Source organism: Heterodontus francisci, chromosome 23, assembly GCF_036365525.1.
Source record: "Heterodontus francisci isolate sHetFra1 chromosome 23, sHetFra1.hap1, whole genome shotgun sequence".
Classification (NCBI taxonomy): domain Eukaryota; kingdom Metazoa; phylum Chordata; class Chondrichthyes; order Heterodontiformes; family Heterodontidae; genus Heterodontus; species Heterodontus francisci.
Genome location: NC_090393.1, coordinates 5,391,798 through 5,648,958, shown reverse-complemented (window position 1 = coordinate 5,648,958; position 257,161 = coordinate 5,391,798). Strand labels below are relative to the sequence as shown.

Sequence of the window (257,161 nt, the reverse complement as noted above, 5' to 3'; positions counted from 1 at the left end):
AAGGCAGGAGCCTTACACCATTCGCTCGGATGTTATGTCCAGGAGTTCAGTCCTTTTGCTGCCGTTTTCTCATCTCACAATGTGCGTGGGGTTTACTTTAGAATAAGATTTTTGTCTCTCTCTTAAAGGGAAGCTGTAGGATTGGGGAGGGTGACACATCATTCCCTGCCCTGGCAGTAAGATGTTTCTGATTCATGTGGGTTGTTAACACCCACCAAAGGAGATGCGGCTGCTGCTGTGGAGATGTATATATAATATATATATATTACAGACTGGTCAGCACAGGAAGCTGTTTGCAGCCTCCCCCCAGGTACAACCCTGAGTTGTAGACAAAATACCCTTTTGGTGTTAACAGGAGATCATTGCATTTATATAGTGCCTTTTACCACCCGAGGATGTCCCAAAGCGCTTTACAGCCAATGAAGTACTTTTTTTCAAGTGTAGTCACTGTTGTAATGTAGGAAATGCAGCAAACAATTGACGCATAGCAAGCTCCCACAAACAGCAATGTGATATTTTTTTTATTCATTCATGGGATGTGGGTGTCACTGGCTATGCCAGCATTTATTGCCCATCCCTAATTGCCCATGAGAAGGTGGTGGTGAGCTGCCTTCTTGAATCGCTGCAGTCCATGTGAGGCAGGTACATCCACAGTGCTGTTAGGAAGGGAGTTCCAGGATTTTGACCCAGCGAAAGTGAAGGAACGGCGATATAGTTCCAAGTCAGGATGGTGTGTGACTTGGACGGGAACTTGCAGGTGGTTGTGTTCCCATGAATCTGCTGCTCTTGTCCTTCGAGGTGGTAGAGCTTGCAGGTTTGGAAGGTGCTGTTTAAGGAGCCTTGGTGCGTTGCTGCAGTGCATCTTGTAGATGGTACACACTGCTGCCACTGTGCATCAGTGGTGGAGGGAGTGAATGTTTGTAGATGGGGTGCCAATCAAGCGGGCTGCTTTGTCCTGGATGGTGTCAAGCTTCTTGAGTGTTGTTGGAGCTGCACCCATCCAGGCAAGTGGAGAGTATTCCATCACACTCCTGACTTGTGCCTTGTAGATGGTGGACAGGCTTTGGGGAGTCAGGAGGTGAGTTACTCACCACAGGATTCCTAGCCTCTGACCTGCTCTTGTAGCCACGGTATTTATATGACTACTCCAGTTCAGTTTCTGGTCAATGGTAGCCCCTAGGATGTTGATAGTGAGGGATTCAGCGATGGTAATGCCATTGAATGTCATGGGGAAATGGTTAGATTCTCTCTTGTTGGAGATCGTCATTGCCTGGTACTTGTGTGGCACGAATGTTACTTGCCACTTATCAGCCCAAGCCTGGATATTGTCCAGGTCTTCCTGCATTTCTACACGGACTGCTTCAGTATCTGAGGAGTCACGAATGGTGCTGAACATTGTGCAATCATCAGCGAACATCCCCATTTCTGACCTTATGATTGAAGGAAGGTCATTGATGAAGCAACTGAAGATGGTTGGGCCTAGGACACTACCCTGAGGAACTCCTGCAGTGATGTCCTGGAGCTGAGATGATTGACCTCCAACACAGTGGCGCAGTGGTTAGCACTGCAGCCTCACAGCTCCAGCGACCCAGGTTCGATTCTGGGTACTGCCTGTGTGGAGTTTGCAAGTTCTCCCTGTGTCTGCGTGGGTTTTCGCCGGGTGCTCCAGTTTCTTCGCACTACCAAAGACTTGCAGGTTGATAGGTAAATTGGTCATTATAAATTGCCCCTAGTATAGGTAGATGGTAGGGGAATATAGGGACAGGTGGGGATGTGGTAGGAATATGGGATTAGTGTAGGATTAGTATAAATGGGTGGTTGATGGTCAGCACAGACTCGGTGGGCCAAAGGGCCTGTTTCAGTGCTATATCTCTAAATAAAAAAACCACAACCATCTTCCTTTGTGCTAGGTATGACTCCAACCAGCGGAGAGTTATTCCCATTGACCTCAGTTTTGCTAGGGCTCCTGATGCCATACTCGGTCAAATGCTGCCTTGATGTCAAGGGCAGTCACTCTCACCTCTTGAGTTCAGTTCTTTTGTCCATGATAACGACCAGATAACTTGTTTCTTTTTACATAGGATATACAGCACAGAAACAGGCCATTCGGCCCAACCAGTCCATGCTGATGTTTATGCTCCACTCCAGTCTTCTTCCATCTTTCCTCATCAAAGTCTATTAGTGTAACCCTCCATTCCCCTCCCTCATTCACTTGTCCAGCTTCCCTTTAAATCCATCTATATTATTCACCTCAACTACTCCTTGTGGTAGTGAGTTCCACATTCTCACCACTCTCCAGCTAAGGAAGTTTCTTCTGAATTCCCATTTGGATTTCTTGGTGACTCTTATATTGATGGCCTTTGGTTTGCTCTTCCCCAAAAGTGGAAACATTCTCTCTGTATCCACTCTATCAAAACCTTTCATAATTTTAAAGACCTCTATTAGGCCACCCCTCAGCCTTTTTTTTAGAGAAAACAGACCCAGTCTATTCATCCTTTCCTGATATGTATACCCTCGCATTTCTGGTATCATCCTTGTAAATCTTCTCTGATCTCTCTCCAGTGCCTCTATATCCTTTTTATAATACGGCAACCAGAACTGCATGTGTTACTCCAAGTGTGGTCTAACCAAGGTTTGATACAGGTTTAGCATTAACTTCCCTACTTTTCAATGCTCCCGAGAAATGAAGCCGAGTGCTTGGTTTGTTTTTTTATGGCCTTGATAACCTGTGGTGCAACCTTGAGTGATTGGTGTATTTGTTATCCAACATCCCTTTGTTCCTCTTCCCCAACCAGACTCACACCTTCCAAGTAATGAGTGATTCCCTATTCTTCCTACCAAAATGTTTATCTGTGTTGAACTTCATTTGCCAATTATTTACCCATTCTGCAAGTTTATTAATGTCCTCCTTTACTTTATACTGATACTCCTCAATATCGACTATCCCCGCCAATTTGGTGTCATCCGCTGATTTAGGAATTCTGTTTTTGAGATGGTGACATAGTGGTAATGTCACTGGACTAATAATCCAGTGACCCTGGCTAATAGTCCAAGGACATGGGTTCAAATCCCATCATGGCAGCTGGTGGAATTTAAATTCAATTAATAGATAAATTCAATTAATTCATAACAAATCTGGAATTGAAATCTAGTCTAAGTAATGGTGCCATGAAACTACCATCGATTGTCGTAAAAGCCCATCTGGTTCATTAATGCCCTTTAGAGAAGGAAATCTGTTGTCCTTACCTGGTCTGGCCTACATGTGACTCCAGACACACAGCAATGTGGTTGATTCTTAACTGTCCTTTGAAGTAGCTTCGTAAGCTATTCAGGTGTACAATACCACTACACAAAAGTTGAAAAGGAATAAAACTGGACGGAACACCCGGCATTGAACTTACTAACATCTGGAGACTTGTGCCAAAATTGAGAGAGCTGTCCCACAACCTAGTCAAGCAACAGCCTGATATAGTCATACTCACTGAAACATATCTTACAGCCAATGTCCCAGACTCCTTCATCACCTTTCCTTGGTAAGTCCATTCCCACTGACAGGACAGAGGTGGCGGCACAATCGTATACAGTCAGGAGGGAGTTGCCCTGGGAGTACGCAACATTGACTCCAGACCCCTTGAAGTCTCATGGCATTAGGTCAAACATGGGCAAGGAAGCCTCCTGCTGATTACCACCTACTGCTCTCCCTCAGCTGATGAATCAGTACTCCTCCATGTTGAACACACTTGGAGTAAGCACTGAGGGTAGCAAGAGCACAGAATGTACTCTGGGTGGGGGAGTCCAATGTCCATCACCAAGAGTCACTCAGTAGCCCCACTACTACCTAAAGGACATATCTGCCAGACTGGGCCTGCAGCAGGTGGTGAAGGAACCAACAAGAGGGAAAAACCCACTAGACCTCATCCTCACCAATCTATCTATTGCAGATGCATCAGTTCATGACAGTATTGGTAGGTTTCTTTAATAAACAACAAAACTGTCAGTTTATTATAAAACAAGACTTATACAGTAAAGAAGAAAAGCATTAACACACAGATTGAAATATGGAAGTTCCTCTTTTAAATCCCTCACACACAAGCTCACACACTCTAAAAATAATAAAGGAATTCTCTCTGCAGAGCTCTGTTACAAAAAAAAAACTAGAAAAGAATACTTTGGCCAAATACTTGCTAATTCTTGAAGAGAAAAAAAGAAGATGCAGAAAGATGTCAGTTGTTCCTTTTGGTCTGGCGTCTGAGTACACGTAAACAGGTCGCTGGGATCTTTTCTGGAGCAGTTCTTTTCAGGCAGCATCGAGAATTAATCTGGTGGGTTTTTTCCAGCTTCTCAGGAGAAATGTGGTATCAAGGGTTTCGGTTATCACACTGAATACACAAGGTTTTTTCCAGCAGCAGGAGGAAAGAGATGAGTAGGGTGTTTTTTTCCTTGGCAGGCTGATCATCAACTGTCTTCAAAACAGTTCACACCCCAACTCAACTGCAGACAATATCCAAACCCCAAACAGAAAGTAAACCTCCTGACCTCCATAAACATTGACCTGTGGCTTCTCTGTAAACATCTCCCCTTAGTCCAAGGTTCCTGTTATTTATTTATCTTAAGGCAGGTGATCTCCAGTAAAGGTTGTTTTTAGCACTCCTTGATTCTTCCAGTAATTGTTTTCACAGTCAAGTGTCCTTTCAATAGCCTCAGTGTAAAAAACAAAGTCCAGCATTTCTTCAGACTTCCAAATGAATCCATTTCCACAATTTAAATACGAGTCCTTAAAAACATTTTTTTTAAAGAAATAGAAGCCTCTCATAACAATGTCTGCCAATGATGAAGAGGGAGGGAGGATGTATAAGAGGCCAGATCTGGTGAAGCACATGTATGTCAGAAGTCTACAGCTGGAGGAGGAGGAGGGATTGAACATAAGTCTGAGAATTTAAAATTATGTCATTTTTGGGCCAAGAGCCAGTGTAAGTTGGGGAGCACAGGAGTGATGGGTGATGGGTGGGTGGCACAGTGGCGCAGTGGTTAGCACCGCAGCCTCACAGCTCCAGCGACCCGGGTTCAATTCTGGGTATTGCCTGTGTGGAGTTTGCAAGTTCTCCCTGTGTCTGCGTGGGTTTCCTCCGGGTGCTCCGGTTTCCTCCCACAAGCCAAAGACTTGCAGGTTGATAGGTAAATTGGCCATTAGCAATTGCCCCTAGGTAGGTGGTAGGGAAATATAGGGACAGGTGGGGATGTGGTAGGAATATGGAATTAGTGTAGGATTAGTATAAATGGGTGGTTGATGGTCGGCACAGACTCGGTGGGCCGAAGGGCCTGTTTCAGTGCTGTATCTCTAAAACTAAAACTAAACGGGGATTGATGCGAATTAGGATACGGGTGCAGAGCCCTTTCCTATCCTGAGTGGTGTGAAACAGGGCTGTGTTCTCGCACCCACACTTTTTGGGATTTTCTTCTCCCTGCTGCTTTCACATGCGTTCAAATCCTCTGAAGAAGGAATTTTCCTCCACACAAGATCAGGGGGCAGGTTGTTCAACCTTGCCCGTCTAAGAGCGAAGTCCAAAGTACGGAAAGTCCTCATCAGAGAACTCCTCTTTGCTGACGATGCTGCTTTAACATCTCACACTGAAGAATGCCTGCAGAGTCTCATCGACAGGTTTGCGTCTGCCTGCAATGAATTTGGCCTAACCATCAGCCTCAAGAAAACGAACATCATGGGGCAGGATGTCAGAAATGCTCCATCCATCAATATTGGCGACCACGCTCTGGAAGTGGTTCAAGAGTTCACCTACCTAGGCTCAACTATCACCAGTAACCTGTCTCTAGATGCAGAAATCAACAAGCGCATGGGTAAGGCTTCCACTGCTATGTTCAGACTGGCCAAGAGAGTGTGGGAAAATGGCGCACTGACACGGAACACAAAAGTCCGAGTGTATCAGGCCTGTGTCCTCAGTACCTTGCTCTACGGCAGCGAGGCCTGGACAACGTATGCCAGCCAAGAGCGACGTCTCAATTCATTCCATCTTCGCTGCCTTCGGAGAATACTTGGCATCAGGTGGCAGGACTATATCTCCAACACAGAAGTCCTTGAAGCGGCCAACATCCCCAGCTTATACACACTACTGAGTCAGCGGCGCTTGAGATGGCTTGGCCATGTGAGCCGCATGGAAGATGGCAGGATCCCCAAAGACACATTGTACAGCGAGCTCGCCACTGGTATCAGACCCACCGGCCGTCCATGTCTCCGTTATAAAGACGTCTGCAAACGCGACATGAAATCGTGTGACATTGATCACAAGTCGTGGGAGTCAGTTGCCAGCATTCGCCAGAGCTGGCGGGCAGCCATAAAGACAGGGCTAAATTGTGGCGAGTCGAAGAGACTTAGTAGTTGGCAGGAAAAAAGACAGAGGCGCAAGGGGAGAGCCAACTGTGCAACAGCCCCAACAAACAAATTTCTCTGCAGCACCTGTGGAAGAGCCTGTCACTCCAGAATTGGCCTTTATAGCCACTCCAGGCGCTGCTTCACAAACCACTGACCACCTCCAGGCGCGTATCCATTGTCTCTCGAGATAAGGAGGCCCAAAGAAAAGCAGCGTTATAGATGAGCTCAAGTTTACGGAGGCTTGGAACATGAGAGGTGGGCCAGTAGGCATTGGATTGGAGAATTGTTTGATGTTTAGTTCTCTCAATGTAGTATGGTCAGATAAACTTGATTTGCCTTTCCACTTGTTGTTACGATTGTGTTACAACCTCAGTGAGACTGTTAATGTTAAAATATGAGATATGAACCCCCAGAACAATTTTACATTTTAAGACTTTTATTATAATAACGAATGTAAAAGAAATCCCCATTAACCAGATTGTAAGCAACTGATATCCCAAATTACAGGGGAAGGTATTTCCTTTACTTATTAAAATACTTGGAAACCTCACACCACACTTATACTTTACACAGTCCTCTTTGGTAATGAAATCCTTCGCGGTTAAAAGTTCCAAGCTCCTCCCGGTTGCAATGGATTGGATCTCCCAGACCTTTTCAAAAATCAATGCCCTCTTTGCTCACTTCTCCGAGCACTTCCAACCTGCATGTCCATGAATAAGGCGATTCCTGGTGATCCTATTGGTCTTTTACTTCTCTGCAAGTTTCAACTTTCAAAACAGGTTCAAGTCTTCACAGCCTTTTGCTGTATCAGGCTTCCAAGAGCAGGTGTCCTCTCTCTCTCTCTCTCTCGAGGCTGCAATCACTGGTAGTCTTCCTTACAGCCTGCCTTGAGGCCGCAACCGCTGGTTTCCTCTCTTGCAGCCTATCTGCCTTCAGAAAATCTGTTAAATTTATCTGGGCTCAAAAGTCAATAGCTTATTGTCCTGTTCCAGTATGCAAAGTCCAGAAGTCTGGTTTCACAGAGCCACCTGGGCCTTCCATTGTTCCCAGGTATTAACAGCTGATTAGAACATTTGCATCACAATTGTTAAAATATAATCATGTTACAAAGTCTAGTGTGCATAACAATTGATATGAATAAGTTGATGGTTTCCTTAAGAACTATTTTCATGTCAGTACGAGACTATGGGATCCTTTCCTGGCCCGATCCCTGATGTATGTTGTTACAGTAAAGGGCAGGAGGAGACTGATGTGGAGCATAAATAACAGCATGGACTGGTTGGGCTGAATGGCCTGTTTCTGTGCTGTAAATACTATGTAATTCTATAATTCCTAACAAAAACCCTCCCAAATCCCAATGTTTCTGTGTTCTGTCATTTCAATAATGTTGATGGAATCAAACCTTTTCAACCTACAGAAGGCAGCTTTCATATAAATCATTAACAATGACTGGGCCTATCACTTATTAAATTCATATCTTTTTTTATTAAACTGTATAAATATAAGAGAGACTTGTTTATGTTATTGAAACATACGCAATTCTTACAGGGCTTGGCAGGGTTGATTCTGAGAGGTTGTTTCCTCCTGGCAATTCTCAAGGGAAGAGTTGGTGTGAATATGTCTGCTGATCTCTAACCCAGAGGGTTGTGGAGGCTAGATCAGTGAAAGTATTTAAAGAGGAGGTAGATAGATTTTTGAGATATCGGGGAGATGAGGGATATGACGAGCTGGCACAAAAGAGGAGTTGAGGTCTGGGGCAGATCAGCCATGATCTTATTGAATGGGCTTGAGAGGCCGAATGGCCTACTCCTGCTCCTAGTTCTTATGTTCTAATCCCTGGCTGCTTTTGAAGAATTGGACTAGCCTCAGGGCAGCTACTCAGGGAAGATCAATGTACTATCAACAAGTGGCCACAAGCACTGGATACTGAACAAATACCCCCATTTAATAACTGAAGGACTGGCACTGAGTCACAAGTGCAATTATATTGAAGTAAATATTTAGCAAGCTGACTGATCCCATCCCTCTCTTGCACCAGCTTCATATATTCTGCAAACTCAATTACAAGCTGACAGATGTTGATGTAACACTCAGAATTCAGAAGTTATCGGGGTTTAGAACACAACTCAGCAGAGATTTTGAAGGAACTTTAGGCTAAGTAGTTATATTTAGGTTTAGATATGACATGAAATCATTAAAAGACCAGAAACTGCTGGAAAGCAACTGTTTCACCCGTTACTTAAAGTTATTTGGCAACAACAATTCGCATTTATACAGCATCTTTAAATGTAATAAAATGTCGCAAGGCGCTTCACAGGAGCGTTAAGGAACAAAATTTGACACCGAGCCACACAAGGAGATATTGGGACAGGCTCCTGAAAGCTTAGTCAAAAAGATAGGTTTTAAAGAGTGTCTTAAAGGAGCAGAGAGATGGAGAGATGGAGAGATTTAGGGAGGGAATTCCAGAGCTTAGGGCCTAGGCAGCTGAAGGCAATGGTGGGCAAATAAAATCAGGAATGCTCAAGAGGCCAGAATTGGAGGAGCTGGAAGAGGTTAAAGAGATAAGGAGGGGCAAGACCATGGAGTGATTTGAATGCAAGGATAAGGATTTAAACATCAAGGCATTTCTTGATCGGACACCAATGTAAATCAGCAAGCACAGGGGAAGTGGGTGAACAGGACTTGGTGTGAGTTAGGATTTAGGCAGCAGAGTTTTGGATGACCACTAGTTTCCGGCGGTTAGAATATGGGAGACTGGCCAGGAATGCATTAGAATAGCCAGGCCTAGAGGTTACAAACACATGAATGAGAGTTTCAACAACAGATGAGCTGAGGCAAAGTTGTAGTTAGGCAGTGTAACGGAAGTGGAGGCAGGCGGTGTTAATGATGGTGCGGATGTTGGTAGGAAGCTCATCTCGAGATCAAATGTGGACATCCAGGTTGAAAACAATCTGGTTCAGCCTCAGGCAGTAGCCAGCGAGAGAGATGGAGTTGATGGCGAGGGAACGGAGTTTGTAGCAGAGACTGAAGACAATGGCTTCAGTCTTCCCAATACCTAGTTGGAGAAAATTTCTGCTCATTGACAGCTTGTTAAAGAGAGCTAGTAAGGTTGGAGATGGTTCAATCATCCAACTTTTAGCAAGTTTACTCCAAATACAGTCAGTCTCTCCGCAGCCAGTTCTCCCTATGGTGGTTTTGGCTTTACATTTTTCCATTCAGTACAGGCCTCAGGCGTTGGCTGTGGCTCACTGGTGGATTGGGGGAGAGAGAGGGGCTCAGTGGGTAGCACTCTTGCTGCTCAGTCAGAAGGTTGTGGGTTCAAAGTCCCACTCGAGAGACTTGAGCACAAAATTCAGGATGATGTTTCACTCAATACTGAGGATGTTCTGCACCTTTAGAGGTGCTATCTTTCAGGTGAGATGCTAAGTTGAGGCTCTCTTAGGTTGATACAGAGCAGGGGACGTCTCCCTGGTATCCTGGTCAATATTTATCCACTATCAAAACTGATCATCTCATTTTACACTGCTGTTTGTGGGAGCTTGCTGTGTAGAAATTGCTGCGTTTCTTACACTACACAAGTGTTTCATTGGCTGTGAAGAACTTTAGGACATCCTGAGGTTGTAATAGGTTCTAGATAAATGCAAGTTTTTAATATATTTTCAAATTTACAAAATGTGCAAATAATATAAATGGTGTCATTTTTTTCCCCATTTGTTTAATTACATTAATTGTTTAAACCAGGGTAGTGGAGACATGTTGTCAGCGATTTTAGTATGTTAACTAGGCCCCCGCCTGCCTTTTGTAGGATCTTCATCTATTGCCTGATTTCTTAACTTGAAAATTTAAAGGAATGGGGTCGGATTACCTGAAGCTGTTATTTTAATGTCCCCCGCCCCTTGCTTCACTCGGCTGTCCAAGAGGAGGTTAAAACTATAATATGGGTCAGTTTAAAATGTACTCAGTCCAAACAGTAATTAGGTACAAGGTAGCAAGCATTGCAAAGCTCAGCAGTGTCCTGTTATTGATTTTTTTATTGAAGTGCCTTGGGAGGTTTTTCTGTATTAAAGGCACTTTATAAATACAGCAAGGTCCCACAAACAGCAATGTGATAATGCCCAGATAATCAGTATTTTTACTGATGTTGGTTGTGGGATAAATATTGGCCAAGATACTGGGGAGAACTCCCCTGCTCTTTTCAAAATAGGATCGTGGGATTTATTATGTCCACCTGAGAGGGAAGATTCATTAAGAAACCTATTCCTAAAATCATACCCAAAATATTAAATCACTCATCAATCTGACACTCAATTGCCATCATTTTCCTTCAAAATAAACCACTTGTGTTTCATGTCTGATGATTCATGCAACACCTTGGTCTAAACAACCACCTCTTTACTATGATGCACCATCCACTGTTTGATTTTCTCTTACTTGAAGTCAGTTGTGTAGAACACTACTTGCTTTCTCAGAAGCAAAATACTGCAGATGCTGGAATTCTGAAATAAGAGAAAATGCCAGAAATACTCAGCAGGTCAGACAGCATCTGTCAAGAGAGCGAAACAGAGTTAACATTTCAACTCAATGATCTTAAATCAGAACAGGAAGATCTTCGAGATGAATGGTTTTTAAGCAAGTACAGAGCCTATAGACAGAGCTAAGCAATCCCAATCAACCTGTCAGATCAAAGCTCTGTGATCCTGCCACATCAAGTCGTGACTGGCAATGGACAATTAACCAACTAATGGGAGGAGAATGCTCCACAAACATCCCCATCCTCAAAGATGGCGGAGCCCAGCACGTAAAAGACAAGGCTGAAATGTTCACAACCATCTTCAGCCAGAAGTGCCACATGGATGATCCATCTTGGCCTCTTCCTGAGGTTCCCACCATCATAGATGCCAGTCTTCTGACAATTTGATTCATTCCATGTGACATCAAGCAATGGCTGAACGTACTTGATACTGCAATGACTGTGAGACCTGACAGCATCTCGGTTTTAATACTGAATACTTCTACTCCAGGGTTTGACCGATTGTGATGTCAAGGAATCCTAGCAAAAGTGAGGTTAATGGGAATTGGGGGATAACTCTCCACTGGTTGGAGTCATACCTAGCACAAAGGAAGATGGTTGTGGTTGTTGGAGGAAAATCATCTCAGCTCCAGGACATCACTGCAGGAGTTCCTCAGGGTAGTGTCCTAGGCCCAACCATCTTCACCTGCTTCATCAATGACCTTCCTTCAATCATAAGGTCAGAAGTGGGGATGTTCGCTGATGATTGCACAATGTTCAGCACCATTCGTGGCTCCTCAGATACTGAAGCAGTCCATGTAGAAATGCAGCAAGACCTGGACAATATCCAGGCTTGGGCTGATAAGTGGCAAGTAACATTTGCGGCACACAAGTGCCAGGCAATGACCATCTCCAAGAAGAGAAAATTGAACCTTCTCCCCTTTACATTCAACAGCATTAACATCGCTGAATCCCACACCATCAACATCCTAGGGGTCTCCATTGACCAGAAACTGAACTGGACCAGCCACATAAATGCTGATCATAATGAATGGTGAAGCAGGCTCAAAGGGCCGAATGGCCTACTCCTGCTCCTATTTTCTATGTTTCTATGTACTGTGGCTAAAAGAGCAGGTCAGAGGCTGGGAATCCTGCAGCGTGTAACTCACCTCCTGACTCCCCAAAGCCTGTCCACCATCTACAAGGCACAAGTCAGGAGTGTGATGGAATACTCTCCGCTTGCCTGGATGGGTGCAGCTCCAACAACATTCAAGAAGCTCGACACCATCCAGAGCAGTCCACTTGACTGGCACCCCATCCACCACATTAAACATTCACTCTGTCCACCACCAACGCATGGTGGCAGCAGTGTGTACCATCTACAAGATGCACTGCAGTAACCCACCAAGGCTCCTTTGACAGCACCTTCCAAACCCGTGACCTCTAACTGAGGACAAGGGCAGCAGATGCATGGGAACACCACCACCTGCAAGTTCCCCTCCAAGCCACACACCATCCTGACTTGGAACTATATCACCGTTCCTTCACTGTCACAGGGTCAAAATCCTGGAACCCCCTTCCTAACAGCACTGTGGGTTAAAGGCCTGCAACCCGACCCGAACCCGACGGGACCCGATGACATGTGTCGGGTCCGGGTCGGGTCGGGTCGCACTTCTGGGTCTAGCATTCGGGCTTGGGTCGGGTCGGGTCGGGGCGGATTGGACACGCTCTATAACTTTAATGTTAATTTACTTTTTGGATTTTAAAGGTGGTTTTATTACAGTTATTTTAAGTTTGTGCAGGTAAGGAACAAAGTGAAAACGGAAGGTAAATTAACTGATGGTCGGGTCGGGCGCGGGAAAAAATGGAAGGACTCGGGCCGGGTCAGGCTTGGGTTCGGATGGGGTTCTGTCAGGCTTGGGTCGGGTCTCATTTGCAGACCCGAGCAGGCCTTTACTGTGGGTGTACCTACACCACATGGACAGCAGCAGTTCAAGAAGGCAGCTCACCACCACCTTCTCAAGGGCAATTAGGGATAGGCAACAGTGATGCTCACATCCCATCAATGAATAAGTGAAAAATTAAAAGCATAAATGAAGAAAAGGGAAGATCTGTGATAGGGTGGAAGGTAGGAGAGATTAAATGACAAAAGGTATGATGTTGCAAGGCAAAAGGAATTGGTAATGGAATAAGTAAAGATACAAAAGATGGGTCAAGAGGAGGTCTAAATGGTTACAGCAGAATAGCAGATGGGGAATGACGCATGGAAAATTGGGAAAGAGAAGGCTCCCATGGCCTTGGAATTTGGTAGAGAAATGCAGGGAGATCCCAGGTGTGTGGATCACCTCACTGAGCGTGTAACGATAGGGGTTTCCCAACGCAAGCACCGGCACACACCCTCTCTACCCTCAATCGTGTACTAATAAGACAACCCCAACCACAGGCACCAGTCCACAACTGTAAAGAGAAGCTTTTTATATTGTCTGATACAACATAAATGAGATGCATGGAGTCCAGTTCGTTGAAGATCTCAAAACAGGTTTATTAACAGCTAACAAGTATATACAGTGCAGAGCTAACTATTTACAGGACTTGTCTCTTGGTGTTACAGTTACAAAGTGAGACTGGCATGTAGTCACATAACCACTTCCTAGTACTTAGCTCATTAGCATACTAAGATCTTAAAGGGACATCACTCTTAAAGGCAATCACTTGACAACAACATCCCCACTCCTATTGGTTCTGGTGCAGCCACCCTCCATCACCAGCACCTGCTGTGCCAAAGAGAATGGGAGAGGTGGTTAAGATCTAAAGCTGTCACACTCAGTGTCAAGGTCTACTTTGTCCTCTGTACAGTGCAGCCATTTTTACAGTCCTTCAGTCCAGCTTAACAACGTAGGAACATAAGAAATAGGAGCAGGAGTAGGCCATTCGGCCCCTTGAGCCTGCTCCACCATTCAATAAGATCATGGCTGATCCTACTGTGGCTGCAATTGTACAGGGTTTTGGTGATACCACATCTGGAATACTGTGTGCAATTTTGGTCTCCACATTTAAGAAAGGATATACTTGCATTGGAGGCAGTACAGTGAGGTTCACTAGATTGGTCCATGGGATGAGGGGGTTGTCCTATGATGAGAGGCTGAGTAAATTAGGCCTGTATTCTCTGGAGTTTAGAAGATTGAGAGATGACCTCATTGGAACATACAAGATTCTAAAGGGGCTGGATAGGGTGGACACTGAGTGATTATTTCCACTGGTCAGGGAATGTAAAACACAGGGGCACAGTCTCAGGATAAGGGGCCGATCATTTAGGACTGAGATGAGGAGAAATTACTTCACTCAATCTTGTGAATCTTTGGAATTCTCTATCCCAGAGGGTTGTGGATGATCCATCATTGAATGCATTTAAAGCTGGGATAGACAGATTTTTGTGTCTCTCAGGGAATCAAGGGATATGGGGAATGGGCAAAGAAGTGGAGATGAAGCCTAAGATCAGCCATGATCGTATTGAATGGAGGAGCAGGCTCGATGGGCCATATCTTCTACTCCTGCTCCTATTTCTTGTTCTCTGTGGGAGCGCTGCCTATTCTTCATAACCCTTGACTTCCTTGTAGATCAAAAGTCAACTCAATCAGTCCATGGCCAATTGCAATGATTTATTTTATATAATTAAGTTTCACTTCATGAATGCCAACAATCTCACTGTCTCACATGCTTTGCTCATCTGTTTCGGTATATGAAGCTATTCCCACACTCACCAGCCTCCTGGCAGTGAAACGTTGTACGAGAGAGAAAATAATTGCGTTTATGTAATTTCTTTCAGGTGCTCATAACATTTTAAAATGCTTAAAAGCCAATGAATGATCTGCAGACACTAAAAAGCAAAATACTGCAGATGCTGGAAATCCGAAATAAAATCGGAGAAAGTCTGGCAGCAACTGTGGAATGAGAAACAGAGTTCCGTTTGCAAGTTGGCCAGTTGAGTATTTCTGGTACTTTCTGTTTTTATGAGTGTAGTTATATAGGCAAATGTAGCAGTCAATAGGCATATCGCAATGTCCCACTGACAGCAGTGTGAACAGATAATCTCTCTTTAATGATGTGGTTTGAAGGATAAATATTGGTCAGAACTCTCCTGTTCTTCTTTGCAACAGAATCACAGGATCTCTTACATGTACCTTGAGAGGGCAGACGGGGCTTGGTTTAATATCTCATCAGAAAGACAGCTCCTCTGACAATGCAGCACTCCCTCAGTACTGACCCTCCCACAATGCAGCGATGCCTCAGGACTAACCATTCGACAGTGCAGCACTCCCTCAGTACTGCTCCCCTGACAGTGCAGTGCTCCCTCAATACTGACCCTCCAACAGTGCAGCACTCCCTTAGTACAGACCCTCCAACAGTGCAGCACTCCCTCAATACTGACCCTCCAACAGTGCAGCACTCCCTTAGTACTGACCCTCCAACAGTGCAGCACTCCCTCAGTACTGACCCTCCGACAATGCAGCGTTCCCTCAGTACTGACCCTCTGACAATGCAGCACTCTCTCAGTACTGACCCTCTGACAATGCAGCACTCTCTCAGTACTGACCCTCTGACAATGCAGCGCTCCCTCAGTATTGACACTCTGACAATGCAGCGCTCCCTCAGTATTGACACTCTGACAATGCAGCACTCCCTCAGTATTGACACTCTGACAATGCAGCACTCCCTCAGTATTGCACTGGGAGTGTCAGTCTGAATTTTGTGTTCGTATCTGGAGCGGAGCTCGAACCCACAACCTTCTGAGTCAGAGCTAAGAGTGCTACCAACTGAGTCGCAGCTGACACAGTTAAGAATTAAAGGTTAAAAATATCAGGCAAAAGATGACAGAGTAAGAAATCGAAGAGTACTGAAGGAAATGAAATTTTTCAGTGCTTTTATTTTCTGTCAGCCTTTTAGTTGCAATTTTTTCTTTATATCTGCCCTGTTGAATCCTTTTATCAAATACTTTGATTAGGTCAGCCCTCAACCTACTAAACTCAGGGGAATACAAGCTTAGTCTTTGCAACCTCTGCTTATAATTTAACCCATAATTAAACCCACAACCTCTTCCACCTAGGACAGGGGCAGCAAATACATGGGAACACCACCACCTGCAAGTTCCCCTCCAAGTCACACACCATTCTGACTTGGAACTATATCGCCATTCCTTCACTGTCGCTGGGTCAAAATCCTGGAACTCCCTTCCTAACAGCACTGTGGGTGTACCGACCCCAAATGGACTGCAGCGGTTCAAGAAGGCAGCTCACCACCACCTTCTCAAGGGCAATTAGGGATGGGCAATTAATGCTGGCCTGGCCAGTGATGCCCAAAAAAAGATGCCCATCCTCGTGATGTGCTACCTTCCTACCACCAATTGGAAAGTGAACAGATTCTTCATCACCTGATTGGACGATACTTGACTCTCGATCAGACTGTGCACATTTTCCCATGTCTGATATTTTTCATAGCAGAAGGAAAAGTGTCCGAAGCAATTTTTTTGAAAACTCTTTTTTTATTGCCTCTTATGAATTTTCCTCCTGGGTGTATGTTCGCAGCAGTCTCCTGGAGATTGGTCTTTAATTCCTGGAGATTTCAGGCAATTCTGGAGGGTTGGCAATTTCACCCAGACAGAAAGCATTCTTAGAAAAAGGAATTCTTTCTTTGGCCTCCTTGTCTCGGGAGACAATGGGTAAGTTCCTGGAGGTGGTCAGTGGTTTGTGAAGCAGCGCCTGGAATGGCTATAAAGGCCAATTCTAGAGTGACAGACTCTTCCACAGGTGCTGCAGATAAAATTGGTTGTCGGGGCTGTTACACAGTTGACTCTCTCCTTGCGCTTCTGTCTTTTTTCCTGCCAACTGCTAAGTCTCTTCGACTCGCCACATTTTAGCCCCGCCTTTATGGCTGCCGGCCAGCTCTGGCGATGGCTGGCAACTGACTCCCACGACTTGTGATCAATGTCACAGGACTTCATGTCGTGTTTGCAGACGTCTTTAAAGCGGAGACATGGACGGCCGGTATGTCTGATACCAGTGGCGAGCTCGCTGTACAATGTGTCTTTGGGGATCGTGCCATCTTCCATGCGGCTCACATGGCCAAGCCATCTCAGGCGCCGCTGGCATAGTAGGGTGTATATGCTGGGAATGTTGGCCGCCTTGAGGACTTCTGTGTTGGTAGTAAGGTCCTGCCACCTGATGCCAAGGATTCTCCGGAGGCAGCGAAGATGGAATGATTTGAGACGTCGCTCTTGGCTGACGTACGTTGTCCAGGCCTCGCTGCCGTAGAGCAAGGTACCGAGGACACAGGCCTGATACACTCGGACATTTGTGTTCTGTGTCAGTGCGTCATTTTCCCACACTCTCTTGGCCAGTCTGGACATAGCAGAGGAAGCCTTTCCCATGCGCTTGTTTAATTCTGCATCGAGAGACAGGCTACTGGTGATAGTTGAGCCTAGGTAGGTGAACTCTTGAACCACTTCCACAGTGTGGTTGCCGATATTGATGGATGGGGCATTTCTGACGTCCTATCCCATGATGTTTGTTTTCTTGAGGCTGATGGTTAGGCCAAATTCATTACAGGCAGCCGCAAACCTGTCGATGAGTCTCTGCAGACACTCTTCAGTGTGAGATGTTAATGCAGCATCGTCAGCAAAGAGGAATTCCCTGATGAGGGAATTCCGTACTTTGGTCTTCGCTTTTCGACGGGCAAGGTTGAACAACCTGCCACCTGATCTTTTGTTGAAGGAAAGTTCCTTCTTCTGAAGACTTGAAAGCATGTGAGAGCAGCAGGGAGAAGAAGAACCCGAACAGTGTAGGTGCAAGAACACAGCCCTGTTTCACACCACTTACGTCAGTGGTAGGGAAACTATTAGAGAGGCTTCTTCGGGACAGGATTTACTCCCATTTGGAAACAAACGAACTTATTAGCGAGAGACAGCATGGTTTTGTGAAGGGGAGGTCGTGTCTTACTAATTTGATTGAGTTTTTTGAGAAAGTGATGAAGATGATTGATGAGGGAAGGGCGGTGGATGTTGTCCATATGGACTTTAGTAAAGCCTTTGACAAGGTCCCGCATGGCAGACTGGTACAAAAGGTGAAGTCACACGGGATCAGAGGTGAGCTGGCAAGATGGATACAGAACTGGCTCAGTCACAGAAGACAGAGGGTAACAGTGGATGGGTGTTTTTCTGAATGGAGGGATGTGACTAGTGGTGTTCCGCAGCGATCAGTGCTGGGACCTTTGCTGTTTGTAGTATATATAAATGATTTGGAGGAAAATGTAGCTGGTCTGATTAATAAGTTTGCAGACGACACAAAGGTTGGTGGAGTTGCGGATAATGATGAGGATTGTCAGAGGATACAGCAGGATATAGATCGGTTGGAGACTTGGGCGGAGAAATGGCAGATGGAGTTTAATCCGGACAAATGTGAGGTAATGCATTTTGGAAGGTCCAATGCAGGTGGGAGGTATACAGTAAATGGCAGAACCCTTAGGAGTATTGACAGGCAGAGAGATCTGGGCGTACAGGTCCACAGGTCACTGAAAGTGGCAACGCAGGTGGATAAGGTAGTCAAGAAGGCATACGGCATGCTTGCCTTCATCGGTCGGGGCATAGAGTATAATAATTGGCACGTCATGCTGCAGCTGTACAGAACTTTAGTTAGGCCACACTTAGAATATTGCGTGCAATTCTGGTCGCCACACTACCAGAAGGACGTGGAGGCTTTGGAGAGGGTACAGAGGAGGTTTACCAGGATGTTGCCTGGTCTGGAGGGCATTAGCTATGAGGAGAGGTTGGAAAAACTCGGATTTTTTTCACTGGAACGACGGAGGTGGAGGGGCGACATGATAGAGGTTTACAAAGTTATGAGGGGCATGGACAGAGTGGATAGTCAGAAGCTTTTTCCCAGGGTGGAAGAGTCAGTTACTAGGGGACATAGGTTTAAGGTGCGAGGGGCAAAGTTTAGAGGGGATGTGCGAGGCAAGTTTTTTTACACAGAGGGTGGTGAGTGCCTGGAACTTGCTGCCAGGGGAGGTGGTGGAAGCTGATACGATAGCGACGATTAAGAGACATCTTGACAAATACATGAATAGGAAGGGAATAGAGGGAAATGGGCCCCGGAAGTGCAGAAGGTGTTAGTTTCGGCAGGCATCAAGATCGGCGCAGGCTTGGAGGGCCGAATGGCCTGTTCCTATGCTGTACTGTTCTTTGTTCTTTGTTCTTTGTTCACTCAGGATAGGAAAGGGCTCTGATGAGGCACCGCTATGCTGAATTGTGCCTTTCATATTGTCATGGAATGAGGTGATGATACTCAGTAGCTTTGGTGGGCAACCAATTTTTTCTAGTAGTCTGAAGAGACCACGTCTGCTGACGAGGTCAAAGGCTTTGGTGAGATCATTGACAGCAACGTAGAGGGGCATCTGTTGTTCACGGCATTTCTCCTGTAGCTGGCGAAGGGAGAACAGCATGTCAATGGTGGATCTCTTTGCTCGAAAGCCACACCATGCCTCAGGATAGACACGCTCAGCCAGCTTCTGGAGCCTGTTTAAAGCGACACGAGTGAAGACTTTCCCCACTATGCTGAGCAGGGAGATTCCACAGTAGTTGTTGCAGTCACCACGGTCACCCTTGTTCTTATAGAGGGTGATGATATTGGCATCGCGCATGTCCTGTGGTACTGCTCCCTCGTCCCAGCACAGGCAAAGCAGTTCGTAGACTGCTGAAAGTATAGCAGGCTTGACACTCTTGATGATTTCAGGGGTAATGCCGCCCTTCCCAGGGGTTTTTCCGCTGGTTGGAGAAACAATGGCATCACTGAGTTCTGATTTTGTTGGCTGTACGTCCAGCTCATCCATGACTGGCAGAGACAGGGCTGCATTGAGGGCGGTCTCAGTGACAACATTCTCCCTGGAGTACAGTTCTAGGTAGTGTTCCACCCAGCGGTCCATTTGCTTGCGTTGGTCAGTGATTGTGTCCCCTGATTTAGATTTGAGGGGGGCGATCTTCCTGATGGTTGGCCCAAAAGCTCTCTTAATGCCATCATACATTCCTCTGATATTTCCTGTGTCAGAGGAACAGTGTTTTATACAGTGGTGCAGAAATCTTCAGTCTGTAGGGTTTATTACAGCGTGTCTGTTGATGCATTCACCCTGACGTGGAAAAACCAATTGTTAAAGATAAAAATACCAAGGAAACCAATAAACCAATTATACATTTTCTTGATAGCAGGCAGATGAATTCTAAAGCTAAATGTGGCTCCTGACTGCTTTCTATTTGCTCACCATCTTCAGTCCCTCTGGCCTGTTTCTCTGCAAATCCTTCCTTGGTCATATTTATTTAATCACTGTGGAAGACAAGGAGAATAAATTAATCGGCAAAGACAGAGAAAAGGATAAATGAAGAGTGTCCTTAAGCGGAAATGATAAAAAGAAAGTCTGTAATTCTGATTTGCATTTCAATAGCACCTTTCATGACCTCAGGATGTCCCAAACGCTTTGCAGCCAATTAATTACTTTTGAAGTGAAGTCACTTGTAATGCGCCAGTCGCTCACATAGAAACTCAGCTACAAAGACTCATGGACTGTCTCTCCCACGCCTGTAACTTGTTCTTCTTGACTATAAGCGTAAAAAAAACATGGTCATGGGACAAGGTGTTGCATCTCTGCCCCTGATCACATTAAATAACACCTCACTGGAAGTGGTTAGCAGATTCTGCTGCCATGGGTCTATGGTGACAGACAATCTGTCCCTTGATGCAGAGCTTGATACACACACAGGGAAAGCAGCTACCACTTTTGGCTGACTCACAAAACACACATGAAATAACACCAAGCTGACCCTTAGAACCAAGCTGATGGTTTATAAGGCCTGTGTTCTCAGCACCTTGCTGTGTGGCTGTGAAACATGAGTGACTTACAGCTACCAGGAAAAGAAGCTCAATTATTTCCATCTTGGCTGTCTGCGGTGCATTATGGGTATATCCTGGCAGGACAAAATCACAAATGTGACAGTCCTCTCAAAGGCAGAGATCCTAAGTGTGTTGGCACTAATCAAACAGAGGCGGCTTCAGTGGATCGGACACGTCCACAGGATGGAAGATGTTTGCATACCAAGGACCTTCTGTATGGTGAGGTAGCCGGGGTCAGACGGCCAGTGGGGAGTCCAAAACTCCGCTTCAAGGATGTTTGCAAGTGTGACATGAAGGCCCTAAATGTCGACTATCTCACCTGGGAGTCACTAGCTGGCAAAAGAGGGAAATGGCGACACATCCTGTGGACTGGTGTGCATTACCACGACAACCAGTTGCTATAGCAGCTTGGCAACAGGTGCCAACATCAAAAACAACAACTCACAGCATCAGTTGGCAGCCTCACATGTGGCACTTGTGGCAGAACCTTCCTCTCCAGGATTGGCCTTCACAGCCATCAGCAAAGGTGCATCAAGAGAAGACACCTCACCCAAATGGATTGTTTGCTGTGTGTCCATCATCTTTAATAGATGGAAGGATGCCAATGTCGGTAACACAGCAGCCAATTTGCACATAGCAAGATTCCACAAACAGCAATGAATAATGACCAGATCAGTAGGTGCTGATTAAGGGATAAATATTGGCCCAGAACATCAGGGAGACCTCGCCTGTTCTTCAAAATCATGGCACAAGATCTTTTACGGTCCACTTGAGAGGGAAGATGGGACATTGGCCTAACATCTCTTTTGAAAAACAGTATTTTACGTCTGGTGGGAGGCCCCGCCCACTGGCCAAAAAAGGAGGGGGCGACCCCACCTATGCGGGCCTGAGAGCCACGCTGGGATTTTACGCCTCCCAAGCCCTTTATTGGCCCTGGGCGGGACTTCTACTCCTCTGAGGCAGGATGTCCCGCCTTCAAGAGCTGCCGGCCAATCAGTGGGCCAGCAGCTCTCAGTCCCAGCAGCGCCACCAACAGTGGTGGCCACTGCTGGGACTGCACCCATCCACAGCAGGAGGAGGGACGACAGCAAGTTTGTGCGGCCTCACCGGGTACAATCAGCCAGGTCCTGGTGAGGCAAGGGGTAGGGGGCAGTGTTGTGTGGTGGGGGCAGGCCCTCCGTGGAGAACCTCAGCTGCCCGCCGGCCACTGGTAAAATACCAGCAGTGGCGGGAGGAGTTAACTGGCAGTTAATTGGCCACTTAAGGACCTTAATTGGCCTGGGGCAGGCGGGCCATTTCTCACCAACGCCACCCCACAGCAGGGTGAGAAGGCGTTGGGAACGTCACCCCCGCCCACCTCCCACTCAATTTTACAACCCCCCTGTCACCAGCCCGCTTCTGCCGATTCCAGCCAGGATTTCTGACAGTACAACACTCAATACCGAAGGGGCAATCTCCGTTTTATGGTTAATCTCTGGCACAGGGCTTGAATGCACAAGCTTATGATTGAGAGACAGGATTGTTACCCATGGAGCCACAGCAAATACATATCCCAACACTCGCCTGCCCAGCCTCCTGTTCTCTAAGCGTTCTACCCCACACCAAGGGCTGGAACCGGGGCTCCTGGCACGGGTCAAAAAGGCGGGGTGATCCCTGCCTCGGCTTTTGCTCAACTCCCGGAGCGATCCTCCAGTATTTTTCAATCAAAGTTTCAGGAGTCAGGTCCCTGACCCTTTAAAAAGGGGATCCCGCCTCCATGAGCTGCCAACCAATCAGAGGACCGGCAGCTCAGCAGTACCGGCAGCACCGCCAGGAGTGGTGGCCACTGACGGTACTGCAGAGGCCCAGCTCTGGAACCCCGAACTAGAGGTAGGTGAGGCGGGGTCACCGGGGCCAGTCCGGAAGGCCCCAGTGAGAGAACTGGGGGGTGGTCATGCAGCCCACAAATTGCCCATGAAGGAGGAGCACCTCACCCAAGCCTGCAGGGAGGGTGCCTCGTGTTACAAGGCGTCCTCCGCGTGCGGCGGAGATCCCTCTCCCCAGTAAGATCCCAGCGACGGCGGCATGAGGCCCTTAATAGGACATTAAATAATCCACTTAAAGGCCTCAATTGGCCTCTGGGTGGGAAGGCTGTCCTCAGCCTATCCCGCCCCAGGAAGATCGCTGGGTAAGAGGAAGGTGACAGGACCTCCGCCCCGCCATCTCCCCCGCCACCTGTCGTGATACTACATGCCACCCCGCCTCAGGGGGCCTCACAAAAATCTCAGCCCAAGTCCTACTTGTTGTCCATACCTATCCTCATTGAACTACATTGTCTCCCAGTCCCCCAAATCTAAAATTCTCATCCTGTTCTCAACTCCGTTAATGGTCTCACTTCTCCCTACCTCTGTTGTCTCCTCCAGCCCTACAACCTCATCCCCACACACTGATTGGCCTAGGCCCCACACACTGAACAGCCTCCTCAAAACCCTCATCAAGAGACTCACCTCTTGACCCAGCTTTTTGCTGTCACCTTCCTAATATCTCTTCCATTGGCGGTGTCAGTTTCCCACACATCAACATGAAAACACCTCGCGATATTTTCCTGTGTTTAAGGTCCTTCATTAATGCAGTTTGTAGTTTTCTCTAGGGGGTTGGCCTGTATTTCATAAGCCAATACATGAAGTGAACATTCCACAAATGGTTAAATTAAGAGCCACGGGATTTCTAAAGGTTTTGGCCTCAAATCGCGTACACTGTGGAGTTGAGGACCACAGTAAGATAGCAATATAAAATTAGTCATGACAGTAATTCATTAGTTTAGACAAGGTTTTTGTATGAATCAGTATGCTGGTATGGTGTGCTGACAGATAAATTCAAACTGAGTTTAACAGTCTAACCATGTGAAATGCATTTACCTGGAGGCTAAGAGTATTTCGAACTGTAATGATAATTTTACCGCATGTTTTCGGCGCACTTTCAGAAGGCAACCTTCAAAACCCCAATGATTTTCTAGACATGTATCACTTTGCAGCCAGGAACAACTGTACACTTTTCATTGTTGTGGCAATTGATTTCGAAAGATCCTGTATCCTACAAGACTATCAGGATCAAGGAAACTTCAGGTCAGTCATTACACCCTTGAATTGACAGTATCATTTTTCACTTGCAATCTTGGTGCATCAAAAGATAACTACAGATTGGGAAGACTGTTTTGGCACATATTAGTTCATTCAACCGAAGTGTCCTACAATCTCCCCCACTGCGGCATCAAACTGTTCCGTAAATCCATCCAAGGTCTTCACCTCCACCGGGAAGTCCATTTCAAGGTCACTCCATCAAGACGAACATTCTGATTCCACTTCTAAAGTTTGTTACAACCAGGTGAGAAGGGGTCTAGGGGTTCCCTCTCAGCCTTTGCCTGGTTTAACCGTAACAGGGTTTAATTTTAGAAGCACCGTGTTTTTAGCTTCTCCTCAGTGAATCCTTGTTCACTGCACCAATTGTAAGGCAAAGATATCAATTCAGACAGGTTTTCTTAGATTTTAAACAAGAAAGGTAGAAGTTTATTAATCTCAAACTGTAATCCGGTTACCGACTATGAATATGCGACCTGACCACGCTAGCATGCATACGCAATAACACACGCAGATAGAGGCAAAAAAGTAGAAAAGAATAAAGGAAAAAGTTTGAGGCAATAGATGGGATTCTATTTTACTGTCCTTTGAGTTTGCTGTGAAGTCTTTGGTTGCGGGTCAGACCTGCAAATCGTTGGAGCCAAGTGCATGCTTCAACTTGTTTTGAGGTCGGAGTCTTTTCTCTCTTGAGGTTTCCGTGTCTTCTGTGGGTGCGGTGGCTTGGGAGAAAGTGAGATAGAGAGAGGCTTCCTTGCTCCAAGTGCCAGTTCAAACAGACTTCTGAGTCTTTCTCTGTGGCACAATTCAAAAAACCCCCAGGTTGCCCAGCAGGTTAGTCATGTGACTAGCTGGTTTGACCACTTCTGATTGTAGATTCTGCCATCCTCACAGTCATCCTGGAATGTGAGCTGCCTCACCTTCAATGTCTGGTCATCAAAGTCCGTTTTGGGTTAAGTGGACCAAGGAATAGTCTTTTTTCTCTCCAAGCACTGTCTATTAGTATGCAAATGTTTTTCCAGCCAAGTGTCTGGTGATTTTTTTAAACAAGTCCTTTCTTCACTCCAGCAACAGTTTAAAATCAATGTTCAGATGACAAAATTAATATGCTGCGTTCATATTAGGTGAGAGTCTGCATGACAAGTTACATAGATTTACATCGAGTCTACAGAGCAGAAGCAGGCCTTGGTCCAACTGGTCCATGCTGGTGTTTATGTTTCCCATTAGCCTATTTCCACTCCTGATGAAGGGCTTTAAAATTCTGAAGGGGTTTGATAGGGTAGATGTAGAGATGTTTCCACTTGTGGGGGAGACCAGAACTAGGGGCCATAAATATAAGACAGTTGCTAATAAATCCAATAGGGATTTCAGGAGAAACTTCTTTACCCAGAGAGTGGTGAGAATGTGGAACTCGCTACCACAGGGAGTGTTGATGTGAGTAGCATAGATACATTTAAGGAGAAGGTGGATAAACACATGTTAATGAGGTGGGATCAAGAGGGGTAGGAGGAGGTTCTTGAGGAGCAGAAACACTGACACAGACCAGTTGGGCCGAATGGCCTGTTCCTGTGCTGTAAATTTTATGTAATCCATGTCATTCTCCCCAATCTTTCCTCACATCTGGAATCTGGCTTCTGAGGCTCTTCACTGCACTGTCTCCAGTCTCTGAATGTCTTCCTTATTTCTTGCCGACCAGAAATGGACCCAGTACTCAAGGTGACAATAATAGTAATAATGGAAAGTACTGGAAATACTCAGCCTGTCTGGCAACATCTGTGGAGAGAGAAACAGAGTTAACGGACAGGATTTTACCACAAGCTTCAGGACCGCCAACGTCAGGACGAAATGGGGGCTCCAAGCCCATACTTTCCAGCAGCAAGACCAGCTCAGTGATATTCTTGGAGGCAGCCCTTTGATTGGACAGCAAGTTCGGGGGTGGCCAATTAAGGATGGTGGGTGGGCTCTCGGTGCTGCCAGCCAATCAGAGGGTAGCAGCTCTGGAGCTTGGATAGCCTCACCAGGAGAAGTGAGCGGTGCTGAGGCAGGTTGGGACTTCTTGCTGGCCGGAACATCAATGAATAAATAGCTGGCAAATGGAAAGGTCATGGCATTGGAGTGGAGAGGAAACCATCCGATGGTCTATCCTGCCTACAGCCCCTCTTCGGAGTAAGGATCCTCCAGCTCTGATAGCCCCCCAGCTTGCTGCAGGGAGACTGCCTCCATTGAGCTGGCGGCCTTTGCATGGTGGCGGGGGTGTTGGGGGGGACGGGGGTGGGGGGGGTTGCTGGGGGGGGCGGATGGTGGCAGAGGGGCATTGGGGGGCAGGGGGGTCATTGGGGGGGCGGGCGGGGTGTCGGGGGGGGCGGGAGGGCGTTGTGGGGGGGAGGTGTTTGGGGGGGGTGTTGGAGGGGCGGGGTAGCGGTAGGAGTTGGGGGTGTTGGGGGGCGGATGTTGGCAGGCGGCAGGGGTCGTTGGGGAGCATGGGGGTCATCGGAGTGTTGAGGGGGCGGGGGCCGTTGGGAGGGCAGGGGCATTGGGGGGAGCAGGGGGGGTTGCAGGGGGGTGTGGGGGTAGATGCCCTGCCAGCAGCAAAATGCCAGCAAGGCTGCAGAATTGGACCTAATGGGGACCTTACCAATGCTAATTGGCTGCCCATCTCCGCTCAGCGGGGAGCCAATCCGGGTCCTCACCTATTCCTGGGAAACTTCCCTGGCAGCAGGAATGTGTTGGGAGCTGTCCTGACGCAGGAACCGCCACCACCTCCCCCCCACCCCCAACACACCCCAACTATTTTTCCATGCTGCCCCTCCCCCAAGTCTGCCACCACGGGACTGGGAAAATTCAGCCCAATGTTTCATTGAGCTGAAACATTAACTCTGTCTCTCTCTCGCTGCACAGATGCTGTCTGACCTGCTGAGTAGCTCCAACATTTTCTGTTTTTATTTCAGATTTCCAGCATCCATAGTATTTAGTTTTCGTACTCAAGGTGACCTGTTTGATTGTGATTCTGGCTTGTGTTTCGTACAATCAGAGAATCATAGAATGGCCACAGCACAGAAGAAGGCCAATCAGCCCATCACGTAAGTGCCAGCTCTCTGCAAGAGCAACTCAGTTTGTCCCACTCCCCAGCCCTTTCCCAGTATCTGTACAACGATAGCATCATGGAATGGGTCTACTGCTTTGACTGTGTAAAAGAAAGATCTTAGAAACATAGAAATATAGAAAATAGGAGCAGGAGTAGGCCATTCGGCCCTTTGAGCCTGCTCCGCCATTCATTATAATCATGGCTGATCATTCAAGTCAGTAAACTGTTCGGCTTTCCCCCCATACCCTTTGATCCCTTTAGACCCAAGAGCTATATCCAACTCCTTCTTGAAAACATACAATGTTTTGGCCTCAGCTGCTTTCTATGGTAGTGAATTCCACAGGCTCACCACTCTCTGGGTGAAGTAATTTCTCCTCATCTCAGTCCTGAAAGGTTTACCCCGTATCCTTAGACTGTGACCCCTGGTTCTGGACACCCCCATCATCGGGAACATCATTCCTGCATCTACCCTGTCAAGACCTGTTAGAATTTTATAGGTTTCTATGAGATCCCGCCTCACTTTTCTGAACTCCAGCGAATATAATCCTAACCGACTCAATCTCTCCTCATACGTCAATCCCGCCATCCCGGGAATCAGTCTGGTAAACCATCGTTGCGCTCCCTCGGTACCACACTGGAGTGCCAGTTGAGATTTTGTGCTCAAGTCTTTGAGGCGGGAACTTCAACCCACAACTTTCTGACTCAGGTGAGAGTGCTATCCTGTTCAGGTGAGAGTGCGACCCTGTTCAGGAGAGAGTGTTATCCTGTCCAGGTGAGAGTGCTATCCTGTTCAGGTGAGAGTGCTACCCTGTTCAGGTGAGAGTGCTACCATGTTCAGGTGAGAGTGCTACCCTGTTCAGGTGAGAGTGCTACCATGTTCAGGTGAGAGTGCTACCCTGTTCAGGTGAGAGTGCTATCCTGTTCAGGTGAGAGTGCTACCCTGTTCAGGTGAGAGTGCTATCCTGTTCAGGTGAGAGTGCTATCCTGTTCAGGTGAGAGTGCTACCCTGTTCAGGTGAGAGTGCTATCCTGTTCAGGTGAGAGTGCTACCCTGTTCAGGTGAGAGTGCTATCCTGTTCAGGTGTGAGTGCTATCCTGTTCAGGTGAGAGTGCTACCCTGTTCAGGTGAGAGTGCTATCCTGTTCAGGTGTGAGTGCTATCCTGTTCAGGTGAGAGTGCTACCATGTTCAGGTGAGAGTGCTACCATGTTCAGGCGAGAGTGCTATCCTGTTCAGGTGAGAGTGCTACCATGTTCAGGTGAGAGTGCTATCCTGTTCAGGTGAGAGCGCTACCATGTTCAGCTGAGAGTGCTATCCTGTTCAGGTGAGAGTGCTACCCTGTTCAGGCGAGAGTGCTATCCTGTTCAGGTGAGAGTGCTACCCTGTTCAGGTGAGAGTGCTATCCTGTTCAGGTGAGAGTTCTATCCTGTTCAGGTGAGAGTGCTCTCCTGTTCAGGTGAGAGTGCTATCCTGTTCAGGTGAGAGTGCTATCCTGTTCAGGCGAGAGTGCTATCCTGTTCAGGAGAGAGTGCTACCATGTTCAGGTGAGAGTGTTATCCTGTTTAGGTGAGAGTGCTACCCTGTTCAGGTGAGAGTGCTATCCTGTTCAGGTGAGAGTGCTATCCTGTTCAGGAGAGATTGCTACCATGTTCAGGTGAGAGTGTTATCCTGTTTAGGTGAGAGTGCTACCCTGTTCAGGTGAGAGTGCTACCATGTTCAGGTGAGAGTGCTACCCCGTTCAGGTGAGAGTGCTGCCATGTTCAGGTGAGAGTGCTATCCTGTTCAGGCGAGAGTGCTACCATGTTCAGGTGAGAGTGCTACCATGTTCAGGTGAGAGTGCTATCCTGTTCAGGTGAGAGTGCTACCCTGTTCAGGAGAGAGTGCTACCATGTTCAGGTGAGAGTGCTACCCTGTTCAGGTGAGAGTGCTACCATGTTCAGGTGAGAGTGCTACCCTGTTCAGGTGAGAGTGCTATCCTGTTCAGGTGAGAGTGCTACCATGTTCAGGTGAGAGTGCTATCCTGTTCAGGTGAGAGTGCTACCCTGTTCAGGTGAGAGTGCTATCCTGTTCAGGTGAGTGTGCTACTCTGTTCAGGTGAGAGTGCTATCCTGTTCAGGTGTGAGTGCTATCCTGTTCAGGTGAGAGTGCTACCCTGTTCAGGTGAGAGTGCTATCCTGTTCAGGTGTGAGTGCTATCCTGTTCAGGTGAGAGTGCTACCATGTTCAGGCGAGAGTGCTATCCTGTTCAGGTGAGAGTGCTACCATGTTCAGGTGAGAGTGCTATCCTGTTCAGGTGAGAGCGCTACCATGTTCAGCTGAGAGTGCTATCCTGTTCAGGTGAGAGTGCTACCCTGTTCAGGCGAGAGTGCTATCCTGTTCAGGTGAGAGTGCTACCCTGTTCAGGTGAGAGTGCTATCCTGTTCAGGTGAGAGTTCTACCATGTTCAGCTGAGAGTGCTATCCTGTTCAGGTGAGAGTGCTATCCTGTTCAGGCGAGAGTGTTATCCTGTTTAGGTGAGAGTGCTACCCTGTTCAGGTGAGAGTGCTATCCTGTTCAGGTGAGAGTGCTACCATGTTCAGGTGAGAGTGCTACCATGTTCAGCTGAGAGTGCTATCCTGTTCAGGTGTGAGTGCTACCCTGTTCAGGTGAGAATGCTACCATGTTCAGGTGAGAGTGCTACCATGTTCAGGTGAGAGTGCTACCATGTTCAGCTGAGAGTGCTATCCTGTTCAGGTGAGAGTGCTACCCTGTTCAGGTGAGAGTGCTATCCTGTTCAGGTGAGAGTGCTACCATGTTCAGGTGAGAGTGCTATCCTGTTCAGGAGAGAGTGCTACCATGTTCAGGTGAGAGTGCTACCCTGTTCAGGTGAGAGTGCTATCCTGTTCAGGTGAGAGTGCTACCCTGTTCAGGTGAGAGTGCTATCCTGTTCAGGTGAGAGTGCTACCATGTTCAGGTGAGAGTGCTATCCTGTTCAGGTGAGAGTTCTACCATGTTCAGCTGAGAGTGCTATCCTGTTCAGGTGAGAGTGCTATCCTGTTCAGGCGAGAGTGTTATCCTGTTTAGGTGAGAGTGCTACCCTGTTCAGGTGAGAGTGCTATCCTGTTCAGGTGAGAGTGCTACCATGTTCAGGTGAGAGTGCTACCATGTTCAGCTGAGAGTGCTATCCTGTTCAGGTGTGAGTGCTACCCTGTTCAGGTGAGAATGCTACCATGTTCAGGTGAGAGTGCTACCATGTTCAGGTGAGAGTGCTACCATGTTCAGCTGAGAGTGCTATCCTGTTCAGGTGAGAGTGCTACCCTGTTCAGGTGAGAGTGCTATCCTGTTCAGGTGAGAGTGCTACCATGTTCAGGTGAGAGTGCTATCCTGTTCAGGAGAGAGTGCTACCATGTTCAGGTGAGAGTGCTACCCTGTTCAGGGGAGAGTGCTATCCTGTTCAGGTGAGAGTGCTACCCTGTTCAGGTGAGAGTGCTATCCTGTTCAGGTGAGAGTGCTACCATGTTCAGGTGAGAGTGCTATCCTGTTCAGGTGAGAGTGCTACCATGTTCAGGTGAGAGTGCTATCCTGTTCAGGTGAGAGTGCTACCATGTTCAGGTGAGAGTGCTATCCTGTTCAGGTGAGAGTGCTACCCTGTTCAGGAGAGAGTGCTACCATGTTCAGGTGAGAGTGCTACCCTGTTCAGGTGAGAGTGCTATCCTGTTCAGGTGAGAGTGCTATCCTGTTCAGGTGAGAGTGCTACCATGTTCAGGTGAGAGTGCTACCCTGTTCAGGTGAGAGTGCTATCCTGTTCAGGTGAGAGTGCTATCCTGTTCAGGTGAGAGTGCTACCCTGTTCAGGTGAGAGTGCTATCCTGTTTAGGTGAGAGTGCTACCCTGTTCAGGTGAGAGTGCTACCCTGTTCAGGTGAGAGTGCTACCCTGTTCAGGTGAGAGTGCTACCATGTTCAGGTGAGAGTGCTAACCTGTTCAGGTGAGAGTGCTACCATGTTCAGGTGAGAGTGCTACCCTGTTCAGGTGAGAGTGCTATCCTGTTCAGGTGAGAGTGCTACCCTGTTCAGGTGAGAGTGCTATCCTGTTCAGGTGAGAGTGCTATCCTGTTCAGGTGAGAGTGCTACCCTGTTCAGGTGAGAGTGCTATCCTGTTCAGGTGAGAGTGCTACCCTGTTCAGGTGAGAGTGCTATCCTGTTCAGGTGTGAGTGCTATCCTGTTCAGGTGAGAGTGCTACCCTGTTCAGGTGAGAGTGCTATCCTGTTCAGGTGTGAGTGCTATCCTGTTCAGGTGAGAGTGCTACCATGTTCAGGTGAGAGTGCTACCATGTTCAGGCGAGAGTGCTATCCTGTTCAGGTGAGAGTGCTACCATGTTCAGGTGAGAGTGCTATCCTGTTCAGGTGAGAGCGCTACCATGTTCAGCTGAGAGTGCTATCCTGTTCAGGTGAGAGTGCTACCCTGTTCAGGCGAGAGTGCTATCCTGTTCAGGTGAGAGTGCTACCCTGTTCAGGTGAGAGTGCTATCCTGTTCAGGTGAGAGTTCTATCCTGTTCAGGTGAGAGTGCTCTCCTGTTCAGGTGAGAGTGCTATCCTGTTCAGGTGAGAGTGCTATCCTGTTCAGGCGAGAGTGCTATCCTGTTCAGGAGAGAGTGCTACCATGTTCAGGTGAGAGTGTTATCCTGTTTAGGTGAGAGTGCTACCCTGTTCAGGTGAGAGTGCTATCCTGTTCAGGTGAGAGTGCTATCCTGTTCAGGAGAGATTGCTACCATGTTCAGGTGAGAGTGTTATCCTGTTTAGGTGAGAGTGCTACCCTGTTCAGGTGAGAGTGCTACCATGTTCAGGTGAGAGTGCTACCCCGTTCAGGTGAGAGTGCTGCCATGTTCAGGTGAGAGTGCTATCCTGTTCAGGCGAGAGTGCTACCATGTTCAGGTGAGAGTGCTACCATGTTCAGGTGAGAGTGCTATCCTGTTCAGGTGAGAGTGCTACCCTGTTCAGGAGAGAGTGCTACCATGTTCAGGTGAGAGTGCTACCCTGTTCAGGTGAGAGTGCTACCATGTTCAGGTGAGAGTGCTACCCTGTTCAGGTGAGAGTGCTATCCTGTTCAGGTGAGAGTGCTACCATGTTCAGGTGAGAGTGCTATCCTGTTCAGGTGAGAGTGCTACCCTGTTCAGGTGAGAGTGCTATCCTGTTCAGGTGAGTGTGCTACCCTGTTCAGGTGAGAGTGCTATCCTGTTTAGGTGTGAGTGCTATCCTGTTCAGGTGAGAGTGCTACCCTGTTCAGGTGAGAGTGCTATCCTGTTCAGGTGTGAGTGCTATCCTGTTCAGGTGAGAGTGCTACCATGTTCAGGCGAGAGTGCTATCCTGTTCAGGTGAGAGTGCTACCATGTTCAGGTGAGAGTGCTATCCTGTTCAGGTGAGAGCGCTACCATGTTCAGCTGAGAGTGCTATCCTGTTCAGGTGAGAGTGCTACCCTGTTCAGGCGAGAGTGCTATCCTGTTCAGGTGAGAGTGCTACCCTGTTCAGGTGAGAGTGCTATCCTGTTCAGGTGAGAGTTCTACCATGTTCAGCTGAGAGTGCTATCCTGTTCAGGTGAGAGTGCTATCCTGTTCAGGCGAGAGTGTTATCCTGTTTAGGTGAGAGTGCTACCCTGTTCAGGTGAGAGTGCTATCCTGTTCAGGTGAGAGTGCTACCATGTTCAGGTGAGAGTGCTACCATGTTCAGCTGAGAGTGCTATCCTGTTCAGGTGTGAGTGCTACCCTGTTCAGGTGAGAATGCTACCATGTTCAGGTGAGAGTGCTACCATGTTCAGGTGAGAGTGCTACCATGTTCAGCTGAGAGTGCTATCCTGTTCAGGTGAGAGTGCTACCCTGTTCAGGTGAGAGTGCTATCCTGTTCAGGTGAGAGTGCTACCATGTTCAGGTGAGAGTGCTATCCTGTTCAGGAGAGAGTGCTACCATGTTCAGGTGAGAGTGCTACCCTGTTCAGGTGAGAGTGCTATCCTGTTCAGGTGAGAGTGCTACCCTGTTCAGGTGAGAGTGCTATCCTGTTCAGGTGAGAGTGCTACCATGTTCAGGTGAGAGTGCTATCCTGTTCAGGTGAGAGTTCTACCATGTTCAGCTGAGAGTGCTATCCTGTTCAGGTGAGAGTGCTATCCTGTTCAGGCGAGAGTGTTATCCTGTTTAGGTGAGAGTGCTACCCTGTTCAGGTGAGAGTGCTATCCTGTTCAGGTGAGAGTGCTACCATGTTCAGGTGAGAGTGCTACCATGTTCAGCTGAGAGTGCTATCCTGTTCAGGTGTGAGTGCTACCCTGTTCAGGTGAGAATGCTACCATGTTCAGGTGAGAGTGCTACCATGTTCAGGTGAGAGTGCTACCATGTTCAGCTGAGAGTGCTATCCTGTTCAGGTGAGAGTGCTACCCTGTTCAGGTGAGAGTGCTATCCTGTTCAGGTGAGAGTGCTACCATGTTCAGGTGAGAGTGCTATCCTGTTCAGGAGAGAGTGCTACCATGTTCAGGTGAGAGTGCTACCCTGTTCAGGTGAGAGTGCTATCCTGTTCAGGTGAGAGTGCTACCCTGTTCAGGTGAGAGTGCTATCCTGTTCAGGTGAGAGTGCTACCATGTTCAGGTGAGAGTGCTATCCTGTTCAGGTGAGAGTGCTACCATGTTCAGGTGAGAGTGCTATCCTGTTCAGGTGAGAGTGCTACCATGTTCAGGTGAGAGTGCTATCCTGTTCAGGTGAGAGTGCTACCCTGTTCAGGAGAGAGTGCTACCATGTTCAGGTGAGAGTGCTACCCTGTTCAGGTGAGAGTGCTATCCTGTTCAGGTGAGAGTGCTATCCTGTTCAGGTGAGAGTGCTACCATGTTCAGGTGAGAGTGCTACCCTGTTCAGGTGAGAGTGCTATCCTGTTCAGGTGAGAGTGCTATCCTGTTCAGGTGAGAGTGCTACCCTGTTCAGGTGAGAGTGCTATCCTGTTTAGGTGAGAGTGCTACCCTGTTCAGGTGAGAGTGCTACCCTGTTCAGGTGAGAGTGCTATCCTGTTCAGGTGAGAGTGCTACCATGTTCAGGTGAGAGTGCTACCATGTTCAGGTGAGAGTGCTATCCTGTTCAGGTGAGAGTGCTATCCTGTTCAGGTGAGAGTGCTACCCTGTTCAGGTGAGAGTGCTATCCTGTTCAGGTGAGAGTGCTATCCTGTTCAGGTGAGAGTGCTACCATGTTCAGGTGAGAGTGCTACCCTGTTCAGGTGAGAGTGCTATCCTGTTCAGGTGAGAGTGCTACCATGTTCAGGTGAGAGTGCTACCCTGTTCAGGTGAGAGTGCTATCCTGTTCAGGTGTGAGTGCTATCCTGTTCAGGTGAGAGTGCTACCATGTTCAGGTGAGAGTGCTACCATGTTCAGCTGAGAGTGCTATCCTGTTGAGGTGAGAGTGCTACCATGTTCAGGCGAGAGTGCTATCCTGTTCAGGTGAGAGTGCTACCATGTTCAGCTGAGTGTGCTATCCTGTTCAGGTGAGAGTGCGACCCTGTTCAGGTGAGAGTGCTACCCTGTTCAGGCGAGAGTGCTATCCTGTTCAGGTGAGAGTGCTACCCTGTTCAGGCGAGAGTGCTATCCTGTTCAGGTGAGAGTGCTATCCTGTTCAGGTGAGAGTTCTACCATGTTCAGCTGAGAGTGCTATCCTGTTCAGGTGAGAGTGCTACCCTGTTCAGGTGAGAGTGCTACCATGTTCAGGCGAGAGTGCTATCCTGTTCAGGTGAGAGTGCTACCATGTTCAGCTGAGTGTGCTATCCTGTTCAGGTGAGAGTGCTACCCTGTTCAGGCGAGAGTGCTATCCTGTTCAGGTGTGAGTGCTACCCTGTTCAGGTGAGAGTGCTATCCTGTTCAGGTGAGAGTGCTATCCTGTTCAGGCGAGAGTGCTATCCTGTTTAGGTGAGAGTGCTACCCTGTTCAGGTGAGAGTGCTACCATGTTCAGGTGAGAGTGCTATCCTGTTCAGGTGTGAGTGCTACCCTGTTCAGGTGAGAATGCTACCATGTTCAGGTGAGAGTGCTACCATGTTCAGGAGAGAGTGCTACCATGTTCAGGTGAGAGTGCTACCCTGTTCAGGTGAGAGTGCTATCCTGTTCAGGTGTGAGTGCTTCCCTGTTCAGGTGAGAATGCTACCATGTTCAGGTGAGAGTGCTACCATGTTCAGGAGAGAGTGCTACCATGTTCAGGTGAGAGTGCTACCCTGTTCAGGTGAGAGTGCTATCCTGTTCAGGTGAGAGTGCTACCATGTTCAGCTGAGAGTGCTATCCTGTTCAGGTGAGAGTGCTACCATGTTCAGCTGAGAGTGCTATCCTGTTCAGGTGAGAGTGCTACCATGTTCAGGCGAGAGTGCTATCCTGTTCAGGTGAGAGTGCTACCATGTTCAGCTGAGTGTGCTATCCTGTTCAGGTGAGAGTGCTATCCTGTTCAGGTGAGAGTGCTACCCTGTTCAGGCGAGAGTGCTATCCTGTTCAGGTGAGAGTGCTATCCTGTTCAGGTGAGAGTTCTACCATGTTCAGCTGAGAGTGCTATCCTGTTCAGGTGAGAGTGCTACCCTGTTCAGGCGAGAGTGCTATCCTGTTCAGGTGAGAGTGCTATCCTGTTCAGGTGAGAGTTCTACCATGTTCAGCTGAGAGTGCTATCCTGTTCAGGTGAGAGTGCTACCCTGTTCAGGCGAGAGTGCTATCCTGTTCAGGTGAGAGTGCTATCCTGTTCAGGTGAGAGTTCTACCATGTTCAGCTGAGAGTGCTATCCTGTTCAGGTGAGAGTGCGACCCTGTTCAGGTGAGAGTGCTACCATGTTCAGGCGAGAGTGCTATCCTGTTCAGGTGAGAGTGCTACCATGTTCAGCTGAGAGTGCTATCCTGTTCAGGTGAGAGTGCTACCCTGTTCAGGTGAGAATGCTACCATGTTCAGGTGAGAGTGCTACCATGTTCAGGTGAGAGTGCTACCATGTTCAGCTGAGAGTGCTATCCTGTTCAGGTGAGAGTGCTACCCTGTTCAGGCGAGAGTGCTACCCTGTTCAGGTGAGAGTGCTACCATGTTCAGCTGAGTGTGCTATCCTGTTCAGGTGAGAGTGCTACCCTGTTCAGGCGAGAGTGCTACCATGTTCAGGTGAGAGTGCTACCATGTTCAGCTGAGAGTGCTATCCTGTTCAGGTGTGAGTGCTACCCTGTTCAGGCGAGAGTGCTACCATGTTCAGGTGAGAGTGCTACCCTGTTCAGGTGAGAGTGCTATCCTGTTCAGGTGAGAGTGCTATCCTGTTCAGGTGAGAGTGCTACCCTGTTCAGGTGAGAGTGCTACCCTGTTCAGGTGAGAGTGCTATCCTGTTTAGGTGAGAGTGCTACCCTGTTCAGGTGAGAGTGCTACCCTGTTCAGGTGAGAGTGCTATCCTGTTCAGGTGAGAGTGCTATCCTGTTCAGGTGAGAGTGCTACCATGTTCAGGTGAGAGTGCTACCCTGTTCAGGTGAGAGTGCTATCCTGTTCAGGTGAGAGTGCTATCCTGTTCAGGTGAGAGTGCTACCCTGTTCAGGTGAGAGTGCTATCCTGTTCAGGTGAGAGTGCTATCCTGTTCAGGTGAGAGTGCTACCATGTTCAGGTGAGAGTGCTACCCTGTTCAGGTGAGAGTGCTATCCTGTTCAGGTGAGAGTGCTACCATGTTCAGGTGAGAGTGCTACCCTGTTCAGGTGAGAGTGCTATCCTGTTCAGGTGTGAGTGCTATCCTGTTCAGGTGAGAGTGCTACCATGTTCAGGTGAGAGTGCTACCATGTTCAGCTGAGAGTGCTATCCTGTTCAGGTGAGAGTGCTACCATGTTCAGGCGAGAGTGCTATCCTGTTCAGGTGAGAGTGCTACCATGTTCAGCTGAGTGTGCTATCCTGTTCAGGTGAGAGTGCTATCCTGTTCAGGTGAGAGTGCTACCCTGTTCAGGTGAGAGTGCTACCCTGTTCAGGCGAGAGTGCTATCCTGTTCAGGTGAGAGTGCTACCCTGTTCAGGCGAGAGTGCTATCCTGTTCAGGTGAGAGTGCTATCCTGTTCAGGTGAGAGTTCTACCATGTTCAGCTGAGAGTGCTATCCTGTTCAGGTGAGAGTGCTACCCTGTTCAGGTGAGAGTGCTACCATGTTCAGGCGAGAGTGCTATCCTGTTCAGGTGAGAGTGCTACCATGTTCAGCTGAGTGTGCTATCCTGTTCAGGTGAGAGTGCTACCCTGTTCAGGCGAGAGTGCTATCCTGTTCAGGTGTGAGTGCTACCCTGTTCAGGTGAGAGTGCTATCCTGTTCAGGTGAGAGTGCTATCCTGTTCAGGCGAGAGTGCTATCCTGTTTAGGTGAGAGTGCTACCCTGTTCAGGTGAGAGTGCTACCATGTTCAGGTGAGAGTGCTATCCTGTTCAGGTGTGAGTGCTACCCTGTTCAGGTGAGAATGCTACCATGTTCAGGTGAGAGTGCTACCATGTTCAGGAGAGAGTGCTACCATGTTCAGGTGAGAGTGCTACCCTGTTCAGGTGAGAGTGCTATCCTGTTCAGGTGTGAGTGCTACCCTGTTCAGGTGAGAATGCTACCATGTTCAGGTGAGAGTGCTACCATGTTCAGGAGAGAGTGCTACCATGTTCAGGTGAGAGTGCTACCCTGTTCAGGTGAGAGTGCTATCCTGTTCAGGTGAGAGTGCTACCATGTTCAGCTGAGAGTGCTATCCTGTTCAGGTGAGAGTGCTACCATGTTCAGCTGAGAGTGCTATCCTGTTCAGGTGAGAGTGCTACCATGTTCAGGCGAGAGTGCTATCCTGTTCAGGTGAGAGTGCTACCATGTTCAGCTGAGTGTGCTATCCTGTTCAGGTGAGAGTGCTATCCTGTTCAGGTGAGAGTGCTACCCTGTTCAGGCGAGAGTGCTATCCTGTTCAGGTGAGAGTGCTATCCTGTTCAGGTGAGAGTTCTACCATGTTCAGCTGAGAGTGCTATCCTGTTCAGGTGAGAGTGCTACCCTGTTCAGGCGAGAGTGCTATCCTGTTCAGGTGAGAGTGCTATCCTGTTCAGGTGAGAGTTCTACCATGTTCAGCTGAGAGTGCTATCCTGTTCAGGTGAGAGTGCTACCCTGTTCAGGCGAGAGTGCTATCCTGTTCAGGTGAGAGTGCTATCCTGTTCAGGTGAGAGTTCTACCATGTTCAGCTGAGAGTGCTATCCTGTTCAGGTGAGAGTGCTACCCTGTTCAGGTGAGAGTGCTACCATGTTCAGGCGAGAGTGCTATCCTGTTCAGGTGAGAGTGCTACCATGTTCAGCTGAGAGTGCTACCCTGTTCAGGTGAGAATGCTACCCTGTTCAGGTGAGAGTGCTATCCTGTTCAGGTGAGAGTGCTATCCTGTTCAGGTGAGAGTGCTACCCTGTTCAGGTGAGAGTGCTACCCTGTTCAGGTGAGAGTGCTATCCTGTTTAGGTGAGAGTGCTACCCTGTTCAGGTGAGAGTGCTACCCTGTTCAGGTGAGAGTGCTATCCTGTTCAGGTGAGAGTGCTATCCTGTTCAGGTGAGAGTGCTACCATGTTCAGGTGAGAGTGCTACCCTGTTCAGGTGAGAGTGCTATCCTGTTCAGGTGAGAGTGCTATCCTGTTCAGGTGAGAGTGCTACCCTGTTCAGGTGAGAGTGCTATCCTGTTCAGGTGAGAGTGCTATCCTGTTCAGGTGAGAGTGCTACCATGTTCAGGTGAGAGTGCTACCCTGTTCAGGTGAGAGTGCTATCCTGTTCAGGTGAGAGTGCTACCATGTTCAGGTGAGAGTGCTACCCTGTTCAGGTGAGAGTGCTATCCTGTTCAGGTGTGAGTGCTATCCTGTTCAGGTGAGAGTGCTACCATGTTCAGGTGAGAGTGCTACCATGTTCAGCTGAGAGTGCTATCCTGTTCAGGTGAGAGTGCTACCATGTTCAGGCGAGAGTGCTATCCTGTTCAGGTGAGAGTGCTACCATGTTCAGCTGAGTGTGCTATCCTGTTCAGGTGAGAGTGCTATCCTGTTCAGGTGAGAGTGCTACCCTGTTCAGGTGAGAGTGCTACCCTGTTCAGGCGAGAGTGCTATCCTGTTCAGGTGAGAGTGCTACCCTGTTCAGGCGAGAGTGCTATCCTGTTCAGGTGAGAGTGCTATCCTGTTCAGGTGAGAGTTCTACCATGTTCAGCTGAGAGTGCTATCCTGTTCAGGTGAGAGTGCTACCCTGTTCAGGTGAGAGTGCTACCATGTTCAGGCGAGAGTGCTATCCTGTTCAGGTGAGAGTGCTACCATGTTCAGCTGAGTGTGCTATCCTGTTCAGGTGAGAGTGCTACCCTGTTCAGGCGAGAGTGCTATCCTGTTCAGGTGTGAGTGCTACCCTGTTCAGGTGAGAGTGCTATCCTGTTCAGGTGAGAGTGCTATCCTGTTCAGGCGAGAGTGCTATCCTGTTTAGGTGAGAGTGCTACCCTGTTCAGGTGAGAGTGCTACCATGTTCAGGTGAGAGTGCTATCCTGTTCAGGTGTGAGTGCTACCCTGTTCAGGTGAGAATGCTACCATGTTCAGGTGAGAGTGCTACCATGTTCAGGAGAGAGTGCTACCATGTTCAGGTGAGAGTGCTACCCTGTTCAGGTGAGAGTGCTATCCTGTTCAGGTGTGAGTGCTACCCTGTTCAGGTGAGAATGCTACCATGTTCAGGTGAGAGTGCTACCATGTTCAGGAGAGAGTGCTACCATGTTCAGGTGAGAGTGCTACCCTGTTCAGGTGAGAGTGCTATCCTGTTCAGGTGAGAGTGCTACCATGTTCAGCTGAGAGTGCTATCCTGTTCAGGTGAGAGTGCTACCATGTTCAGCTGAGAGTGCTATCCTGTTCAGGTGAGAGTGCTACCATGTTCAGGCGAGAGTGCTATCCTGTTCAGGTGAGAGTGCTACCATGTTCAGCTGAGTGTGCTATCCTGTTCAGGTGAGAGTGCTATCCTGTTCAGGTGAGAGTGCTACCCTGTTCAGGCGAGAGTGCTATCCTGTTCAGGTGAGAGTGCTATCCTGTTCAGGTGAGAGTTCTACCATGTTCAGCTGAGAGTGCTATCCTGTTCAGGTGAGAGTGCTACCCTGTTCAGGCGAGAGTGCTATCCTGTTCAGGTGAGAGTGCTATCCTGTTCAGGTGAGAGTTCTACCATGTTCAGCTGAGAGTGCTATCCTGTTCAGGTGAGAGTGCTACCCTGTTCAGGCGAGAGTGCTATCCTGTTCAGGCGAGAGTGCTATCCTGTTCAGGTGAGAGTTCTACCATGTTCAGCTGAGAGTGCTATCCTGTTCAGGTGAGAGTGCTACCCTGTTCAGGTGAGAGTGCTACCATGTTCAGGCGAGAGTGCTATCCTGTTCAGGTGAGAGTGCTACCATGTTCAGCTGAGAGTGCTACCCTGTTCAGGTGAGAATGCTACCATGTTCAGGTGAGAGTGCTACCATGTTCAGGTGAGAGTGCTACCATGTTCAGCTGAGAGTGCTATCCTGTTCAGGTGAGAGTGCTACCCTGTTCAGGCGAGAGTGCTACCCTGTTCAGGTGAGAGTGCTACCATGTTCAGCTGAGTGTGCTATCCTGTTCAGGTGAGAGTGCTACCCTGTTCAGGCGAGAGTGCTACCATGTTCAGGTGAGAGTGCTACCATGTTCAGCTGAGAGTGCTATCCTGTTCAGGTGTGAGTGCTACCCTGTTCAGGCGAGAGTGCTACCATGTTCAGGTGAGAGTGCTACCCTGTTCAGGTGAGAGTGCTATCCTGTTCAGGTGAGAGTGCTACCCTGTTCAGGTGAGAGTGCTACCCTGTTCAGGTGAGAGTGCTATCCTGTTTAGGTGAGAGTGCTACCCTGTTCAGGTGAGAGTGCTACCCTGTTCAGGTGAGAGTGCTATCCTGTTCAGGTGAGAGTGCTATCCTGTTCAGGTGAGAGTGCTACCATGTTCAGGTGAGAGTGCTACCCTGTTCAGGTGAGAGTGCTATCCTGTTCAGGTGAGAGTGCTATCCTGTTCAGGTGAGAGTGCTACCCTGTTCAGGTGAGAGTGCTATCCTGTTCAGGTGAGAGTGCTATCCTGTTCAGGTGAGAGTGCTACCATGTTCAGGTGAGAGTGCTACCCTGTTCAGGTGAGAGTGCTATCCTGTTCAGGTGAGAGTGCTACCATGTTCAGGTGAGAGTGCTACCCTGTTCAGGTGAGAGTGCTACCCTGTTCAGGTGAGAGTGCTATCCTGTTTAGGTGAGAGTGCTACCCTGTTCAGGTGAGAGTGCTACCCTGTTCAGGTGAGAGTGCTATCCTGTTCAGGTGAGAGTGCTATCCTGTTCAGGTGAGAGTGCTACCATGTTCAGGTGAGAGTGCTACCCTGTTCAGGTGAGAGTGCTATCCTGTTCAGGTGAGAGTGCTATCCTGTTCAGGTGAGAGTGCTACCCTGTTCAGGTGAGAGTGCTATCCTGTTCAGGTGAGAGTGCTATCCTGTTCAGGTGAGAGTGCTACCATGTTCAGGTGAGAGTGCTACCCTGTTCAGGTGAGAGTGCTATCCTGTTCAGGTGAGAGTGCTACCATGTTCAGGTGAGAGTGCTACCCTGTTCAGGTGAGAGTGCTATCCTGTTCAGGTGTGAGTGCTATCCTGTTCAGGTGAGAGTGCTACCATGTTCAGGTGAGAGTGCTACCATGTTCAGCTGAGAGTGCTATCCTGTTCAGGTGAGAGTGCTACCATGTTCAGGCGAGAGTGCTATCCTGTTCAGGTGAGAGTGCTACCATGTTCAGCTGAGTGTGCTATCCTGTTCAGGTGAGAGTGCTATCCTGTTCAGGTGAGAGTGCTACCCTGTTCAGGTGAGAGTGCTACCCTGTTCAGGCGAGAGTGCTATCCTGTTCAGGTGAGAGTGCTACCCTGTTCAGGCGAGAGTGCTATCCTGTTCAGGTGAGAGTGCTATCCTGTTCAGGTGAGAGTTCTACCATGTTCAGCTGAGAGTGCTATCCTGTTCAGGTGAGAGTGCTACCCTGTTCAGGTGAGAGTGCTACCATGTTCAGGCGAGAGTGCTATCCTGTTCAGGTGAGAGTGCTACCATGTTCAGCTGAGTGTGCTATCCTGTTCAGGTGAGAGTGCTACCCTGTTCAGGCGAGAGTGCTATCCTGTTCAGGTGTGAGTGCTACCCTGTTCAGGTGAGAGTGCTATCCTGTTCAGGTGAGAGTGCTATCCTGTTCAGGCGAGAGTGCTATCCTGTTTAGGTGAGAGTGCTACCCTGTTCAGGTGAGAGTGCTACCATGTTCAGGTGAGAGTGCTATCCTGTTCAGGTGTGAGTGCTACCCTGTTCAGGTGAGAATGCTACCATGTTCAGGTGAGAGTGCTACCATGTTCAGGAGAGAGTGCTACCATGTTCAGGTGAGAGTGCTACCCTGTTCAGGTGAGAGTGCTATCCTGTTCAGGTGTGAGTGCTACCCTGTTCAGGTGAGAATGCTACCATGTTCAGGTGAGAGTGCTACCATGTTCAGGAGAGAGTGCTACCATGTTCAGGTGAGAGTGCTACCCTGTTCAGGTGAGAGTGCTATCCTGTTCAGGTGAGAGTGCTACCATGTTCAGCTGAGAGTGCTATCCTGTTCAGTTGAGAGTGCTACCATGTTCAGCTGAGAGTGCTATCCTGTTCAGGTGAGAGTGCTACCATGTTCAGGCGAGAGTGCTATCCTGTTCAGGTGAGAGTGCTACCATGTTCAGCTGAGTGTGCTATCCTGTTCAGGTGAGAGTGCTATCCTGTTCAGGTGAGAGTGCTACCCTGTTCAGGCGAGAGTGCTATCCTGTTCAGGTGAGAGTGCTATCCTGTTCAGGTGAGAGTTCTACCATGTTCAGCTGAGAGTGCTATCTTGTTCAGGTGAGAGTGCTACCCTGTTCAGGCGAGAGTGCTATCCTGTTCAGGTGAGAGTGCTATCCTGTTCAGGTGAGAGTTCTACCATGTTCAGCTGAGAGTGCTATCCTGTTCAGGTGAGAGTGCTACCCTGTTCAGGCGAGAGTGCTATCCTGTTCAGGTGAGAGTGCTATCCTGTTCAGGTGAGAGTTCTACCATGTTCAGCTGAGAGTGCTATCCTGTTCAGGTGAGAGTGCTACCCTGTTCAGGTGAGAGTGCTACCATGTTCAGGCGAGAGTGCTATCCTGTTCAGGTGAGAGTGCTACCATGTTCAGCTGAGAGTGCTATCCTGTTCAGGTGAGAGTGCTACCCTGTTCAGGTGAGAATGCTACCATGTTCAGGTGAGAGTGCTACCATGTTCAGGTGAGAGTGCTACCATGTTCAGCTGAGAGTGCTATCCTGTTCAGGTGAGAGTGCTACCCTGTTCAGGCGAGAGTGCTACCCTGTTCAGGTGAGAGTGCTACCATGTTCAGCTGAGTGTGCTATCCTGTTCAGGTGAGAGTGCTACCCTGTTCAGGCGAGAGTGCTACCATGTTCAGGTGAGAGTGCTACCATGTTCAGCTGAGAGTGCTATCCTGTTCAGGTGTGAGTGCTACCCTGTTCAGGCGAGAGTGCTACCATGTTCAGGTGAGAGTGCTACCATGTTCAGCTGAGAGTGCTATCCTGTTCAGGTGAGAGTGCTACCCTGTTCAGGTGAGAGTGCTACCATGTTCAGGTGAGAGTGCTACCATGTTCAGCTGAGAGTGCTATCCTGTTCAGGTGTGAGTGCTACCCTGTTCAGGTGAGAATGCTACCATGTTCAGGTGAGAGTGCTACCATGTTCAGGTGAGAGTGCTACCATGTTCAGCTGAGAGTGCTATCCTGTTCAGGTGAGAGTGCTACCCTGTTCAAGTGAGAGTGCTACCCTGTTCAGCTGAGAGTGCTATCCTGTTCAGGTGAGAGTGCTACCCTGTTCAGGTGAGAGTGCTATCCTGTTCAGGTGAGAGTGCTACCATGTTCAGCTGAGAGTGCTACCCTGTTCAGCTGAGAGTGCTATCCTGTTCAGGTGAGAGTGCTACCATGTTCAGGTGAGAGTGCTACCATGTTCAGCTGAGAGTGCTACCCTGTTCAGCTGAGAGTGCTATCCTGTTCAGGTGAGAGTGCTACCATGTTCAGGTGAGAGTGCTACCATGTTCAGCTGAGAGTGCTATCCTGTTCAGGTGAGAGTGCTACCATGTTCAGGTGAGAGTGTTATCCTGTTCAGGTGAGAGTGCTATCCTGTTCAGGTGTGAGTGCTATCCTGTTCAGGTGAGAGTGCTATCCTGTTCAGGTGAGAGTGCTACCCTGTTCAGGTGAGAGTGCTATCCTGTTCAGGTGAGAGTGCTATCCTGTTCAGGCGAGAGTGCTATCCTGTTCAGGTGTGAGTGCTATCCTGTTCAGGTGAGAGTGCTATCCTGTTCAGGTGAGCCAAGGCTGACACTTCAGCAGCTGTCTGGTTTTGTTGATTGCTGCTCTGTATTGCTTGGAAATGCTTAACGTTGCATCTTAGAGTCCGCTGTTTCTTTCCACTTCAGCTGTAGCTACTTTAACACCACAGACAATGTGTGTTGCTTATTCATCCATGCTCTGTCTATAGTATCCATCATTAAATTATTTCCAGTGAATCATTTGTTTTTGTCAAGTTGTTTGTATCTTAATGCAATGCATTTATGATCAACCATAATTTAAATTCAACTCAGTTGCACAGGAATCGTTCAATAGACAGAGGGTAGAGTTAAAATGTTTAAGCGATGCTGAGAATGGGAGGTTTGATATTCAGAGCTCTGCTGCACAATATCCTAACTCGCACCAAGTCACAGTTACCCATCACCCCTGCACTGGAAGATGTACACTGGCTCCCAGTCCCGCAGTGCCTCTATTTTAAAATTCTCTTCCTTGTGTTGTCCAAATCCCTCCATGACCTCATCCCTTCCTATCTCTGTAACCTCCTCCAGCCTCACAACCCTTGGAGATCTCTGCGCTTCTCCAATTCTGGGCTCTTGAGCATCCCCGATTTTCATTGCTCCCCCATTGACGGCCATGCCTTCAGCTACTGGGCCCTAAGCTTTGCAATTCCCTTCTTACACCTCTGCACCTTTCTCTCCTCCTTTAAGATGCTCCTTGAAACCTACCTCTTGACAAAGCTTTTGGTCACCTGTCCTAGTATCTCTTTATGTTGTTTGATGTCAAACTTCCTCTGATTATTGCTCCTATGAAGAGCTTTGGAATTAATAGCCGGTATTCATTGGCATGCCAGTGTAAACAGGCACAAGGAACAATCCCTGTGGTGGAACAGGTCAGCATGTGGCACACTCAGCTCTGACTGTCATCAGAGCAGCCCAATATTTCAAAAAGTGCCTGAAATAGGTGTTGGGCCCCCTATTTATGGACGCAAGGGGCTTAAGGCTTGCTTTAGGCATGGACCCTGGTCATCTCTTTTTCTGCCTTTACTGTAGTGTGCTGCATCTCAGGAGTGTAATGAGTGCTTGCACCCCAGCTGCCATATTTGATATTGAAGCACCAGGTGCCATCAAATGTTTGGGTCAATGTTTTCAGTGGCTTAATCCACAGTCACCACAATCCATCGTTTGCTGCTGCAGAATAGTGTCCTCTCTAACAGTTGGTGCTCTTTAATGGAATTATCACTAAGAGGCGAAAACCACAGAGGATCTCAGCAGTCGCCTTGAGCAAGGAGTGATATCAATATTGGTTCCTGCAGTGCAGGAGCAGGGGATTTGGCCCAATAGTGAATCTGAATTGGGTGGATGTGAACATGATGGCAGTAGCAAGATGGAGTGAAATGAGCAGGGGTTGTGAAGAGAACCAGGCCCCATGGAACAACAAAAACAGGCGAAGAACAAATGGCACATAGTAAAACACACAAAAGTGGGAACAATCTCCTGAGAAAGAATAATCCATGATCTCATTGAATTGCGGAATAGGGTCGAGGAGCTGAATAGCCTCCTGCTGTTCCTATGTTCCTATTAGAGGGAAACCTAAGAACAAGAGGATCCATTCTAAATTTTCTTTGTAAGTTCAGTATTTCCCTGATATACAGTGCACGTACTTGGTGCGTTTCTGTATTTTTCTCATATACATCATGGTCATTTGCATTTATTTATGGACCTCAGGCTGTCACAGAGTGCTTTACAGCCAAGGAAGTACTTTCTGAAGGTTAGTCACTGTTGTAGGAAACACAGCAGCCAACTTGCACACAGCAAGATCCCACAAACAGCAATGTGAGAATGACTGGCTGTGATGTCAATTGCAGGATAAATATTGGCCAGGCCAATTCCCCTGCTCATCTTCAAACAGTACTGGGGGATCTTTTATGTCCATCAGAAAGAGCAGATAGGGCACCAGTTTAACGTCTCATCTGAAAGATGGTTCCTCTGACTGTTGTATGATTGTCTTTAAGAGTGATGTCCCTTTAAGATCTTAGTATGCTAATGAGCTAAGTACCAGGATGTAGTCATGTGACTAAAAGCCAGCTTCACCCTGCAACTGTAACACCCAGAGTAAGTTTCTGCAAATAGTTTGCTGTGTGCTGTATATATTAGTTTAGCTGTAAAAACCTGTTTGAGATCTTCAACCAACTGGAGTCGATGCATCTCATTTATGTTGCCTCAGACAACATAAAGAACTCATTACCCTGACAGTGCAGCACTCCCTCAGCACTGCACTGCAAGTGTCAGCCTAAATTTTGCACACAAATCTTTGGAATGAGGCTATGAACCCACAACTTCCTGGCGTAGTGGTGGGAGTGCTACCACTGAACCACAGCTGATACCTTTATTCATAATATCAAGCAACTATTTAGGTGCAAATACCCTGGTTCAATAAAACAACAACATAGGTGGAAGGCAAGGAGGACAGATCGAGGGTCTCCTGGAGCACATCAAGCATCAGTAAATGTTTCACTAAAACCGTTGGCGCAGTTACACCGTGTTAATATCTGTAAAAACAGAGCAAATTTGTTTGCTGTATAACAGACGTGGAAGGAGGCATCTTTTTCTGAAGTGTTACCCGCTCAATACACCTTTAATATAAAAATGTAAACAAGATCAGACATTCCCAGAATTAACCACCAATACATCATCTGTTTTAAAATTGATTCTTGTGATGTTGGTGCCTTTGGTAAGCAATTAGAGACATCCTGAGTTATTTTGGTAGTGTCGTGATTATGTTACTGGACTAATCGGAGAATGAGAGGTTCAAATCTTACCACGTAGCAGTTGCTTGATATTATGAGTAAAGGAATCAGCTGTGACTCAGTGACTAACACTCTCAACTCTAGTCAAACCGTATATTGACCATCCCTGGTTGTCCCGAGTGACTTACTTTAAGGGTGTAGTATACTGGCGTGGGTCTGGAGTCAAATAGAGACCAGGCTGGGTAAGGATGGCACGTTTCCTCAAGGACATTAGTGAACCAGTCAGGTCTTAATGGCAATCTGATAGCTTTTATTGATTCCAGTTGATTTTAAGCTGAATTCCAATTTTAAAATTGCCCATGGTGCAATCTGAATGCTCATTCTCTGGATTACCAGTCCAGCAGCATAACCATTGCCATTACCAAGACAGACCTGCAATGACTCAGAATGTCTCCACATGGTTGTTGATATGGCAGAAAATGACCCTTGGGGCTCCTTCTCTTGCAAACCAGAAATAAGTAAGGATAAAATCTACCAGCTAAATGGCACTTGGAGAAAGAAGATCTTCTCCATTTAGCCACTGCCAGAGCTCAATTCCTTCCAAACTGTGTTAAGAAGAAAAAAAAACACACAGCAAAGGAAAGCTGGAAATAAAACGGTACAGTCAGCTCAATGATAGCTGATCAATGAGCCAGGAGAGCAGACAATCACTGGGTAACAAATAATGATAAGAATTAGTCAGTGTCAACAACTGTTCTTTCAAATAAACATGTCTGGATGGGATGGTTTTGTGCACTTTTCATTTAGGTGAGCAGGGAGAGAAAAAAAAACAGAAGTTTTTTTGTGCTGTCATGTGATATGGGCATCACTGGCGAGGCAGCACTTATTACCCATCCCTAATTACCCCTAACTGAGTGGCTTACAAGAGTCAACCACATTGTTGTGGGTCTGGAATCACATATAAACCACATCAGTGAACAAGTTTTTAACAACAATCTAGTAGTCATTTTTTAGTCCAGATTTATTTAATTGGTTGAATTCAAGATCCGCAGTCACCATGGTGGGATTTGAACTTATGAATTTATTAGTCCAGGCCTCTGGATTACTTGTTGAGTTACATATTCACTATGCTCCCATAACCTTCAATATTGCCCAATAAAAAAATTGCTGACCAGCCACTGTTTTAGCCTCATGCATTAATTTTAGTGGAAAATGGCTCACACACATTAGAGGTGTACTCCACACGTGGTTATTTACAGAATATCATCCACCACCCCACAAACCAAGGAATGACAGTGAAAAAAACCTGCACCTCTGCTTTCCAGCATTTTATCAACAAACACACAAAAAGCTTACGAGTTCACACGTACATGCCATGGAAAATATGATTATTGAGATCATATGGCCAATGCTGGTGGCTAATACTCATTTTTTATTTCCTCATCAGAAGTATAATTAGCTATACCTGGATTCCAATTAGCCACATACAGCTTGTGACTAAGCATTGGAGAATATTAGCTTACATAACAGAGCCTCCCCACTTCACTAATCCACATTGATTAGTAACATGTCAAAGTAAAAAAAAGTTTCCCCAGATTCATGATCTACACATGCCTGAAAAAGCAGATGATTACTCTTTCTTTGCGGCTGATTAATGGTGATGTGATTCCTGTGTTGGAGGAGATGGTTAACCCTGCCCTACTTTGCACTGACCTTACACAGCACTGCAAGCTGTTAAGATACAGCTCCGCGGGAACACTAAGCTCTCTCTATGTTTTCCCTCAAATTGCTAAAACAAAGAACATTTTGTTCCAATAGGTAATAAAAATGCAAACCAGAAAGCTAATGAAAAATAACTTATCGCACCATCTCGTGTGCATCATCTGTTGCAGTCAAACAAATCCTCAAATGATTTCTCTACTACACTAGATTCTGGAGGCACAACCGATACAGTAGCTCCAACTACACACTCGTTGCGAGCATCATAAATAGATTAGTTGCCAGTGTAATTGTATTTATTTATTCCTCCTGTGAGGCAGACAGTGACTGATTGAAATTAAAAGTCTCACTGCGTTTGGGAGCGAATCAGCATCTCACCATAACACACTTGACAGTGCTAACTGTGTATCCTTACAATTGTGTAGTTGCTTGAACACATTACACACAGAGGATCTTGAAAACAATTGAAGAGTAAACACAATAGCAACAATTGTTCTTAAAGGTGCAAAGCAAAGCTGGACACTCAATCCACAAAGAATTTGGAAGATACTGAAATGAATGGACAAACAGTCGCAGTGTTTTATTTAAACAAAGAAATTCAGCAATGAAACACAAGACACAAGTATGTTGGTGGGGACATCTTAACAGAGGTGGGCAGACAAAATGCTTTAAATATACACGAAAGGCCACGCTTTAGTCAGGTCTGGTGTTAAAACTTGTTACCATAGTAACAGTAGATGGTGCTACCTGTGATTGTGAATGTGGCCACCACAACCTACAAACTGTGACATAGCCTCAGTGCAGAACAGTTCAATGAAAGAGTGACCAGACCACATAATGGACTTAATAGCAAAATTGAAGCCCCTGGGATTTAAAGGGGCAGTGGCAGTGTGAATACAAAACTAGCTAAGGGATAGAAAGCAGAGAGTAGCGGTGAATGGTTGTTTTTCAGACTGAATGGCGATATACAGTGGTGCTCCCCAGAAGCTGGGGTTGGCACACTGCTCTTTTGACATATAATTAATGACTTTGTTATACAAGACATAATTTCTAAGTTTGCAGATGACACAAAACTCGGAAATGTAGTAACCATTGAGAAGGATAGTAACAGACCTCAGGAGAACATAGAGACTGATGCTTTCCTCCAATTAAATATTGAGAAGACTAAAGGCATTGTTTTCGGTTCCCGCACCAAACTCCATTCCCTAGCTACCGACTCCATTCGTCTCCCTGGTATCAGTCTCAGATTAAACCAGTCTGTAGGCAACCTTGCTGTCACATTTGACCCCAAGATGAGCTTCCGACCTACTATTTGCACCATCACTAAGACAGACTATTTCCACCTCTGTAACATCACCCGTCTTCGTCCCTTCTCAGTTCATCTGCTGAATGAAACCCTCATTCATGCTTTGTTACTTCTAGACTTGACTATTACAATGCACTCCTGGCTGGTCTCCCGTATTCTACCCTCCGTAAACTTGAGGTCATCCAAAACTCTGCTGCCCATGTATTAACTCGCACCAAGTCCCATTCCCCTTTCACCCCCTGTGCTCACTGACCTACACCGGCTCCCGGTCAAGCAACGTTTTGATTTTAAAATTCTCATCCTTGTTTTCAAATCCCTCCATGACCTCGGCCCTCCCTGTCTCTATAATCTCCTCCGAGATTTCTGCGTTCCTCTAATTCTGGCCTTTTGTGCATCGCCGATGTTAATCATCTTCAGTTGCCTGGGCCCAAAGCCCTGGAATACCCTCCCTACACCTCTCCACCTCGCTTTCCTCCTTTAAGACACCCCTTAAAACCTATCTATTTGAGCAAGCTTTCGGTCAGTGGGTGCGAAGACAATCAATGAGTTCAAGAGGAAGCTGGATGGTCACCTGAGAAAAATAGACTTGCAGGGCTACGGGGATCGAGCCGGGGAGTGAGACTGACTGCATAGCTCCGTGGAGAACTGGCATGGGCTCGTTGGGCCGAATGGCCTCCTTCTGTGCCGTAAATGACTCTATGACTCTAACTAACCTAATATCTCATGTGGCTCACTGTCACGTTTTGTTTTGGAATGCTCCTGTGAAGCGCATTGGGACATTTTATTATACTAAAGGCACAATATAAATATGTTGCTGAAATGGGAAAACACATGGCAGATGAAATTTAATGAAGAGAAGTGCATGATTTATTTTTGTAGGAAGAACGAGAAGAGGTAATATAAACTAAATGGTACAATTTGAAAAGGGGTGCAGGAACACAGGCCTGGGGTGTATGATCACAAATTGTTTAAGGTAGAAAGGCAAGTTGAGAAGTCTGTTAAAAATGCACACAGGATCCTTGGGTTTCTAAGCAGAGACATAGTAGCAGGCAAAGACGCTATGCTAAACCTTTATGAATTACTGATTCGGTCTCAGCTGGAGAATTGTGCCTAACCCTGAACACCTCACTTTCAGAAGGATGTCAGGGCCTTGAAGAGGGTGCAGAGGAGATTTACTAGAATGGTACCAGGGATGAGGAGACTTCAGTTATGTGGAGAGACTGAAGAAGCTGGGATTGTTCTCCTTAGAGTAGAGAAAGTGTTCAATATTATGAATGGTTTTGAGTAAATAAGGAGAAACTATTTCCAGTAGCAGAAGGGTCGGTAACCAGGCACCAGCAACTAATCTATTTATGATGCTTGCAATGAGTGTGTAGTTGGAGTCCGTGAGGCTAGACGCCATTGAGCTACTGTATTAGTTGTGTCCCCAGAATAAAGCGTAGTAGAGAAATCATCTGAGTATGATGATATACTGCGGACAGTGCTCTAAGTTATTTTTTAAGACAACTGTCAAAAGAACCAGAGGCAAGATGAAGAAAAATATTTTTACATAGCGAGTTAGGATCTGGAATGCGCTTCCTGAGAGGGCGGTGGAAGCAGATTTAATGATTTTCAAAAGGAAATGGGCTAAAAAATTGAAGAGTTAAGGGGAAAGAGCAGGGGGGAGTGGGACTAACTCTTTCAAAGAGCCAGCATAGGCACAATGGGCCAAATGGCCTCCTTCTTGTGCTGAATCATTCTGTGACTATCTACCCAACTGGTCTAGTTTTTAATGCAAAATATGCAACTTTATATTTCAATGAGTGAATGGTAAAGATATGAAACAGGCTCCCTGGGAACATAGTGAAAGCAGTTAACTTTAACTCATTCAAATACAAATTAGATAGATTTATTTCAGAAAATAACATTTTGGAATACACCGAGACATGTAATTTGTGCCCTGACGCGCGGTGAGTGGAGCGTGCTCGGGAGGAACAGGTGACTTTGGGCCTATGGTTCCCAAAGCTCTCCACCACTGGGGGTTTTCCCCACCTCATGTCTGTGTCTCTTGTCAACTCATTGATAGAGATTGATCGCTGTGATTAATGGGACTATCAGGATGGTAGAAGGTGAATGAGATGAACTTTGATCTTGTCTTATCTAGCAATTCTTGTGCCCATCAGCGCACCCACAAGGAAAGACAGACTTGTATTTATAATAGTGCATTTCACAACCTCAGGACATTCCAAAGCGCAAAATGCAAAAGCCAATTCACACACAGCAAGATTCCACAAAGAGCAACATAATACTGGCCGGATAATGTTTTTTAGTGATAGTGGTGGACACGTCACTGGGAAAAACTCCCCCATATTCTTTGCAACAGCATCATGGGAGCTTTTACATTCACCTGAGAAGGCAGCTGGATCTCGGTTTAAAATCTTATCTGAAAGATGGCACCTCTGACAATGTTGTAATGAGGTCTGGAACCGAGTGGTGCTGAGCAATGGTGAGCAGCTTATTGTTGAGTAAATGCTGCTGTAGCACTATTCAGCATTCCTTCCACCATTTTACTGATGATTGGGAGTAGAATGATTTAGTGGTGATTGGCTCGGTTTGATTTATCCTGCTTTTTGTGAACAGGACATTCCTGGGCAATTCGCAGATGACATGAAAATTGGTGGTGTCATAAATAGTGAGGAGGAAAGCCTTAGATTACTGGACAATATAGATGGGCTGGTAAGATGGGCAGAGCAGTGGCAAATGGAATTTAATCCTGAGAAGTGTGAGGTAATGCATTTTGGGAGGACTAACAAGGCAAGGGAACATACAATGGATGATAGGACCCCAGGAAGTACAGAAGGTCAGAGGGACCTTGGTGTACTTGTCCATAGATCACTGAAGGCAGCAGCACAGGTAGATAAGGTGGTTAGGAAGGCATATAGCATACTTGCATTTATTAGCCGAGGCATAGAATATTTCGCCGGGTCCTCCCACAGCCAAAGACTTGCAGGTTGATAGGTAAATTGGCCATTATAAATTGCCCCTAGTATAGGTAGGTGGTAGGGGAATTGTGGGGATTTGGTAGGAATATGGGATTAATATAGGATTAGTATAAATGGGTGGTTGATGCACAGACTCGGTGGGCCGAAGGGCCTGTTTCAGTGTTGTAAATCTAAATAAAATAAGAGCAGGGAGGTTATGATGGAGCTGTATAAAACACTAGTTGGGCCACAGCTGGAGTACTGTGTACAGTTCTGGGCACCATACTATAGGAAGGATGTGATTGCAATGGAGAGGGTGCAGAGGAGATTCACCAGGATGTTACCTGGGCTGGAGCATTTCAGCTATGAAGAGAGACTGAAAAGGCTAGGGTTGTTTGCCTTAGAGCAGAGAAGGCTGAAGGAGGACATGATTGAAGTATACAAAATTATGAGGGATATTGATAGGTTAGATAGGAAGAAACTTTTTTCCCTTAGCGGAGAGGTCAATAACCAGGGGGCATAGATTTAAAGTAAGGGGCAGGAGGTTTAGAGGGAATTTGAGGAAAAACTGTTTCACTCAGAGGGTGGTTGGAATCTGGAACGCACTGCCTGAAGAGGTGGTAGAGGCAGGAACCCTCACAACGTTTAAGAAGTATTTAGATGAGCACTTGAAATGCCATAGCAGACAAGGCTACGGGCCAAGTGCTGGAAAATGGGATTAGTTAGGTGCTTGATGGCCAGCATGGACACGATGGGCCAAAGGGCCTGTTTCTGTGCTGTATAACTCTCAGACTCTAATGCTCCACATTGTCATGTAGATAACAGTGTTATACCAGTACTGGCTCGTTCTGCAACACTAGTTTTCAGCACTACAGCCAGTATGTTGTTGGGGACCACAGCCTTTGATGCATCCAGTGCACTCAGCCATTTGTTGATGTCACATGATCGAATGATATTGACTTCAGACTGGCATCTGTAAGACCTCAGCAGGATACTGAGAAAGATAGTCCATCTTGGTTCCTTTGGCAGAAGATGATTGTAATTGCTTTTGCTTTGTCTTTGTCTTGTTGGTTGTGGGATTGCATAGCTCTATCTACGTAAACCCGTTTTGTTACTTCACCAGGTTGGCACCTCATTTTCAGGTACACTTGGTGTTGCTCCTGGCATGCTCCTCTACAATCCTCATTGAACCAGGATTTGTCCCCTGGCTTGATGGTGATGAAGGACTGAGATATATACTGGGCCATGAGCTCAGATTGCAGTGGAATACTGCTTAAGATGGAACTCGGGCCCCTAGTCTTTGAAGAAGCAGTGATTAGATAGGTATAGAGAATGTATTAGATGCAGTTTTAATGGATTTTCAGGTTTTTGAAACGGTGTCTCACAAAAACTGTGTTACAAAACTTCAGCTGCATATTTGAAGAGGAAAGGCAGCAAGCAACACGTATAGAACATTTGTTGATAGACAGGAAACAGAATTAGAATAAATATGTTCTGCTTGGATTGGAGAGCAATTAAAAATGGTATACACAAAGGATCAGTTACTCACAGTGTATGTGAACAATTGGCCTGAGGTATCAAAAGAAAGGCTTCAAGTGTGCCTACAACACCTATATAGGGGGTTTGGCAGGAGTGTGAAAGACGTCTGGAAGACACATAGGTTAGCAGAATGAGCAACCATGTGGGAAATCTATTTAATGTGATAAAGCGTGAAGTAAAACATATTGGGAACAAGGAAAGGGAGTATACAATAAATGGAGAGATGGTGAAGGGTGCGAATAAATGCAGAGACCAAGGGGGTTCAACATGTAATTGTCTGAAAGTGAGTGCAGATGAAGCCATGAAAAATGTCAACAGAATTTGGGATTTATAACTAGAAGCACTGAGTAAAGTTGTAATCATAAATCATGAAAATGCTGATCAGGTCACTGTTAGATTGTGTGCAGTTTTTGCCATCTCACTGTAAAAAGGACATTAAAGGTGTAGACTGTACAACACAGATTCACTAGCATGATACTAAGGATGGGGAACTATGCTTATGTGGAGAGACATGAGAGATTGGGACTATTTCCATTACAACATTTCATTTAAAAGCTTAATTTTAACTAGAGTGAATGAGGGAAGACTTTTTTTTCTGGTTGGGGAAGTCAGTGACAAGCAGCATCAATTTAAAATTGCCACTGAGAGTGCAGAGAGACATCAGGAGATATTTCTTTCTGCAAAGGATTTTGGAACATGAGATGCTTTGTTAAAGGAAATGGTTGAGGCACATTGAAAGGGAAAATTGAATATTTGAAACAGAGGAAGATACAGAGCTGTGGGGACAGTATAGGGCATTGCATTTATATAGAATTTACAGCACAGAAACAGGCCACTCAGCCCAACTGCTCTATGCTGGCATTTATGCTCCACACATCCTACTTTATCTCATCTTTTATTCCTTTCTCCCTCATGTACTTAATTTAGCTTCCCTTAAATGCATCTATTTTGCCTCAACTAATCCATAAAGAAGCAAGTTCCACATTTTTATTTTATTTATTTTTATTTAGAGATACAACACTGAAACAGGCTCTTCGGCCCACCGGGTCTGTGCATCAACCACCCATTTATACTAATCCTACATTAATCCCATATTCCTACCAAATCCCCAACCACCTACCTATACTAGGGGCAATTTACAATGGCCAATTTACCTATCAACCTGCAAGTCTTTGGGAGGAACCCGGCAGAAACCCACGTGGTCATAGGGAGAACTTGCAAACTCCACACAGACAGGACCCAGAATCGAACCCGGGTCACTAGAGCTGTGAGGCTGCGGTGCTAACCACTGCGCCACTGTGCCACCCCATTCTAACCGCTTCCTGGAGGAAGGGTTTTCTCCTTAATTCCCTATTGGATTTATTAGTGCTTAAAATTTCTGTTCAGTGGGAAGCGTACCTTCTCCGACCAGGGACGACATCAGTCTCCAGCTTGATACATTGGTGAACTGCAAATTAACGGATAATACTAATGTCAGTTTTGGATTCTTCTAAAGAAGGTGAAACAGACACAATGGGCTGAATGATTACCGTTGACACAGTAAACTTCCATGGATCGGTGTCACTTTAACAGATGTACTACCCCAAGCTATTCGACCATGTTTTATCACACCCGAGCCAAATGCTGGTCTGACCCGCCATTCACACATCCTCCGCCACTGATGTTAAATGATTACCAAAAGCTGGCTGATACTTCTGTCCAGGCAAGGGAAGGGGGCGGATGGGGGTGGGGTGGGGGCGGGGTGACAGAGAACACATTTAGCATTCCGATTGACAGTGTATTCCGCTCAGATTGGGCAGGGGATGGAATCCAGTCCCGGAACCCTCCCGTGTTGGATTTAGCGACTGGGTCACTAGGGAACCCAGATGCTCCAATTGTTGTAGGAATTGCCACTCATTGCACAGTGAAAAGCCCTTCGGTCGCCCTTGCACATTTTATAAGCTGAGTCAATATTCAGAAGTCATCGTATTTACTCGAGCGAAACAGTTACAAAAATAAAGTCATACAAAGTTCAGCTCAGTGTAATGCAAATTGAGAAGTCATAAATGAGCTACTTCTGTTTCCGAACACAAACACTGCTATTTCCACTCCTATTGGAGGCATAGAAGAATTATTTTAAAGGGTGAAACATATATTTTAATTGTTTTAAAGAAAAAACTATTTGTGTCTCAGTTCTTCCTTCTGCGTCTTTTTGTCTGGGATATCTGTGCTCATTACATGTTTGAGGTTTAGTGGAGAATGGTACCCAGTGTCAGGTAAACCACAACCAACATTTCCTCTACATTGTCCCAACATGTTACTTTGACCTCAGTATTGCCCTTCAATCCCCCTCCCACTCTGTCAGCAGTGTGATATTATTCATTTCCCACATCATCTGCTTGTGTGGGTTTGAAAACCAGATTGAGAATTCAGGGCAGTTTTATTTTCTGTGTGGATACTTACTGAGAATGTTCAAAGTTATTTCAGCCCCAAAGAGACTTGACAGTCTTGGTTCTATTTTAATCCAGGTTTAAGAGGTGGTAGCTGATACCACAACCAAAGTCATCGTCTCTGCTGAGGTGAATGAATCTAGTCCGCAGAAAAGAAGATTGTACAAAACATCTCCTCGCAGGCTGCCTGTCACCAGCTGATTCAATCCATAAAACACAAGAGAGAAATGAGCACTTATTTGAATGAAAAACACACTTCCCATGCACTGAGCAGAATTATGGATTATTCATATATGCAGACAATGCAATAACTTATGTTGGTACACAGAATGCAAAGAACATGTAGATAAGACTTCATTTGTGCAGTGAGTTATGATGATCTGGAACGCGCTGCCTGAAAGGATGGTGGGAACATGTTCAATAGTTACTTTCAAAAGGGAATTAGATAAATACTTGAAGGGCTACGGGGAAAGAGCAGGGGAGTGGGATTAACCAGACAGTCTTTTAAACAAGTAATACAGGCACGAAGAGCCAAAAGCCTCCTTCTGAGCAATAAGATTCTATTCTATGACTTACCATAAGAAAACTGAAACCTGCTGTGTTTGGCATTAATAGGGACACGTGCTGCTTTTGAATATTCTGAGCTACACAAGCAATCACCTCAACTGTTTCAATTGTGCATTCAGTCAGGGCTTGTAGGATATTGCAGACGCATATTGACAATTCTAATGGCTGAGCTACCAGGACTGGCTTTATACCGCAAGAAATTCAGCCAGATGCTATTATACTTCATACTTAATGAGTGACAGTCTCAAGTTGCTATAAAACTTGAACTCAAACAACCCAGTTCTCATAGCAAGGGGCATGGAGGGATGAACTTTGGAATTACCCAAGAGGCTGTGTCAGAAGTAAGACCTAGATGGACTGAATGGCCTCCGTCATCCATACTGATCCTTTGCTGATATCCACAATGCCAGATTAACTGACAGCTCCACATCCAGGCAGAAAATTATATGGGCCTTTAACTATTCCAATAGACGTTCCCATTCTAAGACTGGTATAGTTGAGAAATAGGTAGTTTGATGAAAGGTTCGTCCTCAAGTATAAAATTTATGTCAGATACTCGAGTCCAGGTCATTTTTGAGAGTTAATAAAACATTTTGTGAATTGAGTTAAATATTGTAAGCCAGTAAAATCTGCTGTATTGGTCTTTTTGGTAAATGTATTTAACTTGTCGATTAGCCCTGCAAGTTAATGCCCTAACAGGAAGAGCAAACGTCTTTGGACAAGAATCAGGAGGTACATTCGTGTCACGTACCGGTTTCAGGTAGTTAAACTGTAGGGGTACACATGCACACTCGCGGGTCCCTGAAGCCTTGGTTCTTGCCCAGCATTGCCTGGTGGAATTGTCTGGGAGTCTCCTGTCGTTCACTAGCTGACGGCAGCAGCTGCCATCACTGAGAAGCCTGTAATCCAGTAATATTATCATCCCCAACCCGACAGAGAGCCACATGAGTGACTGGAAACAGAACCAGTTGGTGGAGAGACGCCAAGGGGTGGAACAGGGAGAGATGCTGGGCTGGGCTGGGCTGGGCAGGGCAGGGGAGGGGAGGGGAGTCAGTGACCAGGGACTATGTGGGAGTCCAGGGGATTGTGACTTAGAAGAGTCAGACTGGACTACGGATTGGGACGAAGAGGGAGACGGAAGTGGGACACAGGAGATTGAGGTTCAGGCAAGAGTAAAGAGAAACTGCAAAACGGGAGTCGAGGGGAGTGAGACTGGGGAATGACGATTGGGTGTGGTGGGTAGAGAGGCTGATGTGATGTCTTGTGTCCAGATCTTCGACAAGAGCTGACAACCCGTGCTGCCTGGAGCTCCAGACTGAGATGGGGAGAGCGTGTGTGAAAAGAAACTGCTCGTGTGGATTTTTCAATTTGGGTTGATTTAAGCACAGTGATCAGTTTCCCCACATGCCAGCCACTGACATACTGCAAGATAAAATAACATCCAGTATTGAGACGGGATTAAAATAAATCCCTTCGCTTAATGGATTGATTATGCCACTTAGTTTGGGGAATGTAACCTTTCACAATAGATTGTTAATCTGCTTTACTCCTAATTTAATACTTATTGACTTTCTTCAGTCATGGTTAGTGGTACGGAAGCAGAGTTAGTCGCACTGAGCTAAATGATACAGATCAATGTACAAACCATTTTGTTTCATTTCATTCATAATGCTAGACCGCAAAACATCATTTATCCTTGATGATGTCTAAATAATGAATAATGCCTTATTATTACGGACTCGATGGACTGAATGGCCTCCTTCTGTGTTGTAATGACTATGAGAATACTTAATTTTATAATTTATTCATTTCAGTTTCAAAATAGGAACAGGCGATCGAGCCAATTCTGCCAGCCACGGCAGATCAATACCTCAACTCCAATTTTCCTCAATGCCCTTACCTAACAGCAAACACAAAAATCGACTAATCTCAGTCTTGAAACTTTCAATTGACCCAGTAAAGAAATACAGACTTGAGCATTTGCAAAAACACAGCAGGATCAGATTTTCAGTGGTGCTATGTTTAATGTTGCACACACCAAATGAACTTGTTGACATAAAGACTTGCATTTCTATAAGGTATTTAATGACCTCCCAAATAAAGTAGTTTTGAAGTAGTCACTGTTGTAATGTAGGGGAAATGACAGCTAATTCACGCACAGCAAGATCTCATTAGCAGCAAGATAAATAGCCTGATGATCCTTTTTAATGATATTGGTTGAGGGACGATTGTTGGCCTGGAAACCAGGGAGAACTCCTCTGCTCCTTCAAATAGTCGGATCTTCTATGTCCACGCAGGAGGGTGGACAGGGTCTTGGGTTTAACATATCAGAAAGATGGCACTTTCGACATTACAGCACTCCTTCAGAGCTGCACTGTCAGTCACCCCCTATATTCAGTAGAGAATGTGTGCTCAAGTCTCTGGAGTGGCGTTTGAAATTATGACCTTCTGATTGAGGTAAGAATGCTCCTACCAAGCCACAGCCGTATATGGTTTACGACTATGAAATTAATGACCAAATTCACAATAAAAGTTATTGAACCCATGACATTCTGACTTCAGTAGCAACAATGATTTCACCAAGACACAGCTGCTACAGTCACACGAATAGGGGCAACAAATATGTGTTCTCAATTAGATTGCAGCTGAATGATGCTGTGATTGGGTGGTAAGTAAATGGCAGCTATTGATCCGGGCTGGCATCTGGTTAGTGGCTCTGCTTCTAATGACAGCAATAAATATTTTGCAACGACTGAAGGTTTACAATGGGTAACAAGGGAAACGACCATAAGAAGAGATTAGGATTTAGGGAAGTAATGCAGCAGAGAATTATGGTAAAAGCCTTGCCAAAGGTAATTTATCAAAGCTTCTTTTCCCAGATCTTTCAATTCAACTGTTTTTGTTTGACCAGTTCCCCCAGGATTTAGTGAAAACGGGTCTGCTTATAGACTGAAGTCACATTTACTACACCCAATTGCATGAACTAGGCTTGTGTGCTGAGATCAGCTGTCACTTTCACTGAAAGCCCTAAAATGTGATTAGTTTAAGTAATATCTTAGTGCGGGGTTCACTTGCTGTTAGCAATACGTCAACATGTAGAGGATTCAATTTTTAAAAAAAGTTTAATGGGCAAAAAAGCAGGAAGCGGTGAAGCACACAGCAGGAAACCTTGACCCACATAGTGAAAACAAACCCATCAACGTCAAAAGGCTGCAATTCACACTCTGCCTTGAAAAGGAAAATTGAGGAGTATCGTAATTGCCCGCCTTCTGTTTCACCTTGTGTAATATATTCTGCTTTGGAGACCCACATTACATGTAGAGATTTTCACTACTTCATCCATTCTGCTGCTTCAATTAAGCAATTCCACTTAACAGCAGAAACTCTGGAGTGAAGAACTTCAGTTTAGAATTAGAAAAGAATTCTAGAGTATTACGAAAGTGCTTCTATTTAATTTTTTTTTGAGGACTCGTTTTAGAATTGTGGAGATGGATTCATTGGAGGACTGAAGTGATTCCATAGATGCTGACTTTTTAAAAAAAAAAGTTCACTGGAAGGACTTTTAAAAACATCCACTGGCTGTCATGTCTTCAGCCAAGTAAACAACAGGTGCCTTCTGGCGTCAAGATTTATGGTGCTCAAGAGTGAGTTTCATTTTTGAATACTGTTTTGAGTCAGTTGGGTTTGGAGCCTGCTGAAAGAAACACCCAACTTATCTTTTCTCCACCTCTCTGAGAAACCCTGCAAAAAAATCCAGCGTGCGATAGCTCTAACACCTATTGCCACATTTCTTTTGAAAAGCTTTTGGATGACTTCCTCTCTACATCTCCTGAACGAACTGCTTCTGAAAAGATCCCATGACCCGTCTAGATGCCAGACTGTATGCCATCTAGAACATAACGATATTAGAATTAGAACATTACAGCGCAGTACAGGCCCTTCGGCCCTCGATGTTGCGCCGACCTGTGAAACCATCTGACCTACACTATTCCATTTTCATCCATATGTCTATCCAATGACCACTTAAATGCCCTTAAAGTTGGCGAGTCTACTACTGTTGCAGGCAGGGCGTTCCACGCCCCTACTACTCTCTGAGTAAAGAAACTACCTCTGACATCTGTCCTATATCTATCACCCCTCAACTTAAAGCTATGTCCCCTCGTGTTTGCCATCACCATCCGAGGAAAAAGACTCTCACTATCCACCCTATCTAACCCTCTGATTATCTTATATGTCTCTATTAAGTCTCCTCTCCTCCTCCTTCTCTCCAACGAAAACAACCTCAAGTCCCTCAGCCTTTCCTCGTAAGACCTTCCCTCCATACCAGGCAACATCCTAGTAAATCTCCTCTGCACCCTTTCCATAGCTTCCACATCCTTCCTATAACGCGGTGACCAGAACTGCACGCAATACTCCAGGTGCGGTCTCACCAGAGTTTTGTACAGCTGCAGCATGACCTCGTGGCTCCGAAACTCGATCCCCCTACTAATAAAAGCTAACACACCATATGCCTTCTTAACAGCCCTATTAACCTGGGTAGCAACCTTCAGGGATTTATGCACCTGGACACCAAGATCTCTCTGTTCATCTACACTACCAAGAATCTTCCCATTAGCCCAGTACTCTGCATTCCTGTTACTCCTTCCAAAGTGAATCACCTCGCACTTTTCCGCATTAAACTCCATTTGCCATCTCTCAGCCCAGCTCTGCAGCCTATTTATGTCCCTCTGTACCCTAAAACATCCTTCGGCACTATCCACAACTCCACCGACCTTAGTGTCATCCGCAAATTTACTAACCCACCCTTCTACACCCTCTTCCAGGTCATTTATAAAAATGACAAACAGCAGTGGCCCCAAAACAGATCCTTGCGGTACACCACTAGTAACTAAACTCCAGGATGAACATTTGCCATCAACCACCACCCTCTGTCTTCTTTCAGCTAGCCAATTTCTGATCCAAAGCTTTAAATCACCTTCAACCCCATACTTCCGTATTTTCTGCAATAGCCTACCATGGGGAACCTTATCAAACGCCTTACTGAAATCCATATACACCACATCCACTGCTTTACCCTCATCCACCTGTTTGGTCACCTTCTTGAAAAACTCAATAAGGTTTGTGAGGCACGACCTACCCGTCACAAAACCGTGCTGACTATCGCTAATGAACTTATTCTTTTCAAGATGATTATAAATCCTGTCTCTTATAACCTTTTCCAACATTTTACCCACAACCGAAGTAAGGTTCACAGGTCTATAATTACCAGGGCTGTCTCTACTCCCCTTCTTGAACAAGGGGACAACATTTGCTATCCTCCAGTCTTCCGGCACTATTCCTGTCGACAATGACAACATAAAGATCAAGGACAAAAGCTCTGCAATCTCCTCCCTAGCTTCCCAGAGAATCCTAGGATAAATCCCATCTGGCCCAGGGGACTTATCTATTTTCACACTTTCCAAAATTGATAACACCTCCTCCTTGTGAACCTCAATCCCATCTAGCCTAGTAGCCTGAATCTCAGTATTCTCTTTGACAACATTTACTTTCTCTACTGTAAATACTGACACAAAATATTCATTTAACACTTCCCCTACCTCCTCTGATTCCACACACAACTTCCCACTACTATCCTTGATTGGCCCTAATCTAACTCTAGTCATTCTTTTATTCCTGATATACCTATAGAAAGCCTTAGGGTTTTCCCTGATCCTATCCGCCAATGACTTCTCGTGTCCTCTCCTTGCTCTTCTTAGTTCTCCCTTTAGATCCTTCCTGGCTAGCTTGTAACTCTCAAGCGCCCTAACTGAGCCTTCACGTCTCATCCTAACATAAGCCTTCTTCCTCTTGACAAGCGCTTCAACTTCTTTAGTAAACCTCGCTCCCTCGCTCGACAACTTCCTCCCTGCCTCATAGGTACATACTTATCAAGGACACGCAGTAGCTGCTCCTTGAATAAGCTCCACATTTCGATTGTTCCCATCCCCTGCAGTTTCCTTCCCCATCCTACGCATCCTAAATCTTGCCTAATCGCATCATAATTTCCTTTCCCCCAGCTATAATTTTTGCCCTGCGGTATATACCTGTCCCTGCCCATCGCTAAGGTAAACCTAACCGAATTGTGATCACTATTACCAAAGTGCTCACCTACATCTAAATCTAACACCTGGCCGGGTTCATTACCCAGTACCAAATCCAATGTGGCATCGCCCCTGGTTGGCCTGTCTACATACTGTGTCAGAAAACCCTCCTGCACACACTGGACAAAAACTGACCCATCTAAAGTACTTGAACTATAGTATTTCCAGTCGATATTTGGAAAGTTAAAGTCCCCCATAACAACTACCCTGTTACTCTCACCCCTGTCGCGAATCATCTTCGCTATCCTTTCCTCTACATCTCTGGAACTATTTGGAGGTCTATAAAAGACTCCCAACAGGGTGACCTCACCTCTCCTGTTTCTAACCTCGGCCCATACTACCTCCGTAGACGTGTCCTCAAACGTCCTTTCTGTCGCTGTAATACTCTCCTTGATTAACAATGCCACACCCCCCCCCTCTTTTACCATCTTCTCTGTTCTTACTGAAACATCTAAATCCCGGAACCTGCAACATCCATTCCTGCCCCTGCTCTACCCATGTCTCCGAAATGGCCACTACATCGAGATCCCAGGTACCAACCTATGCTGCAAGCTCACCCACCTTATTCCGGATGCTCCTAGCGTTGAAGTAGACACACTTTAAACCAGGTTCTTGCTTGCCAGTGCCCTCTTGCGTCCTTGTAACCTTATCCCTGACCTCTTATCCTTTTTATTCAAGAATTAACAAGTACCTTGGCCAAAGCATCTATCTTTTTTCCTTTAACCAGTATGTGGGTATTTAGAAGGGAATGTATATATTTACTGTCATATTTCAAAGCTTTGCATCTTTGACGAAGTCTTGTTTTATAATTTAATACTTTTGTTGTCTATTAAAGAAACCTGGTTGGATTTCTTGAAACTAAAATACAGTATATAATTGGCTGCATTGGTAACTGGGTACATATTTAAATATGTTGGGAGCTGTGGAGAAGTAGAACTAGAGAAAGACAGTGGACTTCCCGCCTTGGTCGTAACAACAGCTTTTGCGCACTTTTACTTTTGAAAACATTGGTGCAAAGTAAGCATCTGTGTTGCTGATTACTCTTACATTCCTTTTGCTTGTCATTTATATTTATTCCTAGTTTTAATAGGAGCTGCTTTTCTTTGCTCCACAGCCTCAAACTTGTCTTCCGGCTCCCGGTTTCAGAACCAATAACTATTGAACATGTTCCCACCACCCTTTCAGGCAGCACATGACCGATTACAACTTGTGTAAAGTATCTCTCAACTCCCTTCTTGACCTTAGGATACTTTGCTATATTAAAATGTGCTATATGAATGTAAGTTGGTGGCTGTCCCCAGTAAAACCTACCTTTTGCCTCCTCGTCATTCCCCCTGGTAAGACCCTATCTTTGACCCCTCAAGTTAAAGGCGCAGGCCTTTGCGTATCAGTTCCGTTGGCCATCTATCACAAAATCTGATTGGATCATATTAAGTGCTATGGGCCATCACCCTCCTCCGTCCAAACTACCCACTACTCTAGAATCATCCGAGCAAAGATAACCGCAGGCCTTTTTTCCTCCATTACCATCTTAATACCCTCTACCCTGTCTCCATGTCCAAAAATCACAAGAGGGTCACAGACTTCTTAGTCAGCAAGATGGAAACCATCCATTCTTGTCTCTACTATATGCCTGGCTTCTTTTTTCTCACCATGTAACACTTCATCTCGGGCTCCCCCTTCCCGAGCCTGCATTTGCACCTTGGTCTAGTTTTTCTCCCATCTTCCCTGGTGCCCTCTGAGATAACTTCCCTAAGAGACTGCCTTCCTTCTCCCCTTCCCATTAAACTGCTGACATTCTGCTTCTCTACCTACCATGTAGGAGTTCACTTCCCTCACGTATTGTCTTGCTCGCTCTGAAAATGGTCACCATTGTTCTCTCTTCAAAAAAACCCACCTTTGACTACTCTACTCTTTCCAGCTACTGCCCCATCTCCAATGTCCCTCTACTCTCCAGTTATGTGGCGTTTTTACGTGTACGCCTCTCAAATTAATGCCAATCTGACCCCCAACTTCATGTTTGGAAAAATCCAATCAGTTTTCCACCTCTGCCATAGTGCCAAAACAGCCCTCGTCACAAATGATGTCACAATCACAGTGGGCTATGTAGCATTTTCCTTCTTCATACTCCTCAACCTCTTTGTAGCCTTCGACACAGTCAACCACACCATCCTGCTCCAACACCTCTCCTGTCATCCAGCTTTGTGGGACTACCCTTGCTTGGTTCCAATTCTGACCTATCCAACTGTAGCCAGAACATCTGCAGCAATGGTTTCTCTTCCTCCCCCACACTGTTAAGACTGCAGTATCCCAAGGATCTATCCAACAGAGCATAAATTCTCAAAGAATGTGTAAATGAGTAGAAAGGTGAAACAAGTCTCCATTTTATATCATTGCAAATCTTTAATCTTCATAAATGCCAGGTCCTGCTGTGAAAAATTTCTCTGCAGTTTCCTGGGAGCAGCAAATTCACCATTTTCTTCCCATTTATTATAAAATGAAGAGATGGATTACTGGCAGGAGAGCATTTTGTAGGAAGTATCTAGATTAAATGTGGCTAAAGCTATTTTTGCACGAGATCAATTGCTGATGCGCACACACACGCAAAAAAAAAACTGGCAACAATGGCACTGAAAACCATGCTGTTTCAATAACTGCAGCTCAGGAACTATAGAAATCCTTCATAGGTGGCTATTTCCCTCTGGCTCCTGCTTCTAAACTTCAGTTGTTAAAACTTAATTACCCTTATAAGTGGTCCCACTGTGATTGCTTTGGATATAGCAATTTTACTTCGAGGGACATGAAATGATATTAGCTTTAGCATTAAGCTCAACTCAATACGATTAGGCCATACAAAAGCAATTTTTTTCAAGTTGCTTGGAAGCCACCTCAGTACAACGAGGTTTATTTCATGGCACAATACCATCTACAAGTCATCATTGTTTCAGAATTCTACTTTTGATGCTAAATTAATGGCAGCTTATATGTTGGTTAAATGCACAAATTTAAGTGGCTGACAGGTTCTTTACCTAGAAATAGTCAGTTTATTATATCGCAAGGTGGTTACGGACCATGTGGCCCATCTTAATTCATGTTAGCCCCCCATATCTATTGCAGCATTCATTAAGTTAGTCAAGGTTTTTGCCTCCACTACTCTATCTGTTACTCCACATTTGTGTGGAGAATTTCCTGATCAATCCTAAATTTGTTTTTTCTTGGTTAGAATCCACAAGTTTTTGACAATATGGTGAATTTACCTTTTATACATCCGTAACTATCTTGTACACCTCTATAACGATCCTTTCGGAGATACTTTAACCGGAAGCAGGGGCAGGCATCAAACTCGCCCAATATCAACAGTTTGAGACCTTTCATTTTAACCCAAGGGCAGGTAGGTTAAAATTGCGAGGTCCAGAGGCTGTCTGCTGGCTCCCAGGTCTGGCAGCGATAATGATGATGGTAGATAGCATGAGGCAGCCAGGAATTCATGCTAGGGTATGAAGAAGCACGTCTGCGCCTGCTGACTCCATTGAGGAAAGTTTCTGACTTGGCAAAGAGGATCTCCCCATCTGCCCCTCCCCTCTCCTCCCTAGGCTGTTTTACTACAGAATGTGTTGCATAAATGCAAGTTGTGAAAATTCCATCAGGGTCCTAATAACCCGACATGCATGCATTAGTGAAGCCCACACCAGAGTCCTGCATGCTCAGTTGCCTAAAGCAGAAAGAAATTATGACATTAAGATGCTGCTTACGTGCTTTAGAACAAAGAACAGCACAGGAACAGGCCATTCGGCCCTCCACGCCTGCGCCGATCTTGATGCCTGCCTAAACTAAAACCTTCTGCACTTCTGGGGTCCGTATCCCTCCATTCTCATCCTATTCATGTATTTGTCAAGATGCCTCTTAAACGTCTCTATGGTACCTGCTTCCACCAGCTCCCCCGGCAACAAGTTCCAGGCACTCACCACCCTTTGTGTAAAGAACTTGCCTCGCACATCCCCTCTAAACTTTGCTCCTCTCACCTTAAACCTATGTCCCCTAGTAACTGACTCTTCCACCCTGAAAAAAAGCTTCTGACCATCCACTCTGTCCGTGTCGCTTATAACTTTGTAAATCTCTATCATGTCGCCCCTCCACCTCCGCCGTTCCAGTGAAAACAATCCGAGTTTATCCAACCTCTCCTCATAGCTAATGCCCTCCAGACCAGGCAACATCCTGGTAAACCTCCTCTGTACCCTCTCCAAAGCCTCCACGTCCTTCTGGTAGTGTGGTGACCAGAATTGCACGCAATATTCTAAGTGTGGCCTAACTAAGGTTCTGTACAGCTGCAACATGACTTGCCAATTTTTATACTCTATGCCCCGACCGAAGGCAAGCATGCCGTATGCCTTCTTGACTACCTTATCCACCTGCGTTGCCACTTTGTGACCTGTGGACCTGTACGCCCAGATCTCTCTGCCTGTCAATACTCCTAAAGGTTCTGCCATTTACTGTATACTTTCCACCTGCATTAGACCTTCCAAAATGCATTACCTCACATTTGTCCGGATTAAACTCCATCTACCATTTCTCCGCCCAAGTCTCCAACCGATCTATATCCTGCTGTATCCTCTGACAATCCTCATCACTGTCCACAACTCCACCAACCTTTGTGTCGTCTGCAAACTTACTAATCAGACCAGCTACATTTTCCTCCAAATCATTTATATATACTACAAACAGCAAAGGTCCCAGCACTGATCCCTGCGGAACACCACTAGTCACATCCCTCCATTCAGAAAAACACCCATCCACTGTTACCCTCTGTCTTCTGTGACTGAGCCAGTTCTGTATCCATCTTGCCAGCTCACCTCTGATCCCGTGTGACTTCACCTTTTGTACCAGTCTGCCATGAGGGACCTTGTCAAAGGCTTTACTGAAGTCCATATGGATAACATCCATTGCCCTTCCTTCATCAATCATCTTTGTCACTTCCTCAAAAAACTCAAACAAATTAGTAAGACACGACCTCCCCTTCACAAAACCATGCTGCCTCTTGCTAATAAGTCCATTTGTTTCCAAATGGGAGTAAATCCTGTCCCGAAGAATCCTCTCTAATAATTTCCCTACCACTGACGTAAGGCTCACCGGCCTATAATTTCCTAGATTATCCTTGCTACCCTTCTTAAACAAAGGAACATTGGCTATTCTCCAGTCCTCTGGGACCTCACCTGTAGCCAATGAGGATGCAAAGATTTCTGTCAAGGCCCCAGCAATTTCTTCCCTTGCCTCCCTCAGTATTCTGGGGTAGATCCCATCAGGCCCTGGGGACTTATCTATCTTAATGCTTTGCAAGACACCCAACACCTCCTCCTTTTTGATAATGAGATGACAGACTATCTGCACTCCCTTCCCTAGGCTCATCATCCACCAAGTCCTTCTCCTTGGTGAATACTGATGCAAAGTACTCATTTAGTACCTCACCCATTTCCTCTTGCTCCACACATAGATTCCCTTCTCTGTCCTTGAATGGGCCAACCCTTTCCCTGGTTACCCTCTTGCTCTTTATATACGTATAAAAAGCCTTGGAATTTTCCTTAATCCTGTATGCCAATGACTTCTCATAACCCCTTTTAGCCCTCCTGACTCCTTGCTTAAGTTCCTTCCTACTGTCTTTATATTCCTCAAGGGATTCGTCTGTTCCTAGCCTTCCAGCCCTTATGAATGCTTCCTTTTTCTTTAGGGTAACTATGATCTCCTAGAATATATTTTAGTAGGCTCTGGGGTTCAGAGAGGAAATCCTAGATTTATTTCCACTGGTGTATTATTTTTTGAAAAAATCTTCTCCCAGCTTACATGACTGTAAATTGGAGGCTACACATGAATCAAAGGGGCAGGCTTGATGGATCAAGCTCGTCTTTGCCTATTCATTTTTTGCTATCAGCCTATTGTCCCGAGTATTCCAAATATTTTACGCCAATTAACACAACGCGATCAGAGTTAATCACTGTATGTGTACCAAACCAAGCTATTGAGAAGCTCGAGTTAGCAGAGAAAGGTCAAATTTTATGGAATAAAAATGCTGTGTAAGACACATTGATCAATCTACTTTTTGGCTCTGTACTGAACTAAGCTCAATTACTCACCATGGAAAAGACAAGGAAACTTGTGTCTATTCTGAAGCAAGAAAACTGCAATTAGTCAAGCATTAGTCCATCTATCTGCAGAGGGAGTGAAGCCATTTGCACACTTTTCACAGAATTGTTACAGGAGGTGGCCATTCAGCCTGTTGTCTCTGTGCTGGCTCTCCAAAAGAGCAATTTACCAACTGCCACTCCCTCACCTTCATGCCATAGCCCACCAAATTCTTCCTTTTCAGATAACAATCTCAATTCCCTCTTGAATGCCTCGATTGAAACTGCCACCACACTCGGGCAATGCACGCCAGATCTTTTTTTAAAATTTGTTTGTGGGACGTGGGAGTTGCCGGCTAGGCCAGCATTTATTGTCCATCCCTAATTGCCCTTGAGAAGGTGGTGGTGAGCTGCCTTCTTGAATTGCTGCAGTCCTTGGGTGTGGGTACAGCAACTGTGCTGTTAGGAAGGGAATTTCAGAATTTTGATCCAGCAACAGTGAAGGAACAGAATTCTAGTTTTAAGTCAGGATGGCGTGCGACTTGGAGGGGAACTTGCAGGCGGTGGTGTTCCTATGCATCCTTTTAGGTGATAGAGATTGCGGGTTTGGAAGGTGCTGTTGAAGAAAACTTGGCGAGATGCTGCAGTGCATCTAGTAGATGGTACACGCTGCTGTCACTGTGCGTCGGTGGTGGAGGGAGTGAATGGTGGTGGTGGATGGGGTGCCAATCAAGTGTGTTGCTTTGTCCTGGATGGTGTTGAGCTTCTGGAGTGTTGTTGGAGCTGCACTCATTCAAGTGGAGAGTATTCCATCACATTCCTGACTTGTACCTTGTCAATGGTGGACAAGCATTGGGGAGACATGAGGTGAGTTACTCACTGCAGAATTTCCAGTGCTGACCTGCCCTTGTAGCCACAGCATTTATGTGGCTGGTTCAGTTCAGTTTCTGGTCAATGGTAATCCCCAGGATGTTGTTAGTGGGGGATTCATCAATGGTAATGCCATTGAATGTCGAGAGATGGTTAGTTTCTCTCTCGTTTGAAATGTTCATCGCCTGGCATTTGTGTGGCATGAGTGTTACTTACCACTTATCAGCCCAAGCCTAGATGTTGTCCAGGTCTTGCTGCATCTGGACATAGGCTGCTTCAGTATGAGGAGTCGTGAATGCTACTAAACATTGTGCAATCATCCCCACTTCTGATATTATGATGGAGGGATGAAGCAGCTGAAGATGGTTGGGCCTCGGACACTGCAGCACGAAGTCCTGCAGCAATGTCCTGGGGCTGAGATGATTGACCTCCCTGGGCGGCACAGTGGCTAGCACCGCAGCCTCACAGCTCCAGGGACCCGGGTTCGATTCCTGGTACTGCCTGTGTGGAGTTTGCAAGTTCTCCCTGTGTCTGCGTGGGTTTTCTCCGGGTGCTCCGGTTTCCTCCCACAAGCCAAAAGACTTGCAGGTTGATAGGTAAATTGGCCATTATAAATTGTCACTAGTATAGGTAGGTGGTAGGGAAATATAGGAACAGGTGGGGATGTTTGGTAGGAATATGGGATTAATGTAGGATTAGTATAAATGGGTGGCCGAAGGGCCTGTTTCAGTGCTGTATCTCTAATCTAATCTAATCTAACCACAACCATCTTCCTTTGTGCTAGCAGAGAGTTTTCCCCCATTCCTATTGACTCCAGTTTTCCGAGAGCTCCTTGATGCCATGCTCAGTCAAATGTTGCCTTGATGCCAAGGACAGTCACTCTCACCTCACCTCCTAACCACTCGCATGAAAAAAGTTTTTCCTCTGATCGCCATTGTCTCTTTTGCCAATTATCTTAAATTTGTGCCCTTTTGTTCTCAATCCTTCCATCAATGGGAACGGTATTTCTCTATTTACTCTCTCCAGACCCCTCATGATTTTGAATACCTCTATATTAAATCTCCTCTCAACGTTCTCTTCAAGGAAAACAGTCCTAATTTCTCCAATCTATCATAACTGAAGTTCCTCATCCCTGGAACCCCATTCTTGTGAATTTTTTGTGCACTCTCCTTCGCATCTTTCCTAAACTGTGGCGCCGAAAACTGGATGCAATACTCTAGTTGTGGCCGAAGCAGTGTTCTATGCAAGCTTAACATAACTTCCTTGCTTTTGTACTCTATGCCCCTATTAACGAAGCCTAGGCTGCTGTATGCTTTATTTACCACACTCTCAACCTGACCTGTCACCTTCAATGATTTATGCACATATATACCCAGGATCCTCTGCTCCTGCACCTTTAGAATTGTATCCTTTACTTTATATTGTCTTTCCGTGTTCTTCCTACTAAAATGAATCACTTCACACTTCTCTGCATTGGATTTAATCAGCCACTTGTCCACCCATTCCACCAATCTATGTTCTTTTGAAGTTCTACACTTATCCTCCTCACAGTTCACAATGTTTCCAAGATTTGTATCATACACATATTTTGAAATTGTGCCCTGTACACCAAGATCTAGGTTATTTAACATGCATCGGGAACAACAAGGGTCCTAACACTGACCCATGGGGAACTCCACTACAAACCTTCCTCCAATCCCAAAAACATCCATTAACCACTACTGTTTCCTATCACTCAGTTTGAAATCTATTACATCACTAACTTTTTCCAGTTCTGGTGAAAGGTCATCGACCTGAAATGTTAACTATTTTTCTCTCCACAGATGCTGCCAGACTGGCAGGTATTTCCAGTATTTTCTGCTTTTATTAGTGCTCTGACTTTATTAGGAAGGGATCCAATCCATTACAAATGGCTATCTGCACTGCCGTTATGAGGGACATTGCTTACAAGCGTCAATGGGAGCAAAGGACTACAAAGTCAGGATCAGTCGAGATCTGCTGTGCTAAGGACGGCTTCTCTAGTTGTCCTGAAAAGGATGGAGCATGGATGTGGAAGGACTATTCCCACAGGGATAGCTGATGAATTTTAAGATATCATTCACCAGAACCAAATTGCTGTCACACCAAATTTTGATGTATAAATATAGCATGGACAAGGGGAAAGGACTAGAGCGTTCATGAAAGCCTTATTCACCAATTCATGTTCAGGAACCCTGTCGCATATAAAGGTATCTCCATCATGAATAAAAGTGTACTCAATTTGAAAATATGATAATGTTACATATTCACAGACTCCATTAACTTAACCACCTCAATAAGATTAAATAATTTATATTGCTTAGTTTTGTTTAATTTACAGTTTTTTAAAATCACTCATGGTTCTGAATATCGACTCAATAAAGCAGCCCCAGCAACTGCAATAATAAACTGGTTACATACACAGGCAAGTGCACATTTTTAGTTGGTCAAACCATGGTATTTAGGCAGCTACACTGAACTTGACTTGAGGGGATCAAATACTTAACAGTATTGATTTAAGCAAATGTTCTTTAGTGAGTCTAGATACTCAAGTCTGATGTACATGTTATTACCTTTATTGCTTTCACTATGAAAACTACAGTCATGAAGGAGAACAAAATTTTATTGCATAATAGGTTGCAGGTGCAACTCCCAGTTATGATTTCAGCAAAGGACAACAGCTGAGACACTGCACTTGGCTTCAGCAAACCCAGCAGCTAAGGTAAAGCTTTCAGGCAGGTTCCTGCTCCCGGTGGCTATCCAGTGAGTTGTGTTGGTCAGATCTATGCTAATGTCTGGATTGGGCTTGACTGTGTTGCCCCTGCTCAGACCTGCTGCCTAAGCTCCCACGAGTAGGGCAGCCACCTACACAAGCTACTGAAGGGCCGATGGCATCTGTGGAGTCTGGACCGCAGCAGAAGTCAGCAACTTTGGTGGGGGATGTGAGGGAGGCCAAAAATCAGAAGTCCAAAAAATATTTACTGCAGACATACCCACCCCATAAAGTCAAATGGTCATTCATCCAGACACACCAGACCAAGTTTAGGAAAATAAACCAAATAAAATTTTGCTTAATTTCATAAAAATATTGAAGTATGTTTAAAACATATTGTTTTATAAAATTGAACTGACAATTACACTTCTGGAAAGTTAATAAAAGTTATTTATTTACAATTTTTAAGTACACCCATCTTTTATAGGGCTCAAAGTTTCATACTGCCTATGCAACCACAAATGATTTGTGATGGGGGAAAGGGGTGAGGGGAATGCGAAGGTGGAAGAAAGGAGAAACAGAACCATAGAAAACATAACTCAGTAACAAATTATTCAAGGGCAAGTACAGAACACTGCACATGGAGTAAGGATGCACACTTCAAATTGCAAGCCATTTAAACAGATTAACCGGATAATCATCTTATTGCTGCGTGCAACAGACCGCTGCATTTGCATATACAACTGACCTCACTTCATTTCATGAAATGCTTTGGGCATTTGAGATGTGATAAGGTGCTATTAAATGCAAATTTTCTTCTTTCTTTCAGTTAAGTCATACAGACAGACTTTAGTGCCACATGCACCACATGGTTCTGCCCACAATTTGTTTCCCTTTTCTTTGAAAAGGCTGGTGTTTACTTTAGTGTTCATGGGCTGTCACGATGAGATACTGATGCCACAGCTATTTTATAACTTATTGAAAGTGTCAGAAGTTACACATATTGACAAATGATAAACTTGTAACTATTGCTGTATGAATCCCACAGGCACAGGAACCCTCTCTGCCTAATCACTCTGAGGAACTCCATCTCCAATCAATGACATTATAAACTGTGTGGTTGCTTCTGGACAGCTTATAATTAAAAGGTTAAATGATTTTGCAACTTTCCTGAGGGACTCATTCAAGAGATTGACAGCAAAAACTAGAACAGCAATAGTTCAAGGATATTAATGTATCTATAAATTTAGCAATGAAATATTGTTTCATAAAACACGTTATTCAAAAGCAACTCTGCTAACTTTTAACGTGATCCTGGGTTAAGTTCGAGATCAGACAATTTTTTTTACCCTAACAAGACTAAAGTCCAATCTGTGATGAATTTTATTCCTAGTAAAACAAACCTTCCTGCTAATGTGCTTTAACATTAATAGGAAATCCCATTGGAATTTTCTGCTTACAATATATAAATGAAGAAACACAAAATAAACTTAAGGCTGAGAGAATGATATTGAAGGAATGAGTGGGTAGAAAAAGTGAATCTTTGATGAATACTTAACATGTCCCATGAGTCTAATAACTATGTTCAACTGCATTTAGACCCCCTAGTACTTCTGAATACAGAGATGATAATACTGCTGCAGTTTGTATAGAGAAAATGATGTATCCATAAACCCACCCCCAGCTCACTTGCTTATAACCTTTGACATTTCTAATATTTGCTAGTTCCAAAGAAGGGTCAATGACCCGAAACGTTAACTCTGCTTCTCTTTCCACAGATGCTGCCAGACCTGCTGAGTGGTTCCAGCATTTCTTGTTTTTATCCATAAACTTGATTTTTTTTTTTAAGTAAAAATCCTGTAAACAAATATACTAATCTCAATTTGCAAATTCAAAAATTAAATATTTTACTTTTAAAAATATAAAGTAATTCAATTTCAAACTATCTTTTACTCAAACCAGTGAAAGATACTGGTTTTCAGTATCTCAGCGGTCTGAGTATTGAACATAACTAGGGCTGTGGCAATGGATTAAGTACAAATTTTAAGACGACGATGACGACTTACTATGTACTGCCATCACTCTGCAATTTGAACCGACTCGAGGTGTTCCAAATTTTATACAAAGACTAAAGGCTGGTAACTCACCTCTGACGTACTATTCTTCATCCTTTGAATAATCTTCATATCCCAGAGGACTAGGAATGCCATTCTACCTGGAAATCCCTTACAAACTTAAGATGGTACCATATGCCTGCCATTTTCTTCCTTCCCATCAGAGCAATCATGGTGTGGAACCTTGTTCAGTAGGAAAGTATCTCTTCAGGAAATATGCAGGATCTCCTTTTCTCTCACCCTTGTCCCAGACAACTGAAGAACTATATATAAAGAATTATTGGCATTCATGGATGATAGATCAACAAAACTTGGCTGGAATTGTGTTATCAGGAACTTTTCAGGCTCTGATACCAACGCGAGTTGCACTGACTCATTGATACATCACCCCCTTCATTCAATGAGCTGATATTGGAATCACAAAACTACAGGAGCCAACTATGCTGATATCAATTCAACTAAGAATTAAGTATATTATACTGCGTGTCCACCTTTGAAAAGCTGGCCTAGCAAATTGCAGGTATAAGGTTCTAAACACCATGAGGCTAGCATCAGGGTAATCCAATTGTAGTTCTGTCTAGAAGTTTTGCATTAGGTCGAAGAAAGTATACTAATGGATTGATTGAAAAATCTACTATACTAGTATGCAGAGTACTGGAGCTGTGTCAACCCATTGAATACTCCTAGAGTACCATATATAGAGCCATATGAAGAATACGCCAAGCATATGACTTGAGATGCATACTCAGTGATGCACTGAGTTTATTTTGTAGTGCAAGGAGGAATATAACTGGTCTTTAGTTTTTCATTTTCTTGCAAGCACAAAAAATGTGATATAATCTTAGTTTCTCTTACCTTCGAGTCTCAACTTTCCCTGATCACCACTTGTAATTGAAATGGGAGCTGGTTCTTTAACCTTCCTTAGAAGGGTTGTCAAAAACATCATACAATCAACATTGCAATCACCTAGACACCCAAGCACAGCCATCAATGATAGCAAAGGCACTTCTAGAAAGATTTTAAACAAAGAGCACGGGCATGACAAGAAACAAATTAAAGAAAACTGGACCAGATCAGAAAGTACAGTCTTCAAAATTTATATGGATGCTTATTCCCAGATTTTGACAGCACCAAGAAACTGATGCCAAAGGTGAAAGAAACCTGGAGGTGGCTGCTAAGGGTGCTCTATACATGATACCACTAGATTAATATTCTGAGAGACAGACATTGCTGTCTGTCTCTAGCTAAATGATGTGGCATCCAATAAGCCAAGCCAAAATAAATCAGGCACTTTAAAAAAAAAAAAAATGTTGTGTTGCTGTTGTGGTTTATGCAGTTAAGATTCACCGGAAAATACACTGAGCCAATTGGTATTGATGCAATACTGATCGTACACATTTCCAGTCACTCAGATCCTGCCCTACTGGACACAAAGGATCGGCTAACGATGAAATATATTTATTTTATAGCTCTCCATTAGCAGAAAAATGTAGACCAAATAACCGGGGGTAATATCAATGTTGTGCAAGAGTGAGCGAACCATTAATTGACATTTTAACTTGGCCAAACATGTAAGCATTTTTACCATGTTCACCCTAGTCAGAAGTCATAATTTTTCCTCCAAACTTGTCAAATGACATCACTGTAACTGTGCACAGCGGATGTGAACTGCAAAAGCATCAAAATGGTAGGATAGTGAATTAGTAAGCTGTGACTATGTCAGAACAGCCAATTTTTAACAAAGCACCAACTGAGAAGTAACTTGAAAATGACCTTTTCAAGTGGATGAAACATTCAAGCTTTTTTTTACAAATAAATCTTTAACCATTATTCTAAACAAATAAATTACCTTTAATATTTCAATAGATTTGCATCACTGTGGTTGAAAACTTTATCTTATTAGAGCCCATTCACAGTCTATAGGGTGTGAAATCAAAGTAAATTTATAAGTAGCTGTTTAAATAAATGCAATGTTTTCAGAAAATGGCTGATACACACTGTATCATAAGTAATGCCGATGGTATGTTCTGCTGTGCCCTTACTGGTCTTCAAGATTAGTCTGTGCATACTGCTCCAAGGCTGAAACCCCAAACAGTTGCTATCAAAGACTTAAGTCCAGAGAACTCTTCAAATTTACAAAATGAGATGGTACCTCATCTTTGTAGAAATCAAGTAGTAAAACTCCTTCACAGAAGGATAAGCTAAGCTCCTGTCTGGAAATCACAAGTGATTGTAGGCAGCTAGTTTCTGGTGCTTAATACAAAGTGCACCCTCAAATTTTCAAAGAGGTTGTTGGAAATTGTGACACCCTAGAGCACATAGTCTGTTGTGTTCAAGAACAGGAGGGGGAAATTGCAAAACACTAACAACAGGGTAAGATCTCAGTTCAAACTGGACTTATCAAAATGAGCTATACAAAACAGTTTTTGCAAAGTGGAATACTGCCTAAATTGTCCAAATAAATTAGTTCACGCAACAAGGCAGTTCAAGCTTCTTGTGAAGCCACTTCAGATCCTCGTGTTCCTGCAGGGCCTGCTTATGTGTTTTTGTTCATGACACATTGGTTTGCACATCTTTTGAAGAAGCCAGCATTTCTCTCACTTTGGCCATTAGATCCTATATGAAAGGAAAAGAAGTATGAAATAACTGCACAAAGATGTAAATTTATATAGCACCACTCAACCTCAGGGCACCCCAATGCCCTTAACTTTAAATTAAGTACTTTTGAACTGTAGTTATTATTGTGTCAGGGACTTGTAATTATTTTTCTCCTCGTATTAAAAACAGTGTGTGTGCCTTTAAGACTTTGTTAAAAACAGTGCACCTTTAAGGGAGAACACATTCTGGAGACAGTGTGCCACAGCTGCATTTTTTGTTACCCTGAGCAACAGCAGGAGAGAGGGGTCACATGGTAATGTTTCCACTTGGCTGTGTGGGGAACTGGAAGAAATCGGTTGAAACCAGTTAGTTCTGAGAAGCTTCCCAGCGAGGCAAACTAATGAGAAAAAAAGCTGTCTATTTCCTCACAATAAAACTCAAGCCAAGTTAATTCCCTAAGCAAAGAAAAGCTTTCATTTCAAGAAAACATTTGTATTGCTGTGCTCATTGTTCAAAGAACTGCTTAATGCTTGCTGCAGCCGAAGAGTTGAATGCCCATCTACTGAAGGACTATTTTCATCAAAGAAGACTTCGAGTGACTGTTGATTATTTTTCACATTGGAAGACGTCATCCATCAGGACATAATCTACAAAAACTTATTTTGTTAAGAGATAGCTAATTTTAAAAACGCCACTTTTTAAAAACAGGTTAGCTGTTCGTTTTTTTTGAGGGTATGTGTGCGAATGCGGGAGCTAGGTTAAAATAAGAGGTCATAAGGTCTTTAGACATAGGTTTATCTTAACAGTGTTTAAGATTTAGTTTTTTAATAAATAGTTAATTTGTTGTCTAAAGATACCTGGTTTGGTCTGTGTTATTCCAAGGGTTACCAGAGTGTTTAATTTGGCTGTTTTCCAATTGGGTGTGAAAGCTTAATATTCTGCGACCTGTGGAGCGATAGGACTGAATTGACAGTGTGTTGCTCCTGCCGCAGTCGTAACAATTGTAACGTAGGAAATGTGACCCAGTCCTAGCTATTGCATCATCAGTACAGTCAGCAAATACAATGCTTGGAAGAATTTCAATCTTCCATCTTACACATTTCTTTTCATTTTAGAGTAATCAAAGCAGCAAAGGAAACCTAAGAGACTACAACACTTTCTGCATAAACTACTGATTCGCCTTCAACCTACTTGCAGATAGAAGGATCCCCTTTACACCGACTTTGGTGGAAGGAAACCCACCACACCTCCTCAAGGGCATCTAGGGATAGGCAACAGATGGCAGCCTTGCTAGCGACATCTATATCCCAAGAATAAATAATAATGAAAAAGCTATTATGAATTCATACCTGAGTTATTTTACTCTGCATTGAAGACAGCAGTTCTGGAGATGCTGTTTCATCCTTTTCCTGAGAGCCGCCCCTAAAAATGAGGGCAGAAAATTGTATTTTGACATTTCGGCATTGAAATTGAAGTTATTTGTATGCAATGTGCAGAATGTATTTGCAACAGGAACCCAATTATACTTTTGGAAAATATCTGGCATTGCTGCATCATTCACACAATGTACAGTAGCACTGGAGCCCACCTCATTTTTTTAAATAAACCTTTTGCCTACATGTGTCATCTCTACCACGCTTGCCAAGTAATAGTAAGGAAACTAAAAATGTAAGTTTTACAATGAGCACTGAACTGTTTAGTGGAAAACTATCTGGTATTAAATTTAAGGACACAATTCAATCTCTGTTCTGTTGACAATTTGAGCTTTGTTCTCAGTTTATGACAATAAAGTCTTTGCTAACCATCTGTACAAAATTTATTGTACTGTATTACAGTACAAAACTGTAATAGTGTCAACAAAAACACTATTAGAACAGAAAAATGAACTTTCAATCAACTTTATATATTCCAGTCAAGTAGAGTGGTTTAGCATATTTATGTGACTATATATTTACAGTTGGAGCTCCTTGACTCAGCATATAAACGAAAATGCCAAAATTATAATTCATTAGTTTGGGCAAAGTTACTAGCAAGTGAACACATTTAACTTAAAAAATAAAATCTTTTACCTGCTCTAATAATTTTAAATAAATGAACAGAAATGCTTAAAATTAAATTACTAATTGGGTACATTATCTAAACTGAATTTCTAGTAGTTTACTGAAACAATGACTGGTACAGGAAACATGGGGGAGGGGAGGGGAAGGTGGTTAGCAGACTCTAAAACATTTGGTTGTGAAAAAGAGTTATATTGCTACATAAAAATGGCAAAATCAGAATTGATAACATATGGGATTTGCCCTAACACAGCAAAAATCTAATCTGGCTGTTGAAAATATTTTAACATTGATTAATCTTATTGCAAAATAATGGGAGGCATTGTAATAAAACTTATTGCTTTTGCTATAAGTTGTGTAAAATTGAAAGCTATTTACCCAGATTATGCAAGTTCAATTTAAAATATATATTTTATTCCATTCTAACAGGTTACATCATTTGCAAACAGGCTGCCTGACGTAAAATTTTGTTTCAAAGTACATTTTTGCTATCTCCCCATCTTTCCATGCCCACTAATTGCTGATCACGTCTGTTATCAGGAAAGTTAGGCGACCTACCTCTGGTACAGTCTTCTCCATTCTTCAAATGAAGTTATCCTTCACATACCAATGAACAAGCCCAGTCGAATGGAAGGGAAAATAAAGGACCAGGACAATGCCCCTTTATAATTTGATATCATGGTCAAGTGACCTTTCCATTCTTTACAGTATATAAATTTTGCCCTGGAACATTCCTTAGTTGTTTTCAAACCAAGGAGGTGGTGTCAATACAGCTGACAGCTAGTTATTGTTTTTTGATTTTTTAAAAAAAGCACAACAAGCCCATACTCCCAGATCAGGGGACAAAGGAGGAAGAGGGCAAGCAATTGGTATCTGGAGGATAAATTAAACAAAAAAAATTAAGACTCAACCAGAGGTAGGTCATCTTATTATCTTCTTCATTCATTATCCTCCATAAACCAACCAATGAATTCTGATCTAATGATACTGCTTTTCACTGCGAGACTTACACCTGCATTCGGGACCAATTTTCCCAAGTGCACATCCCGTTTGTTTAGTGAAACCATCAGGACTGATCCAAGTAATAGCAGCTTTGCAGATACAACATTAGAGAACTTTCTTTTAGCTCTGGTCAGGTATTCTTGGACTCTCAAAAATTGGTTCCTCTCCATTGCAGGGCAACAAGGCTTAAACACATGTTAGATGTTCAGAAAACATTTAACCAGTCTTTTTTTTGCAGCAAGCTCTCTCAATGTACAACACCCATAAAAAAATAAATGTTATCCTTAACTTGGGGGGTGCAAAGAATAAAAGCAATCCTGGAGGAGAATAAATCTTGGGAAGTATCTTTGGAATGATTTTGGGTCAGATCAGACAATAAGAGATCTGGACCTCAACAGAGCTCTAAATATCCATTCTGCAAGCCTGCAGGATTCCATGATTCAAAAGGTGGGTGCAGCAATTTTTGCAGCATCAAACAAAGATCCAAGCCACAAACACAGATCTGCAGGGTAGCCTGGTTTCTAATGTTCCTTTCATAAAAGGTGAATTCATTGAACAGTCTCTCAATGAATGTCAAAAGATGAATAGAAACTCTCATAGCAGCTGTATAAACTGGTATAGAACCAGCCTTGACTCAGCAAAGTTAAGCATTCCATAATAAGAGGATTATTGTAAGTGAAGCAAACCCTTTTGGCTGGCATCACATGCTTCTGGAGGCTATTATAATTTCTACAACATAAAGTGATGTGCTTTGTGTGGGTCCTTTTTAAGCTATCACTGAAGGATGGCTGAGGATAGTTGCAAAATCTATTCCTCCACTTCCAATTCAGAAAACTGATCCCTGTAAATGGAAAATAAAATGAAGGAGTTGCCCTTAGCTTGAAGTGGTGTTAGAATTAAGCGAAATCTTCATAAACTTCTCTTCTAGGACTTTCTGAAGTAACTTAGGGGAAGATGGGTACAGGATGAACAAAAAAAAACAATATAGCTTTCTCTTCCTAATAGAAGGGAAGGCTGTTGAAGAGTTGCTGCTTAAGCTGCATGTGTTTATTACCAACAGATCCACTTTCGAATAATTCTACTCGAGAACCAGGAGTTTCATCATATATATATTGTGGATGTATCTAATTTTGGCTAAGAAACTCTGCTCTCTGAAGCAACATTGTAGGGCGAGAAGATTACGCTGTGGTCATGATATCAGTGCCCAATCTGAAGTATTCTGGCAGAAGGGTCACAATTGAAACCCATCAATTTGCTCTTCCAGAGAAACAGTAAATGGTGCCCAATAGGAGGATCTGAAACAAACAACGATAGCCATCCAGCTGGCAATCCAGTATGTCTGTATGCCATCTGCACTAGAAAATCGTCCAAAGACCACACATGCATTTACCTAACAAGTGGCATACGATCTTACAATGAAAGCATCACCACAGTGAGAAGGCGAGTTGGAGGCTGCAACTGTGTTGAGAGAAAATTTAGCTTCAGGATTGCACCTCAAAACAGCGCTGTCGTAAAGTTCAGGTCAATTCCACTGTACGATGCTGTTGAGTGTTTGAAGATTTAACTATAGTGGGTCAATAACACGAAAACAATACACTGCCACCATCAAGCAGAGTCTTGCATATCCTGGTTCAAGTATCCCAAGTAATGCGCCTGACAGCACGCAATTATATTTGGCAAATATATCAGCAGTCTCTTTCTGATCAAGTATTGATAGCACTTAAACAAAATTAGATGATATTTGGCATGCTACCATTCTCATCTAAAGGGCTCTGTGGAGAGACATCTCATTCTTCTATGCATCCAAAGTCAAAGATCCTCCACCTTGGTAGCATGGTTCTTATTCTACTTAGTTGCCTTCCATAACTTTAGCAATATATGGAAATCTACCAAAGATTTCACTACAGGTGTAGTTTAAAAAGTCAGGGTCGACTGACTACCACTGTAATTCATTAGCTTAGATTTTCCAACCTAGAGCAGGGGTGCCCTAACTTGACATTGTGGACCACCTTGGGGAGTACCAGGATGGCCAAGAACATTAAGTTTGAAACCATGCTTCCATTAATTTATAAATATCTCAAGTTGCTGAAAGCAATAGAACTCTTACTTATCTACCAATGAGGCACCAGTGCTACAACTGGCTCTTTTCAAACCTCCAGGCTCACAAATATTAAACAAACAAATTCAAGCACTAACACAACTAAGTTGCATAGGCCGGATTTTAGACAACCCTTGTCTGGAGCATCAAGAAATGAAATTCCTGGAAAATGACAAGACAGATTTCATTAAGGGAACCTTGAGCTGGATTCTTTAACAGTAGGGCATTCAAGGTGAATTCTACTTTAGCACTAATTGGCTCCTAATCCCTGGTTCTGAAGGGATCTGAGTCATGTGGAAAATTCTCTTTTTTATCCTACCACCCACTTAGACTCTACTTAGGCCACAGCACTGTGAGGAGCAAGCATCTTCAATCAACTTAGTGAGTGAGCCTATTGTATCTCAATTTCAAGTCAAATGATACCGAAAGCCATTTAGAAATTATGCACATAAGCTTTTGCAAGAAAATTATTCACTGATCCAAAACTGCAGCAAACCAAAGGTCTATGCTGAAGTTGTTTCACTTGACCCTATTTACTTTCCTTGGCTCTACTCAAGCAAGAAATTGATCTTAGCACAAATTAACAAAAGAAACAGATGCTCAAGTATGTGCCGAGAATGCATAGATACCAGCCAATGCAGGGAGGATAAAGCCTAATTGTTGAGATTGGATCAGTGGCTTGGGAATCTCCTTGGAGTCCACTGTACCACTGTTATTTGACTGAAATGGCACAGAGGACATCTCAGGTAAAGCCCTAGACCTGCTTTGTTCCCTAGACCTATCTGGTCAACCCTCTGGGAGTGCTTCTTGAGCTTTTATTTTTTTTTCCAGAATGAAGAGGACTTCCTGGGCTCACTCATGGCATGTCTGGTGCTGCAGCAGGTGGCACTCCTGTATTGCTCTGCGTCGAGGCCCGCCATCCAATCTTCTAAAGTTTGTGTCCAAATTTTTAGTCTTTCTTTCTAGGTTCTCCCTGAAAAGTTGGTAGTGGGTACAGGATAATAAATTGAGTCCATGAGAAGGCAGAGGAGACAGCGGTCATAGTGGTCAGAAATCAGGAAGGTCCAGTGACACTGGCAGCACATTTGAAACCCTGAAAGGCTCATTCAAGTCTCTTGAAGTAGATCAGGGTGCGGAGAAAACACCCTGACACTGATGGACTCCATTGATACAGCACTCATGGACAATAAGAAACACGAGGTCAACTACTATAACAATGGCACTCCCATACAATAATAAAGAGTAGCTGTGTCACCGGAACATCACAGAAGTCTTCTGCCCTCTGCCGCATGTAGCCCCGCCACACATATACAACTGCCATCTTCAAACTATTACATTAGAAATAAAAATTCACAATAAAAGCCACTCAGCACTGTATAACCTGCTTAACATGTCATGGGATCATCAAATACAATACTTAACTAAATAGTGGACTGGACGAGACAATGTCAATGAGAGTTCGTTGCTGACTGGACAGTAACTATAATCAATGTGACCTGAACACACAGCATCCCTGAGAGGTTAGCAATGTTCAATTTGCACAGGCTGTTTATAAAAAAATTTGTAATAAGTTTCAAAAGGGTCAAATGGCACTGACCATGTATTCTTTTATTTATCTTTATGACAAACTCAAAAACTGTTTGCGTTACTGAAGACCATATTTTAGTAGCAGTTGTGTACAAATCCAACAGACGTCATAATGAAGTCCAAAATTTGAATTTATCAAATGTTCACCTTATTCTTAAAGCATAGTTGTTACCTAATGTTCCTGCTATACTCAGAAAATGACATAATCAGAACCTGCAGAAAGCACATTTCCAGAAGGCAAGGGAGACAATAACCTGAGCCATTCACACATTCAAATAAGTGTTACAAATACTTTCACATATGAAATAGCCAGCTCCAAGCTGCCACACTGGAGCTAGTAGGTGAGATTATATCTAGGGATGGCACACCTCGAAATGCACTGTGGCAGTGAGTTGCACCCCTCATTACCATGCTGGATGTATGCATGGGCATGCCAGTCAAGAGAAGTACAAAAGATGCAATCATAGCAACGCAAGTTCACATGGACTAGAGTAAAATAGAAGCATTAATTTATCAGATTTTTCCAACCAAATGTCTGCCTATTATTCTACCCTAAAACACCGATGTGCAAATATAATTTTCAAAAAATAAACATTTAACTATTGCTGATATTACCAAGTGATTTCATTCATTTTCCAGTCTTAAAAGATGTGAAAAAAATATGAATATGGAGAAACTGTTAAGTCTCTTTTTCATTTGGCACAACTGTCTTGCTAATAAAACAATCACCCTCCAGCCATTTTGCAGAATCTACTTAAAAGCTATTTACCCTCAAGAGATCGTATTTGGGCAGCTGGAAAGCTGAGATTCTGCTGCACAGTAATATTAGTTAAGGGCAAGCTTAGTGTTGTAAAATCCAATTACTGTTATCAACTTCTACCAGGGCAATGTTAGACTAGCTACTATAGATTTAGGTTTTCCTCAACCAAGAAGCAGTGCAACTTCAGCAAAGCAAGGACCGTAAGTTATCTAGAACTTGGGGGCTGCAGTAAGGGAACAGGAAGACACCTTTAAAAGTTTACCATACAGGAGCCATACTGGTCATATGATCATCTCATACTCTCAACACATCATCACGAACTATGCTGAAGTAGTAAAGAATACAGAAAGGCACAATCAAATCTTGAGACCAGACTAGAGTATATATAGCAAGACCAGGGTATTCACTGGTTTGAATAGCCAGGTTTAAGCTGTAATATGCCAAACAGGTAGGTGGTGGCGTAATGGTATCATCACTGGACTAGACCCAGGGTATTTCTCTGGGGACATGGGTTCGAATCCCACCACAGCAGAAAATGGAATATGAATTTAATTAATAAATCTGGAATTAGAAGCTACTCTAATGATGGCCATGAAACCATTGTCGATTGTTGTAAAAACCCATCTGGTTCACTAATGTCCTTTAGGGAAGGAAATCTGCTGTCCTTAACTGGTCTGGCCTACATGTGACTCCAGACCCACAGCAATGTGCTTAACTCTAACATGCCCTCTGAAATGGCCTAGCAAGCCACTCAGTTGTACCTAACCGCGATAAAGTCAATAAAAAGGAATGAAACCGGACGGACCACCCGGCATCGACCTAAAAAACGACAACGGCAAACCTAGCCCTGTCAACCCTGCAAAGTCCTCCTTACTAACATCTGGGGGCTTGTGCCAAAGTTGGGAGAGCTGTCCCACAGACTAGTCAAGCAACAGCCTGACATAGTCATACTCACGGAATCATACCTTACAGACAATGCCCCAGACGCTGCCATCACCATCCCTGGGTATGTCCTGACCCACCGGCAGGACAGACCAACCAGAGGTGGTGGCACAGTGGTATACAGCAGGGAGGGAGTTGCCCTGGGAGTCCTCAACATCGACTCCAGACCCCATGAAGTCTCATGGCATCAGGTCAAACATGGGCAAGGTAACCTCCTACTGATTACCACCTACCGCCCTCCCTCAGCTGATGACTCAGTACTCCTCCATGTTGAACACCACTTGGAGGAAGCACTGAGGGTGGCAAGGGCACAAAATGTACTCTGGGTGGGGGACATTAATGTCCATCACCAAGAGTGGCTCGGTAGCACCACTACTGGCCGAGCCCTAAACGACATAGCTGCTAGACTGGGTCTGCGGCAGGTGGTGGGGGAACAAACACAAGGGAAAAACATACTTGACCTCGTCCTCACCAATCTGCCTGCCGCAGATGCTTCTGTCCATGACAGTATTGATAGGAGTGACCACCGCATAGTCCTTGTGGAGACGAAATCCCGCCTTCACATTGAGGGTACCGTCCATCGTGTTGTGTGGCACTATCACCGTGCTAAATGGGATAGATTTCGAACAGATCTAGCAATGCAAAACTGGGCATCCATGAGGCGCTGTGGGCCATCAGCAGCAGCAGAATTGTACTCAACCACAATCTGTAACCTCATGGCCCGGCATATCCCCCACTCTACCATTACCATCAAGCCAGGAGACCAACCCTGGTTTAATGAAGAGTGCAGGAGGGCATGCCAAGAGCAGCACCAGGCATACCTCAAAATGAGGTGTCAACCTGGTGAAGCTATAACCCAGGACTACTTGCATGCCAAACTGCTTAAGCAGTATGCAATAGACAGAGCTAAGCGATCCCATAACCAACGGATCGGATCTAAGCGCTGCAGTCCTGCCACATCCAGTCTTGAATTGTGGTGGACAATTAAACAACTAACTAGAGGAGGTGGCTCCACAAATATCCCCATCCTCAATGATGGGGGAGCCCAGCACATCAGTGCAAAAGATAAGGCTGAAGCATTTGCAACAATCTTCAGCCAGAAGTGCCGAGTTGATGATCCATCTCGGCCTCCTCCTGAAATCCCCAGCACAGATGCCAGACTTCAGCCAATTAGATTCACTCCGCGTGATATCAAGAAACGACTGAAGACACTGGATACTGCAAAAGCTATGGGCCCTGACAATATTCCGGCAATAGTACTGAAGACTTGTGCTCCAGAACTTGCCGCGCCCCTAGCCAAGCTGTTCCAGTACAGCTACAACACTGGCATCTACCCGGCAATGTGGAAAATTGCCCAGGTATGTCCTGTACACAAAAAGCAGGACAAGTCCAACCCGGCCAATTACCACCCCATCAGCCTACTCTCAATCATCAGTGATGGAAGATGTCATCAACGGCGCCATCAAGCGGCACTTGCTTCGCAATAACCTGCTCAGTGACGCTCAGTTTGGGTTCCGCCACGGCCACTCAGCTCCTGACCTCATTACAGCCTTGGTTCAAACATGGACAAAAGAGCTGAACTCAAGAGGTGAGGTGAGAGTGACTGCCCTTGACATCGAGGTAGCATTTGACTGAGTATGGCATCAAGGAGCCCTAGCAAAACTAGGGTCAATGGGAATCATACCTAGCGCAAAGGAAGATGGTTGTGGTTGTTGGAGGTCAATCATCTGAGCTCCAGGACATCACTGCAGGAGTTCCTCAGGGTAGTGTCCTAGGCCCAACCATCTTCAGCTGCTTCATCAATGACCTTCCTTCAATCATAAGGTCAGAAGTGGGGATGTTCGCTGATGATTGCACAATGTTCAGCACCATTCGTGACTCCTCAGATACTGAAGCAGTCCGTGTAGAAATGCAGCAAGACTTGGACAATATCCAGGCTTGGGCTGATAAGTGGCAAGTAACATTCGCGCCTCACAAGTGCCAGGCAATGACCATCTCCAACAAGAGAGAATCTAACCATCTCCCCATGACATTCAACAGCATTAACATCGCTGAATCCCCCATCAACATCCTAGGGGCTACCATTGACCAGAAACTGAACTGGAGTAGCCATATAAATACCGTGGCTACAAGAGCAGGTCAGAGGCTAGGAATCCTGAGGCGAGTAACTCACCTCCTGACTCCCCAAAGCCTGTCCACCATCTACAAGGCACAAGTCAGGAGTGTGATGGAGTACACTCCACTTGCCTGGATGGGTGCAGCTCCAACAACACTCAAGAAGCTAGACACCATGCAGGACAAAGCAGCCCGGCTTGATTGCACCCCATCCACAAACATTCATTGCCTCCACCACCAACGCACGGTGGCAGCAGTGTGTACCATCTACTGCAGCAACACACCAAGGCTCCTCAGACAGCACCTTCCAAACCCGTGACCTCTACCAACTAGAAGGACAAGGGCAGCAAATACATGGGAACACCACCACCTGCAAGTTCCCCTCCAAGTCACACACCATCCTGACTTGGAACCATATTGCCATTCCTTCACTGTCGCTGGGTCAAAATCCTGGAACTCCCTTCCTAACGGCACTGTGGGTATACCTACCCAAAATGGACTGCAGCAGTTCAAGAAGGCAGCTCACCATCACCTTCTCAAGGGCAATTAGGGATGGGCAATAAATGCTGGCCTGGCCAGTGACGCCCACATCCCATGAATGAATAAAAAAAAAACAAAAGTAACTTTGTTAGCAAATATAAATACCAACCTACCTTAGTAGAAATTTTCAATTCATCACTGATAGGACATTAACTTTTGCAAACTAGCAAATTAACACTGCCATTCCAAACAGGAAATGTGTAGTTGGTAAAAATTACATCATAATTTCCTGAGATAGTTAAAATTCAGAAAAATTTCAGGCATAAATTGATATGGCTTTAAAATTGCCCTATCTGAATACTAAGCACAAGACACATATACCACTAGGACAAGGATCTCACTAAGATCAAAATAAGAGTCGACAATGTAACAGCATTAAAAGCAGGATTGTCATTTCCACAAAGTAACCCAGCTCCAGACCGGTTATTTAAAAAAAATGGTTTCAGTTCACTATGTGGTGAAGCTGAAGAATCACCTATTAACAATAATATTTCAGATACAGCACACAACAGTTAAAATGAAAGGCAACGCACATGTTGATCTTTTCTTCAATTCTTCATGGCATGTGGACGTCACTGGCAAAGCCAGCATTTATTGCCTATCCCTAACTGCCCTTGAGAAGGTAGTGGTGAGCTGCCTTCTTGAGCTGCTGCAGTCCATATGGTGTCAGTACACCCACAGGAAGGGCATTCCAAGATTTTGACCCAGCAAGAGTGAAAGAACGGCGATATAGTTCCAGGTCAGGATGGTGTATGACTTGGAGGGGAACATGCAGGTGGTGGTGTTCCCATGCGTCAGCTGCGCTGGTTCTTGTCGGTGGTAGAGGTCGTGGGTTTGGAAGGTGAAGAAGCCTTGGTGAGTTGCTGCAGTGCATCGTGTCAATGGTACGCACTGCAGATATGGTGCACCGGTGGTGAATACTTAAGGTGGTGGATGACGGACCAACCAACTGGCTGCATTGCCCTGGATGGTGTTGAATATCTCGAGTATTACTGGAGCTGCACTCATCCAGGGAAGTGGAGAGTTTTCCATCAGACTCCTGACTTGTGCCTTGTGGATAGAGGACAGGCTCTGGGGAGTCAGGAGATGAGTTACTCACCACAGAATATCAAGCCTCTGACCTGCTCTGGTAGCCACAACATTTAAATAGCTCATCCAGTTAAGTTTTTGGTTACTGGTAAGCCTGCATGTTGTCCTGGTCTTGCTGCATGAGCGCAATGACTGCTTGAGGAGTTGCGAATGGTATTGAACATTGTACAATCATCAGTGAACATCCTCACTAATGACCTCATGATGGAGGGAAGGTCATTGATGAAACAGCTGAAAGTGTTTGAATGTAGGACACTATCCTGAGGAACTCCTGCAGCAATGTCCTGGGGTTGAGATGATCGGCCTCCAGCAACCACAACCATCTTCCTTTGTGTTACGTACGACTCCAACTAGTGGAGAGCTTTCCCACTGATTCCCATTGACTTCAATTTTACTAGATGCCTTGATGCCACCCTCAGTCAAATGCTGCCTTGATGTCAAAGGCAGTGACTCTCACCTCAGGAATTCAGCTCTTTTGTCCATGTTTGGACCAAGGATGTAATGAGGTGTGGAGCTGAATGGTCCTGGTGAAATGCAAACTAAGCATCGGTAAAGTGCTGCTTGATGGCACTGTTGATGACACCTACTGTCACTTCGCCAATGATTGAGAGTAGACTGATGGGGCGGTTAACTGCTGGATTGAATCTGTCCTCCTTATTGTGGACGGGAAATACCTGAGCAATTTTCCAATTTGTTGGGTAGATGCTGTTGCGCTTCTGGAGTAGCTTGGCTAAAGATGTGGCTGGTCTGCAGCACTAGTCGGGATGTTGTTGGGTCCCATAGCCTTTGCTGTATTCAGTGCACTCAGCCATTTCTTGATATCACACAGTGAACTGAATTGGCTGAAGACTGGCATCTATGATGGTGGGGACCTCAGGAGGAGGCTGAGATGGATCATCCACTTGCCACTTCTGGCTGCAAATGCTTCAGCCTTGTCTTTTGCACTGACTTGCTGGGCTCCACCATCATTGAGGGTGGGGATGTTCGCACAGCCTCCTCCTCCCATAAACTGTTTAATTGTCCACCACCATTCATGACTGGATATGGTAGGATTGCAGAGCTTTGATTTGATCCATTAGTTGTGGGATCGCTTAGCTCTATCTATATAATGCCGCTTCCACTGTTTAGCATGCATGTCGTCCTGCTTCGTTACTTCACCAGACTGGCACCTCATTTTAGCTATGCTTGGTGCTGCTCCTGGCATGCTCTCCTACATTCCTTTTTGAACCATGGTTGATCGCCTGGTTTGATAGTAATAGTTGAATGAGGGATATGCAAGGCTATGAGGTTACAGATTGTGGTGGAATACGATTCTGCTGCTCTGATGGCCCACAGCACCACATGGATACTCAGTTTTGAGCTGCCAGATCTGTTCTGAATCCATCCCATTTAGCAAGATGCCATACAACATGGATAGCTTCAGTAATGTCAGGACTTTGTCTCCACAAAGTCTGTACACTCCTACCAATACTGTTGTGGATAGATAAATCTGCGACAGGTAGGCTGGTGAGGACGAGGTCAAGTCAGTTTTTCCTTTACATTGGTGTTCTCACCACCTGCCGCAGGCCCAGTCTGGCAGATATGTCCTTCAGGACTTGGCCTACTCGGTCCGTAGTGGTGCCACTGAGCCACTCTTGATGATGGACAGTGAAGCCTCCCATCCAGAATACATTCTGTGCCCTTGCTACTAAGCAAGTGATGTTCAACATGGAGGAGTACAGATTAATCAGCTGAGGGAGGTGGGTAGGTGGTAAATAGCAGGTTTCCTTGTCCATGTTTGACTTGATGCCTTGAGACTTCATAGCGTCCAGAGTCAACGTTGAAGGTTTCCAGGGCCATTCTCTCCCTACTGTATACCACTGTACCACCACCACCTCTGGTGGGTCTGTCTTGCCGTTGGGATGAGGCAAGACATGGGATGATAGGGGAGTCTGGGACATTGGCTGCAATGTATGATTATGTCAGGCTGTTGTTTCACTAGTCTGTGGAATAGCTCTCCCAATTTAGGCACAAGTCTCCAGATGTTAGTGAGGAGAACTTTGCAAGATCTTTGGGCAAGGTGTGCCTTTATTATTGCCGGTGCCTAGGTTGATGCCAGACGGTTCGCCCATTTAAAAAAAATTCTTGTTTGTCTATTTTGTAGTGGTTCGATACAACTGAGTGGCTTGCTGGGCCATTTCAGAGGTCAGCTAAGAGTTATTGTGGGTCTGGAGTCACATACAAGGCAGAGTGCAAGGATGCTAGATTTCCCTCCCTGAAGGACAATAATGAACCAGATGGGTGCGTAAGACAATTATTACCAGCTTTTTAATTCCAGATTTATTTAATTAACCAAACTTAAAATCCCCCAGCTGCCATGGTAGGATCTGAACTCATGTCTCTGGAGCATTATCCAGGCCTCTGGATTACTAGTCTAGTAACATAACCACTATGCTACCATACCAAAGGTACTTGGTAATGGTACATAGGCCAGATGGCAGACTGGGAATTGAAACAGAGGCACCCAAGACAACAGCAACCATAACATGATGAAATTTCACTTAATCCAAGATAAACTGGTTAAACAAATTCAATAACCAGACTAAACAAATGCAAACTTAAATGGGTTTAAAAAATTATGAAGTCTCCAAGAAGAAAATTGAAGCAAACCACAAGAAAAATAGAGAAATGTAAAAAAATGGTAATCAGATGGGCAAAGAGCAAACTAAAAATGAACATGCTGTGGAAGCCAACTTTAACAGTATGAATGTCTTCTAGTATTAAAACAGCAAGATGATCAAAGGAGAATTGAGAATGCTTAAGGATGTAACCAGAATTGAAACGGAGAATGAAGTAAAAATCATAAATGATCCATTTCTGGAAGTATCTGCAAGAGGCAACAGTAGCACATCACCCACTAAATGAGGGTCGACACCTAAACTCAATGATTTTGGCAGAACTTGCAATGGAAGATATTCCCAAGGTTACTGGGCGAGATCAGGGATCAAACCTACTCACTGCTGGCTGATATCACAAGGGAGTGAATAATTGCAGGTGAGGTCTCACTGGATTAGAAACAAGCCAACACATCACTCATTTAATAAGAAAAGGCAATAAAACAAACTTGGAAAGCTATAGCTCGATTGGTATAGCAACAATAACTGGTGGAATAATATAACAAGGAACAAACAAGGGTCATCTACCTGAAAGTAATCTCGGGTAAATGGCAGCTAGCACAGTTTCAGAAGGAGATCCTATCTAATCAATTACTTTGATTTTTTTTGGAGGTCGTCACATCCTAATGCTTAAGACAGTTGATAATGCAGGTAAATATTGGCGGTGGATAAAAACCTATCAAGAGGAAACAACAGGTACCAGTTACAGAGTGCTCTTTAGAAGGAGAGATCCACTCAGCAAAAAGACCCAACCATCAGAATTTTATCGATTCTAATCTACATAAACAACTTCAATTCTGATACGCAATAGAAGCTGGTCAAATTTATATATCATAGCTATGTTTAGTACACCAGCAGCAAAGGAACTACAAAAGGGCTGAAACAAAATTTGACAGTGAGCAGAACGACGACACTGAAATTCAAGTTTGGAAGGAAAATGTGAAAGATACTTAATGAAATAGACAGGAGAGGGGGAGAGAGAGAGAGAGAGATCTGGAAATGATACTCCAGTTTCCAAGTCAAATCATTGTGCAGCAACAATGAAGTAGGCGGAATGCTGAGCTACACTGTCACATCAGTAGATTATTACACCGTCATACTGAAGTCGTATAGTACTCAGGTCAGGTCTCACCTCAAGTACTGCAGTCAGTGGCTGGTCACTGAGGCACACAGGAAACAGCAAACACCCAAGTCCTGAAAGTAATTCAGAGGAGGGCCATGAGGCAGACTCTGACTATCAGAATTTGGAGGAATGCTAGAAAAACTAAGACTTGCCATGCTTCAATGGAGGATTAATGAGAAGGGACTGCATAAAGCTATTGAACAAAGTAAGTGAAACAGAAAAGGTTAATCCAGAACACCACTGCAACTTCAGCCAGGATTGAGCAACAAGGCAACACCTTGGTAAAGGCAAGTTCAGTACTGATATTAGAAAGCATCTCTTCATATCTAGAATAATCTTCCTGATAGGCAAAAACTGAGTATTCAATAGGCAGTGATGGTAGGGCTGCAAGTTTTTATTGAAAGAGGAGTTAAAAGGCAGAGTGTTCTGTTTCATCAGTACACATCTTTATGAAATGCAAAGATCCAATGAGTCATTTTATTACTGCGTTAAATTAGATTAGATTAGAGATACAGCACTGAAACAGGCCCTTCGGCCCACCGAGTCTGTGCCGAACATCAACCACCCATTTATACTAATCCTACACTAATCCCATATTCCTACCACATCCCCACCTGTCCCTATATTTCCCTACCACCTACCTATACTAGGGGCAATTTATAATGGCCAATTTACCTATCAACCTGCAAGTCTTTTGGCTTGTGGGAGGAAACCGGAGCACCCGGAGAAAACCCACGCAGACACAGGGAGAACTTGCAAACTCCACACAGGCAGTACCCGGAATCGAACCCGGGTCCCTGGAGCTGTGAGGCTGCGGTGCTAACCACTGCGCCACTGTGCCGCCCAGTTAATATACTCAAAGTCTTGCATGTTGCCTTAGGAGTACACCATTCAACCCTTGAGCCTGCTCCAACATTCAACTAAATAACGGCTGCTCTGTTACACAACTCTTAAGCTCCATATCTCAATACCCTTACCCAGCAGAAATCTATCAATCTCAGTCTTGAAAGCTCCAATTGTCTGAGTATCCATAGCCTCTTTTTTTGGGGGGTGGGGGGGTGAATTCCAGAGTTCTACTACCATGTGTGTGAATAAGTGCTTCTAATTTCCCAAAGTAGTCTAGCTCTAATGTTGAGATTATGTCCCATCGTTCTTGATTATCCCACCAGAGGATATAGCTTCTCTGCATCTACCTTATCGAATCCTTTAAACAGCTTGATCCATTCTTCCCTTAATCTTCTGTACTCAAAGGATGTCTTAGTAACATTTTGTTTCCTTCCTATTTTATTTTTATTACATATCCAACATGTTTACTCATTATTATGTTATTTATCTATTTTGTTGAATAGTAAACTTACCAGTTTTCTTGTGCCTCCATCAGCCAACATATTTGCACTGCGATCTACATCGTTGAAGAGTAAGCCAAAAGCCAGTTTTTCAGCCAAACTCAAGATAAATGTCAGCAACAAAATTTGCATTTACAAAGCATTTACCAGTAGAAAAATGGTCCAAGACGCTTAAATATTGCAGCAAATTGGAACAAGTGCCTATTGTGTTTTTCAGTAAGATGCTGGTCAACAAGACATAACAACGGCACAAGTATAAGATAATCACAAATTAATTAAAAAGGGAAGTTAAAACAATTCCACAGATGGAAGCTGAAATGTGGATTTCTCTCTCACAAACTGTTGTTGAATTAGAAATTCCTTTATAGGGAATTTGATAGTTTATTAAAGGAGGGGAACATTAAAGGGCATGGGGAATGAGCTGGAGTATGGATTGGACTGGGTGGGTGTCATGGTAGGCCCCCACTGGCCAAGAATGAGGCACATTAATTTTGTCATGAACATTGATTTTAAACTGTTACTGGAGTGAATGTTTATGTTTAGTTTATGTTTAGAGATACAGCACTGAAACAGGCCCTTCGGCCCACCGAGTCTGTGCCGACCATCAACCACCCATTTATACTAATCCTACACTAATCCCATATTCCTACCAAATCCCCACCTGTCCCTATATTTCCCTACCACCTACCTATGCTAGGGGCAATTTATAATGGCCAATTTGCCTACCAACCTGCAAGTCTTTTGGCTTGTGGGAGGAAACCGGAGCACCCGGAGGAAACCCACGCAGACACAGGGAGAACTTGCAAACTCCACACAGGCAGTACCCAGAATTGAACCTGGGTCGCTGGAGCTGTGAGGCTGCAGTGCTAACCACTGCGCCACTGTAAAATGACTTGTTAAACAGATCAACTGTGTTTGGAAAAGACATTTGCATATTAACAGATCGTGCTTGGAAGGACAAAGGACTATTCCCTGACACATTCAACCCACAATGGACATTGATCACCAGGTATTGTAAGAGGAGCATTCCAGAGACTGCTAAGGTGATATAATCCAAGACGTGGTCAGACCAGTTAGTCACATGACTAACCTGCTTGGCAACCTGGGTTTTTCTGAATTGTACTAACAGTTTGAACTCAGAGTGTCTGTTTGCTCCTGGACGGAGAGGATCTCTCCTGTCTGTTTGCTCCCAACTCTTTCTCACAAGCCTCTGAATCCACATGAACCCCAAGAGAGCAAAGTCTCCTACAGCGAACAAGGTTTAAGAACACTGGGCCCCAACAAAAAGCAAGATCTACCTACAATCAAGGACTCTATAGTGAGCTCGAAGAACTGCAACAACAACAACTCTTCAGATATTGCCTCAAACCTTTCCACTTTATTTCTTCTGCTCTTTTCTGTCTCTATTTGCATATGTGTATCGCGTATGCATGCTAGCGTGGGCGCGTCGCGTATTCTTAGCTGTTAACCGAGTTAGAGTTTAAGTTTAATAAATTTCAACTTTTCTTCTTTAAACCTAAGAAAGCCGGTTTGCGCTGGTTTCTTTGTCTTATAATTGGAAAGCGGTGAACAAGCATTCACCAAGAGGCAGCTAAAAACACGGTGTGTTTAAAATTAAACCCTGTTACAGTAAGACCAGGTGAAGGCTGAAAGGAAACCCTGGACTTCTTTCTCATCTGGTCATAACAGTGGGTCATGTGGAGAAAAACGAAAGCGCAGACTGAATAGGCTAAATGTCTATTTTCTGCATTGGAGCATTCTTTCAATTACATAATTATAACCCTTGCGACTTAACCTGAAGTAGTCTATGCACCTCTAGAAATACTGCAGTTTTAGAAGACAATACAATTTATCTCCATTGTTGGACATTAGGTAGGACTCATTAGCTGGGCATACAGATTTCAAAACCAGTTGTTGACATTGCCAACCAAAGCCAAACCAACATGAATTGACATAACGACGCAGAATTCAACCAATGAACTTAAAACACAAAAATAACTGGGTTCAGACATCTGAAGCTAAAATCCTATAAATTTATGACCTTATTAACTTTGTTAAAATAAATTGTGAAGTGCTAGAATATAAAACTGACCCAAATGAACATGAAAGAATGACTGAGTGTAAGATGAACTTTTTTTTCCGATCCACCAACAGAAATGATTTCTAGTCCGATAAAATTGCACAGTAAGGCTCCAAGTACAATGGGGATAAGCAAGGACCACATCACCAACAGGACTCCTGTATGGCACAAAACTCCTAAAGGACTCATTTCCCAATGTTTTTCTCCCTTATTCCGGATGACAACCTATTTTATATTTGGAGTTAACATGGAGGAATTTGAACTTTGATCAAGCATATAAATTGATCGTTTTAAAAAAAAACATTTAATTTCTCAGTAGTGATGCAAAAATGCACATTTAGTTAATTAGGGAATCAATACGATTTCTTTCCATCTTGCTCAGTCAGTTGGAAGAGCAGTGTAGTCAACTTACACTGTAGCACACATGCCTGGAATGAGGGGGAGACAAGGCTGCACCGTATTTCAGTCCACACAACTATAACTTGCCTGGCAGCAATGCTGCTCCATCTGAGTAGTTTAAAAAAGTTGTGAAAAAAAACTTAGGTATGCTTATCGTATGTATTGATAGTGGTTCATCAGCCACTGCACTTCCAAATCATAAATTAAATAATGTGGCTCATTTAAAATCTAGTTTATGTATATAAGGATATGAAGAACGTGTCACCTTGAATGATCCTGACTGGAGTCTCTGCTCTCTGCTGGTGACAAACTGGTAGAATGTGCTGAACTTCTTGCTGAAGACTTTATACTTGACTTTTTCGGTGATAAAGATCGTGAGCGTGAACGTAAAGCTTTTCCTTTTAACTTAGGATGAGATTTTGAACTCTTTTTCTTCTTCTTTTCATATGGAGACCTGAATGAGTCACATTTTTGCAAAGCACTAGATGAGTAAAGCAACTTCTGAATGAACATGTCTTCTGCATATAGTGTATAAAGTTATCTCATGGGCCAAGTGGCCTCTTCCTGTGCCTTAAACTTTCTATGATTCTATGAGGTAAATCACCAAGACGTTTACCCCACATATGCAACTTTCCTTGCCATCAAGCATACTCTATTAAATAATGAACACGTGTGTTTTGAGTTCTCTCATTTTCATCTGCCTTTTCCTGAAAGGGTAGTTTCATTAGCACCACAACCCTCCAATATGCTCCAGTGAATACTCACCATGACACTATTGCTCGCAGGCTATCAAAGACATCAAATCTGATTTCTAATATTGCAGTCACTAAAATCACACACGTGTATTTGTCGCGTGGGATCACTGGGTAGAGATCGAGAAGAGGGCTCAGGTTACTCATCACTTCCTAACCCAATGGAAGACACTATTATTTAGGTGTTAGCCAAGGCTCAGTAGCAGCACTCGCGTCTCAGTTTAAAGGTTGCAGGTTCAAGCCCTAATGCAGCAAGTTGAGCACATCATCTATGTGAACACTTCGTTGTCGTATTGAGGGAGTGCTTCACTGTCAGTTTAGCATCTCATCTGAAAAGCAGAACCTGAGGTCCCACCTTCCCTCTCACGTGGATATAAAACACCCTATTCATCGAGGTAGGGAATTCTGAAGCTTGTGTGGTCTAGGAAGCTGAAGGCACCATTGCCAAGGTGGAACAATTAAAAATTAGGGATGTGCAAAGTGCTCTCTTTCTCTCTGCCTCTCCCCCTCACTCCTTGTGCTGTAGCCAATATTTATTCCTTAACCAACATCACTAAATCAAATGTATTGGTCACTTAATGGAATGTTGTCTGTGGGAGCTTGCTGTGCACAAACTGGCTGCCACATTTGCCCACATTACAACAGCGTAGAGCAAGGCTACCCAACCCGAACCTGACCACACGTATCGGGTCCGGGTCGGGTCTCTCTTCCCGGTCCAGCATTCGGGCTAGGGCCAGGTCGGACACAGTGCTGCCTTTTGCTCAGGGAGGGAAAGGGAAGTAGGCTGATCAACCAGAAGTCTTCAATCAAAGAGTACTGCAGATCTGCAGACTCGGGCCCGGGTTGGATGTGGTCGGGTTGGGTTTCAATTGCATTCCCGAGCAGGCCTTTAAAACAGTGACTACACTTCAAAGGCAATATACATTGACTGTGAGACACTCTACAGCGTGCTGAGGTCATAAAAAGATGGTATATAAACACAAGTTGTTCTTTCTAATTCTCCCACCACTAGAGTCACAATAATTCAGCAAACAGAGAAATGGAAATTCTTGGTTGGTCCCATTCAGCAACACAACATACAGTGAATTATCCAAATAAGCAACTGGTTACATTTTAACATTGCTAGCCACATGCCCAAATTTGTACGATAGGGTTTAGATCAGATTCTATGATCTAGTGAAAAAGTAGATCAATGAAGTATTCTACAGAAGAGCCCTCTAGAAGGGCAACCAGGCTCTTACACCATTGTCCCTCTTAACATTTACTCACTTATGCCTTCCACCTAAACACAGACCTTCCCTGTTCTTTTCTCTCCCCCCTTCCCTGGCTCTGTACTTGCTTATAAACTGGTCAACCTCCTAACTTCTTCCAGTTCTAATGAAAGATTAATCAACTTGAAACATTAACTCTGTTTCTCTCTCCATAGATGCTGCCTGACCTGCTGAATGTTTCCAGCTTTTTCTGTTTTTAATTCAGACCCAAGATAGTCTTGAACCTAGTTTCAACGAAAGGACTGTCTTGGGAAGAAGCCATTCAGGACAATTAGTTGCCTGAAGGTTCAGACCAATATTTAGAAGACAAAAATGCATGGGCATTCCTAGTGATGATCCTTGAGATAACCAAATATATCCAATGCATGAAGAACAAATTAGAAGATGAAATTATCAAAACTAAAGGCATCAAGAACATTTCAGTCATAATCATATGAACTAACTGTTAATTGCTTTTCAACGGGTAATTTAAATACGTAAACAATGCTCACTGTGAGCAAAGTTATATTTTCCACCTATTTAACTGAATACCAGGTAAGCTTATAATTTTGCCCGAGTAACTTTTCATTTAATGCATTAGAAACATTGTGTTCAGACTTTTTTGATCAAGTCAACTGCAAATAAGAATTCCATTATACAATATTGAAATTTTAAACCTTGAAGCACCCACCATAATGCTCCCGTATAAGCAGTTCAAGTACTTTCTTTTCCTCTACTAGGCACAAAGCAAAACCTGAAGCAATTTACCGACCTTTAGATATAGCTTCTTTTTGTAATAAATTTGAGGCCAATTGACAAGCATTCGATGGAAGCATAAATGTGAATTTAAATTGATAAAAGCATAAAGAACTGTCGAGACATCTACCCATATTCTCATTTTTTTTAGGATGGAAAGCTGAATAAATAAAACAGCAGAGGTAGTATTTACATCACCATTTCACATTTTTGACAGTCTAATAACAGCACAAGGGAAAATGTTATTCTTTTTTCTTTCACAAGTATAATGAATGAAATAGCTTCTTATATATAAAACTGTGAGGAATGGGAAAAGCAGATTAAATTTCAATAGGTCTGGCATATCCAATAATACTTCTGAAACACCCACCTCCTATTCCCTCATTTATAACCATCTCCCCAATCAACCTTCATCATATTGAAAAATAGACAATTCTGACATTCAAGTTTGTAAAATATTGTCAAAGCTCACAAGGAAATGCCTTACATCATCCTTGTGTGAACAAAGGAAATGAGCTTAATTTTATCAACAAATTTTGTTATTAATTTACTTGGTTGAAATCAGGACTTATCACACAATTGCACAGCCTTGAAGGAGGCAGGTAAAACTGCTGTGCAGACTCCCATTCATGTTACTTCCATTATGTCAATCTTATTTAAAGCAAACCTTCAGAGGAAACGCACACTTAAAGCAGTTCTAGTACAGTGTACAGGATATACAGATGAGGAATGCCACTCAGCCCATTGTAACTTACCCATGGCATCTGTCTCCTGAATGTTTCCAGGGCTTTTGTTACAGTGACCCTGCCATGTTCCATTCTTTTGAGAACTTTCTGACATCAGTCCTAAACATGTCCTTTATTTGCATGTATCTATCTTGCCCTACTTTCACGGTTTAGTTTTAAACTGTGTTCAGATTTACTTTTCCTATACAATATATATCTTCTGTAGCTTATAAGCAACAAAGTTTTGCCCTCATAACACAGTCCTCCGGTGCTGGAGATCAGTCTCGTGACTTCTCCCAAATGCATTTAGGGTTTAAAAGCGTCACTTCTGTGTTGGTGAACTGGATATAGTACGCAAGATGTTATCTGAACAGATTAATGAATAATTTGAATATGGCTTCTCCTGTCTTTGATTATATAGTTCAACACTCTATTCATTGATAGAGCATTAGCTATTTAATCTTCATTAATGGACGAATGATTCATGTGGCCCATATTTGTGCTCATGTGCAAACTTTATTAAGTAGAATGTCTGCTCAACTACCTTTCATTTGTTCTTGGGACGTAGGCAACACTGGTACCCATCCTTAGTTGCCCTGAGAGCACTAGGAATCAACCGTGGAAATGGAGTCACATGCAGGCCAGACCAGGTAGAGGTGGCAGCTTCTCTTCCCTGAAGGACACTAATGCACCTGTTGGGTTTTAATGGAAATCTGCAAATTTTGTGGTAGTTTTTTTTTCTGGTGCCAGCCCACAAATTACTAGATTTATTGAAATCAATTACACATGTTGCCATGGTAGGATTTGCATTCAACCTCAGGAGTTGCTAGAGTAGCACCCCAACCTCTAGGGTACCATACCAACCAACCATTTTGTTCAACTTGTATTATAGTTTCCAAGCTGCCACCCCATATTCCTCTGTCCCTTCTAAATTGACATCATCCAATATGACCAGCTTGCATTCAGCTTCTGAATCCAACTCGTTAATGTACATGACAGTAATTCCAACAGTACCCATCCTTATCGCACACACAACTGTCCTCTATCAAGTTCAGACTGTTTTCTACCCTTCAGCCAATTTCCTATTGATTCCCAAGTTTTACCCCGAGTTAATAGCAGCCTATTGTACAAAACTTTATATAAATATTTCCATTAGATTATAAAACACAAATTAAATTTTATTATTATACAAATTAAAAGAGCAAACCAAGTAAACAATTGGATTATGGTTAGGCAAACAATAGCTTTAAATGGAAAATAATCCCCATGTACAATGAGGTCCTCAACTGGACAGAATCCACACTATTTAGGAACTGAATATTACCTAGGAGAATCTGATACTTGGTAAACATACCGTGATCTCTTTCTGCTACTTAAGCCTGAGCTGTTACCAACACGGTAGGCACTGGGAACATTTCGGTCTCTATCTCTCTCACCCCGTCGTCTTTCTGAAGACTGAACTCTTCTCTCATGAGGCGATCGTGACCTACAACCAAGAAAAAAAATGGTTTACTAAGTACAGAGAAGTCCTTGACTGGTTGTACCTTTCTCTATCTTCTTTGGCTCAGCATTTGCTTCCCCTCATGCGCTGTGAAGTGCCTTGGGGTGATTTTCTATGTTGAAGGTGCTATATAAATGCAAGTTGTTCTTATATTATAAAATTACTGAAAGTAAATTAAATCGAACAAGCTAGATTACTGGAATAAAAAAAAAGGTCTCGGAGTGATTCATATTTTTGGATCAATAGTGAATCACCAGATCTAAACATCCTAATTAAGTAGGAGAGCTCCACACTGTAGCTCAAATTGCTACACTCCCTGTTTAAGGCATCACAGGAGCTGACATCAACACTATTATCAGCTTCAGGTCACCTCTTAGTAGCAGCTTTAAAATATGCAATGGGAAAGGGCAAGCAAGTCAGTCAGGGAATTTGGTTAACTATTACCAATATTTCATGCTCAATGTTGCACAGAAAATCCTGCAGTACCCAGTTTAAATAGTAGGAATTGTAGCTGCAATTTTAACATGGACGAGAAATGAGAGTGGGGTCGCTCAGGGTGATGTCAGGAAGCACTCCTTCACACAAGGAGTAGTTAGTGGAAATCTGGAACTTTTTCCTCAATAAGTGGCAAGGGTGGGGTTCAATTGAAAATTTCAAAGTTGTTTTTGTTATGAAGGGATATGGAACCAAGGCAGTTAAATGGAGTTAAGCTATAGATCACGATCTAACAGAATGAAGAGACTCAAGAGGATGAATGGCCTAATGCTGTTCCAATATTTCTACAACCTGGATGATCTGCAAGACTTTTAACATATTATAGATGCAGCACAAATAAATACTTCTAAAATCCACACAACATCTCATCCTTCTTATCTTTTTAGAGGCTGTGACTGTTGGATAGTGCGGCCCAATTTTCTTCCAATAGGCATCAAAAAAGATTTTGAAGTAAAAGAAATAGTAGAGTAACTAGAAAAGTATTAAATGGAAAGAGTCAGCAGAAGGAAATAATGGTAATGTTGACTGAATATTAGTGCATGTCCCATGCTATTTCACAGAAGAAGCCAGGACAAGGCAAATTTCCTTCAGACTGCATTAGTGATGCTGTAGGTATGGGGATCTAGAGCTTCTGGAGTCTATGAAGCTCCATCTGGCGGTAAAAGATGCAGCTGTAGGCATAGCTTTTCTATACCTTTTGTACTTAGATGTCAGAAGGTGGTTCTTTCCCAGAGAATAGTGGACTTCTGGAACAGGCTCCCATCTCACGTGATGATCCCGATTCACTGAATTCCTTCAGGTGAGAGCTAAACATGTTTCTGGCTGGGACAGTTATCACCTCTTACAAACTGGTAGGTACTACATAGAATTAAGGGCGAGACAGCGCTCCTGGGGACTAGGTTCAATCATGTAGATAAGTCAGAGAGGAAATTCACAAATCTTTCCCCCCAATTTAGCCTGGGTTTTTAAACGGGTTTTTGTCTCTCTCAGATCACATGGTTTCGGATGGGGTGGAGTGCACAGATATTGTGATGCACAAGGATATCACAATCGTGGGGGACAGGCTGGATGGAGCAGAGGGTCTTTACCTGTCCATCATTGTTCATATAATGACACAGCAGAATGGCAATCCCCAAATAAGGAGTGTTTGACATAGCAAATTTACTTTTACTACAGACATAATCAATTGAGCGTCTGTTAAGGTAGAATATTTAATAACATGAATAACACACCTTGAATGTCTGACACTTCTATAGGCACTAGGCAGAGAGTGTTTTGCTTTAGACCGTGACCTTGACCTCGATCTCGACCTCAATCGGTATCTGGGACGTGACCGAGATCTGGAGCGAGACTTCTTCCTGTGCTTCTTCTCTTTCTTCTTTTCTTTTTCTTTTGAAGATCTTACACTTTTTGTCGAGATTGGCTGAGATGTTTTGGCTTCTGTTGTGGAGGAAATTTTCTGAGAAATTTCACTGGCAACCTACAGATGAGAGCGAGCTAAATTTTAGAACTCCTTCCAAAACATGAGTGTTGTTTTTTTTTCCTCCTTTGCACCTAAGCAAACTGTAGCACTCAAATCCATGACTTTCTAACTACATCAAACATTTTACAGCTCCCCAACAAAATAATATTTAGATTACCCAACTTTTGCAATCTGAAAAAGTCTACACTTAAGAGACTTAGCTCCCACCCCTAACTGGCTAATAACTAAAACTTAATGTGCTATTCCTGTGTGCTGTCAAAAGCTAGATCGAACAGTGTGGAAACATTTTAACTTTGCTGACCCTTTGCTTAACTAAGTGCTCTCTAAGTAGTTAATTAACGCTTAGGTGATTATAATATGTATAACTATTAAAAGATGTTATAAAGTTTCTATCACAACCAGATGCCTGTTGCATAGACAGCTCTAATAAACTGGATTACCAGTGGTCTGGATCAGCTGTTTATAAAAGGTTACTACTACAGGATAAGGGTGCAATACAAGGAAAATGATAATCCTGCAAATCTAAACTAAGCACTGAACCTTGTGCTACGAGCGCTGGACTTTGTAACATGATTATGTTTTTAAATTGTGATTTTTAAAAGTTTAAGATTCAGTCAGAGAAGTCAGGTAACCTCACATGAACTCTGCTTAAAGAGCAGACAGAAATCTTGGTTACCATGACAACAGAGAACACAGATCAAGGACTTTTTGTTTGAAAAAACAGAGACTGCAGGGGTATAACACCTAAAGAACAATGGGTTTCACCGTCCCAGACTTTATGATCATAAACAAGAAGTCAGTGATTCTGAGGACGCCAATGCACATGGCAGCTGCTAACAACCGGAAACATTGACAAGCCCGGGTGGCTCTGCTGAAACCAGACTTCTGGACTTTGTACACTGGAAAAGGACAATGAGCTCTTGATTCCAGATAAGTTTAACAGACTTTCTGAAGGCAGACAGGCTGTAAGACAGGAAATGAGCAGTTGCAGCCTCAGAGCAGGCTGTAAGAAAAGGCAATCAGTGGTGGCAGCCTCAAGGGAGAGAGACAGGTTGGGGAGAGAACAACTGCTCTCAGGAAAACTGATACAGCAAAAGGCTGCGAAGACTTGAACCTGTTTTGAAAGACATGGTTCACGGAGATCGAAAAGAGCAACAAGATCACCAGGATTCGGCTAATTCACGGACTTCTAGGTTGAAAGTGCTTGGAGATTCAACCCACTGCAACTGGGAAGAGTTTGTGACTTTGAACCGCAAAACTTTCACCATCAAAGAGGACTGAATAACATCTAAGTGTGGCGTGAGGTTTTCAAGTGTTTTAAGAAGTAAAGAAAATAGCTATCTATGTAATTTAGTTAATAAGAATTTCTTTTAGTTTAGCTGTTCTAATAAAAGTCTTAAATGTGAACTCTTGTCATGTAGTTCTTTAAATTGGTCTGGAGGGTTCATATTTCATATTTTAACATTAATGGTCTCACTGAGGGCATAACATTGGCTAAATAGGAGCATGAGGGCTAATCTTATAGGCCTATCCCTGACCAGCATTTCTGCCAATCAAGACACAGTGCTAAGAATGCTATTAGACAGAAATTATAACATGGAAACAGGTCGTTTGGTCCTACTGGACTGTGCTGGCGTTCATTCTTCACAGTGCTAATCCCATGGGCCAGATTTTCCGTTTGGGGTCGGGACCAAATGCAACAGCCTGGGAATAGTTGCTGACATGATTTTTGTAAGATTGGCCAATTAATAGCCAGAGGGTCACTCGCCATCCAATTAAGGACGGCGGGCTGGCTTGCGACACTGGAGGGCCAATAGGAGGCCCTCTGGCAATGAAAGAGCTGCAGAGAGAGAGTAAAATTTGTAAAAGTAAAAATGACCACAGCAGCGGGGGTGGAGTTTTTAAAAAGCAATCCGGAGCCTGCGTTTTCCCTGCCCAGCCCCCTGGAGGCTGCCTTTCTCTGACCATGATCCGGCTGCTGCAGGGAACCTGCTTGCTTGGTGCAGGAGAGGGGCCTTAATAGGCCCCTTAATTGACTCAATCGGCTACCCGTCGCTTGCAGGCAGATAGCCATTGTGGATCTGGCGGCCTAGTCTCCTGGAAAATGGCTGGGTGTCTGGACTGTGCCAGGGAATCAGCACACTGGCTGGCGGTGAGAAATTCCGGGCCCACCTGCCTCGATTCCCGCTCCATCCTACCACGAAAATGCTGCTCCATGTGTCTGATTTGTTCTCTGTGGTGTCCTGGCCAATCTTTATCCCTCAATCAACATCACTCAAATAGATTATCTGGTCACTGTCACACAGGTGTTGACAGAACGTTGCTTTACACAATCTGGCTGCCACATTTCCCTACATTACAAGAGTCATTACACTTCAAAAATATTTCATTGACTGTAAAGTGCTTTGAGACATCGAGGTTGTGAAAGGCACCATATAAATGCAAGTCTTTCTCAATTCCACGTCAGAGGTGAGGAGATTCAGTAGTAGCTGACTCCCAATCATGGTAGGCATTGAACCCTGAATATGCTCACAAGTTCTCATATCCAACCTCCAGGAAATGCCTTCCAGCAGCTGTCATTTTTCAGTTTCAAACCTCATCAGTTATACGATGGTCGTGTTCTCTTTCAGAGTGGTAGACAGGGCTACACAGAGTGACTTGCAATGTGCCAGCCATCGCTTCCCAACAGGTGATGACTACTAATGCAATTCAGTGGTATTATTGCAAAGTCAATTATTTCTCAGTGTAGATTGGAAGTTAACAAGTGTAACATCGCTATTCAAGAAAGGAGGGAAGGGAGAAAACAGGGAACTACAGCAGTTAGCCTGACATTAGTCATTGGGAAAATGCTGCAAACCATTATTAAGGAAGTCTTAATAATGCATTTAGAAAATCATAGTATGATCAGTCAACATGGTTTTATGAAAGGGAGATCATGTTTGACCATTTATTAGAGCTTTTTGAGGATGTAACTAGTAGGGTAAAGGGGAGCCAGTAGATGTAGTATACTTGGATTTCTAAAAGGCATTCAATAAGATTCCACACAAAAGGTTAAGACGCAAGATAAGGGGTCATGAAGTTGAGGATAATATAGTAGCATGGATGAAGGACAGACAAAAAGCAGAGTAGGGATAAACTGCTTTTTGAGGCACGAGGTACAGCAATTTTACTAATCTTAAGAGTAATTTCCCAGTTACATGACTAAGCTCAACTCCCTGTGATACCAGGTACTGTACTCTGAATACAAGTGAATGCATGAGAGACTAAAATGTATCAAATTAGATTGCAAATGAATTGTTTATTATTTTTGTTCTGGTACAAAATAACAAGCTGAACAGAAACGGTTAAACCACAACATTATTTTAATTTGAACCATATCTGCATCATGAGCGGACACAAGTGTAAACCAGTAAAAGGCAAGTTCAGGATTCAGCAACTTATGCAAAGAATGATTCATACCTGAATTGATCTTCTGGGTAGGGTAGCAGAGGTATAATCTCTGGAATCATTCAGGAGACAGTTAGATTTTGCATTAGGAGGACGGCAGGTTTCTATGGAAGGATGAGCTAGATGGGTTGACCGACATCCCACATCTGGACTTATCTTTGTGATGAGTCTTTGATGAAATTTAGTGGAAAACACTTCAATGTTGTCAATCTGAACAATTATAGAGAGTTTTGGACTTTGGTGCAAAGTATTTGTTAAGTTTCTTGTGAATGAATAGTAAATTCTATTAAAATAATGTACGATGATAATCATAAATGAAAGCTTTAATTAACTGAGTACTTATCAAATAAAACAGGATTACTGAATTCTTAAATATCATTTTACATAAGAGGGAGGCTTGTTAAAAGTAATTTTCAAATTAAATTCAAGCAAAAATATAGCAGATTCATAGCTTAAAATAGAAATTCAACTTTTGTTATGTGCCAGCTTTCTGGCAATGTCTCCAACTAGCATTAACAAACCTTGTCATTTCACACATCATATTTTTTAAAATGGACTGATAAAAAAATGAAAGCCTACAATGTGATTTGTTGCAGGGCACATCATATTCTCCTGTATTCCGTCCAATTCCTGATCCGTAAAATACAAGTATCTGACAGTGTTACTATGTAGTCAATTAAAAACGGTGTTAAAATATTAAAACATATCCTGTTAACTCAATCACTTATTGTGCACAACGTACAGATGTAACACCCATTTACTGTTAGCATGTCGTGCATTTCTAAGATGACCATATTCAATCCACATTAAAAGAATCATATGTTGAAAATCTGAAATAAAGCAAATACGTAGCTGGTCTACCTAAATGGATAAAAAGACAGCTTAACATTTTGGAACTGGAAGATAAGCAAGTCTCTTTTATTGGGGGAAAACTAGCAAAAAAAACAATAAGAGGGAAAGAGGTAGAAAATCCAAGAGATCAGAACACTGGCTGTCAGACAGCTTAGATGGTTTAATAACCACACAGAAGATTTTTTTGCAAAGCTCAAAGAGGTGAAAACTGGTGAATGATGTGCTATGGTCTCTGAGGCAATATAAAGACACTATTCAATCCACTCTACTTTTTCTAAAACAATGAAGGCCCGTCTTTCACAGCCTACATACTGAATCCATTATTAAAGGCTGAAGAAAAATGCAATGTGCTAAATGTCAATGAAAGGAAAGACCATACTGCACTATAAACAGAAAACAACAGAATTGCATACTAGGCTGATCAACACTGAAAGAGATGTGGTTAACATTAAATGTGAACTTTCCTTCTCTGGCTGAAGGAGCCTCTTCATAGGATTAAGAACAAAATCAGATGGGGAGCACGAAGTAGATCGAGAGTTCAAATATATTACTCTGATAAAGAAGCAGTTAATGGCTTTTGCAGATTAACAACACATTTTAAAGTGCTGGAGAAGACTGTAAACTACTGTGTATGATGCAAAGGTCCTCCTTAAAACCACAAGCTTTTGGTAACTTATCAATCTCTCACTCTTTGGCTTGGCATCTGTTTCCTACATGTCTCAAAAGTACCTTTGGATAGTTTTCTACATTAAAGGAGTTATATCAATGCAAATTGTTGCTGTATGTCTGTTTATAATAGCTCCCCAGATGTAATGGACTTTAAAAAGATGGAAAAGCAGCAGCCAGTAAGCTCCCAACACAGCTGGTCAACTCTCATGTTTACTCGGTTTGTATGTTTGCTGTGCAAATTGCATGGTGAAGCAAAATAGCTGCCCAACAGCTCAATAAACACACAAGTCCTCATTGATTTGCTGCCACCCTCAAAGTGAAATTTGATGTTCAACTACGATTAAGAATTCAATCATCATCCATGCAGGCAAGGTGCCAATCCCCATCATGTATCAGATTTACTGCTGGAATGGCGATGGAGACCAGCAATCTGGTTCACCCTTAATGTGCTCTTAAGTTACCTAACAAACTGCAAAAACAATCTCTGAACACTGGGCAACAAATGCAGCTCTGCCAGTGTAACCCACACCCTAAGAACAGATAAATGAAGCCTCACTATTAGGAGAAATATGGACCTGGAGAGCCGTAGTTATTTTCACTATTCACAGGTAGATATTTCTCTTAAGTAGCAACAGTGTACTGGTTTTATAAGCCTTTTACTAATCGTTTTCATTTTAGTTTTACATAAACTGGCATGGAAAGTTTGGAGTCAATTGTTTTCAACAGAACGATCAGGTGCAAGGAACTGGAGCCCAATTTGTGCAAGCATGAGATAAACATTAAGTTCTGAAATGTGACTAGTGATCTGAAGGGACTTGATGATCATGGGCTTCAATGTTAATAAAACTGATGACAGTTTCCATTCAAAAAGACTATCAAGGCCATACGATTAGCTCACCAACTGCAAGTTCTCCTCCAAGTCACACACCATCCTGACTTGGAACTATATTGCCGTTCCTTCACTGTTGCTGGGTCAAAATCCTGGAACTCCCTTCCTAACAGCACTGTGGGTATACCTACCCCAAATGGACTGCAGCGGTTCAAGAAGGCAGCTCACCACCGCCTTCTCGAGGGCAATTAATGCTGGCCTGGCCAGCAACACCCACATCCCATGAATGAAAAAAAACCATATGCACTGGCAAATTTACCTTCTATAAAACTAAATGTTTACCCAAATTTAATTCCAAAAGTAAAATACCTTTGTCTCCTTACAGAAACTTATTTAACTGTTACATCAGGCAAACAGACATGTAACATGCTGATCCATATATTGTGAACAGCTATCAATATCGACAGCAGACAGCTACATTTAGCAATATTAACTCCTTCTTTCCTGGTTGCATCAAATTACTTGCAACGCGATCAATATTAACATATTTAATTTAACCAGTGTGTTTAGACTTACAGAAAAGGAACACAAACCCTTTAGCAAAAGGATGCTTTAAAAACATATTTCTTAAAAAGGTGACTGGGGTATCATCTGTTGCACAACAAACTAAATCGCTAAAAGTGAGTAAAGCAGAATATTTTTTAAATGAAGAAATGTTGGTATTCAGAGGGATCTGGATGTCCTTGTACACAAAACACAGCAAGTTAACATGCAGGTACAGCAAGCAAATGTAAAGAAAATGGTATGTTAGCCTTTACTAAGTTACTACAATTATATAGGGCTTTGGTGAGACCATACATAGAATACAATGCACAGTTTTGGTCACCTAACCCAAGGATGGATATATTTGCCTTGGAGGGAGTGCATTAAAATATCACTAGACTGATTCCTGGGATGAGGAGAGATTGAGTAAACTAGGCCTATATTCCCTAGAGTCCAGAAGAGTGGGAGGCGACCTCATGCAACATACAGATTCTTAAGGGGCTTGAAAGGATAGATGCTGGGAGGATACTTCCCCTGGCTTGGGAGTCTAGAATTACAGGTCACAAACTCAGAATAAGGGATCACCCATTTTAGGGGGACTGAGATGATAAGAAATATCTTCACTCAGAGGATTGAGAACCTCTACCCCATAGAGTGGTGGATGCTCAGTCATTGAGGCAGAGGTTGATACCTATTTGGATACTAAAGGGAATCAAGGAATATGAAGGTAGCGCATAAAGGTACAGTTGAGGTAGAAGATCAGTCATGATCATATTGAATGGCAGAGCAAGCTTAAAGGGCTGAATGGCCTACTCCTGCTCCTATTTCTTATATTTTTGGGACATGCTGGTTTTTCCTATTTGCTGCATCAAGCTTGGTTACAGATTACATTACAGTATGGTACTGAACAGAAAGACTGAAAGTTGAATGGAAAGCGGTTTTCGCTTTGCATTTAGTGTCATGCATGACTCACCAGCCTCGTAAAGCTGTACAACTCCAAACTAAACTCGCCAAATTTGTTAACTGAACTTCCTGATCTGCTTGCCGGGGTCATAAATTATATGAAACTTGCCCTCAACCCATTTTGTCCTGTTACACAAAGCAACAAGATTGGGATGGGACATAAAATCACATCCCCTCATCGAGGTTTGACCACCGTACTGGTACTGAGCTCAGCAATTGCGACGCGAGGTCTCCAGCAACTGTTATACTGCCGTGTGCCTTGTCTACGAGTATTATTTCCTCAATTAAATCTGTAAACGAAGACGCTACAGCTATAACTCTCATTCCCTGGCACAGAGACAACAGCCCCAAGCTTGCTTCCAGCTACATATCTAACATTTTGCCACTATGCAGTCCAATTTCTAACGTCAAAAGGATGGTTTAAATCCAGGTGTATTACAAACCTAAAAACGAATGTTATCATAAAATTTACATTACACAGTAAGGTACATTGACTCATCTAAAAAGGGGCCAGGTAGCATAAGTTGGGAATAAAATTGGAGGTTATATGGATAGGTATATACAGAGATGATAAATGTTCTATAGGACACAATGGATCTGTGGAAAGAGAAAGATGATAGAGGACAGCAGATCAGAGTTCAGGAGTGGGAACAGATGAATATTCTGGAGTTCTGTTCGCTTGCTTTTTGGAAAGCAGAGTATTTCTACAATTGTTCCCACAGGAAATTAAAGAGGAGGGGATAAAGTGCAGTCGATCTTTGGAAAGATAAGCTTGATTGAACAGTCTTTTCTCATTGTATGCTTATAAACCTATATAAAATTTCAATGTTGATTTATTAATCTACTGATATCAGTCAAATACTGGAAGAGAAGTTCAGCTATTAAAATAATCTTTAGCAAGATGATTCAGCAATAGTTTTATAAACAAGGCATTTAGTAACAGAAAAGGCTGAACATAATCAGCTGGTCAGGCAGCGTCTGTGAAGAAACAGAAGGCAGGTCAGGTCGAAGACCATTCCTTGGGACTGCTGGGGAATTAAGCAGGTGGCTTCAGTTAGCTGGAAATTTTCAGTCAGAATTGAGTTTTTTTAAACATATAAAAGTTACTGAACTTAACTGACCTGTATGTTTTGGGAGCTTTCTTCCATGGTTGCAGATTCCAAATCTCCTGAGAGCGTGGGAGTTTTGAGATTTTGAAGGAAAAGTGCTGCTCTCTTTTTGCGTTCCGCTTGCAGCTGTCTTTCCTTGCATTCTTTTGAAGCCTGCGCAAGCTTCTCCCTCGCTGCTGCTGCTAGTCTGTCCTCCAACTTCTGCTTAGCTGCAACGAGTGACAGAAAACACTAATTAGGCTTGTTAAACACTCTCTTACAAAAGGAAAGGAATAGGAAGGAAAATTCAGAGAAGCAAGAGTTCATTATTATGTTATTCTTAGAAAATGCATATTAGAAGTAAAAATGTTGATATTTTGCATACACAGCTACACTTTGGATAGAATGGCTTGGGGATGCTGGAATAAATCCAAGTTTGACAAAAAAAAATTACTTTAGTAGTTTCCGAGCCACGTACAAGGATGGTAATTAAATAGAAAAAAAATTATATTTGTTATCGGCTCAGTAATTACCAGAATTTTACAAGCCTAGTTTATATATCTTGACTAAATTATTTATCTGCATTTCATTATGCATAGTTAAAAGTTTAATAATTATTTAGATATATGATGAATTAATGCTAGAGAACAGATTTCCACATTAATGTAGGTAACCTTAATGATATATCAACATGCTCCTTAATTAACGAGTAAGTTTATGAACAAATGCAAATCTGAAGCATCATCAGTATAGTCAGTGTGTTATACATAGTACAGACTAAACTTTTAGTGAGATTGGAAAGGTCTCCTTATTAGTTGGTCCTGAGTATCAAGGTCTCCAACAGTTTCAAATTGCTTAAAAAAACTGCAGGTTGGTTATTGATTCATAATGTTCATGTTCAGTTCAACAGTAACTATGTAACATTACAATAGCAACACCTTATTGCAACCCTGCATGCACACCATCTTTTTTTTAATCTCTGAGCTTGGTTTAAATTGAGATGGAAGTTTCTTTGATCTGTCAGTTTGAAGACCTACATTAAACAGATTGAGACTTTAGTGGGCACAAACTCACACAACAAAACCGTGTGGTTAAGGGTTGTTAAGGCAATTTTCTGCCTCCTCCCCTGAAGACACAGGCTTATTCTGCTGTCCCCTTCCAAGTGTGCCTGCAGCTTTTAAACATCTCAACTGAGTAGCCATTTAGGTGCAAGCTTCAGCAGTAAGACTCATCAACAACAGGAGAAAACTAACCAAAGGGTGTGCTTCAGAATGAAATGTTGCAGAGTTTAGTGGGATAAAACTATCTGGGCAATTCTTATTGACACAAGGCCTCCAGACAATTGAAGGTTGGGTTGTAGCACTGTGAACAGTAATCGGGACAGGAGAGGTCAAGAACATGCCAGGAGTGCACTGTACAGTTCCATGTTTAGCTTGCATCCCTTTCTTCAATAGTAACGGGTGTTATGTGTTCCAAGCTAAGGTACTGCACATTACAAAAATGCTCGATGAATATTTGCCATGCATCAGCACTTCCCTGCCTCATTAAAAATAGATGCAAATACAAAAACTATTCTTTCCGAGGTCAAGACTCAAAATTTGCTGCCTTCTCTCAAAAATGCAATTTATTAGAAGAACCACCTTAATGAACTAATGTAAGAGTGGAAGCAATATATGCAATTACCAGGAGATCTGCAAAAATAATAAAGATAATCCTACATCAGATTGTAAACTTTCTATTGAACAGATTCTGGGAATACTACAAAATAAAATATATCACAATTACCACTGTTGCTATTCCAATCTTTAGTTTGGACATAGCAGGAACTGAACTGACAATATAAATAATGCTCAACTGGGGCAATAACTGCAGCTCAACAACACAAGTTATTGCTGATGTTTTCAAACAATTAGTCCTGAAAACTTCATTATTTCAATTTTAGATCACAGATCAATCAGTATAATATTTAAGTGAGTAAAAATCTAATTTACTAAGACAACTTAATGCAGCTCTACCATTAATTGTACTTCTGAACAGTCATTGATCTGACAGTACAATAGGGTTGACTATATTTACACAAAGCTAGTGAAACATCAATTGATGTTTTATTACTTGGAACACGAAAGTATACGAAAGCAAAAACTGAGCTGCATAAGCATTATGCGATTTTAGATCGAAGACTCCGTTTTCCTAATGGAGGTTTCGAAGCAGCTGCGTGACCATGTATCTAGCATTGACCCTACAATACATGCCCCAACTATTTGTGAAAGGAACAGCCTCCTTCAATACAACTAGTTGATTCCTTGCTGCAGATATCCGGTAAGTCCCCATATATGCCCAGTTTATACTGAGTTAGGCGAATGAGCATACCTGCCGGCATCACTAATTCATTCTGACTAAATATATTTGGGGTTTGACTTTCAATCCGGGATCAGGCACCCAATGCCCAGATCATTTCCAGGTCCCAACCCTGCACATCATCATTAAATGCAGATCACCTAATTGGGCTGGAGGTGAACCGACACCCAAATAGTGGCACTGCGCACTGCCAGAAGGTAGGAACTGATTGCTGAGTGCAATCCTCAAAGGTAGATGGCAGCCATGACCAGGCTTGCGCTGCCTTGCAAAATAGCGGAGACTAGAGATCAGAGGGCCAGAAGCCTCATTGTGCAGACAAGTGGTCAAACAGCCAAGGAGAAGGCAATACACCCACTCTGACACAACGCTTTTTGACAAAACATTTTCTTCATCATTAACATGACTTGACGGCTCCTCATGTTGCACCCGACAGCTGTGCACTAACATGCATCAGACTGCTCCAGTTCACTGATCTGCAGTTTCAAAATCACCTTCTGGCCTTCCCCAGCCCATTAACAAGCTCCTCAAGGAGCTTAACAGGCAGTTAATTAGAATTGATCAGGTTCCCGGCTCTCCCCAACCCCCAACTTTGAAAAAAGCAGTGCGTCCTGGAAGTGTCAGGACACTGACACACCATCTGGGAGCGCCATTTTCAAAGCGTGCCCACTCCGATCTTGCCCCCCACCGCCCCCCACCACCCCCCCATAGACAATTAAAAATCTCGGTCTTGGACTCTACTGCATATGCAAGTACGGTCAAGTGAGTACTAATTCATTCAGAGAACGCAAAATCGCTAGTTTTATTTTGTGCTGAACAGCACAAGACCAATTGATCAAAGGGTAGCTCAACAAAATGCAATCCATAATCTGTTAAGAAATTATTTGCACATGTACCTTGACTTTCCATTCTTGCAAGAAACATCTGCAGATTTGGAAACAATTAAGATCATTTACAAAAAAGAAATAGCTTTAGGCATCTAGACACAATGTGCTGTGCTCTTGGATTTAAGAGGAAAACTATTCTAAGAACAAATCAGGCTTAGGCTTGCTCAAATGATGCATTTCAAACTAGTTTCCTTGAAACCTGCTGCTACAGACATTCACATTTAGCTTCACAGGACAATTAGATGCCAGAATAAATTTTCAGTGGAACAAAGCTCCACTTAGGAAATAAGTGATAATGCAGACAAACTGGTGTATGTTGGCAAAACCCAACGGAAAGCCAAAAATGCTACAAATACAAAAAAATGGATCTAGCTTTTAAACTACAGTTGAGTAAGCTTTAAAGAAATGTTCACACTGCACTCCTATTAAGCATTACACTTCTATAAATGTGCAAAGAAGTGGCTACTGGGATAGAGTTTCAAACCCAGTGCACAGAAGGTCCTGCAAAATAAAAGTTGATGGCATTTAGGGATGAACGATCAGAACTTCCAATCTGTATGGGTCATAATGGAGGATGCTTTGATGAGCCAAGCTTCCCAGCAGAAACACAGATCACTTATTGGTGCCAAAGATAAATAACCACCTGGAGATACGCAACACCCAAATCATATCAGATTGTATTGATGATAATCATCTGCAATAAACAAAGTCTTCACATCTTGGATTGGAAGCCTGGGTTCCCATAAACACACAGTCTAAAAGCTACTAAAATTATCTTTAGCAATGAAATAGAAAACAAAACCTTTTTGCCAAAACTCCCAAAGATGGCTCAAGCCATCAAATTTGCAAAATACAACCAAAATACGACCTGTTTTTGTTTGGAACTTCAAGGGTAACAGTGCCTCACACAGTTCAGAACCAAATGCGAAAGAATGCATTTTATGTGCCTGGCAAAAGGTTTCTCTCTTATCCATAAGACACTTCAAAAACTATCCATTACACATAGAGACAAACCCAACCAAAGGAACATGGTTAAGCCAAAGTGCTAAATTTTGGGGTTTCAGTTCCTGCAACATCAACTGCTGTGTGAAATCTTATATTCTGTAACAGGCAACAAACATGAGTCTGCAGTTTTGGTTAAGAAATTTCTACGGAAGGCAGATAAAGTAGACAGTGAATTCCTGAGCCTTTTGATCGAGGTGTGAACTAGATTGTTTATATCGAATTATTGTGAATTAGGTAGGGGTCTGTCAGCAGGTGCCACAATTCTTTGTAGCAGATCCGAGAGTGGTAAAACAGATTAAGATTTCAGATTTACCTTAATAGCATTTCACTGTGGGTGGGGGGGGGGGGGGGGGCCTTTATGATATTATGGTTTGCTAAAAAAAAAATTAAGACAATTTGTACTAATGCGTGTGTCAAGAGCATTATTCCTTTGGCCATGATTAGCTAGCTGTCCTATCTTCAGAAGAATTAAAGATTGAAAAAAGTGGATTTTGCTCACTGTTTTCTTCAGTCCTTGGAATTATGAAGGGCTTTCAAACTAAAAATAACCTCTGAGTTCTTGACTTATGTATTTCCCACGAGACATTCTAAAGATAGTAGGAATCTGAAGTAAATTGTGCCCTGGAATTTATATCAATCAAGGTTATTTGTGAGCCTTGGGTTTCATTATTGCTATGAAGCAGGAAGTGAAAGACAAAGATGTCTGGTTGTGAGGGATGTGACTTGCTTGTAAAAATGACCACAGAGAAGTGTGAACAAGAAAGCAGTGGGCTTTCTAGAAAAACAGAATTATCCAATTTGATAAACCCGCACACCATTTCAGTTTTTAAATGATGGACCAGAACTACACAAATTGATTTGATTGGCAAAGATTGGCAGCTATATCTGCCTCTACTTCAGACATGAAGAGATTTTTTAAAATGCTACTGATTATTTTTGTAGAGGGATAATTAGATGCATAGAGTTGCTTCTTATTTATCAATATACAATTTATTATCTTCAACTAAGGAGCACTGAACAATGCTTGCAAACTTAAGAGGGTGATGTTAGCACTAAAAAAACTAACACACTGGCTTTTTAAATTTGTGATGTCACTTTATAGGTCTACAATCATTTGTCGACATTATCTGGTGTGGGGACGAGAGGACAGGAGTCACTTGCATTCTTCAGTGCATTTACATAGCATAGTTAAATTAGCAAATGGAGAAAATTTGCAAGTCACTAAAAACAAAAATATCTGCATTTTGTACATTGTTTCTGATGATACTATTCAGATAGGATGTTCTAGTTAAAGCCTACTGGATATAACAATTGTCCCTGATTTTTGCAATTCAGCATCTTAAGGTTCTTAGCAAAGAAAAGCAAAGTCCTGGAGGAAACAGATGGAATGTCAATTCTCCAATTCTACAGTCAATCACCACTTGTTCGCTGTTGCAAAATTCTTACTGGGATAAAACAGCATATTTATAAGTTGCAAGCATCAAAACTCCAGGAAATAACTTCAGTGATTTGGAAAGTCTACTGTTGTTTTCGATTGCAAATTGGATGGTCTCATGGTACAAAACCTCAAATTTCAATACCTTTTTGGAAACTTATTTTCCCCCAATACGAAGCCTCAATCCTACAACCTCCTGCTGACTACAATACTTGATTCACCATGTTCAGTCATTTTACTGGGGGGCAAAATGTCAGAACCAAAGCAAATGGGCACCACTATCTTGACTAGACAAAGCCTTGTGCCAGTAATCCAGTGGTTCCATCTGCCCACGTCATTGGTGCTTCTGCACCAACTCAGTAAAACATTTGAGGCATAAAATGACTTTAACATACATAATATCTTCACAGATAGAATTACTGCAAAGACAATTCTTTACCACATCCCGAAGACATTTTATTGGAGAGTCAACAGTGGAAGTGGGAGTACAACACCAGTGCAAATGGTGTGGAGGGGAGGGCTTTGGTCAAATCAGGTCTCTCACACAAAGCACAATCCAAATTCAGCTTTCAGAAGTTCAAACCATTGTTTGTAATTTTTCTTTAATAGCAATACATTAATTTAACTCCTGTTTGCTGCTATAAATAAACTATACACCTATGTAGAGTTGTTAGCTGTGGCTCAATGGGTAGTACTCCCGCCTGAGTCACAAGGTTGTGTGTGGGTTCAAGTCCCACTTTAGAGACTTCAACACAAAATCTAGGCTGATACTACCAGCACAACACCAATGTCAGAGGTGCCTTCTTTCAGATGAGACATTAAACCAAGGCCCTGTCTGCTTTTCAAGGCACATGTAAAAGATCCTAGGCTACTGTATCGAATAAGGGCAGGGGAGTTGTCCCCAGTGTCCTGGAGAATATTTATCCCTCAATAAAAATAACTATACGAAATGCCAGGACACGGACGACAGATCAGTTTATTTGGTGCCCATCCAAATGACTGTATAAAATCCCCCTAATGAGGACACAAAGAATCTGCAAAGGGATATAGATATAAAAGCAAAATACTGCGGATGCTGGAAATCCTGAAATAAAAACAAGAAATGCTGGAACCACTCAGCAGGTCTGTCCGCATCTGTGGAAAGAGAAGCAGAGTTAACGTTTTGGGTCAGTGACCCTTCTTCGGAACTGACAAATATTAGAAATGTCACAGGTTATAAGCAAGTGAGGTGGGGGTGGGGCAAGAGATAACAAAGGAGAAGGTGTAGATTGGACAAGGCCACATACTGACCAAAAGGTCATGGAGCAAAGGCAAACAATATGTTAATGGTGTGTTGAAAGACATAGCATTAGTACAGATAAGGTGTTAACGGACTGAAGATTGAACAGCAGCAAGTGCAAACATGAAAAAAAAAATAGTGGGTAAGCAAACTGAACAAACTTAGATGAAATGAAATAAATGCAAAAAAATTGTAAAAAAAATATAAAAAAATAAAAAATAACTAAAAATGAAAGTAAAATGATATAGATAGGTTAAGTGAGTGGGCAAAAACTTGGCAGATGGTGTTCAATGTGGGAAAGTGTGAGGTCATCCACGTTGGTAGGAAGAATAAAAAGACAGATTACTACTTAGATGGAAAAAGACTACAAAATACTGTAGTACAGAGGGATCTGGGTGTTCTTATACATGAAACACAAAAAGTTAGCATGCAGGTGCAAGTAATCAGGAAGACAAATGGAATTTTAGCCTTTATTGCTAGGGGGTTAGAGTTTAAAAATAGGGAGGTCTTGTTGCAACTGTACAGGGTGTTGGTGAGGCCACACCTGGAGTACTGCGTACAGTTTTGGTCCCCGTATTTAAGGAAGGATATACTAGCATATACTACCAGTCCAGACTGGCCAAGAGAGTGTGGGAAAATGGCGCACTGACACGGAACACAAAAGTCCGAGTGTATCAAGCCTGTGTCCTCAGTACCTTGCTCGATGCCAGCGAGGCCTGGACAACGTATGTCAGCCAAGAGCAACGTCTCAATTCATTCCACCTTCGCTGCCTCCGGAGAATACTTGGCATCAGGTGGCAGGACCGCATCTCCAACACAGAAGTCCTCAAGGCAGCCAACATCCCCAGCTTATACTTACTACTGAGTCAGCGGCGCTTGAGATGGCTTGGCCATGTGAGCAGCATGGAAGATGGCAGGATCCCCAAAGACACATTGTACAGCGAGCTCGCCACTGGTATCAGACCCATCGGCCGTCTATGTCTCCGCTTCAAAGACGTCTGCAAACGCGACATGAAGTCCTGTGACATTGATCACAAGTCGTGGGAGTCAGTTGCCAGCGTTCGCCAGAGCTGGCGGGCAGTCTGAAAGGCGGGGCTAAAGTGTGGCGAGTCGCAGAGACTTAGCAGTTGGCAGAAAAAGACAAAAGCGCAAGGGGGGAGCCAACTGTGTAACAGCTCCGACAACAAATTTTTCTGCAGCACCTGTGGAAGAGCCTGTCATTCTAGAATTGGCTTTTATAGCCACTCCAGGCGCTGCTCCACACACCACTGACCACCTCCAGGCGTTTACCCATTGTCTCTCGAGATAAGGAGGCCAAAGAAGAAGAAATAAGAAGATACTAGCATTGGAGGCAGTTCAGAAAAGGTTCACTAGGCTGATTCCTGGGATGAAGGGGTTGTCTTATCAAGAATGGCTAAACAGGTTAGGCCTTTATTCATTGGAGTTTAGAAGAATGAGAGGTGATCTTATTGAAACATATAAGATTTTAAGAGGGCTTGACAGGGTAGATGTTGAGAAGATGTTTCCACTGGTGGGGGAATCTTGAACTAGGGGACATAGTTACAGAATAAGGGGGCACACATTTAAAACTGAGATGCAATGGAATTTCTTCTCTCAGAGGGTGATAAATCTCTGGAACTTTCTACCTCTGTGTTGTGGAGGCTAGGTCACTAAATGTATTTAAGGAGGAGGTAGATAGATTTTTGAAATCTCGGGGAGTCGAGCATTATGCGGAGCAGGCCCGAAAGAGGAGTTGAAGCCTAGGACAGATCAGCCATGATCTTATTGAATGGTGGGGCCAGCTTGAGGGGCTGAATGGCCCACTCCTGCTGCTATTTCTTATGATCTTATAAACTTTACAAAAACAGATTATATGGTCATTACCACATTGCTGTTTGTGGGAGTTTTGTGTGTGCAAACTGACTTCCACTTTTCCTACATTATAACAGTGATGGCATTTCAAAAAGTATTTTTCTGTAAAGTACTTTGGAATATCCTGAGGTTGTGAAAGGCACTATTTAAAAAAAAAATGTTTTTGTAATTTAGAGGCAGTATTTTACTTGGCAGAAAACTACAGGCAAACTTTGTTTCTCACCCCTCTCTTCTTGTGAACCATTAACCAGTAGTGAACTTTGAGTGTCAGGGAACATCACAGTTGAATCCAATTCTCTCCTTACTCTATGTCAACACATGTATCCAAAAGGACAGTGAACAGCCATCAGGAGGATAGAACACTAAGCAATTCCTCCACTTCCTCACCGCCACTTCAGCTGGCATCAGTGAGTACACCGCAGTATCACTACTGGCGTTATATTCTTTACCTTTATTGCTTGTGCTATCAAAATGTTTAAGTTTATAACAACTTGTATTTATATAGCGCCTTTGACATAGTAAAGCACCCCAGGCACTTCAGAGTAACATTATTAAACAAAATTTGACACCAGTTCATACGAGGAGCGATGAGGACAAGTGGACAAAAGCTTGGAGCATCTTAAAAGGAGGCAGAGGTGTTTCGGAAGGAAATTCCAGAGCTTCGGCAGCTGAAGTCACAGCAACCAATGAAGCAGCAATTAAAACTGGGGATGCTCAAAAGGCTAAAATTGGAGATATTTGAGGGGTATAGGGCTTCAGGAGTTTACGAAGAAAGGGAATGGCAAGGCCATGGAGAGATTTGAAAACAAAGATAAATATTATACCATGCATTATCTCTGCTAGGTATCTTTTTATTACTTTCTGAATTTATCAATCTTCTGCAACATTATAGTTCTTTACAGCTTCCAATCTGAAACGTTTTCCAGTCAAATGTACGCTGGACTTGTAACGAGAAAATGCCGTTATCCACTGCACCAAAAATAATGTTTCTTTTTAAAATCCTATGGGTAAAACAATAAGAGACCTCTCAAATATTTAAATGTCACATTCTGTAGATTAGGATAGCACATGTCTGAAGTGTCATTACTTAATTTCAAAGAAACTGGTTTTAGGGTATTACTTAAAATGCCAGTCACCCTCTTCATGAGTGAATGGGCATCCAATTTACAGAAAAGCCATTACATCACATGAAGCTTTAACTGCATTGGTTCAGTTTAATTAGTGCATGACCAGCCTGATATTTTACAAACAATGCCACTGTTTTCATTACACGAGATATCTGGAAATTTTAACCAGCATTTTAGGGATCATACTCTTCAATTCCATCAGTGTAGAATTAGGCCCTCTGGTTTATAGTGAATGGAAGAGTCAAATTCAATTTTTATGACATGGGACTGCAGTGCTTTGGGGTTCATAGTTCATGATTTTATTCATTTTCTGCGAAAGTCATAAATCAGTGGCCTTAGTTAAGAGGTATCCCTACTATTCAATTAAAGTCAGTTCATGATGAATAGTGCAACTGGGAAATAAATACAGTTCAATTTCAACAAACTACATTTAAGATTAGGGCAGATGGTATAACAAAGAAGAGCACAGCCAAATCTCAACATGCAGTACAAATATACTACATATTCTGTTCTCCTTTTAAAATGCTCCTTAAAACCTACTAAATATTCTCAATTTGCTCTTTAGAGACATGTACTCCAACATACGGAGAACTGTCTTGCAAGCATACGAGTGCACCAGTTTAAATTCTTAAAACTATAATTAAAAATTAATTTGCTGTCAATTTTCCATTATAAATGCCACTGTCCACATTTATCATGAAAAATCTGTAAACACAACCTGCTGCCAGTGGAGGTGCTGCAGTGTGTTTACTATAAAAGAGCATGTAATTAAAGAGTGGTACTTTAGGGGTGGCTCAGTGGTTAGCACCGCAGCCTCACAGCTCCAGTGACCTGGGTTCAGTTCTGGGTACTGCCTGTGAGGAGTTTGCAAGTTCTCCCTGTGACCATGTGGGTTTCCGCCGGGTGCTCCGATTTCCTCCCACAGCCAAAGACTTGCAGGTTGATAGGTAAATTGGCCATTGTAAATTGCCCCTAGTATAGGTAGGTGGTAGGATAATTGCGGGCATGTGGTAGGGAATATGGGATTAATTAGTATAAAATGGGTGGTTGATGGTCAGCACAGACTCGGTGGGCCGAAGGACCTGTTTCAGTGCTGTATCTATCTCTCTATGACTTCAGTCCTCGTTATAAATGTGGACATGGGAATTTATATTGGGAATATAAAAATAAGAGCAGAATACCAGACTTTAAATGGGAACTAAATTAAATTTAAAAACTACAGGTCATATCAAACGGAACAGTATTCAAAATTTAGGGATTGCTGCCATTTTCGTGTGGTTTTAGAAATCTTATTTCGTTCAAATCTTTATCTACCAAAAAGAAAATATAAACCAAACACATAACACATCAAAGCACAGTCAGAAAACGGCGCTCTATTTTTTCCAACTTTGATATAGTTCTTCAATTCCTACTGAAAAACACCTAGCAAGTTAGGCTTCCAGAACAACAAGTGCAGCAATTTTTCTTAATGAGACTTGCATAAATTTTAGCCTGATAGTCATCATGTGCTGGAGACTCATTAGCAGCTCAAAACTGGGCATCCGTGAAGTGCTGTGGGCCAGCAGCAGCAGCAGCAGAATTGCACTCAACCACAATCTGAAACCTTATGGCCTGGCATATCACTCACTCAACCATTAACATCAAGACAGTGGACCAACCTTGGTTCACTGAACAGTGTAGGAGAGCATGCCAAGAGCAGCACTAGGCTTATCTAAAAATGAGGTGCCAACATGGTGAAGCTACAACACAGGACTACATGCATGATAAACTGCAGAAGCAGCAGGTTATGGACAGAGCTAAGCGATCCCATAACCAATGGTTCAGATCAAAGCTCTGCAGTCCTGCAGCATCCAGTCAGGAATGGTGGTGGATAACTGAACAACTAACTGGAACAAGAGACTCCACAAACATCCCTAATCCTCAATAATGGAGGAGTTCAGCACGCAAGTGCAAAAGACAAAGCTGAAGCATTTGCAACCATCTTCAGTCAGAAGTGCCTTGTGGATGACCCATCTCGGCCTCCTCCTGAGGTCCCCACCATCACAGATGACAATCTTCAGTCAATTCAATTCACTCCAAGTGATATCAAGAAATGGCTGAATGCACTCGATACAGCAAAAGCTATGGATCCTAACAACATCCTGGCTTCAATACTGAACACTTGTACTCCAGAACGAGCTGTGCCCCTAGCCAATACAGCTATAACACTAACATCTATCAATGTGGAAAATTGCCTTATATCTTGTTCACAAAATGCAGGATAAATTCAATCCAACCAATTACTGCGCCATCAGTCATCTCTCAATCATCAGCAAACAGTGCTATCCAACAGCACTTACCAATAACCTGCTCACTGATGCTCAGTTTGGGTTCTGTCAGGGCCACTCTGTTCCAGACCTCATTACAACCTTGGTTCAAAAACGGACAAAAAAAGCTGAAGTCCAGAGGCGAGGTGAGAGTGACTGCCCTTGATATCAAGGCAGCATGCAACCGAGTGCGGCATCCAGGAGCCCTAGGAAAACCGAAGTCAATGGGAACCAAGGGGAAAACTCCCCACTTGTTAGGAGTCATCCTTAGTACAAAGGAAGATGCTCATGGTCATTAGAGGCCAATCATCTCAGCCCCAGGACATTGCTGCAGGTGTTCCTCAGAGTAGTGTTCTCGGCCCAATCATCTTCAGCTGCTTCATCAAGGTCAGAAGTGGGGATATTTACTGATGATTGCACAATGTTCAGTACCATTCACAACTTCAGATACTGAAGCAGTTCATGCCCGCATGTAGCAAGACCTGGACAACAATCAGGCTTGGGCTGATATGTGCAGTGAATGTTACTTGCCATCTAAGTGCCAGGCAATGGCGATCTCAAACAAGAGAAAATCTGACCATCTCCCCTTGATATTCAACAGCATTTCCCTCACTGAATCATCCACCATCAACATCCTGGGGGGGGAAGGGGGAAAAGAGGGTTACCATTGACCAGAAACTTAACTGGACCAGCCATATAAATAATGTGGCTACAAAAGCACGTCAGAGACTGGGAATTCTGCAGTGAGTAACTCACCTCCTGACTCCCCAAAGCCTGTCCACCATCGACAAGGCACAAGTCAGCAGTGATGGAATACTCTCCACTTGCCTGGATAAGTGCTGCTCCAACAACATTCAAGAAGCTGGACACCATCTAGGACAAAGTAGCCCGCTTGATTGGTACCCAATCCACTACCTTAAACGTTCAATCCCTCCACCACTGGCGCATAGTGGCAGCAGTCTGTGCTATCTACAAGATGCACTGCAGCAACACACCAAGCCTTCTATGACAGCATCTTTCAAATGCACAAACGCCACCACCTGGAAGGACAAGGGCAGCAGACCCTCAAGCTCCCCTCCAAGTCACACACCACCCTGACTTGGAAATGCATCACCATTCCTTCAGTGTGCTGGGTTAAAATTCTGGAACTCCCTCCCCAACAGCACTGTGGGTGTACCTAACACTGCACAGACTGCAGTGGCTCAAGAAGGTAATTCACCACCAGCTTCTTGAGGGCAATTAGGGATGAGCAATAAAGTGAGCCAGCAATGCTCACGTCTCATGAACAAAAAAAAAACTAGAAGCGATCAATGATTCAAGGCTGTGGAAACATTACATGGAAGGCCAAGGCAGTGATAATAACCTGAACAGAAGAGTGGCACCAAGCAGAGTTATATAAATTTTTAAATAAAAATATAAATATTTATTTATTTTTGGTAGAATAATGAATATGATGGTTAAGTCTAGTGGCACGTATGCCCAGCCTGATTATAACTAATTAAGTAAAATGCTAATGAAAGGGTAGTGGTAATTTGAAATTCCCTCAAAAGGTTGTGGATGTTGGTCAATTGAAATTGTCAAGACTGAGCATGACAGATTATTGGTAGGTAGGGGTATCAAGGGGATATGGCATAAAGGTGGGTAAATGGAGTTGTGCTACAAATCAGCCACGATCTAAAAGAATGGCAGAACAAGTTTAAGGGGTTGAATGGCCCCCTCCAGTTTTTATGCTCATATTTCATTTAGGCCCATCCCAATGTCTGAAATCAGACAACTGAATATGACTCAAAAACAAGAAATGCTGGATTCACTCAGCAGGTCTGGCAGCATCTGTGGAAAGAGAAGCAGAAGGGTCACTGACCCGAAACGTTAACTCTGCTTCTCTTTCCACAGATGCTGCCAGACCTGCTGAGTGAATCCAGCATTTCTTGTTTTTGTTTCAGATTTCCAGCATCCGCAGTATTTTGCTTTTAATTAACTGAATATGACTATTGGGCTTCACACTACAGGAAATATATCAAGCCTTGAGAGAGAGAGCACAATGTAGATTCACTAGGATGTTGCCTGGTGTGCATCAGAAAATATAAATTCTAAGAAAAAGAGTTGAACATTTCTGTCTTGTATCATTAGAACAAAGCAGAATAGGGAGCAATATGAAAGGAGTGTTTAAAATTATGAAAGGATGAGACAGTAGCTAGAGGCAGGCTGATTCCAGTAGTTGAGAGGTCAAGAACAAGGGGCCATAGATACAAGAGCAAATGTAAGAGAATTGTAACAGGGCAGGAGGAACTTCTTCATACACAGAGAGGGCAGGAGGCTGCAGGATTCTCTTCCAGGATTAGTGATTGAGACAGAAACTAAATCAACATTGTTACGAAAGTACTTCAATTTGTTGTGAAATTTTTGAGGACTTGTATTTAAATTGTGGAAATGGATTCATTTTTTGAAGGCTGAAGATTTCATAGTTACTGGATTCTGTTTTTTTTAAAAAGTTCATTGAGGGACACAGATGTTGTTATTGAAAACAACCTTTTGCTGGAAATCGTGATAGAAGATAAATAAACAACAGAAACCTTGGGCTATGGGGAGATGTTTACAGAGAAGCGACAAGGCAAGATTTATGAGGGTCAGGGGTTTTTGACCTGCTGTTTGGAGTTTCGCTTTTGGAGAGATTTTTGTGGTTTTGCTTTGGACAGAGTTGAGGGTGTGGACAGTGTTGACAAAACAGCTGGAGAGAACTTGCCAAGGGAGCAAACCCCAACTCAGCTTGTTCTATCTCTTTGAAAAGCCTGCCAGCTTTTCGATCTCTTTAAGAAGGGGCGGCACAGTGGCGCAGTGGTTAGCACCGCAGCCTCACAGCTGCAGTGACCCGGGTTCGATTCTGGGTACTGCCTGTGCGGAGTTTACAAGTTCTCCCTGTGACTGCGTGGGTTTTCACCGGGTGCTCCAGTTTCCTCCCACAGCCAAAGACTTGCAGGTTGATAGATAAATTGGCCATTGTAAATTGCCCCTAGTATAGGTAGGTGGTAGGAGAATTGAGGGAAGGTGGGGACGTGGCAGGAATATGCGATTAATGTAGTATTAGTATAAATGGGTGGTTGATGGTCGGCACAGACCTGGTGGGCCAAAGGGCCTGTTTCAGTGCTGTATCTCTAAAAAAAAAAGTCTTGAGAAGCAAGTGTCAGAAACACTGAAAGGTTGCTACATTTCTCCTGAAAGGCCTGCCAAACTTATCCTCAACGTTGTCTGAAAAGAACTGTTCTAGGAAGATCCCAGTGACAGCTGTCTATGCGTAATTAGGACGTCAGACAAAAAAGGGACAACTGACATCTTTCCATATCTTCGCTTTTTTTCAAGAATTAGCAAGTATTTGGCCAAAGCATTCTTTTTTTGGTTTTTTTTGCAACAAACCTCTGCAAAGAGAATTTCTGTATTTTTTCCCCAGTGAGTTTGAGTGTGTGAGGGGCTAATTTAAAAAGGGAATGTGCATATTTAAACTGTGTGTTAATGCTTTGCTTCATGACTAGATTAATCTTGTTTTGATAATAAATGGATAATTTTGTTGTTCATTAAAGAAACCTGGTTGGTGTATTTTATTCTGAGATAAAGAGTAGAGTATATGATGGACCACATCGGTATCTGGGAAGAGAGTTAAATATATGTTGTGACCTGTGGAGAAGCGGAACTAGGAACGACAGTGTACTCCTCCCACCTCATGCAAGATTAGATTGGATAGGTGGATAAAAGAAAAGGGACAAGGGGTATGGGAATACGGTGGGTAAATATGATTAGGCCTTTTTGCTCCCATAGAAGGTAAATACTGACACTTGGTGGTCAGGCCCAATGGCTGTGTCCTTCTAATGTATTTCTATCACTAAGAATTCAATCTTCATCCAGTAGTCAAAACACCAGACACTACTCACGTCTAAGATTTAGTGTCATTTTGAATTTGCAGTTCTCACTGATGAAAACAAATTGAAATCCAAACTATATTTAAAATTATTACATGTTGCAATTTGATTATAATCCATAATACCAGCCAGAGTGGCAATTTTAGATATAATTACAGTAGTATAACCATAAAAAGATTGAAAATTATTAAAGTATAAATTGGAGCATTTTAAGAAAAATACTATAATTCACAACATTACTTACTGCTAAAGCAACTAAAAAAGGAATTTGTATTCAAGAGACTGGCAACTCAGTAAAAAAAAAAGTTAAGTATTCCAGCATTTTCTGTTTTTGTTATAAAAAAATTAAAGATGGAAACTACAATATCATTTTATTTGCACAAACCATTCTTGAACCCATATTTCTGCCTACTGTCTAAGACACAAGATATTCCATACTTTAAGTTTGTGGTGATAATAGTTATTCAAGGAAGGTGTTGCTACTCTTTTTCCAAGTTCTCCTTCGGAGCCATGTAATATGCCTCTGCTTTTATTCACATGGAGCAAAGATAATTCAACACAAATGATAAGACAAGTTAGGGCACGTAAAAAGTGAGAATTAAACAATATTTCACGATTACCATTAAGAATTTACACGTTTATAAATCAGAGGTCTCCAAACAACAGACAGAGACTATATGTGCCCTCTGAGCCCTGGAAATCCAAGTCAAAACAAAAGCTCAGGCAAATCAGTCTCATTCGCGCTTGTTTGTCACTCACTGGTTAGTCTTGTTTGTTTGGTTTAGGAAAGTATGTGCTTAGCATGACTACCTCATGGTTGGGTAATTCCTAATACTGGATGGCAAGATGTGTTGAGATATATGCAAACTAATGAAACACGGGAGACACATTGTGCGTGTGTGTGCCTGCCTGTCTTTGGGGTGGGGGTGGGGAAGATCAGTGTGCATCCCTTCAGGAAGAAAGTAAACAGAATTAAAATGTGGAAACTGAAATGTGGACAGCAATTACAGCTCTTTCCATGACAATAAACATCTTATTTGAATTAAAAGGACAATTTCCTATTTAAATAAATCCTCAATCTAATTTTAATCACAAAATATGAGTGCAAAGAGCCCAATTGTTCTTAAAACACGCCTTCCACAAACATCATATTTGTTAGCATACCGTGCTTAGCCTCAATTTCTTCTGCAGTAAGCTGGGGTTTCTTCTCCTCAGGAGGATGGGAAGAAGCCACATCTTTGGTTGAATCAACATTGGAGGTTTCTTGTACATCACGGTCCTCATCACTATCATCGTCAAGTTTCACTCGCTTTTTCTCCAGAGGGAGCATGTCATTTTCCTTTGCCTTAATTGCAAAACTTATTGGTGCAAAAGATGCTGTGAGGAAAATATTCAGAATATGACAAAACTTCTCGTGATTACATCTTTAAAACTTATAAAATTCCTTCTGAACAAATGTGAAAACTTGTATCTTTCAAAATGGAATATATATTCTTAATTATCTACTGCATTAAGCTTCCTTTGCAAATCTAGGTTGGAGTTTTCCTCTGGTGTCTAGAATGTTCAGTGCAGCAAGTCCTGCATGGTCACTGAGTAAATAGATTTCAAAGTCGAATATGCTCAGAAATAATGAAGATGAAGTACACAGCAAACGCCAAACAAAGCTCAAACTCATTCAACTACCTCAAATCCAATTTCTTTACTCTTTACATAAAATGCATTCAATATTTTTCAAGTGCAAGAAGTTAAAATTGAATTAAAGTAAGAGTAACATAGAAAATGCTGGTTATATGCAGCACCTCCATCAGCAATTGAATAAAGAGACAGTATAATGTTTTGGATGGAACCGCTTCAGCACTTAACATGTTTTTCTCTTTTCACATGCTGACCGATCTGCTCCATATATGCATTACCTTGGATAGGCTTCAAACTTCCTGCTCTTGCATTTAAAAAAAATCTCTATAAAATATCTTTCCACAAGAATGTTGGCATAGTTCTATACTCACCTTTTATTAGCTTTCCATCATTAACAGGCTTATCGGTAGAACTGGTGCAGTCTGTTTGAGTTATCATAGCACTAGATACACTTGTACTAGTCACTTCCTGCTGTACCTCAAACTGTAATACATCCAAAGCATTGCTTTCAGAACATATGAGTGTACTTGATGCTACGGTCTCCTAGAAAAGAGGATAAATTAGCATTAAAAGGCATCCCAGACTAATTTTAAAAACTTAAAAATCTGGATTTATACATCATGTTCAGAGGGCTATAGCTGGAAGATAGCAGTCAATGAAGGTGGCGTCCAACTCCCTTGCATGTCACTTAAAACAAATAACTGCAATGGTTCTCTCCATCTCCAACTCCTCACAGCACAAAATGCACTTGCCACGTTCAGACGTTGCAGCATAGTTCTTTGCCAGAAGACAGTAGAAAACAGAGTAGATATAATCAAACTGAACAATGCACTGGTGTTCAAACTGCAGCTCGTGGGCCACATGCAGAACATACATTATGGCAACATGGCACACTAAACACAAGCCACTCAGTTCTACTTGTGCTTGTATTTCTTACTTGCTAGCTTGCCCTGTGAATTTCAGAGGCTTCGGAAAAGCTGTTGAGTCTTACTATGAGATTAGTTTATATATCCAAAATCAGAAGACAAAGATCTGTTAGCATCATCAACTTATATATGCGCACTAATAGCAACATGAATTTAAACTTTATACGTAGACCCGAGGTCCATGATATTAAATATTCTCCCAAAGAAAGTTAATAGCACAGAAATCGCTGATATAAAGAACTAAGGAACAGAATGAAACAAGCTGGTTAGGCTCCAGCTGGAGTACTGTGTTCATTTCTGGGCACACTATAGGGAAGGGTGTCAAGGCCTCAGAAAGAATGCAGAGGAGATTTACTAAAATAGCATGAGGAATGCGGGACTTCAGTTATATGCAGATTGGAGAAACTGGGGTGTTCTCAGAATCACTAAATTGTTACAGCGCAGAAGGCCATTTGGCCCATCATGTCTACACCCTGCTCTCCTAATGAACATTTCACCTGGTGCCATTCCCCCGCCTTCTCCCTGCAACCCTGCACATTCATCCTTTTCGTATAACAGTCCAATTCCATTTTGAATGCTTCAATTGAACCTGCCTCCACCACACTCTCAGGCAGTGCATTCCAACCTTAACCACTCGCTGCATGAAAAAGTTTTTCATCATGCTGCCTGTGCTTCTTTTACTAATACTTTAAATCTGTGCCCTCTCGTTCTCGATCTGTTCACGTGTGGGAACAATTTCTCCCTATCTACTCTGTCCAGACTCCTCATGATTTTGAATACCTCTATCAAATCACTTCTCAGTCTTCTCTTCTTTAAAGAAAACAGCCCCAACTTCTCCAATCTATCTTCATAAGGGAAGGGGCAGGAAGTTTAGAGGGGATTTGAGGAAAAAAAATTTCACCAGAGGGTGGTTGGAATCAGGAACACGCTACCTGAAGGGTGGTAGAGGCAGGAACCCTCACAACATTTAAGAATATCTAGATGAGCACTTGAAACGCCATAGCATAAAAGGCCACCAGCCAAGTGCTAGAAAATGGGTTTAGAATAGATAGGTACTTGTTGGCTAGCACGGACACGATGGGCCGAAGGGCCTGTTTCCGTGCTGTATAACTCTATGACTCTATAACTGACATTACTCATCCCTGGAACCATTCTCGTGAATATTTTCTACACCCTCTCTAACACCTTCACATCGTTCCCAAAGTGTGGCGCAATACTCCAGCTGAAGCTGAACTAGTGTCTTATACAAGTTCAACGTAACCTCCTTGCTCATACTCTGTGCCTGATTAACCGCTCTCTCAATGCTCTCTTCTTACAGCAGAAAAGGTTAAGGGGAAAGATTTAATAGAGGTGTTCAAAATCATGAAAGGTTTCGAAAGAGTAAACAAGGAGAAATTATTTCCACTGGCAGGAGGCTCGATAACCAGAGGACACAGATATAAGCTAACTGTCAAAGAACCAGAGGCAGGATGAGAATTTTTTTTTTTAAAAACACAGCAGGTTTTGTTACGATCTGTAAGACACTACCTGTAAGGGCAATGCAAGCAGATTCAATCTGAATTCTCAAAAGGTAATTGGATGTATAGATTAGATTAGAAATACAGCACTGAAACAGGCCCTTCGGCCCACCGAGTCTGTGCCGAACATCAACCACCCATTTATACTAATCCTACACTAATCCCATATTCCTACCAAACATCCCCACCTGTCCCTATATTTCCCTACCACCTACCTATGCTAGTGACAATTTATAATGGCCAATTTACCTATCAACCTGCAAGTCTTTTGGCTTGTGGGAGGAAACCGGAGCACCCGGAGAAAACCCACGCAGACACAGGGAGAACTTGCAAACTCCACACAGGCAGTACCCAGAATCGAACCCGGGTCCCTGGAGCTGTGAGGCTGCGGTGCTAACCACTGCGCCACTGTGCCGCCCTATACTTGAAGAAAAAAATTGCTGGGCTATGGGGAAAGGAGCTGAGTGAATAGCTCTTTCAAAAAAGTCAGCAGAGGCACAATGGTCCAAATGGCCTTCTTCTGTGCTTTATCATTCTATGATTGCAAGCTCTGTGCACACAGGTTATGCTATATTTGAAGAATAAGGAAGCCCAATATCAAAAATATTAGTTTTACAAATTTCTTAGCAGCAGAGAAATTACAGCTAAGTACTACGACATCGGGCATGAAAAACCGACAACTTTAAAGTCAGATTGGATCAAAGAAACACTACAGCAGTCATGTTTCAACAATAATGCTTTGTGAAAGCATGCAAATTACTTCATGCCTTGCAGAAATGAAAAAAAACCCATGTACATTGGCCACAAGAAAGCCACAGAAAAGTAAAATTAATCTTTAAAATACTTGGCAGTTTTTTTAATCATTAAAAGCAGAATATTTTTTTAAAAGGTGCGAAACTTGTAAATGTTGATGTGCAGAGACTTGGATGTACTGGTACAAGGAACACAAAAAGTTAGCATGCAAGTACAGCAAGCACTTAGGAAGGCAAGTGGCATGTTGACCCTTTATTGCAAGGGAACTGGAGTACAAGAACAAGAAAGTCTTGCTACATTTGTATAGGGCTTTGGTGAGACCATACCTGAAGTACTGTGCGCAGTTTTGGTCTCAATATCTAAGGAAGGATAAACTTGCCTTAGAGGCAATACAGCAAGGATTCATTAAATTGGTTCCTGCGATGAGAAAGTTGCCCCATGATGAGAGGCTGAATAAATTGGACCTATACTCTCTGGAGCTCAGAAGAATGAGAGGTGATCTCACTGAAACATACAAGGTTCTGAAAGGGCTTGATAGGGTAGACACTAAGGTTGTTTCCCCTGGCTGAGGAATCTAGAACATGGGGGCACAGCCTCAGGATAATGGATTGATCATTTAGGACCATGATGAGAAATTTCTTCACTTGGAGGGTTGTGAATTTTAGGAATTCTCTAGCCCAGAGGTTTGTGGATGCTCCGTCATTAAATATATTCAAGGCTGAGACAGATTTTTGATCTCTCAAGGAAGCAGGAGATATGGGGAGCAGCAGGAAAGTGGAGTTGAGGCAGAAGATCTGCCGTGATTGTACTGAATGGTGCAGCAGGCTTGAAGGGCTATGTGGTCTACTCCTGCTCCTATTTCTTATGCTGTTATCCGAAGAAATACAACGAAATACACCCTATTAGAGTTAAACTCATTACTAAATATGTCTTCTCGAAGTTTCAGGCAAATGAAAGAATATTTGCCTAGATTTGCAAATGCCTTTTGTTCTGTCTATATAGCAAGCAATAGCTCCACTAGATACTGCCCAAACAGCAATCATTCAGTGGCAGATAAACTGAGGCACTATGATCTAGGTTATGTGAAAATTTATGACATGCGTCTAGGGCTACTTTATCCAAGTGCCAACATAACAGTAGCGATGCATTCTGACTGGGCTTGTCAATGAGAGGAAATGGGAGACACATATGGGAACATTCCATCACAGACAAACTCATATGGGCCATGTTCAGCTATCTGCATCTAGTGCAGATCATCAAAACAGACATGAGAAAGGAGTGGAGAGACCTCTAATGATATCCTTAAAGCCTCAACTACAACTGGTGCCTTACACAGTCAAGCATTGTGCCAAAATTTCCTTCATGTTTGTGATTTAACCACCTCCTTATGATCTAACTCAGCTATGAGGGGCTTCAGTCCAACACCAGTAATTGGCCAACAAGGACTTGCTATTAGAACTGAATGTTACTTGAGCCTGATAGGGACACTGATCTTTTCAGCAAGATGAAACAGATTTGACAAACTGGTGTTCACTCAAAAATAACACTACTTCAAAGCCTTGCTACTAAAAGTCCGGAGAATCAAATTACACAAATCAATATTTTTATGGCTGCATCATGACCAGTAAGCCCTTCAAGAAACTGTAATAGCCCAAGCACTGCAGCACAGTACAAGATGCAGAGCAATGTAAAGTATGGGACATGCTTACTGTTAGAATCTAGAATTTTAAAATTGGGATGCCGGCAGCAGTTTCGAATTTAGTGATGGAGAAAGCCTTAAAGAAAACAAAAACACCCTACAAAGTACTTTAAACAATGACAGGGTTCATAGCAGCATATTAATAAAGCTAAATCAGAGAAAGAATCATGGTGAGAGCTAAGCGGTAACATAGGCTATGGGCGAATAATATAAAAGGTCTATCCTGTGATTTTGACCATTTTGATTATTTGTACACGGAGAGTGAATGAACAAGGATGAATGTTTAAATCGGAAGGTTATGGTGCAGGGAACAGTAAATTCTGACTCCTGTCAGATGTAAAGGAATCATTAATACCTTCAATCGTTTGCAGCAGGTTTGGAAATTCAGTATTATTTAAGCAGCACACAATGTTCTTTTCATGCAAGTAGACGCCATGTCTCAACAACTGCGGTGTTTGCAAAGCAATGGTGAGGAGGCACAGAAAGTGATGGGATGGGACCCAATTTCACTTTCAACATTAAGAATTTTCTAGGAATGCAAATGCTTACGAAATAGGACAGAGAGATATTTTATCAACACTTCACAATAATGCAGTTCAGTTTTTAAGCAGTATGTAGTGCACAATAGTCATATTTTGCCTAGCAAACCAAAAGCATTTCAAGCTGTAATTTTTTTGAAGCAAAAATTTGCAATTACTTCCTTAATTTGCGCTATCAGTTGCTTGTTGTGGAAAGTGACAAGAAATGATGACATGCCTGACAAATTTATATGGAATATTCAAGAGATGCTGCCACATGAAATACTTATCCATTCATTCTTTCACAATGCCTTTCCAAAGACTTTTCTCCAATCAGTGTTTAGTGGGAACACCACCTTTTCCACAGGAAAAAAACGAAGCTCTGTATAAAGCAACACTGAACCGAACAAAAATATTACTTTAATTGACAACTGTATAGAACTCATGTTTCTTGGAAGAAATAAAAGTAGATAATGAAATCTTTGCATATCAAAGCAGTGAAGCTTCATCATGTGCTGTTTTGTTACCAGTTCTTTCACTATTGATCATTCTAAATGAGCACTACTAGTCAAACTCTGGAGCTCCTTTCATATGAGAATTTAGTTAGGAAATTCTCCATTCTTTTGGATTCTCATTGGCAGGAATGTATAAGAATAACTACACAAGAGATAAAGTCATTGTCTGACTAGAAATAGATATTGGTAGTTCAAGAGTTGGCTGTATACATTTTCACAGAATGGTCAATTAGCTACCTTCAAATAAATGGATTTCTTTGTTTTCTTTAAAAGCACTTAATTGAAGGGCATATTGCTTGGTACCAAAACAGCTCACTTTTTTTTGCCCTTCAACACAGGATTTGAAAAAGGGAACCAAAGATAAAGTGGACAATGCTGAAGACTCAACAAAAATATTTTTTAGGGAAGAATTTCATATCTTTTTCTAAAACTGCTCCAGTCTGGGTATCATAACAATTATAAGGATAATACTATTGAATGCATTTCCCTCAATCCAGGAGGGTAAATTGTGCAATTTATGGTGTTCTTAAGAAAAATATCACTCCAGATGCAACTCCTACACTTCCCATCAAAAATTCATGCAACAGATTCCTTCATTCACATTACCAGATTTATCACTGAGTTTAACAGTGTACACAATGGATTATTTCATATTCTGCAGGCATGGCTGGGGTGGGCAGAGTGGACCAAAGCTTTGCAACTAAAATTTAAGTCCCATAAAGCAGATTTACATAACTCGTTTAGAACTCTTGCTAATGAGTTCATGCAGTCTCCTGCACTCAAGGTCTCTGTATATTGCAGTCAATTTCTTATGTGACCTATTCTAGATACACGTTTTCTGTATAACAAATTTTTATCACCATCCAAAGATACAGTTAAGAAATTCAGATCTGAAGCTCACTACAATCAGAATTCATGCAACATTAAAGTAGCATACACTTACAGCAGCATACACTTACAGCAGATGTCTACGGTTTTAATCCAAAAGGATTTGTATCCATCTAATAATGGGTCGACAAAATAATAACTACTGTCACAAAAGTGGAATCATTCCATGGTTGTAAATACCAGTATCAGTGTAATTTACAACTGAGAAAACATACTGATCTGTGAGGTACAAAACCACTCACTTATGGTGAACATGATGCATTTTACCATTCTGTCAATTAGGTTTCATGGCCATGAACCTGAAAATGGGGCACAGTCTTAAAAGCAATTATTTTTTTCCACAGTTCTTATACCCTGTCAAACAAAATAATCCTAGTAATCCATCTGTAATGACAATTCTTGTTCCCATACCATTACCTGCACCCATATCTTAACACAAAAAAAAGGTCTCAGACTTTTGGAATAAAAGTCTTCCTCCATACAATTATTTATATTCTTCATGCATAGCTGATTTGGAGGCTATTACTTATTACAGAAATGAGAAATTACATGAAAATGAAAATAAATTACAGACTGCACATCTAATCACCCACACTGCTAAAAACTAATTAACATTCCAACACAAGCTCATTTCTATCTTCAGAAATATTCAGCTTAAGACGCACATCTAAACATGAATGGATATCCATTTCTTCTACTACTCCCAACTTCCCCTGACTGCGTAAGCTTCCTCAATTAGTTTTTTTTTACAGTTTTACCACCTAAACTGAGCAAAGATTGGAGGAATCTTTAACTCATACAGAATGCAGAACAGAAAGTTCCAACACCTCACCCTCCCCCCCAAAAAGAATCCAGGAAAAGCACAATATTTCCATTTCCCTTGAAGTCAATAAACAAAAACCATGCAATTTCTATAAGGAGTGGCCAACATGCGGCACCATATTACACCTAGATTGCAAATTGAAAATCTGCTTGCACATCTTTCAAAATTGTTTTGCAGTAGTTTTGACCCCAAGCAGCTGATCTGTATTCTTTATTTAGTTTAAGTAGTAAATAGTGCTGCTTCTTTAAAGATAGTTTCACATTTTTCACATTCAAAAGTCTTCCACCATACTTGTCATGCCAATGCTAAATACCATTTTGTAATGTCAAATTTGCTTAATCTAGAATTTGGCGTGAATTGACACTGCCTGAAACTAACTAGTCACTATCTATAGCAAATTTGATATATTTGTCCAACTTTCAAAGACAGAGCAAAAGCAAAACAGAAACAATATCAGTGACTGTATTCCAGGTTTCTCTTGTTAAAAGTTCACTTCAGCCTCTACGTAACGCTTGTTTGAAAGACACCAAGCATCTAAACGCACATCTGTCCCACCTCGTACACCACCAACTCCCCCTCCCCCCACCACCGCCACCGCAGTCCGTTACCTGTGGAATACTGCAACCTTCTTTTTGAGAGAAGTACTGCTTCTTGAACTCATAATATGCATTGTATTGATGCCAGGGCTGGAGAAACTCAAACCTGGAAGAAAAGGTCAGTCTTAACCTCAAAACAATTTTTAATAGATCACCATAAAAAAATTTTAAGTCACCTTTAAATGCAAAACTGAACGCATAAGCAACTGTGCAAAAAAAAAAACCATATCAAATTAGATTGCAGTGGTGCTTCTGTAGTTTGCTCTTGTTGTTGATTATATCTATTTATTTGATTGCTCCTGAAACGGTTACCAAATGAGTAAGGTGAAAGATGCCTTATTCACATCCAGCACAGTAATATATAAAGAGTGCACAGAATTGCCCAAACAGTCTTCATGGCATTATTTGTATTGACAAAAAGCAAACAAACTCTAAATCCAAGCAATTTTAAAAAATGTCAACACCAAACAAATGAGAATGGTTTCAATTGTGGGATAAACCAAACATGCATAATTAGAAAGGCATACTCAGTTCAGTCTACATTTGTTTAAAAGCATTTGGCTGAGGGCACTAGATTCAATTGCAAGGTAGCTGAATTTTAAAAAAATAATTCTCGGGATGTGAGCATCGCTGCCAAGGCTGGCATTTATTACCCATCCCTAATAAAATTGAGCAATTAAAGATCAACCATGTTGGTGCGGGACTAGAGTACTATATAGATCAAACTGGGTAAAGATGTTGGGCTGGACTTTAAAGGCACTCAGACGCCAGGAATGGTGGTTTGGGGGGGGGGGGAAAATGAAGATCGCAATGGAGCAGGTCCGCCAACGACCTCGACAGGCCCCGTCCCAATCTTGGCGGCAACGGCGAGGCCTAATCCTGCCGTGGGACCCGCATTATAATATGCAAGTGGGTACTTACCGTTAAGTAATATGCAGGCCGCAGCGATTCTGCCAGCAGGTTGGGATCTTCATTCTGGTGGTTGGAAATGCCGCGCCTTCAAATCCCCGATTGGGGAAACAAGGCACAACACCTGTGGGGAGGGGGGAGGAGGTAATTTTCTCTGTGCAGGGGGGAACCAGGGTTAAAACGCTTCAGATTGGTCTTGGGGGGTGGATGGGAAAGAGATGATGGGAAGGGGTTGGGGGTTACAGTTCATGAACTTTGGGGAGGGGAGGTCATGTCGTCAAGGTAAGTATTTTTTTCGGGGTGCGGGGGGTGGACGGGCAATGAATTGAATGTAAGGTTATTGGGGGAGCGTGAGAGGTGATGGAAAAAAGTTTTCACTTTTATTAATTAAAATGTAATTTTCCTTTAAAATTTTAAATGCTCATTTATAACTCTAAGCCCTTTATAAATGGCGCCGGATGCTGTTGCCAGGGATGGCTCCCCCACCCCCTCCACATTATCAGGTGGGCAGTCACCATGCGAGTGAGCCGCCTATTTCAGCGTCCGAGTTTTAAAATGTAGCTCGACCGGTTTCCGCCCTAAAGGACATTAGTGAACCAACTGGGTTTTTAATGACAATCCAACAGATTTGCAGTCACTTTAATTGATACCAGCTCTTTATGACCTGATTTTTTTAAAAAACTGAAATCAAATTCTCAAAGAATTATTGAGAGATTTGAACTCACGTTCTCTGGATAATTAATCCAGGTGTAGTTCCTAATCCAGTAAGGTAATCACTACACCTCAACATGCTTTATAACATTCCTACAATCTCTATATTAGATTAATATTGTAACCCAGAATTCATATTGTTCTCAAAGACACCAAAACAAGCAAATATTAAATTAGAACCTTAGAATTAGTGTCAGTTTATCCTCAAATATCAAAATTGATAGCTAAATCACATGTGGCAATATATGATTCCATTTGAGATGGAATGGTGGGTTGGGAAAGAGAAGGGAAAGAAAGTTCTAGTTAATTCCATAGTTTTCCTTCTTAAATGTTGTCTGTTGAGTTTTAGATGGATTATATTAACCAGATGATGATATACTGCCTACATAAGTGATTCAAACAACTAGTCAAGTCATATTTCAAATGTCACCCAATGAAACTGCAGAATCATATTTTACACTTTCCTAACTGCATAGTACAATAAACAGCAGTGCATGCCACATACCCTTCTCTGTAAACATATGTAGATGACAACTTCAATTAATTTCAGTAGCAACCGAAGCAAAGAGTAAGGATTGTGCAGTCACATTAAATTAAACAGAAATTCAAATGAACTAAAAAATGAAATGTGATGTGTGGTTCAAGAATTAGTTCACTGCTCAACTCAATCTTTTAAAAAGCACAGAGAACACAGAATATGGGCCAGTGTTTTAACCCTAGAAATAATTTTAATCTGAATGATTTCAAATCTGAGTTTTACTATCATAACATTATGTTAATATTTGGTTAACATAAGAAACATTCTAATTTAATTGAAGAAAATACAAAAAGCAATTACTATTTTCCTTCTTTCAGTCGATTAAAATAACACTAGCCTGCAGGACGTTTTGACCAAACAAATCAAATTACTTTAACCTTATTCTTTCAATAAGGATATAAATGCATGTCATTGTTCAAAGAATGAGAAGCTAGGACTTTAAGCTACGAGGAGACAAGATTCGAGGGTATCATGTCTTTAAAACTTTAATGCATTGATGAAGTTCTAAGCAGGATATCTGTCTTCAAACTCCACAGAATTACAGGACATGGGTTCAAAGTCAACAAGCCGCAAATGAAACGGAAAGATTAGAAGCATTTTGCGACCACCACCCCACGCCACCCCCCACCCCAATAACACTGAATATATGGAAGAGACTCCAAGCAAAAGCTGCTAGTTTATTTAATTCCTTCAAAAAGCTCAATTAATGTTTGGTTAGCAATGGCACTGGGGGCAAAAGAGACAGCCATAGACGAAGATTATCACTCACTCCACAGGACACTATGGTCTGCTGCAGTGGGTGTTGCAGATTTCTGTGGTGCAAAAGGGTTGAATACTAGTGATATGAAGATAGCTGAATATACCATAGTTTTGCTCGATTATCTTTGAATGTCAGGGAAATTCTGTAAATAACACTGCCTTGACATTAAACAAGCGGGGAAAATTCAATTTGAGGGTAGACAAGGCGGAGTAGTCCTTTCTTACTCCATGCTTCTTATTTTGTCACCACTCCTTCCAAAATATCTGCCCAAGGAGCACAATGTGGGACTTATACTGTAATAAATCTATGAATATATTACAGTTTATAATTAATAAAGCTGCAACATGTTTATCAATGGCATTTTGTTGTAACCTTCTGGGACTACGTTAAAATTATCTTCAGTGAACTGTGAATCTGAGGAAAGCAGACAGTCCAAATCACAGCATATCCAGTTGATAACTGAGGCTTTGTGTATGCATGCAGCGAACTTTTTTTTTTTAAGAAAGCCCTCAGTTTGGCACATTTCAGATAATTTTAAATTGAGAATACAAATATTTAAAGCATTCATAGAAATATATTTTATTTATATGTGTTTTGCAAAATATTATCAAGCATCTAACAAATTGCAAATGCACTACCAACCAGCTTTGCATGCTGCCATATCTGAGTGTTTTAAATTTACAGTCACTTCTGACAAGGCAGCCCAGCACCGATGTCATCAGAGCGCTCCCAGCTTCGCACATGCACAGAATGGACTCTTGCTGTCAGTACGGTGCTGCGCATGTGCAGCCTACGTCAGCACCCAGCTTGCCAGGACTAATTCGCACACATGCACGAAAATGTCATCCCGCACTGCAACATCTGCTCGCCGCCTGGTCCCCGCCTCACCACTTCTCCCCCTTGGCCACTTGCTCCCCTCTTTACTCCCCCACCACCTATCAGCCCCTTCTCCCCCCTCAGCGGCTCTCTCCGCTTCACCCCCCCCCACCTGTCAGCCACTCACTCCCTGCCTCACCACTTCTCCTCTGCTCTGCCTCCACTCCCCGCTCCCTCCCGTGATCACCGTCTCTCTGCCTCGCACGGAGGAAGCGAGAGAGAGGGAGAGTGACAAGACAGGCAGGGGAAGGGAGACTGCGAGCGGGAGGGAGCGGGGAGCAGACGCGGGAGGGAGCGGGGAGCAGACGCGGGAGGGAGCGGGGAGCAGACGCGGGAGGGAGCGGGGAGCAAATCAGAGGGGAGGAAGTTGCGAGGTGAATGGGGCAGAAGAGGCGAGTGGCCAAAGTTGGGAGAAGTGACGAGGCGGGACGGAGGCGGCATCAGCAACAGCAGCCACTGATGATTTGAGTTTCATTTGTTTTTGTGATAAATTGAGCAGTGCCATCTTTACAACTGGCAGCTGCCAAAAACGTCACAGACAGTGACGTTTCAGTGCATGAGGCTGCATTTGTGCATGTGCAAGCACTGTGCCACCTAGTGGCTACATTGTCAGCAAACACAGACTTAAATTGAAACAGATTCTGCAACCACAATCATACTGTTATCATGTTGTCAACCATCCCACTGTTCTACCCCTAAGGATGCTGGCTCTTACAGACACATGGTGCCTGTAGTCCTTCAGTATCTTGCCTAAGTGAGTATTTTTCATGTGTGATCTTAACAAGCTCGCCTAATTCGGTCCTAACCAGATAACCACAAATTGGCACCTTCCAGCAGCAGTCACTAGATAGTAATCAGGAGGGGGAAAACCAAATCATTTTCCCTCTCCATATCCCAAGGGCACTGAGCCCAACTGCAGTACTTCAACTACTGCCAGTGCTGGGATTTATGGTTGACTCACTAAATTCAAACTAGGTTAAGAACACAAGTCACCCTGATAGAGGAATAGGCAATTGGGCCTATACCATCCAATATACCAGGCATATCTGTACTTTCATGGCCTCTATCAGGCCCAATCCAAATATTAACAAGCATCTAACAAATTGCCCACCTAAGCAATCAAGATCAGGTGAAACACCCAAGAACAGAAAATGAAAAACCTCCACCAGAGGGAAGGGCATGATTGGCAACTAAATATCCCAGGATATCGATGCTTCCGGCAGGATAGAGAGGGAGGTAAAAGGGGTGGAGGAGTTGCAGTACTGGTCAAAGAGGATATCACAGCTGTGCTGAAGGAGGGCACTATGGAGGACTTGAGCAGTGAGGCAATATGGGCAGAACTCAGAAATAGGAAGGGTGCGGTAACAATGTTGGGGCTGTACTACAGGCCTCCCAACAGCGAGCGAGATAGAGGTACAAATATGTAAACAGATTATGGAAAGATGTAGGAGCAACAGGGTGGTGGTGATAGGAGATTTTAATTTTCCCAACATTGACTGGGATTCACTTAGTGTTAGAGGTCGAGATGGAGCAGAATTTGTAAGGAGCATCCAGGAGGGTTTTCTAGAGCAGTATGTAAATAGTCCAACTCGGGAAGGGGCCATACTGGACCTGGTGTTGGGGAATGAGCCCGGCCAGGTGGTTGAAGTTTCAGTAGGGGACTACTTTGGGAATAGTAATCACAATTCCGTAAGTTTTAGAATACTCATGGACAAAGACGAGAGTGGTCCCAAAGGAAGATTGCTAAATTGGGGGAAGGCCAACTATACCAAAATTCGGCAGGAGCTGGAGAATGTAGATTGGGAGCAGCTGTTTGAAGGTAAATCCACATTTGATATGTGGGAGGCTTTTAAAGAGAGGTTGATTAGCGTGCAGGAGAGACATGTTCCTGTGAAAATGAGGGATAGAAATGGCAAGATTAGGGAACCATGGATGACAAGTGAAATTGTGAGACTAGCCAAGAGGAAAAAGGAAGCGTACATAAGGTCTAGGTGGCTGAAGAAAGACGAAGCTTTGAAAGAATATCGGGAATGTAGGACCAATCTGAAACGAGGAATTAAGAGGGCTAAAAGGGGTCATGAAATATCTTTAGCAAACAGGGTTAAGGAAAATCCCAAAGCCTTTTATTCATATATAAAAAGCAAGAGGGTAACTAGAGAAAGGATTGGCCCACTCAAGGACAAAGGAGGAAAGTTATGCGTGGAGTCAGAGAAAATGGGTGAGATTCTAAACGAGTGCTTTGCATCAGTATTCACCGAGGAGAGGGACACGACGGATGTTGAGGTTAGGGACAGATGTTTGATTACTCTAGGTCAAGTCGGCATAAGGAGGGAGGAAGTGTTGGGTATTCTAAAAGGCATTAAGGTGGACAAGTCCCCAGGTCCGGATGGGATCTATCCCAGGTTACTGAGGGAAGCGAGAGGGGAAATAGTTGGGGCCTTAACAGATATCTTTGCAGCATCCTTAAACACGGGTGAGGACCCGGAGGACTGGAGAATTGCTAATGTTGTTCCCTTGTTTAAGAAGGGTAGCAGGGAAAATCCAGGTAATTATAGACCGGTGAGCCTGACGTCAGTGGTAGGGAAACTGCTGGAGAAGATACTGAGGGATAGGATCTATTCCCATTTGGAAGAAAATGGGCTTATCAGTGATAGGCAACATGGTTTTGTGCAGGGAAGGTCATGTCTTACCAAGTTAATAGAATTCTTTCCCCAGCAAAAGAGTTTGGGTGGCTCCTGTTCTATAATCTTGCCTTGAAGTGAACATTTTATAACGTGTTCCATAATTGTTGAATCACCTGAGCCCAAATCTATCCTTGTGTTCAATTCCATTTCCTGCCACATAATCATTACTAAAGCACCAATTCTGATAGAAATCCCTACGATGTCAAACACTGAGAAAGAAAATTTCTATGAATCTACAGTCTTACATGACTACCTTTATCCAAATATATATTGACTAATCTCACAATCACAGCCAAGTTTGGAAACCTACCGATACGATAGCAACTATCCTTTTCATCATTTAAACAATCCAATCAATTGCTTCAATCTTCTTTGAGTGAAAAAATAAACCAGCAGTCTATCCTTACAATTCAGAAGTGAGTCACAGAATCATCTTAACCATTTTTTTCTGTGTCCTCTGCATTACATCCATTTTTTTAGATAATAAAGGCGACACAGTACTCCAAAAGTAGCCTCCAGAATGAGCTAAAGTAATCTATTTCGATTTCTAATCAAATGCCCTGAGTTGTATCCCAAGATCCAATTTAATGCACATTGAGTGAATATTTTCAGTGAAATTTCAACCAACATACAACTTTTACTCATGAAAATCCATCCATTGCATATAAAGCGTGCTTCCAGAACCATTCCCTAATAAATAGACATACACTCTATTTGCCATTCTTTTATAATATATTTAACGTAACAAGTTTTAATTATTTCAAAATTATTTCTTACCGTGTATCTTTTTTGTCTCTTACGCTAGTTTCAAATTTGGTTCCATTTCTGGCTACGTACTCAGCTAGCTTGTCAATGACTGGTTGAATATCAGGAGGAGGAGGAATAATGACAGGAACCACAGTTGGAGCACTGAAAATACAATATAGGCAAGTTATGCAAGTAACCCAGTATAATTATTGCGACACAATGATAGCATATTGTAAGCTTTCTCATAAACTACGATAAACACAAACATCACAAATGGCAGCCTCCAATCCAAGACATCAAACAAATTCTCTCCCTCCAATCAAAAAGGACAGCTTTTTAAAGACAATGCCCAATGGCAACACACTACAAATGATGGTTACCAGAGCATCTTTAATAACTCCTGGCTGATTAAGGATGCAGGACAGCTGATATGTCACGGCTGCAGCATGTGGGAGCTCCTGGATGCCAGCATGATTTAGGGCAAACACGGCTGCAGCAAGTGTTTGCGATTCGAAGACCTTTGGCTCAGAGTCATTGAACTGGAGACCGAGCTGCAGATACTGAGACACATCAGGGAGGAGGAAAGTTACCTGGACACTTTATACCAGGAGGCAGTCACACCCCTTAGGATAGGGTCTTCTGACTTGGTGAGTGGTCAGGAACAGGACAGTATGGCTGCAGCTGAGGCAAGTAAGGGGTCCCAGAGGGCAGGAGTGCAGGAGACTCACTCTTTGCCATTGTCCAAGAGGTTTGAGATTCTTTCAGCTTGTTGGGATGAGAATGGGGGCTGCAGGGTGGATGATCAACCTGACATGGCACAGGAAGCCATTCAAGTGGAGGGAGAAAAAAGGAATTAGTGGTAGTAGAGGACAGTACAGTTAGGGGGATTGACACTGTTCTCAGTAGCAAAGAGCGTGAGTCCAGACGGCTGTGTTGCCTGCCCAGTGCCAGGTTCTGGACATCTGCTCAGGGCTGGAGAGGAACGTACAGTGGGAGGAGGAGGATCCAGTCATCATGGTCCATGTAGGTACCAAAGACATAGGCAGGGCAAGGAAAGAGGTTCTGCATTAATAATAAAAACAAGAAATGCTGGAATCACTCAGCAGGTCTGGCAGCATCTGTGGAAAGAGAAGCAGAGTTAACGTTTCGGGTCAGTGACCCTTCATCGGACCCTTCCGAAACGTTAACTCTGCTTCTCTTTCCACAGATGCTGCCAGACCTGCTGAATGATTCCAGCATTTCTTGTTTTTATTTCAGATTTCCAGCATCCGCAGTATTTTGCTTTTATTATACAAGAGGTTCTGCATAGTCAGTATGAGGAATTAAGCACTAAATTAAGAAACAGAACCTCAAAGGTAATAATCTCTGGATTATTACCTAAGCCACGTGCAAATTGGCATAAGGCAAATAAGATTAGAAAAATTAATGGCGGCACAGTGGCTAGCACCGCAGCCTCACAGCTCCAGCGACCCGGGTTCGATTCTGGGTACCGCCTGTGTGCAGTTTGCAAGTTCTCCCTGTGACCACGTGGGTTTCCACCAGCTGCTCTGGTTTCCTCCCACAGCCAAAGACTTGCAGGTTGATAGGTAAATTGGCCATTGCAAATTGCCCCTAGTGTAGGTCAGTGGTAGGATAATTGTGGGGATGTGGTAGGGAATATGGGATTAATTAGTATAAAATGGGTGGTTGATGGTCGGCACAGACTCGGTGGGCCAAAGGGCCTGTTTCAGTGCTGTATAAATAAATAAATAAAAATAATGCAAGGCTCAAAGACTGAGGTGGTAGAAGTGGGTTCCGGTTCATGGGGCACTGACACCAGTACTGGAGAAAGTGGCGGCTGCACCGTTGGGATGGTCTACACCTGAACCGTGCTGGGGCCGGTGGTCTAGCGAGTCGCATAACTATGGAAGTAGAGAAGGTTTTAAACTGAATAATGGGGGCAAGGGATCAAATTTGGGAAGATATGGTAAATAAAGGAGTAGAGACAAGGCAAGAGAAGTTGGTATGAATATGGGAAATGATAAACAGACTATGACAGGAAGGGACGGAGTGTACAAATCTAAAAGTAAATCAACACATAAGGCTAAAGATTACAAAAATAATAAAAGGACTAAAACTAAATGCACGTAGCATTCGACACAAAATAGACGAACTGAGCGCACAAATAGAAATAAATAAGTATGATCTGATAGCTAGTACAGAGATATGGCTGCAGGATGGCATGGATTGGGACATGAATATTCAAGGGCGCATGGCATCTAGGGAGGACAGCAAACTAGGAAAAGGTGGAGGGGTGGCTCTGTTAATTAATGATGGCGCAATAGAGAGGGATGACCTAAGTTCAGGAAACCAGGATGTAGAAGCAGTTTGGGTAGAGATGAGGAATCATAAAGGCAAAAACTCACTTGTGGGAATGGTGTACAGGCCACCTAACATTAACCACACTGTAGGATGGGGTATAAAAGGAAGAAATAATGGCAGCCTGCCAGAAAGGTACGGCAATAATCATGGGGGATTTTAACCTACATATAGACTGGAAATAGCAGATGGGCAGTGGTAGCCTAGATGAGGAGTACATAGAATGTTTTTGGGATAATTTCTTGGAACAGTACATTCTGGAGCCAACCAGAGAGGAGGCTATACTAGACCTGGCATTGTGCAATGAGATAGGATTAATTAATGAACGCATAGTTAAGGGGCCCCTAGGTAGCAGCAATCATAATATGATTGAATTTTGCATTCAAATTTTGAGGGCGAGAAGAGTGGGCCCAAGACCAGTATTTTAAACTTAAATAAGGGCAATTATGAGGGCATGAAAGCAGAGCTAGCTAAAGTGAAGTGGCAAATTAGGTTAAAGGATAGGTCAATAGAGATGCAGTGGCAGACATTTATGGGGATATTTCAGAATACACAGGATACATTCCAATGAGAAAGAAAAATTCCAAGGGGGAGACCCGCCATCCGTGGTCAACTAAAACAGTTAAAGATAGTATCAACTTAAAGAAAAAACATATAATTGCGCAAAGGTGGGTGGCAGGTCAGATGACTGGACAGAATATTAAAAAGCAAAGACTGGTTAAAAGATTGATTAGGAAGGTAAAATTAGAGTACAAGAGAAAGCTAGCTAGAAATATAAAGACAGATAGTAAGAGTTTCTACAGATATTTAAAGAAGAAAAGTTAACAAAGTGAACGTTGGTCCGAAAGAAAGTGAGTCTGGGGAATTAATGATGGATAATAAGGAGATGGCAGATGAATTGAACAGGTATTTTGCATCGGTCTTCACTATAGAGGATACAAGTAACATCCCAGTATTAGCTGTAAGTCAGGAAATGGAATGGAGGGAGGAGCTCAAGAAAATTACAATCACCAGTGAATTGGTACTGAACAAATTCTTGGAGCCGAGGGCTGACAAGCCCCTGGGTTCTGATGGACTTCATCCTAGGGCCTTAAAATAAGCGGCCAGTGAGATAGTTGATGCATTAGTTTTAATTTTCCAAAATTCCCTAGATTCAGGGAAGGTTCCGCTAGACTAGAAAATAGCAAATGTAACTCCTTTATTCAGAAAGGGAGGGAGACAGAAAGCAGGAAACTACAGGCCAGTTAGCTTAACATCTGTCTTAGGGAAAAAGTTAGAAACTATTATTAAAGATGTTATAGCAGGGCACTTGGAAAAATTGATGGTAATCAGGTAGAGTCAACATGAATTTGTGAAAGGGAAATCATGCTTAACCAATTTATTGGAATTCTTTGAGGGAGTTACATGTGCTGTGGATAAAGGGGAACTGTTAGATGCATTGTACTTAGATTTCCAGAAGGCATTTGATAAGCTGCCACATCAAAGGTTATTGCAGAAAATAAAAGCCCATGGTGTAGGGAATAACATATTGGCATGGATAGAGGACTGGCTAGCTAACAGGAAACAGAGAGTAGGCATAAATGGGTCATTTTCTGGTTGGCAAGATGTAACGAGTGGTGTGCCACAGGGATCTGTGCTGGGGCCTCAACTTTTTACCATTTATATAAATGACTTAGATCAAGGGACCGCAGGTATGGTCGCTAAATTTGCTGATGACACAAAGATAGGTAGGAAAGTAGGTTGTGAAGAGGACATAAGGAGGCCACAAAAGGATATAACAGTTACGTGAGTGGGCAAAAATCTGGCAGATGGAATAATGAAATATAATGTGGGAAAATGCAAAGTTGTCCATTTTGGCAGCAAGAATAACAAAGAAGCATATTATCTAAAGGGTGAAAGATTGCGGGGCTCTGGAATGTAGAGGGATCTGGGTGTCTTAGTGCATGAATCGCAAAAGGTTAGTATGCAGGTTCAGCATGTAATTAGGAAAGCTAATAGAATGTTATCGTTTATCGTGAGGGGAATTGAATACAAAAGTAGGGAGATTATGCTTCAGCTATACAGGGCATTGGTGAGACCACATCTGGAGTACTGTGTACAGTATTGGTCTCTTTGTTTAAGGATGTAAATGCGTTGGAAGCAGTACAGAGAAGGTTTACTAGACTAATACCTGGAATGGGTGGCCTGCCTTACGAGGAAAAACTGGACAGGCTAGGCTTGTATCTGCTGAAATTTAGAAGAGTAAGAGGCGACTTGATTGAATCATATAAGATCCTGAGGAGTGTGACAGGGTGGATGTGGAAAGGATGTTTCACTTTTATGGGAGAATCTAGAACTAGGGGTCACTGTTTAAAAATAAATGGTCGCCCATTTAAGACAGAGATGAGCAGACATTTTTCTCTCAGAGGGTCGTGAGTCTTTGGAACTCTCTTCTTCAAAAGGCGGTGGAAGCAGAGTCTTTGAATATGTTTAAGGCAGAGGTAGACAGATTCTTGATAAGCAAGGGGATGAGTGGTAATGTGGAGAAATCAGTTCAGCCATGAACTTATTGAATGGGGGAGCAGGCTCGAGGGGCCAAGTGGCCTACTCCTGCTCCTCATTTATATGTTCATAATTTCCATCGGGGAACAGGAAGAAACCCTAAAAGGTTCATTTTAACCTCAACTTTGTGGAGTCAGGAGGAGCAGGTGCCTGGGTTCTGCTGGCTTGGGCTCATTCCCTGCTGAACTGGTTGAACCCCTTGCCACACATCTTACCCAAGTACCCACCAACTGGTGGCGAGGTGCCTCTTTAGGCTTGTTTCAATGGACAGCCGGTCAGTGGGACATATGAGGCCAAGCAGTTATTTTTGAGTCTCCAATGAAAACTCCCATGTCAGCGCCTTGCTGACTTCTCTCTGTTAGGAGGGTACTTCTTTTGTTTTTGAGGACTCATGTCTTGTAGAATTATGGACACTGCTTTATTTGGGAAAACCGAAAAGGATTCCATGGATTTTTTTCTCACTGGGGTCATTAAAGGGACACCGAGAGGTCTTGTTTGAAAACAATGTTTGCTGGAGGTCACCTGTCAGATAAATACCCAGCAGGGGGAGGCAGTGGTGTAGTGGTAATGTCACTGGACTAGTAATCCAGAGCCCATGCTAATGCTCTGGGGACATGGGTTCAAATTCCACTATGGCAGATGGTGAAATCTGAATTCAATTAATAAATCTGGAATTAAAAGCCAGTCTAATGGTTACCATGAAAACATTGTCGATTGTTGTAAAAACCCATCTGGTTCACGAATGCCATCCTTACCTGGTCTGACCAACATGTGACTCCAGACCCACAACAATGTGGTTGACTCAAATGCCCTCTGAAATGGCTTAGCAAGCCATTCAATTCAAGGCCAATTAGGGATGGGCAATAAATGCTGGCCTAGCCAGCGACGTCCACATCCCACAAACCAATTAAAAAAAGGAGGCTTTTATGACGTGGGGAAGATGTTTACAGAGAAATGACATGTCAAGATTTATAGGGTCAGGAAGCTTGACTCTTGAGATGCTGTTTTGGGTTTCACTTTGGACAAGAAGTGACAGCTGGGAACACCTCAGGATTTCCTCCTCAGGCCAGAAAGGAAGATGCTGAGCATAGAAGTGAGGTCCACAAGCCTAAGTGTTACCACTGCCAAAAGGTGGGACATCTTCATGCAGAATGCTAGAAGTTGCAGCGTAAACCCATGGGACTTATTGGGGTACAAAACAACAATGCAGAGAAAGGGGCCGTGACCGAGACTATGCCAGATCAGGCTGTAGCTCTGACTGCAGCTATAAGGCCAAGTACAAAAACCACTGAGTGTGGGGGGCGTGAACAGCATACCCGCGAGTTGTAGGGAATTCTTGTCAAAAGGAAAAGTAACTCCTTATCCCTCAAGTGAGGCAGGTAAACCTATAGTTATAATTAGGGATACAGGAGCCACCCAAACTCTTTTGCTGGGGAAAGGCATAGCTTTTCTACCGGAGAGCACATTGAATGCCAAATTTTTAGTTAATGGTATAGGCGGGAGTATATACCCGTGCCTTCTGATCGGGTGTACCTAGATTGTGACCTACTGTCTGGAACGGTAACTATAGTGGTTGTCCATACTTTGCCTGTAGATGGAGTTGACCTGCTCCTGGGGAATGATTTGACTGGAGTGAAAGTAGTGGCTTCTCTAGTAGTCATGGAAAAAACAAGTGAAGTTAAAGAGACAGAACGGTTGTAGGAAAAAGTTGCAGGTATTTTTCCTGCATGCGCAGTGACCCGAGCAATAGCTAAAAAAGTTACATTGTCAGAGGTAAAGTTCGCACCACAGGCAGACAGCCGAATATCTGAAACTCTCTTTGGGGATTTGGATAATCTGAAGGAAATGTTCAGTAAGTCTTCTCTGATCAAGGCTCAGCAAACCGATCCAGAGTTAAATAAAGTGGCAGAATTAGCTCTAACTGAAGATTAGGCAAAAGGAGTTCCGGAAGGATACCATATTAAAAATGGGATTCTGATGGGAAAGTGGAGACCTGCTCACAGACCTGCAGATGAAGAATGGATGGTTGTTCACAAGATAGTGGTACCACCCAAGTATTGCCGGGAAATATTAAGGATAGCCCATAAATTCCTATAGCGGGACAAGTGGGCATCTGGAAGACCCAATCATGTATAGGTCGACATTTTTACTGGCCAGGTCTTCACAAGGACGTGGTACAGTTTTGTAAAATGTGTCATACGCGCTAACTTGTGGGAAAACTGCAACCGGTCATAAAACCGGCACCTCTAACTCCCATACCAGTTTTTGGGGAACCATTCAGTAGGGTACTGGTAGTCTGTGTAGGACCTTTACCAAAAACGAAAGCGGGGCACCAATATATACTCAATATCATGAATATGGCTACTCGGTTCCCAGAGGCCATTCCCTTGAGAACAATTTCTGCTAAGGTAATTGTAGAGAAATTAACCCAGTTCTTCACTAGATATGGACTACCGATTGAGATTCAGTCAGATCATGGTTCCAATTTTATGTCTAAAATTTTTCAGGAAGTTATGGGTAATTTGGGTATAACACAGTTAAAGTCTTCAGCGTACCACCCACAGACACAAGGGACTTTAGAAAGGTACCATCAGATCCTCAAAACAATGATCAGAGCATAATGTCATGAATGTCCCCATGATTCGGATAAAGGGCTAGAATTTCTTTTGTTTGCCACTAGGGATTCACATAATGAGTTTACCGGTTTTAGTCCTTTTGAATTAGTTTATGGACATGGGATAAGAGGTCCTCTAAAACTAATCAAAGAAAGGTTTTTTTAGAACAGAGGGACAAATCTTCTGTGTTAGATTATGCATCCATGTTCCGGGAACGGCTCACGAGAGCTTGCAAAGTGGCACAGGAACACCTCAACGCTATCCAAACAACTACGAAGAAATAGGCAGACAAAGCATGCCAAGACCTGAAAATTTCAACCAGGGGATGAGGTGTTACTGCCTTTACAGGGTGAACCGCTGAAAGCACAGTTCAGTTGGCCATACAATGCGGTCAGAAGAATTGGGACAGTAAATTACTTGATAGACATGACAGATCGCCAAAGAATAATCAGGTGTGTCACACCAATATGTTGAAACAATATCATCACCGGAAGGAGAATAAGAAAGCACAGGTCTGGCAGGTAATAAGGAGAGTGAAGGACGAAAGGGATAGTGATGATGCGGCAGAAGGAGACCTAGACAATTCTCAAACTAAACTTCCTACTATCCGGTTAGCTAATAATGAATTGTTAGGGAGATTAGACACTATACTTTCATATTTAGATGCAGAACAATGAGAAGACCTAATAAGACTACTCATAGCATTTAAAAAAGTCTGTCGGGACAAGTCAGGGTGTACAACCTCAGCCACACAAGATGTGGATATAGGGGAATCATTTCCTATGAAACAGCATCCTTATCGCTTAAGTCCAGACAAACAGGCCCAGGTGAAAGCAGAAATACAATACATGCTGGAAAACCACAACAGCTGAGTTCCCCATTGCTGTTAGAGCCTAAAACAGACAGTTCAACTAGATTCTGCATTGACTACAGGAAGGTTAATGCAGTAACAAAGGCAGACTCCTACCCAATACCTCACTTGGAAGACTGTATTGACAGAGTGGGCAGTGCCACGTTTCTTACAAAAATAGATTTGTTAAAGGAATACTGACAGGTTCCTTTAACACCCCGAGCTAAAGAAATATCGGCCTTTGTCACACCAGGCAGTCTTTTCCGATGCTGGAGATGCCATTCGGGTTAAAAAATGCCCCAACAACTTTTCAGAGACTAATGAGCCAAGTGGTAGCCAGTTTTCCTAACTGTGTGGTTTATCTTGATGATGTGCTGGTATACAGCAACACTTGGAACAACTAGAAGCTCTGCTTAGAAAATTACAATCGGCTGATTTAGTGATAAACCTTGCCAAAAGCGAATTTGCAAAAGCCAGAGTAACCTACCTTGGGCACATAGTAGGGCAAGGACAAGTGTTGCCAAGAATAGTAAAAGTACAAGAATTGGTGGAGTTCCCCACCCCTAGGACTAAGTGAGAAATCATGAGGTTCTTGGGGATGTGTGGTTTCTACCACAAGTTTGTACCAAATTTTAGTACTATAGCTGCTCCACTGACAGATTTGCTGCAAAAAAAGAAAATGAAGGTAATGTGGTCAGGGTAATGCCAAGCATCTTTTGAGAGACTGAAAGTCATTTTGATTAATGAACCAGTGTTGGCTGCTCCAAATTTCACTAAGCCCCTCAAGGTAGCAATTGATGCTAGTGACCTGGCATCAGGTTACAAGACGATGAATCAGGCATAGAAAGGCCAGTGGGGTACTTTTCCAAAAAGCTAAATTGGCACCAAAAAGGAAACCCTAGGCTTATTACTAACTCTCAAGCAGTGAGGTCTATGTCCGCCACGACTACAAAAGACACACTGGTATATACTGATCATAACCCCCAGTGTTTGTGGAAAAATTCAAAAACCAGAATGCCAGACTATTCCGATACTTTACGATTGCAACCTTATCACTTGAAGATTATCCACATTGCGGGAAAAAATAATGTAATTGCGGATATTTTGTCTACAATTTAACTTTGCTTTGAGTTATCGGAGTGCAAAGCTGATACAAAGTAGAAGTGCATAAGTTACAGGTAAAGAGTGAATGAGTATGAGTGTGAAAATGTATTTTAAAATCTTTTTCATCTTTTTCCCCCCCACTGTTTGTAATGAAACACAATTGAAAATTGTGTGTTAATGTTTTGCTTTGTTACTGGTTATGTCTTGTTTTATAATAAACTGACAATTTTGTTGTTTATTAAAGAAACATGGTTGGCGCATTTTATTCTGGGATAAAGAGTAGTCTATAATTGACTGAATCGGTAACCGGGTAAACATTTAAATATATGTTGTGACCTGTGGAGAAGTGGAACTAGAAAAGACAATGCACTCCTCCTACCTCGGTCGTAACATCACCCAGGAGTTAAAATTCCCCCTTCTGTCTTTGTCTTCTACTCTCTTTTCTCCACTCAAATCATTAGCATTGTGGTTTCCATTTTGTCAACTTCTTTGTCACTGTTTTGTATTCATCTCTCTTTTGCTGCAGATCCTCACACCCACCCTCCTTTTTGTCTTGCTCCAAATCTGCCAGTGTAGCTCTCCTTTTGCCATGTGCTCATTTTCTATTATCATCTTTAAAGCTCAAAACCTGCAGCAAGATTATAGCCAACATGTACCAGGTTGGAGGTGGTAGTTGGTTGAGGCAGAGACAGGGTGCCCAGGATGTAATGGAGCATATGAGAGCGAGAGAAGTGTAAAAGCTGGGAAGGGAGAAGTTTGCAGTGGAGCATGGGGTTGCAACGTGGAGCTGGGGCTACGCACTGGGAATAAGAACTGGGGAAGAGATAAGATGTTGGGCCACATGACAGTCAAGGGTGTGGTCTGGAATCTGTTAGTCTTTTTTGGGAGTTACAAGAAGAGGAAGAGAGGAAAGAGCAAACTGGAGTAGTAATGAAGATAGATTAATTACCACAAAATAGTTTTTGCCTTTCACAGCATGATTTATATAAATTCACATTTTCTTTTTTAAAAATTATTTCATGGGATGTGGGCATCGCTGGCAAGGCCTGCATTTGTTCCCCAATCCCAATTGCCCTTGACAACGGAGTGGCTTGCTAGACCATTTCAGAGGGCAGTTAAGAGACAACCACATTACTGTCGGGTTGGAGCCACATGCAGGCCAGACAAGGCAAGGACCGATTTCTTTCCCTAAGGGATATTAGGGAACTAGATAGGTTTTTATGACAATTAATGATAGTTTCATGGTACCATTACTCAAGAGTAGCTTTCAATTCCAGATTTTTAAAAATTAATTAATTGTAACGAAACTCCACCAGCTGCATTAGCCTAGGCCTCTGGATTACTAGTTCATTGACATTACCACTATGCCACCGTCTCCCCGAAGGCTAATAATTTTTTCCAATATATTACAATATTACAGTTCTAGCCAAAATGTCTTTTGTCTGATTCCCACTCTAGTATTCTCCCCAATAAAACTCTCCTTTTCATGTTTCATTTCTTTAAATTAACTTTGACCCAACAGTGTATCCAACAGGCCTAGTGAACAGGAAAGTCAGCATTTCATTGCTTGTAACTGAAGTGAAGAGATCGACTGCAGTTAAAGCAGCAATCCAGCTCACTGGTGTACATGCAAGGAAACTAGATTAGGATTGAGTTTTTATGGAGGATTAGAATGCTCAATTCCTGCCAAACCCAGAGAGATGACCTCAAGTAAATTACCACATCTCATTTATGTACCTTAAAACTAAGGAAAGCTAAATTGTTCAACTTAGAAGTCTCACCTGACTGTGGTTGTAGTAGAGGGGACCTGGATATTACTGCTGTCACCTTCAGAGAGTGGTGGAGATGTGGTTCCAGGGGGTGGAGGTACAGATGCCCCAGTCGTAGTTGGTATAGCCATCTCTGAAGGCAAGGTGCTATAATAACCAGAAACTTCCATTCCTGGTGGAGGCGGCGTTAGGCAGTACGTACCATCAGGCATCATGTAATATCCATAATACATGGTTGTCACTGCTGCTGTAACATAAGAGATGTTTAATTAAAATCATTTCCAGCTACTCTTCCCATGTTCATGTTTCAAATAGCTATAATGAAACTGTCATTTTTCATCACTGCTCAGTGCTTTTACTGGTACATCTTCAGAAGCTTAACCACAATTGTATAAAATTGTTTAATATTTTAGATTGCAATGCTAAATGACCAATCTACTCTATTAGACCAATTACTCAATTGGGACATATGAAAAAAAATTAGCAAACTGAATTTTAACTGGACTTTGTAAACAAAAAAACTATCATAATCCTAATTTAAGCAAGTCACTTCTTGACAAGTTATTTTTGCATTTGTCAGGATTCAACTATAGCTCTGAAACAATTCATTTGATGCAAATTACCTCATTAAATCAATGTTGATTAGTACTACAGTCAAGTATTACAACATTGAATGCATATAAAAACAAAGTACTGGAAATACTCAGCAGGCCAGGCAGCATCAGCGGAGAGAGAAGCAGAGTTACGTTTCAGGTCGATGACCTTTCATCAGAACCTGTCACAGACCTGAAACATTAACTCTGCTTCTCTCTCCACAGATGCTGCCAGACCTGCTGAATATTTCCAGAACTTTGTTTTTATTTCAGATTTCCAGCATCTGCAGTATTTTGCTTTTAAGGTTGAATGCATCTTCACTCAACTAGTCTTCTTGGCTTTACGAACTGAATTGCATTGAATGCAGTGTCAAAAGATGACCAAGGATCAAACCTCTTTAGACCTGTAATAGAATCTATTTGTTCGTGAAGTTGCTGTCACTTTTGTTTTGAAGCAACAATCAATTCTACTGGAAAGCATAAATTTACTAACTCAGTCAGATGGGGATGCAGAGGATTCTGTTCCCAAATCAACTTGCAGAGCAATAATGCAAGCATACAAGTTTCTCCCGTATGCACCCCCCCCCCTCCCCCCAGACACAGGTAATTAATTATTCCCTGCCAATACTTGATTTATCCTTGCAACACAACCATGCTAAACATCAACACAATAAGTTCAATACCTCACATTGAGTAAATATATTCTAGACAGAGTATTGCATTACTATGTACAAATATACGTCTAAAGCCGTAGAGATGCAAAGTTGAAACACAGAACACTTAAAATCAGCCAGCAATTGAAGCTGACTATTAAGTAAAAGCCCTGTAATCCTATTTAAAGCATCACTAATTGGAATGGGTCAAAAGCAGGTCAGTGCTGAGAAAGGAAAACTTACTAGATTGGCTGAGGTACAAAGATCACATTTCATCTTGCATACCAAAAGCACAAACTAAACAAACATGTGCAACAGAGTACGTATTTAAACCTTTCCCACTCCAAATTTTAACATTCGCACAAATGCAGCCTTTCAAAAGCTGTCCTATTAACAAAAAAAGTTTCTTAAAATATACCTTTCTTCCAACTTCTATATTTCCCCTGAGGAATGTTTACCAGACTATTTTACTGCTGGTAGCACTAACTTTTTCCTGGTGATTTCCTTTGTTTTTACACGGTCAAGAATCAACCAGCAACCTTAATAAAGGAGCTGATTTACATCAAGGATCTTCAATTTTCTATCTTCTGTAGAACCCAAGACTATAATAAATAAAAAGCGTAAGAAATAAATATGGATAGGTTTAAAAAATATATGAGCCAATTCACTATTCCCACCAGTAAACATCTGTCCAATACTGCTCAGAGGAAAAAATATCTTATTAAATTATTGCTAACATTTTGCACTCGCCATAAATATTTGAAGTGGAAGATGATACAATTCTAAGGGTGAGAGGGAAGCATTAGGTTAGCTTTGGATTGCTCCAGCAAAGATCCAACACGGGCAAAATGACCTCCTTCCGTGCTGTAAACTTCTGAAGGGAGAAACTGGTTAGTGCCCAACTAGGCACAAAAAGGGCAGTGCAACTGCAATGTGCAACAGAGAGGTCGGCCCACGGATGCCTAAAAATTGGTCCTTGAGCCTCTAAACCAAGAAGCCAGCATTCTGTGGATGCCAATCAGGCATCCTGCTGCAGCTCGCTGGTAGGGCTGAGTAAGATCGGCCAACTTAGATGTCGGTATTGGGATTCAGGTAGGTCCCGGGAGGCAAAGAATAGCGGGGTGGATGAATGCGGGCAAGCACTTCTGCTGATCCTGGCTCCACATTAAGGGAAGGGGGGGAGAAAAAGAGTTTACTTACCTTCTATTTGACAGCTTCTAGTGGTCCTTTTAAAGACCCCTAGTTCAACTATTGTCAAGCCTGAAAAACTAGTCAGAGATAGCACGGCACAGGTTTTTGCCCAATTTCACCCTTTATTAGCATATGCGTGAGTCAATATAGCATGGGGCATATTTCAGGCACCGATCACGTTAAACTTTGCGCCCCCATTGTACACTCGTAAAATGTGCAAAACAAGGTCCAATTTCTATTCCCATGCTTCTATCTTATTGACACTATAGAAACAAATCTTTATGACTCACATACGAGTAGAGTGATGCTAACCATCAGAGTCAGCAATAACAGGGCAAACAAACAAAATAAGTATGGCCAATTCCAGGAAAAATTTCCCACTCCCGCAGGGAGACCATGGCAATCATTGATGCATCAGGAAAGTTTGTAATGCCAAGTTTCCTCCTTCCTGAACAAATGTGATTTTATTTGATCTAATTCACTATTTTCTACTTTAGATATTGACCACTTATGAACATACGAATTAAGAGCAGGAGTAGGCCACTCAGCCCCGCGAGCCTGCTCCGCCATTCAACAGGATCACGGCTGATCTGATTGTAATCCTAACTGCACATTCCTGCCTACCCCCCCAAATACCCTTTCACCCCCTTGCTTATCAAGAATCTATCTACCTCTGCCTTAAAAATATTCAAAGACTCTGCTCCTACAGCCTTTTGAGGGAGAGTGTTCCAAAGACTCACGACGCTCAGAGAAAAAAAATGTCTCCTCAACTCAGTCTTAAACGGGCAACCCCTTATTTTTAAACAGTGACCCCTAGTTCTAGATTCTCCCACAAAAGGAAACATCCTTTCCACATCCACCCTGTCAAGCCCCCTCAGGTCGTATATGTTTCAATCAAGTTGCCTCTTACTCTTCTAAACTCCAGCGGATACAAGCCTAGCCTGTCCAACCTTTCCTCGTAAGACAACCCGCCCACTCCACGTATTAGTCTAATAAAATAAAAGCAAAATACTGTGGATGCTAGAAACCTGAAATAAAAACAGAAAGTGCTGACAGTATCTGCGGAGAGAAAAGCAGAGTTAACGTTTCAGGTCGGTGACCTTTTTATCAGAACTATTGTTGAAAGTTCTGATGAAAGGTCACAGACCTGAAACGTTAACTCTGTTTTTCTCTCCGTAGATGCCGCCAGACCTGCTGTGTATTTCCAGCACTTTCTATTTTTATTAGTTTAGTAAACTCTGAACTGCTTCCAACACATTTACATCCTTCCTTAAACGAGGAGACCAATACTGTACACAGTACTCCAGATGTGGTCTCACCAATGCCTTGTATAACTAAAGCATAATCTCCCTACTTTTGCATTCAATTACCCTCGCAATAAACAATAACATTCTATTAGCTTTCCTAATTACTTGCTTATGCCAAATATATCTTCAACCATTCTACCAAAATATAACTCTGCAATATAAACTCACAGTATACTTCCTTACCCACCCACTACCTTTAAGTGAAAAATATAAACAAACTTAACCAATCCACTTCCTTATTATCTCAACAATTAACCTCGCGACACACCTTGCCAGGCCTGACTGATACCAAGAGTCCAGGTTGACCCCTCATCTCATGCATTAAAGGAAGCACATGCAGAATACCCTCATTATTTCCTCCCATGTCCAGCTCCCTCACTCTGCCCAGTCTTGCTGTTTTTCACGTACTCTGTCACTCCTTAACACTTCACTCCTTAAGGCTCAGTACCTCTCCTTTACCAACTGGGGGGCACAGGCCCAAAGACTGCTCCACTACATTATCCTTGAAAATCGCCATTCTGCTGTCTCCATGTTCACTTCCACATGGTTTAATTTGTGGATCAGTAAAATAATTGCATTTATACATTGATGTAAAGGTTCTTGAAATAACAGTCTCTCAAAAATCTTAGATCAATCACACCCTTGAATTTTGATAGGCACATTTTAACCTCTCCATTCAACTGAACAGATCCCCAAGCCATCTCTGTATTGGCATATCTGATCTGTCCAGTCACAGAATTGACCAATCACCTCTTCCACAAAAGAACTCATACAACCAAAGATAGAGGTTCACATCCACAATGGTAGTGCCTCATTCATCCCATTCCAGACATCTCAAAATAATTTTTTTGAATACAAAAATTCAATAATCCACTGCTCTCTAATTGTAATTGTAAAGAAATCAACTAGACAGGTTTTCTCAGATTTAAACAAGAAAGGTGCAAGTTTATTAACCTTAAAACTCTAACTCAGAGTTACTAAAAATACATGACGCGACCACACTAGCATGCATACGCAATAAATACACATGCAGAGACAGAGTAGGACAAAGAATTAAAGGTGGAAAAGGTTTAAAGTAGTAGATGGAGTTCAGTTACTGGTTTTGGGTTGGATGTCTTTGGTGGAAGTTAAGTCTTGTAGTTCTCGTTGGGGCCCAGTACATACTTTCAAACTTGTTTAGCTGGTACCAGAAGGCCGCAGGAGTTACTTCCGTGGGTCCCTGCAACTTTGCGTGAAAGAGAGAGACACACACAAAGAGAGGCAGTGCTCTCTTCTTGAAGTTCAAGAGAAGTGAGGTGATGCATTTCTGGAGGACTAACAAGGCAAGGGAATATACAATGGATGGTAGGACCATAGGAAGTAGAGTCAGAGGGACCTTGGTGTACTTGCCCATAGATCACTGAAGGCAGCAGCACAGGTAGATAAAGTGGTTAGGAAGGCACATGGGATACTTGCATTTATTAGCCAAGGCATAGAACATAAGAGCAGGGAGGTTACGATGAAGCTGTATAAAACGCTAGTTAGGCCACAGCTGGAGTACGGTGTACAATTCTGGTCGCCACACTATAGGAAGGGTGTGATTGCACTGGAGAGGGTGCAGAGGAGATTCACCAGGATGTTGCCTGGGCTGGAGCATTTCAGCTATGAAGAGAGACTGAAAAGGCTAGGATTGTTTTCCTTAGAGCAGAGAAGGCTGAGGGGAGATATGAATGAGATATACAAAATTATGAGGGGCTTTGATAGGTTAGATAGGAAGAAACTTTTTCCCTTAGCGGAGGGGTCAATATCCAGGGGCATAGATTTATGCTAAGGGGCGGGAGGTATAAAGGGGATTTGAGGAAAAGCTTTTTCACCCAGAGGGTGGTTGGAATCTGTAACACACTGCCTGAAGGGGTGGTAGAGGCAGGAACACTCAACATTTAAGAAGTACCTAGAAGAGCACTTGAAACGCCATAGCATACAAGGCTGCTGGCCAAGTGCTGGAAAATGGGATTAGAATAGATAGGTGCTTGACAGCCGGCATGGACACAATGCACCGAAGGGCCTGTTTCTGTGCTGTATAATTCTATGACTCTAATTGCAGTCTCTTCCAAAAACTGTTCTGTGAGCACAATTCAATTAACTCCAGCAGGTTAATCACGTGACTAGCTTTTTGCTCGAGACAGCCTCGCCTGCGAGGTTTGTGGATTTCTCACAGCTTACCGGATACTCAGTTGGGGAGTGGAATGCTGGCGCTTACACATTCAATGACTCTCAATGTTTTTTGATTATTGCTATTGACAAAACCAATCTGGCTAATTGAATCTGGGAATACTCCCATTGTCTCTCCATGCCACTGTCTTTTAGAATGCAAATATGCAGCCATGTTTTCAGCCACTGTTCTGTGGTCTTTTTAAAACAAGTTATGTTCAATGTCCAGCAAGCGTTCAAATAACGTTCCATATGACAAAATTAATATATTTCCATCTGGCAGGTGTTGTTTCTGTCACAATAATTATAAATTACAGACACAATCTATAAGCTTCCTGATCCTACCTTTAATAAAGACTAGCATTTATATCGCGCTTTTCACCACCACCGGACGTCTCAAAGTGCTTTACAGCCAACAAAATATTTTTTTTAAGTGTAGTCACTGTTGTAACATAGGAAACATGGCAACAAGTATGCACACAGCAAGCTCCCACAAACAGTAATGTGATAATGACCATATGATATGTTTTTGCAATGTTGATTGAGGGATAAATTTAGCCAGGACACCAGAGATAACTCCCTGCTCTTCTTCGAATAGTGTCATGGGATTGTTTATGCCCACCCGAGAGCAAACAGGGCCTCGGTTTAACATCTCATCTGAAAAACTGCATCTCCGACAGTGCAGCACTCCCTCAGTACTGCACCGGAGTGTCAGCCTTGATTTTTGTACTCATGCCCTGGAGTGGGATTTGAAGCCAGAATCTTGTGACTCGAAGCAGGAACCTTGTGACTCAGAGGCAAGTATGCTACCAACTGAGCCACAGCTGACACACGTAGCTCTGGTCTTCCCTCCTCTCCCACTCAAAACGCTGAGCGTGCATACACCCTCCCAGCTATCAGACAATACCACACCTGTCCACACCACAACACTTTAAGGCCCAGCCTAATGCAGAACCAACACGAGGAATACATGTGCAGCAGAGCAAAGGCATGTGCATGCTTACAGATGTGGCTCTCTCTATTCCACTTAGAAAGCAAATAGGGAGGGGTAGAAGGGGGTTGAGCGAGGGAGAGGGGGGAATGGAAGAAAGAGGGAGAGCAAGGGAACAGTTTCCTTTTCGTCCATGATCAATGCCGCAAGAGTGTTACTGATATCAGTTAAAAAAAAATGTTCTTAAACAGGCAGTCTAGACCAAGACTATTGTCAATTACATCAGGGTTCCTAAATACCAGTTTACATAGCATTGAATGCATTCCAAACAAATGTCAAGATAAACCACTACTTTCTGCAGCACTTACTCTGAAAGTTTTCATATACACAAGTTATTCCTTCACAATACCACAAGACAGTCTAGATGAAAAAGCCCCTTCAGTCCATTTGATTTAATTTCCAGATCAACCAGACAGTCTTTCACTCTTTCTTAAAAAAACTGTGTCTTGATTTAAACTATGCTGCTCTGTAACTCAATGCTACTGCTATACATGCTATGTATAACTAGATACTTTCTGATGTCTGTCCTAAACACGCCCTTTCGGTCCTCACTAAAGATTAGGAATTGGAGGTCATCTGGACTGAAAATCACGAAAAGGTGACTTCTGCAAACTTGGCTCAACAGAAAATTAACATCCATCTTCCTCACCTTCAAAGATAGTAAAATTACAAACTTACAGGTTTTGACTTGCTACAATATAGCTAATAAAATAAAAGTTTACTAAAGTTCTGAGGTTTGTACAAGAACAGTGAAAATTGGACTGTGACCATTGTGCGTTATCCTTCCGTGCCTTCTCCCCAGTGTTTCACTAACCTCTTTCACCAACTCTCCTCCCTTGTCAAGCTCCAAGTACTGCCCTTTCAAAGTACCTATCCAGATGATGATGCGCATCTTCACAGTAGAGGCCTGCTTTAGGTCGGGGAAAAAGAACCCAACCGAACTACAGTGGACCCGAGCCGGTCCCAAGTCCGACCCGGCCCGAGTCCCTCCGATTTTGCCCCGAGCCCGCCACTACTCGACCTGTCCCGTCCCAAGCATCACCTTCCCACTGGAAAGCTCCACCGAGCTGCGGCGCATCTGTGATGACGTCATAGTGATGCCATCACACACTGCGCAGACTCAGTTTCGTTCCAGACTCCCAGCTCAGTTAAGTTTTTTTTTTATTTCAATACTTACCAGCAGAGCACTTACCATGCGTGTCCAGCCCCGGAAGATGGGCCCGACCCGACCCCGACACACGTCGTCGGGTCCCGTCGGGTTCGGGTCGGGTAGCAGGCCTCTACTTCATGGTCCTCGAGCTTTCACTGTCACCTCCAGAGTTCTACCAAAGATCCATCTTTAGCCTCCTCCTTTTCCCTATAAGCTTCCCTTGAAGTCAGGTGTGCAAATTGTCTGACTCCCTGTCTGACAGAGTCTTTGATGTGTAACAACTTTCTTCAGTTGAACAGGAAGACTAAAGCCATCATTTTTGCTACCAGCCAAAAATTTGTTTCACTGCTACTGATGCCATTCCCAAACCCGGCCACTTGCTTAGGCTGAGCAAAACTCACTGTGTTAAACCCAGTTAAGCTTCATGCAACACATCCTCTCCATCACCAAGTCCAGTGAAACCTTTATTCACACATTAAGAACTGAATACGCCAACATTCTCCTCATTGTCATCCCCAACCTCCTCACTCAGTCTACCCTTCATAAACTCCACTTGTCCAGAACAATGTCCTGTCCCAACCGCAGTTTTAATTTTCCATAACTCAATTCCTCAAGGATTGAGAGGAGGCAGCTCAGAAATTACAAAATGAGTTGCACAAAATATTTAGGTACACAGAAAAAGGGCAGATGAAATTTAATGCAAATACAGATGGAAAGTGCTACACGAGAAAATATTGACAATGCATGTAGTTCATGAATGGAGTTGAAATAGCTTTACATGAAGTTAAAAGAGACCCATGAATCTTAGTTGACTTGACATTCAGCATATCAAACCATGCAGAGCAGAAATCAACAGAGCAAACAGGATATAACCAAAACAATAAGAGTAAAGGTCAGTGGAGATTATAATCAAACTGCAGAGTACTCTGGCCAGACTGGATCTAAAGTAATGAGTCGAGTTTTGCTCAGAGACAACACATCCCTGGACATATGCAGACAGGATCCATATTACTGAACCGCAGAGTTAAAGTTATGAGGAAAGGCTGTTGAAACTTGGGCTTTCAGTCTTGAAAGCATATATGAGATATGCTCTTATTGAAGTATATAAGATAATCAGTATGGAAAAGTTATATTCAGAAAATTACTTTAAATTAAATAACCAGAGTAGGAAAAGGGTTCAAACTAGTGCACGACAATCTTGGGACTGTTCTCATGATGTTCTTTTTCATACTAAGAGTGACCAACACATGCAGTTGTCTGCCAGATAGAATATTGGTTCTAGAAACAAATGAACACTGCAATGGGGTTTTTTCCTGAATGGATGAACTAAGATGGGCCAAATCCCCATTGCTGCCTGTAATTATCTTGTCAGCAGCCCACCTGCAATCTTTTATATATGATTTACTTAAAACATCAGATTACTGAATTGAAAACATTGTCCAAAGTGCTCCCTCCCAACAGTATTCTACCATGAATAAAATGTTCTCAGTAAGGAACACAATAAAACGATGATGATATAATGTACAAACCGAGTGCTTGAGTGATACAATGCAGGAATCACATTGCTCCTCACAACGGCCAATAGTAAGAACACACGCTCAGAGATCCAGGGCTTGTTATCGATCACCTTGGCCCAAATATCTTCAGCTGCTTTATCAATGACCTTTCCTCTATCATAAGATCAGAAGTGGGATTATTCATTGATGATTGCATTGTGTTCCGTATCATTCCTAATTCCTTAAATAATGAAGCAGTTCATGCCCTCATACATGCTGATAAGTGGCAAGTAACAGTTATGCCACACAAGTGCCAGGCAACGGCCATCTACAGCAGTGTCTAACCTCCTCCCTTTGACATTCAGAATAACATTACCATCACCAAATCCATCACCATCAACATCCTGGGGGGTCCACACTGACCAGAAACACAACTGGACCAGCCATGTAAATGCCATGGCAACTAGAGCAGGTGAGAGCTGGGAATTCTGCGGTGGGTGGCTCACCTCCTGGCTCCCGAAAGCTTTTCCACAATCTAAATGTCTACAAGGCGCAAGTCAGGAGTGTGGTGGAACACTCCCCACTTGCCTAGATGAGTGCAACTGCAAAGCAGTCAAACTCAGCACCATCCAATCCACTCATTTAAACATCCACTCCCTCCAGCACCAGCAAACCACAGCTGCACTGTGCACTAGCTAGAGAATGCACTGCAGCAATTCACCAAGGCTTATGATGCAACATCTCCCAACCCTGCAGCCTCCACCACCAAAAGGACAAGTGTAGCAGGTGCACAGGAACATCACCTCCTCAATTTCCTTTCCAAGTCACTCAACAACCCAGATCGCCATTCCTTCATTGTCACTGGGTCAAAATCCCGGACTTCATGTAACGACATTATGGAAACGCCCTTACCACAGAGACTACAGTGATTCATGAAAGCAGCCTACCACCACCTTCTCATGGGCTGCTAGAGGTGGGTGCTAAATGCTCACCTTGCCAGCGACATCCACAACTCCGAGAACGAACATATTAAAAAAAGTCACTTGCCAACACATACGGACTAGGCTTACACATCAACAAAGGCCTTCAAGAGATGATGGCAGAAAAATGGAAGAGGAAAAAAAATCTATTAAATTGGCATTAATTCTTAACTTCAGATATTGAATTGAACAGCCAGTGCTTTTTGTACACTTACAATCTGCAGCAGAGTATTCTACTGCGGCTGCTACTGCTTCTGAGTTGTCGGATTCTTGTTGTTTTTGCATGTTTTTGGCATCTGCTTGTACTTTGCGAACTAAAGCTGCAAGAGGATGGTCTGGATCCATTACTTTCAGAGGCTAAAATAAAATGTTAAAATAAAACGTTAATCTTAACTCTCATGTTGAACAACATTTTGGGCGACAGATGCACCAATTTGCTTTGCAAAGTATGATCCAGGTTTTGACTTTTTTGCAGGACTATCTTAATCAAACACAGAATAATGCTCCACTTGGTTTACAAGACATTCACCTAGTACTATACTTCAGTTCACTCCTTAAATTAATAGTGTAAAGGGAAGGGGTGGGGGGGGTGGGGGTGGAAAAAGAGTTTCTAAAGTGTGTTCCAGATCAGTATGTTTCCAATCCAACAAGGAAGGAGGCATTTCTGGATCTGGTTTTGGGGAATGAGGTAGGTCAAGTGTCAGCAAGAGAACATTTGGGGGACAGTGATCATAATATCATAAGGTTGAGGTTAGCTATGGAAAAGAACAAGGAACAATCGAGAGTAAAAATAATTAATTGGGGAGGACCAATTTAGTGGAGAGAATATGGATCTGGCCAGGTAAATTGGAATCAAAGATTGACAAGCAAAACTGTAATGGAACAACAGGATGCCTTTAAAGAGATGTTTTGGGTACAGTCGAGGTACATTCCCACAGGGGAAAAGGTAGGACATACAAAGCAAAAGCTCTCTGGATGATGAAAGAGGTAGAGTAAGTTGAAGCAGAAAAAAAGAGTGCGTATGACAGACGTCAGGTGGATAATACAAGTGAGAACGAGGCTAAATACAGAAAGTTTAGAGGGAAGTGAAAAAATAAGAGCAGCTAAGAGAGTACGAGAAGAGACTGGCTGGTAAGATAAAAGGGAATCCAGAAGTCTTCTGTAGGGATATAAATAGTAAAAAGATAGGAAAAGGAGTGGTGTGGCCGAATGGGGATCAAAAAGGGGATTTACGCACACAGGCAGAGGGCATGTCTGAGGTATTAAATGAGTACTTTGCAATTGTCTTTACCAAGGAAGATGCTGCAAAAGACATAGGGAAAAAGGAGGTTGTTCAGACACTGTATGGGCTAACAACTGTTAAAGAGTAGGGTATTAGGGTATACTTAAAGTTGATAAGTCACCAGGACCGGATGAGATGTATCCAAGGATACTGAGGAAAATAAGGCTGGAAATTACAGAGGCACTGGCCATAATCTTTCAATCCTCCTTAGATACAGGGGTGGTGCCAGAAGACTGCAGAACCCCAAGCGTTACATCCTAATTCAAAAAAGGGTGTTAAGGATAAGCCCAGCAACTACAGACCAGTCAGTTTAAGCTCAGTGGTGGGAAAGCTTTTGGAAACATAATCCGGGACAAAATCAACAGTCACTTGGACAAATATGGACTAATTAAGGAAAGCCAGTATGGATTTGTTCAAGGCAAATCATGTTCGACTAACGCGATTGAGTTTTTTGATGAGGTAACAGAGAGGGTTGATGAGGGTAATGCAGTTGATGTCATATATATGGACCTTCAAAAGGTGTTTGATAAAGTGCCACAAAACAGGCTCGTCAGCAAAGTTAAAGCCCATAGAATAAAAGGGACCGTAGCAGCATGGATACGAAGTTGGCCGAGTGACAAGAAACAGAGTAGGGGTGACTGGTTGTTTCTTTGGATTGGAGGGAGGTATACTGTGGAGTTCTCCAGGACCATTACTTTTCTTGATCTATATTAATTTCTTAGACTTTGGCGTGCAGGGCAGAATTTCAAAATTTGCAGATTACACAAAACTTGGTTGGTCCTATAGAAAGTGAGTCTGGGGAATTAATAATGGATAATAAGGAGATGGCAGATGAATTGAACAGGTATTTTGCATCGGTCTTCACTATTGAGGATATAAGGAACATCCCAGTATTAGCTGTAAGTCAGGAAATGGAAGGGAGGGAGGAACTCAAGAAAATTACAATCACCAGGGAAGTGGTACTGAACAAATTGTTGGAGCTGCGGGAAAACAAGTCCCCAGGTCCTGATGGACTTCATCAGGGTGTTAAAAGAAGTGGCTAGTGAGATAGTTGTTGTGTTAGTTTTAATTTTCCAAAATTCCCTGGATTCGGGGAAGGTTCCATTAGATTGGAAAATAGCAAATGTAACTCCTTTGTTCAAAAAGGGAGGGAGACAGAAAGCAGGAAACTACAAGCCAGTTAGCTTAACATCTGTCCTAGGGACATTTAGAAAAACATCAAGGTAATCAGGCAGAGTCAACATGGTTTTGTGAAAGGGAAATCATGTTTAACCAATTTATTGAAGTTCTTTGAGGGAGTTACATGTGCTGTGGATAAAGGGAAACTGGTGGATGTATTGTACTTAGATTTCCAGAAGGCATTTGATAAGGTGCCACATCAAAGGTTATTGCAGAAAATAAATGCTCATGGTGTAGGAGGTAACATATTGGCATAGATAGAAGATTGGGTAGCTAACAGGAAACAGAGAGTAGGCATAATGGGTCATTTTCTGGTTGGCAAAATGTAAGCAGTGGTGTGCCACAGGGATCTGTGCTGGGGTCTCAACTTTTTACAATTATATAAATGACTTAGATGAAGGGACAGAAGGTATGGTTGCTAAATTTGCTGATGACACAAAGGTAGGTAGGAAAGTAACTTGTGAAGAGGACGTAAGGGGTATAGATAGGTTGAGTGAGTGGGCAAAGAAAGACCTGGCAAATGGAGCATAATGTGGGAAAGTGGGAAATTGTCCATTTTGGCAGGAAGAATAAAAAAGCATATTATCTAAATGGTGAGATATTGCAAAGCTCTGAGATGCATGAATCGCAAAAGGTTAGTATGCAGGTACAGCATGTTATCATTTATCGTGAGGGGAACTGAATACAAAAGTAGGGAGATTATGCTTCAGCTATACAGGGCATTGTTGAGACCACATCTGGAGTACTGTGTTCAGTACTGGTCTCCTTATGCAAGGAAGGATGCAAATGCATTGGAGGCAGCATAGAGAAGGTTTACTAGACTAATACCTGGAATGGGCAGGACTGTCTTATGAGGAAAGATTGGACAGGCTAGGCTTGTATCTGCTGGAACTTAGAGTGAGAGGTGACTTGATTGAAACATACAAGATCCTGAGGGGTCGAGACAGGGTGGATGTGGAAAGGATGTTTCCCCTTGTGGGAGAAGCTAGAACTAGGGATCACTGTTTAAAAATAAGAGGTCGCCCATTTAAAGACATGGACGAGGAGAAATTTTTTCTCTGAGGGTCATGAGTCTTTGGAATTCTCTTCCTCAAAGGGTGGCGGAAGCAGAGTCCTTAAATATTTTTTAAGGCAGAGGTAGATAGATTATTGATAAGCAAGGGGGTGAAAGGCTATCAGGGGTAAGTGGAAATGTGGAGTAATCAGTTCAGCCATGAACATATTGATGGCAGAGCAGGCTCAAGGGGCTGAGTGGCCTACTCCTGTTCCTAATTCGTATGTTGGAAGTATTGTGAACTGTGAGAAGGATAGTGACATATTTCAAAAGGACATATACAGGTTGCCAGAATGGGCAGATGAGATTTAATGCGTAGACATGTGAAGTGATACATTTTGTAAAGAGGAATGAGAAGAGGCAATATAAACTAAAGGGTGCAATTCTAAAAGGGGTGCAAGAACAAAGAGACCTGGAAGTGTATGTACACAAATTGTTAAAAATGACAGGGCAGGTTGAGAAAGTGGTTAACATGACATACAGGATTCTGGACTTAATAGAGCCATAGAGTACAAAAGCAAGAAAGTTATGATGGACCTTTATAAACACTGGTTAGGCCACAACTGGAGTAGTGTGTCCAATTCTGGGCACCGCACTTTAGGAAGGATGTGAAGGCTTTAGAGAGGTTGCAGGAAAGATTTACGGGAATGTTTCCAGGAATGAGAAACTTCAGTTATGCAGGTAGCCTGGAGAAGCTGGGGTCGTTCTCCTTAGAGAAGGTTGAGTGGAGATTTGATAGAGGTGTTCAAAATCATGAGGGGCCTGAACGGAGTAGATAGGGAGAAACTATTCCCACTGGCAGAAGGGTCAAGAAAAAAAAACACACAGCTTTAAGGTGAATGGCAGAAGAACCAACGCCAATGAGAATAAACTTTTTTTTTTAAACATAGCATGCGGTATGGATCTGGAATGTATTGCCTGAGGGTGTAGTGGAGGCAGATTCAATCATGGCTTTCAAAAAGAAATTGGATAATTATCTGAAGAGAATAAATCTGCAGAGCTACGGGGAAAAGGCAGGGGAATGCGACTAGCTGAATTGCTGTTGTAGAGCCGGTATGAACACGACAGGCCGAATCGCCTCCTTCTGTGCTGTAACCATTCGATGATTCTGTGAAATTCAAAACAAATCGTACATGGAGCACAGTCACTGTTCGAAACTGATTTTCAGCCATTTTAACCCACTTAAAGTCAAATTAAACACGTGTTGAAATAAAGCCACTGTAAAATCAGAACCAGTGGACACTCACCCTCGTTAGTTCCTCTAATCTGGAGTTACTTTTAGAAGCAAAAAGACTGGGATGGAGGTAACAGCCATCATTGTCATCATCATCATCTTCACCTGATTCTGTAACAGATTCTGTCAAAAAGATTAAAATGTGCTTCAATAGATGGTGATAGTCAAGTCCTTAAAAGTCTGCATGTTTTTCTTCCTTATACAAGCTTTAATGGCCAAAGCAGCAGCTATAGACTATTCTGAAGTAACTGATCTTAAAGATCCAACATCAGCAAGTTAATTGTGCAATTTCTCAAATTATTGAAATTTCATCATAGAGGGGCCCATTCAGCCCATCCCATCTCTGAAAGTGCTTGGTGTAGACCGGAACAGCAGGCTATTCAGCTCCTTGAGCTCCTTCTGCCATTCAATGAGATCATGGCTGATCTGTATCCTAACTCCATGCACCCACCTTTGCTCCAGATCCCTTAATCTATCAATCTCAGATTTGAAATTATTAATCGAGCTAGCATGTTTTTTGTGGGAGTGTTTTCCATATTTTAACCACCCTTTGTGTGTAGAAATGTTTCCTAATTTCTCTCCTCAATGATCTGGCTCTGATTTTAAGGTTATCTCCCCAAATCTTACACTTCCACCAGTGGAAAAAGTTTCTCTCTACCTGCCCTGTCAATTCCTTCAAAATCCGAAAGAACTCAATTAAATCACACCTTAACCTTCCATATTCCAGGGAAAACAAGCCTAGTTTATGTAACCTCTCGCCATAATCTAACCTTTGGAGCCCTGGTAAAAATCTGGTGTATCGGTTATTACACTCCTTCCAAGGCCTTTCTAAGGTGCAGTGCCTAGAGCTGTACACAGTACTGAAGATTTGATCTAACCAGGGCTTTCTATACTGGTAGCAAAACTTCCTCCCCTTTAGATTCTAGCCCTCCAGATACAAAGACTAACATCCTACGGACGCGCTTCTGATATGTCTTCCTTTTTCCTCAACCGAGGATTCCCCCCCACTGTGGTTGACAGGGCCCTCAACCGTGTCCGGCCCCTTTCCCGCACCTCTACCCTCACTCCTTCCCCTCCCAGAACCGCGACAGGGTTCCCCTTGTCCTCACTTTCCACCCCATCAGCCTCCATATCCAAAGGATCATCCTCCACCATCGCCAGCGTGATGCCACTACCAAACACATCTTCCCCTCCCATCAGCATCTGAAGGGATCGTTCCCTCCGTGACACCCTGGTCCATTCCTCCATTACCCCCATCACCTCGTCCCCTTCTCATGGCACCTTCCCCTGCAATCGCAGGAGGTGTAATACCTGCCCATTTACCTCCTCTCTCCTCACTATCCCAGGCCCCAAACACTCCTTTCAGGTGAAGCAGTGGTTTACTTGTACTTCTTTCAATGTAGTATACTGTATTCGCTGCTCACAGTGTGGTCTCCTCTACATTGGGGAGACCAAACGCAGACTGGGTGATCGCTTTGCGGAACACTTCCGCTCAGTCCGCAAGCAGAACCCCGAGCTTCCGATTGCTTGCAATTTCAACACTTCCCCCCTGCTCTCATGCTCACATCTCTGTCCTGGGATTGCTGCAGTGTTCCAGTGAACATCAACGCAAGCTCGAGGAACCGATTAGGCACACTACAGCCTGCTGGACTGAACATTGAGTTCAATCATTTCAGAGCATGACGGGCCCCCCTTTTTACATTTATTTTGTTATTTTTTTCTTTTTCCTTTTTTTTGTGTTTATTTTATTTCATCTTAGTTTGTTCAGTTTGCTTACCCACTTTTTTTTTCATGTTTGTACTTGCGACTGTTCAATTTTCAGTCCGTTAACACCCTATCTGTACTAATGCTTTGTCTTTCAACACACCATTACCATATTGTTTGCCTTTGCTCCAAGACTTTCTGGTCAGCTATTCTGTGACCTTGGCCTATCTACACCTTCTTCTTTGTTATCTCTTGCCCCACCCCTGCTTTACTTGCTTATAAGCTTTTACATTTCTAATATTTGCCAGTTCTGAAGAAGGGTCACTGACCTGAAATGTTAACTCTGCTTCTCTCTCCATAGATGCTGCCAGACCTGCTGAGTATTTCAGGATTTCTTGTTTTTATTTCTAACATGCTACTGGCCTTTTTAAAAAATTATTTTTTGCACCTGATCACTCCATTATAGTGATCTGTGTACATGGACCCCTAAACCTCTTTGGACCTTCACTTTTCCAGCTTTTCACTATGAGGAGGAGAGCAACAGACTTCAACAGAACATAGACAGGTTGGTGGAATGGGTGGGCGCATGGCAGCGAAGCGTGAAGTGATACATTTTGGTGGGAAGAACGAGAAGAGGCAAAATAAAATAAAGGGCACAATTCTAAAGGGGATGCAGGAACAGAAAGACCTGGGGTATATGTTTACAAATCATTGAAGCTTGCAGGGTAGGTTGAGAAAGTGGTTTATAAAGCATACGAAAGCCTCGGCTTTATAAATGGGGGCAGAGAGTACAAAAGCAAGGAAGTTATAATGAACCTTTAGAAAACACTGGTTCGCTCACAACTGGAATATTGGTCCAATTCTGGGCAACGCACTTCAGGAAGGATGTGACGGCTATAGAGAGGGTGCAAATAGTATGTTGGCCTTGACTGCAAGAGAATTTGAGTATAGGAGTAAAGAGTCTCGCTGCAATTGTATAGAGCCTTGGTGAGACCGCACCTGGAGTATTGTGTACAGTTTTGGTCTCCTTATGTAAGGAAGGATATACCTGCTATAGAAGGAGTGCAATGAAGACTCATCAGACTGATTCCTGGGATGGCTGGACTATCTTATGAGGAGAGGTTGAGGAGACTGGGCCTGTATTCTCTAGAGTTTAGAAGAATGAGAGGTGATCTCATTGAAACACACAAACTTCTTAGAGCTGGACAGGGTAGATGCAGGAAGGATGCTTCCCCTGGCTGGAGGGTCTAGAACCAGGGGACACAGTCTCAAAATAAGGTAGGCCAATTAGGACAGAGATGAGGAGGAATTTCTTCATTCAGAGGGTGGTGAATCTTTGGAATTCTTTATCCCAGAGGGTAGTGGAGGTTCAGTCATTGAGAATGTTCAAGACAGAGAGCGACAGATTTTCAGATATTAAAGATATCAAGGAATATGGGGATAGTGTGGGAAAATGGTGTTGAGGTAGATCAGCCATGATCTAGTTGAATGCGGAGCAGGCTTGAAGGGCCAAATGGCCTACTCCTGTTCCTATATTCTATGTTCCTATGCAGGAAAGATTTACGAGAATGGTTCCAGGGATGAGGGACTTCAGTTACTCAGATAGACTGGAGATGGTCTCATTAGAGAAGCTAAGGGTGAGAGGAGAGAGACGTTCAAAAACATGAGGGATCTGGACAGAGTAGATAGGGAGGAAATGTTCCCACTGGCGGAAGGGTCAAGAATCAGAAGACACTGATTTAACGTGAATGGCAAAAGAACCAAAGATGACATGAGGAAAAAGTTTTGTAACGCGAGAGGTTGGGATCTAGAATGCACTGCCGGAGAGGATGGAGGAGGCAGATTCAATAAAAGCAAAATACTGCAGATGCTGGAATTCTGAAATAAAAACAAGAAATGCTGGAAATACTCAGCTGGTCTGGCAGCATCTGTGGAGAGAAGCAGAGTTAACGTTTCAGGTCAGTGACCCATCAGAATTGGCAGATATTAGAAATGTAAAAGCAAGTAAAGTGGGGGGGGGGGAGGCAAGAGATAACAGAAGAGGTGTTGACAGGATAGAGGGTCACAGAGAATAAGGTCATGGAACAAAGGCAAACAGTATGTTATGTTAATGGTGTGCTGAAAGACAAAGCGTTAGTACAGAGAAGGTGTAAATAGAACAAAGAACAATGCAGCACAGGAACAGGCCATTCGGCCCTCCAAACCTGCGCCGATCTTGATGCCTGCCAAAACTAACACCTTCTGCACTTCCGGGACCCATATCCCTCTATTCCCATCCTATTCATATATTTGTCAAGATGTCTCTTAAACGTCGCTATCGTATCTGCTTCCACCACCTCCCCTGGCAGCAAGTTCCAGGCACTCACCACCCTCTGTGTAAAAAACCTGCCTCGCACATCCCCTCTAAACTTTGCCCCTCGCACCTTAAACCCATGTCTCCTAGTAACTGACTCTTCCACTCTGGGAAAAAACTTCTGACTATCCACTCTGTCCACGTCACTCATAACTTTGTAAACCTCTATCATGTCGCCCCTCCACCTCCATCGTTCCAGTGAAAACAATCCGAGTATTTCCAACCTCTCCTCATAGCTAATGCCCTCCAGACCAGGCAACATCCTGGCAAACCTCCTCTGTACCCTCTCCAAAGCCTCCATGTCCTTCTGGTAGTGTGGCGACCAGAATTGCACGCAACATTCTAAGTGTGGCCTAACTAAGGTACTGTACAGCTGCAACATGACTTGCTAATTTTTATACTCTATGCCCCGACCGATGAAGGCAAGCATGCCGTATGCCTTCTTGACTACCTTATCCACCTGCGTTGCCACTTTCAGTGACCTGTGGACCTGTACGCCCAGATCTCTCTGCCTGTCAATACTCCTTAGGGTTCTGCCATTTACTGTATGCCTCCCACCTGCATTAGACCTTCCAAAATGCATTACCTCACATTTGTCTGGATTAAACTCCATCTGCCATTTTTCCGCCCAAGTCTCCAACCGATCTATATCCTGCTGTATCCTCTGACAATCCTCATCATTATCCGCAACTCCACCAACCTTTGTGTCGTCCGCAAACTTACTAATCAGACCAGCTACATTTTCCTCCAAATCATTTATATATACTACAAACAGCAAAGGTCCCAGCACTGATCCCTGCGGAACACCACTAGTCACATCCCTCCATTCAAAAAAACACCCATCCACTGTTACCCTCTGTGTTCTGTGACTGAGCCAGTTCTGTATCCATCTTGCCAGCTCACCTCTGATCCTGTGTGACTTCACCTTTTGCACCAGTCTGCCATGCGGGACCTTGTCAAAGGCTTTAGTAAAGTCCATATAGACAACATCCACTGCCCTTCCCTCATCAATCATCTTCGTCACTTCCTCAAAAAACTCAATCAAATTAGTAAGACACGACCTCCCCTTCACAAAACCATGCTGTCTCTCGCTAATAAGTTCGTTTGTTTCCAAGTGGGAGTAAATCCTGTCCCGAAGAATCCTCTCTAATAGTTTCCCCATCACTGACGTAAGGCTCACCGGCCTATAATTTCCTGGATTATCCTTGCCACCCTTCTTAAACAAAGGAACAACATTGGCTATTCTCCAGTCCTCTGGGACCTCACCTGTAGCCAATGAGGATGCAAAGATTTCTGTCAAGGCCCCAGCAATTTCTTCCCTTGCCTCCCTCAGTATTCTGGGGTAGATCCCATCAGGCCCTGGGGACTTATCTACCTTAATGCTTTGCAAGACACCCAACACCTCCTCCTTTTTGATAATGAGATGACTGAGACTATCTGCACTCCCTTCCCTAGGCTCATCATCCACCAAGTCCTTCTCCTTGGTGAATACTGATGCAAAGTACTCACTTAGCACCTCGTCCATTTCCTCTGACTCCACGCATAGATTCCCATCTCTGTCCTTGAGTGGGCCAACCCTTTCCCTGGTTACCCTCTTGCTCTTTATATATGTATAAACAGCCTTGGGATTTTCCTTAATCCTGTTTGCCAATGACTTTTCATGACCCCTTTTAGCCCTCCTAACTCCTTTCTTAAGTTCCTTCCTACTGTCTTTATATTCCTTCATCTGTTCCTAGCCTTCCAGCCCTTACAAATGCTTCCTTTTTCTTTGACTAGGCTCACAATATCCCGTGTTATCCAACCTTCCCAAAACTTGCCAAACTTGTCGTTCTTTCTCACAGGAACATGCTGGTCCTGGATTCTAATCAGCTGACGTTTGAAAGACTCCCACATGTCAGATGTTTATTTACCCTCAAACAGCCACCCCCAATCAAAATTCTTCAGTTACTGCCTAATATTGTTATAATTAGCCTTCCCCCAATTTAGCACCTTCACCCGAGGACTACTCTTATCCTTATCCACAAGTACCTTAAAACTTATGGAATTATGGTCACTGCTCCCGAAATCCTCCCCCACTGAAACTTCGACCACCTGGCCGGGCTCATTCCCCAATACCAGGTCCAGAATGGCCCCATCCCTAGTTGGACTATCTACAAACTGTTTCAAGAAGCCCTCCTGGATGCTCCTTACAAATTTTGCCCCATCCAAGCCCCTAGCACTAAGTGAGTCCCGGTCAATATTGGGGAAGTTAAAATCACCCACCACTACAACCCTGTTACCTTTACATCTTTCGAAAATCTGTCTACATATCTGCTCCTCTACCTCCCGCTGGCTGTTGGGAGGCCTGTAGTAAACCCCGAACATCGTGACTGCACCCTTCCTATTCCTGAGCTCCACCCATATTGCCTCGCTGCATGACCCCTGAGGTGTCCTCCCGCAGTACAGCTGTGATATTCTCCTTAACCAGTAATGCAACTCCCCCACCCCTTTTACATCCCCCTCTGTCCCACCTGAAGCTTCTAAAGCCTGGAACATTTAGCTGCCAATCCTGCCCTTCCCTCAACCAAGTCTCTGTAATAGCAACAACAATAGATTGTAAAGCACAAAGCACTCCAAGCACAAACATAAAAAAAAAACAGAAACAGTGGGTAGGCACAGTAGAAACAAACTAAAATAAAATAACCAAAGAAAAAATAACTAAACATAAAAAGAGGGGCCCGTCATGCTCTGAAATTATTGAACTCAATGTTCAGTCCGGCAGGCTGTAGTGTGCCTAATCAGTAAACAAGATGCTGTTCCTCGAGCTCACGTTGATGTTCGCTGGAACACTGCAGCAATCCCAGGACAGAGATGTGAGCATGAGAGCAGGTGGGGAGGGCGTTGAAATGGCCAGCAACCGGAAGCTCGGGGTCATGGTTGCGGACTGAGCGGAGGCAGATTCAATCGTGACTTTCAAAAGGGAATTGGATAAGCACCTAAAGGGAAAAAATTTGGAGGGCTATGGAGAAACGGCCAGTGAGTGGGACCAGCTGAATTGCTCCTGCAGGGATCTGGCATGAATGGTACTGGCTGAATGGCCTCCTTCTGTGCTATAATAATTTATGATTCTCTAGAAGATTCTTGAATCTATCCTCTTTTGACTCGATGGCTCTACGTACCTGCATTGAAATCTATGTGCCAGTTTTGTCCTCTCACTTAATCTAACAATGTCTTGTGGTATTTAGCACTCCCATCTACACTACTCACTATGCCACCAATCTTTGTCTCATCGGCAAACTTGAAAGTATAACTCTATTGTGGTATCCAAGTCATTAATATAGTGAATAGTTGAGGCCCCAGTTCAGATCCTTGTGAGATACCACTAATCACTTCTTTCTGATTAAAGTACATACATATTATCCCTACTCTGTCTTATGCTGCTTCACCAATCTCCTAATCGGGTCAATAACTTGACTTCAATTCCATGAGCTTCAGTTTTAGCTAACAGTATCTATGTGCAGCACTGGAGCTATCCACTCTAATCCCATTTCTTTGCCCTTTCACCATTACCTTTTAATGTTTTTCTCATCAAGAATTTATCTCATTCCCACTTAAATGAATGATGTGCTTGACTCTGCTTCAATACCCACTTATAAGGCATTCGACACTGAAATACCTTTGCAAGACTTGTTTTTTATTTTTATTTTAACCTTACCCTTTAAGTACCAACAGCAGTCAGTCCACTGCTTAGCAATGCACCAACCACCAGCAAAAATAAGTATTTTGATTACTTCTATTAGATGCTCTTCAACTTCTTAGATGTTCCTTAAACCTTCTGTACTCTAGTGAATATAGTCTTAGTGTTACTCAAACCTAACTGTACATTCTCAACCCTGTTCTCATCTTGAAAGGAAGACTTGTATTTATATAAGCGTTTCTCTCAGAAACTTCTCCAAATGATCACAGCCAATAAGCTATTTCTGAAGTGCAGTGTTAATAGGCAGCTTAGAAAATCTAAATTACATCTTTCCTGTGATTCCAATGTTCCTCTAATGGGTGCTCAAAACACAAACTACTTCAACTATAGCCTAATCAACCTCTTGTACGGATTCATCACAACTTCCACAGATTTTTAGGCACAGTCCTGATATAAAACACGGAACTCTATTGACCCTTTTTGATATATTCTAAAAGCATGATTGCAGTTGGAAATAAGAAATAGAAGTAGGCCATTCAGCCCTTCGAGCCAGCTCCATCATTCAATAATGGCTGATCTTCTACCACAGCTACACCATTCCAAACTATCCTCATATCCTTTGATTCCCTTTGTATCCAAAATCTATCAACCTCGGCTTGAATACATTCAACAACTAAGTCCCCTGGGGTAGAAAATTCCAAAGGTTCACAATCTTTTGAGTGAAGATATTTCTTCTCATCTCAGTGCTAAAATGGCTAACCCTTTATTGAGAGTCTAGGACACCTAGTTCTAGAACCTGCCAGCCTGGGGAAACATCTTCCCAGCATCAACCCTGTAAAGCTCACTAAGAATTTTATATGCTTCAATGAGATTGCTTCTCATTCTCCTGAACTCTAGAAAATACAGGCCTAGTCTACTCAATTTCTCCTCACAGGACAATTCATTTATCCCAGAAATCAGTCTAGTGAACCTTTGTTACATTCCTTGATAAGGCATGTATATTCTTTCTTCGGTAAGGAGACCAAAGCTGTGAATCGTACTCTAGGTGTTGTCTCACTAAGGCCCTATACAATTGCAGTAAGACTTCTTTACTCTTAAACTCCAATCCCTTTGTAATAAAGGTTAACAGACCATTTGCTTTCCTAATTGCTTGCTGTACCTGCATGTTAACTTTGTGATTCATGTACCAAAGACACCCAGATCCCTCTGAATGCAAACATTTCCCAATCTCCCTAAATGTTAATGCATCTATAACCCAGTACTTTGTTCTTCCACTCCATTGAGAATTTTCTGTTTAAATTAGATCTCCATTCTCTTCTTTTCCTCAGGCTGTACTATTTCATATTTATGGTCATTTAACTGCATTTGCCACATACTTACCCAATTCCCTGCCCGTGCCTTCCTGCAATTTACTCTCAGTTTGCCATGTCTCCAAACTGAATGCAATCAGCAGGTTTTAACATTAGCTTAGTGCCCAACTAACTTATACATACAAATATCCCAGAGATCCCTGTGACACACTTGCTACATTTGCCAATCCAAGAAATAATTTACTACTACTCTGCTTTCTATCCTTCAGCCATTGATCAATTCATGCTGCCATTTTACCTTTAATATAATGTGCATTAATCCCACTTACAAAACTCATGGGGCACTTCATCAAACACTTTTCTAAAGTCCAAATGTAACATGTCCATTACATTTCCTCAAAAGAATTTGATTAGGCAAGCACAATCAGCCCTTTAGAAATCCTTGCGGTCTGTCTTCAATTAGCCTACTTTTCTAAATATACACTAATGCTATTCTTTGTTTAGGGCTTCTAGCAGTTCTCCCCCATCAACATGAGGTTAACTCATCTGTAACTGCCTGGTTTAGCCCCTTTACATTTTTTTGAATAACATTCACAAGCACATCCGGATACAAACCACATCTGGAAAAAATTGCGAAACATTTTGGCCAGTGCCTCCACAATTATTAACCCTCAGTTTTTTTAAAAAATTCATTCAAGGTATGTGGACACATCACTGGTAAGGACAATTAAGTGCCAATCCTGAAGTGTCCTCAAGAAGGTGGTCGTGAACTGCGTGGTGACGATACCCCCACAGCACTGTTAGGGAGAGAGCTCCAGGATTTTGACCCAGCGACAATGGAGGAACTGCCGATATATTCCCAAGTCAAGATGGTGTGTGACTTGGAGGGGAACTTGGAGATCCTCATGTTCCTATGAGCCTGCTGCCCTTGTCCAGCTGGGCAGCAGAGTTTGCGGGTTTGGAAGGTGTTGTTAAAGAAACCTTGGTGAGTTGTTGCAGTGCACCTTGCAGATGGTGCACAGTCCCAACTTGGTGACTTATCAACTTTAGGTCTCACTGGACCATTTTATTTCGCATACATAAATGGCATATTAGCCCCCCTCCTACTTCGCTCCCACTGAAAACAGTACTTATTTCCCAAGCAATATCTTGCAACATCACAGAAAACAAAATTTATCAAACTGCAGGATTCTATGTAGAATCAGTAAAGGAAAGGTGATCAGAAATAGTTTAACTTACTCCTTTTCTCTTCAAATCTTTTTTCGGTCTGAACAACATATTTCCCATCTTTCATGGTTTTGAGAATGTGCTTATAGTATGGATTCAGGTAGTGATCAAAACGCAGAAAATCAAATTGAGAATTCCGGGCTTGTTTAGCTTTAAGCATAATTTCGAACGGTGTGCCCTGCTTGCAGACAAATTTTGCCGTGCGCTCAATGATGGCATGCATTTTGGATGTTGCAGGCTGGAGAAAGAAACGTGTACATATCATAACAACTTGCAATCATCAGACAATTATCTCAAAACTAGAAGACCTGAATAAAATATTCTGTCTACACCAATGGCAATAATCCTGTACACATGTTAGTTTATTTAATTCGTGAGATTCAAACTGCCACATTACAATCAATGCACTAGAATCTAAAAATATTGACTGGAAACCAAACTTCTGATGATTTTACAATTGGCACATTTGATAAGAACACAATTTATCAATTAGGTAAATGAATCACAAGAATATTTGTTTTTAAGCACAAAACATGTTTTCTAGTGGGTGTGCAAGTCAGTCTTTTTTCTTCATCTGCATTCAAGTACACAGATTAGGCAGCTTTGCTCATTATTTCTTCTTTCTACTATAACTCAAAACAAAACTGAAGGTTGGGGATATCACACCCATGACCTAACCTGAATACTTTGTCACAGAATCCATGACTGATGCACCATCCTCACGTAAAAGCAACTTCGTACACTGAATGAAAGCAACAACTACAGAACACACACTGTTCTGAATCATTCCAACTTTGTCACTTTTGTATTTCTGTAGTGAATCTCTCAAGGATGCTATGACTTTAATAGAATACTAAAGCTTTCAGCCACAAACACAAGTTGCAATGTATTTCCTCAACACAGTTACACATGCTCAGCATACTGGGGTGAAGGAAAAACAAAATTGCTGCCAAAGTTTTGAAGTGCCAGGTAATAACCAACACAAACAAAAGAATCCCCAGCCACTTTCCCTTGCTCTTCAACAGCACCAAATATACCCTACCAACATCCTGGAGATCACCACCGACCAGCAGCTGAACTGGGCCAGCCACATCAACAACTTGGCTATAAAGCCAGGGCAGAGAAGATACCATCACTACAAATTCCTCTCCATGTCACACATCATCCCATCTTAGACATACACTGTTGTTGCTTCAGTGTCCCTAGGTCAATATCCTGACCTTTCCCTAACTACCACCATTGCTCTAAGGACTGAAGCAGTTCAAGATGACTCATCACTACAATTGCAATAAATGCAGATTTTCTATCACTGCCCACATTTTTTTAAAAACTGCATCTCACCAACTCCCTGTGGCAAAGTGTTTCATGATGCAATAACCTGCTACATAAAGAACTTGGGAAATCAGGTACGGAGAACAAAATAAAAAGTTCAGACAGCCCACAATATGTTCTTTACAAAGACAGCATAGACCTGTCGGACCGAATTGCCTGTTTGAGCTGTAAAATTTAAACAAAACACTTCCAAGATCGCTTTTCCTACAGCACTTCAATCTATTTACTGAAATGGGAGATAGATCTTGAACATAGTGCCCTGCAAATAACTACTGAACATCACATTAATTTAAAATTTAGAAACCTTATTTTTTTTGAAATTTTGTTCTTGGGGTATGAGCGTCACTGGCAAGCCCAGCATTTATTGACCCATCCCTAATTGCCCTTGAGAAGGTGGCGATGAGCCGCCTTCTTGAACCACTGCAGTTCATGTTATTAAACTTGACTAAAACGTAGTGTGTTTAGTAGTTTTCCAGTTCACTTTTTCATTCTCAGTCTGAGGAATCACTTTAACCATAACTGTTACACAAAATGTAACATTTTCTGTTGATCTCTTATGAACAATTAGGCATGAAAAGATAATCATGTCATCAATGTTTAGCCTCTGCACTAGACAGTACATTCATATATATAACTACTACTAATGCTACCTCTTAGGACAGGGAATAAAGCCTAGCTAATTTCAAGAACAGAGCACTTGGAAAACAATGACAAGATTGGACAAAGTCAACATGGATTTACGAAAGGGAAATCATGCTTGCCAAATCCACTGGAATTTTTTGAGGATGTGACTAGTAGAATAGATAAGGGAGAACCAGTGGATGTGGTGTATTTGGATTTTCAAAAGGCTTTTGATAAGGTCCCACATAAGAGATTAGCGTGCAAAATTAAAGCACATGGAATTGTGGGTAAGGTACCAACATGGATAGAGAACTGGTTGGCAGACAGGAAACAAAGAGTAGGAATAAACGGGTCTTTTTCTGAGTGGCAGGCTGTAACTAGTGGGGTACTGCAGGGATCAGTGCCAGGACCCCAGCTATTCACAATATATATTAATGATAAAGATGAGGGAATTAAATGTAATATATCCAAGTTTGCAGATGACACAAAGCTGGGTGGGAGTGTGAGGAGGATGCAGAGAAGCTCCAGTGTGATTTGGACAGGTTGAGTGAGTGGGCAAATACATGGCAGATGCAGTATAATGTGGATCAATGTGAGGTTATCCACTTTGGTGGCAAAAACAGAAAGGCAGATTATCTGAACAGTGATAGATTGGGAAAGGGGGAGGTGCAGCGAGACCTGGGTGTCCTTGTGCAACAGTTGCTGAAAGTAAGCATACAGTTGCAGCAAGCAGTTAAGAAGGCAAATGGTATGTTGGCCTTCAAAGCGAGAGGATTCGAGTACAGGAGCAAGGATTTCTTGCTGCAATTATACAAAGCCTTGGTGAGACCACATCTGGAGTATTGTGTACAATTTTGGTCTCCTTATCTGAGGAAGGATGTTCTTGTTGTGGAGGGAGTGCAGCGAAGGTTCACCAGACTGATTGCTGGGATGGCAGGACTGACGTATGAAGAGAGATAGGGTCAATTAGGCTTGTATTCACTAGAGTTTAGTAGACTGAGAGGGGATCTCATAGAAACCTACAAAATTCTAACAGGACTAGATGCAGGAAGGACGTTCCCGATGACGGGAGAGTCCAGGACCAGGGGTCACAATCTAAGGATAAGGGGTAAGCCATTTAGCACTGAGATGAGGAGGGATTTCTTCACCCAGAGAGTGGTGCACCTCTGGAATTCTCTACCACAGAAAGCAGTTGAGGCCAAATCATTAAATATATTCAAGAGTTAGATATAGTTCTTAGGGCTAAAGGGATCAAGGGATACGGGGAGAAAGCGGGAACAGGGTACTGAGTTTGGACGATCAGCCGTGATCATATTGAATAGCGGTGCAGGCTCGAAGGGCCAAATGGTCTACTCCTGCTCCTATTTGTCTATGTTTCTATAAAAAAAGATTTCTCAGTCCTGGATTCAGACAATTTGAAGGAAGTGTTTTTTTTCCAAAAGATAAGATTTACAACACCAGTTTTTGAACTATTAAAAGTGGTACTACTATTCTGCAATTAGGTCAGATTAGATTTTGCCTTCTTATTCGAAACAAATTTCCAGTCAAGTGCAACATACCTGCAGATTAGAACCTCAAGATTAGCAGTATACGATATTTTCAATTGCCCTGATGGCTCAGTGGATAACGGACCATCTAGTATGACGAACCAGAAGTACAATAAAACTGACTGCTAATATATGGGGAGTTAAACAATCACAAGGTTTCTCACCACCACTTCTCTCAACTCCTCCACTGTTGCTAATTTATCGAATTGCTTATCCAACATCCAGTACTAAATGAGCAGAAATTTCCTCAATTAAATAATGGGAAGACTGAAGTCATTGTTTTCAGTCCCTGCTCCAAACTCTGTTTCCTAGCTACCAACTCCAAACCTCTCCCTGGCAACAGTCTGAGATTAAGCCAGTCTGTTCACAACCTTCGTATCATATTTGACCCCGAGATGAGCTTCCAACCTCATATTCGTGCCATCACCAAGACTTCCTCTTTCCGACATCGCCCACATTCATGCCTTTGTTACCTCTAGACTTGACAATTCCAAAGCACTCCTGGCTAGTTTCCCACATTCTACTGTCCGTAAACTTGAGGTCATCCAAAACTCTGCTGCCCATGTCTTAACTCACACGATGTCCTGTTTACACATCACTGCTGTGCTTGCTGACCTACACTGGCTCCCAGTCAAACAACATCTTGACTCATCCTCGCTTTCAAATCCTTCCATGGCCCCAACCTTCCCTATCTCTAATTTCCCTCCAGCCCCATAAACCTCCAAAATATCTGCACTCCTCTAATTATGGCCTCTTGTGCATCCCTGATCTTAATCGCTCCACCACTTGATGACCATGTCTTCGCTTGCCTGGGCCCCAAGCTCTGGAATACCCTCCCTATATCTCTCCACCTCGCTTTCCTCCTTTAAGATACCCCTTAAAATCTGCTCTTTGACCAAGCTTTTGGTCACCTGACCTAACATTTCCTTTATTGGCTCTGTGTCATACTTTGTTCTAGAATGCTCTGGTGAAGCACCTTGGGACGTTTTATTACATTAAAGGCACTATATAAATACAAGTTGTGTTGCTGTTCTGTGGAGGGGGAAAAATGATCATACGGGCAAGTTACAAGAAGCAGCAGCAGCCTTCAGTGCAGGAGAGAGAGGGACATATCTGCCTGCGGTCAACGAACATGCATGCAAAACATATCCGACAACCTAAGGCAGTTTAATTGACTTAACTGCCAATAAATGCCTATTCTGATATGATCAGCCTATATGTTAATACTGAGAATCACTCTATATGTACTTGTATTTTCCACCATCTCAATGCTTTAAAACAACTATAATTTGCAGGTCTATATTGATGGGTTTCTTCCATCAGAAAAGATTTAGTAACTCAAAGCTGCTTGATCAATTTCCGAACAGAAATGTTATGCCATGTGAAGATGCTCATCAACTTCCAAGTCTAAATGACAAGCTTTGAATTGGTCATATGAAATATCCAACTATACAATGCATGGAACTGACATAAAAGTTCTTGAATGGCTCTTACGTTTATGAATTTACCAACAATGAACAAGATGTGAACTCAAAGGATTTAATCTAGATGATTTGACACACTGGAATAATACTGAAATCCACACAACAGGCCCTGCTTTCCCATTACCAGACCTAAGCCGCAGGCCACTAAACAATAAATCAGAACATATTGTCCCACTGGGAACCCCATTACTAGGAAACCTGACTATTATTGAATCTACTTCTCTGCAGACGCTGTATGACTGTCAAATAAACTATAGCGCTACAAGTCAGATGTTCCCACGAAACTCAAGAACACAATTCAGAACAGCTGGCTGAACAGTAAAGTAAAATTATATTTTCCAATAGGGCGCAGTTTCCTTTTAATGATACAACTACTTAAAATAAGGTACACCAATAAATACAATAGTCACAAAATCAAATTCACAACCAATGAAAATGTGGCTTCTTTGATTTTGGAATTGGTAGATAGAAGCTTATATCTCCTTGTGAAAACAGACTTTATTTTCTCACTACAACTAACAACATTCTACATGATGTAATTGCAAGAGACGCAAGATACTTACAACTTCTACATCAGAAGGGACAAGTAGCCCAGGAGGAGCAGTGTATGGCTCCTCATTCTCTTCCGTGTTATCACTCTCAACTGCCATACAAAAGATAAAAAGAGAAAGCTAGCAATGCAATACAATGTACAACTACACATGGAGATGTAGTGGTCTAAGCAAAAAAAAAATCCCCCTCACCAAATACTATTAAATTACTGCAGATGACTAAATTATACATTCTCATTATACTTGAGCTTAATTCAGTTATTCATCTGAAAATATCTCTCTACTTGACCATTTTATCAGAGTATCAAGCTTACTGTTAGTACAATAGATGCAATCCATAGTCTGTAATGCAATTAATGAAAATGTCCATTTACTCATCTGCATTGATTAAATAGCCTTCAGAGAGGGCCTTTTGGCTGTGAAGTACTTTAGACATCCCGAGGATATGAAAGGTGCCAGTATAAATACAGCTTCCTTTCTTTACTCGTTGGAATATTGATATAAGAATCAAGTTAAACTTGATTATTAGGTTGAATATATACAGTACAAACTAAGTGCACTGCAAACTTGCACCTCATCTCTATGGATAAACTGGAAAAAAAACAGCAATTTTAAAAGCTATTAAGTTGGCCTATTTACACTAATTGCATCTATACCAAGGTTATATACATTACTTCTACTGTAAAGTACATTATGATTTAAAGCATTGTACTAATAAATATAAAATCACAAACTGCAGCACAGGCCTTCGGCCCATTGTCCCTGTGCTGGATCTTAGATAAAGCACTTGTGTTTCATCCAACATCCCTGCATTTATCTGTAACCCTGTGAATTCCTTGTCCTCAAGTACCTGTCCAACTCCCTTTTAAAATTATTTATGGAATCAGTTTCCACCACCTTTTCAGATGGAGCATTCCAGATCCCAACAACTTAATGAAAAAAATTCTCATCACCCCTGCAGATCTTCTGCCTAAGAATTTGAATCCATGACCCCTGGTTATTGATCAACGCCAGGGGGAATATTTTTCCCTATTTATTCTTACCAAAACCTATCATCTTGGAAACCTCTTTTATGTCAGGGTTTAATTTTAGAAACACCGTGTTTTTAGCTCCCCCTCAATGAATCCTTGTTCACTGCTCCAATTGTAAGGCAAAGAAATCAGTCAGGTTTCCTTAGATTTAAACAAGGTGCAAGTTTATTAATCTTAAACTCTAATCCAGTTAATGACTACGAATATGCAATATGACCATGCATACAGGATAAACACACATGCAGAAAGAGACAGAAAATGTAGAAAAGAATAAAGGAGCAAAGGTTCAGGCAATCTCGGGATTATAATTACAGTCCTTTGAGTTCAATTGTGGAGTCTTTGGTTGCCGGTACAGCAACAGTTTAAGATCAATGTTCATATGACAAAATATGCCTCATTCTGAGCAGTAGGGGGAGGGGGGGGTGGTTTGCATGACACAGTGAAGTGCTAAATAAACATAAGGAGCCTTGCTGGCTATTGGAGTTGTTTACAGAGAAGTCACATGTCTAGGTTTATGGTTGTCAGGGGTTTTTGGCTTTCTGATTTGGATGCTCAGTTGGTATTTATAGACTACTAAGAGAGAAACCACCCAATTCATCCTTTGCCACCTGTTTTGAAAAATCTTCTGAGAATCCAGTGACAACTGAACCCGCAGATGCAGTAATTCTCCCGAAAAGCCTGCAAGACTACTCCTCGACGAGTTCTGAACAGAACTGCTCCAGAAAGATCATAGTGAAGGGTACCTGGATGCCAGACAAAGGCCATCTGGAACATTCCATATCTTATTTTTTTTTCCAACAACTGACAATAACTTGGCCAAAGTATTTTTTTTTAAGAAGTTGATCTCTGCAGAGCTAGTTTTTTCATTTTTCATTATTTTTTTCTTTAACCGGTGTGTTAGGTTATTTTAGAAGGGTAGATATTTATGCTTAGATATTTCAAACTGTGTGTTAATAAGCTTTGCATCTTTATTGAATAAGGCTTGTTTTATTATAAATCAATAATTTTGTTGCTTATTAAAGAAACCTGGTTGGCAGATTTTTATTCTGAAACTAATATTGTTAAAGTATATAATTGGCCGTATCGGTAACTGGGTGAAACATTTAAATATATGTTGTGACTAGTGGAGTAGTGGAACTAGAGAAAGACAGTGCGTTCCTCCAACCTCCGTCGCAACACTACCTTTTCCTTTCAAAATAATATGCCTAGCTTGTATCTGAACTACCTCTTCCCTGCATGTTCTCCATTGCTCCCTTATTGTGCAATTATCTTTTCTAGTTTACCTGTACTTGGTCCCTTCCTGGAATCACTAAGATTAGCTCTTTCCCAATTGAGCACTTTTATCTTCAATGTTTTCGGGTCTCTAGTCATAGTTACTTTAGTTGTGGTCACTGTTAGCTGGATGATCTCCAACTATAACACACTACACTTGCCCTACTTCAATACCCAGAACAAAATCAAACACTGTTTCTTCCTATAATAAAAACAAGAAATGCTGGAAATACTCAGCAGGTCTGGCAGCATCTGTGGAGAGAGAAGCAGAGTTAACGTTTCGGGTCAGTTCCGAAGAAGGGTCACTGACCCGAAATGTTAACTCTGCTTCTCTCTCCACAGATGCTGCCAGACCTGCTGAGTATTTCCAGTATTTCTTGTTTTTATTTCAGATTTCCAGCATCCGCAGTATTTTGCTTTTATTTTACAGTTTCTTCCTTGTTGGGCTGGAGAAATATTGGTGATCGAGAACGTTCTCCTATACATATATCAGAAATTCCTGTATTTTCCTCTTAGCACCTGGTTTGTTCCCCAGTCCATATTAGGGTAATATTACTATCTCCTAATATTACTACTCTATTTTTGTTTCACACCATTGAAATTTGCTGACAAATTTGGTCATCTATCTCCTTCTTATTGTTTGGAGTTTTACTGAAAAAAACTTCCAGCAATGTAACATCTCCCCCCTCTTCTTGTTCTGTCTTCCTAAACTTAAGCCAAGTAGATTCAGTCCTAGAACCATCTAACACATTCTTTCTATATAGAACTGTAACATCATTCTTAATCAATACTACAACGTCCCCTTCTCCATCATTTCTGAATACTTTGTAACCAGGAACATTAAGAACCGATTCCTTGTCTTGTCTCTGTTAATGCAACCATGTCTTAATCCCATGTGGCAATTTGTGCTTGCAGTTCACTAACCTTATTAGATACATTACAGACACTGATGTACATATAATTTATATCTTTATCACTTTTTATATTTTCCTCAATCTGATCCCTGCAATTTTTTGGTATACTTTAAATTTTACTGCTGTGTATATCTCTCTGTCCTGTGATCTCATTTTTGCTCCACTATGGTTCCCCAAAACTGTTTTCATGTTTGTAATGGAACAGCAGTTCAGCAGATAATTTCCTCTGTCTTCACTAGCCAAGCTTCGAATTATATTTCATAAACCAGCAATGAGTCATTCTGGTTATCAGAAATGTGAATATACAATTATTTGGATAGATAATCTCCGGAACAATCCATTTACCAAATCCACAAAGTTTAACAAAAGCCAAGATTCAGGACTCCTATAGTTATACAAGTATTCATTTGTCATCATTGATTAACTGAGATAGGCACATAAACTTATCAAATTTACTGTTAGTCTTATATACTTTAATAAATGTCAAATGGCTAAACTTCAGACCTATATTTATACTTTACTTTGGAATGAAGAGCAAAAAGCTTTTCAAACCCAACTGGGGATTAGAAATGCTTTAGGTTCAATCTATAATAATACTCAGTTTTTGTCTATCCAGACTGTTTTGATTGGTCAGTTTAAGGGCCGCATCTATTGGCGGGCGGTGCCTGGTGCACGCAGAGGACTGGAGCACATGACACTACCAAAGGTTGGTGGAGAACAAAAAACAGCAGAAGGTAAGGGGAGCCCAACAACAAAGTTACTCTGGCTGGAGACTGTTTTTGTGAGGGATGGGACAGAAGGAATGGGATGGAAGGAATGGCATGAGAGGGATAGCATGGGAGGGAGGATGAGATGATGGAATTGGTTAAGTGTGGCAAAATGGCAGGGACAATTATTTGATACAAATTATTCAAAGTGTTCTTTGCGCTAAAAATGAAGATTCACTAGATTTGAATGAAAAAGTTTTAGAAAAGCTATCAGATGAATTAAAAGAATACATCAGCATAGATTCTACAGATGATGATAACAGTCTATACCCTCCAGAGTTTCTACCCAGACTAACTCCAATGGCTATGCCACCACACAAAATTAGATTCAAGGAAGGAGCAGTTATAATGTTGTTATGAAACTTGAATCCTAATCAAAGACTTTGTCATAGAACAAGATTAGGAAACTATTTTCTTTGATGATAGATGCTGAAATTATAACAGGCAGATTTCAAGGAAATAGAGTGTTTATCCCTCAAATAATATTGAGCTCATTAGATGTAAACCTGCCTTTTCAACTCAGGAGAAAACAGTTCCCAATTAAACTTCCATATTCTATGAATATAAACAAGTCACAAGGCCAGAATTTGTATTTACATTCTTTGGCCTGTTTTTACACATGGTCAGATTTATGTAGCTTTTTCCAGAGTGTGAAGTTCTGATTCTGCTGAAGCCTTTGGTGAAAGAATAACTAGAAATCCTGTATTAAAAGAAGTACTATTGCAATAAAGATACTAATCAGACTGCAGAGGTTATGAATATATGACATCTACAAAAGATTGACTTTACGGACACAAAACGGAAATAAATTCTATATACTTACCATCTGTTTTGCTGAGTTCTTCTTCTTCTGTTGGTTGTGATGGATCATAGTAATCACTGTTATAAGCAAATCCAACTGCATTATAGATGCCATCCTCTGCTAACGCCTCATTCAGACGTCGATATTCTTCCTCTTAAAAGCAGAGAATTGTGGAGGGGAAAAATGCATTAGACTTAAAGAAGCAAACACTACTCTAAAATCCAACATGCACGTAAAGTTAAAATCTGACATTCAATAGCAATAGTATAGAGTAAATCATTGATAAGCTTTAAAATACAATTGTCATCAATTTTAATGAAAACTGTGAGAAAGCCTCAAAACATATATTCAGCAGACAAATCAGCTTTCCCATTGAAGAGAAAGACAAAACAGAACTCTTAGTTTCCATTCTGCCCTAAGTTGCGAACAATTCTCTTTTGCAGGCTAATTTAACTACTCCTGAGATCCTTTTGACAAGGAAGGATTCCTTTTCCAATTCCCAGGATACTGTCAAATAAGGAATATCAAAAAAATGAGTGCATGGTCAAATTACAGGAGGTTGTAAATATTTGCAGAAATTCACATGAATTTGGTTGAAAGGTAAAGTTGTTTTGCAAAAAGTACCTTGCCTTGCCTCCTCCTCAAGCAAGTCCGTATGCAAGGCTAAATACCTCTCTTCATCGCAAAGAGCGTCAATCCTTGCCTCTTCTTCCGATAACTGATAATCTCTGTTCCAAGTGTACTCAGCATCACATTCTGAGAGGTCATGTAAGTGACCCCGACAATCATACCTGCAAGGTGAAGACGTTGGTCAATACAATAAAAAAAACAGACCAGATCACATACTTACCACACTAGGCAACCTGAAAGCGATATTTAACGAAACAATTAACATGACAAATGACATAGAAATATGAAAATGAAATAGCTTAGTATATTGTATATTTAAATTTAATAATTTAACTGTCTTTCTGAGATGGTAGAAAGTACATTGCAAAAAACTTAACCCTGTTCCTCACCACAATATTGAATGGTTAACAAAAAGTAAACAAACACCCGGTTTGCCAAGTACTAACACCGTTTAAAAAAAAAATCTTACCGTGCATGTTTCAGTCAATCACTCGCACTGCTATCTTTCAAAGACACTCCTGCTTGACAACATTTCATCTGCAAAAAGCAGTTTTAAACAGGCGCGCAAACGCCGAGGACATAAATACCTAGCAGCAAGAACCAAAAGGGCCGTAAATATCCTCGTTTCACCATGCTCTGCGTTTTCCTGGAGAAGGAGGTGGAGGAGAGTGAGAGCTCTTCGTCAACTGGAGGCCCATCGCTTGGAAGCAAAATCATGACTAGGCCTGTTTTTTTTTTCCTAGCCATTTTACTACCTGGCAAATTGACTGGGGAGAGAAGCTCTGGATTACGTGACAGAGAGAGACATATATATATATATATATATATTGTATACACACACACACAAAGATTACATAGAATATACAGCACTGAAACCGGCCATTCGGCTCGAGTCCATTTATATAAATATATGCACAAATAAAGAAAGCAGAGAAAGGTTAGGTAGAATAATAGACTGCAAGCAGCTAATATTAAACACATAATGCACCCCAAAACCCAGCAATTTAATGTATTTTAGAAAGAAGCGACTTCCATTTCTATAGCGCCCTTCATAACCACAGGATGTTCAAAGTGCTTTACAGCAAATGAAGTACTTTTGAAGGGTAGTCACTGTTGTAATGTTAGAAATGCAACAGCCAAATTGCGAACTGCAAGCTCCCAAACATCAACGTGCCAACAACCAGATAATCTGTTTTTCAGCGATGCTGATTGAGGGATAAATATTGCCCAGGACACTGGGGAGAAGTCCCCTGCTCTTCAAAATAGTGGCCATGGGATCACTTACAGTCACCCGAGAGTGCCGAGGAGGTCTCGCTTTAAAGCCTCATCTGAAAGACAGCACCTCTGACAGTGTGGCACTCCCTCTCCAACGGCGCAGCGCTCCATCAGCAATGATCCTCCGACAATGCACATTCCCACGTACATCCCCACTGACAGCCCAATGCGCCCTCGATATTGCCCCTCCGGCAGCGCGGCGCTCCCTCAGTACTGCCCCTCCGGCAGCGCGGCGCTCCCTCAGTACTGCCCCTCCGGCAGCGCGGCGCTCCCTCAGTACTGCCCCTCCGGCAGCGCGGCGCTCCCTCAGTACTGCCCCTCCGGCAGCGCGGCGCTCCCTCAGTACTGCCCCTCCGGCAGCGCGGCGCTCCCTCGGTACTGCCCCTCCGGCAGCGCGGCACTCCCTCAGTACTGCCCCTCCGGCAGCGCTGCGCTCCCTCAGTACTGGTCTGGGAGTGTCAGCCTGGACTTTATGCTCCATTCTCTGGAGTGGGTCGTATCCCAAGACTTTCTGACTCAGAAGCAAGAATTTGACCCACACAGCCACAGCCAACACCTTATTTTAAGACTCAAAGATAATGGGCCCCCAAATCCCAGCATTTCAATGTATTTTAAACGTACATTGTGCTTCTATGAGTTAAGCTTATCATTCCAACTTATATTAAAGGAAAAAAAATGAAAAAGTGTTGTTTCCTTGAGGGGGAGGGGAGATAGAGAGTGTGTGAGTGGATTAACCGACCTATCAATGAGGAGGGCCGGGTCTCCCATCCAGGGAATGAGGTGCTTGCCTTGCTCGTGGAACTGGGCCTTGTCATCCTCCCTGAACAGCTTGCAGGCGTAGCCGAACACCAGCAGCTCCACCACCTTCTTCTTCTTCTTTTCCTCCTCCTTCTGCTGCTGCTTCTTGCGGTGGCTGGGGAAAGGGTAGACCCTTGCCTGGGCCATGATTTGGCCGCGGTACGTGTGTATAATCCCCCCCTCCTCCTCCTACCGGAGCCTCTTCTCCTCCCGCCTCAACAACAAAATGGCGGCCACCCGCCCACCTCAACCATCCTCCAACCCCGCTCCGCACATTCGTCTCATGCCGCCGCCCATTCACAGGCACAGAAATACCAAGACACTCGCTCACTGCCACAGCACTTAACCCTCTATATTTAATTTCACTCGTGTCCCCCGTGAAATATACTCCGTGTCGAATGTGCGAGGCGTGTGTGTAAATCCCTTCCCCAATCCACCCTCTCTCAAACAACTCCTGCAGATGCTGCAAAGCTGAAATAAAATCAGAGAATGCTCAGCAGGACAGGCAGCAGAGAGAGAGAGAGAGAAACAAGGTTAACGATTCAGGTCGATGGCCTTTCATCAGAACTCCTCCATCCCAATTAGAAAGTTTGCTGTTCTGCTACCCTGGATCAGCTGCTCACAACAAAAATAAAGCAATAGAAAGACTTGCATTTATATGGCGCCTTTCACGACCACTGGATCCCCCCCAAAGAGCTTTACAGCCGATGAAACACGTTTTTGAAATGTAATCGCTGTTGGAATGTAGGAAATGCAGCAGCCAATTTGCGCACAGGATGCTCCCACAAACAGCCATGAGATAAATTAACAGATTATCTGTTTTAGTAATGTACATTGAGGGATAATTTTCTTTGCTTTTGGTAGTTAGTGTAAGTGTGGTCCACACCTGAGACTATTTAAGTGTTTAAAAAGTTTCTCACATATTTACTTTTTAGTCCACTTCTCCCCCACCTTGCCAACAATATGGCAGCATCCAACCTCCTTGCAAACTATCCCACTTCCAGCTCCACAGATTCGCTTCACCCTTTCTTTTATTATTTATATATATTTAAAAAGATGCACACTGATTTGTAGAATGACATACTATTTACAGCACATTCGGCCAACTAGTCTATGCTGCTGTTGATGCCCTACACAAGCCTCGTCCCAGTATTTACTTCACATCCTACTATTCCTTTCTCTCTCATGTACTTAGTTGGCTAACCCTTAAAACACATCTATGAGTTCTCAAAAAGTTTTTGAAAATCTTAAATGTTACATTTGCTTCAATATACCTTGCTAAATGTTTACCAAATTTTCTTTGTTTTTTTAAATGTTCTTTTTCTGAAATAAAATGTGGAAGAGAGGAAGCTCAATTTTTCTCTAACTTTCTCAGTCTTCCATTAATTCATTTGATTTTTAAAATTCAACATTTTATTTTTTCTGCTGCTCCTTTTTCAAAAAATAAAATATTTTATTGAGAGATACAGCACTGAAACAGGACCTTCAGCCCACCGAGTCTGTGCCGAACAACAACCCATTTTATACTAATCCTACATTAACTCCATATTCCCTACCACATCTCCACCATTCTCCTACCACCTACCTACACTAGGGGCAATTTACAATGGCCAATTTACCTATCAACCTGCAAGTCTTTGGCTGTGGGAGGAAACTGGAGCACCTGGCGGAAACCCACACGGTCACAGGGAAAACTTGCAAACTCCGCACAGGCAGCACCCAGAACTGAACCCAGGTCGCTGGAGCTGTGAGGCTAACCACTGTGCTGCCCTTATCTTCCATAGCAAATGTGAAACCCACTAATTACATGTTAGCCTGAGTCAACTGATCCAAAACAACAGTCGTATATTGCCATAGCTAAGCATTTTGTTGTACTGCCCTCTCTGTTTGGGGAGGTGTAAATAAAGTTTGTTCAAGAATGGATGCTTGCTTTGAGTCTACATGTCGCCTTACTCAGTGAAATACACAACAAACGAGATGGGATTGAATTCTTTTTTACATTTCATTCGAGAAATTACAGTCTGAAGAACATTGTGACACAATTTTTGGAATTCCCAAAGTTGATTTTGAGGAAGTTTGGACGATTTGAACGATGGCTCCGTGTGGGTACACATTGTGTTCATGTAGAATTCAGAGAGTCAACATTTTACCAGATTTTAAAAAAAAGGCACTGAAAACATATTTTGGGAAAATGGAATTCAACCCCAACAAAGAGGACTGGCGTAATTACGAATGAAGGTTACACATTTGGCTGAAAGCTAATAAAAGATAAAGTAAATATTTTCCTCACCATGATGGGGCCAGTTGCTTTTGCGGTGGTGTCTAACCAATGTTGCCCGCGAGAGCCCAGTACTATGGATGATTCTGAAATTAATGAGATTCTGGATTCATACGATGGCACCAAGCCATGTCAGCCAAGTTCACAGACTCAGAGTCAGAAATTTAGATGCTATCGTTGCCACAGTAGCCACTAACCATCTAATTGCTGCCATTTCCAGCCAAAATGCTAAGTCAATATTATCCAGACAGCACCAGGAGTAGAGGAAACAGTAATGCTCCAGGTCATGGGTAAATGTCCAAGTCACAGCAATGCACCAGGTCGAGGTCGTGGTTGATCTAAAGCTGGTTCAGGAGCCTGGAAGTTCTCAAATGCGCACATGATAGATATGAAAACAGAAATTGATGTTATCGAGCAGGAAGATCAAGACTTGTACTCAGTCAGAGAGCAGGAAAAACAGCACATGGAAGATGAGAGTAAAAGGGCTGAAGATATAATTCCAGCGCCCACAATAAAAATGAAAGTCGGAGATTCATAACTTACTTTCATCATTGATACAGCTGCAGCAGTGTCTGTTATCTTGGAAGGAGAGTACAAGAAGTCCCTAAGTCACATTCCCTTATGCAAAACAGATGTGAAACTGACTAGTTATTCCAATAACAGTCTTCCAGTGTTAGGTGAAGTGTTAGGGTGGAATACGATGATCAATCCTATTACTTGCCATTGGTAGTATTAGGACGGAACAAAATCTCCCTGATGGAAAGGAATTGGCTTAAGAAAATACCATTAAACTGGGCCAAGTTATTTACAATAGGGATTAGTAAGAGTACGTTTGACGTTGAGGAAGTGCTAAGATAGCACAAAGTGGTCTTTGAGCTAGGAGGACCAAATGATAAAATTAGACATGCCAAAGACTTGCCGGTTGATAGGTAAATTGGCCATTGTACAAAAATTGCCCCTAGTGTAGGTAGGTGTTGGAGAATTGAGGGAAGGTGGGGATGTGAGAGGGAAAATGGGATTAATGTAGGATTAGTGTAAATGAGTGGTTGATGGTCGGCACAGACTCGTTGGGCCGAAGGACCTGTTTCGGTGCTGTATCTCTCCATGACTCTAAGGCCGAAGTCAAGATAAAGAACATTGTACAGCCAACATTTTGCAAAATGCACAGTTAGAAGCAATAAGTAAAGAGCTGGATAGATTAAAAAGAACAGGGCAATTAAGAAGGTGAAAATCAGTGAATGGACCACACCCATTGTGCTAGTTCAAAAATCAGAGGGTCCGTTCGGATTTGTGGAGATTATAAACAAACGGTAAATAAGGTAGTTGAAAATGATACTTACCCACTGCCTACTAGTGATGATTTGTTTTAGAATTTAGCAAATGGGAAGGCGTACAGTAAGATAGATATGTCAAATGCATATTTACAATTAGTATTAACTGACAAGAGCAAGGAATTGCTTACCTTTCATGTTGATTTCTTTGAAAGTAGAAGGGAAAGAGTATTTTGTTTTGTTTGATAGCTAAAGCAAGTGAATAAATGTTGAGTGTATGCCCAATACCATAAGTACCAAAACTGTTGAGGTTTTGAGAAACTGGTTTGCAATTTATGGTTTGCAATTTATGGGTTGCCAAAGATGTTGGTGCCAGATAATAGTCACAGTTTACTTCAGAAGAGTTTAAAATATTTCTGAGTAAGAATGGAGTCAAACACACTCTAATACCACCATATCACCCAGCATCGAATGGTACTGCAGAAAGAAGTGTACAAACTGTGAAGAGGTCTTTACAGAAGTATTTGTCAGGTAACAAGCTAGACAGTAATTTCCATGTCCCTCTTCGACACAGGCTAGACAACTTTTTGTTCTCTTACAGAATGACCCCATAGCCTACAACAGGTTTCTCACCTTACAAGTTAGTATTTAAACATGCTCCTATGACAAGGTTTAGTTTGCTTAAGGCTGATGTCAATAGCAAAGTAAGAGAAAAGCAAGACAGAGTGAAGATGAGTCATGCCACACGAAGCATGAAACTTAGAGAGTTCAGTGCTGGTCGGAAGGTTATGATGAAAAACCACTGAGGTGATAAGGAGAAGAATGTGTTTGGAGTTGTTATAAAAAGACGAGGTGCATTCACATATCTAATGAAGACTGGAGAGAGATTTCATCAGTGTCATGTAGATCATTTGCTTGAAAGAGGAAATCTGACAAAGGGACAGCGTGAGAAACCTTCTATAGTCCAAATTATTATAGTCCCAAGCAAAAGTCAGAAAGAAAGTTAAAGTCACAAAGAAACTGAAAGTTTGCCAGTATCATAGAATCCATTGGTAGAACAGAGTGAGTCAGGATCTTTGATTGAGACTAATCAATCATTTTCACAGTGCCAACTATTAATTGGAGTTGGTAGTCAAAGTCAAAGTTCAGGGTCGACACAGTCTGAGATGTTGAGAGCGCGGAGTCAAGCTCATAGAAAAGGAAGAAGATACCCAGACAGAAAGAAAGAAGCCAGATAGGTTAATTGAAAGTTTGTAGGAAGGAAGAGGAAATAAGTTGTTCTTTTCATTACTTCTTGTCAAATGATGATATTTTTGTTAAAGACATACTGGAGTTAAGGAAAAACATTTTTTTTACATGTAAATTACTCTGGAAATATTGGTCATATATGTTTTAGTTCTGATTACATTAACAAGAAGAATGCAGCCCAACCTGTTAAATTTCAGGTATTGTTATTGTATACTGGGAAATTATGTACCTGTATCATTTTATATTTTAATGTATAAGTTTTTTTTAAGTGGGGAAGGAGTGTAGTATATTGCCATAGCTGAACATTTTGTTATACAGCCCGCTCTGTTTGGGGAGGTGTAAATAAAGTTTGTTCAATAATGGCTGCTGTGAGTCCACATGTAGCCTTACAAATACATAACAAAAGCCAAGACTATTCTTAGCACATTTTCTTGTATCCCTTTGCATGTTCTTTATATCACTACTGCAGAGTCTCTACTCTTTTTTGCTTTCATGCAATCCTTTTCTCTTAGTTTTATATTATAGTCAGATTGCGACTTGCTGCTGGAGCTGTACCATTGCTTTCATGTGAAGTTGACATGTAACTGTAGTTTTACTCAAACAGCATTGCACTCAGAGGTTACCTTTCACCTGGTAACTAGAAACATTCAGTTGGCAACATCATCAGTAAAAGAAAGAATGACTTGCATTTATATAGCTCCTTTCCCAACCTCAGAACATCCCAAAGCATTTTACGGACAATTAAGTAATTTAGAAGTACAATCACTGTTGTAATGCAGAGAAACATGGCAGCCAATTTACCCATAGCAAAATCCCACAAACAGCAAGGTGATAATGACCAGATAATCTGTTTCAGTAATGCTGGCTGTGGGATAAATATTGGCCAGGACACCAGGGAGAACTCCCTCGTTCTTCAAATAGTGCCATGTTTTTTATTGCATCTGTTTGAGAGGAATGAAAAGTCTATTCCAGTTTAGGAGTCTGATTGGCAGCTCGCAATGTTACTTCGGGTTCCTATACAGCACTAAACAACATGGTCTTCATCTGCCAAAGAAACTACAGACACAAATGTATGTTGAACAGAGTGTGTTTAATAATGAACAATATTCCACATAATAAGAGCATAAAAGCAGGCCATTCAGCCCAACTGGTGTTTATGTTCCACAAGAGCCTCCTCCCACCCTCCTTTATCTCATCCCTATCAGCATATCTTCTATTCCTTTCTCCCTCATCAAGCTTCCACTTAATTTTTTGAATGTTTGTTCATGGGATGTGGCCATCACTGGCTCGGCCAGCATTTATTGCCCATCCCTAATTGCCCTTGAGAAGGTGGTGGTGAGCTGCCTTCTTGAACTGCTGCAGTTCTTGGTGTGTAGGTTTTCTTATTTGACTTTTCTGGAGCATTTTGATACAACTGTGTGGCTTAATTGCCAGGCCATCTCAGAGGGCAGCTAATGTCAACCACATTACTGTGGGTCTGGAGTCACATGTAGGTCAGACCAGGTAAAGACAGCAGATTTCCTTCCCTAAAGGAAGGACATTAGTGAGCCAGATGGGGTTTTATGACAATCTGGTAGTTTCATGATTGTTAATGAGGTTAGCATTTTATTCCAGATTTATTAATTAATTGAATTTAAATTCCCCCAGCTGCTGTGGTGGGATTTGAACTCATGTGTCCGGAGCATTAGTCCGGGCCTCTGGATTACTGTGCTATACAACTCTTGTAGTAGCGAGTTCTACATTCTCACCATGTTTTGGATTAAAAAAAATTCCTGAATTCCTTATTGGATATCAGCACTAGAAGCCAGATAATAACATCGCTTAATCTTTGGTCTCTCTTTTTTCCCCTTAGTATTGTCCAGTGTTGCCTTATAAACCCAGTGTCCACTTCCCCCTTGGTGGAAGAAGCTACAACTCTACATCCATGCTGCTCAATTTGCATTCTGAGGTAACGCAACAGTAGGAACCATGTCTGCTGCTAATCCTGGTTTGTGTGAAATATTATACAACCTTTTCATCTAATTAACTCCCACTTCAGAACTAAACGTGAGAGTTCCTATTTGCTTGCAGCTGCTCAAAGTGCCTCAGTATCTTGCTCAAGTGGCCTTTTTAATGTTTGAGCCCAGAATGAGTGCCAGCAACCTTGTTAGCTCTAGGGGGCCATCCCAGGTGATCTGGTTGTATCCCCACCAACTAGCCTTGGCTACGTGGGTAATTCTCTGACCTCACTCAGAGGCTATGGATTCCGACTCTCTATTGGATCACCACGGAGCTTTCTCTTTTCCAGAGAAAAGAGCCCCAAGCCTGTTTAATCTTTCCTGATAGTTAGAATCTCTCAAATAAGAGCAAAATACTGCGGATGCTGGAAATCTGAAATAAAAACAAGAAATGCTGGAATCACTCAGCAGGTCTGGCAGCATCTGTGGAAAGAGAAGCAGAGTTAACGTTTCGGGTCAGTGACCCTTCTTCGGAAGTTTCAATCTTTCTTCTTTAAACCTAAGAAAACCTGTGTGTGTGCTGGTTTCTTTGCCTTTTAATTGGAAAGCATTGAACAGGTAAAGACTAAATGACAGGTAAAGGCAGAAAGGGAATGGGTGACCACCAGGCACAGTAGAAGAACTAGGCAGGTAGTGCACGAGTCCTCTGGGTGCATTTCCCTCTCTAACAGATTTTCGGCTTTGGATACTGTTGGGGGAGATAGCTACTCAGGGGAATGCAGCAAGAGTCAAGCCTGTGGCACCACGGGTGGCTCAGCTGCACAGGAGGGGGGTGGGGGGGAAAGAGTGGGGGAGCTATAGTGATAGGGAAGTTTATCGTAAGGGGTACAGATAGGCATTTCTGTTTCCGCATACATGACTCTAGGATGGTATGTTGTCTCCCTTGTGCTAGGCTCAAGGATGTCACGGAGCAGCTGTAGGACATTCTGAACGGGGAGGGTGAACAGTCAGAGGTCGTGGTTCACATTGGTACCAACGACATAAGTAGAAAGAGGGATGAGGTCCTGCAACAAGAATTTAGGGAGTTAGGTAGGAGATTAAAAAGCAGGACCTCAAAGGTTGTAATCTCTGGATTACTCCCAGTGCCACATGCTAGTGAGTATAGGAATAGGAGGATAGAGCAGATGAATGCGTGGTTGAGGAGATGGTGCAGAAAGGAGGGCTTTAGTTTCCTGGATCACTGGCTCTGTTTCTGGTGAAGGTGGGACCTATACAAGTCAGACAGATTGCACCTGAACCGGAATGGGACCAACATCCTTGCAGGGAGGTTTGCTAGTGCTGTTGGGGGGGTGGGGGTTTAAACTGATTTGGCAGGGGGATAGGATCCAGAGTGGAGGTACAGTAGGGGGTGATGCACAGCCAAATATAGAGGAGAAACTAAGTCAGTCTGGAAGGCAGAGCAAATATAGACCTGTTAAGGCACAGCGAATACTGCAAGGCTGGATTGCATCTATTTTAACACAAGGAGTCTTACAAGTGTGGCAGCTGAATTGAGAGTGTTGATTAACACATGGCAATATGATATTATTGCTATCACAGAGACATGGTTGAAGGAAGGGCAGGACTGGCAGCTCAATATTCCAGGGTAAAGAAACTACAGGTGTGACAGGGGTGGGGTGTAATAGAGGAGGTGGCATTGCACTGTTGATCAAGGAGTCAATTACTGCAGTAAGGAGGGATAATATCTTAGAAGGTTCCTCAGATGAGGCCATATGGGTACAACTTAAAAACAAAAAGGGGGCAATCACTTGGCTGGGAGTGTACTACAGACCTCCAAACAGTCAGGGAGAGATAGAGGAGCAGATATGTAGGCAAATCTCAGACAGGTGTAAAAATAATAGTAGGGGATTTCAACTTCCCCAATATTAACTGGGATAGTCTTAGTGCAAAAGGCTTAAAGGGGGAGGAATTCTTTAAGTGCATCCGGGAGAGCTTTTTGAGCCAGTACGTAGAAAGTCCTACAAGAGAAGGGGCAGTACTGGACCTAATCTTAGGGAATGAAGCTGGACAAGTGGTAGAAGCGTCAGTGGGGCAGCATTTCGGGGATAGTGACCATAACTCTGTAAGATTTAAGGTAGTTATGGAAAAGGACAAAGAGGGACCGGAAATAAAGGTACTGAATTTAGGGAAGGCCGATTTCAATATGATAAAACAGGATCTGGCCAAAGTGGATTGGGAGCAGCTACTTGTAGGAAAGTCTACGTCAGACCAGTGGGAGTCATTCAAAAAGGAAATAGTGAGAGTTCAGGGCCAGCATGTTCCCATAAAGGTGAAGGGTAGGACCAACAACTCCAGGGAACCCTGGATGTCGAGGAATAAAGAGGATTGGATAAGGAAAAAAAAGGAGGCTTATGGCAGATTCAGAGGGCTGAAAACAGCGGAGGCCCTAGAGGAGTATAGAAAGTGTAGGGGGGTACTTAAAAATGTAATTAGGAGAGCGAAGAGGGGGCACTGGTGGGCAAGATAAAGGAAAATCCCAAGGAGTTTTTAAAGTATATTAAGGGCAAGAGCAGAACCAGGGAATGAGTAGGGCCCATTAGGGACTAAAGAGGAAATCTGTGTGTGGAACTGGAGGACGTAGGTGAGGTTTTAAATGATTACTTTTCATCTATGTTCACTGTGGAGAAGGATGATGTAGGTGTAGAGATCAGGGAGGAGGATTGTGATATACTTGAATAAATTAGCATTGAAAGAGAGGAAGTATTAACGGTTTTAGCAGGCTTAAAAGTGGATAAATCCCCAGGCCCAGATGAGATGTATCCCAGGCTGCTATGTGAGGCAAGGGAGGAGATTGTAAGGGCTTTGACACAAATTTTTCAAATCCTCTCTGGCCACAGGAGAGGTAGCAGAAGACTGGAGGACAGCGAATGTGGTACCATTCTTCAAGAAGGGTAGCAGGGATAAACCAGGTAATTACAGGCCAGCGAGTCTAACATCAGTTGTAGGGAAACTATTGGAAAAGATTCTGAGGGACAGGATTAATCTCCACTTGAAGAGGCAGGGTGTTACGACTGACCGCTCCAGACAAAGCCCCCAATCAAAATATACGATTCTGATTGTGGTGGGAGAAAGGCACTGTTAATTCAATCCAATCCCTCCACAGATCACCTAACATATCATTTTAAACTTTCCAAATTAAAGAAAGACCCAGCCAAATTGTACCATCTATTAACCCCCGAATGAGGCTAACCAAACCAGGTGTCGTTAAGTCAACAAATTAATTCTTTAATTAGAAGAACTAAATTCTTAAACACTATGAAGATATAAACAACATTTAAAATAGAAAAAATTAGAGTCCTTGCAAATTTACAGTCCAATGTTGCTTGAAGTCCTCACAGCCATCCAATGGGGAAAAAATATTCTTCTATAGTTAAACAATCCGTAGCCTAATTTCAGCAGTAAGTGATGCTTTCCTTCTCCAGTGAATTTCAACAAGAAACAACTTGCAAACACTTTCAATAGAATCAATCTGACTTTAAAGTTTTTGAGGGATAAAAGATTGTCACAGTCTAACTTCCCTTCCTTCAGTTTAAATTACCAGAGATCTCTGTTTTGGCTTGACCTTTTTTAGAATTTTGAGAGATAATAATAATTAAACAGTCTAAATTTCTCTTCCTTCAATTTAAATGGCTGAGAGCTTTGTTTTCAGGTGCTAACACCACAGCTGTCTGTTTGTCTGTGCTGTTAGAACAGACTGTCTTCAACTAAAAAGCCAGTTCAAAATTGGATTTTAAAATCGTATCACTTGATGCTCACTCCCAGTGGCTGTATCCATGGTAATGAGAATGCACCCTTTGAATCGCAGTCTCCAAATGGTTGTATCCAACGGCAACCGAAAATGCATTTTCTTTAACTCCTGAGGCTTGCTGGCTCTTAAAGCAGCACTGATCCTCTGCAAGCCTTAAAGGTACATCACATATTCCCAGAAAAAAAAACTGCAGGACCATGACATCTCTGTCCCTAGCGGAATGAATCGCCATTCCTGAAATGTGTTTCATTACAATGGGTAAAAAAAACACAAATTGAAAAAATGCTAAACATTTTTTTTCACGCATTTACAGATATACACATTTCTAAAAAAATATTTAGACTACAGCAACAAGTTCCAAAAGAACATTTCAGCTTTAAATTTTCAAAAGGTTGTTCCAATTAACTTATTTTAAATTTCCAAGCATAGTCTTCCAATTGTTTTGTATTTTACTTCCACGTGTCCCTATTGTCCATCACCTCAGCCAGGTGAACTGCACAGCTAGGAGCACTGACCACTATTGGGTTCACTATTCTCTGAGAAGTTTCCCTTAATCTATGTGGCATCACTTGATACTGGAAAACCCTTTCCGGTGTAAGAGAAGCTGATTTTTTCTTACCCTGGGATGTCAAAGGAATTTAACAGCATCCCTCCGACACATCTGTCTTTTTAAGACACATTGTGTTGCCCACTCTGTCCTTACAATCCTTTAAATGAGAATTTGGGTAGGAGTCTGCCTTCTTTACCACAATGACTTTTCTGGAGTGTCAGCAAGTTTGAGCTGACCCACCAGGTTTAGACATCAAGACCATCCACGAATTCCAGCTGTCCTGACTAGGTTCATCTAAGCTGCCCTTCAGCATGCATTGTACCTCTGCTTCCACTTGGGCCTGTCTCTCTGGACTTAAGCAATAAAGATGTTGTTTTAAAGGAATGGCTCCCCCTATACCCACATCATGTGTGGCTAAGGTTGTACATCCTGGCTTATCCCTACAAACGTTTGAAAACATTGTGAAAACCCTGGTTAGGACTTCACGTTACTTTGCCTGTAAGTGTAAAAACCTATTTTCCTAGCCATTCTGCATTCGCTAATTGGATAGTTGGAGGTTCAGTCTGAGAAGTTCCTAGGCCTACATCTGCCTCACCCTCACTATCCTTTTCCTTCTCAACAGTCCTGATTACCTGACATAACTGTTTGGCTTATCCTCCTCCCTGTGCTAATATTGCTTTAGCACATCAATGTGACACAACCAGTTCTTCTTCCGGCGATCAGCGGTGTCAATCAAGTAATCTACCTTACCCACGCTGTTGATCACTCTATATGGGCCACTGAACCGTGCTTTTACTGGTTCTCCCTGTGATGGTAACAAAACTGAAACTTTATCCCCTGGTTTTATGGTAGGTTGTGGTTTTCCCAGCGTTTGACAGGTGTGGCATACCCTACAAAATTGTCTCACATCCGTTGTAAGACCTGGCCAGTAATAATGTTTGCTTATGTGTGATTTGGTCTTGCGAATTCCTCTATGTCCTGCAAAAGGAATGTCATGTGCTAACCTTAATAATCCTTGTCGATATTTAGGTGGTACCACTATCTGTTCAACAACTGTCTAGTCTTCGTCGGTAGGTCTATGAGGCGGTCTTCATTTCCTCCTCAAAACCCCATTTGCCATATAATAGCCTTCTGGAACTCCTTTCACCTTCTGACAGAGCCATCTGTGCTATTTGGTAGATCTCTGGATCAGCTTGCTGTGCTGCAATGATAGACGATCTGTTAAACATCTCATTTGGATTATCTAAATCCTCAAATAAGGTTTCAGATGTCTGGCTATCTATTTGTGGTGCTCCTTTTACCTCCGACAATGGATCCTGTTTAGCCATTGCTTGGGTAACTACTCACTCAGGAAATATTCCCAGAACTAGTTCCTGTAATTGCTCCGTTTCCTTAATTTTACTTGGTTCCTCTGTAACTATAGGAGAAACTGATATTTGTAATCCAGCCAAATCATTTCCTAGGAGTAGATCAATTCCCGAAAGTTATCCCCGCCGGCCAATGTGCCATTTTTCCGGCTCCATCCCAACTCTGGGTAGACAATCAGACTCATTCAGACCCTTATTAAGTCCAATTAAAGGACACCCTGGGATTTTCCAGCCGTCCTCCTGTTTCCTGCGCCAACCGGGGCTAGTTTAGTTCCCTGCTGATGGGCATCCAGCGGCAGACCAGGTGGGGTGGGGGTGGTGGGTCAGTGCTCTAGGCAGGCCAAGAGGCCCTCCCTCACTGGCTGGGTGTGAGAGCAACCACAGGCTGCCCTGTAGAGGAACTCACCCCACCCCCTCGTCTACCAGCCCACCACCTCCCACCTCCCAACAGTGATGGTCTCGCTTCTGAATCTATTTTTTAATTAAAGATGTAAAAATGTTGGAGCGAGAGCACCTCCATTTTGAAGTGCCCTCTCCCTTACTTACTCTTTATTGCAGCCTGCTGCTTCTGTCAAGCTGGAAGGCCCCTGATTGCCCCTCCAGCTGCAAGAGCCCACTGACCTCCTTTAATTGGATGGAGAAACTGTCTCCATTCCAATTATGGGGGTGCCCCCATGGTAATCCCAATAAGTGACTGTTACCCCCCCGAGACGGGGTTTGGGACCTGGAAACAGCCCCGACGTCTGTTTCCCATCCCTGGTAGGAAATTCCAGCCCATTGTGACTCTAAAGCACACAGACCGAGAAGCCATCGAGGTTTTAATCACTGGTTTCTGCAAAGTTCATTCATCTCACTTGAGGCTGTGATGGGGACCGGGAATGCACTTCAATATTCCTCAGTTAGAGAAGGGAGAATAGTTTCTGTTTTTGATTGTTAATTCTGCAGTCTCTCCTAGAATGGAAGAGCTTGCATTTCTTTAGCACTTTCCATGGCCTCCCAACACACTTTGCATCTATATAATGTTCGGACAGAGGCAGGGGGAGTGCACTGTTTTTCTAGTTCCACTTCTCCACAAGTCACAACATATATTTACATTTTTTCCCAGTTACCAACACAGTCAATCATTGACTCTCTTTTTTTTCTGGAATAAAATACACCAACCAGGTTTCTTTAATAAATAAACAACAAAATTATCAATTTATTATAAAATAATTCTTAACCAGTAGCAATACAAAGCATAACACACAGATTGAAATATAAAAGTTCAGTTTTTACCTTTTCCCGCCCCCCCACTGCCCCCCTCTCCACACACACACACACACACACACACAGGTTAACTGAAAAAATAGAGATTTACTCTTTTGAGCTCTATTACAATGTCACAAGAGTCAAGTCTCCTGATCCCTATAAATCTTGTCCTGTCACTTCTTGGTAAACATCTTTCCCCAAGTCAAAAAAAAACCCTGCTGGGTAATTATCTAAAGACAGATGCCTTCCAGTAAGGGCTTGTTTTTAGTACTCCTTGATTCTTCCAGTAACTGTTGTTTATGTGCTCAGTCCAAAAGACCTTTTTTTAAAAAACACAAAGTCCCAGTATCTATGGAATCCTTTCCAGTTTTAAAATCCAAGTCCTCAAAAAAATTTAACAAAAAATGGAAGCACTTGCAACAATAAGTACTTTTGAAGTTTATAATCACAGTTGTAATGTAGAAAATACAGCAGCTAATTTGCACACAGCAAGCTCCCACAAACAGCAATGAAATAAATAGCCTGACAATCTGGTTTAATGATATTAGTTAAGAGATAAAAGTGGACTATATTAAAACAACTAGGAGGGCTTTTCTGCCCTTCTCCAAATAGTATCACACTGTATCAGCTTAACATCTCATCTGAGACACATCGCCCTGATAGCAAATGCCTAGATTTTGTGCACAAGTCTCTTGGAGTGGGACTTGAAGCCACAACGTTCATGAATCAGAGGCAAGATTGCACTCACTGAGCCACAGCTGACAGTATTGTGGGGTTTATGGTTTGTAGTTTACTCATAGATCTCTCTGTCCTGCTGCAAATGCTGCCTCAGGTGATAACTCTGCTCTCCAAATGAGATCCCCTGTGTTTGCAGTGAGCGCAGGACAGAGGATGAGGGCTGTGAATCTATCTCTGACTCATTCCCTTCAAGTACAGGTTGTTTGCTATGAGTGCAGTAATTGTAGAAATAACCCATCATTTTTTAATATACTCCTGTCTAAAGACTAATCGTGCATTGAAGCAAATGTCTGATCATTAATTAACTCACTTCCTTGATGCTTTTCTGGAGATAGCTGCAAAGGTAGACTACACAAATCAGATATGGTTGGATAGAGGAAAATCGTATTCAGCATGGTTTGTACTGCCTCTTGCATGAAATGTGTCTCAATTTTGAAGCAAGACATCCTAGTCAATTACAGGCTTTCTACTATTTTAGAGGATCCTAAGTCTTCTCTCATTACAAAGTATTTGCAGCATAGAAACAGGCCATTTCGCTCAACAGGACCATACCAGTGTTTATGCTGCATGTGAGCCTCCTCCCACCCTTCGTCATCTCACCCTATCAGCATAGCCTTCTATTCCTTTCTCCCTCATGTGTTTATCCAGCTTCCCCTTAAATGCATCTATTTTCACCTCAACCACTCCCTGTGGTAGTGAATTCCACATTCTCACCATTCTCTGTTTCTGCGAGTGGAAGCCTGTGACCAGTGGTGCACCGCAGGGACTGGGGCTGAGACCCTTGCTGTTTGTTGTGTACATTAATGATTTAGACATGAATATAGGAGGTATGATCAGTAAGTTTGTGGATGACATGAAAATTGGTGGTGTCGTAAATAGTGTGGAGGAAAGCCTTAGATTACAGGACGATATAGATGGGCTGGTAAGATGGGCGGAGCAGTGGCAAATGGAATTTAATCCTGAGAAGTGTGAGGTGATGCATTTTGGGAGGACTAACAAGGCAAGGGAATATACAATGGATGGTAGGACCCCAGGAAGTACAGAAGGTCAGAGGGATCCTGGTGTACTTATCCATAGATCACTGAAGGCACAGGGAGATAAGGTGGTTAGGAAGGCATATGGGATACTTGCCTTTATTAGCCGAGGCATAGAATATAAGAGCAAGGAGGTTATGATGGAGCTGTATAAAACGCTAGTTAGGCCACAGCTGGAGTACTGTGTACAGTTCTGGTCACCACACTAGAGAAAGGATGTGATTGCAATGGAGAGGGTGCAGAGGAGATTCACCAGGATGTTTCCTGGGCTGGAGCATTTCAGCTATGAAGAGAGACTGAAAAGGCTAGGGTTGTTTTCCTTAGAGCAGAGAAGGCTGAGGGGCGATATGATTGAGGTGTACAAAGTTATGAGGGGCCTAGATAGATTAGAATAGGAAGAAACTTTTTTCCCTTAGCAGAGGGGGTCAATAACCAGGGGCATAGATTTAAGGGAAGGGGCAGGAGGTTTAGAGGGGATTTGAGGAAACATTTTTTCACCCAGAGGGTGGTTGGAATCTGGAATGCACTGCCTGAAGAGGTGGTAGAGGCAGGAACCCTCACAACATTTAAGAAGTATTTAGATGAGCACTTGAAATGCCATAGCATACAAGGCTACAGGCCAAGTGCTGGAAAATGGGATTAGAATAGATAGGTGCTTGATGGCCGGCACAGACATGGTGGGCCGAAGGGCCTGTTTCTGTGCTGTATAACTCAATGACTCTTAGTAAAGAAATTTCCCCTGAGCCACTTGGAATCCTTCCGCCCTGGCCGTTACCTTTATCAAGAAAGACATCCACCCAGGTGGTGTCATGTTCATCACTTCTCCCCTCACTACGTTTCGCCCGTCAGCCGAGATGTTGTGGGCTGTGGCACTTGGAGCCAGCAGTGAGAGCTGGGGGTAGATGAGGACAAGTGATTCCAGTCAATCCTACAAATAGGATGCAGCTGACTGAAAGTACAAGGGTACTACCACTATCTGAACACCCCATATACCCCCCTAATTACCAGGTAACCTCTGAGTGTAATGCTGTTTGAGGAAAACTACAGTTACAATGTCAACTTCATATGAAAGTGATTGCACAGCTCCAGCAGCAAGTCCCAATCTGCCTCCCGAGGGCACAAAAGGCATCTTTAGAATTTTGCGTCTCTCTGTATTTTCGCATGTAGGAAATGGATTGGAGGGTAGCTAATGTAACCCCACTATTTAAAAAAGGAGGTAGACAGAAAACAGGGAAATATAGACCCGTTAGCCTGACATCAGTAGTGGGGTAAATGCTAGAGTCCAGTATAAAAGAAGTAATAGCAGAGCACTTGGAAAACAATGACAGGATCGGATAAAGTCAACATGGACTTACGAAAGGGAAATCATGTTTAACAAATCTACTGGACTTTTTTGAGGATGTAACTAGTAGAAAAGATAAGGGAGAACCAGTGGATGTGGTGTATTTGGACTTTCAGAAGGCTTTTGATAAGGTCCCACATAAGAGATTAGCGTGCAAAATTAAAGCACATGGGATTGGGGACAAGGTACTGACATGGATAGAGAACTGGTTGGCAGACAGGAAACAAAGAGTAGGAATAAATGGGTCTTTTTCCGAGTGGCAGGCAGCAACTAGTGGGGTACCACATGGATCAGTGCTAGGACCTCAGCTATTCACAATATATATTAATGATATAGATGAGGGAATTAAATGTAATATATCCATGTTTGCAGACGACACAAAGCTGGGTGGGAGTGCGAGCTCTGAGGAGGATGCAGAGAAGCTCCAGTGTGATTTGGACAGGTTGAGTGAGTGGGCAAATACATGGCAGATGCAGTATAATGTGGATAAATGTGAGGTTATCCACTTTGGTGGCAAAAACAGAAAGGCTGATTATCTGAACAGTGATAGATTGGGAAAGAGGGAGGTGCAGCGAGACCTGGGTGTCCTTGTGCACCAGTCGCTGAAAGTAAGCATGCAGGTGCAGCAGGCAGTTAAGAAGGCAAATGGTATGTTGGCCTTCATAGTGCGAGGATACGAGTACAGGTGCAAGGATGTCTTGCTGCAATTATACAGGGCCTTGGTGAGACCACATCTGGAGTATTGTGTGCAGTTTTGGTCTCCTTATCTGAGGAAAGATGTTCTTGCTATGGAGGGAGTGCAGTGAAGGTTCACCAGACTGATTCCTGGGATGGCAGGACTGATGTATGAAGAGAGATTGGGGCGATTAGGCTTGTATTCGCTAGAGTTTAGAAGAATGAGAGGGGATCTCATGGAAACCTACAAAGTTCTAACAGGACTGGACAGACTAGACACAGGAAGCACGTTCCCGCTGGCGGGGGAGTCCAGGACCAGGGGTCACAGTCTAAGGTTAAGGGGTAAGCCGTTTAAGGACTGAGATGAGGAGGAATTTCTTCACCCAGAGAGTGGTGAACCTGTGGAATTCTCTACCATGGAAAGCAGTTGAGGCCAAATCATTAAATATATTCAAGAAAGAGTTAGATATAGTTCTTAGGGCTAATGGGATCGAGGAATACGGGGAGAAAGCAGGAACAGGTTACTGAGTTTGGATGATCAGCCATGATTGTATTGAATGGCAGTGTAGGCTCGAAGCGCCGAATGGTCTATTCCTGCTCCTATTTTTCTATGTTTCTTTGCATCAGCTCCTTGCACTTATGGAATTAAAACTGCCTACTTATTACTAATGGTAAAATTATGGACCCACATTGTCACGTGTCTCAGATTATGATATTGAGATAAAGGAGCCAGGTTTAGCAATTGAAAGAAAGACTTGCATTATATAGCGCCTTTCACAACAACTGGCCGTCCCAGAGCGCTTTGCAGACAAGGAAGTACTTTTGAAGTGTAATCACTGTTGTAATGTAGGGAATACAACAGCCAGGAGCAAGCGTTCACAAGCAGCAATGAAATAAATGAGCAGATATTCTGCTTTAGTGACATTGGTTAAGGGATAAATATTGGCCAGAACACTGGGCAGATCTCCCTGGCTCTTTTTCAAAAAGTATCATGGGATCACTTGCATCCACCTGAGAGGGCAGACAGGTCTTCTGTTTAACATCTCATCTGAAAAGCTGCACCTATGGCAGTGTAGTACTCCCTCAGTACTGGCACCATACTGTGAGCAACAGTCTGGATTATGTGCTGAAGTCTCTGGACTGGGACTTAAACCCACAACCTTCTGGTGCAGAAGCAAGCATGCTGAGCCATGGCTAACAACATATCTTCAAGGTGGCAGTGCATGGTGTCAGTTTACTACCACCTAAAGTACAGAAAGTACTGGCAAGGGGACCCAGAGGTCAGGAATGCAGGAGTCTCAGCCTTTGCGATTGTCCAACAGGTCTGAGGTTCTTTCAGCTTGTTTGGATGAGAGTGGGGGCTGCAGGGTGGATGAAGTGGTGTGGTAGAAGTGAGTTTGTGGGGCACTGGCGCCAGTACTGGAGAAAGTGGGGACTGTACCGTTGGGACGGGTCTACACCTGAACTGTGCTGGGGCTGGTGTTCGAGCGAGCTGTGTAACTGGGGAAGTAGAAAGGGTTTTAAAATAAATAGTGGGGGCAAGGGATCAAATTTGGGAAGATGTGGTAAATCAAAGAGTAGAGACAAGGCAAGAGAGAAAGGTATTAATATGGGAAATGATAAACCGTGACAGGAAGGGACAGAGAGTACAAATTTAAGAATAAATCAGCAGTCAAGGCTAGACGTTACAAAAATAATAAAAGGGCAAAACTAAAGGCTCTGTATCTGAATGCACATAGCATTTGAAACAAAACAGATGAACTGATAGCACAAATAGTACAATCTGATAGCCATTACAGAGACATGGCTGCAGGATGACATAGATTGGGATCTGAATATTGAAAGGTACATGGCATTTAGGAAGGACAGGAAGCTAGGAAAAGCTGGAGGGGTAGTTCTGTTATTTAATGATGGTATTAACACATTAGAGAGGGATGACCTATGTTCAGGAAACCAGGAATGTAGAAACAGTTTGGGTAGAGATGAGAAATGATAAAGGCAAGAAATCATTTGTGGGAGTGGTGTACAGGTCCCCCAACAGTAACCACACAGCAGGACAGAGTAAAAAGGAAGAAATAATGGGAGCTTGTCAGAAAGGTACGGCAAAAATAAGGCTTTTGACAAGGTCCCATATGGCAGACTGGTTAAAAAAATAAAATCCCATGGGATCCAGGGAAATGCAGCAAGGTGGATACCAAATTGGTTCAGTGCTAGGAAACAAAGAGTAATTGCTGGCGTATGTTTTAGCGACTGGAGGGCTGTTTCCAGTGGCGTTCCGCAGGGCTCAATACTGGGTCCCCTGCTTTTTGTGGTGTATATTAATGATTTGGACGTAAATGTAGGGGCATGATCAAGAAGTTTGCGGACAACACAAAGATTGGCCGTGTGGTAGATAACGGGGAGGAGAGCTGTAGGCTTCAGGAAGATATTGATGGTCTGGTAAGATGGGCAGAAAAGTGGCAATGGAATTCAACTTGGAGAAGTGTGAAGTGATGCATTTGGGGAGGTCAAACAAGGCAAAGGAATACACGATTAATGGGAAAATACTGAGAAGTGTAGAGGAAGTAAGGGACCTTGGAGTGAATGTCCACAGATCCCTGAAGGTAGCAGGACAGGTTGATAAGGTGGTTAAGAAGGCATATGGAATCCTTTCCTTTATTAGCTGAGGTATAGAATACAAGAGCAGGGAGTTATGCTGGAACTGTATAACACATTGGTTAGGCCACAACTTGAATACTGTGTACAATTCTGGTCACCTCATTACACCTCATTAGGGCGGCACAGTGGCGCAATAGTTAGCACTGCAGCTTCACAGCTCCAGTGACCCGGGTTCAATTCTGAGTACTGCCTGTGTGGAGTTTGCAAGCTCTCCCTGTGTCTGCGTGGGTTTCCTCCGAGTGCTCCGGTTTCCTCCCACATGCCAAAGACTTGCAGGTTGATAGGTAAATTGGCCATTAGCAATTGCCCCTAGTATAGGTAGGTGGTAGGGAAATATAGGGACAGGTGGGGATGTGGTAGGAATATGGAATTAGTGTAGGATTAGTATAAATGGGTGGTTGATGGTCGGCACAGACTTGGTGGGCCGAAGGGCCTGTTTCAGTGCTGTATCTCTAAACTGAAGTAAAACTAAAGAAAGGATGTAATTGCATGACAGAGGGTACAGAGGAGATTTATGAGGATGTTGCCAGGACTGGAAAAATGCAGTTATGAGGAAAGATTGGATAGGCTGCGGTTGTTCCCCTTGGAACAGAGAAGGCTGAGGGGAGATCTGATTGAAATGTACAAAATTTTGAGGGGCCTGCATAGAGTGGAGGTGGAGTGGAGGTCTATTCACCTTAACAGAGAGATCAGTGAGGAGGGGGCATAAATTTAAAGTGATTCGCAGAAAAATTAGAGGGAAATGAGGAAAAGCTTTTTCACCCAGAGGATGGTGATGATCTGGAACTCACTACCTGAAAGGATAGTTGAGGCAGAGACCCTCAATTCATTCAAAAGGAGTCTGGATATGCACCTCAAGTGCCGTAAGCTGCAGGGCTACGGACCAAATGCTGGAAGGTGGGATTAGAATAAGTGGATCATTTTTTGGATAGCACAGTGGCCTCTTTCTGTACCTTAAACTTTCTATGATTCTATTTTATAATCATGGGGGATTTTAATGTACATATAGACTGGAAAAATCGGATGGGCAAAGGTAACCTAGAGGGAAGTTCATAGAATGTTTTTGGGATAGTTTCTTAGAACAGCACATTCTGCAGCCAACCAGACAGCAGGTTCTACTATACTTGGTATTGTGCAACGAGATAGGATTAATTGGTGTTCTCATAGTGAGAAGCGATCATAATATGATTGAATTTTACATTCAGTTTAAGGGAGAGAAGAATGGGTCCAAGACTAGTATTTTAAACTTAAATGAGGGCAATTATGAGGGCATGAAAGCAGAGCTAGCAAAAGTGAACTGGCAAAGTAGGTTTAGAGATTGGTCAATAGAGATTTAAGGGGATATTTCAGAATACACAGAATAGATACAGGTCAACGAGAAAGAAAAATTCCAAGGGCCATCCGTGGTTAACTAAAGAAGTTAAAGATAGTGTCACACTTAAATAAAAAGTCTATAATTGTGCAAAGATGGGTGGCAGATCAGAAGATTGGACAGACTATAAAGAACAGCAAAGAATGACTAAAAGATTGATAAGAGTACAAGAGAAAGTTAGCTAGAAATATAAAAAGCAATAGTCTGAGTTAAGAAAAGAGTTAACAAAGTGAGTGTTGGTCCTATAGAATGTGAGTCTGGGGAATTAATAAGGGAAAGTAAGGAGGTGGCAGATGAATTGAACAGGTATTTTGCATCGGTCTTCACTATAGAGGATACAAGTAACATCCCAGAAATAGCTGTAAATCAGGAAATGGGAGGGAGGGAAGAACTTGGAGGAAGGGACAGAGTGTAGAGTATCCAAATTTGCTGACGATACAAAAATAGGTGGGGAGGCGTGTTGTGATGAGGACATAAAGAATCTGCAAAGGGATATAGATAGATTAAGTGAATGGGAAAAAACTTGGCAGATGGAGTTCAATGTGGGAAAGTGTGAGGTCATCCACTTTGGCAGGAAGAATAAAAAGGCAGATTATTATTCAGATGGAGAAAGACTACAAAATACTGCAGTACAGAGGGATCGGGTGTTCTTGTACACGAAACACAAAAAGTTAGCATGCAGGTGCAGGATGTAATTAGGAAGGCAAATGGAGTTTTTTGCCGTTTATTGCTAGGGGGTTAGAGTTTAAAAATAGGGAAGTCTTGTTGGAACTTGTTGGTGAGGCCACACCTGGAGTACTGCGTACAGTTTTGGTCCCCGTATTTAAGGAAGGATATACTAGCATTGGAGGCAGTTCAGAAAAGGTTCACTAGGCGGATTCCTAGGATGAAGGGGTTGTCTTATCAAGAACGGCTGAACAGTTTATGTCTTTATTCATTGGAGTTTAGAAGAATGAGAGGTGATCTTATTGAAATATATAAGATTTTAAGAGGGCTTGACAGGGTAGATGTTGAGAATATGTTTCCACTGGTGGGGGAATCTTGAACTAGGGGACATAGTTACAGAATAAGGGGGCACACATTTAAAACTGAGATGCGAAGAAATTTCTTCTCTCAGAGGGTGGTAAATCTCTGGAACTTTCCACCTCAGAGTTATGGAGGCCAGGTAACTAAGTGTATTTAAGGAGGAGGTAGATAGATTTTTGAAATCTCGGGGAGTCGAGTGTTATGCGGAGCAGGCCCGAAAGAGGAGTTGAGGCCTGGGACAGCTCAGCCATGATCTTATTGAATGGTGGGGCAGGCTTGAGGGGCTGAATGGCCCACTCCTGCTCCTATTTCTTATGTTCTTATAACTCAAGAAAATTACTATCACCAGGGAGTGATACTGAGCAAATTGTTGGAGCTGTGGCTGATAAGTCCCCAGGTCCTGATGGACTTCATTGTAGGGTCCTAAAAGAAATGGTTAGTAAGATTGTTGATGCGTTGGTTTTAATTATCCAAAATGCCCTAGATTCGGGGAAGGTTTGATTAGATCGGAAAATAGTGAATGTAACTCCTTTATTCAAAAAGGGAGGGAGACAGAAAGCAGCAAACTACAGGCCAGTTAGCTTAACATCTGTTATAGGGAAAATGTTAGAAGATATTGTTAAAGATGTTATAGCAGGGCACTTCAAAAAATTCAAGGTAATCAGGCAGAGTCAACATGGTTTTGTGAAAGGGAAATCTTGTTTAACCAATTTATTGGAGTTCTTTGAAGAAGTAACATGTGCTGTGGATAAATAGGAACTGGTGGATGCACTGTACTTAGATTTCCAGAAGGCATTAAGCTCATGGTGTAGGGGGTAACATTGGCATGGATAGAAGACTGGCTAGCTAACAGGAAACAGAGAGTCGGCATAAATGGGTCATTTTCTGGTTGGTCAAGATGTAACCAGTGCTGTGCCGCAGGGATCAGTGCTGGGGTCTCAACCTTTTACAATTTTGACTTGGATGAAGGGATCGAAGGTAGGCTTGCTAAATTTGCTGATGACACAAAGGTCTTCACCTGAACCAGAGGGGTACCAATATCCTGGGGGGGAGATTTGTTAGTGCTCTTCGGGGGGGTTTAAACTAAATCAGCAGGGGAATGGGAACCTAAATTGCAGTGCCAGTGTACAGGCTGTTGAGAGTAGTGAGGTAGGGGATAAGGTTACAGGGACGCAAGAGGGCACTGGCAAGCAAGAACTTGGTTTAAAGTGTGTCTACTTCAACGCCAGGAGCATCCGGAATAAGGTGGGTGAGCTTGCAGCATGGGTTGGTACCTGGGATCCTGATGTTGTGGCCATTTCGGAGACATGGGTAGAGCAGGGGCAGGAATGGATGTTGCAGGTTCCGGGATTTAGATGTTTCAGAAAGAACAGAGAAGAGGGTAAAAGAGGGGGGGGTGTGGCATTGTTAATCAAGGAAAGTATTACAGCGGCAGAAAGGACGTTTGAGGACTCGTCTACTGAGGTAGTATGGGCCGAGGTTAGAAACAGGAGAGGAGAGGTCACCCTGTTGGGAGTTTTCTATAGACCTCCGAATAGTTCCAGAGATGTAGAGGAAAGGATAGCGAAGATGATTCTCGACAGGAGCGAGAGTAACAGGGTAGTGGTTATGGGGGACTTTAACTTTCCAAATATTGACTGGAAATACTATAGTTCGAGTACTTTAGATGGGTCTGTTTTTGTCCAGTGTGTGCAGGAGGGTTTTCTGACACAGTATGTGGACAGGCCAACCAGGGGCGATGCCACATTGGATTTGGTACTGGGTAATGAACCCGGCCAGGTGTTCGATTTAGATGTAGGTGAGCACTTTGGCGATAGTGATCACAATTCGGTTAGGTTTACCTTAGCGATGGGCAGGGACAGGTATATACCGCAGGGCAAGAATTATAGCTGGGGGAAAGGAAATTATGACGCGATTAGGCAAGATTTAGGATGTGTAGGATGGGGAAGGAAACTGCAGGGGATGGGCACAAACGAAATGTGGAGCTTATTCAAGGAGCAGCTAATGCGTGTCCTTGATAAGTATGTACCTGTCAGGCAGGGAGGAAGTTGTCGAGCAAGGGAGCCGTGGTTTACTCAAGAAGTTGAAGCGCTTGTCAAGAGGAAGAGGGCGGCTTATGTTAGGATGAGACGTGAAGGCTCAGTTAGGGCGCTTGAGAGTTACAAGCTAGCCAGGAAGGATCTAAAGGGAGGGCTAAGAAGAGCAAGGAGAGGACACGAGAAGTCATTGGCGGATAGGATCAAAGAAAACCCTAAGGCTTTCTATAGGTATATCAGGAATAAACGAATGATAAGAGTTAGAACAGGGCCAATCAAGGATAGTAGTGGGAAGTTGTGTGCGGAATCAGAGGAGATAGGGGAAGCGTTAAATGAATATTTTTCGTCAGTATTTACAGTAGAGAAAGAAAATGTTGCCGAGGAGATTACTGAGATACAGCCTACTAGGCTAGATGGGATTGAGATTCACAAGGAGGAGGTGTTAGCAATTTTGGAAAGAGTGAAAATAGATAAGTCCCCTGGGCCAGATGGGAGTTATCCTAGGATTCTCTGGGAAGCCAGGGAGGAGATTGCAGAGCCGTTGTTGTTGATCTTTAAGTCGTCATTGTCGACAGGAGTAGTGCCGGAGGACTGGAGGATAGCAAATGTTGTCCCCTTGTTCAAGAAGGGGAGTAGAGACAGCCCTGGTAATTATAGACCTGTGAGCCTTACTTCGGTTGTGGGTAAAATGTTGGAAAAGGTTATAAGAGACAGGATTTATAATCATCTTGAAAAGAATAAGTTCATTTGCGATAGTCAGCACGGTTTTGTGAAAGGTAGGTCGTGCCTCACAAACCTTATTGAGTTTTTCGAGAAGGTGACCAAACAGGTGGATGAGGGTAAAGCCGCGGATGTGGTGTATATGGATTTCAGTAAGGCGTTTGATAAGGTTCCCCACGGTAGGCTATTGCAGAAAATACGCAAGTATGGGGTTGAAGGTGATTTAGAGCTTTGGATCAGAAATTGGCTAGCTGAAAGAAGACAGAGGGTGGTGGTTGATGGCAAATGTTCATCCTGGAGTTTAGTTACTAGTGGTGTACCGCAAGGTTCTGTTTTGGGGCCACTGCTGTTTGTCATTTTTATAAACGACCTGGATGAGGGTGTAGAAGGGTGGGTTAGTAAATTTGCGGATGACACGAAGGTCGGTGGAGTTGTGGATAGTGTCGAAGGGTGTTGTAGGGTACAGAGGGACATAGATAGGCTGCAGAGCTGGGCTGAGAGATGGCAAATGGAGTTTAATGCGGAGAAGTGTGAGGTGATTCACTTTGGAAGGAGTAACAGCAATGCAGAGTACTGGGCTAATGTGAAGATTCTTGGTAGTGTAGATGAGCAGAGAGATCTTGGTATCCAGGTACATAAATCCCTGAAAGTTGCTACCCAGGTTAATAGGGCTGTTAAGAAGGCATATGGTGTGTTAGCCTTTATTAGTAGGGGGATCGAGTTTCAGAGCCACGGGGTCATGATGCAGCTGTACAAAACTCTGGTGAGGCCGCACCTGGAGTATTGCGTGCAGTTCTGGTCACCGCATTATAGGAAGGATGTCGAAGCTTTGGAAAGGGTGCAGAGGAGATTTACTAGGATGTTGCCTGGTATGGAAGGAAGGTCTTACGAGGAAAGGCTGAGGGACTTGGGGTTGTTTTCGTTAGAGAGAAGGAGGAGGAGAGGTGACTTAATAGAGACATACAAGATAATCAGAGGGTTAGATAGGGTGGATAGTGAGAGTCTTTTTCCTCGGATGAGGATGGCAAACACGAGGGGACATAGCTTTAAGTTGAGGGGTGAAAGATATAGGACAGATGTCAGAGGTAGTTTCTTTACGCAGAGAGTAGTAGGGGCGTGGAACGCCCTGCCTGCAACAGTAGTAGACTCGCCAACTTTAAGGGCATTTAAGTGGTCATTGGATAGACATATGGATGTAAATGGAATAGTGTAGGTCAGATGATCGGCGCAACATCGAGGGCCGAAGGGCCTGTACTGCGCTGTAATATTCTAATTCTAATTCTAATTCTAAAAAGGTAGGTAGGAAAGTAACTAGTGAAGAGGGCATAAGGAGGCTACAAAGGGATGTAGATAGGTTAAGTGAGTGGGCATAGATCTATGAAATGGAGTATAATGTGGGAAAGTGTGAAATTGTCCATTTTAGCAGGAAAAATAAAGAAGAAACATATTATTTAAATGGTGAGAGATTGCAGAGCTCTGAGATGCAGAGGGATCTGGGTCACCGAGTGCATGAATCGCAAAAGGTTAGTATACAGGTTCAGCAAGTAATTAGGAAAGCTAATAGAATGTTATTGTTTATTGTGAGGGGAATTGAATGTAAAAGTAGGGAGGTTATGCTTCAGTTATACAGGGCATTGGTGAGACCACATCTGGAGTACTGTGTACAGTAATGGTCTCCTTATATAAGGAAGGATGTAAATGCGCTGGAGGCAGTACAGAGAAGGTTTACTAGACTAATACTTGGAACAGGCAGGTTGTCTTATAAAAAAAGGTTGAACAGGCTAGGCTTGTATCCATTGAAGTTTAGGAGATTAAGAAGTGACTTGATTGAAACAGATAAGATCCTGAGGGGTCTTGACAGGGTGGATGTGGAAAGGATGTTTCCCCTTGTGGGAGAATCTAGAACTAGGGGACACTGTTTAAAAATAAGGGGTTGCCCATTTAAGACAGAGATAAGGAGAAATTTTTCTCTCAGTGGGTCGTGAGTCTTCAGAACTCTGTTCCTCAAATGGTGCATGGAAGCAGAGTCTTTGAATATTTTTAAGGCAGAGGTAGATAGATTCTTGATAAGCAAGAAGGTGAAAGGTTATTAGGGGTAGGTGGGAATGTGGAGTTGAGGTTACAATCAGATCAGCCATGATCTTATTGAATGGGGGAGCAGGCTCGAGGGGCTGAGTGGCCTACTCCTGCTCCTAATTCATATATTTGTATGTAACTAAATGCCAAATATAAACCTAAAGACAAGCTGTGTAAGACCCCTCCAGGAGACCTTCTCTGTTTGTGCGCAGACATGATGCAGTATAACTCCAATCTAGTGTGAATTTTAATATTTTGTCTATTGGGCCTTGTTGTGATTCTGAAAAATTCATTTATAATAAATTAAAATCATTGGCAAAAGATCTAAAGTGGAGATGAGGAGAATATTTTTCATTCAGAGAGTTGTCATTATCTGGAACGCTCGACATGAAGCTAATTCCATAAATAATTTCAGTAGGGTTTTGAACAGGTGCTTGCGGATGAGGAACTTACAGGATTACAAACAAAAAAGCAGAGGTACTGGAGTAATTGGATAGCTCTTTCAAAGATCCAGCACAGGTCCAATGGGCTGAATGGCCTCCTTCTGTGCTGTACATTTTTATGATTCTATGATAATCCTTTTCATGTTAATATAAGCAAAAACTCCTGTTCTCCGTATGCATCCAAACATGCAAGCACAAAACCCCCCTATCACTGCCCTTGACACAGTGCACACTCACAGTATAACTTGGTTGTGGCCCCTTTGTGCTATTCCCCTCAGATGAAACCAATATTATTTTGCAGCCTAAGATGCTCCGATAACATTCTACTGCCCTGAATTAGAATAAGAATCTGATTTGCTTTGTTAGCTAAGTTGACATATGTTCTTATTCACTGGATTACCTGTCCAGAAACATGATCACTCTACCACCATCCTATATGGTGGAGAGGGTGGGAGGAGGTTTGTTTGGAGCATAAACAGAGCATAGACCAGTTCGGCCGAATGGCCTGTTTCCGTGTTATAAAATGGGGGTGGCAGGGGGGTGGGGGGTAGGGCCCTCCACAGGTGGCCTGCGGCTGCAGCTGAAGCCAGGCAGGTGGGAGAGCCTCTAATCCTTCCTGGAGCACTGGCAATTTCTGACATACCACAGGATGGATTAACTGACCAATCGGGAACAAGAACAATAGCATAAACTAACCAATCACAGAACACAATAGCCAACCAATCAGTAGCAAGAACAATAACATGTACCGACCTACCACAGAGACACTGAGCCTGACCAATCAGCAGCAAGATCCCACTCACACTCTCATCCTCCTTCACATATAAACCTATCTTTTCCACAGATCTAGTCTTTTCTCCAGAAGATGGATAGAGTATGTTGCCTGAAACGTTGAGTCCTTAGAGTGCTTTTAAGAACTTGTCTTTCAAGAATGCAACTGCACTTTTTGGAGCAATTTACATGGTGTATATCGTCACACTCAACCTTAATAGGTGAGAGTTATTTAAACCAAATAAACATATTTCTGCCCTTCACATCTGTGCTAACTCTGAAGTGTGACATTTACAATCACACATGAGTTGCAACACTTCACAACAGCAACTTGAATTTATATAGCTCCTTTGATGTAGTAAAACATTACAAGGTGATTCACTGGAGCAAAATCAAACAGAATTTAACACCAAGCTATGTAAGGAGATAGTAGGGCAGTTGAGCAGAAGCTTGGTCAAACAGGTAGGTTTTAAGGAGTGACTTAAAGGAGGAAAGAGAGGTGGAGAGATATAGGGAGGGAATTCCAGAGCTTAGGGCTGTGGCAGCTGAAATTATTTAGACCAATTTCCAGTATTTATGATTTTTCCTTTCATCTCAGTAAATTATTCCTCCAGCCATTTGAATTTAATTGGATCAATATTTGACAGTGCATCATTTTATGTTTCTTTTTAATGACTAGTCGTAATTCGTCTGAAGACTGCATTGGTTAATGAAGAGTAATAACATTTACCAAATGGTCTGGCTCTAAACTAATTGTAGTAATTATACTTATGTTCCTGATTTTATTGCTGTATATGATCCATATGTATTGCAAAATGACTTTCAATTTCAGGGTTGTGATGCAGTAATTTGTGTTTTGCATTGAAACACTGTAATCAAATGATAAAGCTAAAGATTCTCATCCTTGTTTTCAAATCCCTCACCCCTTCCCTATCTCTGTAATCTCCTCCAGCTCCACAACCGAGATCTCTGCGCTTCTCCAATTCTGGCCTCTTGAGCATCCCCGATTTTCATTGCTCCACCATTGATGCCTTCAGCTGCCTGGGCTCTAAGCTCTGAAATTCCCTCCCTAAACCTCTCTGCCTTTGAAGTTCTCCTAATTTAAGTCACAAGTTAAATCCTACATTTTTGACCAGGTTTTTGTTAGTGTCCTAAAATCTCTTTGGCTTGCTGTTTGATAAAACTCCTGTGAAGCACCTCGGGATGTTTCTACTGTGTTAAAGATGCTATACAAATGCAAGTTGTTGATTGTTCTAACTTGACATCCTAGAGCGTGTGTTTTGCAGGAGACTGTAGGGAATGTTCACATGGGTAAAGGGCATTCACCTCCTGGTTCTAGGGATGAAATTCTTTCCACCAAAGTCTTGGGTAGTGCTCATGCTGACTGTCGCCAAAATTATTGAGCAAAAGAATTTCACAATCTATCCAGTGTCCTACCCTTCCCACCATGACTGATCCAGCACCCAATTTGCAAAGTAGACTATTCCAAGCACTCTCAGTAAAGAAAAAGAAAGAATAAAACTTGCATTTTTGTCTAAAATTCCTATCCAGGATCAGGATTTTCTCCCATCAGCAGATGCATTCAGAAACAAAAGAAAATAATGAAGATGTGCATTTATATAGTGCATTTCATGACCTCGGGATGTTCCAAAGAGCTTTAAAGCCACTTCACTATATTTAAAGAGTAGTCATTTAAAGTGTAGGAAATGCAGCAGCCAATTTGCGCACAGCAAGCTGCCACAAACAGCAATGTGCTAAAGCCCAGATAAGCTGCTTTAGTGATGTTAGCTAGGACACCAGGGAGAACTCCCCTTCTCTTTAAAATAGGGCTGTGGGATTTTTTGCAAGTTGAGGGGGCATTCAGGGCCTCTGTTTAATGTCTCACCTGAAAGACAGCACTTCCTACAGTGCAGCACTTTCTCAGAAGTGCACTGAGGGTGGGACTCCTGGTGCCAGCCCAAAAATGTGGGGGGAATCCCGCCTTGACCAGCTGGAGCCACCTTCCCCCCCTCCCCCTCCCAGTACGATTCTACGGTGCCAGGCCAATTACCGGTCCGGTGCCAGGATCCCCATCCCTTTAAAAGTGGGAATCCTGCCTCCAAGAGCAGCTGGCCAATCATCGGGTCGGTAGCTCAGTAGCATCAGCAGCGCCCCCGGGAACAGTGGCCACTACCAGTACTGCAAGAGGCCTTGGGCCTAGGCCCAGCACTGGAGCCTGGACCCAAGGTAAGTAAGGTGGGATTGCTGGGGCCTGCCCATCTGGTGGCTCTGGTGAAGGGGTGGGAGTGTGTGGGTGGGGAGAGTGGATATTTAGTGCAGGGGGTTGGGGGGGGCCTCAAGAGGTGCAAATTTCTATTGGGGACCCTCCGTGGGCCACAGATTGCTCACAGAGGAGACCCCTCTCTCCCCAAGCCCACAGCGAGGTCGCCTAATTTTACTGGCACCCCTGCCACCACTGGTTAAATTCTAGTGGCGACAGGAAAAGGCCTTTAAATGCCTGAAGCGGGTTCCAACCCTGCTGGCGATGCCTGGCTGCCCGTCCACATGATCTTACCAGAGGCAGCCAATTAAGAGGCAGCCTGCGGGACTGCCATCCAGTAAAGGATGGTGGGGGAGACAGGCACCCAGCCGGGTCAATGGGAGAGGTGGACACTGATGCAGCAGGCAGGAGACCACGAGGGCGCCTTAAGATGCGGGTTCCCTCAGAAGATGTGTGAAATTTTTAAAATAGTTTGTGGCCACAACTGCCAGGCCATCAATGTGGATAGGGATCCCTGTGACCCTGTGGCTGAAGCAGCTCTGAGTTTAGGGAGCTGGGGGCGGGTGGGTGGTGGTGGTGAGGTGAATACATAAAGGTGGCATCGCTAGTACCCTGGCCTCCTGCCGGAAGGAGGCTGCCTCCAAGGACCTGCCAGGCTCTGCCCTCGTTGTGGGCCCATCTGCTGCCGGTAAGATCCTGGCAGTGTCACCAATCTGCCCCCAAGGGACAAATTACTTGCCATTAATTGGCTGCCTGCTGCTGGCAGGTGGGTGGCCCCTTCTGTTGCTCACCGCTTGTGGCAAGATCTCCAGGAGGTGAGAACGCGTTGGGTGGCTGACCAATGCACTATTCTGCAAAGTTCCCTCCCCTGTCTGCCTCTGCGCAGCTGGTAAGATCCTGTCCAAGATGATAAAAGCCTCCAGTGGTGGAGAGCTTTGGGAACCATAGGCCCAAAGTCACCTGTTCCTCCCGTGCATAGTCCACTCACCACACGTCAGGTCTCAAATTACTCAGATACTGGATCCTAAAATGTTACTTTCTGAAAGAAATCTCTTGAATTTGCATTGGAATGGATGAAAACTCCACTTCAACCACCTTTCCAGGGAGCCTGACCAGAGATTGACCACTCACTCACTGGAATATCGGGCCTGATATTTGAGAAGACAGGGAGGGAGTGAGGGGAAGGGATGGAATACCGGAACTGCGGGTTTCCCAGATGTACTGCAAATATTGGACTGCCTTTTGTCAGGGTGGCAGGGGTCCTGACAAAGCCTGGGGAAACCTGCCTCGGCCATTTGTGGGACTCCTGGTTGCATTTTAGGCCCATCCGGCAACTAATTAGTTGGTGCTCCCACCCCTTTAGGGGACAAGATCCCATAGATCCCATCCCCAAGAACTGCCAGCCAATCAGAGGGCTGGGTGGGGGTTGGTGAGGACGGGGTGGTATTGCCCTGGGGATGGCCATTACCATTGGAGTGTGGGGGGTGGGGGGGGGGGGTGGTGAGAAAGGCCCCAGTGGGCCACAGTGCCCAATTAGGTCTTCCACCCTCCCCACCCCACCGCCCGAGCCTGCCAGGAGACGGCCAGGGTTTACCAAATGATCTTCCCATGTGGCGGAGGGCCCACCCACCGCTGGTAAAATGCCATAGCGGTGGGAAGGCGACAGGAACCCTGCTATTTTACGGGAATCCCCCCTCCCCTCCTCCCCCCCCCCACCGCCCCCCACACCCCCACCCCCTTCCCCAGCCCATCCCTAGGGGGCTGGTAAAATCCAATCCATTAACTGAAGGACACCTTTCAGATTAGCAGGCTGATTAACTGAGTACCTACCTGTTAGGTGGGAATGCCTGTAGCACAAGGCCACAGCCATGGGGCAGCCTGTAGGTTGAGAGGGAGGGAGAGATTGTGATCAGGGTGGTGGGTAGAGATCGTGGGAGTGAAGCCGACAGGGAGGAGTTGGGGGGCAGGTGATTGTGGGGGAGGGTATGAGGTGGGGGAGTAGGATATCGAGGAGCTGGAATCAGATAAGTTTGTTGGGGCAAAGCCCCTCGACTGCTCCTGGCTCACAAACAGTGCTGGAAAGGCACTGACTCTATGGATCCATTTAGCTCCTATTAGCTGCCAGGGATTCTCGCGCTCCAGGAAACACGGCTGGCATGGGTTATAAAGAAAAAGCTTGTAAAAATGGAGGCACGTAGCCTCCTCAAGATGTTAATGACAGACCCGCCTCTTGGGAGCAGATCGGTCATCCGCTCGTTTGTTCCAGCTCCCCTAAAACCGGAAGAGGGTGGGTTTGAGATGGGTTATGATCAGCTTTGAAGTTTTTCAGATTTCACCCGACCAAAACCCACCCGTTCTTGGAGATTGAAATTCCCCCTGATATTCCTGCTGATGTGTAGAAGTTGTGTCACTGCCTATTCTCTGCTCAGGTCCTTGGAGAATCTCAGGCAGGAAGAACAGCAACTGGGCACGAAGAGATATAACTTGGAGATAATGCCAAACAGCCATTGCTTGAAAATCAAACACGACTCTGGGTTTGAATGGTGAAAATACTGACAGAATGGAAAAAAAAAGGCAACAACTAGTTGGACCCTGGAGGCTGCTGTCAATGCTGTTGTGCGGAGGTGGTTGTGGGAACAGATGAACGATAATATTACCACCATTTGATTGAGTGAACAACCATGGAAACGAGCAGGCGGCTGAGCTGATGTGTAAATGATAATATATTTCTTTAATGTTGGAGAAACATGAGAGCTCAGTGTTTACTTTCAAAGGGTTATCCCATGATCTGGAATTCCTACAGTGCGGCGCCCACCTCTGGCAGTGTGCCGCCCCCCTTGGTGCCGCCCCCTCCGGCAATGCGTCGCCCTCTTGGGCAGTGCGGTGCCCCCCCTTGGTGCCGCCCCCTCCAGATGTGCAGCGCCCCCCTTGGTGCCGCCCCCTCTGGCAGTGCGGCGCCCCCCTTGGTGCTGCCCCCTCCGGATGTGCAGCACCCCCCTCTGGGCCACCACCTCCGGCAGTGGGGCACACCCCCTTGGTGCCGCCCCCTCCGGCTGTGCGGTGCCCCCCTCTGTGCCACCCCCTCCGGCAGTGCGGTGCCCCCCTTGGTGCCGCCCCCTCTGGCTGTGCACCGCCCCCCTTTGGCTGTGCGGTGCCCTCCTTGGTGCCGCCCCCTCTGGCTGTGCGCCGCCCCCCCTTGGTGCCGCCCCCTCTGGCTGTGCACCGCCCCCCCTTGGTGCCTCCCCTTCTGGCTGTGCGCTGCCCCTCTTGGTTCCGCCCCCTCCGGCTGTGCGCCGCCCCCCTGGGTGCCGCCCCCTCGCTGTGCGGCGCCCCCCCTTGGTGCCGCCCCCTCCGGCTGTGCGCCGCCCCCCTTGGTGCCGCCCCCTCTGGCTGTGCGCCGCCCCCCCTTGGTGCCTCCCCTTCTGGCTGTGCGCTGCCCCTCTTGGTTCCGCCCCCTCCGGCTGTGCGCCGCCCCCCCTTGGTGCCGCCCCCTCCGGCTGTGCGCCGCCCCCCTTGGTGCCGCCCCCTCCGGCTGTGCGCCGCCCCCCTTGGTGCCGCCCCCTCTGGCTGTGCGATGCCCCCCTCGGTGCCACGCCCTCCGGCTGTGCGCCACCCCCCTTGGTGCCGCCCCCTCTGGCTGTGCGGCGCCCCCCTTTGGTGTCACCCCCTCTGGCTGTGTGGCGCCCCCCTCTGGGCCAGCCCCTCCAGCAGTGCAGCGCCCCCCTTTGTGCCGCCCCCTCCGGCTGAGCGGTGCCCTCCTAACATCACTAAAACAGATTATCTGGTCATTATAACATGGTTGTTTTTGGGAGCTTGCTGTGTGAAAATTGGCTGCCACATTTCCTAAATTTCAACAGTGACTACGCTTAAAGTACTTAATTGGCTGAAACACTTTGGGATGTCCAGAGGTTGTGAAAGGCGCTATGGAAATGCAAGTTTTCTTTCGGCTGGTGATGAATTAATGATGGAATCCAAATATCACAACAGAGGCAACTGGAGCCACAAATGAACAAGACCAGTGACAAATCTAAGTTCAATATCAAAACGTAACTAATTATTTAGTTTAGTTTAGAGATACAGCACTGAAACAGGCCCTTCGGCCCACCGAGTCTGTGCCGACCATCAACCACCCATTTATACTAATCCTACACTAATCCCATATTCCTACCACATCCCCACCTGTCCCTATATTTCCCTACCACCTACCTATACTAGGGGCAATTTATAATGGCCAATTTACCTACCAACCTGCAAGTCTTTTGGCTTGTGGGACGAAACCGGAGCACCCGGAGAAAACCCACGCAGACACAGGGAGAACTTGCAAACTCCACACAGGCAGTACCCAGAATTGAACCCGGGTCGCTGGAGCTGTGAGGCTGTGGTGCTAACCACTGCGCCACTGTGCCGCCCAATTGCTGCAAGAAAAATTCTGGATACATTTACTCCAGGTAGTGAACCTATTCAATGTGTATAGGATGCTTAATGTTCCATAGCTCCTTCCCAGAGGGGGATTAATTTGCATTCTGAATTGCTAATATCTTTCTGTTGGTACATGTAGTTGTTGGCTTTTGGTACTATACATGAACAGTGGATGCAGATCTCATGTGGTGGTGTAGGTCGAGTTGCCAACTCTGGTTGGACATATACCTGGAGGTTTCATCACATGACCTCCACCTCTAACACGCTCCGCCCAGCCAAACCCTCCGCTCTATCCACAATATTTTTATAACTAATAAATGATAATATTTAAAGAAATTAAATAAAACTCATAGGGGACAAATCTGGACTCGAACGCACATGTTTGTGGCGCTAGGAGGCCACTTCAACTACAAAAATGGCATTCACTTTGCACATGCACTCTTCAAATGGGAAGTACGTTGGTCACCCTCTTCGTGAAGGGGTTAGCATGCTGTTATGCTCAGGTGAGGAGGTCCTTCCTTTTATTTGACCACAACAGAGTTTATTCATTTTTAAACAGTGGATGTGCTTACCACTTCAATGAGTACCTTTTATCGTTGTTGCGATCGTAAAAGAACCAATCGGACAGGTTTTCTTGAGTTTAAACAAGAATGTGGTGAGTTTATTTCACTTAACAATCTAAACCTGATTTAAATAAAATATTAAACATGCGCTACACATGCACTCACACACACAAATAGATTACAGCGCGATGAGAAGTAGATTTGTGGTTGGATTAGCGTTCAGAACAAATAAAAATTGATACACAGTCTGTGGGGTTGGATGATTCCGTTGTCTTCTGGCTGAAGTTGTTCTTGAAGTCTTTGGCTGGTAAATGTGCAGTTTGTGGTTGGCCCACCTGGTTCAGGATTTTCTTGTAGGCAGAATTGTAGGTGGCTTTCTTCCCCAGGTGTCTTTGTCTTGGATCCAACAACCAGCTTTCTACGCTTTATAGGCTTTATACGCCCCGCACGAGGTCTTCTAGAGAGAGAAACACACACAGCCCTTCTGGCTTCTGCACAGAATGAGTCACTGGCATGTCTGCTTTGGCCAAGCGAAACTCCCAGCTTTCACAGAGTTGGACAGATAGTCACATGACTGCCTCAGTTTATTCTCTGGAACCTTCTAATGGATTGAAGTTTAGGAATTTCAGTCCGTCAGGCCTCAGGATGCTAACATTTACACCTGGAAGGGTTGGCTCTTTCAAAGTTAATGGGCCAGGATGGCTTTGAATGTCCTGCTAATGAAAGCCACCCTCTGTGGTTCCCTCAATTGAGCAAACCATTGTTTTGGGTACAGGTTCATTAGACATGTGTCTCTTCTTTGAGGCCTTGGAATGTGCAAGGTGTTCAAATGCAAATTGCAGTGGCCATCTTGGCTGTCAGTTTTTTTAAAAGTTAGCTGTAGAATTCCAGCTCTTTCTGATTCATTAAAAGTATAATGTTGGTTTCCAGTCGATGAATTAAAAAATCCTCCTTTGGCATAGCAGGTTTTCTTGACAATATTAATTCAACAAGTGCTGGCAGCATGCAGATCATGACATACACGTTGACTTGATGCCATTGCTACCATTGAGGAGCTCCACACTCCAGCCCATGCCCTCTCTTCACCTTGCACAGCTGAACATGACATTAAACAGCATGAAGGATCCCCACCAGCGCAGTTTGAAGGGTTCATGAAATACTTACAGTTCAGTTGCTGGATTATCTCTTCCAGCAATTGCTTCAATTTTATGTATTTTGGCTGATTTTCCTACATTTTAAAAGTTTCGTTTGTCTACATGGAGTGATCTGGCTGGTGCTGAAGGACTTTTTTGTACACAAACCAGTCACTTCCAGATTGGAGTAGCCTAGTTGGGTTTCCTCTTGACATTGAGCATGACTGGGAGAGTGAACAGAGGCCATGCAGAATAGGACAGGCTCCTGGGGGAGGGAGGAGGGGAAGAAAAGGCTCTCTGCAATGCCTCTTCCCATAATGACCAGCATTTTCTCCTCCATGGGGTTTAACCACCCAGGTGCTCCTCTGACCCTCCCACTAATTCATGCTGCCCCTTGTGCACCACCTTCTCCTGCAAGAAAGAGTGAAGTGTGTGCAGCTATGTAAAGTATGAATCCTGATCGAGATTGTTACTAGGTGAAAGATGGGGGTGTGGTGAATTGAATAGTGTCGGAGGTTAGTGGTGCTGTTGGTAGGATATGGCATTTGAAGATGCATTTACTGACCTTGATATTTATATATTTATTTAGAGATACAGCACTGATACAGGCCCTTCAGCTCACCAAGTCTATGCCAACCATCCATTTATACTAATCCTACATTAATCCTATATTCCTACATCATCCCCACCTTCCCTCAATTCCCCTACCACTTACCTATACTAGGGGCAATTTATAATGGCCAATTTACCTATCGACCTGCAAATCTTTGGCTGTGGGAGGAAACCAGAGCACCCGGCGAAAATCCACACGGTCACAGGCAGTACCCAGAATCGAACCCGGGTCCCTGGAGCTGTGAGGCTGCGGTGCTAACCTCTGCGCCTCTGCGCCACTGTGCCGCCCTGTGTGAGATCGTTATACTTTTTCCTGCACTGCATCTAGGTCCTTGGGATTACACTCCTGGCATTGACCTTGGTGGCTATCTCTTGCCACTGCTTTCTGAACATGGGTCCAGAGGGCCTCCAACCACCGCCACCCCCCTCCCCCCCCCCCACCAATGATACTAAATGTCTCTCCTTCTTTCCACTTCTTCCACCAAGGCCTTCAGTGCAGCATCTGAAAGCCTTGGAGCCCGTGCGCTCTCATGCTCAGCCATTGTTGATTCTTCCACAGCACGATATTCTGAATGATCTGAGAACCACCAACAGCCACAATGTGCTTCCCCTTTAAGAGATGCAGGCTGCCTTTAAGTAGCCGTGGGCACTCATAATATTGGGCCCCTTGTTGATGCATGCAGCCAATGAACAGCATGGGGAGACACCTGGAATAAGCACAGCCCACGTTTCAATATTAATATGAGGGCTTCTCCTCCCGTTTCAGACCCAGATTCCTGACAATGGTTTCACGTTGTGACACATAGGCCCTGACTGGTGTTTCTGGGTCTTCAGCTCGTTTTACATTCCGCTGGAGGCCCCTCGGGCAAACTTGCCAAATTTTGTTGAGTCAGAAGGAGCAGGAATGACCAGAGCAGCATTGGCAGCTATGCGAGGATCAGTCCAATTCGATCTCACTGCTGTGCCTTTGTGACAAACACAGAGGGCTGGATATTAACAGGGGCGGGTTACATAGGTGAGAGGGAGTGCAGTTTCAGATGGGAAACTTGGAGGTACCGCCATCTGTGGAGTTTTAATTAACTCCACAGTGTATGCCTTTTGTTTAGTTTAGTTTAGTTTAGAGATACAGCACTGAAACAGGCCCTTCAGCCCACCGAGTCTGTGCCGACCATCAACCACCCATATATACTAATCCTACACTAATCCCATATTCCTGCCACATCCCCACCTGTCACTATATTTCCCTACCACCTACCTATACTTGTGGCAATTTATAATGGCCAATTTACCTACCAACCTGCAAGTCTTTTGGCTTGTGGGAGGAAACCGGAGCACCCGGAGAAAACCCACGCAGACACAGGGAGAACTTACAAACTCCACACAGGCAGTACCCAGAATTGAACCCGGGGGGCTGGAGCCCGAAGAGCTTCCCCACCCAGAAGTCAGCCTGATTGACAGGCTTGCCTCCCAGTTGGGTGAGGAGCACTCTGGAGCAGGTAAATCTGATCCCAGACCCTGGGGATGGGGTCCGATCCCTGACCTTGGTTGGGGGTCTGATCCCGAGTTGGGGGTGGGGGTTCCAATTCTAATGTTGGAGATCTTTGTATGGGGAAGTGGGGCGGGGTGCGAGGGGTAGAGGTGGGGAAACGCTTGGGGAGTTGGACAGTGGAAGTACTCCTGCTCCTCCTGGCCCACGTGTAGTACTGTAAAGGCTCTTACCTTCTCCAGGAAGCTGTCCTCTCCTCCCTTCCCAAGGCCTGTGAACCCCAGTCGCCCACTGCAAAAGCTGCAACACAAATTAACTCAGAGGAAGCCAGCCTCATTAACATATTTAAATTGCCAACCTGCCTCCTGGCCCCTTGTCCCAACTCTTTAAAACCTGGAAATGGGTGTGTTGGGGGCAGGTTGGTGTTTAGAATTTTAAAATTTTCACCTTCCCACCTGCTCTCAACCCACTGTTTGTGTTAAAACTCCATTCCTCTACTAACACCCCCCCTACCCCGCCCCCAGCAAACAGAGCACAACTAAATCAGGGACAAAACAAGAAATAATGGGAGCAACGCACAAATAGCCTTCCACTAACCTCATGCCTGTTACGCTTTTAGTCTGAAACAACAGTCTGTCTTCTAAAACAAATCCATTCTGAAGATTCTAATGAGCAGGCAGAAAGTGCTTGCAGTTCTCCATTTATCTTCTTTAGTCATATTGGGTTACTCACTGATCCTGACCCAACCAGGCAGTGGTATCAAGCAGCACCTTATTCAATGAGTAATGGTTATTACGTTTCCTTGAATCTACTAGCATGCAGACAATGTTTTATGGTTTCTGTGAAAAGATGTGTGGAAGGGCTTTTAGCCTAAAGCTTTCTCTTGGCAGACATTTCTCTCCATTAATTGCACTTTTTTTTACAGTCTCCTGCAAACCCACAACTGTCAGTGATTTACCAGAGTAAATTATTGTAATAGCACAATGGTATTACTGATGACACTAGTCATTTCTCAAAAGCATTGTTCCAGAATTAACATCAACCAATCCTGTGTGAAGCTATTGGATTTTAGGGGCCAACATAATAGCCTGAGACTCTTCACTTCAAACCACTTACCTCATTCAGGCAAAAGTGACAGGGTGCAAGCTGTCATTAGCAAGATCCTGCATCTCTCCAGCGTCTTTCGCAATCACAGGACATCCCAATGAAGTACTTTTTGAAGTGTGGTCACTGTTGTAATGTAGAAAACATGGCAGCCAATTTGTGCACAGCAAGCTCCCACAAACACAATGTGATTAGGGTTTGTTACATCTCTGAGCATAACAGGGTGTCTTGTTTGCCCCACAGCAGTCCAAGTATAGAAATCAGTAAAAGACTAATGGAATGTTGGCCTTTATCTCAAGGGGGCTGGAATACAAAGAAATGGAAGTTGTGTTACACTTGTGTGGAGCTCTGGTCAGACCTCATCTGGAGTAACTGTTCAGTTCTGGGCACCACACGTCTGGAGGGATATATTGGTCTTGGAGGGGGGTGCAGTGCAGAATCAGCAGATGATACCAGTGTTAAAAGGGTTAAATAATGAGGACAGGTTGCACAGACTAGGCTAGTATTCCCTGGAATATAGAAGATTGAGAGGTGATCTAATTGAGGTGTATAAGATGATTAAATGATTCAATAGGGTTGATAGAGAGAAACTATTTCCTCTGGTGCGGGGAGTCCAGGACAAAGGGACAGAACCTTAAAATTAGAGCCAGACCGTTCAGGAGTGATGTCAGGAAGCACTTCTTCACACAAAGGGGGGTGGAAATCTGGAACTGTCTCCCACAGTAAGGTGTTGAGACTGGGGCTCAAATGAATTTCAAAATTGAGCTTGATAGCTTTTTGTTGGGTAAGGGATTAAGGATTCTGGAGCTAAGGCGGGTAAATGGAGTGGAGGTACAGATCAGCCACTATTGAATGATGGAACAGGCTCAAGGGTCTGAATGGCCTTCTCCTGTTCCTGTTATCCTATACAAACTGCAGGAGGACATAACAGATAGCTGTATTTATTTTCCCAGATTACAGCTTTAAATTGTCTTTTAATATATTAAAAGACATAAGAGAATCTTATAGAATCATAGAATCTTACAGCGCAGAAGGAGGCCATTCAGTCCATTGTGACTGTACTGGCATGGTTAGTCCTACTTTCCCTGCTCTTTCACCATAGCTCTGCAAATTTTTCCTTTTCAAGTATTTATCCAATTCCCCTTTGAAAGTTACTATTGAATCTGCTTCCACTGCCCTTTCAGGCAGCGCGTTCCAGATCACAACTCCCGGAGTTAAAAAAAAAAACCCTCATCTTCCCTCTGGTTCCTTTGCCAATTATTTTAAATCTGTATACAGTCATTGTCCTTGGCACTTATTGAAAATGCTAGTGCGCCTCCCATGGCAGTCTGGTGTTTATATCTTGTTTACAACATTCCTTCAATGTTACTGTTCACAATTGATGTGGGACACCAAGGGGCAGATTCTTGTTTAACTGCTTCCATCATGTGGAACTTCAATGGGAAGGCTGTGAGATCTAAAATGTGTAGCTGAACAATTGTACTGACGGACTGCTACACTGTCGGAGGTTCCATTTTCAGATGAGTCATTAAACCAAGGACCCGCCTGGGGTGGACATAAAAGATCCCATGACATTATTTGAGGTAGAGCACGGGAGTTCTCCCTAATGTCCGGGGCCCAACATTTATCCCTCAACCAACATCACTAAAACAGGATATCTGGTCATTATCATATTGATGTTTGTGGGATCTTGCTGTGCACAAATTGGCTGCTGTGTTTCCTACGTTACAATAGTGACTGCACCTCAAAAGTACTTCATTGGCTGTAAAATGCTTTGGGATGTCCTGAGGGATGGCTGCCTCATGACCCAATTTCATAAGTCTCGAAGGGCCAAATGGCCTACTCCTGCTCCTATTTTCTATGTTTCTATGTTTTCAATGAAGGGTGAGGGCATGGAGGGATCTGAAAAAAAGGATGAGAATTTTAAAATCAAGGTGTTGCTAGACCAGGAACCAACAGGACAGTGAGCACAGGGGTGGTGGGTGAACAGGACTTGGTGTGAGTTAGAATACAGACAGCAGAGTTTTGGTTGAGATCATGTTCAAGAGTGAGATCGATTAAATTTTTGTAAGGTGAGAGGATGGCAGGATGTGGCGTTGAGGTGAGTGTGTGGAGTTGAGGTGAGTGTATGGAGTTGAGGTGAGTGTGTGGAGTTGAGGTGCAGATCAGCCATGATCTGATTGAATGGCACAAGAAGTCCAGGGAGGTGAATGGCCTTTTCATGCTCCTAATGTTCCTTTGAAACAAAAACATTTTTATTCACAGCTAAACAGGCACTGTTCCCTGTTCATCTGATTTTACACAACTTATTCCTGGGCCACTATAGTCTTGTAAAATCTGAGGTTTACCTTTGATTAATCAGTTGCAGCTTTATTCTCTGTTATAGCAGAAATGACAATAATTTCTTTATACGCACAATGTTTGTGTTCTGCAAGGGCTTTGAGTTAACTTATTGGACCCAATTGTTGTGATGTGAAAGTGATTTATTTGGCGGGTATTACAGAGCATGCTTACTCCTTCCAAGATGATATATATCATATTTATTTGCAGTTAAAATCAGCTGTGTCAGCTGAAACTTGGTGTATGCTGAATCAGCCACCCTGTCAGTCAGTTACACCTAGAAGCTGTGACTAAAATGTGGGCATGTCTAGCATCAGTGCAAGAGCATCAGCAAGGACAGATAACAGGAAAATACAAGTAGCTGTTTGAATGCTCCCAGAGCTGCAGCAGTAAATATGTGACAATTGTGACAAGGTCATGTGAAATTGCTGTTAGCGCACAGAATGATTGAGCAGAAATAACGAAGGAAACAGAATCTATAATTGCTCTTAAAAGCAACGTGGATAATAACTCAGAGAAGAAAAGTTTTAAAAACTTAGGGGAAAGGGCAGGCGTGTGTGGCTAGGTTTCAGGGAACAGTAAAAGAAAACTTTTCCATAGCACCTTTCACAACCTCAGGACATCCCAAAGCGCTTTACAACCAATGGCGCAGTGGTTAGCACCGCAGCCTCGCAGCTCCAGGGACCCGGGTTCGATTCTGGGTACTGCCTGTGCGGAGTTTGCAAGTTCTCCCTGTGTCTGCGTGGGTTTTCTCCGGGTGCTCCGGTTTCCTCCCACAAGCCAAAAGACTTGCAGGTTGGTAGGTAAATTGGCCATTATAAATTGTCACTAGTATAGGTAGGTGGTAGGGAAATACAGGGACAGGTGGGGATGTTTGGTAGGAATATGGGATTAGTGTAGGATTAGTATAAATGGGTGGTTGATGGTCGGCACAGACTCGGTAGGCCGAAGGGCCTGTTTCAGTGCTGTATCTCTAATCTAATCTAATCTAAAGTACTTTTGAAATAAAAACAAGAAATGCTGGAAATACTCAGCAGGTCTGGCAGCATCTGTGGAGAGAGAAGCAGAGTTAACGTTTCGGGTCAGTTACCCTTCTTCGAAAGTACTTTTGAAATGTAGTCACTGCAATGTATAAAGTGCGGCAGGTATTTGCTCACAGCAAGCTCCCACACATAGCAATGTGATAATGATCTGTTTTTAATGATGTTGGTTAGGAGATAAATATTGGTCAGGACACTAGGAAAACTCCCTTACTCTTTGAAGTAGTGCTTTGTGATTATTTATGTCCATCTGCGAGGGCAAATGGGATCTCAATTTAATCTCATGCAAAAGACAGTACCTCTAACAGTGCAGCACTGGGAGTGTCCGGCTAAATTAGGTGCTTAAGTCTCTGGAGTGGGACTTGAACCCATGACCTTCTAACTGAAAGATGAGAATACTACCCTCTGAAGCATGGTGAACACCTGATGCAGATTTGATGGGCTGAATGGTTTTTGTCCATGGTGTAAAATTCTCTGATTCACTGATTGTCCTGAACAGAAAGTACAACAAACTCTTGGCCTCTTACTCTTAAGGATAGAGGGAGCTAAAGGACTTGGGGATATTCGTATTAGTAAGGCAATAATATAGGAGAAATTAATAGGACTAAATGCCATCAAATCCTTTGCACCTGATGGCCTACACCCTAGGGTTATAAGAGGTGGCTGCAGAGGTAGGGCATGCATTGGTTTTGATCTTCCAGAATTCCCTAGATTCTAGAACAGTCCTAGTAGATTGGAAGAGAGCAGATGTAATCTGCTATTCAAAAAAAGAGGAGAAAAAAATGGGGAACATCAGCAGTAGGCAAAGTGCTGGAATCTATTATTAGGGACCTGGCAACAGGGCAATTAGAAAAGCAGAATATGATTAAGCAGAGCAAACATGGATTTATGAAAGGAAAATCATGTTTGACAGATCTGTTAGTTTTTTGAGGATATAACTAGTAAGATGGATAGGGAGAACCAGTGGATGCGGTGTATTTGGATTTTCAAAAAGCATTCAATAAAATGCCACTCGAGGTTATTACATAATTAGGACTCATGGGATTGGAGGTAATATATTAACATGGATTGAAGACTTGTTAATGGACAGAAAACAATAGGAATAAATGGGTCATTTTCGGGTTGTCAGGCTGTAACTAGCCGGGTACCACATTGATCAGTACTTGGTTCTCAGTTATTTACAATCTATATTAATGATTTGGATGAGGGGACTGATTGGAATGTATTCAAATTTGCTGATAATACCAAGTTAGATGGGAATGCAAGCTGTGAGGAGGTCACATAAAGGCTACAAAAGGATTTCACAGGTTAATGTGTAGTTATCCACTTTGTTTTAAATGAAGAGACTGGGAAATGTTGGTATTCAGAGGGATCTGGGTGTCCTTGTACATAAAACACAAAGTTAACATGCAGGTCCAGCAAACAATCAGGAAAGCAAATGGTATGTTATCCTGATTGGACTATAAGAAAGAGTAATGAAGTCTTACTACAATTATACATGGCCTTGGTGAGACCCTGGAGTACTAATTACAGTTTTGGTCTCCTTACCTAAGGAAGGACATACTTGCCCTATAGGGAGGGCAATGAAGGTTAACTAGACTGATTCCTGGGATGAGGGGATTGTCCTATGAGGAGAGATTGAGTAGACTAGGCCGATATTCCCTAGAATTTAGAAGAATGAGGTGATCTAAATGAAACATATAAAATTCTTAAGGGCTTGACAGGGTAGATGCTGGATGTTTCCCCTGGCTGGTGAGTCTAGAACCAGGGGTCACAGTTCAACAGTTCGACCATATAGGTCTGAGATGAGAAATCTGTTCATTTAAAGGGCCGTGGATCTTCGGAATTCTCTACACCAGAGGGCTATGGATGCTCAGTCATGGAATATATTTAAGACTGATATTTTTGGATACTAAAGGAATCAAGGGATATGGGGGCAGTGCAAGAAGGTGTAACTGAGATAAGATCAACCATGATATTGAATGGCAGAGCTCGATCGAGGGACTGAATGGCTGACTCCAGCTCCTATTTCCTATGTTCTTGAAGGTCGATCGAGACAGGTGTTACAATAATGAACAGCTGTTGCAATGATCTTTACCCAGCAAAACTGGCAGTGAATTTAAGATCTTGAACTGAATATCTTCCGTGAATGCAGACATTTTGTGTGTCAGATGCATACTAATGTTTTGCTTTTGTTTAGATATTGGGGTAGAAACTCAGGTCTGGAATTTCCTGGGAGGTGATCGTACTCTGTCAGTGTGGCTTTGCCAGAAGTGCATCAGAAACCAGATTTTGGTCACGTAGGGTCCAGTAGTGTCGTGGTTCAATTGCTGAACAAGTAATTCAGAAGCCTGGACTACGAATGTAATCCGAATGTGAGTTCAAACCCCACTTTGTGGAATTTGAATTCAGTTGAAAATAATATTAGTATTAATATAGGTGACTGAATCGGTTGGATATTCATAAAAACCCAGTCGGTTCATTAATATCCTTATAGGGAAAGATCCCATGCCATTACCCTGTTTGTATTGATGTGACACCAGCACAGCATCAACATGGTTGACTCTTAACTCTTACAACTGCCACTCGGTTGCATCAAACAGAGGTCCTATCACCAACATCGGGGCAACTAGGGCTGGGCACTAAATGCCAGTCTTGCCAGCAATGCCCACATCCTGCGAATGAATAGAAAAAAAAGCTTCCAGCAAACGTACACAGCTGGAGGGACAGTGGCTCTAAGGAAATTCCAGACAATCCAGGGATAAAAATTTTGATGTTCCTGGTCTGCGTAGGGAGCATGGCATAAAATTGCACACAACTCTGGGTGATTTTAGTGAGCCTGCCGGGATCCTGTCTGTGGACCCGGAAGTGGGCACCATTCCTGTTAGTCACGTGGGCAGCCGGCCACTTTGCATAGTGGAGGCACGGGACTCGGCCAATCATGCGGCAGGGGCGGGATTCAAAGCACCGATTATGGCATCGGATGATTGCAGAGCAGATGCTGGCATCATATTTAAAGGCCTACCAGGCCTGCTTGCATTGCTGTCTTGCAATCGTTTCCTGCTAGCTCTGCACAACTGAGACCCGTGTTGCAGAGACTTTGGACCATGTGAAGTGTGACTATCTCCCTCTTTCCACTTGCAGGACAAGAAGGCCCACAACAGGAGGGAGACATCCTGGAATGGTGGAGGCATCCCAGATCTTCAGCCTCTCTCCACAGCAGAGAATTGGGGGACCCAGGGCAGTCACTCCATATCAAATGGACAGACTGGAGTCTCCATACAAGAGAGTGAGGATTGGCTTCCATCGACATACAGTTCACTTCTGGAGACCCACATCACGTGTGGTTGGCATGACGAGATCTGCACAGCCTAACCCTCACATGTTTGTGTTCTCTCCTGCAGGTCGGCGTCTGCAGGAGACTAAACCAGAAGGGGGACAACCGTCAACCTCTGAGAAGGAGAAACACTCAGAGGATGCACTTTCCCATGACACCTTCCACCAGTGCAGATACTTTCACTTTGGTGGGTTTCCATTCGGCTGTAGAATCAGGGTCACAAGAGAGCAATGCACACGTGCCCCAGCAGCTGGCTAAGGCTGAGACAGCCGAGGCCTCTGACAGTCATGGACTCTGGGTGGCCAGGCCCATGCTGAGCCTCAGGCTGATGACGAGCCTCTGGTGTTGACAGCACAGGGTGTGCTGGAGTTGCAGAGAGGTGCAGCAATATCTGGCGGAGATACCAGAGGCAATGCACAGCCATGAGCAGACGATGGAGGAGTCCATCCATGCCATGAGTGTTGCAATGTCTCGGGCATGTGAGCGCATGGCTTCCTCTATCGAGAGGTTAACGACCCTCATGGAGAGCCAGATCCCACATGCCGACCTGCCCTATCGTCTCGGCCATGAGCACCACGCAGCAGTGGCAAGGTGAGAGAAGGACAAGGGGCCTGGAATCTTCTCTAGGTCCTCGTCCTTCTCTGGTGAACAGGGAGGTTCGAGTGAGTCTTGAAAAGGAGGAGGAGAGGCTGACCTCCACAGCTGGGACCTCCCCTCAGGGTGCTCCGAATATGGACAGCAGCTCCTCAGCCCTGCACCAATAAGCCCAGCTCCAGCAGCCACGACACCTGAGGAGAGTCCTGCACCAGTGCAGGAAAACCTCCGGCAGCTGGGGTCCTTCAGGCCTCAGTCAGCCAGAGGACGGCTGCCGAAGTCATCACAGGGCAAGGGGCAGCCTGATCAGCAGCCTGCCTCCAGCCCAGCTGCTAGCGATGGGTTCACACCTCGTAGAAGCACTCGTCAACTTAAAAAGAAAACCATTTAGAGACACTTGTGGGGTTCATGGGTGTTTGAAATTTGACATGTGCTGCATCATGTAAAGTTCTTTTGTTCAAGCAACTAACTTTCATTGTGTAAGAATGATTATTCATCATGCATTATTGGGAGCTGCTGACTTCACATTTTCCCCCTTAATTTTTTTTGTTTGATTCATGGAATGTGAGCATTGTTGGCAAGGCCAATACCCATAATTAAGTGGGCTGCTGTGTCCCAGATGGTGTTGAGCTTCCTGAGTTTTGTTGCTGCACTCATCCAGGCAAGTGGAGAGTATTCCATCACACTCCTGACTTGTGCCTTGTAGATAGTGGACAGGCTTTGGGGAGCCAGGGGATGAGCTACTCGCCACAGAATTCCCAGTCTGTGACCTGCTCTTGTATTTATGTGGCTGGTTCAGTTCAGTTTCCGGTCAATGATAGCCCCCAGGTTGTTGATAGTGGGGATTCAGTGATGGTAATGCCATTGAATGGAGAGATGGTTAGATTCTGTCTTGTTGGAGATTGTCATTGCCCGTCACTTGTGTGGTGTGAATTTTACTTGCCACTTATCACCCCAAGCCTGAATGCTGGCCAGGTATTGTTGCATTTCTACATGGACTACTTCTGTATCTGAGGAGTCGTGAATGGTGCTGAACATTGTACAATCATCAGCGAACATCCCCACTTCTGACCTTATGATGGATGGAAGGTCATTGAAGCAGCTGAAGATGGTCAGGGCTCGTGCAATGCCAATGTAAACACAGCCTTCATTTGAATATGATCTCTCATGGGCCATAGTGCGTGGTTCAGCTGGGCGCTGGGCACAGAACACAAATAGAAAGGAAGCGACAGACTGCATGCATTGAGGTGAGTCTTTCTTGTTTTTACTCTGGGTGGCCATCAGGGTGACCGGAAGCAGGTAAGTATGAGATTGTCTTTTGCCTCCTTGGCCTGTCGTTCAATCTGCCTGGCCTCCAGTGCAAGGGCTTCAACATCCAGTGCTGCTTGTTCATCTCGCTCCTCCGCATCCTCCTCATTGCTGGAGGAGTGTCGATCAGTCACCTCATCGTCACGCAAGACCTCCCCCCACCCCCTGATAGATTGTGCAGAGCACAGCAGACCACAACAATACACAAAACTCTCGCTGAGGCATATTGCAGGGCTCCACCAGATAGATCTATGCATCAGAATCTCATATTCAGCAGCCCAATGGCCTGCTCGATGGTCACTCAGGTGGAGCTGTGACAAGTGTTATACCTCTCCTCCACTGCATTGCGAAGGTTCCTCATGGGCGGCAGTAGCTGTGATCTTCAGGGTCACTGGCATAGGGTGACTGAATCCTATAGGTAGCAATTCATCCTGCAACAGGGCACAGAGGCCAGTTTTGGCCTCCCTGGAGAGCAGTAGTCTTCGCTGACAATGCAGCTGGGTCTTTTGGCATTAGCTGATTCAAGTCCAGTACACTCTTTGGCGCAGGTGGGCCCTTCTTCGTATGACCGGCTGCTGCTGCTCTCGTTGTGGAGCTTCACGGGCAAGTGCAGCTGCCTCTCTGCCCTCCCTCCATGGCAGGTGCTGCAGCACCGCACAGGGGTCCAAAAAAACAGGGTGTGTGAGACCCAATGCCAACTGACCATTGGACCTACAGACAGCCTTGGCAGCTGTGCCTTTGCTACTTCTCCGGGCAGAATCCCTGATGGCCCTCAGTGCCCACCATTACTGATAGCCGACCCTCTCATCCAGCAGTATTGGGCAATCAAACATCTCATCCAACAGTTTGGTCACCCAATACAGCCACTGAAAACCAAGCCTTCACCTTGCAGACCACCCGTGAACCTGCACAGCCGACACTCCCACCCGAGACCCTGCACAGCCGGCACTCCCACCCGAGACCCTGCACAGCCGACACTCCCACCCGAGACCCTGCACAGCCGACACTCCCACCCGAGACCCCGCACAGCCGACACTTCCACCCAAGACTCTGCACAGCCGACACTCCCACCCGAGACCCTGCACAGCTGACACTCCCACCTGAGAGCCTGCACAGCCGACACTCCCACCCGAGACCCTGCACAGCCGACACTCCCACCCGAGAGCCTGCACAGCCGACACTCCCACCTGAGACCCTGCACAGCCGACACTCCCACCCAAGACCCTGCACAGCCGACACTCCCACCCGTGACCCTGCATGGCCGACACTCCCACCCGAGACCCTGCTCAGGCGGCACTGCCACCCGAGACCCTGCACGGCCGACACTCCCACCCGAGACCCTGCTCAGCCGGCACTCCCACCCGAGACCCTGCTCAGGCGACACTCCCACCCGAGACCTTGCTCAGCCGGCACTCCCACCCGAGACCCTGCTCAGGCGACACTCCCACCCGAGACCCTGCTCAGCCGACACTCCCACCTGAGGCCCTGCTCAGCCGGCACTCCCACCCGAGACCCTGCTCAGGCGACACTCCCACCCGAGACCCTGCTCAGGCGACACTCCCACCCGAGACCTTGCTCAGCCGACACTCTCACCCGAGACCCTGCTCAGGCGACACTCCCACCCGAGACCCTGCTCAGCCGGCACTCCCACCCGAGACCCTGCACGGCCGACACTCCCATCCGAGACCCTGCTCAGCCGGCACTCCCACCTGAAACCACGACTCCCCCTTGCAGAGCACCCAAGAACCCGAACCCCCGTCCACTTGCAGATTGCACAGCACTGTAGCCTGACAATGGCCTCTGCTTCCCGCTCTTCCCCTATGCAGTGCTGGTCATGGCTGCCTACCCATCGTGGCATTGAGGCCTCGCCTCGGAGCTGCCAGCTTTTAACAGTCAGGAATCTGAAGGCACTTAAGGGCCACCTGCCGTCCACTTAATTCCAAGCCCCCCATTGAATTGTGATGAATTAGATGCTAATTTAAATTACATTCCGGTTGCGTCGGGGTGGCCTTCCCATCACTGACTAAATCCAGAACCAACTTCACGATGCCAGATTTCAGGGTGAACACTTCCAACGTGATTCTCCGGCCCGCCACACCACCATTCCCACTCCAAACGGCCGCACTACATCCAGCCCAAGAATCAGGTGATCGTAACTCTTAGGAATTGGAAATGATGTGGAATGCTGCAACAGGAGCTCCCTACATTAAGAGGTGGCTTTACCTAGAATTTTCCCCCCTTTTTAGATCTGCACAGAAGCTACAACAAAAGCCCCCAAAAATATTAATTGAGAAACGGAATTCATCATTTTAAATTGTGAAATGAGTTTGGAAAATTGGATAGCTGTGCTCATCTATTGGAATCTTTGCTGTGTTTGTGACCTTTGTCCTTTGAAGGTATTGTGAACAAAAGTTTAATGATAGACAGTCACATAATTAATTTTCAACTCTTCACCCTTCAGATGTTGATTATTGAAAATGTAACCCAGAGTTGTGCTCTCTTAGTGACACATGGAACTGCACTGGGTTAAAACCTTCATGGAACAAAAGCAGATCTAACATTCTTTATCAAACGTTTTATGGCTCATCTGAATCTGAAGACTAATGCAAGTTTAAATCAGATGCCAACCCTCCCTGAATTGAGAATCGGTCTCCCGGGTACTCCTGCAAACAGCTCTGGGAGAAAGATTAGCAAGATCATCTGGCTCACAATGCTGCTGTATCTGGAATATTCTTTCCTGGCTCCTTGTTGACTGCCTTCTATTCCCACAGCCAGCCTGGAGAGCATATGAGCACGCTCAGTTCACACAATAGGATGGTTTCAGAGCCACAGGGCATTGTGGGTATCTGGGCTACCATTGAGGCCATTTATTTTAGTATGAGAAAGCGCTTCAGTGACAGGGGAGGGAGTTCATGAATGTGGGAAGAAACACCTCCTATATTTAAAACACAATGTAAACTTCCCTCTGACTGAAAGCCAGGGAGCGAGATGATCTTAAACACCCTCCTTGCCCAATGACAAACAGACATTCTCGCCTTGGAGTCAGATTGTGGGTTCAAGCCTCATTCTGAAGACTTCATCATAAGGTCAGAAGCAGGAATGCTTACTCATGATTGCACAATATTCAGCACCATTCGTGACTCCTCAGATACTGAAGCAGCCTGTGTCCAGATGCAGCAAGAGTTGGACAACATCCAGGCTTGGGCTGATAAGTGGCAAGTGACATTAATGCCACACAAGTGCCAGGCAATGACCATCTCAAACAAGAGAGAATTTAACCACCTCCCCTTGATGTTCAATTGCATTACCATTGCTATTCCCTACTATCAACATCCTGGGGTTCGCCATTAACCAGAAACTGAACTGGATTAGCCACTTAAATACTGTGGTTGTAAGAGCAGGTCAGAGGCTGGGAATTCTGTGGCAAGGAACTCACCTGACTCCCCAAAGTCTGTCCAACACCTACAAGTCATAAGTCAGGAGTGACGGAATACGCTCCATTTGCCTGGATGGGTCCAGCTGCAACAACACTCAAGAAGCTCGACACCATCCAGGACCAAGCAGCCCGCTTGATTGGTACCCCCATACATCACCCTCAACCTTCACTCCCTCCACTACCAACACACAGTGCAGCAGTGTGTAGCATCTACAAGATGCACTTCAGCAACGTATCAAGGCTTCTTAGATAGCACCTTCCAAACCCGCAACAAGGACAAGGGCAGCAGATTCATGGAACACCACCTGCAAGTTGCCCTCCAAGCCACACCATCCTGACTTGGAACTATATCACCATTCCTTCACTGTCACTGGATCAAAATCCTGGAACTTCCTAACAGGATTGTGGGTGTCCCTACCCCACATGGACTGCAATGGTTCACGAAGGCAGCTCACCACCACCTTCTCAAGGCCAATTAAGGATGGGCAATAAATGCTGGCTTAGCCAATGACACCCACATCCCATAAATAAATTTAAAAAAGTGAGCACCTAATGTAGGCTGAAAATTCAGTACAGTATTGAGGGAAGAAACATTTAGGCCTGATGGTGTGGTACAGGCTTGACAGAGAAGCTAGTCTTTGCGTGCCCATCAATGTCGTATCTTTAATTTCCCTACTTCTGACTTTTCCATTTCTCTGCCATGGTTCAATGCCTGTTGCACTTTACTATGAGTTGCTGTGACACCTCCTAAAGCCTGGCTACCCGATTCAAACCCGACTACATGTGTCAGGTTCGGGTCGGGTCGAAATTCCGAGTCCAGCATTTGGGCTTGGGTTGGGTCGGGCTGGAAACTGCTTCCGGGAAGTCACGGTATCGGGCTTACCCATGATGCCCCACAACTCCAGTTGCAGGAATAGTCTGCTGCCAGAACAGATAAAGGAGATTCGTGTTGGGTCAGGCACGAAAAAAAATTAAAGGGCTCGGGTCAGGTTCGGGTTTGGCTGTGGTTGGGTCAGGCCTGGGTCTAGTTTTAATTTCATACCTGAACCAGGCTTTAACACCTCTTCCTCTGCTACATTGATACAGGTTGTTGTTAACTCCCTCTTTATCAAGTTTCACTTACATTACCAATGTTACTGAATGTAAAAGTTAGAAAATATCTGAAACCTATCAGTTGTTCAGCAGTGTTGCTTACCAAATAATGGATTTGAAAACATACAGCATTGGCAGCATCAGTGATTAGTCTGACAGCAGTGTCACATCACTGCTTTCACCTTCTCACCACTTCTGGCTGCACTGATATTGCTGTGAAGATGCTGAATGGCACTTTTAAACCTGAGTTGTGCCAAGGAGTTGTTGTATCTCATAACTCGAGTGGGAAAAAGTTGTGGCACGTTCCATGGTTAAATACCTGAAGACATCTACCAAGATCACAATAATATTAATCAGAGCACAGAGTCACTGTACAGGATCTTAGATGACTCTGCATCAGAAATGTAATTGAACATTAACTTGACACAATGCCTTCATCATTCCACAGCCTCACTTCCTTCTCCCAGATTTCCAAATTTAATTTAAGTGTCTGGACTGATAAAATCCTGTGAAAACATGAAGGCTTTGTAGAAATAGCAGGAGCATAATGATAGATCAAGTCCTGTTATCTGATACATTCGAAACGCTGTAACTCTGAAGCTGTTGTCCAAAGGCCAACGTAGTTTGTGAAATACATTTCAGAATTCTGCACTGGCACCTCACATCACACAAAAACAGAAAACAAATTTATTTTCTGTTAGTTGATTTCTAGCGATATTGTGATAAGTCTGATGTTCTGTTTTCTAAGGGCAGGTATTACATATCTAATACACAATGTATTATTCTGCTAAGTTGAAGCTGGGTTCCTTCAATGCCATTAAATGTAATTGCTGTTAAGTAAACACTGGATAAGATCACTGAGTTAAATTGTTCTTCAGGTTGCAGGTCAGATGAAATGCCTGGCTTTCTTTTGAAGTGTAATTGTTACAATCAGTCAAAATTTTAATTCCTGTACCAATAAATTACTTTTCATTGCTGGGCTGTTCCTCTAGGCAGTCCAAATGACTGTATAGTGGGAAACAGAAATTTGAAGGTGTAACATCAGAAATGTGACAGGCACATGATGTGTGCCAGATGTGCTGTTTTTGTTTTATCGCACACAGATTTCCCACAGAATCACTCAGAAGACGTTGAATGGTGAGGCATTTTATAAGAGTTGGGGGAAGAATTTTGGAGAGGCTTCTCCTGATGTCTCACTGTAACCTTGGTGGAAATCAGAGAAATGGCTGTTTACTCTGGCCCTCAAGGATAGGTGCCCATTTTCAAACGAAGTTATGGTGGGGAGATTAGAGGAAGCCTTTGCCCCGTGGAAATTCTACAGCAGGATGACTGCGATTATAATATGTGATGTTGATAATTAAGTAAATTTAGGGTTAAAAACTGATTAAATAGTATATAGAAAAAAAAATTGAAATGCTGTAATGAATAGAAGAATTTGATGTAATTGTGAAAACAGTTTTTCTATTAGTTTGGAGATTTAGTTAATGGAAGCAGTTTTGGTCAAAACCAGATCAATTAAAACAAAATTGCATTTGAATTGTATATAATTTGCACCTGGAAAGTTGAAACCTAATGTATCTTTCAGATAAAGTGGGGTCAGAGTCTGGGAGATCATTCAGACACAATTCCAAGACCAATTTAACATCACACATTCTGTCCTTATTTTTACATTTCTACTATAAATTCCAATGTCCACATTTATAATGGGAAGTGTGTATGTAAACATGTCACACTGCAATTACACCCTCCCAAAGTGTATCCACTGGGCAAAGGGTGTAATTACAGCGTGATAAGTTTACCCAGACACTTCACATTAAACTAAAAGCAAAATACTGCGGATGCTGGAAATCTGAAATAAAAACAAGCAGGTCTGGCAGCATTTGTGGAGAGAGAAGCAGAGTTAACGTTTCAGGTCAGTTTCAATTCTGAAGAAGGATCACTGACCTGAAATGTTAACTCTGCTTCTCTCTCCACGAATGCTGCCAGACCTGCTGAGTATTTCCAGCGTTTCTTGTTTTTATTTCACATTAAACTGTTGCCTTATACTTTTCTTTGAAGTGTAACATAATTGAGTGTGAAGCCTGAGAGTTAGAAAATTTATTCCAGCCAGACTGTTTTTATACAATTAATGGGGTTCTCTTGTGATGTAGCTGACGGGTAGATCTGGGGTTAAGTGAACCAGTTAGATTTTCACAACAATCTAATAGCTTCATTGTCACTTTTAATGACACCAGCTTTTCTTCCCCAAACTGCCATCTGATTCTCAAATGATTATGGCGCAATTTGAACTCATGATCACTGGATTATTAGTTCAGATCTCTGGATTACTAGACCAGTCACTTAACTGTGACACTACCATAGCTGACATCAGTGCAACTGACATTGAGAGTTGTTGTTTATCAAATGGCAGTTAAGCCGAGGATTTAGGGATAGGAGGACCAGAGCTGGAATTTTGTCATGTAGGATTAAAGAGCCAATCAGAGGTAAATAGAATAAATTTGCTTAGATTAGAATAAATTTGAGACTAATTATAATAAATGTGGCTATGATTAAGAGTGACTGTGAAGAGCAATTTAAAATGTGACAGAAAAATTGCAGGAAGTGTTACACGTAGAAAAAGTATACAATATGCACAAAAATGCATTTTTAGATGTATAAATGTGGCCAGATGCGTTGATAGGGATTATTGTTAACCTTAATCCCTCCTTTAGTCAGAGAAGGGATTTGACCATTAATAGTTCCATTTGAAAAGCAGATGCGGCAAGTGCTTTGATATCCGTGAGTGGTTTCTCTTTATTTTAATGAGGTGACAGCTATAACTCAGTGGTTCGCACTCTCGCCTCTGAGTCAGACAACTGTGGGTTCAAGAATGTATAATCTAGGCTGACACACGCTGTACTGAGGGAGTGCTGCACTGTTGGAGGTGTCGTCATTTGGATGCAACATTAAACTAAGGCCCCATCCACCTTCTGAGGAGACTGCAAAAGTTCTCATGGCATTATTTCAAAGAAAAGCTAGGGAGTTCTCCTTTGGTGGATTGGCCAATATTTATCCCTCAACCGACACAACTAAAAACAGATTATCTGGTCATTATCACATTGGTGTTTGTGGAATCTTGATGCGTGCAAGTTGACTGTAAAGTGCCCTGTGACATCCTGAGGTCATTATATAAATTCAAGGTCTTTCTTCAATATAACCTGCTGGAACATCAAAAGAATGAGATTGAAGGAAATACTGTGCAAAACAGCATAGAGCATTGACATAAGCAGTAAAATGGCAAAGCACATTGAAGCACCATGTGTTAGTCACTCTATTCATTGCTATTAATGTAGCTCCTTAAGAATGCTTTAAACTATTCATGTGATTTAGTTTACAAATGATTAGTGTATTCACTTGAAAGCTCTCTTTCTCTTCTTGTTTTGAAGTGCCATTTACTTGTTTATTATAAGACAGAATTCTTTAAAACCGGGGCAAGGCAATCCATACAAATGTATTCAGCATGCATTAATAATCAGTCTTTAATCAGAACAGTTAACCCTTCTAAACCAGCTCGCTAGCCAAATTATGCAATCAATGGCTGGAATTAAATTTATATAGTGCCTTTCATAACTGCAGGGTGCTTCGCAGCCAATGAAATTCAAAAAACATTGACCACAAAAATCAACAGGAATCGGAAGGAAATCCTTTCCCAAAGAAAACAATTTTTCATTTGTTCTAACTGATATTTCAAGTAGGGGGGTGCTCAAAATGGACACAGGGCAGTTTAATTGTCCGTGCAAAGAGTCTAACGCCTGCTTCAAGCACCTGGCTTGGCCACCAATAGAGGAGACATTATCATTATGGTATGTGGCACATGTCCTTTGTGGAATGAGTGTTTTCATACTGCTTGCTGTATTGGACTCTTGGGCACTTGATTTGTGCCTGTAAATTAAAGGAAGTAGTATCAACTGCCTTTCTAAGAGTTAGCCTGCAACACATTGAGTTTGAAAGGACTAAAATAGAATCAGAAATCTGTGCAGTAAAAAATGAACTTGCATTATAGTGTCTTTCACAACCCCTGGAAGACCCAAAAAGCTTTGCAGTTAAGATACGGATCAGCCATGATGGGCTCAATGAATGGCCGAACAGGCTCAAGGGGCTGAATGGCCTCCTTATATACCTGTTGTATATGTATGTATTGTTATACTATCTGTAAGGTGTTAGGAACTAATTAGCTAGGAACTAATTGTTATTTTAAGTGTTCCAGTGGTCTCATTCACAGCTGCACTGGGGAGCCATGTTATAGGTAACACAAGAACCAGTTCAACCAGGTTCCATAGTACAAAGCATGATGCTGAAATAAACCAGACTGACTCCAGCTTTTTTCCAAGTTTAAAGTGTGATTCTTTCCAACATCTGGGAACCAGAGACAACATAAAGACGAAACAATATCTATATTCCAAAATACTTAAGAAGCATAGTCACTGTTGTAATGTAGGAAATGCAGCAATCAAGTTTTGCACATCAAGCTCCCACAAACAAAAATGTGATAATGACCAAATAATCTGCTGATTGAGGGATAAATATTTTAATGTAGTTGCAGTAGCATTGAGCCCAGAGTATGGAGTCACAGCAAGCTTGCTGATACAACTAGAGTTCCATTCAAGATTTTGAAGCTCTGGATATAGAAAGAAAGACTTGCATTTCAATACTTTCATGACTTCAGGACATCCTAAAGCGCTTTACAGACAATGAAGTACTTTTGAAGTGTAATCACTGTTGTAATGTAGGGAAAAAAACAGCCAATTTGCGCACAGGAAGTTCCCACAGACAGCACTGTGGTGATGACCAGATCTGCTTTTGTGATGTTGATTGAGGAATAAATATTGGCCAGGACACCAGGGAGAACTCACCTGCTCTTCTTTGAAATAGTGGCCGTGATATTGTTTACATCCACCTGAGAGGGTAGATGGGGCCTTGGTTTAACATTTTCTCTAAAGACAGTACTTCTGACAGTGCAGCACTCCCTCAGTGCAGCACTGGACTGTCAGCCAAAATTTTTGCGCTCAAATTTCTTGAGGGGGATCTGAACCCACAACCTTTCCGAGTCAGAAGCAACAGTGCTACCCACTGAGTCACAGCTGACAAATAGAGAGTGATTTGTGTCTTTGTTGTTGTTTGAGCTATCTGGAATTTTCTCTGTTGTAAATGGAGTTAATTGGCTGAATTTTCCCAGGTCCAAGGAGGTGGCTTTGGATGCAGGAATGTGAGGAAATTTGGAAAGATACATGTCCAGTCTGCTTCCTGACATGTTCCCGCCTCAGAGTGCTTTACAGGGAGGTAGACAGTGGGTTGACATCCCACCAGGCAGCAGTGGGAATCAAGGCTGGTAATGAACCACTTATCTGCAATTTTCCAGGCCGCAAGAGATTTTCCCTGGGATGCACAATCTCCCCGCTGTGTCAGGAGCCCAAAAATGGATTGGTGGTGGTTTCACAGTGGGAGGTCTGAGCTGCGACACATTAGATGATTTAAATTTATTTGCCAGCAGTAATTCACAAGGGGATCTATCTCAGTCAGCTGACATGCCCTTGCAGTCACTGCATGGAGACTGATGTCTCCGCCAATGCTTGCCCTGCTGTGATAGTAGCCACTGCCTCAGTTATTTACAATCTATATTAATGACTTAGAATAAAGAGACCAAGAGTAATGTATCCAAGTTTGCTGACAGGGTGGGAATGTAAGCTGTGAGGCTGCAAAGAGATTTTTTTTATTTATTCATGGTTGTGGGTGGCACTGACTAGGACAGCATTTATTGCCCATCCCTAATTGCCCTTGAGAAGGTGGTGGTGAGCTGCCTTCTTGAACCGCTGTAGTCCGTGTGGGGTAGGTACACTCACAGTGCTGTTGGAAGGGAGTTCCAGGATTTTGACCCAGCGACAGTGAAGGAATGGTGATATAGTTCCAAGTCAGGATGGTGTGTGGCTTGGAATAGGTGCAGTATACCATTGGCCCTGCTATCTCTCTACGATCTTTTTTTTTTGTCAATTAGTTAATAATTCAAGCTGAAGTAATGGAAAGTTGCACACACCTACCTTGGAGTCAGAGGAAGAGGACTCACCAACTGCTGGAACTGAAAAAGGTAGGAAAAGGAGCACTCTTTCCCCCTCTGAACCGAATTCCCACCTGCACCAAATTTCCAAATTCAGTCTGGCAAATGTCTCTCACTCAGGCAACTGTCTCTTCTTAACTGCATCCCCTCACTGCCTCGGGAACCCCCGAGCCAATAGAAATCAGCGATGTGCAGGAGGCTAGAAATGGAGGAGTGCAGAGATCTCAGAGGTTGGTAGGCATGTCGGACGTTTGAGATAGAAAATGGCCAGAAAGTGGCAAAAACCCTATTTGCATATTAAAATTTCAACTTTGACTTGACTATCTCCTAGCAACTGAGACCAAGGTTAGGATTTTCACCCTGATATGGGCGTGAGAATGGACATGGACGGGTGTGTAATTTGATGCTTGCCAGCACCATCCCGAACTCCAGTCACTTTGCCAGAGGCCAGTTTTGGGGGCGGAATGGCTATGCACCCACAAGTGGCGGGTAGCTTATTCAATTAATTTAAAGGCCAATTAACAGAAGTCAACTGGAATTTTCCTGTCAGCCTATGGGCCCTGCAGCTGACCTCTCGGTGGTAGACCAGGCTGTTGGCTGGGGGGTGGGGTCCCAGCACTCTAAGAGGGATTAAGCCCCTCCCCCACTCCCCTGTCACAGCTGCAGCCATGGTGGTTTGGTAGCTGTGGCCATTTTTCATTTCATGTTTGCTAAGAGGAGTCCACTCTCTCCCTTACCTATAACAGCGGCTGCAGCTCTTTCCATGCTGGAGGGCCTCCAATTAATTAATTGAATTTAACTTCCCTGAGCAGCTATGGTGGGATTTGAACTTGTGTCTCTGGAGCATTAGTTAAGCTCTCTGATTACTGGTCCAGCAATATTGCCACTATGCTTCCGTCCCCTTTGTTCTATTTAACTGGAAATCAGTTTGGGATTTTGTTTCAGTTCCAAAGCTCGCCAATAAGGTTTGCTTCAAGGTTGAATGAAGCCAATGGATGTCTGCAACACTTTCACATTCACCTCATCTGAATCTATTTGGAATTTATTCAGTCATTGTTATCCTTAGGCTGAGATGCGGCATCTCATTACCGTATGGAAACATGCTGGAGAAAGTGAAAGCATTGAGGCAGAAGAGGCCAGAAACAAAATGAAAACCTGGAATTGAAGAAAGACTTGCATTTACATGTCACCTTACTCGACCTCAGGATGTCCCAAGCGCTTTACAGCCAATGAAGTACTTTCTGAAGTGTAGTCACTGTTGTAATCTAGGAAACACAGCAGCTGATCTGTGCACAGCAAGATCCCACCCACAAGAATGAAATAAATGACCAGATAATATATTTTAGGTATTGGTGGAGTGATGAA

General features: G+C 43.4%; 1 protein-coding gene across 4 annotated transcripts; it reads right to left on the bottom strand.

Moving 5' to 3' along the window:
* Positions 1–73,850: 73,850 nt before the first annotated feature.
* sfswap (splicing factor SWAP) lies at positions 73,851–196,610 on the bottom strand. 4 transcript variants are annotated; one of them, XM_068054591.1, is made up of 19 exons: positions 196,325–196,610; positions 194,305–194,471; positions 193,702–193,833; positions 188,907–188,986; positions 183,372–183,597; positions 173,103–173,212; positions 168,556–168,697; positions 157,802–158,036; positions 146,583–146,714; positions 139,340–139,433; positions 131,464–131,635; positions 130,622–130,834; positions 113,314–113,510; positions 108,349–108,546; positions 104,639–104,886; positions 102,765–102,896; positions 98,193–98,381; positions 79,485–79,557; positions 73,851–78,153 (listed from the first exon to the last, which is right to left on the bottom strand). In XM_068054591.1, exons 1-19 carry the CDS (start codon positions 196,528–196,530, stop codon positions 78,088–78,090), a joined length of 3,012 nt encoding a protein of 1,003 aa, XP_067910692.1. In that variant the 5' UTR covers positions 196,531–196,610; the 3' UTR covers positions 73,851–78,087. The 4 variants fall into 4 exon arrangements, 3 of the variants coding, with proteins under 3 accessions (XP_067910692.1, XP_067910693.1, XP_067910694.1); XM_068054592.1 differs by having other exon boundaries at positions 157,802–158,033; XR_010977217.1 differs by lacking the exon at positions 73,851–78,153 and adding an exon at positions 80,751–84,265.
* Positions 196,611–257,161: the final 60,551 nt, after the last annotated feature.

Excerpts from the sequence above, each read along its gene's own strand:
- sfswap (XM_068054591.1), bottom strand. The coding sequence starts at position 196,530 with ATGGCCCAGGCAAGGGTCTACCCTTTCCCCAGCCACCGCAAGAAGCAG. Across the intron at positions 183,598-188,906 it reads TCCCTTCTGATGTAGAAGTT|CCTGCAACATCCAAAATGCA; the intron begins GTAAGTATCTTG and ends TTCTTTCTCCAG. Across the intron at positions 131,636-139,339 it reads AAGGTTGCAGTATTCCACAG|GAGACCGTAGCATCAAGTAC; the intron begins GTAACGGACTGC and ends CCTCTTTTCTAG.